The following is a 243,793-nucleotide window of genomic DNA, read 5'->3' on the forward strand; positions in this document are numbered from 1 at the left end:
GGGTCGGACAGGAGAGCGATATCGAGACCGACTGCCACAGCAGCTGCTGGACAGATGCACAGTGGTTAAGATTCGACTGTGTTGCTTGCGTGGCTTTCCCTTGTTTTCGTCTCCGATGGTACACGGAGTTCCACACATAACGTGATTACATGCTTGCTTTTTGCTGGCGTAGATGGACACTTTGGTAACTAATCGCATTCCTGCGCCTGTGCCCTTCCCAACCACAATGACGACGCATGTTGCTACGGTCTGAGCCTTTAAAGTCGTAGGACTTATGTCCCGACTCTAAGCACCAATAGTACCAGTCCAGTTTGCTTATTGGACTTACTGACCAGACGATTTCAACATCCCTCGCTCCATTAACTAGGGTAGGCTAGCTGCGTGCCAAATAGACGACCTTTGTACCGCACTGCTCTCTGACGGCAGAGACGACGACGTTCGCGTTCGTGACCTCGTCCTGTTGCTTGTACTGGAAGGTCACTTCCGTCCCCAACGACCTTACCTCGGCGCCGTCACCCAATATCTCTTCCCGAGCAGCACAAGTCAGACAAAAATGGTTGCAGCAACTTGATTGTGACTAAATCTGGTCACATATGAGTTGCAGCAACCTTGTTTCTCACTTCTTACATCTTATATATTACTTCTCACTTCTCCTTTCTCACTTCTGATTTCCCACATCTCACCCGAGCAGCACTAGTCACGCAAATCTGATTGCAGCAACTTTATTGCGACTAAATCTGGTCACATATGAGTTACAGTAACCTATGTGGAATATGTGTGCTGCTAGGGCACTTCTCACTATATACTTCTCACTTTTCACTTTTCAAAAATCACTTTCCACTGCTCACCATTTACTTCTCACTACTCGCATATCATTCCTTACTTCACACTTACCAAATCTCACATTTTATTTCTCGCTACCGATTTCTTACCTTAAATTTCTCCCATCCTATTTCTCACTTCTCACTTCCCACATCTCACTTCTCATCCACTTTTTACTTCTTCCTTCTCGCTTCTCATTTTTTGCTTCTCGGGTCACACCACTTACTTCTCAGTTCTTACTTACAATATTCACTTCTTACTCCTCACTTCTCACTTTACACTACTAACTCTCATTTTTCACTACGTACTTCTTACTTCTCTCTTCTTGCTTCTCAATTTTTCTGTCTTAAATGTCACTTATCGTATCTAATCTCTCATTTGTCACGCCTCACTTATCACTTTCCTCTTTTTACTTACCGCTTCTCGCTTCTCAGTTTTCCCTTCTCACATCTCACATGTTGCATGTTATATTATTACATATGTTACATGTTACATTACTCCCTTCTCACTTTTCACTATTCACTTCTCGGCTCTCACTTGTCACTTCTCATTTCTTCCTTCTTATTTCTCACTTCTCGCTCCCTCATTTTACGCTCTTCACTTCTCCCTTCTTGCTTCTCACTTCTCACCAATTATTTCTCATTTCTCACTTATCACCTCTCACTTCTCACCAATTATTTCTCATTTCTCATTTCTGACATATCACTTCTCAATTCTCACTTGTCACCTCTCACATCTCACTTCTCAATTTTCATTTCTCGCTTCTCACTTATTACTTCTCACTTTTCACTTTTTCACTTCTCGCTTCTCACTTCACACTTCTCGTTTCTTACTTCTTACTTCTCCCTTCTTGCTACTCACTTCTCATATCTCACATATTATACCTTTTTTTCATTTCTCACTTCTCACTTCTCACTTCTCATTTGGCCTAACGGCTGTGGCCAAATGACCTTCGGGACTGATGGCCTTCGTTCTAATGACCCAACATCGTACCTCCATGGGACACAGATGACGTATCTACTTTTTGATGGATACGGAGAATTGACTGATATCCCATCGTTATTATCTATTTATGGAACAACTTCTAGCAAGGGCAGCTGTTGTATAATTGTTAGTACGTCCTTGTACTTAATGGAATAGTGTGGGTTCAAGTCCCACCGGCAGCCGTTTTTTTCGCAATATTTCATAAAAAACACCATAAATGGCAAACTTAACTATGTGTATCAAAATTGAACATCTTTTCCGAAAAAGTAAAAACCTGACTTCCCTCACAAGTCATTAATCAAGAAAAACAAATAATAACGATATTCAAACACCCTTCCCTTTCATTAAACTTTTTGTAATAACTCTCATTTTTGTTATATTTGTTCCCCATAGATACTGTTTTATCATATAATAATGGGTACAATTAAACGTAATCATCGTTCCACAATCTGCACCTATTAAAAGCTTTCACCAATGACGCTTGCAGCTCACAAAGTTGATAATATCTAACCCATTTCCGGAAGGCGGACCAAAATGCAAACAAACCACACCACGGGTTAAGCTCAATGCATCCTACTAACTGAACACTAACATCGCACAAATGGAAATGCTTTTTGCTCTAAATAGGATTCACATTCTGAGGCAGCGCTTCCCTGTACGCCACTACTGTCCGGAAGACATTATTGCGCTGCACCCTCTAGCTTAGGTGTTTGGAAATAGAAGCAGTAGGAAAGACAAACGGTCCGGCGCACACAGGAAGATTAGTCCATTTTTGGCACCTTGGGGCTAAATCGGTGTGTATGGAGAGACAGACCTCCCAAAATAAGTAGTATCTGGCAGTATTTGTGACATGGTGTGAGGTTGATGATTGCGTAATACGGACGAAAGTTGTCGGTAACATGTCCGTCCTATATAGAAGCAGGTATTTTAATCGGCGTTTCCGGTGCTTTGCTTAGGCGAAGAAATACTCATCAATTACGTATCGTTTAGTTCAGAATGGTCAAATACTTTTCGAATGTTACGAAAAATGAACTTTATTTTTATTGATCCAAATTCATAGTTTTCCGGCAATTCGCTCCACAGACTTGTAGACTTTCAGACTAGATGATTGAAATCTTAACTTGATATTTTAAAATTGACCAGTGTCTGATCAATTTTAAATACGAATATTAAAGAGACAAAATTATCCCAGGGAAATTGTTTACAAAATGAACTGCTATGAAATCTTACTCGGGAGTCTCAAGTCATACACATTCAAAAAGAAGAACTGAGCCAAAAATCAAGCTAATAAAGAAAATAATTCAGAAAATAAATTCGAGCCAAACCATCACAAGGGGCCCTCCTTAGCCGTGCGGTAAGACGCGCGGCTACAAAGCAAGACCATGCTGAGGGTGGCTGGGTTCGATTTCCGGTGCCGCCGGTCTAGGCAATTTTCGGATTGGAAATTGTCTCGACTTCCATGGGCATAAAAGTATCATCGTGCTAGCCTCATGATATACGAATGCAAAAATGGTAACCTGGCTTAGAAACTTCGCAGTTAATAACTGTGGAAGTGCTTAATGAACACTAAACTGCGAGGCGGCTCTGTCGCAGTGTGGGGATGTAATGCCAATAAGAAGAAGAAGAAGAAGAATCACCTAAATTCGTCGAGCAAAGTCGACTGGTGTATGAAAATATACCGGTTTCTGAGCCTTCTTTCAAAAGCTCAGTTTTGGAGTGATCCTATAGCACTTAGTGTGCGAGGAAGACAAAAAATATCTATTTACATTGGAGTATGAGAGAAGCCGGCTGCCATGAACTCTATCATAATGGAAAAGTAGATTGATTGTCACTATCCCGGCAAATCATCATCCCATGAACCGTAGAACCACTATGAGCTTCACTTCGTTGAGTACCTGCCATTCATTTCGGTCACCACCCGTTTTTTGCTCATCCGATAATAGCCGTAGTTAAACAACTAACTTAGCGCCAGCAGCAGCGGTAGCGGTTAAAAGTTGACTGCAGCCCGTAGACTTGACTTTTTCCATCGTAGAGCTGCTGCGGTCGCCGGTGCACGGCATCAACCAGGTGCTGCTAGACAAAAGGAAGTTAATTTTATGCTAAATGAATCTAATAAAAGATAATAATTATCTAAGTAGAACTGTTTTTATTTGAGTCCCGTTTTATGAATAAAAGCTTGCTTCATTACCCCGATTGTGCCGCGTTGTCGGTCCAGCGACGGTTCAAATGTTAGTAAACCGGGTCCCTCGACGGCATTCACGCCGTTCAGAAGCAGTGATCCGCTGCAAGCGGTTGAAGATGATTATGCTGTTGCCTGTGTAGGACGAGGGTGTAGGACCTGTTCAAGGGAAAAGTTGGAACTTTTTACGTCATCTACCGGATGTGAAAGGCGCTTCTTCGCCTCTCTTGAGTGAATTATTCGCCTATTCCTAGCCTGATTATAGCATCCTCTTCTTTGAAGGTATAATTAAAATTGAAAGAGACCAATGTAAGGCAACATCGTTTAGCAGTTCAGTTCATGGTCGCGTCATCTACTGTCCTTCCAGCAAGATTGTACTGCTTCCTTGAAAATGGAACTGGATCAGCAGTACCAAATACTTGGTAATGAAAGCAATGACCTGGAAAGAGAACAAATCGAGTTGAAATATATGAAGCTAGTTACAGAAAAATGATCAATCGTATCGGAGAAAAGATGAGAGAAAATTATGTGCTTTCCAGCAACATGTTATGTCCCATAGAATAAACATACAGAATTTAAACTATTTAAAATTGAGATAACAAAAGAACTACTGTTTGCGGCTTTCTTCAGCATGCCTTTCTTTTTTGCTTAACCAATTCCCTTGCAACAGGTTGCATTCGACGGGGAACCTTGTCTAATTGTTTCCAAAGGTAAATAGGCCAGATCGGAATATGGGCCCAACAGTTATGGACAAAAGCTATGTTCATAATGCGGAAAGTTAACGCTCTCATCAATCGATCTATCTTTGATAACAAATGCACAATACCCCGCTTCTGCTAACTTCCAACTAAATAAAACCCATCGAACAAATTTGGAGCCTAAATTTTCTTACTCAAGAAAACCTACATGGGTTAGACAAAAAAGTTGAGACAGGCAAAATTTTGTCAAAGTTCAGATCAGCATAACTTTGCGTAGAAAAATCCAATTTCGATAAAATTGGGACCATCGGACGCGGAAACTCTTCAATGCAAAATCTTTAATCTTTATGCAAAATCTGAGATAGGGCCCTGGCCACCGGAGATGTTCCGGGTTTTCCGAAGATATGTTAAAATGCATTTTTTCTTCTGCTTGTCATTTTATTGGACGTTTGCTGTCATCATGTTTTATACTTTCTCCAGAAACTAGAACTAATATGCTGACCAATGCTGGCTGCAGATTCAAAATCCATTAGGTATACGCAGAGATATGACCATTTTCGTGAAAACGGTACGGGATTGGCCATACACCCTGCATAAATGTCACTTTCGCAGAACATCCGGAACCTGCTACAAATTGGCCAGAGAGTGTAACAGTCCTCAAAATATATCTTTAGTAAAGATGCTATATTCATAGTCTTGGGAAAACATAAATTTTGACACCCATATATGCATGGTTCCAGATGATGCCAAAACCGGCTCCTCTTGGGAGGCCCTTGGAACCTGCTATAAGGGTGGCAGTGGACACTATCATTTTGGAAATGTTTCTGTAATCATCGTCTCGCAAAGCCATGAAGTTAGATACTCATATTTGCATTATTCCGATCTGTTATCATTTCTTCATGTTCCCGGGACCTTTTTTACGGAAATGGCCATATCTCTGCGTAGTTTTTATGGATTCTCAATCTACAGCCAATATTGGTCGGCATATTAGTTCTAGTTTTTGGACAAAGCATAAAACATGATGAAAATAAACGTCAGATAAAATGACAAGCAGTGGAAAAAATGCATCTCAAACGTACCCTCGGAAAACCCGGAACATCTCCGGTGGCCGAGGACCAATCTCAGGTTTTTAGTATACTAGAAGAGTTTCCGCGTCCGATGGTCCCTATTTTATCAAAATCGGATCATTCTACGCAAAGTTATGCTGACTTGAACTTCGTGAAAATTTTGCCTATCTCAACCTTTTTGTCTAACCCCTGTATGATCGTTGGAATGGAGAACAATTGAAATAGGTGGAAAAGTGCAATTTCATAACGTCTGAGTCTATTTTAACGACATTTGAAATATTTATGCTCTAGCGCAGCTAACAGCTCCCAACCTTTTGCTTAAGGGAAACCTCTTAATAGTTTGGCTTATTTTTTTGGTAGCCTTCGAGCTTCTGTAGCATTTCGAAGGCCCCGTACGTTCATTCCCCGAATCATTACCACTTAGCCGGCGGCGCCGAAACTATTTAGCCACCGGCGGCGGCGGCATGAATCAACTTGGAGATTTTCTTACGTTCGTTTCTTAAAAAAAAATTTTGCATTTTTTTTTCAGGATGTTTACGAAATTTCAACAGGAGAATATTTTGAATTTCGTTAGAAACAGTTGATAAACTTCTTCTGAAAATTATCTGCGCTCCAAAATATTCGTTTGAAAATTATTTTTGGATTTGCCATGGCAACTACTTTGAAGTTTTGAGAATTCAGCACTTTGGAAATTCCAAGAAAAACTGTTTGGTATTTCCGTGGGAAATTCTTCAGAATGTACATGAAATTCTTTTAATAATTTTCAAGAAAAAATGTAACAAGTTTCTAAAGGAAAATGGATGATAATTCGGAATTTCCACGGTGATATTACGAGTCTTAACTAAAATTGCTCAGAACTTCCACGTGATTTTTTTTATTTTACGTTAAACTGTTCGGTATTTCAACAAAAATAGAGATTTTGAAGATATTGTCTATAAGAAATTCTTCGGAAGTTCAATGGAAAATAAATAAAAAAAAAAGGTCGTTTTGCTGAAAATCATTTTGTAAAAAGCCATTTGGCAGAATAATACGTGAAGTCGAAAACCATCAATTCGAATCGACCTTTCCCGTAAAAAAATATACGTATGATTGATTCTTTATTTTATTCAAGGTCAACCTCCAAGTATTTTGATGGAACATCGGGGTGAATTTTTTATGCCGGTTCACACCTGCAGCACTTTTTTGGTTTTTGTTTTCGATTTTTAAAATAGATTTAAAAAAATCTGGGGTCTTACAATTTTTAACGGGAAAGGTCAATTGTATTTGGCCGAAATGAACGTTTGGACGAAACATTTATTCAACGAAGAACAGTTTGGCAAAAAACTTTATTTAGCTAAAGCGACTTAAAGCAACTTAAGCAACGAAAACGCATTCTTCCCTAACCCGTAGTTTGGCTGAAAAGATCGTTTGGCCGAACAGGATATTAGGTCGGAAATGTTGTTTGGTCAAAATGGTTGTTTGACAGAAACGGCTATTTGATCGAAAATATCATTTGGTCCAACGGAAAATGTTGATTACTGAACGGTCAACCCTCTAGTTTGGTCATATAACATTTTCGGCCTAATGGTCTTTCTGCCATACAACTAAATGGCCAGTTGGTTAAACGACATTTTCGACCAAACACCTTTCGGTCTAGTGGCTCTACCTGTCATTTAGCCGAAAGTCATTCGGAGAAAAGTCATTTATTCGAAAGGCACTTGGTTAAATAACACGTTAGGCCCAATGTCATCTAACCAAATTCCATTAGGCCGAATTAAACGTTTGTCCAAAACGGTATTAAGTCGAAAATGGCATTTGGCCGATAACGTCAACCAAACCGAAAGGCACATTCAGCTGCACTGGTAATTTGACCGAAAAAGTTTTTTTTTCCCTTAACACTTCATTTGGCTGAAAATGTCATTTGGACGAAATGGTCGTTTAGCCGAAAAAGTTATTTGACCTAATAGATCTTTTGGCCGAAAATACCGTTTGGTGGAAATGGTCGTTTGGCAGAAAGAGCCATTTGGCCCGAAAATGTCCTTTCTGCATAACAACCACGACAAACGACATTTTCTGCCGGATGACCTATTCGGCTAAACGGATTTTTTGGCAAAATGATCAATTTAGTCAAATGACATTTTCGGCAAAATATGTTTAGACTAGAAAGGTTTCAGCCTTTTTTTTCCAAGTTCGTTTATTTGGTAGGCTCAGGCGTGTATAACACTTTACGGAGCCATGGTTCTTTGCGATATATACAATCAATATCATTTATTTTTTCATTTAGTAAGATAGGGGTAGAAGCCAGCGTACTCGTGGTGACTCGAGGTTAGTTTACAATGTTTAAGGATGGACGGGGCTAAGGATTTTGGATCAGGGAATTTTAGCTTCTCATCCGGGTATTTGGCGTCAGGGACGATGTGGCGTGTCGTCGTGCTCGAGGAATGGTTCGACTGGGAGCATTTTCCGGATGGCAAGAGCTATGGTGCTCTATGGAACAGAAAGCAGAGACTAAACACAAAAAAAAACTTTGAAGAAAGAAAAAAAACAAACTATTAGATTTTGATATCAGAAGCACAAAGAAAACTATAAATGGCTCGCATATAGACCACATCACGATCTCCCAAAACACCTCGAACTTCCCTGAAGGGTTGTTTACCTCGGGCCACTAGGGTATCCAATAATTGCTCTCTGGAGACGTCATTTTCCGAGCAGGACCAAACTACGTGATCGATGTCATCATAACCGGCTCCGCACCTACATAAGTTGCTATCGACAAGGTTTATTCTGTACAGATGTGCGTTTAGTGAATAGTGCTTAGACATACGTCTCGACATCACGCGAATGAAGCCTCGACTTAAGTCCTCACCTCTGAACCACGCTCGCACAGAAGCTTTGGGAATTATGGAAAATAGCCACCGTCCAAGTTCGTTGTGTGTCCAATTTCTTTGCCAGCTTTGAAGAGTACTCTGACGGACTAATGGGAAAAACTCGTTGCTCGAGAATTGTCTATCATAAACCTCACCTTCCTGTGCGCCCACCTTTGCCAGCGAGTCTGCCTTCTCATTGCCGTAGATTGAGCAGTGAGAAGGGACCCAAGCAAAGGTAATCTTGAATGATCTTTCGACCAAAACACGCATCTGCTCTCTTATGTTTGTAAGAAAGTAAGATGCGTGCTTAAAAGGTTTCATCGACCGTAGTGCCTCGATAGAACTAAGACTATCCGAGAAGATGAAATAATGGTCTACGGGCTGATTGGAAATTATCCCCAAAGCGAAGTTAATTGCTGCCAGCTCAGCAACATAAACCGAACACGGTTCCTGAAGTTTTCGGAAGGTGATTGAAGTTACAGGGGTTAGACAAAAAGGTTGAGATAGGCAAAAAATTGTCGAAGTTCAAATCAGCATAACTTTGCGTAGAATGATCTGATTTTGATCAAACTGGGACCATCGGACGCGGAAACTCTTCTAGTATACTGGCCCTATGCGAAACCTCTGATTGGCCCTTAGCCACCGGTGGTGTTCCGGGTTTTCCAAGGGTATGTTAAAAATGCATTTTTTCTGCTGCTTGTCATTTTATATGACGTTTACTGCCATCATGTTTTATGCTTTCCTCAGAAACTAGAACTAATATGCTGACCAATACTGGCTGCAGATCGAAAATCCGTTAGGTATACGCAGAGATATGACCATTTTCGTGAAAACGATACGGGATTGGCCATACACCCTGAACAAATGTCACTTTCGCAGAACTTCCGGAACCTGTTACAAATTGGCCAAAAAGTCTTACAGTCCTCAAAATATATCTCTAATAAAGATCCTATATTCATCGTCTTGGGAAAACATGAATTTTGACACCCATATATGCATGGTTCCAGATGGTGCCAAAACCGGCCCCTCCTGGAAGGCCCATGGAACCTGCTATAAGGGTGACAGTGGACACTATCATTCTGGAAATGTTTCTGTAATCATCGTCTCGCAAAGCCATGAAGTCAGATACTCATATTTGCATTATTCCGATCTGTTATCATTTCATCATGTTCCCGGTACCGTTTTTACGGAAATGGCCGTATCTCTGTGTAGTTTAGATGGATTCTCGATCTACAGCCACCATTGGCCGGCATATAAGTTCTAGTTTTCGGAGAAAGTATAAAACATGATGAAAGTTAACGTCACATAAAATTACAAGCAGTGGAAAAAATGCATCTTGAACATACCCTCGGAAAACCCGGAACATTTCCGGTGGCCAAGGACCAATCTCAGGTTTTGAAAAAGGACAGTATACTAGAAGAGTGTCCGCTTCTGATGGTCCTGGTTTTATCAAAATCGGATTATTATACGCAAAGTTATGCTGATTTGAATTTCGACTTATTTTTACCTATCTCAACCTTTTTGTCTAACCCCTGTACATGGAAAACACCGAAGCCAGTGGATCCGTTAATGCGAGAACCATTAGTGAAATATCTGTTGTTGCAATTGACATGTTCATATTTTTCAGAAAAAAAAAAATGAGGGAATGGATATTTGTCGAAGATGATCTGGTATTCCTTAGTTTTTTGCGGTGAAAACTCGATCCCCAAATGTCTGGCCCAAACAGTCAGATTATCCAGGGTACTTTGCAATGGTCCTTGCAAGACAGCTGCACTTGTACCTCTTAGAGAGACCACGACATCATCTGCAAGTTGTCTGAGCGTGCATTGTCCTTCCAAACAATTGTCAATATCTTTAACATAGAAATTATAAAGCAAGGGGCTTAAGCATGATCCTTGGGGAAGGCCCATGTAGTTATTTCTGGAAGTTGTCAGAGTGCCGAGTGTGAAGTTCATTTGTTTTTCTGACAACAAATTGTACAAGAAATTATTTAAAAATACAGGTAGTCCATTACTGTGCAGTAGACTGGCCCAGGAAACAAAAAAATGTCGAATTCCACGGGGCACCCCCTAGGATTGTGTCTTTTGGTGAGAAAATCAATCTCTGAAAATTTCAGCTCAATCGCTTGTTGCATAAGCTGGCGCATTTGATTTGAAGTTTGTATGGGGATTTCAGTCAAAATATATAGAAAAATACACTTCCGATACTCATTCGATCTGGAAATTGGTTCTGATTGCTCGATTGAGCTCAGAATTTCAAAAACGGCTGTTGGTATGTTACAGAACAATTCCACAGAACATTGTACGATGATTAAATGAACTTTTATTTAGCTTTCGGCTGATTTATTAGGGTCTGATTTGTGTACTTTTGGATTTATTGATCAAATCGAGTCAGCTGAAAAGTATATAAAAGTTCATTTATTGATGGTGCAATGTTCTGTGGAATTGTTCTGTAACATACCATCAACTCTTTTTGAAATTCTGAGCTCAATAGAGCAATCAGAACCAATTTCTAGATCGAATGAGTGTCGGAGGTGTATTTTTCTATAAATTGTGACTGAAATCCCCAAACAAACCTCAAATCAAATGCGCCTGCTTATGCAACAAGCGATTGAGCTGAAATTTTCAGAGATTGATTTTCTCACCAAAAGACACAATTAGAGATGTCGTAAAATCCCGATTAATCGATTAGTTACTAATCGATTACTCTTGATTCTTGTCGATTATTGAATCGATTAATCATTGTATAGTAATCGATTCAAAATTAATCGATTATCACAACGATGAATCGATTAATCGAAATAATCAATTAATTTTCGACATCCTTATGATGTCGTAAAATTCTGATTAATCGATTAGTAACTAATCGATTACTCACGATTCCTCTCGATTATGGAATCGATTAATCGTTGGGTAATAATCGATTCAAAATTAATCGATTATCACAACGATGAATCGATTAATCGAAGTAATCGATTAATTTGCGACATCTCTAGACACAATTCTGGGGGGTGCCCCGTGGAATTCGACAATATTTTTTTCTCCCCATACTAAGCTGGGCCAGTCTACTGTGCAGATTGTCTGATAGTACTTCAATGGAAACTAAATCAAAAGCGCCCTTAATGTCCAAGAATACTGAAGCCAATTGCTCCTTGTGCGCAAAGGCCAGTTGTATATCTGAAGAAAGCAACGCTAGACAATCGTTTCGCTGGTTTCCCAGGCTTTTGAATAGCTATTACTTTGACCTGTCGCCATTCAGGTGGCACAATGTTGTACTCCATGAAACAGTTGTACAGGTCAAGTAATCGTCTTTTTGCGATATCTGGGAGGTTTTTCAGAAGATTGAATTTGATGTTATCGCATCCCGGAGCAGAGTTATTCGATGAAAGAAGAGACATAGATAGTTCCAGCATTGTGAATGGTCCACCCAAAGAACCGGGATCAGTGACTGATTCTCGAAATAGCGGTTCTGCTGGTACGGAATCTGGACAGACCTTTTTTGCGAAGTTGAATATCCATCGATTGGAGTATTCTTCACTCTCGTTGGTGGAAGTGCGGTTCCGCATGTTGCGGGCCGTTTTCCAAAGTGTTGTCATTGAGGTTTCTCGCGATAGTCCCTCGACAAAACGTCGCCAGTAGCTACGTTTTTTAGCCTTGAGAAGATTTTGAGCTTTCTTTCAAGCCTCAAATACTGTTCAAAAAGCTTCTAGTGCGCTTTTTTTAATTAATTCGGTAAGGAATCGATATTCATCCAGTGGTGGAAGAACATTAGTTGATTCAATAGCAATATTTACCGCCGATGCAAATTTTTGTCAGTCAATGTTCTTCGTGAGGTCGAAAGGAACATTGACTGGCTCAGATTGTTGATAGCTACCGTCAACTGGGGGGAAGATGATCATTTTTAAGACAAAACATGCAATAACAATGTGTGTTTACATTTTAAATCGAAACAAATATTTTCAAAACATGTACTGCTATACATTGCAATTATCAACAACTTAAGTTTTCTGAAATGCATTCGCATTTATTAAAATAAATTAAATTATCACACATTTTTTGAGTCTGCGAAGTTAATATTTGAAACGAATATAGCGTCATTTATGACTATATCTCTCTTTCTTCCACAAATTACATTTTCATGATTACAATCGAAAAACTCGGATTTCTACCTAGCGGTAACATTACTTGAACGGAGAATATTGTTGACTACCATTTCATAAAAAAAATTGGCACTTTTGACTGGCACATCAAATGATCATCTTCACCTCAATGATCATCTTCCCCCCAGTTGACGGTAACTATGGGCATATGGTCACTACCGTGGGGATCTTGGATAACCTTCCACGTGCAATCTAACGATAGTGAATTTGAACATAAAGACAGATCAATAAGGCTGTGTTGACCATTTGGTCCTATTCGAGTTACTTCACCTGTGTTCACACAAATCATAGAAAATAGGCTATAATCGTCATACGTTTCGCCCCATCCAATACCATGTGCGTTCATATCTCCCAATATCAACACTGGGGATGATAAAAGGGAGACTGCGCTCCAAAGATGTCGACGATTAAGAGAGGCATTTGGAGGAATGTACACTGAAGCTATGCAAAGATCTTTATTCTTCACATTTACTTGGCATGCGACGATGTCTAAGCCGGGAACAGTCGGAATGGGAATTCTGTAGAAGGAGTAGCATTTTTTGATCCCCAAAAGAACGCCACCATAATGATCATTCCGATCTTGGCGAATAATATTAAAATCGTGGAAGTTGATTTCGTCTTCGGAAGAAAGCCATGTTTCACAGAGTGCAAATATGTCGCAATCGGAATTGCGAATCAAAAACTTGAACACGTCTAATTTATGTTTAAGACTATGACAGTTCCACTGCAGCACAGTGATTGTATCTTGTATGGCCGTATTATCCATCGAAAGATACAATTCCTGCAAGAAGGGGCCATGAAACTGTCAATTGCTTCAGATAACTTTCCACTGTTGGTATAAATAGGTCAATGATTGGCCTCAATGAATTAGGAATATTGAATAAATTCAAAAAACGGTCCACAAGGTCCTTAAAGGAGATCAATCCTCGCTTGGACGGAGTACTTTTTTGGGAAGAACAAATTGTAGTTTTTCTTTCATTGATTCTCCTAGCCGGATGTTTCTTGGAAACATCGGTTTTGGGCAATGGCGGGAATGTCTTGCTGCAAGATGGATCCAAAGGAGCAGTGAAGACAGGTTGTTTCGGGATTTTCGAACTTTTGATTGCTTACGGCGCAATCCCGGGGAAGACGGTTGCTTCCTCTTTTCGGGCACGTGTACCTCTGTAGAATCATCCATATCAGCTGCGTCAGAGTCCAATTCGTCAATGGATATGGAATCATAATAATCACTTACTTGAACGGTAGCTGAAATAGCAGCCTTTGCAGTAGTATCGGTGGATGTGTCTTGCGCTTTAACCATTTCCGCATAAGTCTGCTTGGAGCGCTGTACCAACAACGAGCGCTTCACTTTTTGGATGCGCTTTCTGTACACCGGGCAATCTTGCAAACCATGGGCAGGAGCCATACCGCAATAAGCACATTTTGTGGCTTGTTGCTGGCAGGATTCCTCCCGATGTCTTTCGAAACATTTACCACAACGTGGTTTGTTGTCACAAAACTCGGCAGTGTGACCAAGTTGTTTGCAATTGGTACAATTAAATACCCTTGGTACAAAAAGACGCACCGGAAACAACATATTCTCTAAATCGACATATTTTGGGAGAATCGAACCGGCAAACGTCACCCGAAGCGAGCTTGACTTAGAATATACTTTTTTGCCATCTACCATGGTTGCTGAATGCAATTCCTTGCAATTCAGAATATCCACGGTAGACTCCATTGCGTTCTTTAAGCGGCCTTTTCCCGCAAGTACATCCTTGCAAGTCAGGCTCGCTGCGTTGATCACACCTTCGATTTCGACCTCCCGCGAGGGGACATAAACTAAATATTCTACATTGTAAGCCTTGTCTTCAGCAATTTCGTTCGCCACCTGATATGTAGGTGCGGTGATTCGTAGCTTGTTCCTGTTGATCTGATTAAAATCAAGCTTCGTAAAACGACGCGTCAAATCTCGCTTAATGCCGAGAAAGTCTAGAATTTTCACTTTCTGCCGAAAGTAAACAAACCAAGGCCCAGGCGAAGCCGCATGGTACAATCGTGTGCAGACATCTTTTGGAGGACTATCGCCCCCCATAGTCTCTGCCTCCATTCTCACCTCGCAAGGTGGAAGGACAATTAATTCTTATGTTAACTTAGAACTAATAGCAAATTAGAAAAAAAAATATAAAAAAAACTAATTTAATTTATTATAATTAATCCCACTCTGTATCAGAGAGATGGGAGAATAATAAAACAATGCCTTCCACTTATCTGCGCTGCTGCTGTAGGTAGCAGCAGAAACAATAGCCTGCTTCACTGGCGTCGCCAGAAGCAGCTACTTCGCTCGCCGACAGTGATCGCCTTGGATCCGTAGGTAGGCACCACACAATAGACTCGCACTACCGAACAAAACCCGTGATGAGACACAGCACACACGTCTGGCTCGTTCGAACTATCGGCACGGAATGAGGTTTCAGCCTTACCAACAAATATTTTTTTGCTATTTTGTCTACATAAGCTTTAGTTGTCTACAATGTTTGCTGGGTTTCTTCCAAACGACTCTTCTCCGTTCAAAAATTCTATGTCAACAACACGGGATTTCAACAGGAAATCATTTGGAATTTACACTCGAAGTTTTCTTAGTTTTCAAGGAGAAACAAAAAAAAATGATCGCCATAAACGGCTGTGCTCATAATCATCCATAAGTTTGCGACCGCATGTGGATCGGGCAACTGACTGCTGACTAACGCACAGCACATGGCTATCAAGAACACTTTCAGCGGAGTAATTTTCGTGTAGATCAGCGGTTCAACCTAGGGTACATGTACCCCTGGGGGTACATTCACTAGCCTCAGGGGGTATCTCGGACAAAAATGCGTAATGGCGGATGTATTACAATTTTAATAAAAGCTTTGCTAACTGTGTGATTTTTTATTCCAAAAATTTGTATTGTACATACTATCTATGGCGATCAGTAAATCAAAACCTATTCAATCCTGTCACTATAAACTGCACAGTGTATGAAGTGCTGTGGGACAAAAGATCAAAAGAACAAAAGGTTCGGAACAGTGTTGTGTTGAATCATTCTCAGACGATATTGATTGCAATTTTTCACTTGATAAATTTTCAAATGAGAAGAGTAGGCGAGTTGTAGCCGATGATAACTTCTTCAATTTTGGACTCAAGCAGTAAGAAAAGCAGAATTATTATTCAAATATAAACCTTACTAATACCAGCTAAATGTCAACAGTCGCGTTAAATCTTCTATTGAGGGTTTTGCTTTCGTAGAGGTAGATACAATTGTCAAACGATTCTTACTCGCTGGAGAGTTTATATCAATGGATAATGTAAAAATAAGATCGCATGTCATGTCACCGCTCAAGAAAAAAATTGAGAACCTCTGGTGTTCCTTTTTTGTCTGTCTATACATAGATTGTAATATAAATAAAAACTAATTTGACTTCATCACGATTTAACTCATGATTAAATCGATTAATTTTGTTCTAAATGATGGTGACATGTGAAGAAAGCCAAAATTGACCGCGAGTGCAGTGTTGAATTACGATTTAATTTTTACATTTGAAAAGCAACTGGATATCTACTTACCCTTATCACCATCCCATGTTCAACATCAAACATATCACAACAAGCCACTTTCATTTTTTCATGCTTTATCTGGAGAATAAGAAATAGGACCTAGAAATATAATTGAACATCAGACCATCATAACAGTAGAGCAAAATTATGTTTTCTACTATTTGCCGTAATCGATCATCTTTGAATCCACACAATGATAACTTCTGTAGTTTATACACTAACATTGTTTGCTATAAATTATAACGAAAGGACTATTGAATCGTTGAACACATTAGGGACAGCTCATCTTACGCTTTCTACGACTGCTGCGCACCGGTTTATCATAACCATAAGATTAATCCACATGAAAGTCATCAATGTTGCTCCTTTCAAATATGCATTTAAGAAAGGAGCATGGTCATAAACATAGAAATATATTATTCCAAATATCATAAACATCTGAAATACAAAGCCTAATAAGATTAAAAAGTCCTACCGTTGATTTTCATCAGTTTACCAGTAGCAGAAGCGTAAAACTCATAAACAGAAATGTTATCATCATTTGTACTGAGTTAAACTCAACCGCCTTTGCAAAGTGTTGATAAACCCTACTGTGTGCTAAAGCAATTCGTCGGATATCTTCACAATAATCCAGCTCTTCATAGCTTGAATTCACATACCGCAACCTCCAGTGAACCGAGTCTAAATGTTTGCGTAAAATGTCAATACGACGCGCTACGTTGTCCATCCAAATAAAAAATTGATCATTATAAACGGCTGTGCTCATAATCAGCCATAAGTTTGCCACAGCATGTGCATCGTTCAACTGACTGCTGACTAACGTACAGCACATGGCTATGAAGAACACTTTCAGCGGAGTAATTTTAGTGTAGATCATGAACGGCTCCGTCGTTAGACCTGGAAACTGCGCCTTAAATTCTTCTTCCAATGCAAAATTTTCATTTAACAACCAGAGGTATCGCTTGGAGTTGAGCAGCTGTGTGCTTATGAGAAATACTTCATGCGCCAGAACGAGCTTATCGATAGCAAAATAAAGAATAATCGGTAGAAGTGACCCGGGAATCGCGGATACTTGGCTTACGAAGGTGGCAGATGAGTAAATTTTGGAAGGAATGATCAACATCTTGATAATCAAATTGATTATCAACATAAGAATGTTCCTATCGAAACGGTTGCGAATTGGGTCAAACTGGTAGGCGTACAGCCCTAGCAGGATAGAAAAGTAATGGTGCAAATAGAAGCAGCAATGTGGGATGTCCAATCGGCACAACATCACGTAATTGACTGAGCAAACATCAGTTTAACTGTAACGTCAATTAGATAATCTAGATATATGATCAATTCATTAGTGTAACTAGTCTCGATGGTAAGGAGGGCTACATCACAGCTATACCTCGGAAGGCTATATATTTCTTGGATTTTTTTGCCATAAAAATTGAAATTTCCTAAGCGTAAGGTCATCGAGCCTTCTATTTAAAGTATGATTTTGGAGTGATCATATAGCCTTCACATATAGGGTTACTGCTCCTGGAATTCATCACATAGCTCCGATATTCATTCCACGAAAAACAAAACAATGAAAAGGAATTTGTTTTGTTTCTTATTTTTGTGATTTTTTCAGCGGTGAGCCCGCATGTTAGCAAAAAGAAGCGATGAAATCGGTGCCTTATTTCTTTGTTTCGCGATAAGATGAATATATGTTCAGTGAGATGGAAAACGGAACAGTTCCCCCAATTAGTATGTATACGCGAAAGGTAAACATAGTTTTCATTAGTTTTTCAAGCGAAATTTTAGGGTAAGTCGCATTCAACATGCATCAACCAAAACCATTGTAAAGTGTATAATTATGAAAAATTTCATGAAAAACCCACTATTGAGGCTACCTGCACAAAGGGTACGGTTACCTTAGTCTTTCAATTTAATTGTGAGCGAAAGAAAAAAATTGCTGGCAATCAATTTTGGGCGAGACCAAGTTCGACGACAAGTTTGCTTGAAAAAAATTTTAATCACGGTGTGTTTGTCCGAAGGGGCATGTTTTCAAAAAGTCAGTAACCCTAAAACACCCACTACACAAAAGTAGAGGTTCTCCTCTTTTACGTAGGTGCACTTTTAAAATGTTCTATCGGGGGTCATTTTTTCATACATTTTTGGGTATAGATTTTTGGTCATAGATTCCTATGGAGTTTGCACCAAAAATAGTGTAAAAAATGAAAATTGTTTTAGATCCCCCGATAGAACATTTTAGTTTACCCACGATATAGAAAAGTAGAGCATATACTTTCACGTAGTGGGTGTCTCAGAGATACTGATTTTCGAAAAATAATATTTCCCCATAGAGACACCGTGTTATAATGCTTATTTTGTTATTTATCGGTGTCTGATGTCTACAAATACATATTGATTTATTGAACTCCATTCTTCGAATTCAATGTCATTGATGTTATTTAACTGAGAAAGAATGTGATGAACGTATACACGCTAAAAATGAACTACTCAAAATTGAGTCGAATCCGACTCATTTTCATTAAAAACGGGACAACTCAAAATTTGAGTAAAAGATACTACTTCAATAAAATGATGATTTCGCGAAAGTTAAGCTTGGCCTTCCATCAATTTTTAATACAACAGATGCGAATCAAGTTTATCTATCTGTCTAAGTGCATTTTACGACAAACAGACTCCTAGTTTAAGTGCAATCATCATTTTATTGAAGTAGTATCTTTTACTCAAATTTTGAGTTGTCCCGTTTTTAATGAAAATGAGTCGGATTCGACTCAATTTTGAGTAGTTCATTTTTAGCGTGTACCGATATAAAAAATCGCAATAAAAAAGAAATTTAAAAAAATGAGAAAGTAGAATACTATACCTAGTATAGTACTACTATTTGGACGAGACAAACTCTTCAAGTACATCTACCGACAAAACATCGAACTTCTTATAAAGAAAAAGCGCCAAATGCGCATGTCTCTCTTGGAGCTTTCAACTTGCATACAACTTAGATCACTTTCAATTTGATTTTTATGGTATTTCGCAGAGAATAATTTTTCATCACAGCTCACTCCTCATGATATGTAGTATGGATGATTTTGGTGTTTATTGAATCATGGGCATTTTTCAATAGGAATGCACGGCCCGTTATCAAAAGCGCGGATGTATCCTTTCTTGCAAACGCATCCCTTGGCACAAACTAAGCATTGTATGTTTTGGGTTCTGACATCACATGTAGGCTGATAGCATCCATAGCAGTTACTGTACTCCTCGTGGGCACCACAGCAATCTTCTATAATTAAAAGAAAATTAATGGTATCACAAGATTGTTTGAGGCAACTTAACACTTACTTGTATTGCATGGTAACTATAGATAGTGGAATATATAGATGAGCGAAGATAAATCCTCTGTCTCCAAACGAACTGTCAAACGTGTCTCCAAACGAGCATGACGTCACGATTTCAATGGAAACGTTAAGGGCTGTGACGTCATATGCGCGTGTGCACGGGCAAAAAAATCGACTCAGCCATGCATTCGCTCATCTATAGATTCTACTATCTATAATGGTAACTTCGCACTGCACGGATCGTCATCAACTGGTATCGATAGGACCATAACTGATGTACCGAAGCACACCAAAATAGATATGGCTGAGAAGATAAACTTATTCATGTTGGCACTATAGATAGTGGAATATATAGATGAGCGAAGATAAATCCTCTGTCTCCAAACGAACTGTCAAACGTGTCTCCAAACGAGCATGACGTCACGATTTCAATGGAAACGTTAAGGGCTGTGACGTCATATGCGCGTGTGCACGGGCAAAAAAATCGACTCAGCCATGCATTCGCTCATCTATAGATTCTACTATCTATAATGGTAACTTCGCACTGCACGGATCGTCATCAACTGGTATCGATAGGACCATAACTGATGTACCGAAGCACACCAAAATAGATATGGCTGAGAAGATAAACTTATTCATGTTGGCACTATAGATAGTGGAATATATAGATGAGCGAAGATAAATCCTCTGTCTCCAAACGAACTGTCAAACGTGTCTCCAAACGAGCATGACGTCACGATTTCAATGGAAACGTTAAGGGCTGTGACGTCATATGCGCGTGTGCACGGGCAAAAAAATCGACTCAGCCATGCATTCGCTCATCTATAGATTCTACTATCTATAGTTGGCACCGGTTGACGATTGATTCGCAACTAGATAAACTGCACTTGGTTTGGATTGAGTATTTATACCACTATCTGTTAATCTCCAGCAACTTGATTAAATAGATAGTTCAGATGAAAGGACGTGACACGTGAAGATACACCGCAACGCAAATCAAGAATGCAAACCTCTTAGTCGGATTATCTTCTCAGCAATCTAGGCACGTGCAGATATGCATGTTGCGATCATGCTTCTCAGGAACAAAAACGCAATGATAGGTGCAATAATCTCAAACAAAAGACAAAAGTGTCAATGAAAATAAACTGAGCAATTTGATGTATTTCCTTATAGACTGTAAAGCTGTGTACTGGTTCAAAAGTCTTCGGCGGTGGTGTATCCTGTCGTTTCGCTTGACGACAACGGAAACTCTTCAGAATTTAAATCATGGGCGTAGCTATAGGGGGAGCAGGCGTCCCCCCTAAATTGTGGAAAGATTGAACGGGTAGGCACCATTTCATATACAGAAATAGGTGGTAGAAATTCAAAAAAATCCCAAAACTTATTAGGGTATCCAGGATCTATAATATATGAAAGTTCAAAACAACTCGAAACATTTCGGGCTCAAAAATTCTCCTTGAAATCCTTCTAGAAGCTCCCCTGGGAACTTCTAAATTCCTCCGGAAAGTTATTCCCAAATTCCTCTGAAAATCGTTCGAAAATCCTTCTCACGTAGGGTCATTCGCCAAATGTTGAACGGCCAATTTCTTCGCCTATTGTTGAACGCACGTGCATTTCTTATGGGAGTTCAACAATAGGCGACAAAATTAGCCGTTCGACATTTGGCGGTTTCCCCTAATTGTAATTCCTCCTTATCTAGAAACCCCCAACTAATTTTTTTTAGGAAATTCACAAGGAAATTCCTTGAAGATATCTTTTCTTCTCTCCAAGATTTACTTCTAGATATTTCTTCGGCTATTCTCTCTTCAGGAAGAATCCGGCATTTCTTTCAGGCATGCATTCGAGAGTTCCGTCAAGAATACATGTTACATTTCGCACCTCATTGCATAATACTCACCCCTAGCTATAAATCAACCAATTCAGATGTGTAAGGAATAACAACAAAACCTCTTGTTTAGCGAGTGTGGAGGTTCTGTTGGAAAGAGGCAATCGGTTTCAGACAAATCACCGAAATTGTGAGTAATACATTATTTCTAATTATGTAAATAACTATCAATAAATATATTATTTCAGCTTTTTAGCTAATGAATTACAAATATGTATTTTATTTGCTGTAAGCATCGGTTCGAAGCCACCAGCCAATAGCTCCCGCAACAATACATACGGAATTTCTTCCCAAAATTCTACCAGAAGTTTCTTCAAAAATTTCTGACGGAAATCCTCCGATTTAGCTCCATAATTTCACTTCGGAAATTCTTCTAGGAACTTCTCCGGGCATTCCTCTCGGAACTCTTCCTTTAATTCCTACGGGATTACTTCCAGGAAATTCTCCGGGAATACCTCCAAACATTCAATAGCAAAATCATCTAGCATTCCAATCTGGAATTCTTTTGGCAATTACTTCAGAATATCCTTCAAGAAATCCTCTAGAAATATCTTCATGAATTTCTCCTGGAATTCGTCCAAGTATTTCCCCAGAAATTCTTACAAGTATTTTTTTTCGGGAGTTTCTTCAGGTACTTCTCCAGGAATTCCTTCAGGAATTTCTCCGGGAGATTTTCCGCGGAAGTGTACTAGAATTCCTTCTGGACTTCACTCGGAATTTACTCGGATATCTGCCAAGAATTCTTCCAGAAATTTCTTCGGAACAATCCGCAGAGATTTTCTTCAGCAATTAATCTGGGAATACTTTCAGGATTTCATCTGGGAATTTCTGCATTAATTCCTCCTGGTATTTTTCTGGGAATTCCTTCAGATATTTTTTTCGGAAATTCCTTTAGGAACTTCTCTAAAAATTATTTCAGGACTTCCATGTGGGAATTCCTCCGGAAGTGCTTATGGGAGTTGCTTCGGGAGTTCTTCCAGGAGTTTTTCCAAGAAATTCTCCGGTAATACCTCCAGGAACTTTACAGGGAATTCCTGGACGATATTTGACAGGAATTGCACGTGAAATGGGATTTTTGAAGTTCCTTCAGACATATTTTTTCTCTTCCTCTAGGGTATTCCACCGGATGTTCCTCTGAAGTTCCACCAGTAGTTCCTTCGGGAATTCAATCAGGCTTTCTTCCAGGAATTCATTTAGCATTTCTTTAGGCATTTATCTACAAATTCCTCCAGAAGTTCCTCGGAGAATTTCTCTGGGAGTTCTTACGGGAATTCCTTCGGGAGGTTCTTTTAAGAATTCTTCCAGGAGTTCCTCCTGGAATTCTTACGGAAGTTCCTTTGGGAGTTCATCCTAGAATTCTTACGAGAGTTCCTCCAGGATTTCCTACGGAAATTCTTTCTGTAGTTCTTCAATAAATTCCTCCAAAAGTTCCACCGGCAGTTCCTCCGAGAATTCCTCTGATAATTTCTCCGGAGATTCCTATAGAAAATCCCCCGGGAGTTCCTCCGGAAATTACTCTGGGAGTTCCTCCGGGAGTTCCTTTTCAGAGAAACACCCGGAGAAACTGCAGGTGAAACTTCCGGAGGGATTCTCGTAGAAACTGCTGGTGGATCTCCCGGAAGAATTCCCGAAGGAACTGCCGGAGGAGCTCCCGTAAGATCTCCTGTAAGAACTCCCGGAGGAATTTCAGGAGGAACTCCTAGAAGAATTCCTAGAGGACCTCCCGGATGAGCTCCCAGAGAAACTATCGGAAGAACTTCGGGAGGAATTTCCAGCATGGAACTCTCGAAGGAATTTTCTGGAAGAATTTCTGAAGAAACTCCCGGGAGAATTTTCAAAGGAACCCCGAGGAAACTACCAGAAGCATTCTCGGAATCAAGAGAATTCATCTTATAGACAAATCTCGTCTAGCTGAAACCTTTTTTGAGGTTTGTAGCTGGACCATCATCATCATCAGAGGACCTCCCGGAGAATTCCCTGAGGAGCTCGCAGAGAAATTCTCGGAGGAGCTTCTGGTGGAAAATCTATATAAATTCCTGAAGAAGCCTAAATAAATTCAAATTCTGCCGAAATTCCCGGAAGAATTTTCAGAGGAACTGCCGATAGAACTACCGGAATAATTCTCGAAGGAAATCCTAGAGAAATTCTTGGTGGAAATGCCGGTGGAACTCCTGGAAGAATTCCAGGAGAAATTTTCGGAGAAACTCCTGGAGGATCTCCCAGTGAAAATCTTGAAGTTTCCATCGGAATTCTTTCAGGATTTCATTGCGAATTAATCTAGGAATTCCTCCGAAAATTCCATTGTTGATTTCATTTTCGGTATAATTTCTGTATAAATTTCTGGTGGAATTTCTGGAGAAATTCTTTGAAATTTTCACAAGAAATTATTCGAAACAATTCACGGAAAATTTTATGGAATTTACACAAGAAATTCGAAGATTTTTCGTGAAATTCTCAGGAATGTTTACTGGCAATTCTGCGGAATTTCCACGGAATATTCTTATTCTCAAAAATTATGGGAAACAGCACGAAATTATTTGAATTATTGCAGGGAATTCTGCAGAACTTATAAAGAAGTTCGTGAAGATTTTCTTGGAGTAAATAATGGTGGAATTTTCGGATCAATTCCCGGCAAAATTTATGGTGGAATTCCTGAAGACACTGCCGAAGAAGTTGCTGGAGGCATTCCTAAAGAATCCCTGATAGAATTTCGGAAAGAATGCCAGGAGCAATTGTCGAAGGAATTCCTGGAGAAAGCTTGCATATTGATTTTTCTGCCTATTTTATAATAAATATTATTTCAGAGAGGATTTGTTTAGAAATTCAGATGTATGGTTCTAGTTTTCTTAAACTTATGGAAGAATGCAGGATTTTTATAATAATTGTTATAGCCGATTTAATATTCTTTCTGAATACTAAGTTCGTTAATATTTTTCTCACTTTATTAAAAAATATCTGATGAGCAATAAATCACGCATTTTTAAATCCATTATTGTTTTAATCATTATTGTTTCGATTTGGTTTGGATTTGGTTTCATGTGTTAATATTCATGTGCTTTTATAAAACTACGATTTGGAAGACCAAAAAAGTTGGCCCTCCCCCCTTCTCGAAATCCTGGCTACGCCCATGATTTCAATGGAAAATCCATGGGATTTTCTTCGTATCTCTCTAGTGAAAATCTTCGAAATATCCACAACAAAATTTCTCGGACTATCTACAGCAAACGTTGCGAGACCAGCCAAGAAAATTATTTTTATTTTATATCTCGTTGCATAAATAACTATTTAACTTACGTGATACGTGATACTTGATGGGCCACAGCTCTTCCTCGATGCATCGATCCTGGGCCAATCGCTTCCAGTAGTCTTGAAAGTACGCGGCCTTCCACCAAGCTACGGCCTCTTCTGGATTCTCTGATGAATATTATTTTCACTTGACGTAGTCTCTGGAGTGTAGTATGAGTAAATTTTGTTTATTATTTTTGTTTTTACTACTGACCGACCTTTCGGCAATTATATGTTGCCTTCTTCTATGGGCTTTATAAAAATTAGGTGTATTATAAATGTTCATAATCTGTGTGTTTGTTATCTTACTAGTCCGTCTCTAGGTCTACGGTTTCGTATCTATGTTTGTATAATTTTGATTAATGTAATATATTAACTAAATAAATAAAAAAATAGGGGCCCTCCTTAGCCGTGCGGTAAGACGCGCGGCTGCAAAACAAGACCATGCTGAGGGTGGCAGTGTTCGATTTCCGGTGCCGGTGTAGGCAATTTTCGGATTGGAAATTGTCTCGTCTTCCCTGGGCATAAAAGTATCATCATGTTAGCCTCATGATATACGAATGCACAAATGGTAACCTGGCTTAGAAACCTCGCAGTTAATAACTGTGGAAGTGCTTCATGAACACTAAGCTGCGAGGCGGCTCTGTCCCAGTGTGGGGATGTAACGCCAATAAGAAGAAGAAGATTAATTAAACGGTTGTTACTGGGGTCTCCAGTAACCTTGCAAGCATAGTGTATCCATCGTACCACGCCAGATACAACTGTAGAAGTAGACTCATTCTGGAAAGAAATATATAGTTATGACCATGATAAAAAAAAAACTAGTTATATGAAACTATACTTATCAAGACCAGGATTTAAAATTATTTGAAACCCAATATTATTATATATTAAACATTCAATTACATATTTTCATTGGTTGAGTATTCTAGGCTCAGATCATCAGTTAAGCTTGAATATCCAAACATTTTCAGAAATTATTACTATGCATTACATCTTCTATCTCTTAAAAAAACAACAACTGATCTTCTTCATTCAGTCATGGGTAGAGCTTACCAGGCTCTATAAAATCATTCTTGCATCAAAGCCAGAAACATTCCAACAATATTCTCAGTTCATCTCAGTTTACACTTTTTAACCCTATCCAGCATTTCCCATACGGTAATGGTTACCTTTTCTCTTCCATTTATAATTTCATATCTAATTTGTTTGGTGCTTAGAGCTCAGAGAATAAATTTGCTGCTATATAGGATCCACCTGATCAAACGTCCTCTCAGAGATGCACCAACCCACTCGGAGATTGGATTTTTTTCATATCATTAATTCTTATGAACGTTTCAAAATACAACCATTTTTCTCATTATTCAATAATAATTGGTTTTTTGTCAATCAGGAAAACGTTTTAATCCTCAATATTCTCAGTTTATTTCAGTTTACACTTTCTAACTCTATATACATTATACATGGCAACAGCTGATCTTGTTCAAGCAGTCATGGGTAGAGCTTACCAGGCTCTAGAAAACTATTCTTGCATCAAAACCAGAACCTTTACGACCTTTTGAACAACGTTGTTATAGATGTCAACTCACTCTCGTCGAACAGTCGAACGCAGGCAATGCATTTGATAGCCGCATTCGGGCGGTGTTTTCCATAACAATGATCCCTGCGACATCTCCTAACGATTGCCAAACGCGTTGCCAATTTAAAACACATTTGAATTAACGGTTGCGGATGTTTTCACACGTATCGGCCAGCCACAATATCTGTTATCTGCAGGGTGGTAATATGCGGTGCATCGCGCCTCCTCGACTTCTACATGTGCAAATGTAAACAAATAATCCCACAGACTTTTCGGTAATAAGCAGTAGTGTAGAAGTATCCACTAGCAACCCTATAACCAGAGACCAGCAGAGTGAAAAACAGTCGAAATGGTAACGTATGAAAATGCATGAAATCGTGACAATGATACTGGCAGCACTTGAACTTTTTGCTTGCTTCTTATGGAACGTACACACGGTCGAGCAGTTTGACCAACATTGACTCCACCTCTCGTTTATTCAAACATCCATCAAGTTTCACCAACAGCGGCACGAACAATCAATATATTCGACCAACAATATCACACACGAACGACCGAAGCGCCAACTTGAACACCAACCATCAAAAAATATATGGGGGTTTGTGCAACTTCACTACAAATGCTCAAACATGTTCGGCGAACTTTGACTCCACCCCCGGCAATTCAAACCAAAATCAAACCGTTTTATTTTTTTCCAACCGAGCCACCAACTGTCAAATGGTTGTTCGACCAACTTCACACACGTTCAAACAAAGCAGCAACCGAAGCGTTTTCTTGGGGGCGGAGTCAATGTTCGTCAAACTGCTTGACTGGTGTGTACGTTGCATTATGGATGCAAAAAGTAAACAAGTCGAAATGGAACCGCTTTTGACGGTTCGATTGGAAACAAGATGGCGTCTTTGCCGATCTATTATTCTAGTATTTCTAGAATCCACCAATAAGCCATTTTACGAGACAGATTCGATCAGCTGATCGAAATTTTGAGTGAACGGCTCGGTCTTTGTTTTGGTAAATTTGCATGCAAACCATCATCAATTCGTCATCATCATCATCATTTCATTCCATTTTCGCAAATGTTCCTTGTAAAATGTAAATATTAGTATTTGGTCTCCTGTCATTGGAGCTTTCTATAAAATGGCTTATATCTTATAAGATTCCAATTCGAACAATGTTACACTTTCCAAGCGGGGTGGCTAATACATCTTGGATAGGCTTGATTTGTTCGTGGATGACAGGCTTCCTCCCCCCCTGGTTATCTGTGTTATTAGTGTTCAAAATCACATGAATGAAGCTTTAAAAAGTCATTGCAGTAGGCGAACTGCACAGTACATAAAACCAAAGTCATTGCAGTAGGCGAACTGCACAGTACATAAAACCAAAACCATTTTTTCACTGTCCAGGGCTAGTCCAGTCCAGTCTATTTGTATGGTACAAATCTTATAAAACACTGCTATTTCCAAAGTCCTTGATCGTCCACACTAAATGTTTAATTTAATTAAAGCAGGCCCTCCTTACATGGAAAACGGCAAACTTAAGAACGAAAAACAGTAGACAGTTTGTCCCTTGAAAAAGGGTGAAACGTCGGGATAAACAAAACTCATCATTTTGAATACACAAGACTGAGAAAGCCAAAAAAAATCCAGGAGAAATCTTCCAGTCGACCTGCTCCTTTGATAATTACTACTAACTCACTCTGCAAAAAGATCATGATTTTTTTTAGATGAATCATGATAATAAGCTGCCCCTCTAAGCGTTACATTGTTTATGAACGAAACAAAAATTCCTTTCATATGTTAACAATCGATAGTAGAATATATTTCCTTAACAGTAAGGCAGACAAATATCGGAAAAAAGCTAGCAGTTAATAGGGGAACGGTTCGGCACTTCATCTCATAGCTCCCATTTCCATCCCAGCAAACACAAGATCGTATATCATAGCGAATAAGTGTACAAAGTGGAGGCCATATAGGCACATTTTGCATGCAGTCAAATGGAGGCATGCGCCTATATCGCCTCCACCATGTATACTTATTCGCTAGCATATGCGACTTTGTGTTGGCTGGGATCCCATCAAAAACAAAGCAATGAAAAGGTATTTTATTTGTTATATATTTTTTGTGATTTTTTTCAGCAGTGAGCACGCATGTTTGTAAAAAGAAGCGACAAGATTGGTACTGTATTTCTTTGTATTGCGATGAGATGAATATATGTTCAGTGAGATGGAAAACGTAACCGTTCCCCTATATGTGAATGTGTTCACAGAACATTAATTTGAAAGCCGATAAAGACCCACTTTGTGATGTAGATATCCCAATATGTGGCCTTGTGAACCATTTTATAAATTTCTAACTTTTTTGACCGTCGTTTTTTAATTGATCCCGCTGTGGGTCGTACCGACAAAATTTTTGACCACTTCTGAAAAAGTCTGCAGATTATTTCACAATACCGGTAATCGGCAAACAAACGATTACCGATGTATCGGTAAAGTTTAGGGACTGTACATAAACCATAAGACTTTTGAGAGGGGGGGAGGGGTTTCGAAAAAGTCTACGATAGTCTACGAAGGGGGACGGGGGAATATACCAAAAGTCTACGTAGACTTTTTTATTTCACGCCTGGTAGCGGGTCGCTTTTTAGTGACTTGGTCACTTTTTTCGGGCTAATCACTAAAAAGTCTCTTTTTTCGACCTCAAGTCACTAAAGTCACTTTGTAACGAGCCAATAGTAGCTCGAATAAATCCATCCAATCAAGATTCAAAATTATATCGTCATCAACAGCGAATCAGTAACATCACCGGCAAAATTAAATTGTAGCCAATCAGATTTGTTTGCTAGGTACAAATCATTCTGGTCCCCGCGCAAAAGTATAAAAGTAGGGACCCAACACGTGCAAAAGCATCAGTATCGCTATATTCGTTGGACAGTAAAATCAAAAAGCAGAGAGAGATTCCCAATCCTATCCCAACCACTACCAGCGAACCGAGGAGCAAAGCCCCAACGAGGAAGCCCTGTCGTGCCAGACAATCGTACCCACGACTGCGTGACGCACGAGGTACCCGGTTGCCGGTACTCACGCTCAAGAGTACGCGGCCGCATTACGTTATTCCAATCGATTCTCGACTGCCGGTCCGGCTGGACCGTATCTGTCCCGGCCTTTGTTCAAAGGTGCGCGGGTTGTTATCATCACAGTGGCTTTGGCAGCTCCAGTGGTTCTGCGGTAAACCAATCGCAATTATCATTGCGCGGAATAATCAAAAGGCATTTCTGAATGCAATTAGAATAATATTCAAAAAGAATTAATAATTATTTTCCCCTCCAGTCTTTTGATAGGTCTCCTCTGCATGTGAATAAGTCCAACAAATTTCATTGTTACAACACAGCAATTAGTTGAAATTAGTGTTTGTGATTATCAGTACAACCGACGTAAGCAGTAAATTGATAATAGTTGTTATCAATGAGTGATCGCACCTTTTTGCAACAGCACCAACAACGGTGGTCGGTTTGTCGGAGCTTCGTGCTGCCTCCAACCAACAGGCGTTCCCAACCAGTGACCCAGCAGCTACGTGGGAATTGGTGTGGCTTTGGCCGAAGAGTAATGAGTGTGCACACTTCAGTAATGATGCTATTTTTTTTGTAATTGCGCGTGAGTAAGCTAAGAAGAACTTTAGGGTAAGTCAAAATTCCCGATACGGCCGTTTTTTTGAAGACTTAATAAAACTGTATCAAAATGGATTTGATTGGTATTTTTTTTTAGTAAATAGTTTTAAAATGAGTGAAATTGTGTTATTTGTTTTTGAATTTTGATTGATTTCCTATTAATTGCTGTGCGATTCCACGACTAGCCGCAGAGCTAAAACCGGGCAACCATTAGAGAAAGTGAGGTTTTGCATCAGGTTTCGGCCTGATTGGCGCTAAAGCAAAACTTTTGGCAACGGAATCAATCTAGATTCGTGTCGTTGGATATTTTGTTGTCCCTAATTTGTGGTCCACCAAGTGAAAACGTTACAAAATGGCGCCCAACGTGGGGCCAAATGCTTGGTGGTTTTGTTAGACTTTTTGAATTAAAATAGTTTTCTTTTGTTTAGAAATTTAGTCATAGTAATTAGTTTGGTGCAATGGAGGAAAATAATAGGTCAATTGACGGCATGATTAATGACATGAATTTTCTGATTTTGAAGCTGGTGCTCGGCAGAATCGGCAGGCGCATTACGTACCCATGACGAAGTGGGGAATAAGATACGATAATGAAAACGGTAATTTGAGTGTTTCGGATTTTATCGAATCGGTTGCACGGAAAGCAATACTCTATCGCGTTTCAGATTACGAATTGTACGAGAATTTCGGAGAATTACTTGGCGGAAATCCATTAATTTGGTATCGCGCTTTCAAAGATCGGTATGTGACGTGGCATGCGTTGAAGCATTATTTTGTCAAGCAATTCACTAAACCTGATAATGATCACTTGATCGAAAGACAATTGCAGTCCCGGTTGCAACTTCCAGGGGAGAGTTTCGGTATTTACTACGCTTGTATGGAACTGCTGTTCAAAAAGCTCAGTAAAAGGACACCAGAAGCAATTAAACTAGAATATTTAATTAGAAATCTCAACGATTTTTATCTGAATCGTATTCAAGAAGAGCAAATTAAAACAGTTGAGGATTTAACAAGATTTTGCGAGGGTCTCGAGCGAAGCCAAGAGATTTTGAGACGTAGGAAGTTGAGTCAGTACCCGCTGGCGGAACCGTCGTTGCAGGGACGCGTTCACGGAATAAGAAGGGAAGTAAACGAAGTTAGATCTGATTCGAATTCCAATCCATTTTTCGATATTACCCATGAAACCATTGTGCCATCGGAGACCGGTAATAATCAGCAATATTTTCAAAAATTCCCCTCCGTGTCTTCCCATCACCCGTTTTATCCAATGCAGAAATCATACCCAATGTCAGCTAATACGCATCGTTGCGAGGCTGTGTTGCATTGTTCAGGTTCAGCCGATCAAGGCATCAATTGCGGTGCTATTCCATCTCATCCAGAGGTTGGCTATTGTTCACAATTTTCGCATCCTACAAACAATTGTGTCTACCAAGGCCATGGTCGAAACGAAAGTCACGGTCAAAATAGTCATTATCTGCAATCGTTCCATCCACTACCACGCGGTACTGGTTGTAGTGACGATCCGAGATCGTTCCATCCTCTATACGATACTAGTTGTGGCTTCGGTTCGACGCTACCACATCCAGAACCTAACTCAATCCCGGTGAGCGTAGGTAAAAGCGATGGGTCTCAATTCTCACCAATGATTAACGAGTGTGCGGCAATCAGAGAATTTTCAGGCAGGTGCTTTAATTGCAAGAATATCGGTCATCATTGGCGAAATTGCCAGCAGCCGAAAAAGTTGTTCTGCCATCGGTGTGGATTAGAAGGGAAGACTATGCATTCGTGTTCGAACTGTTCGAAACCGCGAGCCCGGATCAAGATCGTAGAGGTAGTACTTGATTCCGGATCGTGCTTCAATCTCTCTGATCTTCTCATGAAATCGTGAAATTGTTTATAAACCAAACGATAATCGTCCGTTTGCAAAAGTGAAAGTTTTCGGAAAATTATTGGTAGGATTATAAGATTCCGGTGCTTCAATATCCATTCTCGGTAAAGGCTGTTACGATACTGCAAAACAACTTGAATTAAAGCTTTTCGAAATCAACTCTTCAATTTCAACTGCCGACGGCTCTGCTAATGAAATTAAGCACTGTGCTTACGTTCCATACACCTTCGAAGGTAAAACTAAGGTAGTGTTGACGGTGTTGTCTGAGGCTGTATCGAATCAGTTGGTTCTCGGGATAGATTTCTGGTCTTCTTTTGATATTAGTCCTAAAATTATTAGCGAGTTACAACTTTCGGAATCGTCCGGTGCGAATGAAATCGGAACAAAAATTTATTCTTGTAATCCCGATCAGCAGAAAATACTCGAGGAAGTTATTAATGAATTTCAGCCTTACGTGGAAGGTAAACTTACGAGGACGACAGTCGCTGAACATTATATCGACACGGGAAATAATGAGCCAATTAAGCAGAAATTTCACCCTGTTTCCCCTTACGTACTGAAAGACATCGATAAGGAGCTTAATCGAATGTTAGAACTGAAAGTAATTCAGCCGTCTTCTAGTCCGTGGTCCAATCCGGTAGTAACTGTTAAGAAACCCGACGGTAGTGTTAGACTATGTCTGGACTCGCGAAAACTTAATTCCGTTACCAAGAAGGACGCGTATCCTCTCCCCATATCGCGGGAATTCTCAGTAGATTCGAAGGTACCCGGTACATTTCTAAAATTGATTTGAAGGATGCTTTTGGCAAATACCCTTGAGAAAAGCTCGCGCGAGAAAACGGCATTTACTGTCCCCGGTCGAGGTTTGTTCGAATTTGTAGTTATGCCATTTGGCCTTCATAACGCTCCCCAGACTCAGTGTCGGTTAATGGACATTATTCTCGGCGTAGATTTACAACCGTACGCGTTTGTGTACCTTGATGACGTTATCATCATTACAAAAACCTTCGAACACCACATCAAGATTCTTCGCGAGATAGCCAAACGGTTAAAAGATGCTAATTTATCCATTAATTTAAAGAAATCGCAGTTCTGTGCGCCGTCGGTTAAATATTTAGGATACGTAATTGATTGCGACGGGATTAGAACGGACCCCGACAAGGTCAAAGCGATTGTCGAATATCCACCTCCGACAACGGTAAAAGAGGTTCGACGTCTAGTCGGATTGGTAAATTGGTATCGCCGGTTTATAAAAGATTTCTCGTCGATAATTGCGCCGATCACGGAGTTGCTCAAACAACCCAAAAAGAAATTTGCTTGGACGAGGCAAGCAAATGACGCGTTCCTGACGTTGAAAAGTGCGCTCTGTTCGGCTCCACTCTTATCATGTCCAGATTACGATCTCCCCTTTTTCGTTCAATGTGATGCATCAGATGTAGGCATAGGTGCTGTTCTTTGGCAGAAACACGACGATGGTGAAAAGTGGTGGCTTACATGAGCCAAAAGCTTTCCAATGCGGAGCGTAAATATAGCAGCTCAGAGCGTGAGTGCTTTGCTGTTTTAGTCGCGATAGAGAAGTTTCGGATTTACATTGACGGAGTCCACTTTACAGTCATAACAGATCATGAGTCCCTTAAGTGGTTGATGAATTTAAAAGATCCCTGTGGCCGTTTAGGTCGATGGGCGCTCAAGCTTCAGGGATACGATCATACGATTGTCCACCGCAAAGGAGTACACAACGTTGTGCCAGATGCGTTGTCGCGCGCTATCAACAGTGTGATGCTGGTTACGGTCGAGGATAAAGATAGGGTTTGGTATAACGAATTGTTTAAATTAGTTCAGGAAGATCCTTCGGAGACGAGAGATTATCAGATTCGTGACGGTGAATTGTTCCGCTATCAAAAATCCAATCGTGGTTTGCTGTATAATTGGAAGCTAGTAGTGAGACCTGATGATAGAGTAGAGATTTTGCGTCAGAATCACGATAATGTTGCTCATTTAGGAATTACTAAAACGATCAACCGAATTTGTGAAAACTATTTCTGGAAAGACATGCGTAAGGATATCACAAAGTATGTCCGCTCTTGTGAGGTGTGTAAGGCTAGTAAACCAGTAAATGTGAATTTGCGTGCGCCAATGGGGAATAGAAAAGTCGCCGAATATCCATTCCAGGTGATCTCAATGGATTTCATAGGAGTCTTGCCTAGATCCAAAACCGGTAATACTGTGCTTTTTGTGGTGTCGGACTGGTATTCCAAGTTCGTATTTCTGCATCCAATGTCTAAAGCAGACACGACTCGAATGTGCTCGTTTTTGGAAAAAGAAGTGTTCTTAAAATTCGGAGTGCCTCAAACAGTGATATCTGACAACGGCAGTCAGTTTATAAGCCGCGATTTTCAAAAATTTCTTGAAAATTATGGAACTAGTCATTTTAGAAATGCGGTCTACCACCCTCAAAACAATCCAGCTGAACGTGTCAACAAGGTAATTATGTCCTCTATTAGAGCCTACTTAGGAGAAAATGCGTCTCATAAGGATTGGGATAAGGAAATAGCAAAGATCGAACATGCAATCAATACAAGCGTACATGAATCCACCAAGTTATCTCCCCATTTCATAGTGTTCGGTAGAAACCACATACGTTTCGGTAAACAATACAACCTACCTTCTGATATTGCGGAGAACGAGAATTCTGATGAGCTACGTGAACGGTTAAAAACGCTAGATAAAATAAAAGAAATTGTTTCTCGGGAACTCGTCGCCGCATATGACCGTCAAACACACTTCTACAATACCCGAAGCAAAAATTTAACAACATTCAAAACCGGTGATATTGTATGGAAGAAAAATTATGTTTTGTCGAAAGCGTCGGAATATTTTTCGGCAAAATTGGCTCCATTGTATATTCAATGTCGTGTTGTTCGGAAGACAGGCAATAATACTTACGATTTAGAAGATATGAACGGTAAATTTCTAGGAAATTATTCCATTCAAGATCTTAGGCCGTTGTAGTTAATTATTGTACATATTCTAATATTTAAATCAAGTCTTTGCTAGTTTTGCGGAGCACTATTCTTCATATTTTTTGATTTTCATAAAGTCTTCGTTTAAAGGCGTGGAGCATTTTCAACTCATAAAAGTCTCTAGCAGTGGCTCGGAGCATTCAATTAATAAATTAAAATCAAGTCTCCGTTTGATGAATTGGAGCATTTTTTGTCAAAACAAGTCTCTAGCAATGGTTCTGAGCAATAATTTAGTATATTTAATCAAAGTCTTATCTGAAGAGAATAAGCACCACATATTTAATAGAATGATTTAAGTTTCTAAATTGAAGAGGTATTTTGAGATAATAAAAGTCACTTGACCCAAAGGCAAGGCTTTGCCAATTGTTTCATATCTCTCAGTGGAGCACACGTGTCGGTAGCATTTAAAAAATAATAATAAGAAATGGAAAAAAAAAGAAAAAGAAAATTAAAAAAAAAAACATACAATTGAAAAAAAAATATAAATTTTTGCCGTTGTTATCAGTTTACTTTAAGCAAAATTTCATTTTTTTTTTTCGCGGAGAAGAGAGGTAGTGTAACGAGCCAATAGTAGCTCGAATAAATCCATCCAATCAAGATTCAAAATTATATCGTCATCAACAGCGAATCAGTAACATCACCGGCAAAATTAAATTGTAGCCAATCAGATTTGTTTGCTAGGTACAAATCATTCTGGTCCCCGCGCAAAAGTATAAAAGTAGGGACCCAACACGTGCAAAAGCATCAGTATCGCTATATTCGTTGGACAGTAAAATCAAAAACCAAAAGCAGAGAGAGATTCCCAATCCTATCCCAACCACTACCAGCGAACCGAGGAGCAAAGCCCCAACGAGGAAGCCCTGTCGTGCCAGACAATCGTACCCACGACTGCGTGACGCACGAGGTACCCGGTTGCCGGTACTCACGCTCAAGAGTACGCGGCCGCATTACGTTATTCCAATCGATTCTCGACTGCCGGTCCGGCTGGACTGTATCTGTCCCGGCCTTTGATCAAAGGTGCGCGGGTTGTCATCACAGTGGCTTTGGTTCTAAAGTAAACCAATCGCAATTATCATTGCGCGGAACAATCAAAAGGCGTTTCTGAATGCAATTAGAATAATTTTCAGAAAGAGTTAATTTTCCCCTCCTGTCTTTTGATAGGTCTCCTCTGCATGTCAATAAGTCCAACAAATTTCATTGTTACAACACAGTAATTAGTTGTAATTAGTGTTTGTGATTATCAGTACAACCGACGTAAGCAGTGAATTGATAATAGTTGTTATCATTGAGTGATCGCTCCTTTTTGCAACAGCACCAACAACGGTGGTCGGTTTGTCGGAGCTTCGTGCTGCCTCCAACCAACAGGCGTTCCCAACCAGTGACCCAGCAGCTACGTGGGAATTGGTGTGGCTTTGGCCGAAGAGTAATAAGTGTGCACACTTCAGTAATGATGCTATTTTTTTTTGTAATTGCGCGTGAGTAAGCTAAGAAGAACTTTAGGGTAAGTCAAAATTCCCGATACGGCCGTTTTTTGAAGACTTAGTAAAACTGTATCAAAATGGATTTGATTGGTATTTTTTTTTTAGTAAATAGTTTTAAAATGAGTGAAATTGTGTTATTTGTTTTTGAATTTTGATTGATTTCCTATTAATTGCTGTGCGATTCCACGACTAGCCGCAGAGCTAAAACCGGGCAACCATTAGAGAAAGTGAGGTTTTGCATCAGGTTTCGGCCTGATTGGCGCTAAAGCAAAACTTTTGGCAACGGAATCAATCTAGATTCGTGTCGTTGGATATTTTGTTGTCCCTAATTTGTGGTCCACCAAGTGAAAACGTTACAACTTTTTCTCGCAAAAAGTCACTATTTTCAACTATTTTGAAACTATTGACTAAGATTTTTTCATAAAGCTTTATGTATCCATCGGAAGATGTTTTGTTTATGGCGGAAATGAAATTACGGATCTTGGAAAAATGATCACTCTTAAACATCGCCAGCCATTTACTTTAATTCGCTGCTCCTATTGGCATTTCACTAGTAATTGAAGGTGTTTTATGTCACAGTTTATAAATTGGTATATACAGTCATGCAAGCAGGAGACCTGTCGATTTAGAGTTTTTTTTAAACTCAAACTTTATGCAGTAGGGGAAGGTGGGAAGACTTGATTTCTTGGGGACTTGATTGTCCCCTGTTTTACCAAGAACTAAACTGCCCATGATCGCATATTTGTAACACTCGCATTTTTGTTCATTTTGTAAAAAGCCTGTGAATCCTTCATAGAATGCTCAATTTAATAGATCTAACCCCACAACAGTAAAATAGGATTTACTATCTTGCTTATCTGTGGTAAGCTGGAAATTATTGATTTTGTGGGGAGGATTAACAAAATAAACCGAAATGCTTATGTTACAAATATGCGATCATGGGCAGTAACGTTGTATTGTTATAGCGTATTTTTATAACAGATCCTCTATGATCCTTATGTGGCGAGTTATTATTGACAACCTTATTTACTCTATTATTTACTGTGTTTTGTTCCTCCAGAAAATAATTTTAGTGGCCACGCAAAATTAGAACAACTTCTTCCAATAATGACCAAATGCTATCATTTTTTCACAGCACAAATCCATAAATATGCTAAATGATCTTCACTGATAAAAATGCCATCATTCCACCACAATTTCAGGATATTTGAATTTTGAGTTGTTGCCTCAATTTGAGGAGACTTTATCCCTCATTAGGCATCCATATAAAAATTTGTCTAAAAAATTCAAGAAAATATAATTTGTTCTCAAGCGGCTTTTTTGTAGATTTTGACAGATGTAATGAAGGGTTTGCTCTAAACAAATATTTATTAACGCATTTGCCCAAAAGTACACGCGGCGTTCCCCAAAGGAAACGACGCACCGCGTTTTTTGCTGCCCGTATACTCGATTCTTATGGGGAGATAACATTGCGGCGTTTCCTAGGGTGCGGTTGTTCCTTTCGAATGTGGAACGCCGCGTGGAATCTTGTGCAAATGCGCTTTTGGAAACATTACAACAGCCGCGCGGTGTTTCGTATTGACAGCACTCTACAATATTGAGTAGATTTTGAAGATTGCATGCGCTGTCGAATTCCATAGCAAAAATCGTTTATGAATACGCACATCAAGTCGGAAAATCTGCGTATTTTGAAGTAAAAATATTTAAAAATTCAGAGAGCATGGTCCTCATTACAAGCAGGAGGTCGAGCGTTCAATCCCAGGCTCGTTGTACATGAATCTTCATAATTTTTGTATCGTTTTCTACCAAAACGATCCTACTGTTCCTGTCGCACTAAAAATTCCAAAAACATCCGCGGCACCTATGACAAATCGTTAGAGTTCTCTGGTTTATTTCCATATTTTTCCAATCACATATGATGTTTTGTAAAATTTGGAAAAGTCTACGTAGACTTCATGGGGAGGGGGGAGAGGTTTCGGAAAACTCTACGAAAGTCTACTAGGGGGACGGGGAGGTTTGAAAAAGTGAAGTTTCGGACTACGTGGTTTTTGGACAGCCCCTTACCGAAATTTTCACAACATGTTTACCGAGATTTATCAAAACTATTGCCAAGATCTCAGCTGCTAAAAATTCGCGGTAGCCGCCAACAATAAAATTTTAAGTGTGTAAAAAGAACCGAAAGCTCATGCTTCTCTTAGAGCTTTCAACTTGTATACTCAGGTTGTATTCAAGAAGAGATTTATGGAATGATTCTGCACTCGCAATGAATAAATTTCTACCGCAGCTCACATCTCATAATTTTTATAACATTATTTTCATCATTTTACAAATCAGAGTGAGTAGAATGTTTATTGAATCAAAGGGCATTTTTCAATAGGAATGCACGGTCCATCATCATAAGCACGGATGTATCCTTTCGTGCAAACGCATCCTTTTGCGCACATCGTGCATTGTAAGCTGGGAGCTGCGGATAGAGTCAAAACGAGTGCCAAAAAATCTCCAAGGTAAACTGTCAAAAAGTATCCATCGCATCGAGAGAGGTTTTGTGCATTTTGAGCGCAGCCGAGAGAGTACACGTATAAATCAACTCATACCAAATAAAGCTCATTTTGAACAAATTTTAATTTTCTGGCGTCATTTTAAATATATCGACGTATTAAAAATAAGTGGAGGGTAGAATTAATTTTATATTCGACACGTTAATTTATGCGATGCAGTAAATTGACGAAATCTTTGTAATTAATTATATAAGGATAAACACAATGAAAATTCAATGTGAGAAAATCGTAACGTGTACATTGAACACCGAGAGGAAATCTGCGAGTTTCAAGCAAAATATCTTGAAAATTGGATTCGATCGAGTCCGCAGCTTCCAGATTGTAAGTCTTGTTTCCTTACAGCACACGTAGGCTGAAAGCATCCAACACAGTTACTAAACTCCTCATTTGCAGCATAGCAAGCAACTGTAATTGAAAAGAAATTTATAGATTTTTTTAGTACAACATAAGCACAGAGAAACAGACGTCTCATTGAACACATGATAGATTAATTTTTTTGTAGGTGGTCAATCGCCCACCGATGGCACTTCCATCGAATTTGCCTGTGCTTGACGTTTACACACTACACTGGATTTTGTTTTTACGCGATTTACATTTTCTCAATTTTCCACTCATCCTAAATGTTTAACGTATATTAATTATCATGTGATTTTTCTTCGATTTATTCTGGCTTTTTTGAAACAAGTTGCGAAGAGTTTGGTGGCAAATTGAAGTCACACGATCAAAAATACGAGCGAAAAAAAATCGTGTAAAAACAAAATCCTGTGTACCATCTAGTTGCTACTCGGCCACACACAGTGGATTGGACACTGGAATCTTCTTATGGAGCTTTGCACGTGTGGATATGCATATTGCAATCATGCTTCTAAAGGAATAGGAACAGATGGGTGGAATAATCGCAAACAAAATGCTAAAGGGTCAATGCAACCAATCTCACATAATAGTTCACTAACAAAACAAAAAAAAACAAAATCAGCAAAGACAAAATAAAGGGCTTACACAAATTTTTCCGCAGAAAACGAGATGATTTTGCGAGGTTTTTATGAGAAATTCGTCGGATTTGCCAAAAATTTCACTAATTTTCAAAGAGTTTCCCATGGATGGGGAAACTCTTTGAAATTTTCATGAGAAATTCTTTAGATCTTCCGAAAGTTCCATGCAAATTGGAAAGAATTTCCCATGTTATTGGTGTAGAATTTCACACTCAAGATACAAATTATTTTCTATGAATTTGCCAAATATACCCCAAGGAAATTCTTTGGATTTTCATAAGATTTTCATTCACATTTCCATGAGAAATTCGTATGAATAAAAATCGTATTTTGACACAACACATAGGGGAGGTGGGTGTAAAATGGACAGGGTGGGTAAAACGGACAGGGGTCCCGTTTGAGCTTAATCGTTGCAAATTTGGCACTCTAACAAGTGGATCTTATTGGTTGTTTCAAAGTATGATTTTAAAATGTTTTACTACATTTAAATAATGAAAACTATTCTGTTTATTAAAAATTGAATGTAAACTATGGCTGAAATGCCATGGTGATGTAATTTTTTATGTGCGGTATTTATGCTTTTAAAACAGAAACCGACAAAACTAATCCGCATGATACTTGAGGATCTCAAATTTAGTCTATCCATAAATTGTGTATGAGTTGAATTGATGATTTATCTCAAAATTCATTTTTTTTAGATTTTTTCAAGAAATTGGATCATAGTGGGGTAAAACGGACACGTTCTGGTGTGGGTAATATGGACCATATGAAGTTCATACTTTTTTCAACGAAATTTTATTTTGAAAAGTTTGTATTGTTTACCTCCGAAAACACCAAACATTCATTAGGAAATTCGAACTTCCGAGTTTTGTTCAACCAAATGGTATTTTAAGTGATTTTTATTGATGTAATGTTATTTAAGTAAAATCAATGTAAGCTACCCATTTATTAATTATTATCCAACATTTTCATTTCCAGAAGCTCATTTAAGAGATGCTTAGCCTATGCATACAATTCATCAACTAAATTCACTGTTTTAAGCTTAATTTCTTAATAAGTCCGTTTTAAACACTTAAACCGCATACTTTTAAATCGAGATTTTTTAATCCTTATTTTTATTGTCAAAAAAATCACAAAATCCGATTGTTTTCCACTAAATTGACTTCGAGCCATTGTAGTACTTCTATTTAAGATTCACGTAAATGGTTTAGGTCCCTAATAGGCCTTACGCACATGTCGCATATTTTTCGTGATGATTGACTAATGGAAACAGTTTAACTAAATGATGTGTTCAATTTTATCACTTGACCGATTTTATACAACCATTTTTCTGTAATGGTCGTTTCCGACCCCTTGGGCCTAACAGGGTTAAACGAATATAAAAAGTGTACATCTTCCTGTATATTTTTCCAAGGTATAGTACCATGAGTAGCCTTAGTTCTTGACTCATCAGTTAGAAAAAAAACTCACTTCTCATCGTGTCGTACTACTGCATTGAGTTTCATTACATTTCGCTCACTTTGCCATTCACCTGAAAAAACGTAAACAAAACTAAGCAGCAGCAACGTGGTCGCTCTATACTCTCGGCCCATCCAAGTTGCATCCTGAGAGCCATAGATCAATCAAACTGCCCTCGAGCTATACTAACTCTCACTCTCCCATTCGGCTTCCCAGAATACAATCCCATAAAACTTTACCTCTCGATGGAGCTAGGATTTGTCTTTTCACGTTTTGCATCCAACCAGTAACCAGTACTGCAACATGTAGGTATCTAACGGTTTCAACAGTGACGTGATGACGATGACAATAACACGCGCGTAATGGAATGCCTGCTTTGTAATGTAACCTCGCATAGCACCATCAGTGTTTACTTTCCAGGAACGTTTACGCGAATCGCAGTTGGCCAACAAGTGCATCGATTTGCGTTTTTGCGTGAAACGTGAAACGTCGGCTGCCAGCCGTGGTGTTTGCGAATGTGATTATATTAATGTGGGTAATGTGCAACTTTGTTTTTGGTGGATAGAAACGATATTATCTGGGTTTTATTAAGTTGTGTGCATTTGTGTAACTGATACCTAGACTGGAAATTGGTAAGTTACCTATATGAATAATTATTTCAAACACCAGATCAGACAACATACACGCTGATATAATCTGACAAAAGTGAGATAAATGCATTTTTTTATATTAGTGTCAAAGTGTAGTATTTATCATAAGCATACCTTGGTTAGTTTAGTTATTCTTCTGATAGCACCAAAATGCAGTCAGGCTTATATACCTACTTACATCTGTTATCAAATCATTAGAAAGTTCTTCTACATTTACAAAAGAAAATATTAATGGCATTTCAATCCTCGTGATAAATGAAGCGAGAAAACAGCACACTCACATTCCATTACGATTATTAGTTTCCTATGAGTTAAGTCTCCGATCAAGCAGCACATACCATACCGGAATCTAATTTTAGGCTTTGACTTTCTAATTATTGATAAATATTTTTGGCGAGGTAAGTACGCCAAATGTCACATTTGCTTCGAATATAAATAAATACCAGTGCAGTGAGTGTCGGTTGAGCCTCATCTGATCTGTCTACAGTGTAGATGAGACGATGCGCCCGCTGCTTAATTTTCCACAAAGACCTATGGTGCTGAAACGCGTGCCAAGCTAACTTCCATGTGCGCTGTGCGTGGAAACAGCTTCCCTGGTTTGGGAGACACGGTCGGTGTTGATGATAGGAAGGAGATTTGTTTACGCTTAGCACATTTTCTAGATGGCATCGATCAATTATTTAAAGGTATCAGAGTAAACAATAGGAGATCATTGCATTTAGTTTATAGGCAACCATATGGTGCGATTTTATGATAGTTATGGGGATACGGTTGATGATGCTCCAATTAGATTTATCGAGCTTTTTTTTCAACGTTACTATAGCTATAGCTATTGCATAAAAAACGAAGAAAAATCAGATAGAAATTAAGATAGATTAAGAACATGACAGAAACTTTCCGCGTAAAAAGCGACCCCAGTGTACAGTTGCATTTTTACTAGAAACAGTCCTTAAAAACAAACTTTGCCGCATAGCAGATTAGTTTTTATGCGAGGATTCGTTGGTATTTATTTATATTTACAGGGGACAGATAGAAAGGTCAAGATAGGCAAAACATTGTCGAAATTCAAATCAGCATAACTTTGCTAAAAAATAATCCAATTTTGATAAAACCGGAACCATATTCTGTAATTGTTCTTATTCTTAAATTGATTTACGGATACCAAAGATGATCCTGGTTTTCCGGGGCTATGTTAAATATGCATGTTTACTTCGGTTTGTCATTTTTACTTTCATCACATTTTATGCTTTCCCCAGAAACTAGAAATCATTTGCTGACCAATGCTGGCTTCAGGTCAAAAATCCGTCAAAAATACGCAGAGATATGGCAATTTCCATGAAAACGGGCAGGGATACGTCCTGAACCGATGTAACTTTCGCATAGCACTCGGAACCTGTTGTAAACTGATTAGTGAGTCTAACAGTCTTCAAAATGGATCTTTAAAATAAATTAAAATAGACCCGCTCCCGGGAAAATCTTTTACATTTGCCCTATATGTACCATTGTACCCCTAGGGGTGATCAGAGCCCATGAATGAGTGGTACTGCATCTCCGACATCTACCGACCACTTTTTTTATTTTCACCGACAGTCTAAGTTCGGTCAATGATACGGCTAAGCAGAGCTTAAAATATTCATCTTCATGAAGCAATTTCAGTCCGAATTTTGACAAACATCGCATGATTATTCATAACATAGAATGACATAGTCAGACGACTACTCCACCAACTCATTCATTCGGCTGTCACTGAATATGCTTACTATGTACAGAAAAAACATTATTAGCATTGTTTATATTGATATTTACCGTTGAAAGTGCCTCGTGGATGAAAATCGGATACAGTTCTATGTGATAAACTACTTTACTCATTTAAAACTTGTTCAGATTTCAGATAATTTATCGATTTGTAGAACGTACATAAATATTCAATGACTAATATTCAATCGAATATTGACAGTCCAGACCTATGGGAGAATAGTTGGCGGGTCTTGATCTCGATTAGGTATATGTCATGTGTGCACCAAACGCCTCTTTGACTGACTTGTGATATTTTGTTCGTAATATGAAAACGGAAATCAATCCATATCGATTCATTCGTACATTTGTTTCCGATATCCGATACGATTGGAATGGCGCTTAAACCTATACAAGCCTAATACCTTGTCCTATCCCAGGAATTCAAAACCCAGCAGAATGGAGTGACATAAATTTCTTAACATGGTCACTGCCATCGTATTGTCAAACATATAATATCATTTGCTTATAATGATATTCCCAAACTACCAAGGGCCTCATACGCCTGTCACTGGCGAACAAAGCTCGTGTACTCTGCATCGAAGCTTAGAACCGGTGTTAGGGCGCAATCGTTAATGTGAACATTTTTATATTCGGTTAGTTACTGCAAATAAATTCTTTTTCGAGTCCCTATCATCAAGCAGGTATCTCAAGCATCCCACATCGTTATATTGCTGCATGATTGAGTGTTTAATTTTGATAAAATATCGAAAACAAAAGTGTGCATAAAAATTGCCTCGCCATAACAAAAAGGTGGTAGAGAATTAACACTGTTGTTTACAGTTTAGAACCAAATCCAGATGTCGCACATGTTGGGGTAGGGATTCAGTGCTCCGCCTTCTTCCCCTGCAAACTACATTCCCTTTCAACATCCAACTCCTTGACATCTATGAGGGCGTCGGTGAGTCGTTGGCCTCTCGTTAAGTAGATGTCATATCATCATTTCCTTTCCTAGTAACGGAGAAGTTGGGCTGGGCCGGCAATGGTAGTTTTTATGCTTTATCATTTCGGACCTCTAAGTGGGTTGCCATTAATTCCCAAACAGTAATCTATAACTGAGAGAGAGAAGACAGCTCGCTTTATTTACGTTCATCCTAATGTCACCGCGATCCAGTCACTGCGAACCGAAAAGGTAAACACTGCGATGCAACTTCAAATAGTCGTAACCAAAATTATTTATTTGGCGATTTATGATCGCAACTTTTGATATATCTGCTATAGCCACCCTATAACCAGAGACCGGCGGAGTGAAAAACTGTCGAAATGGCAACGTATGAAAATGCATGAAATAGTGAAAATAATACTGGCATCACTTGAACTTTTTGCTTGCTTCTTATGGATGCAAAAAGTAAACAAGTCAAATTGGAACCGCTTTTGACGGTTCGATTGGAAACAAGATGGCGTCTTCGCCGATCTCTTATTGTAGTATTTCTAATCTGCTACAGTGAATTGAACCCGTAATTATCCATGGGAATGATCCCGTATTATGAGAAATCGATTTTGTTATACGTCAGGAAGTTCATAACCAATAAAATTAGCTGATTCGAACAAGATTTTATTGGAGTGGAAAATGTTGCTTCCGACGTTATGAAATGTTACTTTAATTTGTTGAGTTTCCACGGCTTCCACACAAATAAAGAAGAAGAAGACACAGTAAATAAACGATCTGTCAGTGAGCTGGCTTCTCTCTCTCTCAGATCAGGGATGCCAGATATACACGGAAGAAAAAAAGTACCCAAAATTGAGTATTTTTAAACTTACTTTTGAGTTATTTTTTCTCTTCTCTTTCATCCACTCATTCTTTTGTTGTCAAAAACAAAAGAGCCAAACAATTCAACGACGCCAGTTCAATACGGGATGCCAATTTTGAGTTTTATTACCTGAGGTCGAAATTGATTGAATTAAACTTACATTTGGTTAAATAAATTTTCCGTTGGGTACTTTTTTAACATGGGAGTAAAGGCAAACTACTTCGACCCTACATACTCAATTTTGGCTTCCCGTACGGATGTTCGAGGTTGGGTGAATTAAACTCACTATTGGGTAGTTTATTTCTTCCGTGTACAGACATGTCTGTATTTATACAGACTTTTGGTCTTGCATACAGACATCATGCAGATTACAGACATTATACAGACTTTTGATTGATGTTACAGACATTTACAGACATTTGTTATCTTTGGAGGAAAACCGAAGCAGAAAAAATCATGAAAACCTAATAATCTTAACCTAATGTTGCTTCTGAAAACATTACGTAGGGAATCCTGAGAGAACAACACCAAAGAAAATCGAATCATTTTTTCTGAGGACCCCGGAATTTTTCGTTCGTTATTCTTGAAGTAAGCCTGGAATATGCTTGAATGTAATTGGAAGAATTGTACAAGCTTTATAAAGATTTAGATTTAGATTATTTAATTTATAAGTAATTCGAAGGTGAACTTGGACACTTGAATGGAAGAACTTGATTTTACAAGCATTCGCTGACAAAATTCTTCACAGAGTTGCTAACGCCACATACATTGCAGATAGTACATAAAGGGCTCCTGCCGAAATTATGCAAGGGCCGCCTGTTTCCGATTTGGAGCCGGGAGATGATCTGCTGTTCTTTAAAATAGGGAACCTATGTCCACGCCGATGTGGTCCCTTTAATTTTCCGGAGGTAAACGGATGTAGTTGTCCAGTTTTTACCACTTTTCTCAAATGCTTTTTCTTCATGCAGGTTTTGACATCACCAAACGGGCCGGATGTCGGGAAATGTTAGCCCTGATGTCCTACTTCGGCAGACACTCCGTAGTACCCCAGGATCCAAGGGAAGGTCGTGTTCAAGAGCATGTTCGCTAATATGACAGAGTCTAAAAGTACGAGGATGGGTTCCCTGGACGGATAGATGACGGCGCCGGGGCTGCTTCAGCCGAAAAAATGCAGCACATATCTGGGAGGCGGTCCGAGATTGTGAAACCGGTCCCAGTGACCCCAATGCCTACTCCACCCATCCATAAACCTGGGTTCATAGTTCACCACCAACCTTCTAAGAGCCACGGAATTGTCACCCCTGCGGAAATTCCAAACTATTTATATTCGCCGCAGGCCGTGGTGTGTCGATTCCGGTCCCCTTCAGCTAGGAGAGGGATCTTGTATTCTCCAGCAGTGGCTGCGGCGAACGAGCCGGCTAGTGGCAGATGGCCGCCAGCACACGGTGGCAAAAAGGCAGAATGCCAGCCTCAGCACAGACAGACTCGGCTGGTGTTGCGAGTGACAATTCTGAGGCGGCTCGAACGTTGGAATTGAAGGACCTCCTGTTGTTGGTTCGATGAGGATGAGACAAGGTCCGAACCACATTGTCTCTGGTCCGACAATTTACTTTGAGTTCGTGGAAGTGCGAAAGGAACGAGAGTCTCCGATCAATGGAGACTCCGAGAACTTCCACAATCTTTTTGTTGGAGATGGGTTAGTCACCCAACCAGCGGAATGAGAACGTGTCCTCGAACGCATTTGCTGGTTGTCAGAGTCTACCAAGTTCCGGACAAAAGCAAGGAGGTTGCCGGAAAATCCCCATTCTTGCCACTGTTAGAAGTCCTGATGAAGGCCTTGGAAATGTTCTAGATCCGCGTGCTTGTAGGCGTAGGCGTTGTGCAGCACATCTTCCAGATATGCGAAGTATGTGCCTGTGCCGTATTCCGGACGGAACGCTTGTTAGCGAAAGACGACTTCTAATTTATAGCCGCTGATTTACAAACCTTTCCACGGCTTTGAAGACACCTCTTGTCAGAGCAATAGGCCGGTACATTGTGACATTTCGAGAGGAAATGTTGTTTTTATGCATGGGTACAACGAGGCTTTTCCGCCATTCATCCGGAAAGATTCGATCAGACCATGCTTGGTTGATCAACCCCAGAACCCGATTTTGGCGGAGTTGGGAAAGTTTTTGATGATGAAATAACCAACCATATCGAGACCTGATGATTTTCCATTGCTCATTGAGAGAGCGAAGGCAGCTCTGAAGCGGAAAACGCAGAATTGAAATTGGCGTTTTGTGAATCCGAGGGGACTCGAAAGATGGAGAGTGGCCGCTGAATCTCAGCTGGATAGTCGCTAACGGAAGCTAAGGCTGTGAACCATCCCGGCGATTCGTTTGATCTTTAGTTAAAATTTGACAGTTCGATGGTAATTTTCCCACAGGCCCCATACAGACAAGACAAATACAGGGTTAAAATTTTACCCCGAAACCAACCTATTTGAGTTTTGACAAATTGATAGTTATTTGGAACGAAAAAGATTTGGTGTCAATTTTTTCGCGAATAAAGTTTAACTATCGAACTGTCAAATCTAACCATGCTCCGGAGCAGGGTTATTTTTAACCACAGAGAAATAACCATCGAACTGTCAAATTTAAACTAAAAGTTAAACGAATCGCTGGTTCACAGCCTGAATGAATTACAATTATTTTTATTATATATTATTAATTATTGCATGGAACGAAAACTTATTCCGAATTTAAGATTATTGAGGCCTTGATATTCGATGATATCAAAAATGTATGATTTTGAGTAATTGTCTATTTCCAGTATACCTCTGAAGCCCCATACAGACAAATACAGACATTTTACTGAGATTAACACAGACATTTAAAAATTGTATCTGGCATCCCTGTCTCAGATCTATAAGTAGTTGGGCAGGAAACTTGAAGAATATATATGACAGCTATCAGTATGCAATCTAAGAAATACTCCATTACAACGCAACAAAATGATATCCGATACGATTGGTGATCAATTGGATCTGCTACAAAAAATGCTTGTGCAAAAAAGTGGGCGCTTGATGCGATTTGACTGGATTTGACAGAACCCGACCAATTGTTTCAAGAAAAAGTTTTCTACACGGGTGAGTTTAAGTTGATTACGTCAGTGTCAATTCTCAAAACTTTCTGGTGTCGTTTTTCATTAAACTCTTTGAAGTTTGTTGAAAATTTTCCCTTCGCTGTTCTTGCGATCGCCACCTCGTGAAATGTAGTAATTTTCCTAAGAAGATTCTATGTTAACTCTGCAATTTTTTCATTCATATTGGTGCTACTTACTTCTCGCTCGAATTCAAACAACATTATGATGCAGGAAGAATAATTTTCAAGGTCCTCGGTATTCACCTTTTGATGAGTGTTCAAATGGTAGTACGCTATGATATGAACGAGGCGTAACTGTTTCGCGTCTGATAGCTCACTCAGTGCCGCTCGCCGTATGATGTCTTTTCTTTCCTCCGTAGATAGTAATAGATTTTTCAAAAACTTCGGTGAAAAATTTTCCCTTTCAAACCAGCTGCTCAGCATCACGGTTGTTGCACTCAGAAACGTGTAGAACTTCTTCTGATCTGATGCATTATTCGAATCCTTCAAAACAGATTTGTAACCCGGTTCTAGCACAGACAAATCTTCGATTAGCTCAGAGCTGTTCTTTGCTAGTTTGCTGTTCTTTCTTTGTTCACAGTCAGCACATCGGTCGGTACTGTTTTTGAACAAAAGGAAAATAAGTGCTTTGTTTATTTACCAAAAACGGTTACACGTACCTCCGCTGAAGTTAAATTCACTTTGAATTTCTATTTGCTGTACTCGAAGCAACCCAAGTGCTGCTAGTTTCTGTAAATGACAATATTATCAATAGAAGAATTGAACTACTTTCATCAAAGCTATCCCACAACGACTGCTTACATTCTGATCTCTTCAAGATGAAATTTGTTGATAAATGTCAGAAACATTCTAGTTCCCGCTGATCTTCTTCAATTCCTTGGCCAGCCGTTCGGTAGTGATGATGAGGAAATCAAACTCATCGATTCCGCGTTCTGCTACTAAAACATTACTATAACAATTATAATAAATATTATTCATTACAACACACTTACTTATCAAAACAATCAGCAACTCGAATGGGACTCGCAAATCCAAAAGAAGCTCGTCTACAACGCACCGTTGGGATGCCATGTTGGTTTTAATCGCATCGACACTCACAAATTTTTCTTACTATCGATTCATATGAAATTTCAGTGAATTCTCGTTTAGAGGTGTGCGCCGGTGCGAAAATCATCGGCGGCGGCGTTTGTCACAATTTTGGCCGGCGATGGCGTAAATTTTTTACATTCATATTTTTTCAAGTTTTTTTGTATTTTTTTATATTTTCAAGATATTAACGAAAGAATCTTTAGAATTTTACCGGAAAAGTCTAAGGAACTTCCCCACACAATTCACTAAGTTTTTCCAAAATATTCGTTGGGATATTATTTTCGATTTTTTCACGCGAACTATGTACTTTGAAGTTTCAAGAATTCTTTGGAATTTTCAAGAGAACAAGCAAGAGAAGCTCTTTATAAATCGCAAGAAAAATTATTAGCGAAAAAAAAACCTCAGAATTTCTACGAGAAATCAATCCAAAATTTCTACAGGAAAATGTTCAAGATTTTTTTTTTCGTGATTCCTGTTAATTTTCGAAATTTACACAGAAAATTCTGCAAAATATGCGCGAGAAACTAAAGAGTGTCAATGGGAAAATATCTAGAATTTTCACGTGGTGGTCCAGAGTTTTCACGGAAAATTCTTCAGAGTTTCCGCGGAAAACTGTTCAGGAGAACCATAGGAAATTTAATGGAATTCGCATTTTTTTCTTTTTTCAATAATCACACGGAGAAAAATGAGTCAATTAGAGGCCAAGAAAGAAGAAACGCGGATAAGTATGTGCCGGCAATCGAACCGTAAAAAACAGCAGCCAATCGAGCAAGAGACCTGTCAAGCAGCCAAAATTTCGGCTCACATACTAAAACGGCTAAATTCGATTTAATACCACTTATGGATGAACAAATTTTGAATGCATTTTACCTTTGTTTTCAATAATATATGCCATTCAATGATAGATTATGAAATGCAATTGCTTTGTATATTGGAATCTATTGTCATGTGATGTAAAGATATTAATAGCGGTATCTGAAATTTTACCTGGATATACCATTTCTTTAGTTTCCTGTGTTATTCTTTAATGAAGAAGATTCACTGCAGTATTGGCAGAGTTACATTTTCTATCCGCGTTTCTCTTATCAAAGCCTCTAGAATCAACCGGATTCTGCAACAATAACAATATTTATTGTTGATACAACCAAAAAAAAAGTTGAATCAACCGTACGGTCCATGCCCAATAGTTCACTGGTTTGTTTCTTGAATTACTCCAACAGACTAGACACAGTCTAGTCGATTCAACTCTCGTATATACTTGCTTTAACCATGCTGTCCAGTAGGGTGCCAATGGAATGTATGGGAAAAAAACTGAATTTCAAAAAACGACATTGCTCACAAGTTTCATTACCCCAAAATATGACCCCATGCAAAATTTGAGCTCAATCGGACATGATTTAGGGGTGCCTAAAATTCAACAAAGCTTTTGAAATTTTTACCCATGACAGTTTTACCAAGGGGGGGGGGGGCAAAGGAAAAGTCGAAAATCGAATTTTTGTTTTTGATGCCAAATGACTCAAAAATGCATGTCATATAAAAAAAAAATTTTGGGGACTATGAAAACAAATTTTAGGCGAAAACAATTTTTCATCGAATATAAAAACCGAACGTTACGCAAACATTTCCAGCCCGAAAACAGCCCTAAAATATGTCTCTACGCAAAATTTGAGCTCCATCGGACATGATTGAAGGGTGCTTAAAAACTTGCTATCAAAGTTTTGACTTTTTTGTAACTTTGAAAACTTTTGAGAACAGATTTACGGAGAAAATTATCAGATTGCTAGGCAATGTTTATTACACTGAGTTTTTTTTAAATCTTTTAATATTACGTGGTACGACATGATTTCAAAACACAACGTGTAATGATCAAGTTACAAATAATTCAAAATTTTAATAGCAAGATTTTGAGCACCCCTAAATTATGTCCTATGGACTCAAATTTTGCATAGGGGCATATTTTAGGGCTTAGGAAATATTTGCGTAGCGTCCGGTTCTAAATTCGATGAAAAATTGTTTTCCCCAAAAGTCCTAAGTCCTAAGTCCTAAAACAGTCGATTTTCTTCAAAAAATTAATTCTCAAAGTTTCATGCATTTTGAGTCCTTTGGCGTCAAAAAACAAAAAAAAGTCCCATTGTGAGAAAAAAAGAAGTTTTGATTAATTTTGACGCCCCTAAATCATGTCCGATTTAGCTCAAAATTTGCATAGGGGGATCGTCCGGTGTCCCAAAAATGTTCTAAAAGAAAAAATCGATTTTTTTTTCCTTTTTTTTAAGTAACGTCAGATCTCGACGTTTCATGCATTTTTAAGTCATTTGGCATCAAAAACAAAAATTCTATTTTCGGCTTTTCCTTTTCCCTTGGTAAAATTTTCATTGGTAAGAATTTCTAAACTTTGATGAATTTTAGGCACCCCTAAATAATGGCAGATTGAGTTCAAATTTTGCAGGGGGTCATATTTTGGGGTAATGAAACTTGTGAACAATGTCATTTTATGAAACTCGAAAATGTCATTTTCATTGGCACCCTACTGTCCAGCTTTCACTGTCTAATAACCAAGAATCTTAATGCTCACTAATTTACACGATGCAGATTTTCACCGAGAAATCATTTCGCGGGAAAGAAAAAAAGCCCTGATGAAAGATAGCTATTTGTCCCTTACTCGAAAAGTTGATTTGCTGGTTTTCTCACTTCTTTTGCCTTTTTCGTGTCTTCACCAATGCAAACAAGAGTAGCCTTTATGGAACAAATAACCTAACCCAAGAAGCAGTCGACGTGCTATTTTTGTTGGTGTTCTGAGTTCGAATCCCATCGCGGCCTTTTTTTATATAAACGTGCGCTGAAAATTGTCGCGAAAAATTAGTGAGGCGTAAAAATGATGAAACGAAAAAAGAAATTCATCAGGTAGGCACGATTTTCGTTTAATTTTCAGGCCTGCTCTAGAGAAAAAAACAAGTGAATGATGTTTCTCGCTACAGACTGCCAAAAAAGATTCTCTTTCTGCCCGGAAATCGCTTGTTTCCGTCTCACCGAAACGAAAGTACCGAACCCTGCGAATAATACATCAGAACAACAATAGTCATGGTGGTTTAGTTTAACTTACGAAATTTCTGCGAAACTGCTTTATCGACAATATGATGACATCAACAAAAGTGGAAATAGTGACTACAACAGAATCGAATTAGCTTCATGGCGAGTGAGAGTCATCCACCGTATCTCATAAGTCATAAGAACGAAATTATTATTGTTTAAGTCATACGATGTAGGATTAAAAAAAACAATGAAGTTCGTTTGAAACAACAAATTTGAATATTGAAACAACAATGTCCTTGTTGTTTGATGCAACAAACGAAACAGTTGTACGAGCCGTATCGGGTTCGTACTATCATACAAGATTCTTCTGCATGTATAGAAAACTCAGCATTTAAACATTCAATTTTAATTTTTTTTACGGAAAGCTGTTTTGTTTTTCGGTAGTTTGAACGATTTTTTTTGGATTATGGGACATGCTTTGTTTTGCTCATGGGAAATTCTTCGAAAATTCCTCAAAAATGGGAAAGGGTCGTTTGGCCAAAAATCATTCGACGGAAAGATATTTCGTGCGAAGCGGTTATAAATGAAGAACTGTTTGACCAAAAATTTCATTTGGCCAAAGCGACAATCGGCTGAAAAAAGTTGTATCTAACAGGTTTTTGGTCGAAAAGGTCGTTTTCCGAATGAGTCAACAGGCTGAAAATGCCGTTTGGCCGTAATGGTCGTTTTGCAGAAAGAGTTTTTTTTTGCCAAATAGATCATACGACTAAATGGCCTTTAAGCCAGATGGCCATTTCAGACAAATGAACTTTTTGGCCAAAAGACCTTTTCGGCAAGCTATATTTTCGGTCGAATGACCGAAACAACTTTTTCTGCCAAATGACCACGATATTTTCGGTCGTATATCCATATCGGCCAGATGGGTTTAATGATTTATTTGGCCAAACACCTTTCGGCCAATGGCCCTTCCTGTCGTTTGATCGAAAGTCATTCGGCGAAAAGCCATTTCTTCGAATGCTGCTTAGCCTAATAACACGGTAAGCCAAATTCCATTTAGCTGAATTAATCGTTTGTCCGAAACGCTTGTTGGATAGAAAATGGTTTGACCGAAAATGTAATTTGGCCGAAAACGGCATACAGCCGAAAGACTCGTAATTTGGCCCAGGGCTGGCATACTCCTCAGAGTAGTCGAAATGTGCGTGTCTTTTGCACTCCTCAAAAAAAACCGCAGAGAGTGTGTTTCGCTTATCGCTCATTCTTTCTCTTCCACAACGCAGTGAGTCCTCTTTGTGTTTCTACTCTGCATCGAATGCATTTGTCAGACACGAAGAGTTGAGGATAAATGATGAAATAAACACACCGTGTTCCTCAATGAGTTTTGACAAAACGGTGAATCAAACAGAATGAAAATAAACATTGCCAAAAAAAGTTAAATGTCGCTGTTGATACATACTATTTATGCGTAATAAGATATTTTTGTTTTTGCTGGCTTTTGGGATGTCTGTGGGCAAAACTATTAAGATGCAATTGTACTACCAGCATTATTCCGCCCCACCTGCTTTAAAATAAGTTACTGACGAGACGATTTCTAAATACAATTTCCGTCAGGTAATCTTGGTAAATATATAAATTCGGAACAAAAACAGAAAACATTGAACTTATTTAACCCTCAAACTGCCGGGACGAATCTTGACAACTTAAAACAGCTCGTTCTCGGTCAATTTTCTACTAAAATGCAAGCGGTTTCAACTGTGATCAAGGGGAATAGCAGTTCCAGCATGTAGATGGGTAAAATGGCCAGGATGACCCTCCCTCTTTAAGAGGGGGAGTTTTGAAGTGTGGCATAGGTCATTTTTTGAGCAAATGTTTAGTATTTTGAAACTTTTAACGTCATAACAGGTTTTTTAGTATAATTAAATAATGGTCAATATGAATGGTTGACAACAATGGCCAAATAGACATAAATTGACCTCCGGATGACCTCCTAATAGGCTCCGGAAACCCGAAATATCAGGTACAAAAAGCCAACATAGAATCACCGAACATATCGGTCTACGGACAACCGACACCTCAAACTTCTCATAATCTCATGAGTAACTTAGAAAACGTCATACTTTTTCAGTAGGGTAAAACTGGCCACGGAACAGGTTCCGGAAACCCGAAATTTCCGGTACAAAAGGCCAAGATAAAACTACATATCAAATTAGGCTTCCAATACCTCAAACTTCTCAGAATCTCATGAGTAATTTAGAAAATGCCTTAGTTTCTTGGTAGGGTAAAACTGGCCATGCGATGGCCACGGAACAGGTTTCGGATACCCGAAATTTCTGGCACAAAAGGCAAACATAAAACTACATAACAAACTTGTCTTACGACACCTCAATCCTCTTAGAATCTCATGACTTACCCAGAAAACGCCTTAGTTTCTTTGTAGGGTAAAACTGGCGGTGCGATGACCATGGAACAGGTTCCGAAAACCCGGAATTTCCGGTAAAAAATGGCCCACATGAAACTACAAAACAAATTAGGCTTCCGACACCTCAAACTTCTTAGAATCTCATATGTTACTAATAAAACGCCATAGTTTTTCAGTAGGGTAGAACTGGCCATGCGATGGCCACGGAACAGGTTCCGGAAACCCGGAATTTCCGTACACAAGGCCGACATAAAACTACATAACAAATAATGCTTCAGACACTTCAAACTAATCCGGAAAACGCCTTAGTTTCTTGGTAGGGTAAAACTGGCCGTGCGATGGCCATGGAAAAGGTTCCGGAAACCCGGAATTTCCGGTAAAAAATGGCCCACATAAAACTACAAAACAAATTAGGCTTCAGACACTTCAAACTTCTCAGAATCTCATGAGTAATTTAGAAAACGCCTTAGTTTTTTGTTAGGGTAAAACTGGCCGTGTGATGGCCAGGTTCCGGAAACCCGGAATTTCCGGTAAAAAATGGCCAACCTAAAAGTACAAAACCTATTAGATTTCCGACGCCTCAAACTTCTCAGAACCTCATGAGTAATTTAGAAAATGCCTTAGTTTCTTGATAGGGTAAAACTGGTCATGCGATGGCCACGGAACAAGTTCTGGAAACCCGGAAATTCCAATTCAAAAGGCAGCATAGAATCACGAAATTTATCGGTATTTCGACACCTCAATCCTCTCAGAATCTTATTAGTAATCCAGATAACGCCATAGTTTTTTGGTAGCGTAAAACTGGGCATGTGATGATCACGAAACAGGTTCTGGGAGCCCGGAATTCACGGTACAAAAGGCCAACATAGAACAATAAAACTTGGACCTGGACCTTGGACCAATAAGACTTGGACCCTTATCTTACCTTACACCTTACTTCTCCGGTACTGAAGACCAACGTAGAACTACAAAATAAATCACTTTTCAAACATTTTTATGTTCGGATGTACCACTTTGACCAGCTATTAGATCTATCGCAGCATTCCCCGTATTCTTAATGTATAGGTGCATCTCCAATTACTCCAATACTATTGATAAGCAATGCAGTATCGGTTTCGATAAAGTTCTTGTTTTTTTCTCTCAAGAGGATCATGATAGCCTATTTGGACCCTTTACAGAGAGCAATCTCATTGAATGTGCGCCCCTTCTCAATAAGAATTCAATCCTTTCTTGAGAATACAGAACAGTAATACTGTTATTCGACCAAGTATCGGAGCCCTAGCCACCTCTTCATCACCAGTAGAACACCACACCTGGGATTTAGCTATATGTACAAAACCATTTCCATCTAAAACATTTGTCCTGCAATGAGAATCTCCTTCATCTGCAGTGAAAAGTTAAGCTAGTTATACTTCAGATACTGCTATTGATAGCGTAATTCTTAACTAAAACAACTTATAGCCCTTGCTCGAAAAATGGATTAAGCTAGGGCTCGGTTTGGTAGATCTTACTTCGTAAGACACTAAGTAACAGTGATCTATTCAACGTTACAGGAAAAAAGCCTACATAGAACTACAAAATAAGTCTATCGACCTCAAATGGCCACGGAGCAGGTTCCAAAAATCCAAGATTTCCAGTAAAAAAGACCTACATAGAACATCTGTATAAATCAGTCTTCCGACACCTTGAACTTCTGAGAATTTAACGAGTTATCCAGAAAACGCCAAATTGCTCTTTTACTGGCAATTTTATAGCCACAACACAAGATTCGGAGTCCCTGGAAAGCCCATTTCGATAGCCCGTGGCCTTTTATACCGGATATTTTGGGTTCCCAAAACCTTCATGAAACTATAGCGTTTTCAAAATTACTCATGACATTCTGAGAAGTTTAAAGTGCCGGAAGACCGCTTAATTTCATGGTTCTATGATGGCTTTTTGTACTGCTTGTTACGGGCTTCTGGAATCTATTCCGTTGTCATCACTTGGCCAGTTTTACTCTACCAAGGAACTAAGACGTTTTCTGGATTACTTAAGATGTTCTGAGAAGTTTGAGGAGTCAGAAGACTTATTTGTATTGTAGTTTTATGTTGGCCTTTTTTACAGATGATTCCGGGTTTCCGAAACATTTTCCATGGTCATCCCATGGCCATTTCTACCCTAACAAAAAACTATGCTAAAAACTATGGCATTTTCTTAGTTACTCATGAGATTTTGAGAAGCTTAAGGTATCGGAAGACTGATTTGTTTTGTAATTCAACGTTTGCCTTTTGTACCGGGAATATCGGGTCTCCGGAACCTATACCGTGGCCCTACTAAGAAACTTAGACGTTTTCTAGATTACTCATGAGAATCTGAGAAATTTGAGGTGTCGGAAGCCTGATTTGTTTTGTATTGTTTTTTTTTTTACCGGAAATCCCGGGTCTCTGGAACCTGTTCCACGGCCATCAAATGGCCAGTTTTACCCTACCAAGCATGGATGTTATCGATCATTTAGTAATCTGCGTTCGATCATTTAGTAGTTTATCAATAACTCATTCCAGAAGTTGAATTTCAAAATGTGTTGTATGGTGGACTTCTAGTGCGAAGGTTTTTCTACAACTCTGCCCAATGGTTCGTTGTTAGAAATCAACTAGTAACGGAGTTATATCTATAGTTTCAGTAACTTAGACTAAATGATAACAAAATTCCAATAATTTAGTTTAAGTTACTACAACTAGCGCTATAACCCCGTTACTAGTGGATTTCCAACAACGAACCATTAGGCAGAGTTCTAGAAAAACCTTCGCACTAGAAGTCCACCATACAACACATTTTGAAATTCAGCTTCTGGAATAAGTTATTGATAAACTACTAAATGATCGAACACAAATTACTAAATGATCGATAACATCTTTGCTACCAAGGAACTATGGCGTTTTCTAAGTTACTTGTGCGATTCAGAGAAGTTTGAGGTGTTGGAAGACCGATATATTCCGTGATTCTATGTTGGCCTTTTATACCGGATATTTCGGGTTTCCGGAACCTGTTCGGTGATCATCCAGAGGTCAATTTATATCTATTTGGCTATTGATGTCGACCATTCACATTGACCATCAATTATTTATACTAAAACATCCGTTATGATGATGATTTCAAAATACTAAACATTTGCTCTAAAAATGACAATTCAAAACTCCCCCTCTAAAAGAAGGAGAGTCATCCTGAGCATTTTACCCATCTACTTCCTGGAACTACTATTCCCCTTGACCACAATTGCAAATTTTATTGACAAATTTTATATTATTTATAGAAAATTGACCGAGAACGAGCTGTTTCAAATTGTCAAGATACATCCCGGCAATTTGAGGGTAAAAAGAAACCTTGAAAAAAAAAATATGTTACCTAATTGTCAATTCATTCATCTAATCCGAACACCAGCATTTTTAGCGTTTTTGGTTCATTGGGGCCCTCCTTAGCGGTGCGGCAAGATGCACGGCTACAAAGCAAGACCATGCTGAGGGTGGCTGGGCTCGATTCCCGGTGCCGGTCTAGACAATTTTCGGATTGGAAATTGTCTCGACTTCTTTGAGCATAAAATTATCATCGTGTTAGCCTCATGATAAACGAAGAAGAAAGAAGGTTCATTTATAATTTAGCGTCAGTAGTAAGAACTTCAATTTGAGGGAATAATCAGTCAAGCGATAAGTCAATTGAAAAAAAAAGTCAGCCAGTTTCAAATATTTTAAAATTTTAATTCAGGTGTCGGAAGCCTAATCTATTTTGTAGTTTTATGTTTGCCATTTTTTACCGGAAATTCTGGATTTCCGAAACCTGTTCCATGGCCATCGCACGGCCAGTCTTACCCTACCAAAAAACTAAGGCGTTTTCTAGATTACTCATGAGATTTTGAGAGGGTAGTTTTATGTCGGCCTTTTGTTCCGGAAATTCCGGGTTTCCGGAACCTGTTACATGGCCATCGCACGGCCAGTTTTACCCTACTGAAAAACTATGGGGTTTTCTAAGTTACTTATGAGATTCTGAGAAGTTTGAGGTGTCGGAATCCTAATTTGTTTTGTAGTTTTATGTTGGTCATTTTTTACCGGAAATTCCGGATTTCCGGAACCTGTTCCGTGGCCATTGCATGGCCAGTTTTTCCCTACCAAGAAACTAAGGCATTTTTGAAATACTCATGAGATTCTGATAAGTTTGAGGTATTGGAAGCCTAATTTGTTATGTAGTTTTATCTTGGCCTTTTGTACCGGAAATTCCGGTTTTCCGGAACCTGTTCCGTGGTCATTGCATGGCCAGTTCTACCCTACTGAAACACTATGACGTTTTCTAAGTTACTTATGAGATTCTGAAAAGTTTGAGGTGTCGGAAGCCTAATTTGTTTTGTAGTTTTATGTTGGCCATTTTTTACCGGAAATTCCGGGTTTCCGGAACCTGTTACAGGCCATTGCATGGCCAGTTTTTCCCTACCAAGAAACTAAGGCATTTTTGAAATACTCATGAGATTCTGATAAGTTTGAGGTATTGGAAGCCTAATTTGTTATGTAGTTTTATCTTGGCCTTTTGTACCGGAAATTCCGGTTTTCCGGAACCTGTTCCATGGCCATTGCATGGCCAGTTCTACCCTACTGAAAAACTATGACGTTTTCTAAGTTACTTATGAGATTCTGAGAAGTTTGAGGTGTCGGAAGCCTAATTTGTTTTGTTGTTTTATGTTGGCCATTTTTTACCGGAAATTCCGGGTTTCCGGAACCTGTTCCGTGGCCATCAAATGGCCAGTTTTACCCTACCAAGAAACTATGACGTTTTCTAAGTTACCTATGAGATTCTGAGAAGTTTGAGGTGTCGGAAGACCGATATGTTCGGTGATTCTATGCTGGCCTTTTATACCGGATATTCCGGGTTTCCGGAACCCATTCGAAAGTCATCCGGAGGTCAATTTATGTCTATTTGACCATTGTTGTCAACCATTCACATTTATCATTAATTACGTATACTAAAACACCTGTCACGACGTTAAAAATTTCAAAATACTAAACATTTGCTCAAAAAATGACTTATGCCACACTTAAAAACTCCCCCCTCTAAAAGAGGGAGGGTCATCCTGAGCATTTTACCCCTCTACGTGCTGGAACTGCTATTCCCCTTGAGCACAGTTGAAACCGCTTGCAATTTAGTTAAAAATTGACCGAGAACGAGCTGTTTTAAGTTGTCAAGATTCGTCCCGGCAGTTTGAGGGTTAAAGTTCCATTATTTCATTTCAGTGCTAAATTTACAACAATTATAAACAGTTTTAATTCCCCTTCCGTCTCCAGGCGAATAAAGGTTGCATGAAGAAGAAGAAGCCGAAAGATATTAGAAAAAATGGCACGGGAAAGTACTCGGTGAAATTTATAAAACTCTTCTCACAAATTCTAGACATCAGTGCAATACATATCACATAATAAAATACAAAATCAAAATTATGTGTTTTTATACAATACTAGTCGACCCGGCAGACGTTGTCCTGCATATTCCTAGTAGGCGAAAATGCGCGTTGTGAAGTGCCTATGCGAAATTTCCATACAAATCTTCATTTTAGTATTTCATGATTTACTCAACTTAACTAATGATTTTCCACAGAGGAAATATCATATAAACCCGTCGGAAACTATAACGAATGTAACTGCTGAAGGAATGAATAAAATCCATCCAGCCGTTTTCGAGTTATGCGGATACGAACACAGACCATTTCATTTTTATATATAAGATAAGGAAAGTTCATCCCCGTACCACAGAGAACAGACATGGAGGCTCGAACAAAATTTCTTGCAAAACATGTGTAAACAAACACACCGAACCTCAACGCCATCGACGTCGACATTGCAACTCACAATCTCATTTTGACAACACGATGGCGCTGGTATGCTCTTGCATGCATAACGACACTAGCGCACAGTGACATTTTTTGATGACGCTAGCGCTGGTTATGCACGGGATACCGGCGACATTCCAAAGTAATTTCAAAATGAACAGTAAAAAGTTATCACAACATGGCAAGTGGAGCTTCAACGTCTGTTCTCTGTGCCCGTACTGCTAACCGCATTTATCTAAATTGCTTCTAAAATTTTCGAGAAGCGTTTTCAAAATTTACCCGTTTGCTTTCCCGTGCCATTCCTTTCAAATATCATCTTTTAGCTTCTTCTTCTTCTTCTTAATCTTTTTTATTCAATCTTTATTCGCCAATTTAGCATGGAGCGCCAAACTTTATTAAAACCTCGTCCTTTCTAACTGAGATGTTAGTTAACTTATTTCCAAAAGCGAAGTATGTTTGTGTTCCAAAAAATTTTAGCGAGCTTCATAGAAAACGAAATCGTTTCCAAGAATATTGCACTAAGTGGCACAACTTTGTGCTGGTCCAGCTCGCACCGGCATGATTCTCTCACTCTTCGTCTTCATCCTCACTCACCGTGTTGGCTTTGTTACACGATGAGTATCAGCGTCACTCTCTGTGGTGTGTATTAAAATCTCCTCATTGTGCACAGTGTGTGAGGAAATGCCAGCTCTGATTTGGCCAACAAAATTGTTTGCCCTATCAACATTTCAGGCATAATCGTTTGGCCGAAAATGTCGTTTTGCCGAATAGATCATTTAACGACCTTTCTGCAAAACACTCCGACACTATAGGCAAGATGTCCATTTCTGTCAAACAACCATTTCGTCCAATTGAGCAATTCGGCCAACAGATTTTTTCAGCAAAAGGAACTGTTTGATCGAACGACATTTTCGCCAGTATGTACCTTTCGACCAAACAACATTTTCGGCGATATATTAGGGTAGATGGGCTTCGGCTAAATGTTTTGTTCAGTCAAATGCCATATTTGGCCAAACAACATTTGGTTTTCGGCCAAATGGCTTCAAGTCAAAAAACACTTCTTCGTTCAAAAATTCTATTTCAACGAGATTTTTTTTGGATTTCAACGGAAATTTCTAATACACGGTAATGAAGTTTAAGAAAACGGGTAATCCTTCAGAATTAGAAATACTTTTGAACTTATTGGAGCGTTGTGGGCTTCTGGACGGAATCTTTTTCTACTTCTGGACAAGGAATTGATTAGAATACTTATGGGATTTCCTACCGAAGCCCTAAAAGGATTTTGTTTTGAAGCGCAAATGGAATCGACTTGAAAACCCAGAAGAGTTCCTTCCGAAAGCCAAAAAGAGCTACGTTCAGAAAACCAAAAAATCTCGATTCGTTAACCGAAAACAAGTCCTTTCTCTGGGTTTCTGAACGAAATTATTTTGTATTCTGGAAGGCATTCTAATTATTATATTTTTGAACGAAATTCTTTTGGGCTTCCAAAACAGAATTCTTTTGGGTTTCCGAACGGAACCTTGTTGGGCTTCTGAGCGAAATTATTTTGGACTTTCAAACGGATTCCTTTTAGACTTTCGAAAGGAATACTTTTGGAATTCCGAGTGGAGCCATCTGAGCTTCTTAACAGATTTTCCTTCTGTTTCTGTACAAGGGATATCCTTTTGGGATTCAGAAGCCTAAAAAGATTCCGTTCGGAAGCCCAAAAAAGTTCGAAAGACCAAAGGTTCTCCGTTTGTAAACCCAAAAGATGTCCGTTCCGTTCTTCCCAACAAGCATTGGAGGCTGAGAAAGAGCTTATTTCACCACAATTTGGCTTGTTCAGCTAAAAAACTAGCTTATTCAACTTAAATTGTTTGTTGGGTTTGGGTTTCCAAACGTACTTATCTAGACTAACATTTGAAAAGGGCGTAACTGCCAAAATTTATTCCTTCTGATTCTTCGTCTACATATATAGCTATATATGTGGACTAAGAATCAGCAGGAACAAATTTTGGCTGTTACGCCTTTTCAAATGTTGGTCTAGTTATGTCTTCTGTGCCTCTCCTCCGAACCGAACTCATTTGGACTTCCCAACGGATTTTCAGTTAAAAAATTGCGTAAATATTATCAATTTATACTAAAGCTTTTTAGTGGAATATCTTCACTTGTCATAAGACGAGATAGTATTATCCCATTTAATTCCACCACTTGATTGCAACTTTACAGTAACTTCAAGAATACGTATTTTGAACTGACCAGCAACCTTACTTGTCTTAAGTATCTCGTACTTGATTCGAAGTCTTACATCGACTTTTTGATAATTGAAACCTCAATATTTTACGTTGTCAAAAGTGCTTGGTTTTTGAACAATTTTCTTATTCCTGTACCTTCTAAGCCATACAGACAAATACAGACATTTTTTTTTTATTTTGCTGAGATTAATACAGACTTATAAAAATTGTAACTGGCATCCCTGATTAGCTATCTACCAAAAGTAACCTAGAAGAGAATTGAAAAATGAACTCATTTCAGAAGCACCATTATAGCAACAAATACCTATCAGTGCAAAATACAAACATAAATCCAAACCCGGATCAACCGCGTGTGCCTAAAATTCATATTCAACGTGAGTCAGCGACTGTCGCGGATGGCCGGCGAGCCCACAATTGACTGACTGTGTTCGGTCAAGTACGTTCAGTAAAGCAGGTGACAACGACGACGGTGACTTCAATGAACGATCCACAACGGTCACTTTGCTGAGGTCACCTCAAGGAATTTTCTCAAGTTCAATGAGTTCGTGACAAAAGTGCGCGCCTTTAATTGAATAAATCCCTTTCATCCCTGGGGCCATGTGTGCCATGTGAGAAATGAAGTAAATAGGTAAATAATTATTGCTGTTGGCCACGAGCAAACATCTCAACTAAAGCGGTTAGCCGACTGCAAAGATTTGAATCAGATACAGACAAGGGGCTTTATTTACTTTTTTTGCAGCTTCATAACGCGTATAATCAATTTATTCCCACAAAGCAACGCAGTGGCCGAAAAAACATCTGAGAGTTATCATTAGAATAGCCATGTAGGCCAGCATTAACTAGCATAAACGTTTTCTACATTAAAAAGTTTTAAGAGATACTAATCATTCTCTTTTCATAATTAACCTTTTTGGATTCATCCAATTTTTGATTGGCGACTAGCAACTGTTGGTGTCGCGACCGAAATCGACACAGACTGAGCTTATGTCCACGAAATAGAGCGAGGGAAATCTAAATGCGCAACGCAGCTTACATAGTTGAGGGAGAATGGTACAAAATTCCTCCAATAGTTTGGCCTTTCTCTTACACTAAGCAGATCACTCCAAATTCGAGCTGGTTGCCATAGGTTGCATTCGACCGAATCGGAGTTGCAAAAATACTTTCGAAATTAAATGCGTTTAATAAGATCTATCCCTCTTAAAATGCTATTTTTCACCTTTCGCATCATCACCGCTAGATGGTAAAAGTTGCTTTTGATGTTCTCCTAAAGCTGTATACTACACGCTTCATTCAAACTATTTTGGTCAACTAGTTTTCCCAGCAGAAGGAATGGATTCCGATCTATCTGGTAGTATCGTCATTCGAATAAAATTAGTTGTGTTTTAAATTCAAGTACAGTTACATCTATTCGAATAAAGTTCCTAGAAAATATATAATTTTAACTTTGATTGTTTCACAACAGTATAAGTAATTCAAGTGGTTTTAAAATACGAACATAACGAACTCGCAGCTTGTAAATTAAGAATGGAAAATAATAAATATAGAAGTGTAATATGTTGGCGTCACCCTCGGGAGCATTTTAGACCATACTCCCTTTTAGTACTTTGCTATTGGGCGGTTTGTGATCGTGTCTCACTTGCCTGTTCAATTTTAACGTCCTGAAGTTCAGGGCCACAAATGAACGTTGTACAAGCTTTAATGACTTAGTTTTGCTGCGTATTAAGGTACCTACCGCGGAACTAGTTTTTGAAGTTTACATTTCTTGTATTTATCTCTCTCCCTCTATCCCTCTTACGTAGGTTGTCGTTTATAACGATCATAATGGACGAAGTGGAATCGAATGCCGCTAGTCAAGCGAATAAAATTCTTTCGCTGTGCTGGAGTTGCGGAAATGTGGCAGCTTCCTACTACGACGTTGACCAAATGGAAATCTACGCTATTCAAAAAGTTTCAGATCAAGCTCCGCAATACCCAATCATCCGGAATCTCATCCGACGGTACAAGCCCATGTTTTATTTGGTGTCAGGATCGAAGAATTTCCTAGAAGATGCCCCTGAGTTGTTAGATTTACCGGTAGGTACAATTCTGCAGCATATTGATTCAGGGAAAATTATTTGCGAAGAGAAGGCTCGTTATTGTGACTTTGGACCTAAACCGATGAAGGCAAGTGTGGTTAAAATTATGGCCATGAACTTGCCTGGGTTACCTCAACAAGCAACCGAATCCGAACGTCGACTGTTTATGGAAAGTGTATTACCGTTCAATCAAGATTTGTTAATTCACTCCGTTGGATGTCTGTTGAAGTTGTTGGATGGGCTAGCGTCTGAGAACGAAAGCCTAATGGTATCAAAAATAAACGTTTTGGCCCCAGAATCCCTACTAGTCATTGATGAGTTGACTTGTCAAGCCTTACAGATTTTTGATTCAAGACTTCATCCCTCAGGGTTCAAACGAAACATGGAATCCAGCACGTGCTCCTTGTTCAATCTGTTCAACAGATGTTCGTCCAAAATTGGAAAGATAGAACTTAATAACATAATGCAGCAACCTATCAGAGATTTGCCGGAATTGGAAAAACGACTCGATATAGTGCAGTGGCTGGCCAATCCTCAAAATACCAGGTTTGTCGATGAAATGAAAAACTACATTTCAAACTTAAACAGAATACAGCCACTGTATAAGAAAATTTCCTCGAAAAGAGCAAAAAATAACGATTGGAAATCTATGAAGAAAAATATTTACTACGTGTATCTGCTTTGCAAGCTGTGTATCACAGTTAGGGAACCATCCATTGACGGAACTGCCATTGCAGTACTGGCTGAATTTGTTTCTCAGCCGGGTAATACCCTGAAGCAACTGCTTTTCACTTTGGATGAAGTTCTTGATTTAGAGCGCGGAGATCAAGGCAATAAATTTACCGTCAAACCAGGAATTGACCACGAATTGGATGGTCTTAGAGCCCAGGTGGACGAAACGCAAACGGCTTTGTTGGAAACCTCCCGGTTGGAGATAGAGAATCTGCCAATCGATGCGGATGATGTTTTTGTAACTTTTCTGCCAGGATACGGATTTGTTTTCAGCACTACACGAGGCAATGAAATGCCATCTATATCAACCGATGACAGCACGTCAATGAACGTTGTGCATCAATCTGATACGACCGTTTACTTTCAGAATGATTTGTGCAGACAACTTAATGCGAAATTTGGAGGTTTATTAGCATCCATAAGTGACCATGAGCAGGTTATCCTTGAAAAACTAATCACATATATTGATCGAATAATTGCTGAACTAATAGACATCTTCAACGTAACTGCCAGACTTGATACGTTTTTAGCATTTGCCTCTGTTGCAGTGACACAGGAATTCTCCCGTCCTGTGCTTTGCGATCAAAAAATTCTTCAAATAAAGCAAGGTAGACATCCTCTCCTAGAGCAGCATAAGCCTTACCATCCGAACGATACCGATCTCAGCACCACCAATAATTGTTTTGTCAAGATTCTTGCATCTGCTGAACCCTCCGGAAAGACCATCTACCTCAAGGAGTTAGCTTTGATCTGCTATTTGGCACACATTGGATCATTCGTGCCCGCACAAGCCGCTGTTATAGGATTGTTGGACTCAATTTACTCACGTCTCGATTTTCCGGAATCAGTTTTCAGTGGGAAGTCTTCATTCATGGGTGAACTATACCAAATGTCTAACATTCTGTCCAATACAACTGCTCGCTCTATGGTTCTAATAGACGAATTCGGAAAAGGAACAACCTATTCAGAGGGTAAATCTCTCATGATATCCAGCATAGAACACTTGCTTCAAAAAGATGTAGACGTTCCCATCACAATCGTAGCGACTCAGTTCACGGCCTTATCCAACTACCTTCATGAGCACCGTTACCTTCGAATCTATACTTCTCATCGCAAAGTCATGTCCTCACGTCATGATGAATCCTTAACAGGCCCTGACAACCAGTAAGTTCTCATAGGAATTATTCTTCCAATGTCACATTTTAAACTACTCTCGTTCAAATCTATTTGCAGCCACCAAGAAATCGTCACTTCGGTTATCCAATCACTAACCCTGACCCTGACGAAGAAATATCTAGCAAACGAACGGGTCGATCCTAGCTTAGTCAATCACCTGTACCGATCCGTTCCCATCACTCAAGCCCACCTCCGGCGGTGAAGGTCAGCAAACACCGGCTTGTTTGTCTAGTAGAACGTTGGATGAATCTCAATTCAGTGCGGTAGTGTCCCGGAAGGCGCGGGAAGCCGAATTGTAATGACGACTTTACCGAAAAAATGTACCTACTCACTCACTCGCTCATTGACTTATTTATCTTTCATTACACTCCGTTAGACCGACAGTTTGATTTCCAGCTTTATTATTAATGCTTCCAATCACATACCTGCACACCAGCCAAAGCTCTTGGGACGATGAGTGCGAGACTATTTATCTATAGCTACCACAAACTATTCTGGGAATGCAGTAGTGACAATAAACATAGTCTTTGCGGTAAATGATGATGGTGATTTCCCACACTTCCCACAAAAAAAAATACTTGTCATTATAGCCATCCTTTGCGTTGCATTAAATATCGAGTTTAGAATGTTTGATATTTCTGTCAAAACGCTTATAAAAAATATCCGGAGAACTTATGCCAATGGACGCTCTTGTCATGTTGACGGGATTTGGCGCCACCTTAGTTAGACGGGTTGATAGTACTTATTGAAGAGGTTAGCTTAAAATTGAGATACCTAATAGGGAACTACACGCAAAAAAAAGCGTTCCCAAAGTCTTGAAAGTTGCAAAAGTATAAAATTGTTAATGTCGTTCCTGTTCGGGTGACTACCATCCAGGTTACTTCGACCTGGCAGCCAAAGTACCGGTACTAAAGGTGTCAAACCGATGTTGGTGATACCAAATATGCACTACAACATGATGTATAAATTACAGCCAATTGAAATTTGTTGAAGCATAATTTGGAAAAAGAATTTAAATGACTACAGCGCCACTAGCGTTCTACTACTTAAGCTTCTACTGTCGTGAACTAACAAATACACAGTTATTTAGGTCACGGATTTGAGAACCCCAGTCACGTGCTCCAGAACGTTCCCGAACCCGTGACTCAAAATACACCGCGATCTTATTACCTCATTAAATCATGAATGCTCTTGTTTACGTGTACAATAAGTCTAATATGCAGTAAGTCATTCTTACATATGGTCGACAAATTTTTTTCTTCAAATTATGACTCACGATTTGTTTGGGTCAATTTGAGGAGGCTTACAGATTAAATTGCCAAGGCTTACTTTGATAAAATAGATTAATATTTTGTTTTGTTTAAATTCCGAAAAAATATTTCAAGCTCTTTTTAGTGGAATGTATTCAACCGTCTAAGACGAGTTTAGCACTTTCCATTTAATTCCACTACGTTTTGTTATCTTTGCAGACCTCAACTGTGAGGCCGTCTTCAGTGTCTCGTACTTGACTCGACTTACGGCTAAGTCTAAGTCTAGTCAAGTACGAGACACTGAAGACGGCCTCAAGGTCGAAATACATATCTGCAAATAAGAAAATTATTTTGAGCTTTTTAGTGGAATGTCTTCACTTGTCATAAGACGAGTTAATACAATCCCATTGAATTCCACCACTTAATTGTATCTTGACAGATACGTATTTCGACCTCAAATGTAAGGCCGTCTTCAGTGTCTCAGTCGAGTCAAGTACGAGACACTGAAGACGGCCTTACATTTGAGGTCGAAATACGTATCTGTCAAGATACAATTAAGTGGTGAAATTCAATGGGATTGTATTAACTCGTCTTATGACAATATCTGCAAAGATAACAAAACGTAGTGGAATTAAAAGTAAAGTATTAAACTCGTCTTAGACGGTTGTTTTATTTGTTTCAACTTTTTTCACTTTAGGACACCTTTTTACAATAGGACATTATTAAAAAGAAAACCCCTGATTGATCCACCAAGCGGTGTTTGTGCCTTTCTCGTGCATTAAATATACTAAACAAAATTTGAGTGAGATTTTCCTAACGAGTTTTTGGTATAAAAATAGTATTTTGGCCATAACTTCTGAACCTATACTCCGATCTAGTCCATTTTCAATTAGCAACAATAGTCCTGCAAGCAAATCGGACCAAGATAAGTGCCAAAAAGGTGAATGAGTTTTATTTTGCGCACATACATACACACACGCACACACACAGACAGACAAAATCTCAATTCGTCGAGCTAAGTCGATTGATATATAACACTATGGGTCTCCGGGCTTTAGTTTTGAAAGTGATTTACAATCAACTCACTACATTTAGATGTTCCATACCCTAGTAACATTTTGGTTTTATACTGGTTTTGTAGCACTCTTGTAGAGTCAATTATGGTCTTCAAGAGCGTTATAAAACTTAAAATGTTACTTGGGTATGGTGATATCTCCCCCTATGTCGATGGTTTTCTCGGTTCCTTCAATCCACATACGTTTATGCCTTCTACGTTTTGATCACCTCTCTATCTCGATATCTCACTATAATCGATGTGTTTTGGTCATATTTTATAAAGAATTTACTGTTCGATTATATGTACATTTGTTTTTTTGTTTTTCCATCGGAATCATTTCAAAGTCGAATCAAATTTTCTCGACACATTTTGGAACCTCTACGTACTTAGCGTACGAGAAAAAAAAAAAAAAAGCTTTATCGCAAAGTTTTAAGCATGTTAAGTATTCTGACATAATTATGATACCATCAAGAAAACTAATATTCGATAGCACGATTCCAAATCTGGACATCAACTTACATTGACCCTGCCTCCCTGTTGTAAGCCATCCACGTTCAACCTTCCAACATCTACACACGTAAATGGTGATTCCAATCAATACCAACGCATGACGGCACTGATTCACCTGTGCATAATTAATGGAATATTGATTGTTTCGTCCTTTTCACTTTATGATTTGCCACACCCGGTACGGAATTGATGCCGGAAGCCTTCACCCAGCACGATGGTGACATAAAAGAAGGGAAACGGTGCAGGTGTTGAAGTAGTGGTTGACAATGAAAATGATGTGTACTGCCATATTACATACTTTCATTTTTACTTCCAGCTCATAATGCTGTCTGATATCGAACTCCGACCGCATGCCGCTAGGTAATATGTTTAATGATGCTATTGAGAATAGCATTTTGTGAAAAGAAAAGTATGTATTACGAATTATTGATTGTTCTTATTCGTTGGTTACTTTATCGTATTTATTATCGTGCCATTTTTTGTTTTGTATCTTTATTAACGAGACTTTCAGCCCAAGGCTGGCTCTACATCAATTTTCTCGAAAATTAGCTGTTGTAAACAGTTAAAATTCAAGTTTTTCCATACAATTATCAAACAACAAGTTGACTTAGCAGACGTTGTCCTGCATATTAGGCGAAAATGCACGTTGTTAACTGCCATGCGAAATCGCCATACGGTTCTAAATTTGAAATATCATTTAAAATAATATTCGACTTTTCAAATATTCGGTATTATGCCCATCGACCTATTTAGCTAGTGAATGTGTATACCAAATATATCATCACATATAAACATGACAATTCTTTTGAAATTATTGTAATTGTGCAATTTATGTGACACATAAGATGGCAGCACAACGATGGTTAATTCAACTTTGTTGGTGGGATAAAGTCTCAGCCTTGCGAGTAAAGGCGTAGGATTGCCAATCCGGAGATGGCAAGTTTGATTCTCGGTCCAGGGTCGTTCAAAAATGAAGTCACAGGTTTTAGGTGGGAGGGGTCTAAGATTTTATGACAGTGTGTATACTAGGTATACAAAAAAGCGTGACATAGGGGGGAGGGGGTCTAGAAATCTCAAAAAGTAGTGGACGTCATATTTGAATCAGTCAAGGATGTCTTTGGGTGGGAAACATTCTCGATTCCATGGTCGGGCATAGTGTATCCATTGTACTTGCCACATCAGATACATACTCATGTTATGTCTGAAGTGACGGAGTGATTTCTTAAACAGCTTCATACGAAAATAATACTAAATGAATGTATATCAGCATTAAGTTCAATGACGACCCAATTAAAAAATACAATAAATCAAACGGCTATTACTTCTGTGTGGAACAAAACACTGAATTTCATTTCGACAAACAAATTTTGCTTGGACTCTATCATCATCCTGTCGCCACCTTCCCCACGCTGCTATCCACCGGAGGGCTCGCCTAACAGTTCTACGCTCAACGAACGTTAATTGATTGAAGCTAAGCGAACTGAGAATTTAATACAGATAGCACGCGACCTCCCGCACTTTGAGTGATTTACATACAACGAAGTGGCCAAAACTAATCCGATATGGTTATATCACTGATATGGTTATATCTCAATCGACTTTAATTCAATGTTGGTAGCACAACCCTGAAAATGAAGCCTACCAAAATGTCTAGAATTACCATGGAAGGCAAAAGTAGAGCATACGTATGGATTAAATGATAACATACCCGGCAACGATTACAGGACAACGATTGGAAGTCGGATCTTGGAACGTGAAAATCAGTGGCCTAAAACCGGAAAATGTGAATTCAGATCGGTGGATCCCATCGCAACTACTTCATTCAAGTACCACATCCACTAGAGCGACGGCGACAGAGCAGAACGTGGAGTTAGCATCATGGTGATCGAGAAGCAAATGAAGCTAGTTATCCGGTGGAAGCCGATAACCGACTGCACCTGCGTGATGAGAATATATAGCAAATTTTTCAACTACAGGGCAAATTTTTCAGCATCTATGCCCCAACGAACGATAATCCCGATGACGTGTTAAAGCCTATGAAGAATACCCAACACACGATGTAAAGATTGTCTTCGGAGACACAAACGCAGATCGGAAGAGAAAGCATTATAACAAACATTATAACATAAGCATTATTCTGCCGCTAACCGCAAGTCGAGCACATCTGTATATGGAGGCCCATATACAGATGTGCTCGACTTGCGGTTAGCGGCAGTATAACATAATAACAAACCAGTAACGATCTACGACTTCGACTTGTTACTTTTGTTGCTGTTAGAGGGTTGATAATTAGCAGCACCTTTTTCAAAAGTAAGAATATCCGAAAACACACCTGACAACCTACGAGTGGCGACACGTGCTCAATATCCATAAAGTTGCGACTAACGAAATGAAACTGGTTTGCTGGGGTGGGCCAGCGAGTAACGGACGAGAAAAATGTTGCCAGGAGTCCGTTGGCTGGTACCCAATACAAAACAGAACTTTACAGTTAGCAAGGGCAAAGGATTCGTTAAGGGTGTCCTAAGAGGCAAAATGGACGACGGAAGAGTCGAATACCTACACCAGAGTGTCTGTAATTAAAGGTGGCGACATGTGCCGCATTTGACAGGTCTCCTGCTTGTTTAAGTACGATTTTGTATAGGAATGACAGATGATTATGGAATTGTTATAATTCTGACAGTGTTGCCACTCTTATTTGAATACACTCTGGAATACACGACTAGGGAACTAGTAGTCCAGTGCACGCCGTGGAACCACCAACGCTGAATAGGGTTAAGGACAAGCATCTCGGAATCCAAAACAAAATTCACTCGCGTTTTCAAGGGTACACCACACGATATCAAAGCATCGCACAACTGTCATTTTCAGTATTCCACGCATGCTGCGACGCAGCAAAGCTGAAATATATTTAAATAAAAATTAATTTCTGTCTGTCTGGCCCTTATAGAATTTAGTTTTGAATTCTGTAATGCTTGTCCTTAAGAAGGCTCTAAAGGGACTGAAAAGCAATAAAGGACGAGATCCCGGTCGAACATCTCAAACAGGGAAGTGGGCAGCTACATCAATCGATCCATCACATTAAATATTATTCAGAAGAAATGGGAGAATTAAGAACTGTATCTACCGGCTGGTTGGATGAGCTGTAGCAAATATTGTTCCGTATATTGTATACGGACGAACGATACTTTCAAACGATTCCGATTCGTTTTAACCATTTTGCCATTTTATTTTGCTGTCGTAAGCAAGAATATCCATCAAATGTCGTCCAAAAAAGAATCCGAACGTAAACAAGAAAATGGATGAATGTCTGAACGTGATTTTATGGATAAACTGATAAGGCTGCCTTACTTGATGGCTCAAAATCAAGTATTCGGATTGCAAACGAAGTGTTAACTTCGTTTGTGATAAACGATTTTCGCAGGAATTTCCGAATGAATTTGAACATGAGTTCCCAGACGAATTTCTGCGAAATTTCCATATTTTTGCAGGAATAATAAGCGCAAGAAATCCTGAAAATATTTGGAGAACTTTACAGACGCATTCGCGTAGAAATTCCTTGAGGAATTTACTTACTTTACTTATGGATCCTGTACACCTCCGGTGGTGCAAAGGGCCGACTTGAAAGATCTCCATCCTGAGCGTTGCCCGGCTATCGCTTTAACCTGTTGCCAGGTTAGATTTCGGTCGACTTCTTCTATTTCTTTATTGAGGCTTCGCCGCCATGAGCCTCTGGGTCTGCCTCTGCTGCGATGTCCCGCTGGGTTCCAGTCTAATGCTTGTTTACAGATTTCGTTTCCGCCCCTACGTAGAGTGTGGCCGACCCAGCCCCACTTCCGATCCCGATTTTCTGTTGCTATCGGCCTCTGGTGACAACGACGATGGAGCTCGTTGTTTGAGATCCAGTTGTGAGGCCACTAGGCCCGAATTAAATGCCGCAGGCATCTGTTAATGAACACCTGCAGCCGTTGCGTGTTCTCCACTGATACACACCATGTTTCGCTAGCGTATAACAGCACAGATTTCACGTTAGAGTTGAAAATTCGTATTTTGGTGCGTTCACTTATCTGCCTGTTTTTCCAGATATTTCTTAAACTCGCAAAGGCAGCCCTTGTTTTCTTGATCCGTGCGCCTATGTCGATCTTGGTACCGCCGTCTGACGCCATTTGGCTACCAAGATATTGGAAGCTTTCAACATTCTCCACTGGTTGCCCGGCTACTGTGAAACTGGAAGGAGTCACCGTGTTTACATCCAACGATTTGGTTTTGTTGACGTTGATGACTAAACCTGCCGAAGACGAGCGCTCGGCAAGGTCGTTGAGCTTACTCTGCATATCAGAGAGCCGTGGCGCGAGGAGTGCAACGTCATCCGCCAATTCGAAGTCTTTTAAGTGCTCCATGGTTATAGGCTGCCATAACAGCACGCGGTTTGGTTCACGGTCAATCGCATCTACTAGAATCTCATCGATTACGATGAGGAACAGTAACGGTGATAGAATACATCCTTGCTTCACACCAGCTACGACCCGAATAGGGTCGGACAGGACCCCATTGTGCAGCACTCTACACGAAAAGGCCTCGTACTGTGCTTCGATGAGGCCGATGATTTTCTCAGGAACCCCCTTGCGTCTCAGGGCGCCCCACATATTCTCGTGATTGAGACGGTCGAAAGCTTTTTCGTAGTCAATGAATACCAAGTAAAGGGACTCTTGGAATTCGTTGACCTGCTCCAGAATGATGCGGAGCGTGACAATATGGTCCACACAGGATCTTCCGGCACGAAATTCGGCTTGCTGCCGCCGGAGAGTCGCATCGATCTTCTCCTGAATCCAGGCTAGGATAATTTTGCACAGAACTTTGAGAACGGTACACAGCAACATAATGCCTCGCCAGTTATCGCATACAGTTAGGTCACCCTTTTTGGGCACCTTCACTAAGATACCTTGCATACAGTCGACCGGGAAAGTTGCGGTGTCCCAGATATTACGAAAAAACGATGCAGTAGTTGAGCGGATGTCATGGGGTCAGCTCTGAGCATCTCGGCTAATATGCGGTCGACCCCTGGGGCTTTATTTGATTTCATGCTTTGGATGGCTGTTTGAATCTCTAGCAATGATGGAGCTTCGGTATTGACGCGTGTTATACGTCGGATCCTAGGCAGATCATGCCGAGGTGGTGATGGCCTGGCTGGCACTTGAAAAAGTTGTTCGAAGTGCTCGAACCAGCGTTTCAGCTGGTCAGTTGGGTCGGTCAATAACTGATCATTCGCGTCTTTCACAGGTATCGTTGCATTCATCTTCGCCCCGCTTAAGCGTCGTGAGATATCGTAGACGAGACGAATGTCCCCGGTTGCGGCGGCTCTCTCTCCTTCGTCGGCCAGAGAGTCTGCCCACGCTCGCTTGTCCCGTCGACATGAGCGTTTTACTTCCTTCTCAAGAGCCGCGTATCGTTGACGGGCTAAGACTTTGGCTCTTCTGGTTTTCGATCGCTCTATCGCGGCTTTGGCTTCTCTTCGCTCCTCTATCTTTCTCCAGGTCTCATCGGTGATCCATTGTTTTCTCTGGATGCGTAGTTCGCCCAGATTATTCTCGCTGGTGGTGATGAAGGCATTCTTGATGGCGGTCCATTGGTCTTCCCCACTGCCCCCTTTCCGCATATCTGCAGCACGCATCTCCAGTTCTTCAACGAAAGACCGTTTCATCGTGGCAACCTTTAGTCGGCGTGTGTTGAACCGTCGTCCAACTCTCTCCTCCTGCCGACGAACGGCGTATTTCGCCGATGAGGAGGTGATGATCAGACGCGATATCGGCCCTACGTTTATTCCGTACATCAAGAAGACTCCGTTTCCATTTTCAGCTGATGCAGATGTGGTCGATTTGATTTTCTGTAAAGCCGTCACAGGAGACCCACGTGACTTTGTGAACCGGTCGATAAGGGAAGAGCGATCCCCCGATCACCATGTCGTTATTACCACAAAATTCTGCGAACAGCTCTCCGTTTTCGCTCATTTCTCCGAGACCATGGCGTCCCATAATGTGCTCATGGTTCGAGTTGTCGGATCCGATCTTCGCATTGAAGTCGCCCAAACAGATCTAGATATCACCCTTCGGAATTCTATCTACGACGGCATTGAGTTGACTGTAGAAGTTCTCTTTGTCTTGCAGATCGTCAGCATCGGTTGGCGCATAACATTGGATTATAGTAAGGTTTCGGACCCGTGTTCTAAATCTGGCAACGATTATCCTTTCACTTATAGGTTCCCACGTCATAAGCGCAGAGTGTGCCTGAGCGCTTAGTAGGAAGCCAACTCCGCGATGCCGGGGAGCGTGTTCACCTCGTAAACCAGAGTATAGCAGAACTTGTCCCGACGGTGTTCTGTGTTCTCCAAAGTTTGGCCAACGGACTTCACTCAGTCCCAGGATCTCAAGCTTCATGCGGCGTGCCTCATTGGCAAGTTGTGCCAATTTACCATGCTGGGCTAGGGTTAAAACGTTCCATGTTCCTATTCGTGTCCGTTGTTTCGCGCTAAGAGTCGTCGCCGTAAAATCAGTCCGTATTCTTTCATTATCGGATTCTCGAACAAATTGATGTTTCGGGAACAGTAGGTTGTAGGCCCAGGGTTCCCTATCCACCGGGATGGGGCTGCCATCTTAGGTATAGCTTCCGGGGAATAGCATTTCATACTCAGCCGCTGGATGCCAGAACAGACGCTGTTGGAGCCGCACCTCCTTGGTGGGCAGACGCTCGATCAGTCGGGTCAAATTTGTTTAAAGTCCCACCCAACACCTTGGGGGCTTGGGGACACATGCAGCTTTTTATAGAAGTTCAACAGAGCCCACTGTCGAACCCCACCACATCCTAGGCAGACCCCACAGGACGCACCCTCTCACTCTAGCTGATGTCAGAAGGACAACAGTGCCCAGGCTGCACTACCAGCTAAGTACGCAACCCTTAGCTGGCGGTCAATTGTCATCGAAAGACCCGTGGAAGCGTGAGTATTGAAACTTGTGAGAAATTCCAAAATAATTTTAGAAGAAAATGCCTCCTCTTACAAAAAAATAAATCCAGCAAAAAAATTAAGAGAAAGCAATTCTCTCTCTCGTCTCGTTTCTTATTTCCCTATATAAGGTACACCGGGGCAAGTTGAAACGGTTTTTTCAAAGTTGAACTTTGAGGTGCTATAAAAAAATAACTCTTTGATAAATTTTGAATCCGTTTGCGGTGTTTGCTAGTTCGGGCTAAAGATTATACATAGAAAATAAGCAACCCTCCCGAACATTTTTATAAATATTTTGTATACTGACAATATTTTTTATATGCATTGTTTCAACTTGCCCCACGTATCGGGGCAAGTTGAAACACTGCGCTTTATACAGACATAAGCTAATTTTGCCGCATTGAAAACAAAATATATAAAGTAAGACTCAAGATGCACGAGGTTGTTAAGGTGCAAGGATTCGCATAACAATCCCATGTGAATTTTTAACAATTTTGGTTTTCTTTCAGAAATTAGGCTTTGTTCTAGAAATTTGAAAATCAAATCCCACTTGTTTCGTCTCAATTGGTATTTACTCGCATAAAAATCACATTCCAGAAGTTTTTCAGGAGAACTTTTGCTTCAACTTTCATGAAGAATCAAACCTTATAAGTTGTGGAGTGGAAAAAATAAATGTTTCATCTCACTTTTAGGGGGGTTGATCAGTAAGCTGAATACCTCCAAAGAAGCGCATTAACTTACTGATAAAATGCCTCGAAGACACCATTACGCTAAATTGAATAATAAAGGTACTATTAAATAAACACGCTCAAAACACGATTTCAGCCAGTGCAATGGGTTGAAAATGTGGAGCAATTTCAAACGAGAAAAATACAGAAATAAAAATGGGTCTTTCATCGACTTTTCATAATCATTAAGCTTATTCAACATTGAAAATCACCCATCATGAAAAAAATGATGAAACATTTCTTCCAAACATCATTGGTGCGTCACAAAGTTGGCTAAAATTTTGCAAAGGGCGAAAAATAAAAAATGGCAGGGATTGCTTTCAGAAGCTGCAATCTTCCGGGAATAGCAGTCAGAAGGTGCGTTTAGGGGAGTAGTTTGTTGAAAAAAAAATCAGGACATACGGTCATTTCTGATCTAAATTACAGCTTCCGTTTCAACTTACCCCGCATTTCAACTTGCCCCGGTGTACCTTAATATACTTTCGAGAAATTCAAATATTTTACATAAATATGTTTAAAACAGTGACATTTTTTCGTTTGAAACCTCATTAAATTGATTTCGACTGAATCTGGATGTTCCATGGAAACTCTTTGAAAAAACATGAAGCGTAGTTTGTGTCATTTTCCATAATGTATGCATTTAATATTGTTTGATATGTCCTATCCACGATATCCCGAATAGCGAATTCCGGATTTCCCCGGTTCTTGAAATTTCAAAATTTCAACTGTACACCTTTTATACGATAGTCTCCTTCAGATCAGGATAAACCATTTCTAGCCATAGTCATTAAGTATTTACATAAACATGAATCTCTGTCTGTCTGACGCTTAAAGAATCGAAAACTTTTTTTTTGTTTCCTTACTTCCTCCGGAGTAATCGAAAACTACTGAACCGTGAAAATTTGTATACAGGGGTTTTTCGAGCCGGGGAAGGTTCTTGAGATGGTTAGAGACCCTTCCTTGCTCTAGAAGCCACCCTTCCCATACAAATTAAACACACATTTCTGCATAACCCGCTAATTAATCGAGCAAAAGATACCAAATTTGGCATGTAGAGGTTTATGAAGGAAAAAAATGTAAAAAAAAAGTTTGGCGTTTGCTCTGCTCGATGAAATCAAATCGCAGAGCAAACGCTAAAACATAAATTGTTAATGTAAAATAAATGTTTGTACTAACTAATTAATTTAGGGCGAGACGAAGTCAGCTAGTAATAAATAAAAAGAAAAAGAAAAGCTCGGTTCTCGGAAGTCCTACTTCCGAATTCCAATTTGGTGCTACGCCGACAATATATCTATTTGTTGTGGTTTTGATTTCTGACCGTTGAGAGTGCTACAGTGGCATCCTCCAGACCTATACCACCACATACAGTGAACTTGTCCGCCCGTGTGATACCCAACAGAACTTGGCGGTCGATGCCAGTCTGACTCAGATTGCGTGACCCCCGTTGCCCGCGTGAAAGGTATCATTGTTCAACACGCGTGCAGCATGTGTTGACTTAATGTTTCGATTTCGACCAGTTCTGCAGCATACAATGCGAGCATTGAGTATATCAATATAGCAGCCCGGTTCAAGAACAGTCAGTTTAACTGAACCGTACAGAACGAATTGATTTATCGCCTCTGGACTCCAAGGCGTTCGATTTTAATTTGGAAATGCTTGCTTCGGCTTGAAACGGGACGACCTCATTAAAGATTCTATCGAGTGTTTGAAATGATTGTATAAGCATTAACATTCTTTTATCGAATCTTATTCATTTATCATAAATGTGGGAAAATGAATATGTTTGTTACACCACAATGATTCTCATCGATTATGAATGAACAATTTAAATTTTCAATGAGAACGCTCGTTGGTATGCCTATACATTGAATATTGCAGATGAACCAAAATAAGATGAGGAATATAAGAAATAAATGTTGTCACATTGTCAGCTACAGGCAAATTCTGATCCAACGAACATTATTCAACTCCGTGGTACTGAGGTACTGGTACTCGCTAAGTCAGGGGACTTTCATTTACTATCTCTTCAATAGTTCCTTCCTCTCCCTAGTTACGGCGAAGATGGGCGCGGCCAGAAGTAGTAATTCTCATGCTTTTGTTATGTTTGCCTAAAATTTGAATCAGGGATCCCTCCCAGTCTTTATTTCTGATAGCATTATGGAATGCATGAATTCACAGTCCTTTTTGATCGAAACTAATTTAAAGGACACTAAAAATAGCATCACACTTCGGGAATCTTGTCCATTGATTTTGTTCGCATGTGCTCCCAAAAAAACGGGACTCATGCAATTTCGTCGCGAAAAGTAAAAAAAAATCCTGATCAATTTCTAGTCTGGTTCGGACTCTCGGAGATTTCCACCGGATTGTATTTTAAATCGGGCCAAATTGCTAATTTTTCATAACGGAACCCCATAAGTTCCGTCCACACACACGGAAGCGAAATTTGCAGACAAGCTGCTAATGTGTACACTGGCACGGCAAATTCTGGGTAAAGCGTACCATTGGTACTTCGCGTACCTGAAGGAATAAAATAGACCCCATCTCGCGGTCCTTAGCCTCTTACCCAGCAACTCCTATCCCTACCTCCCCGCGGTGCTGGCCGGGATACGAGCAACCTTAGGGAAGATCGGGTAACCAACCCCGGTGGGAACTATGGTCGTATGCTGACAGGGAAGAGGGGATTTGCTCCTCTCCGGAGATGCAAATCATACTGAGCGTCTGTTCTCCATGTCAGGATCGGCTCACAACAGCGTCTGTTCTCCATGGTAGGGGCGGCTGATCATCGTTCGAGAGCCAGCGAGGGACTCTAAGTAAAACTGTGCATCATGGTCCACCGGAAATAAGGAGGAATGGTCCTCCGGAAATTTAGGGGGTTTGGCGTCAGACCCTGCAAGCCAGCCTTTAAAAAAAAACGCAACGAACAATCAACAAGAGAGTACGGACCGGAACCATCGGCGAAGACCACTGCGACGAAATGGGACTAGCGATTGGAAACTCGGTTCGTGGAACTGCAAATCTCTCAACTTCATCATTCACACGCATACTCGCCGATGTGCTCAAGGACCGTGGATTCGGCATCGTAGCGCTGCAGGAGGTTTGTTGGAAGGGATCAATGCTGCGAACGTTTAGAGGTAATCATACCATCTACCAGAGCTGCGGCAACACACACGAGCTAGTGATGGGCGATATACAAAGGCGCGTGATCGGGTGGTGGCCGATCAATGAAAGAATGTGCAGGTTGAGGATCAAAGGCCGGTTCTTCAACTTCAGCATAATCAACGTCCATAGCCCACACTCCGGAAGCACTGATGATGATAAGGACGCATTCTACGCGCAGCTGGAACGTGAGTACGACAGCTGCCCAAGCCACGACGTCAAAATCATCATAGGAGATTTTAACGCTCAGGTTGGCCAAGAGGAGGAGTTTAGACCGACTATTGGAAAGTTCAGCGCTCACCGGCTGACGAACGAAAACGGCCTACGACTAATTGATTTCGCCGCCTCCAAGAATATGGCCATTCGTAGCACCTACTTCCAACACAGCCTCTCGTATCGGTATACCTGGAGATCACCACTGCAGACAGAATCACAAATCGACCACGTTCTGATTGATGGACGGCACTTCTCCGACATTATCGACGTCAGGACATATCTAACATCGACTCTGACCACTATCTGGTGATGGTTAAACTGCGCCCAAAACTATCCGTCATCAACAATGTTCGGTACCGACGACCGCCGCGGTACGACCTAGAGCGACTGAAGCAACCTGATGTCGCCACTGCATACGCGCAGCATCTCGAGGCAGCGTTGCCGGAAGAGGGTGAGCTCGATGGGGCCCCTCTTGAGGACTGCTGGAGTACAGTTAAAGCAGTCATTAACGACGCAGCGGAAAACAACGTCGGGTATATGGGTCGAAGTCGACGGAACGATTGGTTCGACGAAGAGTGCAGACAGATTCTGGAGGAGAAGGACGCAGCGCGGGCGGTCACGCTGCAGCAAGGTACCCGGCAGAACGTGGAACGTTATAGACGGAAGCGGAGACAGCAGACCCGCCTTTTTCAGGAGAAGAACGCCGCCTGGAAGAAGCGGAGTGCAAGGAGATGGAACAGCTGTGCCGTTCTCAAGATACACACAAGTTCTATCAGAAGCTCAACGCATCCCGCAAAGGCTTCGTGCCGCGAGCCGAAATGTGCAGGGATAAGGATGGGAGCATCTTGACGGACGAACGTGTGGTGATCGAAAGGTGGAAGCAGCACTACGAGGAACATCTGAATGGCGCTGAGAGTTCAGGCAGTGAAAGCCAAGGCAGCGGAGGAGATGACTACGTCAGTTCAGCGGACGATGGAAGCCAACCAGCCCCCACCTTGAGGGAAGTTAAGGATGCCATTCAACAGCTAAAGACCAATAAAGCAGCTGGTAAGGATGGTATCGGAGCTGAGCTCATCAAGATGGGCCCGGAAAAGCTGGCCACTTGCCTGCACAAACTGATAGTCAGAATCTGGGAAACCGAACAGCTACCGGAGGAGTGGAAGGAAGGGGTTATATGCCCCATCTACAAGAAAGGCGACAAACTGGAGTGTGAGAACTTTCGAGCGATCACCATCCTTAATGCCGCCTACAAAGTGATATCCCAGATCATCTTCCGTCGTCTGTCACCATTAGTGAACGAGTTCGTAGGAAGTTATCAAGCCGGCTTCGTTGACGCCCGCTCGACAACGGACCAGATCTTTACTGTACGGCAAATCCTTCAAAAATGCCGTGAATACCAGGTCCCAACGCACCATCTGTTCGTTGATTTCAAGGCGGCATACGACAGTATAGACCGCGTAGAGCTATGGAAAATTATGGACGAGAACAGCTTCCCTGGGAAGCTTACCAGACTGATCAAAGCAACGGTGGATGGTGTGCAAAACTGTGTGAAGATTTCGGGCGAACACTCCAGTTCGTTCGAATCGCGCCGGGGACTAAGACAAGGTGATGGACTTTCGTGCCTGTTGTTCAACATTGTGCTAGAAGGTGTCATGCGGAGAGCCGGGTGTAACAGCCGGGGTACGATTTTCAACAGATCCAATCAATTTATTTGCTTCGCGGATGACATGGACATTGTCGGCCGAACATTTGCAAAGGTGGCAGAACTGTACACCCGCCTGAAACGTGAAGCAACAAAAGTTGGACTGGTGGTGAATGCGTCAAAGACAAAGTACATGCTTGTGGGCGGAACCGAGCGCGACAGGGCCCGCCTGGGAAGCAGTGTTACGATAGACGGGGATACCTTCGAGGTGGTCTAAGAATTCGTCTACCTCGGATCCTTGCTAACGGCTGACAACAACGTTAGTCGTGAAATACGAAGGCGCATCATCTGTGGAAGTCGGGCCTACTACGGGCTCCAGAAGAAACTGCGGTCGAAAAAGATTCGCCACCGCACCAAATGTGTCATGTACAAGACGTTAATAAGACCGGTTGTTCTCTACGGACATGAAACATGGACAATGCTCGAGGAGGACTTGCAACAACTCAGAGTATTCGAGAGACGGGCGGTTAGGACCATCTTTGGCGGTGTGCAAGAAGACGGTGTGTGGCGGCGAAGAATTAACCACGAGCTCGCCCAACTCTACGGCGAGCCCAGTATCCAGAAGGTAGCTAAAGCCGGAAGGGTACGATGGGCAGGACATGTTGCAAGAATGCCGGACAGTAACCCTGCAAAGATGGTGTTCGCTTCCGATCCGGCAGGTACGAGACGGCGTGAAGCGCAGCGAGCGAGATGGGAAGACCAGGTGCAGAACGACTTGGCGAGCGTGGGGCGTATCCGAGGATGGAGAGATGCGGCCTCGAACCGTGCATTGTGGCGTCAAATTGTTGATTCAGTGTTATCTGTTTAGATGTTAACTAAATAAATGAATGTGTACACTAGCCTTAAAGTACGTGAGGACCTTAAGGACACTTCTCACGGATTCCAAACTCAAAATCACTCGCGTTTTCACGGACACACCACTCAATACGGAAGCAACGCACAACTGTCATTTTTATCATTTCTGCTTTGCTGTGTTTGCTGCGATTTTGTTGGTTGATTTATAAACTATTGTTTTCATGCAGTCCTTTTTTACAGTGAATAATTTCGAAATACAGTCGACTCTCTACATCTCGATGTTCTATATCTCGATATCTCTCCCTATGTCGATGGTTTCCTTGGTTTCTTCGATCTGCATACATTTGGGCATTCTACACAGAGATGCCAGATTTGAAGACATGTCTTCAATTTGAAGACATATGAATCTCTGTGAAGACATTTATTTCGTGAAGACAGTTAGAGTTAGAAATTTTTTTTTTCGAAGTTTGTTAACAAAATGGCGTTTTTGGTAAAGTTGTCAGAAATAACGTACAGAAAAACTTTGTCAAAGACACTACGGATCTATCTATTGAATCGAACAAAATATGACTCAATTCTAGATAATAGGGGGCCGTTCAAAAATTACGTCCCAGGTTTAAGGGGGGCGGGGGGAGGGGGATCAGAGTTTTGTGACAGTTTGTGACAGGGGAGGGAGGGGGTTCGTCTTATGTGACGTCCATCCACAAGAAAAAATACTGAAAGCATTTTAGGAACAACTTGCATTTTAAAAACATATTCAAACTGTTAGTAAGGGACATAACTCATTATGTTATAAAAATAGTGTACGAAAAAGAAAAACCAAAATAATTGCAAAAATAAAAATGACACATGTACGTACAGGGGGAGGTGGGAGTCAATGATTTGTGACAGTTTGTGACAGGATGGGGGGAGTGGTTTGAAAATGCCGAAAAACGATGGACGTAAATTTTTAACGATCCCTAGGTCATTTAACCCTATAAAGACTGGTATACAATGAATAACTTTGCATGTTCGAATTTTTGAGGTTAACAATGTTCTAGAAACTTATTCAGCACATAAAAATACAGCATTCAGTTACTTAATCATAACAATATTTTCAATTGTTAGAAGGAAATTCGAGAATTACGAACAAAATTACCTATTTTTTCAAACTAAAATATCTCGCAAGGTTTCAAAGAGTGGCAGTCAAATCAATGCACATTCAAAAGATAAGCTTCAAAGCTTTCTATTACAAGTGGTTTTATTTGTATCTCGTTGTATCCTCATCAGATATTTGTTATTGAAAAATAACAATTTTTCTACATGTTCTTTGGTATATAACTGCAACGCATTTCAGACCTCATACGCACTTTGCTTTGGGTTGTGCGCTGGTTAAAAAAATTCACGATGGCAGAATATGTTTGAATTTTCTTTTTGGTATTTTGATCATTACATCGGAATGCAATGACCGATCAAATTTACGGCAAAAATTGATTTAATTCATCTATGACTTGATTTAATCTATTCAACCGTTGAGCTTGAACCTGAATTTTATCTTAATTCCTTCTGAATACATTTGATCTTTCCGGCATTTCCATGTGACTTCTTCTAAATATCCGTCGGGAAACTCTTTGAAATTTCAGTAAAATTTTGAAAGAATTTTCTGTGAAAATTTCAAAGAATTCTTCGTGTGAAATAAGGAGAATTTCCGATGAAAATCATAAGGAATTTCTTGTCTAAGCTCAAGAGAATTGAAATTGGAAGTTCAGTACAAAATTTATATCTAACAATTTCCGTAAAAAAATATAAAGGTAATTCTCCAAAATTTAAATTGAAAATTCTTCTTAATTTCCACAAGTTCTTCAGAACTCCCACAATAAGTTCCTTTTAATTTCCACAAGAAAATTGTCTCAATTAATTTAAATAGATTTTTTTTACGAATGTCGACAAGAAATTGAAATTGTTCTGGTGTTAAATGGATATTTCTCATTATTTCCATGGTAAATTCCTACGTGAAAATCTTTCTAAAAGAAATTCAGAGAAATTCCACAAAAAAATCGGTGGAATTTTAATTAAAGACTAAGTAGCAAAATCAAAGGAAACTTGTTACACACTTTCGTTAAATTCCTTTGGTAATTCTTCTAGAAATATCTTTGGACATTCTTCCAGTATTTTCTCTGTGAATTTCTCTAAGAATTTATTTAAACATACGTTCTGGTATTCTTTCCGAAATTCATCCAAGAAGTTGTCTGGAAGTTTCATGGATTTTTTTCGAATAATCCTCCATGAATTCATTTGGAAGATCCTCTAAAAAGTTTCTCCAGAACTTCTTCGGTAGTTCCTTCACGAATTCCTCCAATAGTTTCCTCCAAAGGTTCCCCCGGGATTTCTGCGGAAGCTCCTCCAGGGATCCCTCCGGAAGTTCCTCCTCCGGAAGATCCTTCAAGGTTACCGAATTACTCTCCAAGAATGCCACCGGAAGTATGCTTCTATTTCCTCCAGGATTTCTTTCGGAATTTTCTGCAGCAATACCTAAAGAAGCTTCTCCAACTACCTCCAAGAATTTCTTCAGAAGTTTCGTCGGGAATTCCACGGGAAATTGCTTCAATAATTCCTTAGGAATATCCTTCAGAAACTCATCAGGAAAATCCTTCAGGTATTCCTCCAGAAAATCCCTCCGGAATTCAACTTGAAGACGGGAATTCCTTCGTAAGTTTTTCCAAGTATTCCTCCGGAAGAAAGTTTCTTCAGAACTTTTTCCAGAGTAAATCCTTTGGATGTTCCAACAGCAATTCCTCGGGAAATTTCTTCAGGAGTCTTCCAGAAATAATAAGAAGCTCCATCCAGAAGAAAGTCGGGAATTTATCGGGAATTTATCCGGAAGTTGATCTAGATATTTAACCGGACGTTCCTTTAGAAAAATCTCTGGATGTTTCTTCAAGTATTTCACAGTAAATTTTGCATCCCAACAGGGTATTCTTTAAAAAGTAATTTGGAAGAGTTCCACGTGGAAGTTTGAAAGTTTGAAAATCCGACTCAGTACAAAATCCAGGGGAAACTCGTTTTAAAAAAATGAAGAATGTTAAAAAAAATAAACATTATTCAACACGAGATTCAACATCAGTAATACAAGGAGATTATTGAATTTACACACCTATTGGATTTTGAAATATCTCGCTGATAATCATAATCTTAATATTGAAGACATTTGAAGACATTTTTAAACGACTGTGAAGACATTAAGAAATATCATCTGGCATCTCTGATTCTACATCTCGATAACCTCCCTTTCTCGATGTGTTCTGATCATATTTTGTTCAGGGTTCATTCTCCTTATGTCGATATGTTCAAATTTTTGGATTACTTAGACGATCTTTGGACAATAACAAACGCATCAACAATAAGAAATAACATTTGTTTTGTTGTCGTTTTTCATAGCAACGAGCTTTTTTGGATCTAGTACCCATTTCAATTTTCCTTCCATTCCTCGATTTCTCTCGATGGTCCATTCCAAGATGAATACACCACTAGGTGTTCCAATCTGCCAAATTCTCGATTCAGCCATCTTGGATTTTAGTATGGGAGAGCCAGCCGGTTTGTTTATGTTTTGCACCGAAAATGAATTTTTCACCCCCGGCTTTTTCTCGTCCATAAATTGGGCAGATTGAAACACCTAGCTGTGTATTCATCTTGGTCCCTTCAATATCGAGATGTGGAGAGTCGACTGTATTCAGAATTATTCAGAAAGACTCTCACACTTTTTAATGGATTTCGTCCAATTTCTTTGTTGAGAGATGAGCCAGCCAAGGGTTGCAAATTTCTCTAATAAAGACACACAAAATACTTTATATGTAGGTATTTGATTTAAGATTCGTGGCTAAAATATTGAATTTGTTTGAATAATATTTTGGAGCTCTGGATTTTGGAAGAATCAATGAAAAAACGGGACAAATTGAGAATATTTTTAGATTACAACGCAATAAGGTCTAAAAAACGGGTCTGTCCCGTTAAATACGGTACGTATGGTCAGCCTACTTTAGGGAGATAGATTCAGTTATTTCCATCAATTCACATTTATTTGCATTCATTTGAATGCATTGCAGCAATTTTCGAAAAAAAAAACATTTTCGGTTTAGAAAAAAAATCCAAGGAGGAAAAACAGAGAAAAAAATGTTTTTATTAATAACTCCGGAATGCAATGACCGATTGGGCCAATTTTTAATAGCGAAAAATTAGGCAGGATTCCGCAAGCAAATAAGATAAGCCTTTGTACCAAAAAGTCTCACTTTTTTTAACACACACGTACATACACACATACAGACATCACCTCAATTCGTCGAGCTGAGTCGATTGGTATACAACACTATGGGTCTCCGATCCTTCTATCAAAAGTTCGATTTTGGAGTGATCATATAGCCTTTACGTATACTTGCTATAATACGAGAAAGGCAAAAAGCGAGTGTTTGAGACATGTGAGACATGCTCGATATAAGAATCAAAAACGATATATGTATTTTAGCTGTCGACCTTACCCACATATTTGAAACGTTTGGTAAATTGTCTATGATTTTTTCACCCAAATTACTGTTACATTACCTCATACGAGTAAGATTAAAACGTCTATCGTACTTTCCTGGAGCTTACTGAAATTATTTTCTCACTCATTCATAGACTTGAATAAAAATTACTTGAGTTTACTTGAGCAGATAAACTATCGCATATTGCTAATCAAATTACGTACTCCTATAGTAATCCTACTACAACTTTTATTTACTCTCTCTTCTTTAGATTCACTACATTAGTCATTCTTTTCTTTGCAATTTGTGCAAAAAATAATCATGACAACATCATCACCGACATAAATACGAATATGTCCACTGTTTATTACGAAAGCTCTCACAAAAAAAAAACTATTCCACGAGTTGTCAGGGTCTGTCATCGTGAACATGCAAACACTATTTCGTGAGCTGTTTCTCTCTACCATTCTTGCGATATGTCGCCCGTACGCTAGTAAACCCCAAAACACAAACCTCTTAGGTACGAATGCACTCATGACCGCTGAAGTGTAATTGGTCCATAAACTGCAATTCCAACGATTTAGTCTTTCTGTGTACTATGGTTGTTGTATTAAAAAGTCAATTCCAAACACCATTTTCAATATGTGGCATTATTATACAAATATTGTATATATTGAATACAACATTGTATTGGACATTACAATGTTACAAGCTTCTCCTACTATATCTATATGAGAAGCTTAAATTGTTTGAATCACATTCTATCAATGTTGCATATGCCCAGCAGAATTGTGAAGAAATCTATAAAATCCGCTGGATAGCTTCAGCATATCAATTTTCTCGACTTGCTACGTATCACATCTCTTCCCCAATGCATCAGCGGCTCTCATTAAACTCCACCGCAAGTTTCCGCTAGAACATGACTCAGCCAGGGGGATATCGTCGCATGCTGTTCCATTCATGGATTGTTCGGCCACGAGTAGATATCCGTAGCAGCAGCAGCAGCAGCAACACAGCGCGCTGATGGTTGGCGAAGGCACCGTCGCGTCGACGCTCTCTTTCGACTCAGCTCTTTGAAGCATCGGACACCAGTTAGCTTCTGAGCGTCGTACGACGTGGATTGTCGCGTTCGTCGTTGTCGTTCGCCGCTGTTGGTTCCGTTTTATCGTGCGAGGCAGAAAGAAGTTAAACTTTTCGCGCCGACAACACCTTCGAAGGCGTTGTATGACGGTTAATCATCATGGTTTGTTCGGAAATCGGGCTTCGTTTGCTTTTCCCGCCCCATCGTCACTTACGAAACTAATCATTATTTTGGAACATTCCACGCGTGCATTGGAAGACAATTTTTGCTTACATATTACCTATACGAACTTGCTTGAGTGCACTAATCTAGGTGTAGGATCGTACATTTTTGAGCGCGGAAAGTATATCGATGCGTACTACGAACGCACGAGACTACAAACACCTACAGAAGAAAAGCAAGAAGAAATGATTCAAAACTGTGTTAGTAGGGGTAGGGAATGCTAGATGTAGGTTCAAGATCGTACGCAACTCCCCCTCGCTAGACGAGGCTCGCCTTCTCTCCAACCCCCAATCATAAAAGTGGTTACATGCAGTTGTTGAAGTACGAAGCAATGAAATCATAGTAGAAGGAATAACATTGAAGGAAAAACAACGACTCAGCTGTAAGCGAATTTCAAATGCCTGCCCACCGCATTCATCAACAGCAATACAAGGTTAGTTTGCACTCAACAATCGTAGGTACGCAATTCTGGAACTGTTAGATATGGTGCAATTATTCGTATAATTATGATTGTTATGAGTTGTTGGTTTTGTCGGTTGTGATTAATGGGGCCACACCAGCAGGATGAACGCCGCTGAAGAATGGTTTGTGGGCTGAACCGCAAACGATCGCATGGGTTTTTACGGGTAATGATGATGACAAAATGATGCCGACGATTAAACGTAGGGAGTTTGGTGATTTTATCACGCCGCCGTCGGTGGAAATTATCTGAACTATCGTTCGAATGCCATAACAACTGGTTGGGGACTTACAAACCGTGTAGGAGTGTTGAGCAAACCTAGTCAATGGAATTCGGTAGCGGTAGTTTTATAAAACGTTGCAAACAGCAAGACAAAACAACTGAATACAGAGACGTAACTCAGGGTTGGGAAATGATTCAGGTACTGTATGTGGACCCGCATGCTTTGAAAAAGGTCCAGCTCATAGACATAAAAAAACGACTCCGTTAAAATTCCAATACTACCACCTAAGTAACAGTAAACCTGGAAAAAAAATAAAACTGTTAAATTGCTGGCAACGTCTCAAATTTCTTGATTTTACAAAACAATGTTGAAATACTGATTCCACGGACCAACATAATTTAAGACCGTCGGACAAATTTCTTCTTCTTCATTGGCATTACATCTCCCACTGGGACATTGCCGCCTAGCCTTCATTAAGCACTACCACTGTTATTAAATGCGAGGTTTCTAAGCCAAGCTACTATTTGTGCATTCATATATCATGAGGCCAATGATACTTTTATGCCCAGCGAAGTCGAGACAATTTCCAAACCGAAAATTGCTTAGACCGGCACCGGGAATCGAACCCAGGCACTCTCAGCATGGTCTTGCTTTGTAGCCGTGCATCTTACCGCACGGCTAAGTAGGGCCCAATTTAGTGGAAGCATAATGATTGAGAGGTCACAAGCCGAGATTAAGAATCGTATTAAATATGGTACAAGAGGGCCTTATGTGGACCTCAAATATGGCTCTTTTGGATTAGCATGGTCCAGGATATTGCAGAATAAAATATTTGAAATATGGAAAATTTAAAACAATTCACGACATGTTTAGGACGGAACTCTAAAATATATTGGAAACAACCTCTATACTTCAGTAAAAATCCTCACATGGTAAAAAAAACAGCATGTTTTTCAGTCAGAATCTTTCTCCCGATTGCAGATGCAATTGAGGCTTTAAAGGGGTGTACCAAAGTGCAATAGCTTGCCGATACCCTATAGATGCAATTCAGAGTGTATACTGTTATTGGTTTTGCAATAAAGTGGCGGTTTGTCCTACTTGGTGTGAGATCATTTGACCGAATACCGTTTGGTTTAATTATCCAGGTTTTTACGCTAGCCATAAATCAACTATGGCAGTTCAATTTTGACACTAGCTGTGTACAATGATTATGGCATAATTCTCGTTGCCTAGGAATCCTACAGAATTGTTTATGAAGCGAAAATTTTCACCTTGTTTATTTTGAAGCGTATCGTAGCGAGTCGTCCATAATTTATTATTCATATATTTTAATTATTTTTTATTGTTTTAGGTCTTTAAATTCAAGAGTACTATGTCACTGTCTCTGTTATCATAGAGTCATAAACTCTGCTATCGAGATCAAGAATTTGGGATCTCGTGCTCGGTTGCATCTCATTTGTCCCCACATCTCCAGCTGAGGACGCTGTTTTGATGATGATGATGATGATACTACCATCTATTGTAGCAAGGCACCTGCCGATAGCACTGGCCATATCTGACAAACGATTTGATCATGATTATACTACTGTTTGTATTTCATCAGACTCCTGTATGAAGGGCCAAAAATGGGTGGGGTGGTTCCATAAGCAGAGACACTTATGCGAATCCACGGGATGAATAGAGAATCTCCTTCCAGAAGAACGTTCGTACATACAATGTTATAATCTAGCCCTCGTTTCCCAGATTGACCCAATAGATGGGGAGAAGAGCCCGCCCTTTATCCACGAGATGTTAACAATAGGAAGTTGGCGATTCCACTCTTCCTATCCAAATCGCTTCAATCGGGTGCCCTGATGGTTTTTTTTATGGTATATAATCATATAGTTTCAATATAATTTGGTAAATATATATAATGGCATTCTCTCACCAAGTTTCAATTCCATGTCCTGGACGAGAAAGGACCTTTCTTCAGCGCCAGCCAGTTTTAGATTTATGTCTTCAGAAATAGAAAACCAATAGCTCTTCAAGATATGTGGTGGTTTGGATCGGGGAATATACTTCATTCTTGTTCAAAAAGAGAAAAATAGACTTCTTGATTACTGAAAAGATGAAATAAAAAGACGGATGGCAGTATCATACATAATAACATAACTGTTTTGATTAATAAGAAAATGTATTCTGATTTTTTTGCCTTTCTCGTAAAACGAACTTTTTTTTTCAAAGACATTATTGTTCTTTTTTTATATCGTTGTAATCAGAGGATTTATAAACGTGATAAGTACAAAACAATTAGGGAACGGTTCGTCACTTCATCTCATAGCTCCTATTTCCATCCCATCAAAAACAAAGCAATGGAAAGAAATTTGGTTTGTTTTTTTTTGTGATTTTTTTTCAGCAGTGAGCACGCATGTTGACAAAAAGAAGCGACGAATTTGGTGCCGTATTTCTTTGTTTAGTGATGAGATGGATATATATACAGTGAGATGGAGATCGGAACAGTTCCCCTATATTTTGTACTGTGGTGGGTTATGGTTATTCAACAAAAAATATTCAACAAAAACAAACTCCGCAGTGATCTAATGGGTGATATAGTGGAGTTCATTTAAAAATCTTTCCTGGAGTTTCTACGAAAATTCTTCATGAAGCACCTTCAGAAAACACTTCCTCAAGAAATTGCTCCTGGAGTTATTCCAACCAATACTCTCGGAGTTTTTTTTTTCAGGATCTCTTCCAGGAATTCCTTCTGGAGTTCTTTCAGGAATTCTTTTTAAGGTTTGTTCAAAAAATCATCTTTGTGTCTCTCCAGAAGCTTATCTTAGAGTACATCCTAGTGCTTATCCAGAATTCTTTGAATAACACACGCTTGGGGGAATTCTAAATGAATTCCTATGGGAGTTCAGAGTGAATTCCTGGGAGAATTCAGAATGAATCCTTGAGGGAATTCAGAACAAATTCCTGTGAGAATGAATTATTGACAGTGGCTAACGTGGGATTTCTGGAAATGGGGAACTTTATCGGGAAAAATATATGGTACCAGTTATGCAGGAAGGTATCCGCAACTACGCTTACCAAATACTTTTCGATTAAGGTGTTTAATTTCGATAAAATAAACTTTAGATGCCTTTCGCCATACTGGGTAAGTTTTCAAGGAAGAAGATAATTGGACGGGTTGAAAATAAACAAGATGGTTGGCAATTAACACCAGTCAGTGACCAGATTGTTGGTTGGCTTCCAAATGACCTGTGTGATGGTTCCCGGGTACCTGCTTGACTGAAGAAGCAAGAGAAAAACGAAATCTAGCACATCTCGCTGACAAGTTCTCTGATCAAAATTCAAGGTAATAGAACGCGAACCTGATCTACAAGGGGAAGGACCGGATAGTTTGCATACAACCAGCTAATGAAGAGGGTCAAGTGATATTCCCAGGATATGTAAGATTTTCAAAGTATCCAGAAGTCCAGGTATGTACAATAACTCCGCAGTGATCTATCTAATAGGTGATTTAGAGGGGAAAATTTACTATACAAATATTTTTTGCCGCAATGAAATCAAATATAATTTGGTATCTTTAAATTCTTCTCAAACTAATCAATGCAAAATAGGGTAAGACGGTATAATATGCCCCCCCTAAGGCAATACCTGTGAAAACTTTTTACTTTTCAACATAATTTATGCAAACTTTGTGTTATTTGGTAGTTGAACAAGTCGCAAATGCATTACCTGTGAGTATTCATATTAAAATATTACTGAGAACACGTAATAAAGCTTTTTTGAAAAGTCGTGAAAAACTGGATTTCAAAAAGTGCCTGGGCAATACGCCCCACCGTAATCAAACACGTTTCAAAGCCCTTCATTAGTATTTTATCAATCCCATAATAAAAATGTTACAAATCCTTGTGTGCTTGACATTAAAAAACCAACATAAGTCCATTTAAGCAGGAGTGAATTACATTTCAATATTGTCCATACAATTTTGAAGCAACTGCCGCAGGCACGCTGCGCTTGTGTACAGTTGGTAAGGGCACACCGCACTGCCTGCACTGGGGCGTTTTGGCCAGTGAAACATGTTTTCGAAAATCGTTACATTTTTGAAGATGGAAGCAATTTTATATCATATTAACCACTGAGAAAAGTTATTTTGTTGCCCAACTAAGTGTTCCAGTGCAAGTTTTCCGGACAGTATGCTAGAATTGCTCCAGAATGTTGAGCAAACAAACATGAAAAGTTACATCAAAACTGTAACTTTTTGTATTTTGCTATTATTTTCATTGTGTAATAGAAAAATACTTCCAAATTCACATAGTATGATGGTTTTACAAATATTTATAGGTTCCAACTGATTTTCACCCTTAGTTAGGTATAGTTTTCTAGAAATCAAAGGGGGGCGTTTTGGCCAGGTGGGGCGCATTATACCGTCTTACCCTAGTTATTGATTCACTCAAAAGCTTGTCTCCCTTATTCTTATGGTTGCGGTGGTCCCGTTATTACTTATTACGCTACATAAGAAATATGCCCAATACCACACAAAAAGAACTGATCCGGCTATCCGAGAACTATTATACTATTGTTCATGTTGTAGATTTTCACTGTGTAATATGTGTACACTAATATAATTATGAGTAGTTGCGACTGGGATGCTGAATAAAATAATAGAAGCTTTGAACAGATCTTGTTTTTCTAAGAACTAGAAACGAAGATCGATCCACACTGCATGGATACATGAATGCAAGTAGTAAACATGTTGAAAGGTTACCTAAACGGTGTGAACTTACTACTTGGTCCTTATCGGTATGCATTAGGAAGGTAGATGACAAAACCTTAGCGATAATGCAGTCATGCAATCTGTCCGCTAAACGTTGTTGTTAGTCCCGACGGGCGATGCCATAAACAATGGGCAACAGATTCCAATAGGGGCGTGAGCTTGTCTGGTTGAGTAGAACATCTGGAAAGGCTCTCAATTTTCCATTCCGATCATCCATAAGAGGCCTTTGGTCTTACGAGCTTGAATTTACTTTTTAGCGAGCGTGAAATTTTCGTTTTTTCAAATTTATTTTCACAGTTTAGAGAAAAAATTGACAAGGCAAAAAAATATGCATCCTTACAGATTCACAACATACTTCGATCTCCAGCTGAGGACGCTGTTTTTAGGTACAAAATGGGACGGTTCTAGAAAGACGAGGATTAATAACTACGTTTAATTTTGACAAAGCACTTTGGACCTGTTTAAGATCTTGTCCTATGACATCACCCTCCGAGGATTATACTTGAACTCTCTGTCCTGGTGGTCTGCCCCATTAAAAAAATTGTATCACCAGTAGGAAAACCTTCGGCTGCGGAATTAGGGTTTTTATATCCCATTACGAAGGCCAAAATATGGTTGGATAGACAGCAGACTTAGAAATCCTGGTTAGCGACTTAGAATTAGACTTAGAATTCGATGGCGAGAATCCACTGGACAAATATAATTATATGACAAAATACAGCAATCGCAATGGATGATGACTGCAAAGGAATACTGGGATGAACTCGAGTGCTAATCACTCCGGATCGTTCTCTGTCGCTTTGTTTGGCTGAAGAGTCTTTTACTGGGAAAAAGCTGCTCTGGAACAAAAATAAATGGGGCCTTGCTCGAACTGTTATTATGGTCACAAAGAAACAAATTTTGGTTTTTGCTTAAGTTTCTATATTGTCGTTCGAATTCAGAAATTCGTTATTTATTACTCAAATAGGATATTTGTGATGTTGTTGACTTGTTGATTCACGGCGATCACTTGACATATCCCCAGATTTAAGCTCTGTCGGTGAAATACTCTTGTCCAATTCGGCTACGGTACTTACTCCTGTTCGGTAGAGTACCTACTCCTACAGCGAGATCAACCCACTCATAGCGGAAGGTGCATCCGAAGGAAATGAGATAGGCTTTCCCAAGCAGGAAAATTTCTAAAGAGACGGCACACTCCACAAAAAAAAACTACAAAACCCGCACAAGATATGACGTATTTTTCAGTATTTTTGGCTAGGAAAAAAATGTCCATTTTCCTTGGGTGCATCTCACCTGCAACATTGAATATGGTTTGATTTAATAATGGTACCAAATATATCTATATACACCACATCAACTGAATTTAAAAGCCTACACAAAAGGTAATAGATGTTTCAATAATGTAAATATTAATTTCAGAAGTTTTGACATTTAAAGATGTTTCAATGACTACTAGAACGACGCTATAAAGGTTGTACACAGCATGTGTCAAAATTGAATCCCCATAGTTGATCCGCAGCTATAATAAAAAGCTGGATATATTGGTTGTAAAACGCAACTCTTGAACTGAATGTTATATAGTCCTTTCCTTATCTTTTCTGTCTTCTTTATTGCTATTTTCTACCTCCCTTTAAACTTCTTATTTTTCCCTTTTTCTCCTCCCATATTTTTTCTTTTTTTTTTGCTATTTCTTCCTTTTATCTTCTATCTTCCTCCTTTCTTTTTATTTTTTCTGCTGTTTCTTTTTCTGTTTTTTTTTTTGCTTTCTCGTTTCTTCTGCCTCCTTATTATATCTCCCTTATTCATTCTTCCTGATTCCTTCTTCCTTTTTTCTACCTTTTATAATTCTTCTTTTTCTTCTTTCGTCGTTCTTCTGTCAACAGGCAGTAATGAAGAGCTTCAAATCACTGCGTTTAATTAAACTAAACTACTCGTTTCCTAATAAACACCTTACGGCGCGTGTATGGGGGACCTTTATGACAAAAAAATGAGCATCGCTAATACCTTCGCTACGTGAAAATATAGCTTTTCAGCTTTCATTTCGTGACTATTTTTAAAAAAATCCACGGAGGAGTCCCGAACAACTTTTTTTTTCTTTCTTGAACGGAAATTTTTAGTTGGAAAACCATCGATTATTTATCGCGTCCTCTAATGAGTTTCATGGAATTTTTTTCCAGTCATTATATGAAAGCAAAGGGGAAATCAATTATTACCAAGTAATAGTCCCAATAACATTTTTATTGGAGCTCAAACGCCGATGTGCATAACGAAGCAGAACTCGATAAATTGATATTATCCAACCAGCTTAGAAAGGCTTGGATGGGGATTATGGTCTGCATCGTCATCTAATCCACAAGGCCACATGGAAATCACCTAATCAAGTAACGGAAAACCAAATCGACCACGTTCTAAGCGACGGTAAATTCTTCTCCGACATCATGAAAGTACGCACTTACCGCAGTGCGAATATTGAATCCGACCACTACCTCGTTGCAGTATGTCTGCGCAGTATGTACAACACGCGTCGGAGTCGTCCACTATGGCTAAACATTAGGAGGCTACAAGACGGTAGACTAGCCCAAGACTACGCGCAGCAGCTGGAAGTGGCACTTCCAACCAGTGATGGTAAAATCACTCATAAATCTCAAAAATCTCAATCAACGAACGCTCCCGTGCGAACGAAATCATCTGCGATTTTAAAGGTATGCATCACGCTTGAATTTTTCATGCTAAAACGCATCACTTCACTCATTTGTTAAAAAATCATTTTGTTTAAAAACGCATTTGAAATCAATTTGGGGGCAATTTATTGCTTATACATAAAAGAGTGTCTAATATTTTATGCGACAAACGTCAATTCACTGTTTCTAACGCAGGAGAACAAAAAAAACCTACGATGATTCCAATGGATGAATCAACCATGAGTTTTTAGGTGCCCAACCAATCCATGAGTTTTTAGGTGCTGAGTTGGGTGCGTTTCAACTTTATTTGAATCATCATGAGATTTTGAATTTTTACCAACACTGCTCCCAACGGAAGAGCAGCTAGGCGCAGTATCTCTTGAAGATGGCTGGAGAGATATTCCATCCGCCATTGGAAGCACCGCAACCGCTGCACTAGGCACGATGGCTCCAGATCAGAAAAACGACTGGTATGACGGCAAATGTGAGCAGTTAGTTGAGTAGAATAATTCAGCATGGGCGAGATTTCTGCAAAGCCGCACGAGGGCGATCGAGGTACGATACAAACGGGCGCGGAACAGACAAAACCCGATTTTTCGGAGGAAAATATGCCAGCAGGAAGATCGAGACCGTGAAGAGACGGAGCAACTGTACCACGCTAATAACGCACGAAAGTTCTATGAGAAGTTTAACCGTTCACGTAAGGGCCACGTGCCACAGCCCGATATGTGTAAGGACATAAACGGGAACCTTCTTACAAACAAGCGTGAGATGATCCAAAGGTGGCAGCAGCACTACGAAGAGCACTTGAGTGGAGATTTGGCAGACAACGGTGGCGGTATGAAAATGAACCTAGGAGCACGCGCGCAGGACATGTGACTTCCTGCTTCGAATCTCCAGGAAATCCAGGATGAGATCGGCCGGCTGAAAAAAAACAAAGCACCTGGAGTTGACCAACTACCAAGAAAGCTGTATGAATATGGTGGTGAGGCACTGGCTAGAGCGCTGTTGATGTGAATGGTCGTGTGTCCCATCTACAAAAAGGGCGATAAGCCGGATTGTAGCAACTACCGCGCAATCACATTGCTGAACACCGCCTATAAGCTACTCTCCCAAATTTTATTCCGCCGACTAACATAAATCGCAAGAGATTTGGTAGGCCAGTACCAGGCGGGGTTTATGGGTGAACGCTCTACCCCAGACCAGGTGTTCGCCGTACGTCCGTCATTGCAAAAATGCCTTGAACACAACATGCCCACACATCATCTATTTATCGACTTCAAAGCCGCATATGATACAATCGATCGGAACGAGCTATGGCAGCTAATGCACGAAAACGGATTTCCGGATAAACTGATACGGTTGATCAAGGCGACGATGGATCGGGTGATGTGCGTAGTTCGAGTTTCAGGGGCATTCTCGAGTCCCTTCGAAACGCGCAGAGGGTTACGGCAAGGTGATGGTCTTTCGTGTCTGCTATCCAACATCGCTTTGGAGGGAGTAATACGACGGGCAGGGATTGGCACGAGTGGTACGATTTTCACGAAGTCCCTCCAGTTATTTGGTTTCGCTGACGACATTGATATCATGGCACGTAACTTTGAGAGGATGGAGGAAGCCTACATCAGACTGAAAAGCGAAGCTAAACGGATTGGACTAGTCATCAACACATCGAAGACGAAGTACATGATAGGAAGAGGCTCAAGAGCCACCCAACACGAGTTTCTATCGGTGGTGACGAAATCGAGGTGGTTGAAGAATTCGTGTACTTGGGCTCACTAGTGACCGACACCAGCAGGCAAATTTGGAGACGCATCATGGCAGGAAATCGTACGTACTTTGGACTCCGCAAAACGCTCCGATCGAATAGAGTTTGCCGCCGTACCAAACTGACTATCTACAAAACGCTTATAAGACCGGTGGTTCTCTACGGACACGAGATCTGGACGATGCTCGTGGAGGACCAACGCGCACTGGGAGTTTTCGAAAGGAAAGTGCTGCGTACCATCTATGGTGTGGTGCAGATGGCGGACGATACGTGGAGGAGGCGAATGAATCACGAGTTGCATCAGCTGTTGGGAGAACAGCATCGTTCACACCGCAAAAATTGGAAGACTGCGGTGGGTCGGGCACGTAGCCAGAATGTCGGACAGTAATCCGGTGAAAATGGTTCTCGACAACGATCCGACGGGAACAAGAAGGCGAGATGCACAGCGGGCAAGGTGGATCGACCAGGTGGAGGACGATTTGCGGACCCTCCGCAGACTGCGTGGTTGGCGAAGTGCAGCCATGGACTGAGCCGAATGGAAGAGACTTTTATGTATTGCACATGCCACTCCAGCCTTAGTCTGGTAATAAATTAAAAAAATCGTCATCTAATGCACATATACACCCAATTCTTTCCCAGCACATGCTAACATAAAACTTGATATGTGGATGACAGATGACATGTTTAACTAGCGTTAGCGTCACGAAACTATTCAAAACGATTGATCATGGTAAACAATCATTTCCCAAAGTAATGTAAGGACCATCTTTAGCCGTGCGGTTAGATGTACGACTACATACCATAGGTTCGCAATTCGCAATCTGGTCTCGACAATTTTCGGGTTGGAATTTTCCTCGACTTTCTTAGCCTCCTCATGGTATAACAAACCTGGAAATATATCTAGCTTTAAGTATACAATAAAATCTCTTCTGATTTCAAACGTAAAAAGTGTGATGCGTATAAAAAATCTGAAAAAAAAACATTTGCTTTATTTTGTTCTAGATATAAATGAGAACGAGTGATTCAACCAAACAAGCAAATTCGTTTTACTACAAAAGTTGTGGCTCATTTAAACAGCAGCTCAGTCTTCAACCCATTTGTTAAAACAAACATTGGCACGACACTTTTCTATAATATTGCACGTGTGTTAAAAGAAATGCTTTTTAGAAACCATTATTTTCACATGAAATTCATTACCGACTCAAAACTAAGTCCACTTTTAATTTTATTGTTGCATATTGCTAATTTCAATAACGTTTAATTATTTGGTTAAACAAAAACATCCTCCTATGGAACCTGTGGAGTATTAGGGCTCTCTTCACAGTATTCAGCCCGAAAAAAAAACCTTTTCTTTCATCAAAGGAAATGGTTTGAATAGTGGACGTTCTTCGACAGAGATTATGCCTAACATTGAAGGCTATCCTGTTTTAATAAGTTATGAATACAGTAATAGCAACATGCGAATTATTTGTGTTGTAAACTAAATTTCCAACCAATTATTTTGACGATTAAATCGTCCTATGGAAGACATCTCCTTATTATTACAAGAGCATCTGACATAATAATTACAAGAGCATATGATGAAGCGCTTTGCGCAATCTGCTATTGCAAAATGAGTTGATAAAACTTCTCATTCTTCAGTGTCTATTCTCATTTATTATTGATATTCACTTTTTTTTATATATATTTTTATTAGAGTGATTTTTTCAGTGTTAGAAGTTCATCACTTATTATTGATATTCACTGATAAACCACATTAGTTCAACCAATGGGGAAAAGTTTCCAATCGCTTCTTCATATTACACGTTCACCATTTTCGTATCCAAAGGATTCCCAATTAAAATTTCAAGTTTTATTCCGCTCTAGGAATGGTTTTCAAGATCGAATTACAAGAACTGACAATAAAACCCATTACTACAGGATTACCTTCTGATGACCACTATAAGAGTAAGATATGTCCAAATGGCCCTCTCTAGATTACCACTATAAACCTCTTATGAGAGTATATAAAAATCCATTTCAAGCCGCCCGCAAAAAAGGGAATTTGGCTGCGGCAGCTGTCAAAAATGTTGCTTTGAAAAAAGAGAAACAAAACCTTGCAAACAAATAATAACAAACTAAAGTGTTGATGAAAATCATGATGAGGATGAATACAAAATAATACTTTTTCAAGTTTTTTTTTTTTTTTCAATATACTTTCATGGAAATGAGGTGCGCGCTCGATTTCATGGTGAAAGCTAGTGCAAAAATGAGATTAGGCACTACGCGCCCGCAAAATAATATAGTTTTGGGCAATAAATTTAAAATTATTATAACATCAATAACGTAAATCTTCACTAAATTTATTGATATTACACCCAAATATGTTTGTTTTTTATAGCTTTTCCAAAAACGTGTCATTTGCGTTGAAAACACCGTCTAATAATAAATTCCAGTGATAAATTTCACTGATTTGAAGATGGTTCTCCATTTCCAATATGGCCATCATAGATTTCGATCAGAAAAATGTTGCTCTTATTGAACACCGTTATAAACCCTTTGCAATGTAAATATTCTTATTGGGGTTATTCATTTGACCACATTGTGACCAAAAATTATGGCTTTGATCAAGCTTTGAAAATTGGACTTCTTACGCTCTTCGTTTCAACCATATAGTTGCTAACAAGACCAATCGGCATTTGACGTTTGAAGCTTTTCGAGCAGATTTATTAGAGGTTTATTGATAGCAATAAGATCGCCAATAAATCTGAGCAACTAGCCATGGTGAATGCTGTCATAAATCTGCTATAAGAATTAAATAATTCCAACAAGCATGAAAATTGTTACTTGGGTTGTGTTTGTGTATTCAGTTGGCGATGAATGTTCTCTCAACATCATTTCTACGATTGACTTCATGTCTTTTTGGTTGTATTTTTCTTCTATCTTTCTTCCAACATTTCATTGGAATCTTACTGGACACACTTTCCAGTGATCATCAGTTACGATGGATTAGAATCTGTTGCGAACTATTACCAAAACATTTATTTTTATTTATTATCAGACTAAGGCCGAAGTGGCCTGTGCTGCACATAAAAGTCTTCTCCATTCAGCTCGGTCCATGGCTGCACTTCGCCAACCACGCAGTCTGCACACCAAAACATGTTTTCATGTTAATTTATTGTTCTTTACTTCAGCGAAGCTTTTTGTCTCTTCGGAATTATCTCGATGTGTTGAACTTAATTGTTTCCTGAGTAAGATCTGATTATTTTTGGCCCTGCTGTAATTGAATTAAGATCTTTCGATTCTTCGAATACATGCGTATTAATGCACTTTGCTGTGATTGACACAGCTAACCAGAATCAATCAAAGATACCATGATAGGCAGCTTCTATTTGGTCGGAGACGAGCCAGCCTCGGGCTTAATAAACACAAAAAAAAACCTTTTATTGGTTTTTGTGATAACTTGTTAGTTTGCTTCTTCAGCACTCTAATTTTCTGTAACGTTATGCAGTGTTTGCTCGTTCAAAAAAGACATTTCTGACATATCTGCATGTTATTCAAATCATGGTCAAGTCTTTTAAAACCTGTTTGATTACTTTAGTGTTGACACTGACAGTGTCTCAATCGAACTGCAGCTTAGGCAAAAGTTCTGAATTACCTTCGGGTGTCCCAATGTTCTCATAAGAGATTTTTGCAGATTAAATCTGGCTGAGATTCCGGCATTTTGCATGAAGTCCCAGCTATTGCCATGTCCTACCCCATCCTTTCCATCGTTCCTTTCCGACAGGTGATGAGAAAGGCAATGAAAGGGCGAAGCACAAATCTTCCAATTGAAGGAGAACGCGGCGCACCCACGTTGATTGCCAGCGACCATTTACTTCGTTTTGCTGGTATTAATCGTGAGTCCAATCCTCGCTGTCTTCCCCTTAAAAGGCGCAAAAGCCTCTTCAACGGCACGGCGATCCATCCCGATAATATCCCAAGGGCATATGCGATCTTGTGATAATGGTACCGCTTCTTTTCACACCAGCTTGTTGAAAAGTTGAAAAGCAGGCCAAGTTCCAGTTGGAATTTAGAGCCATAAAAGAGGAAGAAGACACCTCCTCCGCACCCTCCCCTTTTATTATTGTCTCTTGCAAACCATCGGAAAAAGGTGGTAAAATAAATACGTTAACCGTTTCGGGACGGATGGGTCCTGTATGCCCAGCGTTTTAGATTGACTGTACGAAATCACAGAAGAGAGCCAGGCCTCCACTTTCATCAGGAAACATGTTGGTGTGATGTCGCCTACACAGGAATCTCTAAGAATCTGAAATGTTTGGATCATTTACCACATTGTTTGATAAATCTAAACACTCACTCAAGTTTAGTCATCTTAATCGTTAAGACAGTGATCATTTTCAGGAATACGAGATGCTCAAGGCTCTCCAAAACGGTATCTACCAGGTCAACAAAGGCGTATGCATTGTCCTCATCATATATCCAATCCGGTCCAACAGGCATATGTGCATAATGTAAACCCAATTTTCTTGAATACGAGGTGCTCCAAAATGTTATTGAGTTAAAAGAAGGTGTTTGTGTCGAGCAATGTTTAGTCGAATGTGGCTGCGGACTTTTTTGTTGAGGGGTAAAACCAATGCCTTCACGGATATGGATGATTACATCAAACGATACGACTTCCAGGATATATAATCCAACCGCGAAGGCCTGCAATGGTACTAGTCGATGGGCGATGATTGAAGCCATATAAGCTAAATGGACCAACTAGGATATCATATCTAACAACATTCATAAGTTGAATCAATGGATAGTTCAAACGATCTGACTTCCAGGACGTTTTGAAGAACCAAGAACGTTCTGTAATACAGTCGAACCTCGAGATGTGGAAAAAAGGAAGAGAGCACTATCAGAGTAACCGAAAAAAATATTTTAGTATGTCATCAATTGTTTCCACGAGACGATATCGAGTCCTAGAATATCGACTCATGTAGCTTGTAAGAGAATTGAGTGAAATCCTACCAGCCCGATGAAACTGCTGGAATGCTTAGTGAGGCACGGATATATTATTCGGGACTTGGTTGATCGGGCAGATTGCATGTTCGGGGCTTTAGGATGTTTTGGATAACCAAAGAGGCCTGTAATAGCTTGTAAAAGTAATGAATACCATTCTAACGGCTCGACGGACCTGCTGAGGTGTTCAGCGATGCACAGATACATCGTTTAGAACTTGGTTGAACAGCTAGATGACATGCACTGAACTCCAGAACATTTTGAAAAACCTTAAAACTAGCTTGTGAAAGTAATGCGTGAAATCGTCTTGACTCAATTGACCTGATCTGATGGGATGTCCAACGATGTCACAGATCGGCCGACAAACACCTTCCGTGTGGCCGTTTCCATGAAATTGAGTTCTGAGCATAGTGACCAAAGTTACTCTTTCCGAATATATAAATATGGATATCAAACTTCACGATTTTTAAAGGCCATTACAATGCAAATATATCAAGTGTATGGAAAATGATCTAAAATGCACCTATGGGTAAAAAGACAATAAGGAAATTGTGTAATTCTTCACAATTTCCAAGAAAAAACCTTCTAACCAAAAAGAGATTTTTTGTTAATATCTAACAAAATTCATTTGAAAATTAAGGAAACTTTACTTCTGAGTTTCGGAAGAATTTCTCATGGATTCAAAAGGATTTTCTATGGATGAATAGAAGAACAGCGATTGCAGATTTTTCGAATTTATAACTCGGTACTGAATAGGTACTGCTAAACTGTAATGGGAACATTTGCTCCGAAATGTAGCGTGAACCTGTGTGAACGATTTCGATGGGCTGTGTGAATTTAGACCATTTTCCCCTACAACAAAAATATTTACATTGTTATGGTCTTTAAAAACAATGAAGTTTGATTTCCATATTGATGTACTTGGAATATGTTCAAATATGGCCACTTTGCTCAGTGCCGGTGCCACGGAATTAACGGAAGCGATCATATTTCAGGTGTTTGTTGGCCGATCTATTACTTCAATGTATCAATCAACTCAGTAAAAGCTCTAATTATTGAAAAGGGCTAGTTTTCCACTCGTGTAAAAAATACAAGCAACCAAAAAAATAGCATTTCCGAAATGCCCTCAAATAATCCGGATTATCTTCGGTATCCGCTGGTCTGGACATGTATTACTGTCCGAGAACTAGAAGAATTTTCCCCTTCGAACCTGACATAACCAAAGAAATCGAATGATATTCCACAGAGTTATGGTCATTTGAATTTTGATAAAATTTTAACTGTTCTGATCATTCTACACAATCCCTTTAGATTGGTTTTTATATTCTTTGCATATGTTTAGCACTGACTACAACCCTTGTCAGCTATGGCAACATGCTCGATTGCCAACTCTAAGAAGATAAAAACACCGCAAAACAAGTTCGACAACTAGAACATTACAAGGGAAACAATATGCGCTACAGCCAACCTAGGTAGGTACAAGAATGACGATTTATGAATTGAACTACTAAAGCAAAAACAAAATCTTAAGTAACCTAAAACTGAACCGCGAAGCTGGCAAACAGCATTTGCTTTTCTTTTATTTTTTGACGCTTCACCACTCCCCACACCTTCTTCATCGATGCATAGTTTCTTGAAATACAACGCCGCAAATGCATCAGCAGCAGCCAGTAGCCAGTCAACCAAAACATTTTACAACCACTAATCACGTGGCTGTGGTAACCCACTGGGACACAGCCCGCAAAACTTTGTCCAGTCCAGACCAGACCAGTTTTGATTTGTTGATGGCAGTGTAGACACACCACGAACTACAACGGGTGCCCACTATTACACCAACAGAGGACGACACAACTGGTCGCGACTCGCGCGGTGTTGATAGATAGGTACCTTGGTATCCGAGCATGTTTTGTGTGTTGATCTATGGATGGGCCTCGGGCGTACAAAACGAGCGTTTGTTATTGTAGATAGTTGTTTGAGCAGCAAGCTTACCGGTAGGTCAAGCAGCTAGTGTGTAGGTATTGCAATAAAGTTGGAGGACAAAAATTGGATTGATTCACATGCGGCGATGGGAGAGTGTATGTGGCTTTGAAAAGGGTTATCTTAAATCTTCATAAACTACTAAGAATCAGGATTAGACTAGCTCATGAAATTGAAAACCATTTGTTTTTCATTTCACCAACTGCTTTATAAAAAAAACCAAAAAGGGAAAATATAAACGGATGCTTTTGATTTCAAATTTGTACGAGATTTTTTTATGGGATAAGCATAGGAGCTATGAAATAAAGTCCAGGAAATTAAACTCTAAGTAATTTATATTTGGCACTAGAAGTCTTGGAAAGCTTTCAATTCTCCTTTTGTGTGTAGCATAATATTTTATTTATTTCTGCGCCTCGAATGTTAAAAAAACAATTCCACAGGCTGATTCTTATGCTAAGTTTCTAATCCTATTGATAAACATTGACTTGGACATATTAAAATCGAAATCAGCACTGACATTATTGAACAATCTTACACAATTATCAAACGGATTATTATACCCATAGGCTGTTCTGTGGTGTCTAACGAAAAGATTAGGTCTGTTGCAAAGCTGACGTGTATAATAGGTCCATTCAAGTTTATGTTTTGGAGAAGTACTGTTGTTAATAAGATCGAAAATTAACATGCTTTGTAGTTTTATACACATGGGCGCTAATGTTTCAAGAATTATGAGCCTGCATTGACTGGCATAGTTATGAAAGTTTAAAGAGTCATTCCATGTGAGCTGTCACCTCTTTCTATTCGGAGAATTTGGACTGAATGATATTTTCAATTAATTTCTAAACCAATTATAGTTGAAGGGGTCAAACGCAAAGGGGTGTAAGTGACAGAAACTGAGTTTCGAGAAACATGGGTGCACCAAAATGTCTGCTTCTAACCCCCTCAGTTGTAATAGGTTCTTCAAAATAATTTACTACACTAAGTTTCAAGTCGTAATAGACATATGAATTAAAGAATTATATCTAGAGATACTAGGAAATAGAAAATACAAATAAAATTAAACTGAAAACAAAACATGCCAAGTGTGGCATATCAATGATGTTTAAATAAAACATTAACACACGAAGCAAAAAAACATAACTAGTATATAATTACTGCCCTTTATTAGAAGCATCAATCCTCAGCTCAACCATCCGAAAAGCGATAATTAAATTAGACCTTCATGGTTGATCTGCCCTTGGGCCGAAACGAGTGGCAGCACTATAATCACCATCATGCACCAGGAATTTCCTCATAAAGCAACTATTTTTTTCCTGTTCGTCGCCTAGCTTAGATCTCCAGCTAGATGCATATTAGAGACACTTCAACGGGTCATAAATCCGAACAAATAGCACTACTGGCAGACAGTAGTGCGCACTTATACAGTCCCTCCCTATCACTGGCACTGTGGAAGGACCTCATGCAAACGCGAACAACACTATTCCATCATTTCCTGGTGCGAGCAGTAAGCGTCCGTTAACTGGGTCAGTAGTAGTAGTAAATGTGCCCGTATGGTCGTAGAAATCTAGATGGTGATGACGACGATGATGGATTCCTATCGGAGCTTGACGGGGGATGTCCTGCAGCGGGTCCTGTCGACAGTCGCCAGCAGCCAACGTCGTTTGTTTCCAGTTCGATAATAACGGCTAGACACGAACATAAATTCTATTCGCGCGTGTTTGGGATGTGATATAACGGTTTTTAAATATGCATACCTACTGTAAACAACGGGTTACGAACTGGAGAAAACAATTCGGAACATTGACCGTCGTAAATTGTGCTCACTACATATACATACATATCGAATGTATTGATCTTATTATTGTGGTACATACTTTTAGGCTTATCACAAAAATATGGTAATTCATCAGTAAATTCACCAGAATAAAGACAAATTTGATCCATACCATAAAATCGTATATCACAAAGCGAATTTAATACTATTCCATTTTATTCCACTACTCGATTATAAAAACGTATTTCGAAAACTCGTCTAGTCTAGTCTAGTCTACACATACACAGCCATCACTTGGGAGAATCCTGGAAAGTGATAAATTCGACTACGTTTATTATTTCTCTTGTCAATAATTCAAACATAAAAGCGGCCCGGTCTACTGTGTAGGGTTTTTTGCCTTTCTCGTACAACTAAGTTGCACCGAAAGGCTATCATTTCACTCCGAAAACGAACTTTTTATAGAAGCCTCTGAGACCCATAGTACCTATTATATACCAATCGACTCAGCTCAACGAGCTGAGCACATGTCTGTCTGTCCGCGTGTATGAATGTTTGTATGTATGTGTGTATGTGTTTTTTTCTTCCTAAGCAATGGAGGGCGAATCTGCTCAACAGACATCCTGGGTTGACCAGGAAGTGCGGGGTTAGGGATCACCGAGGGAGGCAGGACTACATCCCCGACGCGCTAAACCGTTTCCATTGCCGCCAAGCCCATAGTCCCTTCGGTACAACCAGAAAGTAATGCTTCAAAGGGGGGCCAGTGCACAACGCACCCTCGAGGTTAGCTGCGTGTCCTTGCAGCACCGAACATCGTAACTCGCTTTTCTAGAAGAACACCATGGTATCGTGCCAGCGCGTTACCGGCTTTCCAGGTGGCCTTACCACGCCCTATGTCCTCGGAAGGTGGGAAGGGTCGACTTCGCGCCTGCTTCCCTCTGCACGACTGGTATCAAGAATGATGATGCCGCGTGCACCCCAAATTGACCTTTCTGCGATAGGGCCTATTCGCCAGCACACAGAGGGACTTGCCGACGCGAGGCCTACGCCTGCCCCAGCCTTGACGAGGACCCCTTTCCGTCCTCGGGCTCGGAACCCGCCCGATTGACCGACGCCGCGAAAGCGACGATACCATGTTGTTCTTCGCGCGGCCACTTGTTCGATAAAAGGATCGAGTTCGACCACAGAGCATGACCACCGGTATGACCCATGAAGCCGACTCCGATCCCTTGGACCACCTCTTATTTGCGCCTGAACTAGCCATCCTTGAGTCCACGCGCCACCTTCTGTGTAGCTCCGAGACGATTTGGGCGATAGCCTATAAAACGGCGTTCCAGCCAACTTCATCTTTACACATCCTCCGAACCAGGTTGTCCGGGGTAGTGTCCAGACCACATGTGGCAAGCATGTGGTCATGCATTGCGCGAAAACGTGAGCACACGAACAACACGTGTCCCGCCGTTTCCTCTAAACCTGCGCACACCAAACACTCTGTCGATGCCGATCAAGTCAGCTGCGGTACCTGCACTTTGATTTTGCAGCACGCTTAAACGCCGGGCACATCGAACCCCCAGGGGGTGTTTGCTGGTCACAGCTTTGCTGGAACAAATCAAAAAATTGGGAGGGTTCCTGCAGCATTGTGCCTTATGTCCCTCCAATCCGCAGCGTCGGCAGAGATTGCTTCTGTCAGGGCCTTTGCAGTCCAATGCTTGTGCCCCGGTTCCAGGCACATGAAGCAAACTTCGGGTTGCTCGTATATGCGCACAGGGCATACCGACCATCCCACCTTGACGCTCCCTAACTTGACTCCGCGTCCGCTGCAGATAGCCGAACCAATGCTACCTGCGTCCCTGCCGGACCTTTCCGTAGCCGAACGGCTGCGGTGGTCGTCTCCACTTCACACTGTCGCCGCAGTGCCGTGACGAGCTCTTCGACTTCAGTGATCTCGTCCAGGTCTTTAACCCTTAGATTCACCTCCGTCGTGAGTGCCCTCACCTTGACCGTCTCGCCTAGGACCTCCTCCGCCAACTTCTTGTAGGCGGCGCCCTTTTGCGAGACGCCCCGCTTCAGCTCGAGTATCATCTCGCCCATCCGGGTACGTCTTATTCGACGTACGTCGGCGCCGAGTTCACCGAGCTTGACGTCACTCCTCATCGCCTTCAAAACATCCGCGTACTTAGCCTCGTCCGCCGTGATGACTAGGGCATCGCCCCTGGAGCGATTGGCGCCTACCCTAGACTTCTTGCTACCCTCATTCGCCTGGGCCTTCTTTTCGGCCCTTAACGTCTTCGGTTTCCTCTTGTTCTTGACCAGGGTCCAGGAGGCGTCACCTCTATTTCCCTGGTCTGGTGCGGCTGAGAACTTTCAGCCTGCCGTAACCCCTTATCACCGTCTTTCCTGAGTGGACGGACCTTTCCAGGTCCTTCCTCCCCCGGTTTTGGAGGTACCTGACCGGGGTTCAGCTTCCCAGCCACTACCCTTGTTCGGGGTAGTAACCCTCCGCGTTTTGGAGCGGCCCCCAGGGAGCTCATCCCCTGGAGACTGTCTCCCCCGTTTTTGTGTCTGCTCCGTTGGAGCAGTGACCTCTGACGTGCCAGCGAATACTTGAGCCTCAGTCTGGGTAGACTTTGGCACCACCGTCTTCGCTGGCACGCCTTCGGTCGATTCGACCTTGCCCGAGTCCGCGAATCCTTGGGCCTCAGTCTGGGTAGACCTCGACTCCACCGATTTCACGGGTTTACACTTGGCCGTCCCGACCGCCCTCTCCAGCTTGGCGTCCAGCATCGACTTTCGAAGTTTCTGCAAGCTCCTCTTGAGGTCCTTGCTGATATTATGCTTCGATGACACAAAGTCGATGATGGCGTCCAGCTGTTCCGTCGCCACCTCGAAGGCCGAAAGCCCATCGCGTTTGCGGTTCATCGCCTCCACAAGCCATGGGCCGTCAATAACCCCTACCTGCGTTTTTATAGCCGAGAGGAAGGTTGAGTGACCCACGCTGGCGCTGCGCACTGAGCTGCCGACTATTGCCTCTGGCCTCCTAGGCGGAGACCTGAACAACCCACCTCTTGCGAAGGGGTTGTCGCCTACACTACTACCACTAATTGAAGAATTGACTTGGTTTTCCATTTTGGTCCCACGAGTTGCTCGGGAAAGAGGTCCACCACGCCAGAGCCCAGCATGACGCGGTAAGGGACAATTACTGTGGAGGGTGCCCAGGTACCCCACAGGCTCCGTTAAAGGCCTAGCTTATTATTTCACCCCCTGGCCATGCATCCCCTCGGCACGGGTCGCTTGACGCCTTGGGATTAGGGGTTAGGGACGATGGTCCCGATCTAACTCGCAGTGGCCATGGGGAGGGGTCGTCAAGCCCTTGGACAAAGTCCCTGCTGCCCTCCCCCGTGTGTATGTGTGTGTGTATGTGTGTGTGTATGTGTGTGTGTGTATGTGTGTTCACACAAGCTTTAAAAAACGTTAGACAACTTTTCGTATAGAAATCCTTAACCGATTTTCTCGCAACAAGTTTCATTCGACAGGGGACAAAGCCTTGTTGATCACTATTGAATTTTATAACGATCGGTCATTGCGTTTTAAAGTTATGAAGAAAATGGTACATCGAACCATGTAAACCCTATATAAGATTGGTGTCTGAACTAAATGCGAGAAAGGCATCACCAACGCTAGGTGGATTAATCTGGGATAATAGGTGGATTAATCTGATTCTCGCAGGGAATATAGCACCAGAGAAAGAACGATATGATAAGGATAGTAATGAGGTCTCAGGTAATGAGCATTCTCGAAGGTATCCACAGTTGAATTTGAATCGAGGTGCAGTCCTTTTTCTTTCATCAGTACTTTAGTCCCTACCGGAATTACATTCAACACCGTTATTCATTTGTAGTACTACTTTATCAGGTGGATTCCACAACTCGATTCGTTATTGTTTTGCTGTATAAGTCTTTTTCTCTCCCGTCAAGTTGTTTACTTCCCTGATCTCTCTAACCACTATGCTTTTCACTCAATGCTAACTGATTCAATGTAGTATCTGTTCCATTATTAATAAAATTCGCAAAACTGGTGATTTAGGCTTAATTTGTGTCGTGTTTTGTTGTTACCCTGCGTGCTCACTGCTGAAAAAAATAAAACAATTTGCGCACCAATTCGTTGTTTTCCAATGGTATTGATTTGGTACATGGTATGAATTCAAGGAGCAGTTCCCTATGTTGCACATTTTGTCTGGTTTGTCGTTACAGCACAAATCCCGTATGTAACCGGAATCTTTCCGCCATAGTATAGTGTCTACCAGTGTTGTCCTACACTCTGTGCATTCTGCTCTTAGATTTAACACCATCTAAACGATTTTATAATCTTAATTTAGTAAGTGCAACTAATAGAAGAATTTTCCAAATGTCATGTCAAATTATTAAAAAAAAATGCACACCAGAGACACAGGAGCGCGCGCTCTGTTAAAATACACTCCAGTGAAAAGTGTATTTAAGTGCGCGCGCTCCTCTGGCTCTACCGAACTTTTTTTTTATAAGTTGACATGACATTTAGAAAATTCAAATTAGCATTAGCAGTGAGCAATTCGCACAAATTCGTAGGTGGTTCAAGCCAAGACTATTGTACGAGAGTAGCATAACTTCCATCCGTTACCATAGGTAATGATTTGGGACTAATCACTACCTCTTAGATGGAAGCAATGCACTTTACAATAGTCGAGATCTGTCCTGGCCACGTCCTTGCGAATGCTGAGGAAGCGGAAGGATGGTTAGTTGGACACCTACTTTAGAAAGATGGAGAGAACTCCATGACCTCTCATAGGTGCCACGGGAGGTTTTGTGATTGTGTGGAAGATTATAACAGTAGGAATCGTTTTGGTAGAACGTGAAACACCGAAAAAACTAAGATAGAAACACAAAGTAGGAAAGGGACGAGCCTGAAGTTGAGCCCACGACCTCCTGCTTATAAGGCAGAAGCCACCGAGCTCGTCATGTTATTTAGAAAATACAAATATCTCTTTATTAGTTGCACTTACTACATTAAGATTAAAAAAAATCGTTTCGATGGTGTAAATCAATCAATCTGATTTTTGGCACATAGTGTAGGACAACACTGGTGTCTACTCTGGAAACATCGCTAGATTTATTGTAGATTCCTAGCATGCTTGAAGAGTTATTCGCTGCCTCCAAAAGCGTTATAAAACCATAGTTGTTACTTACAAACTTACTTATAAGCCATTATAATTACTTAATCAAATCTGACGGAGAAATATTCCACGTCTGTTGCCATGGGGATTTGTTTGATTCACAACCGTACGGTTATGGAACGCATTTTTTTTCTGGATAACTGGCTTTACCAGCAATACATGTTGGAGATACGTCTTTGTACCCACTGATCCCGTTACGATCTTTGCAAGGACCCGTGCCTTCGTTTCACGTTGGACCCGTTTGCGGAAGTAAAATTCCGACAAGCGGTGGTAATCCTGGAAGGACACCGTTCTGGGAAAAAACCTCTTAGAATGTCACGTCTCCACGCTCAGCAATGAGCATTAATAAAAACAAGAGAAAAGGGGAGTCTCTGAATTTTCCACTTCCTTCCAAGAAACAAGGTTTCAAGATCGTTCTGCCAAAGTGCGGAAAAAATAGAAGGAAATTGAAGATTTCAGATATTCCTTCTCACTAACATTGAAAATAATTCTTCTCCAATCGAACTGAGCAATCAGTTCGATTTGATTAATGATGAAATTGAGCAAATCGAATATACCTCTAGCCCAGGTGATTCGATTCATGCGAAAAAGCAAAGGATTCCGCCAATTGTGGTATCTGTTGCCGAGTTTTCTGGCTTCCGGAATGAGATTTTGAGTAACCTTCAGGGGATCAAGGTTTCATTTCAGATTGCTAGGAAGGGTGACTGCCGCGTTTTGCCGGGATCCTTTGACGATCGCAAACGTCTTCTTCAGTATTTAACTGAGAAGCGCCATAAATTCTTCACATACGACGACAAAACTGAGCGATTGTTCAAAGTCGTCTTGAAAGGTCTCCCAGTGATGATAAATCACTGGATGAGATTAAAATTGAAATTTCTGAATTACTTGGATTTTCACCAGTCCAAGTAATTAAGATGAAAAAAAATCCCACTCTGGTACTTCCCAGAGGGGCATTTCTCAAGAATTTTATTTAGTTCATTTTAACAAAAGTGAACTAAATAATATGAAAAGTTTGGAAAAGGCCTGTATTATGTCCCATGTCCGTGTTACATGGGAACATTTCCGCAGGCCTGGGGGAAATTTCCAAAACCCCACCCAGTGCCGTAAGTGCCAAAAGTGGGGTCATGGAACCAAACATTGTCACATGGATGCTAAATGCATGATTTGTGGTGGAACCTCTCACGCCAAGGACGCATGTCCCGTGAGAGAAGATTCCAATAAATTTAAATGTGCAAATTGTGGGGGCAATCATAAATCCAATTTCTGGGAATGCCCTTCACGCAAAAAAGTTTTGAATTCCCGTGCAAAATTGATGACGGGAAATTCCAATCGGATCCCAGATTCGACGGGTAGAAATTTTTCAAACGCTCAAATTTCGAAACCAGTTACCGGTCGAGCCATTCATACCCACCACAATTCACAAACAAATTTTGCCGCTCGTCAACGGGTAGCAAGCACTTCAGTAAATTCCAATTTTTCGAATGTACCTACGTATGCAAACATCGCTGCTGGTAGACAAAATTTCTCTTCTCAAAATGAGGTTTATACCCATGTCCCAACGGAAAATAACGGTCATGTTTCAGGTAGCATGACTGCTTCCGATTTTGATTTTTTAACTGAACAATTGCATCACATGATTGATGCAATGTTCAAAGCAAATACCATTCCTGAAGCTGTTCAGTTTGGTATAAAGTACACACAAAAAATTGTTATCGGACTCCGTTTCAATGGATCCAAATAATTGTGTGAAAGTTCTAAATTGGAATGCCCGCTCTCTAAAGGTAAGGAAGATGAATTATTCAACTTCCTAACAGTTCATAATGTGCATATTGCCATTATAACAGAAACTTATTTTAAACCAGGACTCTCCATTAAAAGAGATCCAAATTATTTTATCTACAGAAATGATCGTCTTGACAGCGCCTGTGGTGGGGTCGCCATTGTCATTAATAGACGTATCAAACATAAATTATTTTCTTCTTTTGAAACCAAAGTTTTTGAAACCTTGGGAGTTTCTGTTGAAACAAATTTTGGTCAATTTTCCTTCATTGCAGCCTATTTGCCTTTTCAATGCAATGGGCAGCAAAAGAATTTGTTGAAAGCTGATCTTCAAATTCTGACTTCAATGCCAAACACCGTTCATGGAATAATGCTCAAAGCAATTCCAATGGTAAAATTTTATTTGAAGATTGTTCTGCGGGATATTATACTATTCAATATCCCAATGGACCAACTTGTTTTTCTTCCAGTCGAAATCCTTCTACAATTGATTTAGTTTTAACGGATTCAAGTCAGCTGTGTGGCCAATTGGTAACTCATGCTGACTTTGACTCTGATCACCTTCCTGTGACGTTTGAAATCTCACAAGAAGCCATTTATAATCCAATCAGCTCTACTTTTAATTATCATAGAGCTGATTGGGATTTATATAAAACATATATCGATAGGAATTTTGATGTTAATATTCCTTTGGATACCAAAAGTGATATTGACAATGCGCTCGTATCTTTGACAAATTTAATTGTCGAAGCCAGAGGCATTGCAATTCCTAAATGTGAAATTAAATTCAACTCCATCATTATTGACGACGATCTTCAGCTACTGATCCGTCTTAAAAATGTGAGGCGAAGGCAATACCAAAGAACTCGCGATCCCGCGTTGAAAGTTATTTGGCGAGATTTGCAAAATGAAATTAAAAAACGTTTCGCTACTCTGAGAAATACCAACTTTGAGAATAATGTCTCGAAGTTGGATCCCAGTTCGAAACCCTTTTGGAAATTAACGAAAATTCTTAAAAAACCTCAAAAGCCAATTACAGCGCTTAAAGAGGGAAATAAAATTTTATTAACAAATGGCGAAAAGGCTCGAAAACTTGCTCAGCAGTTCGAGAGTGCCCATAATTTTAGTCTAGGTCTCACTAGTCCAATTGAGGATCAGGTTACACGAAGCTTCGAAGACATTCTCAACCAAGATAATGTTTTTGACCCTTCGTTAGGAACTAATTTGGATGAAGTGAGATCTATTACTAGAAAATTTAAAAATATGAAAGCCCCGGGTGATGATGGTATTTTTTACATACTTATCAAAAAACTTCCTGAGAGCTCTTTATCCTTTTTGGTTAATTTATTTAACAAATGTTTTCAATTGGCATACTTCCCAAATAAATGGAAAAACGCCAAAGTTGTTCCAATTTTGAAGCCGGACAAAAATCCAGCTAAGGCTTCTAGTTATCGCCCAATCAGTTTGCTTTCTTCAATAAGCAAACTGTTTGAAAAGATTATTTTAAATAGAATGATGGTTCATATTAATGACAATTCTATTTTTGCTGATGAGCAATTTGGTTTTCGCCATGGGCATTCAACCACTCATCAGTTATTAAGAGTTACGAACTTAATTCGGCTCAACAAATCTGAAGGATATTCGACTGGAGTTGCTCTTCTTGATATAGAGAAAGCATTTGACAGTGTTTGGCATGAAGGTTTGATTGTAAAATTGATGAATTTTAATTTTCCTCTGTACATCATTAAACTGATCCAAAATTATTTATCAGATCGCTCACTTCAGGTAAACTATCAGAATTCCAAATCTGATAGATTACCTGTAAGGGCTGGTGTCCCCCAAGGCAGCATACTGGGGCCCATATTGTATAACATTTTTACTTCTGACTTACCTGATTTACCACCAGGGTGTCAAAAATCTTTGTTTGCAGATGACACGGGCCTTTCAGCCAAAGGGCGAAGCCTTCGTGTCATTTGTAGTAGATTGCAAAAAAGTTTGGATATTTTCTCCACTTACTTGCACAAATGGAAAATTTCCCGAATGCTTCCAAAACTCAGCTTATTATTTTCCCACATAAGCCGAGAGCTTTTATTTGAAACCTTCTAGCAGACATATTGTCACTATGAATGGGGTTCCAATTAATTGGTCTAGCGAAGCTAAATATTTAGGACTTCTGCTAGATCAAAATTAACTTTTAAACTCACATTGAAGGCCTTCAAGCCAAATGTAACAAATATATTAAGTGTCTATATCCACTTATAACACAAAATCAAAACTTTGTCTTAAGAACAAACTTTTGATTTACAAACAAATTTTTAGACCTGCCATGTTGTATGCTGTGCCAATATGGACTAGTTGCTGCAATACCAGAAAGAAGGCACTTCAGAGGATTCAAAATAAAATTCTGAAAATGATTCTGAAGTTGCCTCTGTGGTATAGTACCAATGAACTTCATAGAATTTCTAATATTGAGACATTGCAACAAATGTCCAACAAAATAATTTCCAATTTTAGACAAAAATCGTTGCAATCTTCTATTGCAACGATTAACTCCTTGTACCCTTAGTATAAAATAGGTTAAGATTAGTTTAAGTTGAAAACATTGTAATTCCTACATGGTTCAATTCAACCAGAGGAAAAATTCTAACTGCCAGAGGCAATTGAAATGTATTAACACTAGGATTGATTCGCTAAAAAAACTTACGCGGATACATTCGTTCAGAAAATCGTTGTAACTAAATTTTCAAATGACTATATCTCAGTGGTTTTTCAACCGATTTTCTCAGTTTTTTCACCAATCTCTTAGCCATCTCTTCTAGTTTCTGGACATTGCAAAATATTGTATCTAGGGGTGTTCAATTTTTCACTAGAGCTGTGGGAGTAAAGCAACGGATTTAGAAAAATGCGATTTTGGAGATATACTTATATTTCATTACCAAAAATGATATCTATTCATATAGTGATGATGGAAATGATAAAATAACACATAAAAGACATCACCTGGAACATGAGGACACATTTTGAGCATCCCTACTATGCATACGATGATAATTCGGTGCCTTTAGGAACCACTTTATGCTACAGGATGTATGAAGCTTCAGAAAATGTTTTCAAGCATGTTGCCTACTGTGAACTTGTTAAAATAAATGTAAACTATATACGAAACATGTGTGATAATAAATTATGATGTTCTAGGATCTCCAAATTGTCCTGGAGTTTGAATCAAATGGTCAACCGAATCAACCAAGGCTTCCATGATGTCCCATACCGCGGTATCAACCCAATTATGTCCTCCGAGTATTTATCTTCCACTTGCGTCTCAAATCCAGGCATTTGAGATGTTGTAAGATCTCCAAATTGTCCTGAAGTTTGAGTAAAATGGTCTATCGAATCAACCAAAGCATCCATGATGGCCCCAGCCGCAGTATCAACCCAATTATGTCCTCCGAGTATTTGTCTTTCACTTGCGTCTCAAATCCAAACATATGAGATGTTGTAAGATCTCCAAATTGTCCTGGAATTTGAATCAAATGGTCTACCGAATCAACCAAGGCTTCCATGAGGTCCCATACCGCGGTATCAACCCAATTATGTCCTCCGAGTATTTATCGTCCACTTGCGTCTCAAACCCAGGCATTTGAGATGTTGTAAGATCTCCAAATTGTCCTGAAGTTTGAATCAAATGGTCTACCGAATCAACCAAGGCTTCCATGATGTCCCATACCGCGGTATCAACCCAATTATGTCCTCCGAGTATTTATCTTCCACTTGCGTCTCAAATCCAGGCGTTTGAGATGCTGTAAGATCTCCAAATTGTCCTGAAGTTTGAGTAAAATGGTCTATCGAATCAACCAAAGCGTCCATGATGGCCTCAGCCGCAGTATCAACCCAATTATGTCCTCCGAGTATTTGTCTTTCACTTGCGTATCAAATCCAAACATATGAGATGTTGTAAGATCTCCAAATTGTCCTGGAATTTGAATCAAATGGTCACCGAATCAACCAAGGCTTCCATGAAGACCCCAGCCGCGGCATAAACCCAATTATGTCCTCTGAATATTTTTCTTTCACTTGCGTCGCAGTTTCCTTGAGTTTGAATCAAATGTTCTATCGAATCAACCAAAGCTTTCATGATGTCCCCAGCCGCGCTATCAACCCAATTATGACCTCCGAGTATTTGTCTTTTACTTGCATTACAAATCCAGGCACATGAGATGTTGTGCTTTTTTTATGATGTTTATTGTTTATTATTATTATTATAATCATCCGACAGTGTATGTTTGTCTTAATGAAGCGCATCCCTAAAAACCTCAGTTTTAAGAACATTTAAGAACATTACATCACAACATTACAAGTCTCGTTAAATCCGATCCGAAGTAACTAGCAGATCCGACGAACTTTGTTTCGCCTACAATTGATTTATTCTCTGATTGGTCTCGAGTTAAGCAGAAATGTGTGTTCCATTTGTATGGGAGCCCCCCTTTCCAAAAGGGGGAGGGGTTTCAAACCATCTTAAGAACCTTCCCCGACCCCAAAAACCTCTGCATGTAAATTTTCACGCCGATCGGTTCAGTAGTTTCCGAGTCTATAAGGGTCAGACAGACAGAAATTCATTTTTATGTATATAGATAAAGATAATTAAAAATATAACATAGCAAATAAGGATGATAGTGTTAAGAAAACACGGAACACCTAGTCTAAGAGATGAATGCATGTATTAGATAATTAGCAAATAAAACTAGTAAAAAAAAAAAAAAAATGATGGATCCATCTGCTCCACGCCTTGCATACTCTCCCAGCATACCATTTGAAAACTCGTCTAGTCTAGTCTTGTCTACACATACACAGCCATCACTTGGGAGAATCCTGAAAAATGATAGATTTGACTACATTTATTACTTCTCTTGTCAATATTTATATTTGAAACATTAGAAATGTAGTTCAAACATAAAAGCGGCCCGGCCTACTGTTTAGGGTTTTTTAAATCAGTTTTTAACTAGATTCCACATTTAAATCATGACATCTCGTATCAACCGCTTCGTACATATTAGCTGAAAGTTTTTGAAGGCAAGAAATGTATCTATGATGGTTTGAGACTAGACTCCCTGCTCTAGAGGAAGGGTTTTCCGTACAAATGAAAAGCAAATTTTTACAATATTTAATATTTGGCGAAAGAAAGATTGACGGAGCAGCCAGTATTGCATACAATAGATTCTGGATTTCACTAATCTCATTTGGAAAATAGGGAGTCGTTACTAGAAATACTACAATAAGAGATCGGCGAAGACGTCATCCTGTTTCCAAGCGAGTCGAAAGCGGTTCCAATGCAACGTACACACCAGTCAAGCAGTTTGACGAACATTGACTCCGCCCCCAAGAAAACGCTTCGGTTGCTGCTTTGTTTGAACGTGTGTGAAGTTGTTCGAACAACCATTTGACAGTTGGCGGCTCGGTTGGAAAAAATTAGAACGTTTTGATTTTGGTTTGAGTTGTCGGGGGTGGAGTCAAGGTTCGCCGAACATGTTTGAGCATTTGTAGTGAAGTTGCACAAACCCCCATATATATTTTGATGGTTGGTGCTCAAATTGGAGCTTCGGTCGTTCTTGTGTGATATTGTTGGTCGAATAAATTGATTGTTCGTGCCGCTGTTGGTAAAACATGATGGATGTTTGAATAAACGAGAGATGGAGTCAATGTTGGTCAAACTGCTTGACCGTGTGTACGTTCCACAACACACGTTCCGACATGTTGTACAACTTTGACTCCACCCCCAGGAAATTTGGCTCGGTCAGAGTAGAGTCGGAGCAAGTCTGTGGGCAAGTTGTACTACTGTTGGACAGTACAACTTGCCCACGGACGGTCTGACTTTACTCCGACCGAACCAAATTTCCAAATCAAAGTTGTACAACACGTTGGAGCGTGTATGGGGTTTAGTTTTTTACACCGCCGGCCTCTGGTTATAGGGTTACTAGTCGTCACTACTTTTTACGTTGCAAAAAGAGCAAAAATAAAATCGGAAAGAGCTCAACGAAGTCCCGTTAGATTAATCACTGAATGGCTTCCGTTTAGCGAATGGCTATCAATCGGCTTAGGATGTTTGTAGAGCACTGTAGATGCATCGCTTAGCGCGGGGGGCCGTTTCAATCGACTTCGAACTCATTTTCGATGCACTCATACAACTCAAACGCCATCAGAACACGTCATTTTGTTTCTCCTCCTTATTATCCTTTTTCTATTGGGCACCCTCCGATTCTAAGCTTTGCAGTGGTGGGATACTAACACCCAAGTTGATTCCATTTTCCTTGTTCAACACTTTGAGCATTCTAGCAAATAATAATATTTGGCAAGCGATTTGAACGTTTTTTGGACTCCGGTACTGAATTAAACCAGGGCTGCCCAACGTACGGCCCGCGGGTCGGATGCAGCCCTTGGCTTCATTTTTTATGGCCCGCAGTGTGTAAGAAAAAACTCTTCATAACCGGCCCGAAAGATTTTCTATTGGGCTCTTATTTATCATTTAATAATCAATACTATAGGTTATTATTACTGATTAAAAAATAAATCTGTGTTAGCACGGTGTCGAATAATCTAGCACGGGCCAGTTCTGTTGTTAATGAAATTTTGGCAATACGGATGCAACCTTTCCAGAACGGAGATCTTATTAGGGAATGAATATTGGCTGTTGGCAATATCGTGTGCTCTAAAGAAAAAGACTCCTTCAGAAGAATTAGTTTCTCGTAAAGCACGGTGAAGAGTTAGATTTCTCTCAGAAGATTTGAAAATTACATTACGTTCTGCCTGCTCACAATCGATGAAAATTCTTAATGTAAAAAACAAGACCCATGTCTTCATAAGGGGCATTTATAATCATCTGAAGATCGGTATAGACCTGAGGAAAGCTTTTTAGTCCTGCATGAAGGAGCAACACTTCTTTGAAAGCTTAAGGCCTAACAACTGATGGAGCTCCGGCAATGAAGGGGAAGAACACGGGTGTCGTGACATTTGAAGATTAAAGCAATTTGTTAATTTGTTTATGTGTTAATCAATTATTAATCAGCCACAAAAGTTGATTTGTGATATTTCTCTGCACATTGATTTTTTCACAAGGAAAGATTTATGTGCAAAAACGATCAATATTCGTGATGCAGCGCGATTCGCTAATAAGAAAATCAACTTTAACTTAAACCAGGAAACTCAACCACTTTCTTCTTATTATTATTGGCATTACATTCCCACACTGGGTCAGAGCCGCCTCGCAGTTACAGAGCACATTACGATCTCTCGCATGTCATTCGAAAATTCTGTTGTAGCCTGGAGAATTCCATTTCACGAGAAAACCCGAGTACTCATGATTCAATCGTCCTGGAAGGGCAGTTCCATAATTCCCTATGGAGCGCCTAATATTATTGGACTCGTTAATTTCGTTTTCTAGTTTGAATTACCCAATTATACATAATATGGGATCTTCAGTTAGACTTGTGAGCAAAGGCGTAAGATTGGAAATCCGGAGATGGCGAGTTAGATTCTGGTCTAGGATGATTTCGGGAGTGAAACATTCGCGACACGTTGGACATAGCGTTTCCATTGTGCTGGCAACACAAGATATATGCAATGGGAGGGTTAGGGCAGATAGTTTCGTCTGCTTATTTATTCTTGTCATAGTCTCGAAAATCAATGAAGAATATATTTTTTGCCATAACTCATCCGTACTAAAGCGTAAGCTTAGGAGAAACGTTTTGCTATAGTGGAACTCTGGTGAATGGGCGTTGTTTTCGTTGGCTTTAGCCCCTATGACGAGACATAGAAAAGCTGGTAATACCAATACTAATAAAACACTAAGTTGGAAAGCAAGCCTAATTTCAGTTGTTATTCATCATATCTTAGTTTAACTTAGACTGATTGTACAAATCAATGGTCGCTACTTTGTGATTGACCAAACTAGTGCAAACTGCACTTCTTCCAAGTGAAAAGGGAAAACTGGGCACACATGATCCCCACTTTTTATTTCCGAAGAATCTCGATGTAGAATGCTCAAATTTATACGATTTAAGATGGACTTGATCAACAATTTAATCAATCAAATCATTGGAAGAAATTGTTTTTTCGTGAAAGTTACCGAAAAATAGATTTTTCCAAAAAATATTTAATTTGGAATTTTTTAAAACATGCGAGGGGAATTGATCCCTTTATGAGCTGAATATATTTAGGTTCTTCCAAGTCTTATAAATGGCTTCTTCTTCTCCATGGCTCTACATTCTAACTGGAACTTGGCCTAGCTTCTCAACTTAGTATTCTATTAGCATTTCCTCAGTTATTAATTGAAAGCTTTTCTATGCGCGCCATTGCATAAGTATACATACATAGGGCAAGTACAATGGATATGCCCAGGGTGTCGAGAATGTTTCCAACCCGAAAACATGCTAGACCGAACCGAGAATCGAACTCACCATCTCCGGATTTGCAATCCTACGCCTTTGCTCGCAAGGCTACTGGAGACCCCATGTAATAAATGGCAAAATTGGTATAACAATTCTTCATAGTTTAACATAAAAACCGTTTTGTTCAAATGAAATATTGTTGGTATTTAAGTAAGGCAAATATTTTGGTTCTCGTATAGAGTAACAGTGGCACATAGGGTTGTGCAAGTATCAATAAAATCGATAATATCGATATTACCGGATGAAATTTATCGATACAATATCCGTTATCATTGAACTCAAATATCGCCGATATCGATAAATTTTCGTAATCGATTTCGGCGATATTGATGATGATTTCGATTTCGGCGATAAAATGATGATGCCAATTAAATCAACTAAAAACTACATACACTGTCTCACTGACTACATCTATTAAAGCAAATGTAGCAAGTCTATCACATTTTTCAAAATGTCCATTGTGTCTGGTGTTGAGAATTTGAGCTCATCAGTACTCGCTAAGTTGAAAGGCGAAACGCGTGAACGATAAAGCTTACAAAACCCCTCGACGGGAAATCTAAAATCATTCACAATAAACCACAGGCGGTGAAAGTTATTTCATGAAAATCATTGTCGTTTGCGGTGTTTTACCAAGATGGATAAGAGCGACTAAAATTTTCTTAAGAAAATAATGTTGAGCTTTTTAGTGGAATATCTTCACTTGTCGTAAGTTTGTACAATCCCATTTAATTCCACCACTTAATTGTACCTTGACAGATATGTATTTCGACCTCAACAGTAAGGTCGTTTTCAGTGTCTCGTACTTGACTCGACTTGGTGACTTCATACATCAATGTGGTACTATTACGCATGCATGAAACATCATCACAAATGCGATTTCTTTCAATATACTGACTAAAACGGTTGGATTAGCCTATTTTTAAAAGTTATTGAGGAAGACAGACATATAGACTTGAAATAGTGATTGTAAATACCCTTGTAAATAAACTTAAGTTCAATTGAATAGCAAATCGAACAGTACTGATTGATTTCTTAAGTATTTTCAAATCTTCATTTATTCTTTAAATAAACATTATGTTAATATCAATTTATTCGTGTTTAATAAAACTAATCAAAGTATGTTTAAACAATTTCTTTATTTCTTTATTTCCATGCTTCGCACAAAAATCATAACAAATCATAACAAAATCATAATTGCAAAATATCTTCATCGAGAACATAACATAGTAAAAACTTCACACAAAAATGCAGCAGGATAGAGAAGTAAATAGTAAATGTAAATGTAACCTCAAATAGTGGAAATTTTGAAATGATTTAGATAAAAATGGAAAACCGAATACATATTTTTTTACCGCAGCAATAATAATAACAAACAGCTACTCTGCTCTGACTAAGTGCTGAACTATCCAACTTTATAGCGCCTCATATAACGAACTCTTATCGCATCATTTGCCAAATAAAACTGCGCTGTCATGCATAATTTAGTCACTCCAATATCGTTGCTTGAATTCTTATCTCACTGCAGAGTCAATTATCCGAGTTAAGTTAATTAGTCTCACTGTTCAAAGCAGAATGCACCACTTCACATATCAAACTAGGCACAGCACATGTAATAAAAGTAGCTTCAATCACAACCATTCTCATCCATTTGAAATTAAAATAATTCCATTCCCCAACATTTAGCGCTTTAATAGAAACTGTGTGGCGTGACAGTCCTTCAATCCACGAAAAAAACGTCTTAACGTCTAGTTTCGAGAGCATTTTGAACTGACTTGCCAACCAACTAGCCGACCATAGAATCATGATTAACAAAAAGTATTCGGTCGAGTTCCGAACGACTGTCCTAGTTTGGTCATTTATGTTTGTGCAAGCGTACCTTAGAGGTAATTTTCTTGATTGTGTCATTGGGAGCGCAAACCTCACAAGGCTCGAACGTGAAAAAAAAACGAGTTTATCCACCTAGCTGCAATGATAGCTTTCTTGTATATTTTCTTGTGAACTACACAATCAAAAGCATATTAAAATATCATTATTTATATTCGTTACCGATTTAGCGTAAACGCAAAAAAAAAATAAAGATTGGTGACAAACTACTGAACAATGTATACTCACTATTATTCAGGAACCCAATCATCAGTACTCAGTAACGAAGAATGAGACTGGGTTCCACATCAAATGCAACTTGTTCCATCCACATAAAATAGATATCTTTAACATTTTTTTTGTAAAAACATCATTTCAATTCGCTGTGCGGATTGCCTCCCTCGAACGTTTACAAATTGATTTTATAGCCCTTCGGTACACCTTAGCTGCACGAGACAGACCAAAACAAAATTTACGACCTCAAATATGGGAAAGGCTCGCGGTGGTAAACTTTATTGAGGCCACTCATGTTATGGCTGGAATAAGGCGAGGGCAAACATTTCCGGAATCGGAAAGGGTTGGCTGGAATAAGGCTTTGTGGTATTTACAAAGACAGTACACAAAGCCCAAGTTATTCATCGACCGGTTTTATGATAACTCGAGCCAATTTTCAAAATTTGTCTTTACTCGCTGCGGAACAAATTATTGCATGTGTTATTACACACCTTTTAGGCGCAGTTTGTCCTTGTTTATGTATGATATATTCCTATTAGAACTATATATTTTTTCAACTTGTGTAAAAAGTCTATAGTCAGTCTTCATCCCAAAGAAAAGCAGTATGGAGAATTTCCTAACACATCTGTTTCCCATACTCAATTTATCATTCTTCAAGTGCCAATTTCCTTAGAGCAATGGCACCGGGCGAGAGGGTCGAGCCCACAATTTCCTCTCCAAATCATACTCATCAATATTCCACCTTGCGTTTACTTTGTAGCTTTAACCCGTATCCACTGGTCAACTGCCACTCTTTTTCGGCGATCCTCAATTCAGCTGACGGTGGGAACTAAAACAGCCGCATCATAAAATATTCAATGCTTCGAATGAATATTCAAAAGGTGGGATAGTAAATAGTAGAAGGTATCCACTTACAGTACTTTCTTAATAAGTCATTGTCCCGCCCTTTCCTTTGCTGCCCAGACAAGGAAAAAACCACCGCAAAAGCGACCCCCACCTTCAATTACAAGCCACGCCACTAGTCGAACAACATAGTAATCGACACCGGTGGAATAGTATTGACTTAAATTTGCATCGATTGAATAATTGCGCGGTGTTTTTTTGATGGTGGTAAAACCACGTGCATTGGATTGGTTGGCTACATAATTCATTATTCCTTGCTAGACCCATGCCGCTACATCGGTGTCGCTCTTCAGACCGAGAACGACGATATCCTTAATCGTGGGAACCAAACGTCGCCAATAGGGGTCATTATGAGCTCAAGTTGAAGGTTAAAACGATGAAGTCCTCCATTATTCAGCAGTTGCAGATTCACCTAGGCCGAGAATTGATTCAGGTTTCGCACGATGGATAATATGAGAACAGCCCCTAGTGTACTTGGTACTTTATTATTCTTTAGACAAGAATTATTAGTCTGTGTTTTTGAGTATGTTTTTTTTTTAAATAAAATATATAAAGTTTGTATATGAAATTGATCAGTCGCATATGTATAAGTTTAATTACCTATTTAACAGATCAATTTCACTCCAGCGCATGGCGCCTTAGAACCTCAATATGTTTCGAAGAAATAATCGCATTTCATAAATCTTTCCAACCAAAAAAAGATATTGGCAGATGACACGGGCCTCTCTGCCAATGGACGAAGTTTTCATGTAGTGCAATAATTCAACAATTATACAATCAAAACTTCATACCAAACATAGTCAAATGCTTTCTCTCAAACAAGAGTGCAACCCCAGTCAGTATTTTTTTATTTCCCCAATCAAAACCCCATATAGGTTAAACGGCTTCGTCAGTAGATAGGAGTAATCAGCGAATATGAATAACAAGAATCACAACAAGGAAAGACCATTAATAAAATGTTATTTTAATTACTTCCATTAATATGAATGGTGCATAAGAATAAACGTCAAATTTAAACAATTCACAGTCCTTTTTTCGAAATTGATCTAAAGAACGCTAAAAGTAGTATCACACCTCGGGAATCATGGTAATTGATTTTGTTCCCATGTGCTCCAAAAAAAAACGGGACTCATGCAATTTCGTCGCTAAAAGTAAAAAAAAGTCCTAGTTTATAGCTCGGACTCTTGGAGATCTCCACCGGATTGTATTTTAATTCGGGCCGAATTGCTAATTTTTCATAACGGAATCACATAAGTTCCGTCCACACACATGGGTTTGAAATTTGCAGACAAGCTCCTAATGTGTAAACTAGCCTTAAAGTACGTGAGGACCTTGAGGACACTTCCCACGAAATCCAAACTCAAAAGCACTCGCGTTTTCAAGATCACATCACTCAATACGGAAGCAACGCACAACTGTCATTTTTATTATTCCTGTTTTGCTGTGCCGCAGCATGTGATTTTGTTCAGTTGATTTATAGGGATTGAGTGCTAGTAATGGACCCCTTAACGACGGAAACTTACTTCAATCGCTTCGCTAGAGTAAGACTCATGACAAATTGCCATTCTGCAGCACTAGATGACAAGCAACAGGTATCAGCATCGCGTTTCGTACATAACACATGGTAAAACATTCATTTTTACTACTAAAAAATGTATTTTAAAATTATGCAGCCCCCGGGTCCATAATACGCATCATCGAGTTTGTTTACATACGTATTATGGTCCCCCCATTTGATTGACATGTTCCATTTCCAAATGTTCCTGTTGCCTATTATGGACCCCCCCCCCTTCTGTGCTAGTAATGGACCCTCTAGGGCGTTTACATTCATAAATTAGTTAATATAACTAAATTCCAGTCTCCTAGTGCAAAGCAATTGTATGGAACTACTACCCTGATAAGTGAAGCAACTTTATCCTATGGAAGTTTGCAGGAAATTGTAGATTCAAGCGTAAACTCTCGGTTTTTGTTCAGGGGGTCCATTATACGCACGGGGCCCATTACTAGCACTCACTCCCTAATTTATTTTTTCATGCCATCGTTTTTTTTTTTACAGTGGATGATTTCGTCCACTTCCTTTGTTGAGAGATGAGCCAGCCGAGGGTTGCAAATTTCACTAATAAAGACACAAAACACTTGCTATGTAGGTATTTGATTTTAGATTCCTGGCTAAAATATTGAATTTGTTTGAATAATATTTTGGAGCTCTGGATTTTGAAAGAATCAATGAAAAAATGGAACAAATTGAGAATTTTTAGATTACGACGCACAATAAGGTCTAAAAAACGGGATTGTCCCGTTAAATACGGTTCGTATGGTCAGCCTACGATTAGGAAATAACATCACATATGTACACCAAACCAGTCTATGACGGATTTCAACCTTACCGTCTTACCGTCAACTTACCGTCTTTTAAATAAAAACGACAAGCAGAGGACTTCTTTGTGGTTTATCACCTCAAAATGCAAGTTTTCATTGTTTTATATCGTTTTGAGGTGATAATCAGCACAGAAATCCACAGGATGTCACTTTTATTTTAAAGAGGGAAAGTCGACGAAGAGAATCCTCTCTTGCGACATTCGTCCTAATTCCAGATAGAGCTTGATTTGTGGAAATCGTATTGGTAGGCATCACCTTAACGCCTTCACTGCAGAGCCGGAATGTGTAGTTTTGGCCTTTGCCAATCAACTGCCTCAGCTTTGGACGCAGTTCCGGCGGGTCTTCCCTGATGAAAACCGGCGGGCTCTGATTGCACTTGTGGCAACTGCGTTCTTCAGTTCTTTTCGCCGTGTCTCTAATGGGGGAGGTTCCTTCATCAGTGCTGCCACCTGGAAAAGTTTAGAGAAAAAGTAGAACCATGGAAATTTGACATGGCATGATATAGAAAATGAGAATTGAAATGTCTCTAGAACGTTATAGAATTTTTTTTGTCAAACAATTTTTAGTTTGTGGGGTTAGAAATTCATCAATCTTAAGGTTCAAATGGCATACAGCAAATCGACTTCTTTTTCTTGCTGTTCGCTTCTTTTTTTTGCGGAGAGCTCAGATCTGATTTTAAACAAAGTACACAAACATTTCATAAGGTATCAAACTCTATATATTTCCACAAAATATTAACGTCCTTTTCAATACCTGTACAGCGCATAGATTATGGCGTTATGCATAAACAACCTCAAAAATGCATCTGAGATAGATTTGATGTGCATCCTTCTCCTAATTACACAATTTTCTACATGCATTTTACATGAATGTAAAATTATGATGCAGTTGACTACCTTCTCAAATGTTCGTCAAGATTCAATGGATTGTTTACATGACATTATGATCGGTCTTCTCTCTGTGTACATGAAAAGTGATGCCGTTTTAGCAGCACTACATTATCAACACTTGAATTATGAAAAAATAAATAACCTGCGTTGCTTATGAATGCTTGCGTTTTCACAGTTCTAGCTCACATCCAATATTTAGTGTCAATATATAGCATGAAAAGCAACATTTTCATAGATTATTGCTTGATGTTTACGTAAATCATCGAGAAAACAAGCATAATATATAGAACAAATCAACACGCAACACTGAACGATGATTTTCGAGTATCTGCAAAGTATAAGAGAGCGTGAGAGTAAATCGACGGTTTCCCCTCCTGGAAAAATATTTTTTCAACTTTGCAATATTTTCTGCAAAATGCAGTTTTTTCAAATAATATGTATTACGAAATTCATCCAAATGAAGCATCCCATGGATGTATTGAAGTCACCACTATGTGTTGATGTAGTTTTAACACGAGAACGCTTTCCCGATTCAACTGGGGAATGCATTTTCTCCTCGGTGGGCGGATTTTTTCCTGGGGGTGGTACAAGCACGTGGTTGGTTTTCTTGTCAATGACTGGATTACGGTAATTTGGGCCTTAAGCATTAACTGCTGATTCGAAAAAAATATAAAAATCGAGATATCATGTCTATTTTGTGTAGTTTTAAAATTCTAACCCCGCAAACCAAGATTTTTTTGAGAAACGTCCTTAATTTTTGTTTTACAACAAAAATATACTTCATTTCCTATACCACACCGTATGAAATTTCAATGATTCTACTTTTTCTCTCGATGACAGCTGGTGGTCTTCTCCTCCCCTATGATACATCTTTAAATCAAAATTGATTACTTCATTTCCAGATATTGGCCACCATTTCAATCTAATGAGTTTTACTAGAAAGCCGTTCAAACATATTGCAGTCATTGTTGGTCGTCTGGAAATCAATCAACACATGGTACGTTAGATGTATACTTCTAGAATTAATTATTTTCTGTTATCATGATTCGGTTTCCTAGTCGTTAACAGCGATTGCTTTCCGCGCGAACTCTTTAAGATCCTATCTTTGAATAAACAGTGCACACATAATTTTACAATACATAGACACAGCTTTCCTGCAAACTGATGATGACTGATGACTAATTTATTCTTAGCGTCAATTTCTGTGATCCGTTTCTCAGGAAACCGAGTACCATTATCATCCGGCTGGACCCGATAAATAAAGATGACGCAACAGGTTGCGAATCTCGTGGACAAATTTCTTCACAATGACGCCATTTTCGAACAACTTAGTCATTTAACTAGAGTCCATGTACTATGGAACTGGCTCACAGCACTTACTGTCAGCCCTCCCACAATGAGAAGATCTCACACAAGCAGGTGGTTAAATTTGTTTTTCGTTAAAACTGTTTATTTATAGCGTAAGCAATATTCCATCATATACAATATTGACACCACTGATTGATAATATGGGTTGGTAATAAGAAGAACGGTACGAAGTCTCACTTGCCAAAAATATTTCTTTTACATGCACAACATTTTATTTGAATCGCAACTATCCAGTTTATAATTGTTTTGTACAACAAAGTATTGATGCAAATATGTTCATTGATGATTCATACGAACTATATTTGATCATTTGAACTCGTCGACGATGTATTTTGATGATGATTTTTGATGAAAAATTTCATGGTTCCGAAAAGTGTCCCTTAGTACCGGACAGCATTGCATCATGTTCAAATATGACTAAGTTACTGTTACATGAGTAAAGACATCGTTTAGACAAAGTTGATTTGCTCTTTTTCTCACTGCTTTCATCCTTTTCGTGCCTTCACCAATGCTAACAGAGTAGCTTTACAGTAGAACAAACAACCGATAACCAATAAGCAGTCAATTTGGTTGTGTGGCTGAAGTGAGCGCAGCCCAATGACATTTTTGTTGGTGTTCTGGGTTCAAATCCCACAAAGTTTTTATAAATGCACACTGAAAATTTTGAGGCGTTAGGCGTGAGTGAGGCGTAAGAATGATGAAACGACAAAAAAATTTCATCAAGTGAGCGCGATAGCACGTAGCGAGTGAAAGATGCTTTTCCCCACAGACATAGAAAATGGATTCTCCTTCCAAAAGAGAAGCTCTCTTTTACTACACTCTCTTGCGCTAATGTATATGCTAGTTTTGCATTTTATTACTACATTTTTACTTCAGCACGCTGGACCAAACTATTATTTTTAGAGATCTTTGAAGCAATCCATAGCAAACTTTATCATTTAATGAAGCTTTCAAATTACTCAAGAATTCACTGGGCGGAGAATCAGTACTGTTCGATCTGGTATTTGATTGTTCTTTTACTATTTACCATGCTCTCACCCTCCACGACCAGCGTCTGCAGCCCCTCGTCGTCGAGCTTCCCTTCGGTGTAAGCTTCGTCCATAGCCGCCTTTACTGATCACACCAAGCGGGGCGCTCCCGGTGGCAGGAAATTCCATTTCGTGTTAACACTGGTGAACGATTCGGCTTATTTGATGCTGGAGTACACGATCTGCTCCTTGGAAATTTGTTCCATTATCGCTAAAATCGGGTGGTCCTCGGCGCCCACAAATCTACGAACGCAGAATATGAAAGACTCTGTCGATAGTGTGTAGGCAATCTCCAGGTGTACCGCACGTACCGTCAAGCAGGTAAATAATGCGACCTAACGTTTGACATTGGTCGGCCCAAGTTTCACCAACAGTGGCCCAAAATAGTCCACACCTGTATAGGTGAAAGGTCTTTCGTGATGAGCCAGACGTGCAGCTGGGGGGGCAGCAGGGACAGCAGGAACAGCATGATGTCCAAGGGCTTGACGACCCCTCCCCAGCTGTCTGCGAGTCAGGGAGAACTGCCTAGGGCGTGGTGGGATTTAGCAGTGGGCTCTGCTAAAATCCCTCCCAAAAAACCACAAGTGCCCGTAAGCGGACTCTATCAAAGCGACTGTGTGCCGCTTCAAAAGCACAAGCCCAGGGAGGGAGTGCCAACTGGCATGTGGAGTGTCCCTACTTCGGTAGGGTAGTGCGTGAGCTGCTTCGGCAGGGAGTGAGTGATCTGTTTGTGCTGAGGCAGGAGTGTCATAGCGAGTCGCCGCCGCTATGGCCACCTCGAAGCGCAGCAGAAGTCTGAGTATGGACTGCACATGCTAAGGTAAGAGTGTCGTAGCGTAGTATCGTTGATTAGTCCCCACATACCGCTATCGACACCTCGAGGCATGGCAGTGGAGTGTTAGAATAAGTTGTGGAGTGTACCTACTTCGGTAGGGTAGCGCGTGAGCTGCTTCGGCAGGGAGTGAGTGATCTGGTTGTGCTGAGGCAGGAGTGTCATAGCGTGTCTCCGCCGCTATTGTCACCTCAAAGCGCAGCAGAAGTCTGAGTATGGACTGCACATGCTGAGGCAGGAGTCGAGGTATCCCATCGACACCTCGAGGCATTGCAGTGGAGTGTTAGAGTGAGCACCCGAAAAGGGTCACATGGAGCGAATGGTCTTTGGAGAAGCTGCTTCGGCGGCAGGGTAGCAGTGGGTTGTACCCACACCTACAGTTGTGCACATGTGGTGCATGGGGAGTGTCCCTGCTTCGGCAGGGTAGCGTATGGTCTGCTTCGGCAGTGGTGTGATTGATCTGCTCGTGCTGAGGCAGAGTGTCGTAGCGCAATATCTGTAGGCCCAGGCAGTTATCGCTATTGATACCTCGAGGCATGGCAGCGGAGCGTCCGGGAGAGCATCCAAGTAAGACTCAAATGGAGTGAATGGTGTGCGAGCACCCAAGTCAGTCTCGCGTGGGACGAGTGCCTGTGTGAGCGATAATGAGTGAGTACGCTTAGTACTGCCGTCCCCCAGAAGTAGTACTGCGAGGTAGTTCCTGGGGGAAACGATGGTGGAGCCCAAGGGAGTTTAGTCGGTATTACCGGTATGGTCGAGTCCGACACTCCAGTACACTTCCGTGTGGTAGTTTGGCAACTACAATGCACGTGTACTGGGTTAGTGTGTAAATGCATTCTCCCTTGTAAAAAAAAAAAAAAAAAAAAAAAAAAAGACGTGCAGCTGGAAGAGGTGACATCAGTGGAACTGTAGGTTAAACTTGACGCATCTTACAGACAACACAATCACGTTTTACCTTTTTCACTATCAACCGAAGCCTTGGGATTGTATACAGCTGACGTACCTCGTTGACCACTGTTTCCGAATTTCCATGGCGGTAGAGACGATGGTATCGGTTGACTAAGAGTTCTGTAACATGGTGCTTCCTTGGCAGGATCAAAGGATGCCGGACCCCGTATGAGACATACTAAACAGCCCCAATACGTCCACGCTCTCGCAGTAATCCATTTTCGTCCAGCACAGGTACCAGCTGATAGATACGACTGTTTTTCCCGATGACCTGGTGTGCTGTTTCATTTGACGACCTTTTAAGTAAAGCGGACACTTCATCAGCTCTACATGTTGTAGAAGTCCGTTGTGCTTTGACTGCTTTCTGGACGTATTGTGCAGGAATCGGAGTAAGTATCCCGTAACACGCTCCAATTATTCCAAAGTGGAGAATCGTTCAAGGCATATAGCAGGCTCGATTTTACTTTGATGCAGAATCGATGTACGCATTTCTTCGGTAGTTGCTATAACTGGTGTCTCAGCAAGCGGCCACTCTTCGGCATATACAGAAAGTTGGGCCCTCGAAACCATTTGCTGTCGTCGTTGAAGTATGGGCCACTTCCCCATTTCGTCGCTTCATCCGCTGGATTGCATTTGGACGGTACCCACCGCCACTGCGCCGCCGTCGTATACTCCAGTATTTCACCTACCCGAAAACACACGAGTTGTCGGTAGTTCCTTGGGTCTGCCTTTATCCAAGCCAGTGCCGTTCTGGAATCTGTCCAGTAAATAGTTTTCGATATTGGTACGATACCGACGAATTTAGACCACCTTGAGCGTTGCAAGCAGGCTCTAACTTTGGTATGGACCAGGGTTTCAAAGGGGCGACTTTGGATTTGACCCCTATCAGACAGCACTGTGTGCGTCCATATTCGTCGCGGTTTCGACAATGATCAGCTGTTTATCTGTCCCATGCGGTACTTCTCCTATCTTGTCGAGTACCACCTCGCAATTTGATCTCCAGTTGTGAAGCTTAAAGCCTCCGTTGCTATGAACGTATCGCACATCACTTGCCACTCTCGCTGCTTCCTCCGGAGAACTAAAGCTCGCAAGGTAATCATCGATATAATGATCGTAAACAATGGCTTTCGCCGCCTCCGGGAAAGTTCAGAATGTTGTTCGGCATTTCGGTTTTTCGCAAATTGCGCCGACGCTGGGGAACAGGTGCTCCCACTGTGAGGTTATCAGATGGATTGGTGCGCCATAAAAACAGTTGAGACACCTCGCGAATTCGAAGCTGAGGGAACATCTCGTGTATGTCTGAAGTCACTGCTATCCAGTATAACCTGAACCGGAATAGAACACCTGGGAGTGATGCAAGTAGATCCGGGCCTTTAGGAAGTTTGCTGTTCAGCCTATTGTTGCGGCTGCATCCCAGATAATACGCACCTTCTCCGGCTTCTTGGGATTTACTACCGCTCCTATCGGCAGGTACCACATCTTCATCGGATCAGCCCCTTCGAGCTCTGCTTGTGTTACTTTATGTGCGTAAGCCTTCTCTTCGTACTCGCGTATTTGTCGGTGCAGATTCTCTTTGAGTTTCGTTTCGCGTCCCATCCGACGCTCCAGGCATTCTAAACGACGTAGTGACATCGAGTAGCTGTTGGGAAATTCAACCATATCTTCTTTCCACAGTAAACCATGGGTGGCATTGCGCACCTCGACTCGAAACCAGCAAACCATGCAAGCTGTCATACGAAAGAGCTGTCGAAAGGAGATGCGCAATGAGGCACCAGTTTCGAAGTGCTGACCAACTCTTTTCGTTGTGGTCTCTAGGATAGTCAGTGCTCGCTCTTCCTCCTTTGTCAGTGGAACACTGGTCGGAACAACTCCAGTGCATTCAATGTCGAAAAACTCCTTTACCATCCCTTGAAGGTTTTCGTTGCAATCGCATTTGTGAACGTGGAAGTTGTTCGATTCTCGTTTATTGTTTCCACGTTATTTCCATACACGCACCAACCTAGCCTTGTCTTAACCACCACCGGGGCTAACCCTATGCCTTTTCGTGTTTTCAGTGGAAGTGCCATGCGCAAGTTATCGATGCTGATTAGTACCCCGGGTTTGGCATTCAAATAACTACAGATCAGAATTCCTTCCAAAAGTGGATGTCGTTTGGTGGCTTCCTCCATTTGGAAGCTTTGAGAAGGCAGACTTAGGTCCTCCACGGTTCTTGCATTCATCAGCTTGTATCGCTTACGCTGACCGATTCCGGTGATATCGATGGTTATCTGCTGTGATCCTTTCTCCATTCGTGAAGTATCGCCAGTTCATCGAAGGCATAGAGGGTATGGAGTGCCTTTCATGCCTAGCTTAGTAGCCAGATCATTCTCCACCATCGTCAAGTCTGAACCCTCGTCTAGAAAAGCAAACGATTCAATTGACACGTTGTTCCCGTGTAGCATGACAGGAATAATACGAAATAGTCTAGATGAGGTTGAGTGGTGGTAAGCATGGTGCTCTGGCATTTGAACCTTGGGAACCGACGACTAGAGTGCAAAAGTTGATGATGCCGAAACTGACACCCTTCAATGCCTGTCGTCCATGGTTAAAGAAACAGTTTTGGCATAACTGTAGTGAACGAACACGTCTCCAGCGCTCGACGACGCTCATCCTTTTGAACGCTTCACAGTCATGAACTCGGTGTCCAGTCTTATTACAGTGCAGGCAGTCGAGCTGCTCTGCATGGATGATTCTTTCAGCTCGCTCGAGGAATCTTTTGATTTTCCTGGATTGTCGATCGCATGGGTGTTCACGAATCCTCTAGCTTTTGGATGGTCACGAGTGGCAATTCTTTTCACTTCCGGTTCAAAGGTCATCACAGTAGTGGTTGCATCTTGTACAACTGACGCCATATAATCACCGAACCAGGCCTGGGAATTGTCGCGTTTGTCAGTGACACCTGACAAGATACATAAAAACATGGTCAGTCAAAAAAAACTTCTCAACTTCCAGTTTTCCGTCGCACGACTGGACCCCCACGACCAGATGACAACTTTTTCCAACCGCGACAAGTTGCTTTTGTTGTATGTCTTGTTAGAGCACACATCTGCGACAAAAGTATGACAACGCATACACTTTCGACTCTGTGCACGACACAACATTGGTCCCGAAAGTAAGTTATGTCGCATCTTCTGATTGTCCATCTGCGTGGAGGAGCAATAGCAGCGGACAAATTTGAAACATATCATACCGAAAAGGGCACTTTATAATTAATTATTTCTTTTTTCTTTGACAGATTTTCTGTTTAGAAGTAAGAAATTTTATTCAATTTTTGCGTTGTTACGTACATAATAATACATAAACAAAAAAAAAACAAGTGTCTCTTTCATATAGAGAAAGATCCCCCAGTGTCGAATAACTGAGCCATTTAATGCAACGCAAGTTTGCTCGCTTTCCACGCGGTTTATTGAGTTTTCGTGCTTTTCAAGCGGGTTTTGGATTAATGCGATTTTTTTAACCGATTTTGTTCACGTGGTTTTGAAAAAAAAATCGGAGCATACGAAACAGCGATTTTTGATAAAGTCGTTTTTACGCGGTTTTGACTTACGCAGTACAATCGTCCGCGTAAATATCTACTTCAGTGGATTCTGACCGGTACACCGTTTGTAGCAATTGCCTGATAGACGTTTATTTGACTGCAATATTTTATGTATAAGAGAAATACGGAATTTTATTTAAGCGAATATCCTACATTAGGGGCAATTAAGGAACATTCGATACATTTACTGTTGTGGGGCCGTACACTTATTACGCTGCATTTTTCTGTGTTTTTTTCGAAACCCCCTACCCATGTAAAATTTTTTTCTTACACATTATTTTATATTCATATGGAGAGTAAGAAAATGATAGTACTCCCCCATAAGTGCTTACGTAATAAGTGTACTGTCATGAAACGCTCATGCGGGCTTGTTCATGCTATGTACAGCGTGGTATGTTTTTTGATTTATGTTGTTCAAAATACAATAGCTTGTGTGTTCGAGTGTTAATGGCCCGCTTAAAAGATTTCCGGATATAGATATAGATATGAACAAACGGATATAGATATAGACAAACAATTCGTGATTTTTAAACATGGACTAAAATCACCAAAACTCGACACATTATTATTATGCCGTACATATCAGCCGGCTTCAACTGCTGTAGAACCCAGAAACCACACCATTTCAGTGGTTTCCCCACATTTTGTCATCAATTCATAATGACAACATTTTGCTGACAACGACAACATTTTTTGTCGCGACAAAATTCGAAGGTGACATGACGAACTTTTTTGTCAATAACCATGACAACTATTCTAATCCGTCTGATTGTGCAAAATCTTAGTCGTGATGGAGAGCGTCACACGACAAATATATCGTAACAAAATAAGTATGTGACAAGATTCAAAATGTCTTGTCGTCGCCGCGACACCAGTAGTACGCTGTATCGAGCTACGTTGGTTAGGTTTTATTGTCCAGTTTGAGGTGACTGTTTTCTCTTTGGTTTTGTCGCATGGTTTTTCTGTATGAAGGTGACAAATCCCAGGCCTGCACCGAACGTTTTCAGGTCGACGAACTGGAATCCTCTTTTGTAACCCGCCCACATCATTCGTTGATCTGCGGGGAGCTTTGTGACGAGTTCTTGAAGAGCTTCGATGTGGTCGCAAAGAGCTTGTCGATCAGTCCTTCCAATCTATCTGTCCGCGCACAAGGCGAACATGAATGAGCATCTCGGATTGTAAGTTTATGTATTTCACCATTTAACAATAAACACGCACTACTACCCACTCGGATGAGAATTGAACTTGCTTCTTGGCTTGCTGGTGTGTGCCGAGCGAAAAGAACCGTTATGAATTGGACGCCAGCAGCGAGGAAGAAAAAGAAGAAGAAGCCTACGACGAGAGTACCGACAGCAATGACGACTTGGCAACATGCCACACGCTGATTGGCCGACCAATCAGGAGGCGAATAGGATTCAACATAATGTATATAAGAAATGTGCATTCGCTCAAGAGCATTCAGTTTGTTGTGAACTATCACGTACAATACATCTTTATTTTAATAGAAACCGCTTTCTTATTTCTGGACAAGCCGAACCAAACAGCCTTTCTCAAGGCTTCAAGAGTTAATAAATACTTTTCATAAGTCGCTATCGTACGGACTTGGAGGCCCTTCAGCCGAAGGGCGTTGATACAGTCCACATCCCCTACCGAGCCAACTGCCCAGACAACCATACATCGCATAAGAATGCACGATCAAAATCGTTTACCGATCCAAGTTTCATCAGATTCGCATTGTTGTGCAAAGCTCATCAGTTTATTTATAAATTTTCCCGCACAGTAGGCTATTTTACGAGTTTATTCCAGCTTCATTTGTTGACATCGCATATTCCTGCAATCAAACTCACATGAAATCGGATTATCTGTCAAACAGAGTTTGTTATCACAAACTACATCGCAATGCATAACGAACAAACTCGCTTCCGTGCAACGTCGGATAAGAAATACACTTATATCGCCTCCACTTTTGTACGTAAAAAGTGTTTTCGCGACTGGTAAGCGATGAAATTTGTGCGCATAGGCATCGCATAACAGAAAAACAATTCTATTATGCATGCATTCTGGTTGTCTGGGTGGTGGCTCCTCCAGGCAACACTTCAGTGGGAAGGTTGCCGCTGTCGAGGTTAATATTCCGACAGTTCCACCGCTACCCGTCCGTGATCGGACACTATCTGATTTCGGAGCCGGAATTCCCCGCACTTTCTGTAGTAGGGCGTTGATGGGAAGCTCCGGGCGTCCAAATCGCATCCGTAAAGTCTCGATCACTTGGGGAATCGAAGCTGGTAACACCGTTTCCAACGCTGGTCCGGTCAAACATCTGTTCTCCCCATTGGAATATCCACTGGCCTAAGTTGTGTACCGGTAACTAGAAATGAAGACTGGCCAGTCTGCAGGGTCGCCGGAAAAACGTTTGGCCAAGGACTGCCTTGCTGCTAGCTGTTGTTGTGTGGGAGCGCCGGGTGTTATTGAGGGAGGAACCACTTGGTTTGTGTGCACTTGTTTTGACAGACGAGGGGGCTGAGACGAATCAACCATACGCGACAAGTTTTCGAATCTTTGATTACCGATTGACTGAAATTCAGGTTGATATTTTGTCGAAAAAATCATGTCATCCGGGCGCGCGTTTGTTACTCGCTGCTGCTCACGGAAATCGATAGGAGGCATATTTTGTACAGCCGGGCGCGCGCCAAATCGCGTCTGCTCGCGGGAAAATGGTTCTTCATTGGTCGTGGGGTTATATGAGAGATATTCGTTTGTTAGATTAAAAGCTTGACGCTTTCCTGTGACATTGTCGATATTCGGACGCATTTCAGACGTTGACATTTCTTGACTTACCGAAACTAGATCTGCTTGTCTTACCGGTTTCCTTAATGGCCATAGGTTATTACTCTGGATGGTTTCTTCCAATTCCAATGCACCAACCCTAGACTGCCGATAGGAATAAGGCCAACCATCCTCCTCTCGTGCTGGCGGCAAGGCTTGACTCTGCTTCGGGACTGCTCCAGTTCGCTTCTCCAAGCGTGATTCGTTCGTCGCTGTTTTTGATTGCTGTACTCCCATCGGATCACTTACGCCCGGCTGATGAATTAGGCCACCAACTACTGCACCGCTGCACTGCAATGCATCTAGCATGCTTCGGCACGTCTCTAATTGGTCGTTTAAAGCGGACAAATCTTCTGGGGTTGGCTCAGCGCGCGATTCGCATTTTTCGATTCGCTGCTTGGGGGATCGTACGCTAATTGCGTAAGCACTTATGGGGGAGGGGGTTCTGCCATTTTCTTAAGTTTCATATAAATAAAAAAATATGTGTATGGGGAAAATCTTACATGGAAGGAGGGGAAAAATCCAGAAAAAATGCTTACGTAATTAGTGTACGGCCCCTTGAGCTCCAGTAGCGCAACTTGGGTGCCGTTCGTCCTTTGAAGATCTGGGCCCAAAGGAAGCCCAGAAGTTCTGGGTGTCCCTAGCGCTGGAGTTGAACGTTGGCCAGTCGAGACTATAGGCGCTCCCAGAATAGAAGGTGTTGGAATTCTTTTCTTATTAGCGGGGGGCATAGGCGTAACTAGAGTCTCGGTCTAGGGGGGGGCCATGGCACCAGCTGGTGGGATGTAATTTTCAAAGGCGATTTAAAGCACTGTGCGCATGGATTGCAATAGAAATTGTTTGACTAAGTTTATCGCTCATTCGTCCTAGAACTAACATAAAAAAAATCGCGAATAATACAATTGATCTCCAATGATGCTGTGATTGCTTCAAAGCGCTGTGTCTGTGTCAACTTGTCTTCTCCATGTTACTAAATGTGGATAAGTGTGTAATCTAAGATTCAAGAATCTTCTTCGAATTATCTATAAATGAAATTCGATATGAGTATGTTTCTGAAAGTTTTCAAGCATTTCCATGATTACTTAATGCATAAAGATCTCGATTTTTTTGAAACTTGAAATTTTTGAAACTCTTTAGATGTGGAATAAATTCCACGAAATTTTGTCATAATCAATATAAGTATTCATGCAATTCCAAAATGTATGCTATGTGCTGAAATAGTTAAGTACCGTCAACTGGGGGGAAGATGATCATTGAGGTGAAGATGATCATTTGATGCGTCAGTCAAAAGTGCCAAATTTTTTTATGAAACCGTAGTCAACAATATTCTCCGTTCAAGTAATGTTACCGCTAGGTAGAAATCCGAGTTTTTCGATTATAATCATGAAAATGTATTTTGTGTAAGAAAGAGAGAGATAGTCATAAATGACGCTATTTTCGTTTCAAATATTGACTTCGTAGACTTCTTTACGTAGTAAATTCAACATTCATGCAAATAACCTAGTGTATTTTGACTACTAGGTCATAATGATTTTAGTAGAGCTGTCTTGATCAACTTCACCCCAAACCAGATTACTAAAAAAATGTGTGATAATTTAATTTATTTTAATAAATGCGAACGCATTTCAGAAAACTAAAGTTGTTGATTATTGCAACGTATAGCAGTACATGTTTTGAAAATATTTGTTTCGATTTAAAATGTAAACACACATTGTTATTGCATGTGTTGTCTTAAAAATGATCATCTTCCCCCCAGTTGACGGTACCGATGAACACAAATTTGGAATCATAAAGTGTTTTTTATGAGTCATAAATTCCATGAGTCATAAAATTATGAGTCATAAATCAAATTCCAGAATAACATAGGGTTTTTGTAGTTACTAACGTTAGGAAGAAGCTTTATTATGGTTTTCTGAATAGTTGAGAGATTTCTCTGCAAAAATCAAAGAGACTTGAGAAGCAACCAAATCGATCTGAATTGTGCTGCAAAAGAAATGTTTTCTGATACGAACTGGTTTCTAAATTTATTTTTTTTTATCCTAAAAAACAAATTCTAACTAAAGCAGGCACAAAAGAGTTTTCCGATGATCATTATGAAATCGCCAAAAAATTAAATGGAACAAGATCTTTTGAGGATTATAAAAATATTTCTTTAATGCAATTTCTGTTGTGAGTGCGAAGGTTGCCTAAGTTTTGTCCTAATACTTTTAATGGAATGCGTTGTTGATTTTTCTGTCATTGTAACAAAGATTCTCAAGTTTTATAATTTTATATCTTTCTGTGCCAGAATTATAAAGCGAGTGCAAGAAGCTCCATAGGAATTTGATCAACTGTTTTGCGGCATACCTTGCGATTAACTCGAAGATTTTCGAAAGAATGGTCGTTCGAAATTTCATTGACCGGATTTGTGTACATGTGCTCATTTTGATGTAGTTGCTTCAGTCTTTTTTGAAGAGGATGGTAGTTTAATAGAACAGAAATATTTATATCTTGTATAATTGTATGTTTTTATGTTTCTGCGACCAGGATACTAGTCAAACAAATGCAGAATTTTAGCATTGATTTTAGCTTAAAAATCGAGAAAATGTTCCCGGGGGTCCAACTTAAATATTTCGATGCTTTGCTGAACAAATGGTCATAGATGTGATAACGCAACAAAAAATATGTTTATAGAATTCATAATCAAAATTAAGAAATATGTAGGAAATATGTAAATGAAATAAAAACTGACTAAGTTGGAATTACTTTTCAAAATTTTCTAGGGGGGGGCACAAGTAGGTCTGGAGGGGGCCAGGCCCCCCCCCCCTTATTTACGCCATTGGGGGGAGTCTTGTTCTTAGAACGACTGGACGATTTCATGCTACTGTGACCATCTGGGTAATCGCCAAGCACTCGATCAATAAGCCGTTGCTGCTCGTCGAGATGGCGACGTTGAAGTGCTAGCTCTGCGCGAGCACGTTCAGCTTGCTGCCTCTCCATCAGTTGGCTGAGACAAACTGAAAAAGTCGACGTTGAACTAGAACGGCTACTTCTGCTTTAGAGCGGAGATCACATCTTCTTTTCGCCGATGACTGCCACTTATCGCACCGGTCGCATTGGACCATATTTTCTGCCTAGTCCGGTCGTTGGCAGCTTGTGCAACCTGCCTCTTCTCCATTCCCAGGTCCCATGGAACCTTCAGTCACCCTTTTGTCCATTCCGTAGGTTCTTCGAGGAACTATTCCAACGAATTTTGAAGCTTGTTCGAAGAGTAGTAGGGTGGAAATTAGAACACAGCCGTTTTGATAGCACAATATATTGTGTTTGGCTTCAACTGCAAATAATTCATGGGTAAGTAAATAGTGTTCAACTTAAATACGCATTTAACTCACAATTCGGTGGCCCTTCAGTTTTGGCGCACCCTACTGACTTGTAGTTTTGGCGCACCCTCTTGTACTGTCAGCGCCTATTTTTTTTTTATTCCTTGTTGGGTATCTTCATCACTGCGACCAGTTCATTGATCTATTGTGATACATTCCCCTTTTATTTTAGCTGAGTCATAATGACGTATCACTATTATTATTAGAGATCGTCATCGAATGACTTAGAGCATTATCCCAGTTCGGTACTACACTTCTCATGAAATGCAATACCGTATAGGGATTTGATCTCCAGATTTCAAAGGGTTTTTTTTTTGTGTCTTTATTAAGGAGACTTTCAGCCCGAGGCTGGCTCGTCTCCAGCGAGAAAAAATTCAAAGGGTTCTATTAGCCCCTTGCTGAAGAACTTACGTCTTTGATTAAAAAGTGCCGGACATTGGCATAATAAATGTTCAGAGTCTTCTTTCTGCATGCCACCATGCCACAAAAGCGACAAGCATCATCTTGAAGTTTTCCTAACAGCTTCAAGTGATAATGGCTCGGACAGTGGCCTGTTATAAGACCGGTAAACATGGAAAGATCTTTTTTAGAAAGTTTTATGATTTTGCGAGTCACTGAGACGTTCCGAATGATAAACCGCTTCGATTGCCTAGCAATAAACGTGCTACTCCAATTGGTTACAACTTTCGAAGATTCTCAAGTCTTCAACTCTGCTATAAGAGAAGAAGCGGATGTAGCACAAAAAGGTTCTGGTCCCACAAAATCCTGAGATGACCCGAGCCTTGCCAATTTATCGGCTCTTTCGTTTCCATCAATTCCGCAGTGACCAGGAACCCAGCGCCTAAATACAAATTTAACTTAATTTTCATAGTATAGTTGCAATTATCGATTCCTTACTTCGCTCTTATTCCAGGTATATGCGACAGATAGGACTCTTGTGATAACCACTTCTCGGAAAAACGTTATACTGTTACCTACAAACAACTTTAATACAATTGCATGTTTTTAGCTGTGGAACAAATTGACCTGAACTAACCTCAATCAATAGAAACCAATATCATGGGTTCTTTCTAATTTTTATTCCATACAGCATTCACTAAGCAAAGAACAATTTAGCGTTTGTACTCCATGCAATATCTGACCATCTGCGAATAAACATTATTCATAAATATATTCGAATGCCGTGCGGTAAGACGCGCGGCTACAAAGCAAGACCTCATGTTATACGAATGCAAAAATGGTAACTTGGCTTAGAAACCTCGCAGTTAATAACTGTTAAAGTACTTAATGAACACTAAGCTGCGAGGCGGCTCTGTCCCAGTGTGGGGATGTAATGCCAACAAGAAGAAGAAGAATATTCGAATGCAATAACTTTGAAAACAAACTTTCTACGCCACATTGCCGATCTATCCAATTCCTCTCTCGTTAACATCTGTCACTCCAACACCGTTTTCTGGCTTTGGCAGCTTCCGTAGACCCTTTGGAAATACAGTTCAGGGCACGGTTGCCAACTCGTCGTAATCTGCGTTGGCAAATATTGTTGATTCAAACCTTTTTAAGGAAGGCGAATCATCAAAGTTTACAACATGAAGATCTGATATTCCATGCAGATAAAGGACTTTTCAATAACTTTCTTTTGTACTACATAAGGTGGTGATTAGATTTACTGCAAGTGTCGTTTTGAAAATTGTCCGGTATTGGGAGGTGTCCGGCGTTATGGGATCTCCCCCTATATGGTTTTCCCACAAAACTATTAATATTTGCGCACTGTATCTAATTCAAGGTTTTCGTTCAACACAAAAACGGAGAAGCAGCCCTAACAAACAAAATGTGATAAAATGGCTCTTTCTCGCTTTTTGCTTAGTGTTTAAAGCAAGTTGGAAAATATAATTATTTGAAAATTTAAGTAATCTAATGGCTAGGAATGTAGATTTTGATTCTCACATATGATCGTTTTTTAATGCGTTATATTTATTACTGGGGTTAGTGTTTTACAAAATATATAGGGTTACTGCTCCTGGACTTCATCTCATAGCTCCGATATTGGTCCTACGAAAAACAAAGCAACGAAAAGGTATTTGATTTGTTTATTATTTTTGTGATTTTTTTCAGCAGTGAGCATGCATGTTAGCAAAAAGAAGGAACGAAATTGGTGCCGTATTTCTTTGTTTCGCGATGAGATGAATATATGTACAGTGAGATTGAAAACCGTACCGTTCCCCTACAACAATGTGACTGCTGGAGGGCAAAGACGTGCTCTTTTTCCTGAATTCAAAATGGTTTACACTACAGAAAAATAATGTTCTTTAATCGAGAGTATATTCCATTATATTACATTTGAAAATGTTTATTATGACAGCAATCCACATAGTGGTGCTTGAAAATTTATCGATAAATGGCCACTCTCCTCCCCACAGTGCGTTCCAATTTGACGGCTTGCAGTTACTGCTTTATCGTTGTTTCATTGCTCCGCGGCGGGTACACACACGGGTGCGTTAATTACCACTTTATTGCGCAGCTAAGGTCTAAATAGTTAGTATCCCCTCGCTCAACGCATTATTATCCCATATTTATGTTTATTTTGGCCAGCATGGAATAAACGAATCAAGCGTATAACGCCTTTTGATAAATGGTTATGTTAGGAATCAGTGGTAAGAAAAAGTCTCACTCACTCGATCTGAATTTAGGGAAAAGATAGCTGAGTGATAAACTTAAAAGGCTATTGGGACAAATATGCGTAGAACGTAAGTGGAAAAGGAACATAAAAGTGAACCGCGATTGCCACCTCGGTCGTAGGTTTGTACCCGCACATAGCTAAGGCATTTGGGGATTCATGGTCAAATTTGCGGTTGGTGACCTACTTGGTGGTAGGAATCAACTCATTCTCCACCAGCATATCTGCAGTCACTTGCTTGTTAAAGTTCGAGTTTGAAGCGTATATACGCGAACCATTACCTCGATATTTCGGTTTTATAGACATGAGTTGATATCTTTAACCGACAACACGGTCGTAGGAGGTCACATTGCAGCCGTGAGGTTCAGCTCGGTTGAATTAGGAAAATAAAACGGGAAATTTCTTACAGCAGTCGAATATAAAAATATTTGAGCAGATGAAAATGGGGTCGAAAAGTAATAGACTATGAAAATTAAAACTATTTAGATTTAAACTAAACTTGCCAACTAAACATTGAAACACATTATGTCAAAAGCAAATGAAATTGAAATGAAAAATGCCATTGAATGTAATAAATTTGCCAGCCATTCCGAATACTCATAAATATCAGATCAATGTGAGACGTAGCAACAAACAAAATATTATCTACTCAATATTTGACAAATAAACAGCGAAGTCACATAACGACTACATTTATGCTCTGAAATATTTACACACAGGTGGTAAGCTTTCTTACCTGTCGATGCCTTCAAGATGTTGTTTATTTGTTTCCTCCAATTGACACCGATCGTCCAATCGTTTTCCCGGCTCATTTCCTTGAGAGGGTCACCGATATCGAACGGGCAGCATGTGTTTTTGCGGGATCCGTTTCACGCGGTTCAAGGTTGCAATGTCGGTTTGAACCACGTGGAACGATCCGATAGCCGAGGACAAAAGTAGTTACTGGAAAACCGGACAGTAGCATCGAAACGTTTAATTATTAAGCGTTTGCGTTATGTATGAACCCGGTGCTCTGAAGTGCTAGATATTTTCTTCGAGCTTCCCATCGGTAGACCAGCCTAAGATAAATGCTGCGCGGTAACTCAACATTGTAATGGGTGGTACGGTCCGAAAGAACACGTGAATCGTACAACAGCTGATTTTCCCACTCCAAATCGAGACAAATTATACCCATCAGCAGTATCTATTCGGTGGTTCTGTTCCACGATGGCACGATGTACCTCGGTCGTGACAGAATAATATACATCCCTATAACACACACTGGCGCTGATGGAGCTGGTTTATCAGGATCGGGTGCGGTTCGTTAATGAATGGGTATTTTACATGTAAGGTTGATAAAATTTGGATTTGGTGCGTTTTAATGTTAGAGAGTAGTAGGGCAATTAAATATTTGTAGTTGAAATTAAAACCCAAAATACAGATTTCTTTTTTGTTATTTCGCTTTTTGACACATTCGTAGTAGAATATGCGCAGTAAATTGTCTATTGAATATGGGAAAGTTATTTTCAACAGACTGAAACAGTTCCGAAAAAATCAAGAATAATCATGTGATACACCCCCGCAAATAAATATGTATATAGCCATATGGAGGTGGTAGCTTTATGATTATTTCCCACTGAATCGTGCCTTTTCAATAAACAATATATGTATACAAATCAATTATTGAAAATTTAGGCCATTTTAGGCTGGGAGGCTGAATATATGTATCTCTAATCTAATTGCTAAAAATCCTCAAACATGACTTTTTTTTTCTTTTTCAAAAAAAACAAGCTTCGATAGCTGCAGCCGATTTTTATAATATTGTAATATTCATGTAAATACAAAATAGTTATATATGGTATCGCCGTACCATTTGGTCGAAAAATATTTAGTCGAGTGACGTTTCGGTGAATGACTTTTGGTTGAGAGGAATTTACGTCGATAGGACATTAGGTTGAATGACTATTTGGTCGAAATAAAGTTTTCGGATAACCATTACCGTATTATTATAAGAAGTGAATTTTATACTGAACTAATTACTAAATGCGTAAATATTAAGTGAAAGAAAAACAATAAGGAAAACTATGCGAAATGTCCATTCGACCAAATATCATTTGACAAAATGTCTCAAAGCCGAATACTTAGTATGGCTTCGAATCCGAAATCTTATGGCCTTATTTTTTTTAATAAAAGCATTCAAAATTTTTGATAATTCCACTTATATGGAACAATCACAACATAAACAATTATTCATAAAATACAAAACTTCCAGCCAGAGATGTCCTACACAGTTGGCAAAAAATCTGCTCGTTTATTTTTCACAATTTCTAACAATAAAAAAAATCATTCAGTGAGTGCAACTAATAGATGGATATTTGAGCTTTCGAAATGTCACTTCGATCTGTCAAAATAATACACACCGATGCCACGCGGGTGCGTGCACAGCAAATACACCGCCCGGTGTATTTGCTGTGCGCGCGCCCGCTTGTGTTTGGTGTGCACCATTTCGTCAGATTGAAGTGACATTTCGAAAACTCAAATATCCATCTATTTGTTGCACTCACTGAATGAATTTTATTTAATTGTTAAAAACAGTGAATAATAAAAGAGCAAATTTTTTGCCAACTGCGTATGACATCTCTGACTTCCACAATTAAGAGAAATTTAGCAATCAGTGATTGCCCTCCTTATCCGTGCGGTAAGATGCGCGGCTACAAAGCAAGACCATGCTGGGGTGGCTGGGTTTGATTCTCGGTGCCGGTCTAGGCAATTTTTGGTTTAGAAATTGTATTGTAGAGCTCCATAATCGTCGGTCTTGGGCGATGTTCTTCCAGTTTCCCCAAGCGTTCAGGGACCCCAGGTCCGATTCCACCGCGTGCAGCCAGCGTGTTCGCGGCCTTCCACGAAGTCGCCGGCCCCTATCTGGTTCTCTGTTGTATATTGTTTTCGCTATTCTTTCTTCCGTCATTCGCACTGAGTGACCAGCCCACTGAAGTCTGCCATATTTTAAATGATTCGCAATATTTTTTTCTTTGTAAACTTGATACAGCTCATGATTCATGCGTTTGCGCCACACATCATTTTCTAGTTTCCCTCCGAGTATTGTACGCAGCACTTTTCGCTCGAAAACCCCGAAAGCTCTCCGGTCAGCCTCTTTTACTGTCCATGCTTCATGTCCATAAAGGGCCACTGGTAGAATCAGAGTTTTGCATAGAGCAAATTTCATTTCCGTCTGCATGTTGCGGTACCTAAGTTGGTTACGTAATCCGTAAAAGGCTCTATTCGCAGCAGCAATACGTCTTTTCACTTCACGGGAAACGTTATTGTCACATGTCACAAGCGTTCCAAGGTAAACAAAATCTTCAACAACTTCAAACACATCCCCATCAAGCACTACCTCAGCACCAACACCACTAGGTCTTCCTCTATCTCTACCTGCCACCATGTACTTTGTCTTGGTAGAGTTAATGGTTAAGCCTATCCTCGCCGTCTCTCTCTTCAGTGGGACAAAAGCCTCCACTACTGCTCTGCGATCGATTCCAATAAGGTCGATGTCGTCCGCAAAGCCCAGGAGCATATTCAACCGTGTGATGATAGTGCCGTTCCTCTGCAGGCCAGATCTCCTAATAGCGCCTTCGAGAGCAATGTTGAACAATAAATTCAAAAGTGCATCACTCTGCTTCAACCCGTCTAAGGTCACAAACGAGGTTGACACTTCGTCATCCAGCCATCCAGCGTTGCACGTATCAGTCTAATCAGTTTCGCCGGAAAACCATGTTCAGACATTATCTGTCACAGCTCATTTCTCTCCACTGAATCGTACGCTGCTTTGAAATCAATGAACAGATGGTGAGTCTGCAAGTTGTACTCCCGGAATTTATCAAGGATCATTCGCAGGCTAATGATCTGATCCGTCGTTGATCGGCCCTCACGAAAATCTGCCTGATATTCGCCGACGAAGGACTCCTCAAGCGGTCTCAGTCTGTTCAACAGGATACGCGACAGAATTTTGTACGCCAAGTTCAGAAGGGTAATCCCTCTGTAATTGGCACACTCTAGTCTGTGCCCTTTCTTATAGATTGGGCATATGAGACCATCGAACCAGCCGGCAGGCAGTTCTTCATCCTCCCATATTTTCTGGATAATGTGGTGGATTGATTGATGAAGCTGCTCACTTCCGTGTTTGAGAAGCTCGACCGGGATCTCGTCCTTCCCAGCAGCTTTACTGTTTTTCAACTCGTTCAGAGCCTTCTTAACCTCGTCCAGCGTTGGTGGTTCCACAGCTTAACCATCGCCGACTATGTCCATCCTGCTTGTTCGGATAGATTTCGGAAAGTGGATCACACGTTTTGACAGCAGCATACGCAGCTTCAAAGCTGCAATTATATTATGATTATCTCGCGAAACGATAACAGATTATTTAAATTAATTTACATTGTCGTGGTTTCACAAGTTATAAATCCGAAACTTCATTCCTGAACAGTTTGCGTAAGCAAAACCTAAAATTGAATTGCATGTTTAGAATAAAAAATTCGCGTGTTCACAAGGTTCTTTTATCCATTTATTTACTTTTAATTACTATTTTTAGGAAATAAGAAAAATCCAATCGTACTACCACGGACCGTACTATTAGCGAATATATATCTATAAATAATTTAGGGTTAAGTATTTACCGTCGAAATTCATTCTTAGTTTACAATTCAATTTACCTAACTTTAAATCTGCTACCAATTTACTTCTGTGGCACGTTTGCTCTTAGAATCAAATTCCTACTTTGGAAACTATTTCTGACTGCGATAAATAACTATTATTTGTTTATTAATAAGAGTATTTTACGGCTGTACTGATATGATTCATAGTTTTCGCTAATCATCTTCCTGTGACACATGTCACTGTAACGTCATGCTGATTGTCATATGATCTGTCCCGACATCTACGGGCGGTACCGAACACACTCCGTTGTGCTCAGTGGTTCCGCAACATCCCCCCCTCCCGTGTAGTTCCGGACCGTCCGGATGTCTGAAGGTCTAGGAGAGCCAGTTTCACCGCAGGTCGCACTACCAATCTATTCTTCGTCCGTACGACTGCACGCCGGACTTGTCCATCGGCTGCTTTAGTAACTTCAGCTACACGTCCTCGTATCCAGCCAATTCGCTTCCCCTCGTCAACGATCAGCACAATGTCTCCTGGCTCCAATGGCTTGACTGGCTCAAACCACTTGGTACGCCTGGTTATGGTTGTCAAGTATTCACGAACCCAGCGGGACCAGAAGAGGTTGACTAAGCATTGTGCGCGCTGCCAGCTGTCCCGGTAAATATTTCCTGCCACAGTAGTTGGTGTCGCTGGTTGTGTTACACGTTTTGTACCAAAGAGTAAAAAGTGGATTGGCGTGAGGGACTCCTCTTCCGATGAACCCAATGGTATATACGTAAGCGGCCTAGAGTTGACTATTGATTCTGCTTCCAAGGCCACCGTTTCCAGAATTTCGTCGCTCGAATGATGGGGATGGTCTGAAATAGCCTGCATAGCCGTTTTAATGGAACGCATTCGTTCCCACGAACCGCCCATATGGGACGCCGCTGGTGGATTGAAATTCCAACTTGTATATGAGTTGGTAAATGTTACCGCGCAGTCTTCCTGAAAGTCCTGGATTTGCTTTGCCAGAAGATTACTCGAAAAAGACCAGAACCTGTTAAAATCCAATAACGGTTGAGGCACTGTTCCATGGTATAGGAATACAGAGCGTAGTTCTGTTTCAGTTTCTGATCCATTTTGCGCAGGTTCCATTGGCCATTCATCCCGGGACTTGCGCAGAAATTCCGGTGCGGTGAACCATGAATCGTTCGGATCGAAATTAGGGCATTCTTTCCATTTCGTGGCTGCGTCGGCGATATTTATTTTCGATGGCACATAGTGCCACTCATCCGCACTGGTTAACGTGAGGATCTCCCCCACTCGGACAGCCACAAACTGATGATACCGGCGGCTATCGGATCGCGACCAACAAAGGTGGAGGAGTCAGACCAGAGATATCGCCTGCAAACATGGATATCCAAAGACCGCAACACAGAATCCATCATCCTCGTTCCTATCATAGTCGCCTGCAGCTCCAAGCGGGGTACAGAGATCGGTTTTAGCGGAGCGACTTTTGTTTTGCCCGCTATTAGAGCACATTTGGGAACACCGTTCTGAACGCATCGTAAATACAAAACCACAGTACAAGCCGCCTCACTGGCATCCACAAATAAATGGGCCTCGACGTCTTCGAGGGCATAGCTGTTGATCCCTTTGAAGAAACAGCGAGGCACAGTCACTTCTCCAAGCCGCAGACACCAATAACGCCATTTTGGCAACAACTCTCCTACAATGGGTTCATCCCAGTCTGTTCCGCATCTCCAGATCTGCTGCATAAGAATCTTCCCATGCACTACGAAGTAGGATATTAATCCCAGTGGGTCGAATAACGACATCGCGGTACGCAGAACCTGACGTTTGATGGGTGCCGCTGAATCTGCAATCAGCTTCTTAATTTCTACCTTCACATAGCTCAGGTCGAAGGTGAATACGTCCTCAGTCGGTCTCCAAACCAATCCAAGAACACACTCTGTCCCAAGATTATTTTCAAGATTTAAGGATACCTCCGCTGGGGCACCCGGTTCCCCGATACTACCGAGAACTGCTGCCGAATTGGAACAGAAATTACGGATTTCGAAACCAGCATACGAGTGGATTTGTTTCACTTCGTTGATCAACTTCACTGCTTCCTCTACCGCAGCGGTTCTCAACCTGGGGTACATGTACCCCTGGGGGTACCTTTGCTGGCCCCAGGGGGTACCTCGAACAAAAATGCGTAATGGCGGATTTGTAATACATTCCAATGAAAACTTATTCAAAAAAAATCTTATTCCAAAACTTTGTATTATGCATAATATGCATGGCGGTCAGTAGTTCAAAGACTTTTGAATCCTGTCTATCCCAAGCAGAGCAGTGTATGAAGGGCTGTGGGACAAAAGATCATAAGGACAAAACGTCGAATTAACAAATTTTAAAAATTTTCAATGCAATCTATCTGATCGAGATAAATTATTGAATAATTGAATATTGAACTAAAATAAAAAATCTAAAGGTTCTGAAGCGTCCAGTTGAGAGACATGAATCCTTTTTTTCCGAAAAACTCAGTAGCTTCGTGGCAAGAAGCTTGGAAGCCTCCTTCCAAAAGGCTCCTTCCGAAGCAAGTCGTAGCCTCCTTTCAAGAAGCTCGGAAGGCTCCTGCCGATAAGCTCAGAAACCTCCTGCTCCAAGTGGCTTGGAAGCCTCCTTCCAAGAGGCTCGGAAGCCTCCTTCCAAGAGGCTCGGAAGCCTCCTTCCAAGAGGCTCGGAAGCCTCCTTCCAAGAGGCTCGGAAGCCTCCTTCCAAGAGGCTCGGAAGCCTCCTTCCAAGAGGCTCGGAAGCCTCCTTCCAAGAGGCTCGGAAGCCTCCTTCCAAGAGGCTCGGAAGCCTCCTTCCAAGAGGCCCGGAACCCCCCTTCCAAGAGGCCCGGCAGCCCCCTTTCAAGACGCCTCCGAAGCCTCCTTCCAAGAGGCTCGGAAGCCTCCTTCCAAGAGGCCTCAGAGGCCTCCTTCCAAGAGGCTCAGGAAGCCTCCTTCCAAGAGGCCTCGGAAGCCTCCTTCCAAGAGGCTCGGAAGCCTCCTTCCAAGAGGCTCGGAAGCCTCCTTCCAAGAGGCTCGGAAGCCTCCTTCCAAGAGGCTCGGAAGCCTCCTTCCACGAGGTTCGGAAGCCTCCTTCCAAGAGGCTTGGAAGCCTCCTTCCAAGAGGCTGGGAAGCCTCCTTCCAAGAGGCTGGGAAGCCTCCTTCCAAGAGGCTCGGAAGCCTCCTTCCAAGAGGCTGGGAAGCCTCCTTCCAAGAGGCTTGGAAGGCTCCTTCCAAGAGGCTTGGAAGGCTCCTTCCAAGAGGCTCGGAAGCCTCTTTCCAAGAGGCTCGGAAGCCTCCTTCCAAGAGGCTCGGAAGCCTCCTTCCAAGAGGCTCGGAAGCCTCCTTCCAAGAGGCTCGGAAGCCTCCTTTCAAGAGGCGCGGAAGCGTCCTTCCAAGGGGCTCGAAAGCCTCCCTTTAAGAGGCTCGGAAGTCTCCTTTCAAATGGCTCGGAAGCCTCCTTCCAAGAGTCTTGGAAGCCTCCTTTCAAGAGGCTCGGTGGCCTCCTTCCAAGGGGCTCGGAAATTTCCTTTCAAATTGCTCGGAAGCCTTCTTTTGAGATGCTCGGAAGCCACAATGATCTATCGGAGATAAGGAAACTCCCTATCAAGGGGCTCGTAAGTCATAATCCTAGTTTCAGGAGGCTTGGAAGCTTCTTTCCTAGAGGCTCGGAAGCCTACAAAAGTCTCGTGGGAAGCTTGATGTATAAAACCAATTTGAATCAGAAAATTTCATGGAATACTGAAAACTTCAGGCAATTTTTAGTTTTGTGTTTTGTTTTTAATATATCTTATTTTCATTTACAGCGAAAATAAAATAGGGGGTACCTCAATGAAATCATAAGTTTGAAGGGGTACCTCTCAAGAAAAAGGTTGAGAACCGCTGCTCTACCGTATCTACGCTGTCCAAAAGATCGTCCACGTAGTGGTTTTTCGTGATAGGTTTCACCGCCCGAAGGAATGATTACGTGAAATGGTTGGCATTCTTGTTTTTGATGAACTGCGCCAGATATGGTGAGCATGTTGCACCAAATGTAGCAATGTCCATTACGTATATCTGGGGTACCGACTCTGGGTCCTGTCGAAATAGGAAGCGCAGTGCTTGTTTATCCTCGTGTCGTATTCTGATTTGGTGGAACATCTCCTTTATGTCACCTACTATGGCGATGTTTCTCTGTCTGAATCTGAGCAATATTGACATCAGTCCCAACAGAAGATCCAGACCTTTCAACAACATGTCGTTGAATGATGTTCCTCCAACTCTCGCCTTAGCATCCCAAATCAACCGTAGCTTATCTGGCTTTTTTGGATTCCGTACCACGCCTAGAGGTAGGTACCAAACCTTACTCCGTTCTGTTGCTTGTAGCTCTACCGGCGTAATACGATGTGCGTACCCTTTCGCTTCGTACTCTTCGATCTGCTTTTTTACTCTTGCTCCGAGAACCGGATCCTTGCTAAATCGCTTCTCCAGTGCGTTCAATCTCCGTAATGCTATTGGGTAACTGTCGGGAAAATGGGTGTGGTTGTACTTCCACAACAAACCAGTTTCGAAAGCCCCATTCACACGAGTGGTCGTTTCCATTATTTGCCGCGCTCGTTTTTCATCTTCAGATTCTGGTACAACTACCACGCTTGACTCCTCCAGTGCGAAGAACTGTTTCATCCATTGGTGAAGCTCTCGGTTCCCTGCCTGCGTGTCATGATGAAGATTCAGCTGCTCTATTGTGGCAGTGTTGTCTTCTTTCTTCTTCGTCTACTTCTCTTCTTCTTACTCTTCTACTCTTCTTTTTAATCTTCCTCTCTTCTTCTGACTCTTCTCAATCTTCTTACTCTTCTTCTTACTCTTCTTCTCTTCTTCTTATTTTTCTTCTCTTCTTCTTACACTTCTTCTCTTCTTCTTACACTTCGTCTCTTCTTCTTACACTTCTTCTCTTCTTCTTACTCTTCTTTTCTTCTTATTCTTCTTCTCTCTTTTTTACTCTTCTTCTCTTCTCCTTGCTCTTCTTCTCTTCTCCTTGCTGTTCCTCTCTTTTTCTTACTCTTCTTCTCTTTTTCTTACTCCTCTTCTTTTATTCCTATACACAGGATTCTGTTTTTACACGATTTTTCCCCTCGTATTTTTAATCGTGCGACTTCAATTTACCACCAAAATCTTTGCAACATGTTTAAAAAAATCAGAAAAATCACATGATTATTAATATTCTTTAAACATTTAGGATGAGTGCAAAATTGAGAAAATATATTACACGAACAAAGAATCCAGTGTATCCAAAAATGAATTGGGCTGTGTCAGCATCCGCCTCACTTGAAAATAATTGGATGAATAATCTCCATTCCTTCAACAAACTTGTTCGTTATAATTTCCTACGGGTTTATAGGATATTTTATCATGTATAAATCACAAGTAAAATTGAGTAAATCGCGAAAAACTAAAACTATAGGGAATTTTTTTATGGAAATAAATAAATGGAACCTAAAGCTATACGAGAAAAATGTTTGCTTTTCATTTTTGGAACATAACAATTTGTGTATTACTACCGAGGTCACTTCTTACGCTATTACATTTTATCAATTTCATGATTTACCTTAATTTCCACAACCTTTTGAATACCTCTTGATTTTTCATTGATTATTCTTGTGGATTTTTCCATGGGGTCAACTAAATGTTTAAATAAATAAAATAATACTAAATATTAATACTAAATATTTAAATAATATATAATGTTTAAATAAATATTAAATAAATATATTTTTTTAAATTTAAAACCTGAAATCACCAAAAAACAAACCGCATAAGAAGCGACCCCAGGGTAGGGGAAGAGGCCCCAAAACGCCCCCCCGATGCAAAACGCCTTTTGTGGTTTCCCTCATATTTACCGTCTTTAATATGTCCGTAACAAAACTAGATCTAAAATTATGTAAGATAGGCGAAGAAAGTTTCAAAATAGTGCCTGGGAAGGTCGGAAAAACCGAAAATTTCCACATTTTGAAGAAACATCTAACATTTTGGCGAGGCAAAACGCCCTAGTGGCAATAACCTACAAAGTACTTGCGTCTCCACGGACTATCCATACTAGAATGCTGATTCGCCGACGCGTGGTACTTTGTTCCCTAGGAGCTGCCAGCTAAAAAGCGTTTTGCCTCATAAGTTTTCCGGCAACAAAATATCACCACTTATTTTAAATGTGAATATTATCAATATGATTGAGATTTTTGACAATTTTTGAATGGCATCAACTAGCTAACTTGTTTAACTGATGCATAATGTAAAAATACCCATAAATAGCGTTACAAATAAGACAATAGAGCAGTGTTTGCTTAGCTAGGGCATATTGCCCCCCCTTCCCCTAGTTGTATTAACTCTTCCAAACATCCGTGTAAACAAACCAACAATAATTGATCTCCTCCAAACACTCCACTCCACCCGATTGCCACATCCTTTCCAATCAGTGCCTACTTCTCACCCGCCAAGCTAACAGACGGACGGTGAAGTATCATTATGTCCACTGCTTTACGCCCCCTTACTCACGATTCCACCTTAGAACGTAGTCGCACACACCTACAAAGAGAACATCCCCGCGCAGCCAGCCAAATGGGTTGACACTATACGGATGGGTGGGAAACCGAACCATACTCACTCATATCTGATTCACCTTTTTTCTCTCTCTCCACACGTTCATACAATTGCAGGATCCACATTCGGTCGCCGACGCTTCTAATGGAAGGGTGCTGCTTAGTACCGCGGTCCGTACCACCATTCGAGCACTGGTTGTGGGTCCCACCGATCAAATCGAGGCCAACATAGTCACGCGCCGGTATAGCGCCGCATTGGTAAACAACCGCCGATAATCCTTACACCCACACGGAGCCGGTGGAACCGGAAACTGAAAGTGCATTTGCGGTCGTTAGGTTCCAGTGCTTTTTGGGAGTTTTGTTCAGATCAAGTGGATTATAGTGAAACTCGACGAAAAATTCAGCTGTTCTGAGATCGAAAAATTACTTGTAATCAGGAAACATGAAGAAGAAAAAATATATGTGTCCAGAGTGAGTTGCTGGGCAAGTGCGATGCAGTCGACCCTACTCTAGAGTGATGATTGGTAACAGTGTTAAGAAAGTGTTGATCACTACGGTTTGGGAAATATGTTGTCAATCGAATAAGCTTTTCAAAATGTGGATAATAGTAATTTGTATGAAATCGCATGATAACTGCAAATAACGGCCATTTCAGTTTCAACTGTTGTATGCTTCATTTGCGAGTGCAGTGCTATTATAGCTGAGCGTGATAAGTTTCATTACCAAGTAGAAGGTTCACAAAAAGTGTCTTAGCAAGTGCCCTTAGTTTTACCGGCAGTTGGCCAGTATTTGAAGAGTCGTTATATGTGTGTTATTGATCGGCGGTATTCTTAAGGAAACGAGATAAGTCTTCGTTCACGTAGTTCATAGGAAGATTGCATATAGTTAAAGTGTTGGCATTTATCTGTTACCGTAAAAAAAAATAAATAAAAAAATTGGGGCCAAATATTTTACCTCCGTGAAAAAAAGTCATCGAAGCTATAGAATTAAGAAGTACCAGCAAATCTCATCATTTAAAAAAGGATTAAACTGCTGTGCAATATTGGAATAAATGGATTAACCAGTGCCAACCGGAGACCCCGGATATAGTGTGATAGAAGCTATTTATTAGTGGTGACCACAAGGTGAACAATATCAGAGCAGCGCAGGCACGCTTCTGATGGATTTACGGGCCAATATGGGCAAACCCAACCAGACAGTAGCGGATAAACAACGTAAGTATGAGGAACAAATAAGCCCAGCTTGATGAAAACGGAAATCAACTGTTCAGTTAGTGGTGTTTCTTCTTTTCTGCCTTCAATAATTCCACGGCTTCTTGTGGTTTTTTTTTTCATTCTTATGCTCATGTCAACTTACGTTTTAAATTAGATTGCAACTTGCGAAGCACATTGTCCATGTTCAAGGTTGCTTCTGCGGCTACACCGTATGTGCACATGCAGTAGGATTTACCAGTATCAGTAACGCACGTTCTATTGATGGACAGTAGAAGGTCGATTGCAGCATGGTTTAATAAAGAATTCATTGGACAATGACATTTAGTGATTCAGAATTAATTTAAAATACTGAGCTGAAAAGCCTGTCCTTTGCCCTTAGATTCCTATAAAATTCTTATTATTCCTAATGAAAACAAAAATGGTATAGTCAGGGACCTTGGTCATCGTTTCCAAAATGGACATGGTTCCGGAGATAGAAGTGGATTTTCCGTCCCGGAAAATGGCCTTTTCGTGATCGAGTCGAACACATGACTTTCTATGTGCCAAACTTCATGATTTTGCTAAACAAGTTCATAGGAATATGTTCTGAGAGTATTTGGTCTATCTGTTGACATTCCGGAACACCCTGCAATCTTGGTTCCATGGGAGAAGTGGCCACCTTTTGATCAATAAGGAAACCATTTTTGCGATGTGTCAAACTTTATGATTATACGGAACAAGCTTGGCGGAATGTGTTCTGAGGGCACTTGTCCCATCTTGTCACACTCTGGGACACCCTGGAATCCTGAGGGGGGGCATTGCGCATCTCGATTCGAACGAAATTCTATCCAGTCAAACATGTTTGGCATTACTTCGAAAGCCGAAAAGGCTTATCGTTCGAACATGCTCGAGGAGGTACAAGAATATCGAGATGTTTTGGTATTATGGATACTCGATAGCACACTGGAAAATGACTCACGTCAAATAAAAAACGATCGTCACCTTTATAGCTTTCGAATAATTGTTCGAGAGTTATTTCTTGCTGGAAGTTTATATTATATTTGTTATTATGTCTCTACGAGAACAGAATAAATGTTTTATTATTGTATCTCGAAGAACAGAATGTCATTAGAATACCTACTTTTATAGTTTCCAAACAATATGCTACCTCTACGCTAATTATTCAAATTCTTTGAAACTTCCACGGAAAATTATTCAAATTTCCTCAGAAAATTCTTCAAATGCTCGGAAAGTTTTTTAAATGGAAATGCTTCGGAATTCCTTGGGAAATTCTTCGGAATTTCCTTGTGATATTTTTCGGAATTTCCTTGAGAAATTCTCCGGAATTTCCTTGGGAAATTCTCCGGAATTTCCTTGGGAAATTCTCCGGAATTTCCTTGGAAAATTCTCCGGAATTTCCTTGGGAAATTCTTCGGAATTTCCTTGGGAAATTCTCCCGAATTTCCTTGGGAAATTCTCCGGAATTTCCTTGGGAAATTCTCCTAAAATTCCTTAGGAAATTCTCCTGAATTTCCTTGGGAAATTCTCCTGAATTTCCTTGGGAAATTCTCCAGAATTTCCTTGGGAAATTTATTCTCCGGAATTTCCTTGGGAAATTCTCCGGAATTTCCTTGGGAAATTCTCCGCAATTTTCTTGGGAAATTCTCCGAAATTTCCTTGGGAAATTCTCCTGAATTTCCTTGGGAAATTCTCCTGAATTTCCTTAGGAAATTCTCCTGAATTTCCTTGGGAAATTCTCCTGAATTTCCTAGGGAAATTCTCCTGAATTTCCTTGGGAAATTCTCCTGAATTTCCTTGGGAAATTCTCCTGAATTTCCTTGGGAAATTCTCCTGAATTTCCTTGGGAAATTCTCCTGAATTTCCTTGGGAAATTCTCCTGAATTTCCTTGGGAAATTCTCCGGAATTTCCTTGGGAAATTCTTCGGAATTTCCTTGGGAAATTCTTCGGAATTTCCTTGAGAAATTCTTCGGAATTTCCTTGGAAATTCTCCGAAACTTCCTTGGGAAATTTTCCGGAATTTCCTCGGGAAATTCTCCGGAATTTCCTCAGGAAATTCTCCTTGGGAAATTCTCCGGAATTCCCTTGGGAAATTCTCCGGAGTTTCCTTGGAAAATCCTCCGGAATTTCCATCGGGAAATTCTCCGGAATTTCCATTGGGAAATTCTCCGAAATTTCCATCGGGAAAATCTCCGGAATTTCTTTTGGGAAAATCTCCGGAATTTCCTTCGGGAAATTCTCCGGAATTTCCTTTGGGAAATTCTCCGGAATTTCCTTCGGGAAATTCTCCGGAATTTCCTTCGGGAAATTCTCCGGAATTTCTTACGGGAAATTCTCCGGAATTTCCTTCGGGAAATTCTCCGGATTTTCCTTCGGGAAATTCTTCGGAATTTCCTTGTGAAATGCTTCGGAATTTCCTTGGGAAATTCGCCGGAATTTCCTTGGGAAATTCTGCGGGATTTCCTGGGGAAAGTCTCCGAATTTCTGGGAAATTCTCCGAATTTCCTTGGGAAATTCTCCGGAATTTCCTTGGGAAATTCTCGGAATTTCCTTGGGAAATTCTCCGAATTTCCTTTGGGAAATTCTCCGAATTTCCTTGGGAAATTCTCCGAATTTCCTTGGGAAATTCTCCGGAATTTCCTGGGAAATTCTCCGGAATTTCCTTGGGAAATTCTCCGAATTTCCTTTGGGAAATTCTCCAGAATTTCCTTGGGAAATTCTCCAGAATTTCCTTGGGAAATTCTCCGGAATTTCCTTGAAATTCTCCGGAATTTCCTTGGGAAATTCTCCGAATTTTCTGGGAAATTCTCCGGAATTTCCTTGGGAAATTCTCCGGAATTTCCTTAGAAAACACTCAGAATTTCCTTGGGAAATTCTCCGGAATTTCCTTGGGATATTCTCCGTAATTTCCTTGGGAAATTCTCCGGAATTTCCTTGGGAAATTCTCCGAATTTCCTTGAAATTCTCCGGAATTTCCTTGGGAAATTCTCCCGAATTTTCTTGGGAAATTCTCCCGAATTTCCTTGGGAAATTCTCCCGAATTTTCTTGGGAAATTTTCCCGAATTTCCTTGGGAAATTCTTTCGAATTTCCTTGAGAAATTCTTCCGAATTCCCTTGGGAAATTCTCCAGAATTTCCTTGGGAAATTTTCTCGAATTTCCTTGAGAAATTCTTCCGAAATTCCTTGGGAAATTCTTCTGAATTTCCATGGGAAATTCTCCCGAATTTTGGGAAATTCTCCGAATTTCCTTGGGAAATTCTCCGAATTTCCTTGGGAAATTCTCCGGAATTTCCTTGGGAAATTCTCCGGAATTTCCCCTGGGAAATTCTCCGGAATTTCCCCTGGGAAATTCTCCGGAATTTCCCCTGGGAAATTCTCCGGAATTTCCCCTGGGAAATTCTCCGGAATTTCCCCTGGGAAATTCTCCGGAATTTCCCCTGGGAAATTCTCCGGAATTTCCCCTGGGAAATTCTTCGGAATTTCCTTGGGAAATTCTCCGGAATTTGCTCGGGAAATTCTCCGGAATTTGCTTGGGAAATTCTCCGGAATTTCCTTGGGAAATTCTCCGTAATTTCCTTGGGAAATTCACCGAAATTTCCTTGGGAAATTCTCCAGAATTTCCTTGAGAAATTCTCCGGAATTTCCTTGGGAAATTCTCCGGAATTTCCTTGGGAAATTCTCCGGAATTTCCTTGGGAAATTCTCCGGAATTTCCTTGGGAAATTCTCCGGAATTTTCTTGGGAAATTCTCCGGAATTTCCTTGGGAAATTCTCCGGAATTTCCTTAGAAAACACTCAGGAATTTCCTTGGGAAATTCTCCGGAATTTCCTTGGGAAATTCTCCGGAATTTCCTTGGGAAATTCTCCGGAATTTCCTTGGGAAATTCTCCGGAATTTCCTTGGGAAATTCTCCGGAATTTCCTTGGGAAATTCTCCGGAATTTTCTTGTGAAATTCTCCGGAATTTCCTTGGGAAATTCTCCGGAATTTCCTTGGGAAATTCTCCGGAATTTCCTTGGGAAATTCTCCGGAATTTCCTTGGGAAATTCTCCGGAATTTCCTTGGGAAATTCTCCGGAATTTATTGGGAAATTCTCCGGAATTTACTTGGGAAATTCTCCGGAATTTCCTTGAGAAATTCTCCGGAATTTCCTTGGGAAATTCTCCGGAATTTCCTTGGGAAATTCTCCGGAATTTCCTTGAGAAATTCTCCGGAATTTCCTTGGGAAATTCTCCGGAATTTCCTTGGGAAATTCTCCGGAATTTCCTTGGGAAATTCTCCGGAATTTCCTTGGGATATTCTCCGGAATTTCCTTGGGATATTCTCCGTAATTTCCTTGGGATATTCTCCGGAATTTCCTTGGGAAATTCTCCGGAATTTCCTTGGGAAATTCTCCGGAATTTCCTTGGGAAATTCTCCGTAATTTCCTTGGGATATTCTCCGGAATTTCCTTGGGATATTCTCCGGAATTTCCTTGGGATATTCTCCGGAATTTCATTGGGAAATTCTCCGGAATTCGCTCGGGAAATTCTCCGGAATTTGCTCGAGAAATTCCCTGGATTTCACTCGGGAAATTCTCCGGAATTTGCTCGGGAAATTCTCCGGAATTTCCTTGGGAAATTCTCCGGAATTTCCTTGGGAAATTCTCCGGAATTTCCTTGGGAAATTCTCCGGAATTTCCTTGGGAAATTCTCCGGAATTTCCTTGGGAAATTCTCCGGAATTTCCTTGGGAAATTCTCCAGAATTTCCTTGGGAAATTCTCCGGAATTTCCTTGGGAAATTCTCCGGAATTTCCTTGGGAAATTCTCCGGAATTTCCTTGGGAAATTCTCCGGAATTTCCTTGGGAAATTCTCCGGAATTTCCTTGGGAAATTCTCCGGAATTTCCTTGGGAAATTCTCCGGAATTTCCTTGGGAAATTCTCCGGAATTTTCTTGGGAAATTCTCCGGAATTTCCTTGGGAAATTCTCCGGAATTTCCTTAGAAAACACTCAGGAATTTCCTTGGGAAATTCTCAGGAATTCCCTTGGGATATTCTCAGGAATTTTCTTGAGAAATTCTCAGGAATTTCCTTGGGAAATTCTCCGAATTTCCTTGGGAAATTCTCCGGAATTTCCTTGGGAAATTCTCCGGAACTTCCTTTAAATTCTCCGAATTTCCTTGGGAAATTCTCCGGAATTTTCTTGTGAAATTCTCCGAATTTCCTTGGGAAATTCTTAGGAATTTTCTTGAGAAATTCTCCGGAATTTCCTTGGGAAATTCTCCGAAATTTCCTTGGGAAATTCTCCGAAATTTCCTTGGGAAATTCTCCGGAATTTCCTTGGGAAATTCTCCGGAATTTCCTTGGGAAATTCTCCGGAATTTCCTTGGGAAATTCTCCGGAATTTCCTTGGGAAATTCTCCGGAATTTCCTTGGGAAATTCTCCGAAATTTCCTTGGGAAATTCTCCGAAATTTCCTTGGGAAATTCTCCGAAATTTCCTTGGGAAATTCTCCGGAATTTCCTTGGGAAATTCTCCGGAATTTCCTTGGGAAATTCTCCGGAATTTCCTTGGGAAATTCTCCGGAATTTCCTTTTGAAATTCTCCGAAATTTCCTTGGGAAATTCTCCGGAATTTCCTTGGGAAATTCTCCGGAATTTCCTTGGGAAATTCTCCGGAATTTCCTTGGGAAATTCTCCGGAATTTCCTTGGGAAATTCTCCGGAATTTCCTTGGGAAATTCTCCGGAATTTCCTTGGGAAATTCTCCGGAATTTCCTTAGAAAACACTCAGGAATTTCCTTGGGATATTCTCCGTAATTTCCTTGGGAAATTCTCCGGAATTTCCTTTGGAAATTCACCGAAATTTCCTTGGGAACTTCTCCAGAATTTCCTTGAGAACTTCTCCGGACTTTCCTTGGGAAATTCTCCGGAATTTCCTTGGGAAATTCTCCGGAATTTCCTTGTGAAATTCTCCGGAATTTTCTTGAGAAATTCTCCGGAATTTCCTTGGGAAATTCTCCGAAATTTCCTTGGGAAATTCTCCGGAATTTCCTTGGGAAATTCTCCGGAATTTCCTTGGGAAATTCTCCGGAATTTCCTTGGGAAATTCTCCGGAATTTCCTTGGGAAATTCTCCGGAATTTCCTTGGGAAATTCTCCGAAATTTCCTTGGGAAATTCTTCGAAATTTCCTTGGGAAATTCTCTGAAATTTTCCTTGGGAAATTCTCCGAAATTTCTTTGGGAAATTCTCCGAAATTTCCTTGGGAAATTCTCCGAAATATCCTTGTGAAATTCTCCGGAATTTCCTTGTGAAATTCTCCGAGATTTCCTTGGGAAATTCTCTGAAATTTCCTTGGGAAATTCTCCGGAATTTCCTTGGGATATTCTTCAGAATTTTCTTAGGAAATTCTTCGGAATTGACTTGAGAAATTCTTCGGAATTTACTTGGGAAATTCTTGGGAATTTCCTTGGGAAATTCTCCGGAATTTCCTTGGTAAATTCTCCAGAATTTCCTTGGGAAATTCTCCGGAATTTCCTTGGGAAATTCTCCGGAATTTCCTTGGGATATTCTCCGTAATTTCCTTGGGATATTCTCCGGAATTTCCTTGGGAAATTCTCCGTAATTTCCTTGGGAAATTCTCCGGAATTTCCTTGGGAAATTCTCCGGAATTTCCTTGGGAAATTCTCCGGAATTTCCTTGGGAAATTCTCCGGAATTTCCTTGGGAAATTCTCCGGAATTTCCTTGGGAAATTCTCCGGAATTTTCTTGGGAAATTCTCCGGAATTTTCTTGGGAAATTCTCCGGAATTTCCTTGGGAAATTCTCCGGAATTTCCTTGGGAAATTCTCCGGAATTCCCTTGGAAAATTCTCCGGAATTTCCTTAGAAAACACTCAGGAATTTCCTTGGGAAATTCTCCGGAATTTCCTTGGGATATTCTCCGGAATTTCCTTGGGATATTCTCCGGAATTTCCTTGGGATATTCTCCGGAATTTCCTTGGGATATTCTCCGGAATTTCCTTGGGATATTCTCCGGAGATCCCTTGGGATATTCTGCGGAGTTTCCTTGGGAAATTGTCCGGAATTCCCTTGGGGAATTCTCTGGAATTTCCATGGGAAATTCTCCAAAATTCTTAGGATTTTTTTCTGGAAATTTTTCGGAATTTCTTATGGAAATTCTTTGGGATTTAATTTTTAATGCTTCTAAATTTCCTCAGGAAATTCTTCGGAAAATTCTTAGGAATTCCCTTTACAAAATAATTGAAGTTTCCTCTGGAACTTCTGGAAGCGGGTCATTCGGTATAACGCCATTTGGCATAAAAACCTTTCGACATAACGGTAATTTGACATAATGGACATTTGGCATAATTGAGAACAGGGACAGTTGGGGTCATTTGGCATAACGAACATACGGCAGAACTTTTTTTTGTGTTCATAAAATTAGTTACTAAACTAAATGGTGGTAAAGCTGATAGATCACTTTTACGTTGTGTTTTACGGTGTAAGATCTACCAAGCCGAGCCCTAGCCTAATCAATTTTTTGAGCCAGGCAATAAGTTGTGGTAATTCAGGGATTCATCGTATTCAATCCTCTATACCAATATCAGTTTGTGGTATATAACAAAAATAACTTTACCCTGCAGATGGTTAAAAGACTCAAATTTCTCTTGTTTGAAGCTAAACTGTATTCAGCGGAAACCACCTTTCTAGCAATTAGTTAAAAAAAACCTCGGAGTCGTTGTTCTAGGCTAAACCGACCGCCGTTCAGAGGTGAACCAGCCAAGAGCTGAAAACCTCTTTAATAAAGAAGAAAAAGAAGAAAAAAAATAGACCGACCGCCGAAAAGTTAGGGGTTAGGGGTTTAAATACGTACTAACTTTTTATGAATTTGTAAGCATTGGTAGCTCGAGTAACACACGGTTATCCTTGTTTACTCAACAAATTATCTAGATTAAATTGGTTTTGTAGATAGAGCTAAATCCCGAGTTTGGTGTTTTACTGGTGATTTTCTAGAATCCATACACGGATATGGTTAGGGCTCAGATGCACGGCCAAATAACAGTATTACTGTTTTGTTTTTTTCATAACACGATTAAGTATTGATTGATAAGGGGTGCGCCTTTCCTTAACTCTCAGCGAAGGATCTTAATAGCGGGACCTTGTCACAATACTGTATAGAAATCGATACTGCATTGCTTCTCAATAGCACTGGAGTAATTCGACTCGACATGCACTTATACACTAAGTATACGGGTAATGCCACAATACATCTAATAACTGGTCGCAGTAGCACATTCGAACAGGGAAAAAAGTGGTGCTGAAAAAAAACCGGAATGGGGAATATAACACAGCTCGATAATAATATTTAAAAGACAAAATCGTCTCGAAGAAAGCGTGCATTAGCTGAGTATGAAGCAATGGTAAATGCTATCTCTCCATTGCACATAAAGCATCCATCGGGATGCGTTTGCCCGGGTTAAGGCAATGGTGGATGTAAACCCTTCTCTACATGTAGGTGCTCGGATTTGGGCAATGGTGGATGTGATTCCTTCTTTATAGGTATTCACTTGCTCGAATTACGACAATTGTGTATACGATCTCTTTTTCAAATGAAAGGGTTGTGCTTGGCATAAGGCGATGGAAGTTGTGACCCTTTCTTCAAAAGTAGGTGCTCACCCGGATTAAGGCAATGGTGGATGCGATCTCTTCTTTAAAAGTAAGAGATTGCCCGGATTGGGGCAATGGTGGATGTGATACCTTCTTTAAAAGTAGTCGTTACACCAAACGACTTTATGCCAAATGACCCAAACCCGAAAATTCTTTGGAATTTACACGTGAAATTCTACGGAATTTCTTTGGGACATTTTTTCAAAATGTCTTTGGGAAATTCTTCGGATTTCCTTGAAAAATTCTTTGAAATTTCCTTGGAAATTGTTTTGGAATTTCCTTGGGAAATTTTTCGGAATTTCCCCGACAAATTGTTCGGAATTTCCTTGGGAAGTTTTTAGGAACTTCGGTAAAGTCTTCTGATATTCCTGGGGAAGTTCTGCTGAATTTCCTACACATTTTAAATAGCACGAATTGAAAAAGGAAATGACAGGTTGAAAAATGTTGTAGCATTGTTTGATATCAAAACTTACAACATTCGAATATGCACAGATTTATCAGAAAGCCTCTGGAATAGCACAATCATATTTATTTGCGCCGGTATGTATTTAGTAGCATCTTGTAGCTACCGGGAAAAGGATACACCAAAAATTAGAATGTAGCAACACATCATCAATAACACTAAGCGCCGGCTTCGTTGGTTATTGTGCTAATTAGTACCTGCATCCAAACGGCTGTACATCAAGCGGACCGTTAATTGCTAGGAGAATTGTTGTCTTCAGGCAAGAAGCAAAATGAAAAGCAATTTTGTAACAAGATACCGCCTGGAGAAGGAGGACGCCAGCAATAAAATTTAATTTCTCGCACCAGACTGCCTTCGTGCAGACAGGACTGTCTCGATATCAAATTGTTTTCTCTTCATATGCGAAGAATAATTTTAGTGAAATGTTGTTTCGCATATTTACAGTACACATTTTTCCAACGATAAAATAATATGAAATTTTACAAAATATCAATGAACGCTTCTTAGAAACGTACTTTGTATGAATAGTGGAAAGCAAAGCTAGTAAATAAATTCAAGAAATCAAATATTCATTTCCTTATTCTTCGAAATCAGAAATGTAATAACCTAAAGCCATTAATGACTGCTCCTGGACCTCATCTCATATGTGTCTCATATGCTCATTCAATCAAAAATAATGCAACGAAAAAGTATTAGATTTGTTTCTTGTTTTGTGATTTTTTCAGCAGTGAGCACAAATGTCTAGAACTAGATTGGTGCCGTATTTCTTGCTATTGCGATGAGATGCATATATCTAGACTAACATTTGAAAAGGGCGTAACAGCCAAAATTTATTCTTTCTGATTCTTTGTCCACATATATAGCTATATACGTAGACGAAGAATCAGAAGGAATATTTTTTGGCTGTTACGCCCTTTTCAAATGTTGGTCTAGATATGTCAGAGAGATAGAAATGGGAACGCCCCCTCTACGGTACGTGCATGCTTTCCATGCTTCTTAAGATTTTTATGTGCACACATTGCTCTCGATATTGCAGAAATTTTGTTGAATATTTCTCGAAATTCAAAGGACACATTAGACCGATTCAATCCGGATTTTTTCTACACATTATTTCAGTTTAATTTTTGGTTATACCAGTTCTAAAACTACAAACTATAAAAAAGTGGATGTACAAAACCTTTCAAACATTTCTTAAATCATGATTTTGATGTTTCACATATCCAACAAAGCGTTTCATAGGGTATCGATGGAATTTAACATTTTCGTATATGCCCGGTTCTTATACGGGTTTTGGTAGGTTCTAGACAATCTAACAATCACGGGTGGATTGTATGTAGTCTATAGTGGTGCCCAAACTCATACGAATGGTCGAGACATCGCACAACATCTTGACGATTGTTTAGAACATCCAGGATCTGAACTAGAGGACAATTTGGATTGTCGTAAATATTCGTGGGCACTTGCCACAAATCAATTAACATGTAGCACGGTTCGGGGGTAGACATAACGCCACCGAACAACGAATTTTAACAAGGCTGTGTATATAACACACTCGTTGAACGCACTAACATGTTAGAAAACAATTGCCAGGCAGTTTGCACATTCTGTGGAACAAACCTAATCGTGAACCATTTCCATAAGAACTGCCTTGGATGCAACGAAGCTAGAAGAATTTAAGGAATCAGCGGAACAGTGACGGAAATCCTTCAGAACGACAAGGAGAAAGAAAAAAAGTGATAAAATTTCTAAAAAAAAATTATTTGTTCAAAACTATCTAATTTCTTGGATACGACACGAGTGCCAGTGTTTTGGTAAAGTGTCGCCAATAAATAAATAGAAATAATAATGGTATTGTGTTGTCCCAGGATCTAATATAACTCAAACGAATGGTAAGCACATCGCATATCTTCTTGTTGATTGTTTTGAACATCAAGATCAAAACTCAAGAATAGTTTGGTTGCTGTAGACAATCGTTTTACCCATAACCAAACACGCTCAATTTTTTCCCAGGTCACTCTCGCAGTGATGCCGCTCTTGTGAAGGATAAGCATGCTTTTTCGAAGGTGTTATACTTTTTACAACGTTGCGAGTCCCGGAAGATTGAGGCGATTCTAAAATCGACAACATAGCGAAGGTATAGCATCTTTGCCTCTCCTATCAGCGATCTACCACATAAGCTTTCATATGATAATAATATCGTCCTCATTGTGTTTGGGTTAGGTCGATACTAATGTCGAATATTATTGTGCAAATGTTTTAGTGTAATGAACAGTTTTCCATCTTCACGGCATTTCTAAAAATACCTTAACAATATAAATCAACCGCATGCGGAAACCATTTCGTTTTTCTATAAACTATAGGGCAACAAAATAGCAATAACGGGGAACAATATTGGCAATTTCCAACAGTGATTGTAAAGATGGCGATGACGACACCGCCAGTGCTGATGAACTGCGGCATGCACAGCGTAAAGATGGATGTTAGTTTTCACGCTTCATCGGTCGATGCAACTTTGAGGGATAATGGTCCAATATGTATTCTCGTTCTCGATATTATCCTCAACTACACAATTTAAAGTTATTACTAAACACAACTTCTTTGTCTAATGTTAACTTCCACTGTATGAGGTAAAATCGGGCCGTTATTATGCTAGGTGGATGGCTTGTACATGTATCAAGTTTACCACTCAATATCAATATACCAGACGTGAGTAATGCACTAACCCTTGCGTTATATGTAAAATGGGATCTAGAAACGCTAAAGAAAATGCTCAGTTCAGCTAATCACACTCGTATTATAGAGTAACATCTTTGAATACTTCCCCCAAATTAATATGATGCTAATTTGAACCGAAATCGGGAGTAGTGCCACAATAGTTACATTCCTACCATGATTTGATACAAATCTGAATATTAAGTTATATTTCCTAGCAAAAAATCAAAAATCAAAACGCGGGTTGCCATATTGACAACACCATGTGCCTAATATATAATTCTTTATGATAGTTATGCGTTCAAGATCATTTTCTCTCACCTACATACCGAATGTGAACTCTTGGGCAGCGTCCATATATGACACAAGGCAATCCAGACGAGTGTGACGGTGCGTTAGAATTACTGTTCCCTAGTTGTTAAAGCTTATGAAGCAATTGTAACAATACTAAAACATTTATATGCTTTTTTCTTACATTATCGTGTCATTATATTGTAATGGAACAACTCATTCTCGATGGAAACTATGAGCGTCATTTATTGCCGGCACTAAAAGACCACTATTCTGATTGGCAGTTGGTTGCGAACAAAGGAAAATCACTACCTTTATAATTAAGAACTTTTATTACCCATGTTGTGCCACGATGCTGCTAAACGCCGTTGATTGCAGTATTGTGCAGCGCATGGAATATCGTCCATTTGTCAAATAGTTGACCCGAGTTATTGAATAGGCAATGATGATTGGAACGAAAGCGCTGAAAATACAACACGCGCTGACAAATAAGAGAATTTGACCTTGCGATCTATTTCAATCAATTTCCAGCGGACTCGTGCCATTTAGAAGCTAGCTACTATTAAGGTGATTATACAATCAAGCCAAGTGGTGAATTTAAAATTCACCACACGGTTTCTACTCCTGTTATGAAAAGTTCAAATCTAGCGTAATAATTTTCGTACAATGTTGAAATTAAAGTCGATTGTTTAGCATAAGTAAGCAAACGATCTACGGATGTTTCATCTCCATGGGCGTTGTGGTCAGTGTTGTAAAATGTCATTTGCATTCGTTTGTATAATTTTCCCAGAACTTTTTCCAGAAGGTAGCTATCAATGCATGATGTATGACGAACTTATAGCGCTTAAATGTGGCTACAACTTTGTCTAACAAGACATTGCTGTAAATATGTAATCTGGGGCGTGGGAGGCAAAATGTCATTCAAAAGACATTATGTCAAATGACACGTGACATTTTGGACAGTTTTCACTCTCCAGCCTCAGATGTTATATTTAGAGCAATGTACCCTTGGACAAAAATATAACCCTACTCAAGCGTTATGAGTACATCTAAAATTATGGAATAAATTTGACTTCTAAAGAAAGTTATGAACAAATTAGTCAAATGACATGCAGATGACATTTTACAAGCCTGGTTGTGGTTCTTTCAATTCGTGTTCTTGAAAAATCACTAGAAAAACCACGTGGTTTCCAAAATGGCCGATTTGTGGCTTTGTTGTATAATCATCTTAAGCTAATATTTTAACGGGAACAAATTCTTCGCTGTGACATTGTATTGAAGCCAGTGGATTTTGCATTCAAGGATGGTTTCGATCATTACGAACTGTTAGGCTGAGTTGAAGAAAAATCACCACCAGACAAAAAAAAAATGAAACTCAGCCTCTGACAAATTTCTAATTCATCACACCCAAATTACTAAATGATCGAAACCATCCTTGAGTATTGGTACTAAAATAGTGCGTTCCATGATTAGAACTTTGACTAAGCATGCTTGCTTTTAGAAGACTTAAACAACAATATAATTAGTTGTACATAACAAACTTAATTTTTCTAGTTTAATTGAAGTCCTTCTTACAAGCACCATTGATAATTAAGATTCAAATTTATCGCCTACCTTATGGCAAATCGGGCTGATTGTAACAGGTAATCCTCGGTAAGTTACGAAAAATTCCATGATTTTGATCTTTAGTTCACCAAACCGAGTGGCAAATTTTTAGATGATTCAGAGTTCGCCAGAGCTGACCAATGAAAAAACTGCTTCAAACTACCGAGTAAAATCATTGAAATTACATGTCATGTTATTTCACATGCCAACACTTTCAATCCGTGTAAATTCAATATCTGACTCATTTTTACGTTTATTTTCATGCTCCAAATATGTGCATGGAAATAATCGTAAATTTACACAAAAATTAATACTGTGTAGACTTCAAATTGAAGTGTCGCCAACGAAGATGCCTTTTATACGACTCGAAAAATTTGCACCGTGTTCGATTCAATTCCCACACAATAATTGCACATCTAAAACACTTGGAACACTTGGAAATTGTTGACTTGCGTATATATTTTCCTCATCTTCCGAACTAGCTGTGTAAAAGTTTCAGTTGATTCTGTCTGAACAAATTAAACGTACCATTCCTCACTGAGTGATAAAAAAAATGAAGTGCACTTGTAGCATCCGCTATTTATTTTTTCTCATGTTACTGTACTTTTACATGACGATTGAAAATTAAATCAATATTGATTGAAAATTCGACGTAGGGGAACTGTTCCGTTTTCCATCTCACTGAACAAATATTCATCTCATCGCGAAACAAAGAAATACGGCACCAATTTTGTCGCTTCTTTTTGCTAACATGCGTGCTCACTGCTGGAAAAAATCACAAAAATAATAAACAAATCAAATACCTTTTTGCCTTTCTTGTATACAAAGTATACGTAAAGGCTATATGTTCGCTCCAAAAACGAACTTTTTATAGGAGTCCCGGAGACCCATAGTGTTATATACCGATCGACTCAGCTCGACGAATTGAAGTGATGTCTGTGTGTATGTGTGTGTATGTGTGTGTGTGTATGTGTGTGTATGTGAGTGCGCAAAATAATCTCACTCATTTTTCAGGCACTTATCCTTAACGGATTTGCTCGCAACAGGTTGCATTCGACGCGGAATCTTGTCCCATTGTTTCGTATTGAAAATTGGCCCAATCGGACTATGGGCTTCGGAATTATGGCCAAAATATATTTTTGTATAAGAAAAATTCTCACTCACTTTTTAGGCACTCACTCTTAGCTGATTTACTCGCAACAAGTTTCATTTGACGAAGAATCTTGCCCAATTATTTCGTATTGAAAATTGGCTCAATCGGACTATGGATTTCGAAGTTATGGCCAAAATTCATTTGTTTACATAAGAAACACGTACAAAATTCTCACTCTTTTTTCAGGCACTTATCTTTAACGAGTTGCATTCGACGCGGAATCTTGTCCCATTGTTTCGTATTGAAAATTGACGGAATCGGACTATGGGATTCGGAGTTATGGCCAAAATACATTTTTCAAAATCTCACTCATTTTAGTCACATATGTACCCTCAGCCGATTTGCTCGCAAGAAGTTGCATTCGATGCAGAATCCGTTCCCATTGTTTCCTGTTGAAAATTGGCCAGATCGGACTATAGGCTCAATGGTCAAAATACTTTTTTTTCACCAAAAGTGCGTAGAAATTACTCACTCGAAAGAAACGAGAAAGGCACTATCACCGCTAGGTGGATTAATCTGGGTTTTATTGCTTTGTTTTTCGTGGGACCAATATCGGAGCTATGAGATGAAGTCCAGCAGTAACCCTATATCCATTTATTTTTAAAGTAGCAGTTGAAGAATACTCTGTACTGTAAAAACATGTGGAATAAAATGTAAAATTAGGTGTTTTTCGGTGCTCAAATTATGTGCATTAAAATACACTCAATTTTCAATCGAGTTCAGGTTTAAATTAATTTATTATTACAGCAATTACAAAATTAACTTAATATTCAATCAAATTCCTAATTCAATCAATTTATTTTTACATCATTTCTTATTTACATGTCGTGTAAATTTAATTATTTTTTGCTGTGTAGTTCCCTGGCTTATACACTGATGGGCAAAAGTATTCGCATAAATTCAGATAGATTACTATGGAAATATAACGAATACTTATGTACATCAGTGCACATATAGGCCTAAGTTTAAGCGCCACTACTCGCTCTTTGGAACGAGAAAAAGAAAAAAGAAACAAAAGCGATGAAAAACAAGCGAAAACGATAAAATTATACCATATTTTTACTTACAGCATCTTAATATTTTCCGTGCTTAGAATCGTTTTTTTAATTACTCCCGTCAAAACACAATTTTATGAAATTGCTTACCACAAATTTTCGCGAAAAATGAGTGAGGAGTAAAAATGAAGAAACAAAAAAAGTCATCCAGAAAGCCGCCGGGTTCACAAAGAGAAGAGGAATGAGTCAAAGATGTTTTTCACCACAAACTACGAAACATTCTCCATTGACAAGAATATTGCATGATTTCGTTTCATCAATTTTAGCATGGTGATAAAAACGCGATACTGTTGAGATCGTTATAAAATCGGATGCTCGTGGATTAGCAACGCATACTTGGAGTTTTCAAAAGGATCTACGGTGGGTTGCAGATGGCGGACTATACGTGAAAAAGGCGAACCACGAGTTATAATATTGGATGAACTATGAAGAGAACCATAAATCGTTCACAACGCGAAAATCGGAAGACTGCGGTGGTCACGTAGCCTGAATGTCGAATAGTAATCTGCCATATCCGGAAAATCTCACTAGGCTATCCTAATTTCAAATAAGATATATGAAATAATTTCACCATTCATTTCATTTATTTAGTTAACATCTAAACAGATAACACTGAATCAACAATTTGACGCCACAATACACGGTTCGAGGCCGCATCTCTCCATCCTCGGATACGCCCCACGCTCGCCAAGTCGTTCTGCACCTGGTCTGCCCATCTCGCTCGCTGCGCTCCACGCCGTCTCGTACCTGCCGGATCGGAAGCGAACACCATCTTTGCAGGGTTGCTGTCCGGCATTCTTGCAACATGTCCTGCCCATCGTACCCTTCCGGCTTTAGCTACCTTCTGGATACTGGGTTCGCCGTAGAGTTGGGCGAGCTCATGGTTCATTCTTCGCCGCCACACACCGTCTTCTTGCACACCGCCAAAGATGATCCTAAGCACCCGTCTCTCGAATACTCCGAGTGCTTGCAAGTCCTCCTCGAGCATTGTCCTGCCCATCGTACCCTTCCGGCTTTAGCTACCTTCTGGATACTGGGTTCGCCGTAGAGTTGGGCGAGCTCATGGTTCATTCTTCGCCGCCACACACCGTCTTCTTGCACACCGCCAAAGATGATCCTAAGCACCCGTCTCTCGAATACTCCGAGTGCTTGCAAGTCCTCCTCGAGCATTGTCCATGTTTCATGTCCGTAGAGGACAACCGGTCTTATAAGCGTCTTGTACATGACACATTTGGTGCGGTGGCGAATCTTTTTCGACCGCAGTTTCTTCTGGAGCCCGTAGTAAGCCCGACTTTCACAGATGATGCGCCTTCGTATTTCACGACTAACGTTGTTGTCAGCCGTTAGCAAGGATCCGAGGTAGACGAATTCCTCAACCACCTCGAAGGTATCCCCGTCTATCGTAACACTGCTTCCCAGGCGGGCCCTGTCGCGCTCGGTTCCGCCCACAAGCATGTACTTTGTCTTTGACGCATTCACCACCAGTCCAACTTTTGTTGCTTCACGTTTCAGGCGGGTGTACAGTTCTGCCACCTTTGCAAATGTTCGGCCGACAATGTCCATGTCATCCGCGAAGCAAATAAATTGACTGGATCTGTTGAAAATCGTACCCCGGCTGTTACACCCGGCTCTCCGCATGACACCTTCTAGCGCAATGTTGAACAACAGGCACGAAAGTCCATCACCTTGTCTTAGTCCCCGGCGCGATTCGAACGAACTGGAGTGTTCGCCCGAAATCTTCACACAGTTTTCCACACCATCCACCGTTGCTTTGATCAGTCTGGTAAGCTTCGCAGGGAAGCTGTTCTCGTCCATAATTTTCCATAGCTCTACGCGGTCTATACTGTCGTATGCCACCTTGAAATCAACGAACAGATGGTGCGTTGGGACCTGGTATTCACGGCATTTTTGAAGGATTTGCCGTACAGTAAAGATCTGGTCCGTTGTCGAGCGGCCGTCAACGAAGCCGGCTTGATAACTTCCCACGAACTCGTTCACTAATGGTGACAGACGACGGAAGATGATCTGGGATATCACTTTGTAGGCGGCATTAAGGATGGTGATCGCTCGAAAGTTCTCACACTCCAGTTTGTCGCCTTTCTTGTAGATGGGGCATATAACCCCTTCCTTCCACTCCTCCGGTAGCTGTTCGGTTTCCCAGATTCTGACTATCAGTTTGTGCAGGCAAGTGGCCAGCTTTTCCGGGCCTATCTTGATGAGCTCAGCTCCGATACCATCCTTACCAGCTGCTTTATTGGTCTTTAGCTGTTGAATGGCATCCTTAACTTCCCTCAAGGTGGGGGCTGGTTGGCTTCCATCGTCCGCTGAACTGACGTTGTCATCTCCTCCGCTGCCTTGACTTTCACTGCCTGTACTCTCAGCGCCATTCAGATGTTCTTCGTAGTGCTGCTTCCACCTTTCGATCACCACACGTTCGTCCGTCAAGATGCTCCCATCCTTATCCCGGCACATTTCGGCTCGCGGCACGAAGCCTTTGCGGGATGCGTTGAGCTTCTGATAGAACTTGCGTGTATCTTGAGAACGGCACAGCTGTTCCATCTCCTCGCACTCCGCTTCTTCCAGGCGGCGTTTCTTCTCCTGAAAAAGGCGGGTCTGCTGTCTCCGCTTCCGTCTATAACGTTCCACGTTCTGCCGGGTACCTTGCTGTAGCGCGACCGCCCGCGCTGCGTCCTTCTCCTCCAGAATCTGTCTGCACTCTTCGTCGAACCAATCGTTCCGTCGACTTCGACCCATATACCCGACGTTGTTCTCCGCTGCGTCGTTAATGGCTGCTTTGACTGTATTCCAGCAGTCCTCGAGAGGGGCCCCATCGAGCTCACCCTCTTCCGGCAACGCTGCCTCGAGATGCTGCGCGTATGCAGTGGCGACATCAGGTTGCTTCAGTCGCTCTAGGTCGTACCGCGGCGGTCGTCGGAACCGAACATTGCTGACGACGGATAGTTTTGGACGCAGTTTAACCATCACCAGATAGTGGTCAGAGTCGATGTTAGCGCCATGATATGTCCTGACGTCGATAATGTCGGAGAAGTGCCGTCCATCAATCAGAACGTGGTCGATTTGTGATTCTGTCTGCAGTGGTGATCTCCAGGTGTACCGATACGGGAGGCTGTGTTGGAAGTAGGTGCTGCGAATGGCCATATTCTTGGAGGCGGCGAAATCAATTAGTCGTAGGCCGTTTTCGTTCGTCAGCCGTTGAGCGCTGAACTTTCCAATAGTCGGTCTAAATTCCTCCTCTTGGCCAACCTGAGCGTTCAAATCTCCTATGATGATTTTGACGTCGTGGCTTGGGCAGCTGTCGTACTCACGTTCCAGCTGCGCGTAGAATGCGTCCTTATCATCATCAGTGCTTCCGGAGTGTGGGCTATGGACGTTGATTATGCTGAAGTTGAAGAACCGGCCTTTGATCCTCAACTTGCACATTCTTTCATTGATCGGCCACCACCCGATCACGCGCCTTTGCATATCGCCCATCACTATGAAAGCTGTTCCCAGCTCGTGTGTGTTGCCGCAGCTCTGGTAGATGGTATGATTACCTCTAAACGTTCACACCATTGATCCCTTCCAACAAACCTCCTGCAGCGCTACGATGCCGAATCCAGCAGAAAAAAAGAGAAACATAAATCCTACATCAAAATATATTCATACAGGCTGCGCGAAAATTTACACCAGCTAATCGTATATCAGGATGCTGCCAGATATGATCTGAATCTTGTTCTGTAATCATGAGACATTTCTATTTGAAATTTTCTGCAAACATTCGCCACGAAATGCGTCTCAAAATAAAAAGCAGCTGAAGCCAATAACCATTTGTAAGCCTCCGCAAAAAAAATTGGTAGAGAAGATCGATTAATTGCGTAACGCAAAAAATGACAATGGCAAAAATGTTTCTGATATAACTTGATAGTATAATAAATTAACAGACCCTCTTTCTCTCTCCCTCTCAACACCATTTGTATGATTGATCTTTTCTATCAATCGTAATACTTGAACTAACACCTTTCTTCCTATACATCGTTAATAAATTTGTGAACGGTCAGCTATTGCTAAGCTATTACGACAACTATTTTCAAAAGAAATATGTACATTACTATACCACTACCACTGAAGAAATTGGATTTAAATGGCAAGAGATGGTAAAGAGAAGAAAAAAAATATATCTAAAAATACAAAAATCTTATGTGTTATAGAGATGGAATTATGTGGCTGTGGCTAATGTCATATTTTCCTAAATACCATAGCCATCTTTCAACTTTAAGAATAGTGTAAACTTAATAAAAATGGTTGGATCTCACCGGTTAACGGTTTATGAATTGTTCCCGGAAGTCCAGTTTGTATCCACCATACGATCAGATCCACAATACAAGTTCTTCATTTCCTTCAGACATTTTCACGGGTATTTTTGACATGCGAACTTTTATCACAACTGCTCCCAGCAGAGGTTCCTCCACCATCTTATGTAGTACAAAATGAAGCTATTGAAAAGTCCTTTATTTACAAGAAATATCACCTGTCATTAGACGAGTTTAAACAATCCCATTGAATTCCACCACTTAATTGAGTTCAGTGTCTGTACTTGACTCGACTAAGTCGAGTCAAGTACGAGACACTGAAGACGGCCTTACTGTTGAAGTCGAAATACGTATCTGTCAAGATACAATTAAGTGGTGGAATTCAATGGGATTGTATAAACTCGTCTTATGACAGGTAAAAACATTCCACTAAAAAGCTCAAAATAATTTTCTTATCAAGAAATATCAGATCCTCATGCCGTAAGCTTTGTAAAAAAATGAAATTGAACAAAAATGTCAAAAATCTTCATGTTTCGGCTTACTTTAGAAGTACAATCAAAATTAAGTGCCTATATTCCGGGTATAAGCCACCCGGACTGGAAATTAACTACTAAGTCTGAAACTCGATTTGTGCAATTGCACAACATGTGAAAGAATTAGTTCGAAAAATGTATTGTAGGGTATCCACTTCCTTCGGTGGGGTGGTTTGATCCCACGAAACTAAAACAAAAAAAAATCTTTATCCGGTAACTTTCCCTCGGGTGCGGACAGTAAGATTTTTTATGTGACCAAATAATCATTCTATGAACCTTACTTACTTCAATTCAATTATATCTTTTTGTTAAGGTATCAGAAAGCTTATACTATTCTAAATGATGTCTTTATTCATGTAACAAGAGCTTGGTCATATTTGAACATGATGCAATAGTGGCCAGTAGTTTGGAACACTTTTTCGAACACTAATTGTTCACCAAAATTCGTCATCAAAATGCATCGTCGAAAAACGTGTTCAAATATAGTTTGTATGAATCATTAATGATCATATTCTGTGGATATGGTATGCAAGTAAACATAATCCAGAAAATTAGAGATTTTTTCATTAAATAGTTGTGTCCGGCACTGGGGAACTCCCCCTATTAATAGTTTATATTAAAACCGTATGACTATATATAAAAGAGTATTGGGAGGGACCGGAATGGAATTGCCAACTTCCTTTAGTTAACATGTTGTGGATACAGGACGGGTTCTTCTCCCAACCTATTAGGTCAAAGGCTTTCCACCGCATGACCTTCGGTCAAACGACGGGAAGGGCTCTAAGTTCAAAAAAACATCTGATCGAAAATGATATTTGGCAGTAACACAACTGGTCATTTGGTCAAACAGGTCGACATTTTCGGCCAAGTGACATTTTCGGCAAAATAGCCCTTCCTGCCAAACTACCATTTCGGCCAAATGGAATTTTTGAATACAAATCACCTTTGATATAATGGAGCTCGGTCTACTTAAAATCCTTCAACAGTTTCGAAACATTTTCATGTTCAAAATTGTTCACCGTGTACTTTTCCCACGACCTTTGTTCACTTGAAAAAAATTGCACAATGTGGCGCGCATGTTTATAACAACTGAACATGTTGGAGTAAAAGTTTGGGTGCGACAATTTTCTGAATATTCTAAGGATTCATTTACATAAGGAAAGATTTATCTGAAAGCATTAATGTTTTCATAGAAAAGTATTGAAGTATTGAAATTCCAGCTTTTAGTGACCGACCAAATGGAGGTCGGCTAGATGGCTTTCGACTTAACAAGTTATTCGGCCATATGGCGTTCCACCGAATGACTGACTCATCGTCTTTTAAAAAAAATATTGTGGAAAATCCGAAGAATGACTAATAAACAAAAAAAAAAGAATTTCCCGTAGAAATGAAAAAAAAACTTCATAATACAGAAATAAAAATCCAGCTGAAATTCTGTTGTAAAAAGATTTCATAAAACTTGAAAACGTAGAAATTCTGAAAAAAAAAATGCTGAAATTCTGGAAAATTCTTATGGAAATTATAAAGAGTTTCCTCTCGAAGATTTTTTGAAGAAAATACTGAAAACATTTCCTTTTTCAATGCTCCGGATAATCGAGTCCGCCCTGTACATAAAAGTCATCTCCAATCAGTTCGGTCCATGACTGCACGTCGCCAGACGCCTGCCAAGCACGCAGTCTGCGAAGGGTCCGTACATCGTCTTCCATCTGATCGATCCACCTTGCTCGCGGCGCGCCTCGTCTTCTTGTGCTTGTCGGATCTTTGTCGAGAGCCAATTTTACCAGATTCCTGTCCCACATTCTGGCTACGTCCACCGTAGTCATCCGATGTTCGGGTGTGAACGCAGGATGGTTCTCCCCGGTTCTCCCAACAGCTGATTCAACGTGTTGATGTCTAGTTTGAGCCACATAGCTTTTCTCTTCATTCTGCCATTATTATAATTCTAAACTGCAAAACAAAAACCCAAAAACGCATCTTTCTGCTTCAATAATCTTCAATAACGCTAAACCAATTCAGATTGCGTCAGTGTAATAACATGATTCTCAATAAGAGTAGGTACTGTAGGTACGCCCCAATGAAAATCTTTGCGAGATGTAGAAGACTGACAATCTAGTCGTAAACAATGTTCTGTTCAATCAAAGCAAACATTTTAAAAGTCATATCTCTCAAACGTCGTCTCGAGAAACAAAATTCAAAAACAAATTTTCATTGCAAAGTATTTATAAGATCATTTCTTCCAACTAAAACACCGGTAAGATGCTCTTACTGAATAATGCATATCCATTTCCTTCAATAATTACCCTATTATTACATAACAGATTTCTCCTAAGCCGCCAAGTCATTCCCACAAGAAGGAATCGCACAATACTCGGCGCTCAATGATGACAACTACTGTGGCACGTTGTTGATGGCGAAAAAAGGTAAACATTGCCAAATATTTCACATGCAATCAGAGCAAAAACCAAGTCACGAAACACATAAACCATGAATGAATTCCGGTTCGTGCATTATTGCAAGCAGCAATAATAGAAACAAGAAGGACGAAACCCGGGGGCAGTATTGATGTGTGCAGCGAGAGCTCCAAGGCAACTGAACTTGCCTGAACGCGTTCTATTGCCCACTCTGGCTATAACATTGATGGGGAGGAATAAATCGAGCGCGCGTTTTCGTTCGGTGAGACCTCAGCTCGCGTGCAGAGTAGTGAAGAGAGTGCAAAGTATAACTGCCAACTGCATGTCATGCGCACAGCGCCAGTAACTGCTGATTTCACTTTTTATACACTAGAAATCTGTGAAAACATACAGAATCACGGCTAGTGCGACTGGTACAACTTGGTAGAAGTGCGATAAATACGACTGTGTTGGTCATGTTTTCGCAGTGCATCTACGGGTTCCACGTGATCACGAAAACACATGCGCGCGTCCGCTTGTTTGAAATGTGGGAAGTCCACCTACTGACAGCGGCGAAGATAGGTTGGGGGAGGTCTTGCTACTCCTCAAACAATCATCTCAGTTACAATAGCCGACAACTTAAAATATTATATTTTATCTCCACTTAACTATGAAATCGGTCTTTCGACAGAGACAGAGTCAAGAACTTTAATATTCTTCATATGAAGAATAAAGTGTGGTAGACATCACCAGGGTGTCTAGCCATGAAAACAAAATTTTGTCGGAATTGATATCGTCTGAGAGCACTAAATCCCAGTAGTAGACACAATCCTATTATCACTGTTGGTTAGCACTAAAAGCTAATAATGCGTTTGTATCAACAAATTTACTTATGACAATAAAACTCAAACTCATACCACTCAGAACATGTTCGTGAACAAACACCCCCTTCCTAAAACTTCATCTGCTCATGTACCCAAACTAACTCCACCCGCCGTTCGCAAGGCGAAGGCTACCCGGCAACATTGAAACCCACAACAATAATGCGACGACAACCGACGATATCCACATGTTGAACGTTCATTCTTTAATGTTTTTGTTTTGAAAATCGCAGAAGACATCAACTCACAAGTGGTGGTTGTTGGCTCGTCACGGTTGGCAGCCCTGCACACGCTACCAACCGCAGAGAGACGGGGTGAGATTTTCCACCACCACCCTGAAGGGTGCACTCCACCACACAGTTCACGGTGCTATGTCAGTCAGTTTTCTTTCTCGTTTGCTGTTAGAACGTTCCGACCGAAGTTGAAACCGTCGTTGCGCCGTGGCCGTGGTCATGAGAAGAGGGTTAATGGAAAGTGGCATCAGTGAAGTACAACATAAGTAGTGCTGTAAAATTTTAGTAATTAGGATTGTGGTGAATAGTTGTACTAATTTGCCTTAGGTAGCAGTCGGTAATTAGCGGGTGGCAGTTTTGGGAGTGAAAATGTGTCCAAGTGCTACGCCTTGGCCGTGTTAAACCTTTCCAAAGAAAAGTGCAGAAAACCAGCTTAGCAAAACAAGGCACCATCCTCCACCCGCACGATTATTCTGTGTTGTGGGGTTGGACAATAACGGTTTACCATGAGTCATCAGTTTTGACACAAGCGATAAATTATATTGGTTTTGAACGAAAAAAAATCAATTTAAACATCCCCTGCCGTTAACCCTGAAAGTGTACGACGACTAATTGCTCTTGCAAGTGCTACGAAGAAGGATACGATATCGATTACACGCTAGTGTCCGCAGGTTCGAGTGTTTAGCCTAAATGTATTAGCGTGAGTGTTAACCAAGCATACGCCACAAGCGGGTGGTACAAACCAGTGATGAAAAAATTGATTTTATGTTGCTATTGCTACTTCCTAATCATCGGTTGACCATAAAAAGGATATCCTGCCACACACCGTGCTAACGCGGGTATAACTACAGTGAATGTATGTGAAACCCGATGTGCATTAGTGCAGGAATCATCAACCACCCAACACTGAACGCAAACCACCTCCTGCCTAATTAAAAAAATAATAAAAACGAAACAGCAGTAACTGCATTATTAGAATTTTCGCTGTGTACCAAACAGTCGCCACCCCAAGCTTCCCACTTGTCCAGGGGAACAAAAAAAAATTAACCACCCACAAGCCGTCGCTGCCAGTTCACCAAGTCGCCACTGACGTTGATTGTTTCTAATACATAATTGTTAAGTCGAACAACTTCAGCTCTCGATAAATGGTGTGGCCACGATGGATAGAATATTGTTTTCATTTTAGTTTTCGGCATCGTACACAAACAACGCTTCACGGAGACGGGAATCTGTAGGCAAGTGTTCCGAACCGTACGAAAGTTGTTTCAAAACTTTTTAAGTAGGGGGAAGGGGTCGACAATAGTAATTTTTTGCATTACGTAGCTTCTGTGTGACGCCTTCACCGTGTCGCAACAATCACAACGGAATCGCCTTGAGCCGCATGGATTAAACGGTAGCTAGGTATGCACATTAGACTGGTGCACTAGCGTCGAGGTTGAAATAAAAAATATTCAATGTTTATGGACCGAGAGTTGTGGATGTAAGTAGCTGCCAAACAAACGAAGCTGTTCTTCAAATTTGGTGCGAACTACGTTTAAATTGAGTAAACTGAGGTTTCATAATACAGGTCGGACTCGATATCCGGAGTATCGATTTTTTCTTCACTCCGGATAATCGAATCCTCCGGATAATCGAATCACTAGAAAAAAAATCAAATCTGCAATTAAATGACGAAAAACTTATGTTTTATTGTATTTGCAGTGGAGTAGTCAGAAATTATTTTGAAAAAATCCGTATTAATCCGCCTAACGGCATCGGTGACTTTCTGGTATATAATAGAAAATAGTATTTTTTTCATAACTTTGGAATCCATAGTCCAATCCAGTCAATTTTAATATGAAATAATGAGACAGGATTCCCATTCGAATCGAACTTGTTGGTTGAGAATAGGTGCCAAAATAATAACTAGACTATTTGCGCATTTTTTGTACAAAAAAATAGTGTGTTGGCCATTATTTCTGAACCTAAAGTTTGTTCTAGTCAATTTTCAACAGAAATCTATGAAAGTTTTGAGTCAATTGACCCATCTATCCATTTTTCAATAGGAAACATTGTAAAGGCTCCCCCAGACCTGAGTGATTTCATCGCCGCCACGGCGAAAACTAGTCGCCGCGATTTTATCGTTGGGTGCTCTAGGCAATGTTCCAGTTACTCTTTCACTCCAACGGCAACAGAATCGCATTAGCCAAGCGTTAGAATCGCGTCGCGATTTTTCCGTCACGTGTGTTAGGGGGGACCTTGAAAGGATTTTCCATTAAATGCAACCAGTCGCAAGCAAATTGGATGAGGATAATTACCAAAAAATGGGCTATGTTGTGTGCACTCAAACCCACATACAGCGCCCCAAATTCGCCGACCATCGGTATATAATACTATGGATCTCCGAGCCATCTTAACCCTTATCCTCCCTTGATACTTTTTAGGCACTAAAAACGACTTAAAAAAATCATAACTCCGTTGATTCTCAACCGATTTTGACGATTCACCTACCAAACGAACCGGTTAGGTCTCTAGTTTTCAAACCTGAGAAGAGAATCGGCATTGGCCTCATGGTTCCGGAATAATTCCGGGGTCGAGTGGGGTACCTTTTTTTTTCTCAAATCAAATGACCATGCTAAAACTCTGAAAACTAATTTTTTGATGTGTCCCACTTCATGAAATCACGAGACATGTTTAATAGTGCCTGTTCCAAGGTTCCCTGGTGGGTTTGGACAGGCTCTGCGGCATTCCGGGGACCTGGTTCCCCCGGGACATGGCCACTTTTCGATTTGATCCGAAACCCATCTTGCGACGTCTCAAACTTCATGATTTTGCGCAACAAGCTCAATAGAGTCTAATTTGAGGTACCTAAGTGGTTCTGGTCAGGTTCCGTGGCATTCCGGGGACCTGGTTCCCCCGGGGAAGTGGCCACTTTTTGATTTGATCCAAAACCCTGCTTGCGACGTCTCAAACTTCGTGATTTCGCGAAACGAGCTCAATAGAGTCTAATTTAAGGTAGCTGAGTGGTTCTGGTCAGGTTCAGTGGCATTCTGGGGACCTGCTTCCCCCGTGGAAGTGGCCACTTTTTTAATTTGATCTGAAACCCATCTTGCGACGTCTCAAACTTCATGATTTCGCGAAACAAGCTCTAAAGAGTCTAATTTGAGGTAACTGAGTGGTTCTGGTCAGGTTCCGTGGCATTCCGGGGACCTGGTTCCCCCGGGGAAGTGGCCACTTTTCGATTTGATCCGAAACCCATCTTGCGACGTCTCAAACTTCATGATTTCGCGAAACGAGCTCAATAGAGTCTAATTTGAGGTACCTGAGTGGTTCTGGTCAGGTTCCGTGGCATTCCGGGGACCTGGTTCCCTCGGGGAAGTGGCTGATTTTTTTATTTGATCTGAAACCCATCTTCTTCATGATTTTGCTTCATGATTTCATCAATCTTCATGATTTTGCGAAACGAGCTCAACAGAGTCTAATTTGAGGTACCTAAGTGGCTCTGGTCAGGTTCCGTGGCATTCCAGTGACCTGATTTCCCCGGAGAAGTGGCCACTTTTTGATATGACCTGAAACCTATCTTGCGACGTCTCAAATTTTTAAATTTCGCGAAACGAGCTCAATAGTGTCTAATTTGAGGTACCTGAGTGGTTCTGGTCAGGTTCCGTGGTATTCCGGGGACCTGGTTCCCTCGGGGAAGTCGCTGATTTTTGGATTTGATCCGAAACCCTTCTTGCGACGTTTCAAACTTCATGATTTTGCGAAACGAGCTCAACAGTCTAATTGGAGGTACCTGAGTGGTGCTGGTTAGGTAACGTGGCATCCCTGGAACCTGGGTCCATCAAGGAAGTGGTCTCTCTTGATGTGATCTAAAATACATTTTGCGACGACTCAAACTTCATGATTCCACGGAACGAGCTCAATTTAAAGCTACTTGAGTGGTGCTAGTCAGGTTCCGTTGCATCCCGGGATCCTAGTTCCCCCGAGAAATGGCAACTTTTTGCGGTTACGACTTCTTGCGACGTCTCAAACTTCATGACTTCGCGAGACCTGGTTCTCCCGGGGATGTGGTCATTTTTTAATGTGAACTGAACTGAACAATATTTTGACGTCTCAAACTTCATGATCTCGCGAAACAAGAAGACGTTTCTCATTATGTCAGTAACCTGGTGTCCTCGGGGATGATTAAACTGCTCTGTGTATTCTGAATCCTGAATCATGTAATCTGTAACATGAACAACGAAACATAAAATTCTAAAATGTTGTACATGCTCTCGAGTATTCTGAGAAATTTTGTACTTCTGGATAGTTTCCACCTAGATATGACACAAGTGATACGATTCAGGAAGAGTTTAAAAATGCATCAAAAACCTGCCTGGTAAACCAGATTCCCTGAACACCACGGAACATAACATGCACCACTCCAGTAACTTTTAAAAATCTCTATTGAAAATGGCTTGTGAAACCATGAAGTTTGTCGAGAGATGGGCTTCCGATCACTACAAAAAAAGCCCACATCTCCAAGAGAACCAGGTTCTCGAAATTTCACGAAACCTGACGAACACCATTCAGATACACGGGCAGCAGGGACTATGTCCAAGGGCTTGACGATCCCTCCCCAGGCCATCTGCGAGTTGTGGGGCTTGCCTAGGATGTGGTGGGGTTTGACAGTGGGCCCTGTTAAACCTCTATAAAAAGCTGCATGTATCCGCAAGTAGGCCCCACCAAAGCGACCGTGTGCCGCTCAAAGCGCACAAGCCCAAGTCCTGGTGTTAGGTGGGACGCTAAACAGCCCTGACACGACGGCCCTCCGACGAGACAGGAGGTTTGCGCTGGCCCAATAAGCCGCCTAGAAAACCAATCATTACGAACAATATAAGAGATAATGCGACTCGATATAATCGGCAAAGACCTAGGCGACGAATACAGGATCACGATTGGAAGCTTGGAACATGGAATTGCAAGTCGCTAGGTTTCGCAGGTTGCGACAGGATGATCTACGATGAATTACATCCCCGCAACTTCGACGTCGTGGCGCTGCAGGAGATTTGCTGGACAGGACAGAAAGTGTGGAAAAGCGGGCATCGAGCGGCTACCTTCTACCAAAGCTGTGGCACCACCAACGAGCTGGGAACCGGCTTCATAGTGCTGGGTAAGATGCGCCAACGCGTGATTGGGTGGCAGCCAATCAACGCAAGGATGTGCAAGCTGAGGATTAAAGGCCGTTTCTTCAACTATAGCATCATCAACGTGCACTGCCCACACGAAGGGAGACCCGACGACGAGAAAGAAGCGTTCTACGCACAGCTGGAGCAGACATACGATGGATGCCCACTGCGGGACGTTAAAATCGTCATCGGTGACATGAACGCACAGGTAGGAAGGGAGGAAATGTATAGACCGGTCATCGGACCGGATAGTCTGCACACCGTATCGAATGACAACGGCCAACGATGCATAAACTTCGCAGCCTCCCGCGGAATGGTAGTCCGAAGCACCTTCTTTCCCCGCAATATCCACAAGGCCACATGGAGATCACCTAACCAAGAAACGGAAAACCAAATCGACCACGTTCTAATCGACGGTAAATTCTTCTCCGACATCACGAACGTCCGCACTTACCGCAGTGCGAATATTGAATCCGACCACTACCTCGTTGCAGTATGCCTGCGCTCAAAACTCTCGACGGTGTACAACACGCGTCGAAGTCGGACGCCGCGGCTTAACATTGGGCGGCTACAAGATGGTAGACTAGCCCAAGAATACGCGCAGCAGCTGGAAGTGGCACTTCCAACGGAAGAGCAGCTAGGCGCAGCGTCTCTTGAAGATGGCTGGAGAGATATTCGATCCGCCATTGGTAGCACCGCAACCGCTGCACTTGGCACGGTGCCCCGGATCAGAGAAACGACTGGTATGACGGCGAATGTGAGCAGTTAGTGGAAGAGAAGAATGCAGCATGGGCGAGATTGCTGCAACACCGCACGAGGGCGAACGAGGCACGATATAAACGGGCGCGGAACAGACAAAACTCGATTTTCCGGAGGAAAAGCGCCAGCAGGAAGATCGAGACCGTGAAGAGATGGAGCAACTGTACCGCGCTAATAACACACGAAAGTTCTATGAGAAGTTAAACCGTTCACGTAAGGGCCACGTGCCACAGCCTGATATGTGTAAGGACATAAACGGGAACCTTCTAACGAACGAGCGTGAGGTGATCCAAAGGTGGCGGCAGCACTACGAAGAACACCTGAATGGCGATGTGGCAGACGAAGATGGCGGTATGGTGATGGACCTGGGAGAACGCGCGCAGGACATAATTCTACCGGCTCCGGATCTCCAGGAAATCCAGGAGGAGATTGGCCGGCTGAAGAACAACAAAGCCCCTGGGGTTGACCAACTACCAGGAGAGCTATTTAAACACGGTGGTGAGGCACTGGCTAGAGCGCTGCACTGGGTCATTACCAAGATTTGGGAGGAGGAAGTTTTGCCGCAGGAGTGGATGGAAGGTGTCGTGTGTCCCATCTACAAAAGGGCGATAAGCTGGATTGTAGCAACTACCGCGCAATCACATTGCTGAACGCCGCCTACAAGGTACTCTCCCAAATTTTATGCCGTCGACTAGCACCAACTGCAAGGGAGTTCGTGGGGCAGTACCAGGCGGGTTTTATGGGCGAACGCTCCACCACGGACCAGGTGTTCGCCATTCGCCAAGTACTGCAGAAATGCCGCGAATACAACGTGCCCACACATCATCTATTCATCGACTTCAAAGCCGCATATGATACAATCGATCGGGACCAGCTATGGCAGCTAATGCACGAACACGGTTTTCCGGATAAACTAACACGGTTGATCAAAGCGACGATGGATCGGGTGATGTGCGTAGTTCGAGTTTCAGGGGCATTCTCGAGTCCCTTCGAAACCCGCAGAGGGTTACGGCAAGGTGATGGTCTTTCGTGTTTGCTATTCAACATCGCTTTGGAAGGGGTAATACGAAGAGCAGGGATTAACACGAGTGGTACAATTTTCAATAAGTCCGTCCAGCTATTTGGTTTCGCCGACGACATAGATATTATGGCACGTAACTTTGAGAAATGGAAGAAGCCTACATCAGACTGAAGAGGGAAGCTAAGCGGATCGGACTAGTCATCAACACGTCGAAGACGAAGTACATGATAGGCAGAGGTTCAAGAGAAGACAATGTGAGCCACCCACCGAGAGTTTGCATCGGTGGTGACGAAATCGAGGTGGTAGAAGAATTTGTGTACTTGGGCTCACTGGTGACTGCCGAAAATGACACCAGCAGAGAAATTCGGAGACGCATAGTGGCTGGAAATCGTACGTACTTTGGACTCCGCAAGACGCTCCGATCGAATAGAGTTCGCCGCCGTACCAAACTGACAATCTACAAAACGCTAATTAGACCGGTAGTCCTCTACGGACACGAGACCTGGACGATGCTCGTGGAGGACCAACGCGCACTTGGAGTTTTCGAAAGGAAAGTGCTGCGTACCATCTATGGTGGGGTGCAGATGGCGGACGGTACGTGGAGGAGGCGAATGAACCACGAATTGCATCAGCTGTTGGGAGAACCATCCATCGTTCACACCGCGAAAATCGGACGACTGCGATGGGCCGGGCACGTAGCCAGAATGTCGGACAGTAACCCGGTGAAAATGGTTCTCGACAACGATCCGACGGGCACAAGAAGGCGAGGTGCGCAGCGGGCAAGGTGGATCGATCAGGTGGAAGATGACTTGCGGACCCTCCGTAGACTGCGTGGTTGGCGACGTGTAGCCATGGACCGAGCCGAATGGAGAAGACTCTTATATACCGCACAGGCCACTTCGGCCTTAGTCTGATTAAATAATAATACCATTCAGATACCTCGAAATAGAATCTATTGAGTTCGTTTCGTGAAATCTTGAAATTTGAGACGACGGAAAATGGGTTTCAGATCACATCAAAAAGGGACCACTTCCCTGGTAGAACCAGGTTCCAAGGATGTCACATAACCTGACCAGCACTACTCAGATACCTCAAATTAGACTCTATTGACTTCGTTTCGCGAAATCATGAAGTTTGAGACATCGCAAGATGGGTTTTGGATCAAATCGAAAAGTAGCCGCTTCCAAGGGAACCAAGTTTCCAGAATGCCACTGAATCTTATCAGCACCACTCCAGTACCTCAAATTAGACTTTATTGAGCTCGTTACACAAACTCATGAAGTTTGAGAGGTCGCCAGATGGGTTTCTGATCAAATCAAAAAGTGGCCACTTCCCCGGGGGAACAAGGTCCCCGAAATGCCACGGAACCTGACCAGAATCACTCAGGTACCTCAAATCAGACTTTATTGAGCTCGTTTCGCAAAATCATGAAATTTGAGTCGTCGCAAGATGGGTTTCGAATCAAATCGAAAAGTGGCCACTTCCCCGGGGGAACCAGGTCCCCGGAATGCCACGGAACCTGGCCAGAACCACTTAGGTACCTCAAATTAGACTCTATTGAGCTCGTTTCGCGAAATCATGAAGTTTGATACGTCGCAAGATGGGTTTCGGATCAAATCGAAAAGTGGCCACTTCCCCGAGCACACTTAAACAGAGCTTCTGACTTCGGTAACTTATTTTACAGATCCGCTCTGTAATTTTAGGATTTACCGTTGTTCCGGTAATTTTTCGTTTGTTGACATCGATTTCTACTGAACTTCGGTGATTGGCATTCTCCCCACTACGAGCTGTCATAAATTTTACCGAAAAATAATGTAAATTCGCAATTTACAGAAGTTTCGGTAATTAACTAATTAAATTACTGATCGTTCGGTAACGTTTGACGTAACATCCAACATGGCATCTTCCTTTTTTGCGCAGTTTTGCAGCTCGAAGACGGGAAGTGGAGAGTTTTTATGTTTTCTTTTCTCGATTTTCACATTGCGTACGAAGGTAAGTGTAATATAGTTAATAAAAATAGTGTAGTGCCATTACGCTCTTATTGCACATCATTCCCCTACAGTTCAATTCAACAAGTTTACTCATCCGTTGCTGATCTTCGACGCTTTTTCGGCGACCTGACGACCACCGGCATGGCGCTTCCTATATTGTGTATTCCAATGGACGGACGGAATTATACGGTTTCCTTCAGCATTCGTACTATAGTTACTTGCAAGAACCAAATGCTCTAAATGTCGGCGCCCTCAAATTGCAACGGAAGATGTGTTTACGGTTTAGATTGACCCCTTTTTAAATTGAATGCAAATGCATTCCATATCGTGCAAATAAAATTATTCATTCGATGTCCAACAGTGTTTTTTTCGCCTCTCTGCCATAAAACAAAAAACTTAAAATTAATTTCCTGCCACGTGTTTAGTAATTTACAGTTTTTCGGTAACGTACTACCGAAAAGTCAGCAAAGACAATTTACCGAAATGTCGGTAAATTTGACATATGTGCTGTTCGCAACATTTTACCGTCCGATCTGTAATTTTTTTGTTTACCGAACTCATTACCGAACGTTCAGCTGTTGAGAATTCGGTAAATGAATTACCGACTTCGGTAATTTATTCTAAGTGTGAGGGAACCAGGTCCCCGCAATGTCACGGAACCTGACCAGAACCACTCAGGTACTTCAAATTAGACTCTATTGAGCTCGTTTCGCGAAATCATGAAGTTTGAGACGTCGCAAGACGGGTTTCGGATCAAATCGAAAAGTGGCCACTTCCCCGAAGGAACCAGGTCCCCGGAATGCCACGGAACCTGACCAGAACCACTCAGGTACCTCAAATTAGACTCTATTGAGCTTGTTTCACGAAATCATGAAGTTTGAGACGTCGCAAGATGGGTTTCGGATCAAATCGAAAAGTGGCCACTTCCCCGAAGGAACCAGGTCCCCGGAATGCCACGGAACCTGACCAGAACCACTCAGGTACCTCAAATTAGACTCTATTGAGCTCGTTTCGCTTAATCTTGAAGTTTGATACATCGCAAGATGGGTTTCGGATCAAATCAAAAGTGGTCACTTCCCCGGGGAAACCAGGTCCCCGGAATGCCACGGAACCTGACCAGAACCACTCAGGTATCTCAAATTAGACTCTTTTGAGCTCGTTCCGCAAAATCATGAAGTTTGAGACGTCGCAAGAAGGGTTTCGGATCAAATAGAAAAGTGGCCACTTCCCCGGAGGAACCAGGTCCCCGGAATGCCACGGAACCTGACCAGAACCACTCAGCTACCTCAAATTAGACTCTATTGAGCTCGTTTCGCGAAATCATGAAGTTTGAGACGTCGCAAGCAGGGTTTTGGATCAAATCAAAAAGTGGCCACTTCCCCGGGGGAACCAGGTCCCCGGAATGCCACGGAACCTGACCAGAACCACTTAGGTACCTCAAATTAGACTCTATTGAGCTTGTTTCGCAAAATCATGAAGTTTGAGACATCGCAAGATGGGTTTCGGATCAAATCGAAAAGTGGCCACGTCCCGGGGGAACCAGGTCCCCGGAATGCCGCAGAACCTGTCCAAACCCACCAGGGAACCTTGGAACAGGCACTATTGAACATGTCTCGTGATTTCATGAAGTGGGACACATCAAAAAATTAGTTTTAAGACTTTTAGCATGGTCATTTGATTTGGAAAAAAAAAGGTACCCCACTCGACCCCGGAATTATTCCGGAACCAGGTGGCCAATGCTAATTATCTTCTCAGGTTTGAAAACTAGAGACCTAACCGGTTCGTTTGGTAGGTGAATCGTCAAAATCGGTTGAGAATCAACGGAGTTATGATTTTTTGAAGTCATTTTTTAGTGCCTAAAAAGTATCAAGGGAGGATAAGGGTTAAATATGTTTGTTTTTGGAGCGAACATATAGCCTTTCGTATCCGAGGGAGACAAAAAGGGGGTCTTCAGAATAAAAAAAATAGGCAACGTTCCGCACATAAATAACCATTTACAGGAGCTTGCAAGATTTTCCTGTGGAAATTTGCGATTTTTGCGTTACGAAATTAATGGATTATTCCTCAAAGGGTGATATTCTGCAAGATAAATTCCCTTAGAAAAACTCCAATTGTAAGGACATTAGTGCTGATGGAGCACATTTACACATGTACCTCAGTGACAATTGTACTAGCGTTTTATCACAACGTCGGTGGGGGAAATAGTTCTCTGCCCCTTTTTTCGCATTTGAATCAGGTGACGAGCAATTTGTTTTCATGTCTTGTTATGGTAAAAAAAGCCTCATGCTTTATGTCCATCGTTGTTAATTTTAAATTGAGAGCGAATTCTGCAACCCATGTTATGGATCCAAACACATCGTTTTATGGTGGCGAGGTTGCGTTTTCGTCTGTCGAATGAGCGACTGTTTTGTCTCAAATGCAATAGCTTAATTGGCAATCGATTATGTAATTGCCTAAAAAAAGAGGAAACGGACTTCCACGGAAAAGTTCTTGAAGCGAGAAGTTTGTGGACATATTCTAAAGAAAATAATTGACTCATGAAAATAAAATTAAATATGTAGAACACCCCTATTTCAGAACCTCCCATGCAAGCTACGTTCATACTTCCTCAAATAATCCTATTTAGTAGGAATATAACAATAATATAATCATTTGAATTCATGAAGTTGATATACAAGCCTATAGTCAGATTTTAATATTCAAAACAACCCCTTTTTCAACCCCCTCCTACAACCTAGATACGTCTCATTGTTAAAATAATCATATTGCATATCATATTATTGAAAATAAGAATTTAGAATAAAAAACATTCGAAGAAAAAAAAATACTCCGGATAATCGAGTCTAAAATTCCGGATAATCGAACCCCGGATAATCGAGTCCCCGGATAATCGAGTCTCCGGATAATCGAGTCCGACCTGTAATTAAATAAGTTGCTAACTTCTATTTACTTCATAATACACCCAGTTATTTTTCTACACGGTTGGGTTTTAGTTGATTAGGACCTTTACCGTCAACGAAACTATGAGTTAATCCCACGAAAAAATTCACAAAAAATCAAAGGAAATTTAAATTGTATTTAAGGGTCCACGACGTTAGGCATAAGTACGTTAGGCATAAGGACGTTAGGCATAAGTACGTTAGGCATAATGGACGTTAGGCATAACGGACGAAAGGCATAATGTACGCTAGGCATAATGGACGTTTGGCATAATTCTGCCTTCTTTATGTCATAGGCTGTTCTTTGGGTCATTTTATGCCTAACGTCCATTATGCCAAATGTACATTATGCCTATCGTCCGTTATGCCTAACGTCCATTATGCCTAACGTTTTTATGCCTAACGGGATATACCCGTATTTAAAAAGCTCTGGACGTTCAGGTTAACCGAGAAATTGAAGAATACCATCCGACAGTAAAACAAATATTGGGTGTAATCAGATTGATAAGACATGGCATCTGCTCATAGAAGTGCAAGGATTAGTTACAATGAATCTTTTCAATCACACAAACACTTTGTTTCCTTAACCCGTATCGGTCCGAGTGAACAAAAAAATCGGATTGCTGCAATTTCGTCATTTTTTATCGTATTGGCCTGGTTTTATCTCAGAATTCAGAATACGTGTTGGGATGTAGTCCTCCTATCCGGAGTTATTCTGCTGGGTCAACTACCACAACTTCCTTTTCCGGCGGTATAAGTCCAACAACATGTCGTTTTTTCGTCGCTATTCATACCATTTTGAAAGATTTTTATATAAAGATTACAACTGATCCACAAAATCATGGCGACACCTTTTCAAGAAATGGCCAACAACAAGTGACTCTTTTGAAACAGGCCCCAAAATAGACAGTTCAATATTTTCTTCATACTAGCAATATGGGTATCATACTGTAAGTGCAAAAAAGTGGGATTATGACATTCGGATACGATTCTGGGGATATTGGCCACCCTGGGATCAGTTCCGAGGCTCTTGTGGAAGCCTCCGGTGGCATCAAAATCTGCAATTTTCAAAATATCACAAACCATGGCAATATGGGTATCAGCATTTTGCAAGACAAGTGTGATTATTTCATCTGGATATCATTCTGGGTATATTGAACACCCTGGGGTCAGTTCAGAGGCCTTTGGGAGTACCTCCGGAGGCTTCAAAATATGACGAAATGGCAGCAATTTCATTTTTTTTTCATTTCACTCAGGCCGAGACGAGTTAAGTATGGGGGACATGAGACGTGGAATCTATTCTCTTTTTGGAAAGTGGACGTGGCCCTGAAGAAAGCCCATTAATATTTTAAATTCACTATTACACATCAGTAACGCAAACGACGGAGAATCTGAAGCGAAAAAAAAATTAAGTAGGTTTCCGCAACCATCATCGCTGTGAATCTGTGTCAAAAGGTCGAAGGACAAAGGGTTGAAAGGACAAAAGGTCGAAAATATAAAAGATTGAAAGGACAAAAGGTCGAAAAAATGACAAAAGTTTAACGGAAAAGAAGGTTGAAAAAACTGGATCAAAAGGTCGAAACGACGAAAGATCTAAGAGACAAAAGGCCGACAGAAAAAAAAAGTTGAATAGACAGATTAATCATAGGCTATTCTTACGAGTTATGCTTTATATTTTAAACAGACTCTATTCTTCAGGGTTTACTTGTTCCTCTAACACCCGCATTTTTATTTTTGCTCAAAATCACTATTTTGCTTTCGAAAACCGATCTAAATACTAAAAAACAGTTAACACGCGATTTCATCAAATTAACCTTTTTAAAATTTTGTTTTTCCAGTTTAGAATTAATTTTTTACCAAATTTTTCTTTTCCAATTTGACTGAGGATCGTGGGTTCGAGTCCCATCGAAGGGAAAATGGTTACCTCCAATACATTTTTCAAATCAATATCTTCCACATAATGTACATATTCACATATGAGTTTTCAGATCAGTTTTGTTTCGACCTTTGACCTTTTGTCCTTCGACATTTTGACCTTCGATCTTTTGTCCTAAAACCATCGCTGGTGCTGTAACCGATCTCTATAAAATCTCGGACAAACTGGCCGTCGAATGACATGGGATATTTTATGTACATACAAAGTAAGTGAAGTGTAATTCGTAAGTAACACTTATTTGATATTCGTGTTTGCGATGAGTTAACGAGATTGATTTATGCAAAGATTTTTACTGCGCTTGACACAAACATATCAATTTTAACATATTTTTGTTATTTATCGATGGTTGTTATGACAAAATTTTATGAAAATTTAAAAAATGATTCTTATGAAAAAGGGAATGGCGCTATGAGAGCGCCAAAAACTTTTTTTTTTTTAAACAGTCCATTAGGGCCAATTTCGTTAACTTCGCATAACTCAACCGCTCAAACATGGTTTGTAAAGTGTAAGTGTAAAGTGTAAAGTGATCAGACGTCCTCGATTATGCGGGACAGTCCCGGATTCAGCCTACTTGTCCCGCATTGCCAGGCGTCCCGGAAAACGTCCCGAAAAGGCTAAAGGATCTATAAAATCCTTACGAGAATGTCATGCTCGGCTTATCAGAAGAAAACGTGAAGCCTAGGTAATCTAGCGAGTCTACTTAATTTGGAAAATGAAGGTTTGGATAATTTTGTGAATTCAGTCGATTTCCGTGTTTCGGATTTTAGATATTCTGAATGATGAACAAAAGTTGAGTTGGTAGCAGATTTTGGGTTAAGCATAAATCCTAGGAATCCGAAGGATTTAAATAACTTGAAGGGTATAGAGTGGGAATATTAAGAATCAATAATATTTGAAGACATTCTGAAAAGTTTAGGACGTGGCAATGATCACGAAAATGGGCCCTCACAAAATGTGTAAAATCTGGAGCATCTTCAAGCTTGAACTTGAGCTTGATGGTCGTACATTTCGTAGTTGCTACTTTGCGATCTACCAAAACAATCGTAATTGGATGCGGCAAGGAAGCTGCTTTCTAACTTCTATGTGCACAGTCCGAGTGCTGTAGACTTTTGAATGGTCTAAAACTACGCCGGCCACGTCCTTACGGCCTATCTGGAATGGGGAGGAAATTATGATGCAGATACTCGCCCACTACAAGTCGAGAGCACCACTGAACTTGCCACGAGTTCATGCGGAATTTTATTGAAATTTGCGGCTTAGCTTCTATGACAGTGGTTCGTCTTGGTAAAGGGATTGCCAATGTGATAGGAACAAAATGATTATATTATTCTTATTGAGTGCAGAAAACGCGCTTTTCCGTTCATTTCTAATTCTAACATAAGTAATGCTAGAACAGTTAGTTGAAGGTATAGTAGAAGATGGAAACTGCATGGGACTCCATTTCCTATTTTAGCGATTTCTATAACATGGGAAGCTTACGGAAAGATACCAAGTTAGAGAAAGAGGCGGGCCTGGGATTGAACCCACGACCTTTTGCGTATGAGGCAGAAACAGTTGCCATATGACCACCACGCCCGCTTGTGAAAAATATGTAGCGCCTTTAAATCTTCAAAGTCTAAATTTCAACGTCTTCAACCAATGGTTGTTCAGACTTAACACTCATATAAGGCAAAGGACAACGCCTAGTCACTCCGGTCTTTAAAAATCTCAGCCAGGAACCCGTCGCGTCGTTCCCAGCGCCCTTACCGTTCTTCATCTCTCGAAGAGTTTTTCTCACCTCGTCTAGCGTTGGTGGTTCCCATTGCACTATGGTCCAGGATACAGATTTACGCGGAAAGATGAATTTTACGCCAAAACTATATTTTTTAGAAAAAAATGTTGTTCTACAAAATTGTTCGAAATAGTAAAGCCATCATTATGGTTTTACCAAAAAATAGGTTGGCCCATCATATAAAAAAAATTAGGAAATATTTTTTTTATTTCTTGGAATATTGACATGTTATGTTCTACAAAGTTGTAGCGTAGCTTATTCCAATCAATTTTGCTAAAAAAACTTTTTCTGTAGCTCTTAAGTTGGCTGATTTAGAGCAATTTTACCTAATTGGATTAGGGTGTACCTCAAAAAAACAGTATTTTTGATCTAATTTTTTTGTTTTAGATTTTTCGAAAAAGTCGTCTTCAGGTGACTTTTAGAACTAAAAAAAATGCAACTTTTGATGGGTAAATATGCACAATATCTTTTTCCGATCAAAAGTAATAATCGTTTTTCTGTCAAAATCACATTTTTTTCATAAGTTGATATCTCCGGTTAGGGCAGACCAAAAAAATATGTTTACACGGCATTTGAAAGATAAATTAATATTCTTTATTATGTCAAAAAATTGGGGATATGTTATTTTTTTATCTCAAGTTTTACCAATTTTACTAAAACCATGTTTTTCAAATAAATTAATATAACTCGACAACGGAAAAAGATACAGACGATATTCTTATAGCAAAACACGCGTTATGAAAAGCCCCAAAAGTCTTCAGAAGATGACATTCGTGAGAAATGAAAATAAAAATCTACAGCTCTAACACTTTTTATAAGTTTTATCATTATCATGGTATTGCAAGATTTACGAGAAAAGATGCATTTTCGGTCTGAAGCATACTTTTAAGAAACAAAATTTGTTCTACAAAGTTGTTCTGGATACTTGGGCCCTTATTATAGAGTTACCGAAAAATAGGGTGGGCCATTTTATAAAAATGTAAAATTTTCATTTTTTTATTTTGCGGAATATTGACGTAAAATGTTCTACAAAGTTGTAGCGCAGCTTTTTCCAATCAACTTTACTATATAAACTTTTTATGTAGCTCTTAAGCTCACTTGTTTAGAGTAATTTTACTTACCAGGATTAGGGTGTCCCTCAAAAAACAAGATTTATGATCTGCTCATTTCATTTTTTATTTTTCACGGATGTCATCTTCTGAAGACTTTTGGAGCTTTTCAAAACGCGTGTTTTGCTGTATCTTCTTCCGTTGTCGAGTTATATCAATTTATTTGAAAAAACATAATTTTAGTAAAATTGGTGAAACTTGAGATAAAAAAATAACATATCCCCATTTTTTTGACATAATGAAGAATATTAATTTCTCTTTTAGATACCGTGTAAACATATTTTTTTGGTCTGCCCTAACCGGAGATATCAACTTATGAAAAAAATGTAATTTTGACAGAAAAACGATTATAACTTTTGATCGGAAAAAGATATTGTGCATATTTACCGATCAAAAGTTGCATTTTTTTTAGCTCTAAAAGTCACCTGAAGACGACTTTTTCGAGAAATCTAAAACAAAAAAATACTGTTTTTTTGAGGTACACCCTAATCCAATTAGGTAAAATTGCTCTAAATCAGCCAACTTAAGAGCAACAGAAAAAGTTTTTTTAGCAAAATTGATTGGAATGAGCTGCGCTACAACTTTGTAGAACATAACATGTCAATATTCTGAGAAATAGAAAAAATATTTTCTAATTTTTTTATATGATGGGCCACCCTATTTTTTGGTAGAACCATACTGATGGCCTTACTATTTCGAACAATTTTGTAGAACAACAGTTTTTTCTAAAAAATATAGTTTTGGCGTAAAATTCATCTTTCCGCGTAAATCTGTATCCTGGACCATAGTGCATTGCTTGTCCATTATTCTCAACCATGATTCTTCTGGTGCCCTTTTTGTCCGATTGTCCTTAGGGAAGATCCATTAATTACGTAACGCAAAAATTGGGCATTTTCAAACCCCCTCTCCCCCCTCTGTCATACTTTTTGTATGGAATATTTTAAAATTTTGTATGGATCGTCACACTTCGCTCAACCCCTCCCTCCCCCTCCAAGTGTTACGTAATTTTTGTATGATACCATACCTTAAAGTGCTCTTTCCACGTAGCAGACACCCCTGCTTGGTCGCTCAACAGATTTCCGGAGCTATCATTGATCATGGCTACGAAAGCATTTGGCGTAAATACTAAAAATTTGCGCTAATTGTGATATCTCTAAAATCATAACACCTTTTCTAAACTATATCGAAGTGTTTTTTTTTATTCTTAAGCTCATCACTTAATAATTATAATAACACCTATTCAAAAAAAAAGAATTATCTTTATTGAACCAGTCTAATACCCATACCGCAATCATATAGAAAACTGCTTTTGAAGCAAAATGGCAAATGGTATAATAACGTATAACTACATATCAGCATGGAACGCCTTCAACAAGGTGCATGATGATGTGGATAGCAGGATCTCAACTACTGCATGCCAGTGGTTCTGCGACTGTCACTATGTTAAATCGATTTGACAATCCCGACACTGCGTTTAGGTGATTTCGATTTGAAAAAAAAGCATCCATCGAGCCAATAACCATCTAACTTTATATATCATTCTTTAACTGCTTCACTGTATGGAAAGTTCACTGCCATGGCCTTCGCCGCCAGCTCGACAGAAGGGTTTGATTTGGTGCGATTTTACTTGAATTGAGGGCAGCAGCAGTTGTTTGTTTGCACGCGTTGCTGATGGCAGTTTGCGAGCCAATTAGTATATAGTTTGACTGCTTTACTGGCATCGACGAAAGCAAGCAATACAAACAAAACGGCAAGTTAACAGCTCCGGAGTTCATCATGGTTTTATAATGCTTGGTTGAACGGCTTTATTCCCGGAACACTAAATTGCGCTTCGGCACATCCTTCGAAGGCGGCAATTTCACCGTTCAGTTCAGTTTATACATTGCCGATTAAGCACGAATGATTACGGTAAGGTGTTGGCAAATGTATATTGATATATTATTGGCTTCAACCTTATTGTGGAACATTGAACGACGTTCTTAAAGTTATAGGCGCTTCAAACGAAAAAAAATGGCAATTGTAGATCATGGATGAACTCTAAGAATAACCATTCATAATCTAACTCGATGCACATCATATTTATCGTTAAGGAAAGTTTATACTCATTTGACTAGAAACCAGAAAAAAATCAAAATATAAATTGGAAAACTTGACATTGAGTGGCCATTCTGTCGATCGTCTCACTCATCAAATGTAACCATCCTGAATAATCTTCGTGCATTTCATTCTGTCAAAAGTTACCCTGATCGACTACCATGAATCCTTCCGTTTCTGGGAATAGGTCATCAGACGCCATCCACTTGTTCGACGCCACTATGTCGATGGATACAGTCGCCTGAAGTCTCTCCATATCATTACCGCCACGCATGATAATATCGCGCCGTCAATTGAATGGTAGGCGGTAGGCGCGCTTTCTCAATGCTCAACCTTCCACATTTTGCCGGTGTATATTTACCCGAATAGTGAATCATGCAAGCATATCAAATTTTCAGTATGATTCAATATTAAATTGAACTGAGTGTCTGCTGCGATTCTACATTTTGCGATTCTACAAATGATGAGCAGGATTTTATTTTTGAAACCGTTTCTCTCTGGTCAAGCTTACGTTGCACACAAAATCTAACGCATCGAAGAAACAAAGTGCTTATAAGTTGCCCCTGATGGATTAATGTATAATAACCCAATAAAGGAATGCCCCTAATTGTGTTTAATTAAAAAGAGCTTTTCAAATATATATTTAATTCGTTTTTTGCCCACAACTTCAAATGTGCCCTGATTTTGCTACTACGTTTGTGTTAAACCAACCTTTTGCACCCGTCAGCACATCGGCCCTCACTTTACCACAATGTTCGAAAGTACCACTTCCTGTCCATCGAGGAAAATCTCATAACTTCTTTGATGTGTCATATTGTAGTATTGTATTGTATTGCACAACACAAATCAGCGGGTGTGTTTCTGCAATACGGTAGCAAAGAAATGTAATCTACACTTTGCATGAGTTAACCATTTCTCGCCTGATTTTTGGAAATGTACAAAAGAGAAGTGCTCTTTGTTTACTTTCTCTCTTGATTATTACAAACACTTTCTAACATTTACGTAGTTTTTTAGCAGATATTAGCATTAGCATTAGCATTGAGCAATTCGCACAAATTCGTAGGTGGTACAAGCCAAGACTATTGTATGAGAGTAGCATCACTTTCATCCGTTACCACAGATATTGATTTGGGACTAATCACTATCTCTTAGATGGAAGCAATGCACTCTCCAATAGTCCAGATCTGTCCTGGCCACGTCCTTGCGAATGCTGGGGAAGGGGAAGGATGGTTAGTCGGACACCTACTTAAGAAAGATGCAGAGAACTCTACGACCTCTCATAGGTGCCACGGGAGGTTTTTTGGAATTGTTAGTGTGGAAGGTTATAACAGTAGGAATCGTTTTGGTAGAACGTGAAATACAAAGAACTATGATAGAACTACAAAGTAGGAAGGAGACGAGCCTGGAATTGAACCCACGACCTCCTGCTTATAAGGTAGAAGCGGTAGCCACTATACCACCGAGTTCGTCTCGTAGTTTTTTAGCAGATATCTGAAGAAAATAGCTTTGTTTAGCGATGTAAAAAAATTGCAGCAAATGCAAAAATAGTCAATTTATTAGCGAAAGAGAGTCCCTTATTTGGACATTCCACGTTTTCAAAAATCATGCTACATTTGTTGTTTATTTTTTAATTTACTAGCAGACCCGATGAACTTCGTTTCGAGTCATGCAGAAATTTCTGTTTGATTTGTATGGGAGCCCCCCTTTCCAGAAGGGGGAAGGGTTTCAAACCACCACATAAACATATCTTCCCTTCCAAAACGTCCGCATGCCAGATTTGGTCCCATTTGCTAGAATAAGTTATGAAGAAATTTTTGTTTCATTTGTATGGGAGCCCCCCTTTCAAATGTGGGATGAGGTCTCGAACCATCTTAAGACCCTTCCCCGGTCCCAAACAAACTGCGTACAAATTTTCACGCCGATCGGTTCAGTAATTTCCAAGTCTACAAGGGTCAGACAGACAGAAATTCATTTTTATGTATATACATAGAAGGAGATATCTAGTTATAATACCTTATTTTATTAAGTTGATATCGATTTGACTAATTCAATGAAGTTTTAATTAGTCATATCAATATCAATTTAATTTCAATTTAACATTATAATACAAGCATATTTTTTTATTTATTTGTTTTGCTTTGCGCTTTATTGTTTTATTCCATATTTCCATTATCAAAACAAAACGTCAAAGAAGACACCTAGTGTCTCTTTGTATCTCCTAACATTGAAACAGATTGTAACTAATTATAGTTGCACGAAGTGGCCACTGCCAGCAATGTGGCATAACTAGATTCACATTATATTAGTTATACTCGGCAGTGGTTTCGCTACACAACACTACAGCACAATGCACAATCAGTGAGTGGTTAGTGACGGTTATTGTCGTTAGTGAATGGCACACTGTCATCACCGGGCCCTGGTATGTTTATATGTACCCAGTGCCGAAGCGTGTGGTTGGCCCTCGCCAAGGGCGTCAGGCCTTAGGGGGGCGCCGAAATCCAAAATTTTACTATGGGAAATGATGAAAAAATATTCTCAAATTCACTGGATCAAAGTGATTTGGGTCAACTCTGTTATCAGAAGATTCCCATCGAAGACTACATCTGTAATCAACCGTTTGAAATTCCGGAAGGCCATTTTTTTGTCAATTTGGGAGATATGTAGGTCATCGCCTTCACTGCCTTTTTCTTCATTTACCTAACAGAAAAGGAAGTGAAAAAATAGAAAGGAACGGGAAAGCCATATGGAAATAAGTTTGAAATATGCTTCTGAGGAAGAAGCCCTAGATAAGGACTTAAAATAAATACGTCAAAGGAGAAACACAGAGTAGACTGTAAAAAACGCGTAAATCAAATCAAGATAGCCTATATAGTTTTTGTCCGCGATTAAGAAATTCGAATTGTTTTCCAATAATGGAAGTAATGATAAGGAGTTTGTATGAATTTGGGATAAAGTCTCCCATTTTATGCAGACAAACTATGCCCAGCGTTTTAGATTGGCTGTGAAAAATCACAGAAGACAGCTAGGTTCCCACTTTCTTCAGCAAAAATATTAATCAGGATGTCCATATACAGGAAAAATAATGGAGGTCGAGTATGACTGTACCCTGAAGACCCACACACTTAATATTTTTTACCGGGATCTCAGCAAAATGGTCAACTTTTACCGAGATTCGCACAGCCGTGCCCCAGCAAACATGTTTTTGCCGAGATATCTGTCAAAATAGCTGAAAATCAGCAAATAATTTGCCGAAAATCAGTTAACAAACATCATTTTTGTCGGAATATCAGTTTTTTATTTTGCTGGCGCATGGTTGTGCGGATTTTTGCCGAGCTGCAGAAATAAAAACTGAGTGTGCAGATATCCGATACCTTGAGGAAATTTCGCTTCTGAGAGCATGCAGATGAATCTGAAATGTTTGGATCCTATACCACACTGTTTGATAAATCTAAACACTCATTTTTAGTTATCTTGATCGATGGGACCAATTTCTAGAAATACGACATGCTCAAGTTTCTCCAAAACGTTCTCGAGATCAGCCCACGGTATCACCCAGATCAACCAAGGCTTATGTAATGTCGTCATCAGTCGAATATACCCAATCCGGTCCAATAGGCATATATGCATAAAGTAAACCATATTTTCTTGAATACGAGATGTTAAAGGTACGCCAAAACGTTCTCAAGTTCGACCTAAATCAACGGCTTTTAACCTTTTTCTTGAGAGGTACCCCTTCGCACTTTTGCATTAATTGAGGTACCCCCTATTTTTTTTTTTTTGCTGTAAATGAAAATAAGTGTAACGGGATATATGACTCTCCACAAAGTTGGCTGCAATTTTCATTATTCTGAGCTCTTGTAGAGAAGCTTCCGAGCCTCTTGAAAGGCGCCTCTCGAGACAATTCATAGGAGGCTTCTAAGCATCTTGAAAGGACACATCTGATCCTCTTGAACGTTGGGTTCCAAGCCTCTAGAAAGATGGTTTCTGAGCTTTTTGAAAGAAGGCTTCCAAGCCTATTAAAAGTAGATTTTCTTGGCTCTTGAATGGAGGCCTCTGGGCCTTTCGAAAGTAGGCTTCTGGGCCTATTCAAAAGAGGCTTCTGGGCATATTAGAAGGAGGCTTCCGGGCCTCTTGAAATGAGGCTTTCCAGCCTCTTGAAAGAAGGTTTCCGAACCTTTTGAAAGGAAGCTTCCGAGCCTCTTGAAAGGAGGCTTCCGAACCACTTGAGAAAAGGTTTTTGAGTTTATGGAAAGCAGGCTTTCCAGCCTTTTTGAAGGAAGGTTTCCGAACCACTTAAAAGGAGGCTTCCGAGCTTTTTGAAAGAAGGCTTCCGGGCCCCTAGTAATAAGGTTTCCGGACATCTTAAAAGGGGGTTTTCGGGCCTCTTGAAAGGGGGCTTCCGGGCCTCTGAACCCTTTGAAAGGAGGCTTCCAAGTCTCTTGAAAGCAGTCCTCCGACCCTCTTGAAAGAAGTTCTCAGAGCTGCTTCGAAGGATGCTTTTGAGAAACGTAGAAGGATGCTTCCAAACCTCTTGCAACGAAGCAACTGAGCTTCAACATTTTGTTTCGATCAGGTAGATTGCAGAGAAGATTTTTAATTTTTTTTTTTTCTTCGTCTTTATGTCCTTTTTATCTTTTGTCCACAGCCCTTCATCCTCTGTTTGGTTGTGGAGGGAAGGATTCAATAGTCTTTGAGTTGCTGTCCGCCATGCATATTATGTTCAAGACAAAATTTTGAAATAAATAAAAATATACATAAATCAAAACTTTATCAATAAGTTTCAATTAAAATTTATTAAAATACGCAATTATGCATTTTTGTCCGAGGTACCCCCTGGGCCCACCGAAGGTACCCCAGGGGTACATGTACTCCAAGTTGAGAACCGCTGACCTAAAGTATCTACCGGATTACCAAAGGCTTTTTGCATTGTCCTCAACATCGATATGTATCTAACCTGACTCAATAGTCATATGCGCACCATGCAAACCCTATTTTCTTGAATACGAGATGTTCAAGGTACTCCAAAACATTCTCGATTTCAGCTCAAGGTATCTACCAATCAAGGCTTTTGCAATGTTCTCATATTCGCATAATGTAAACCAAATCTTCGTGAATACAAGTTGTCCAAAACGTTCGCGAGTTCAGTTCAAACAATATACTAGATAAATCGTGACTTTTGCAATGTCCTCATCGTCAGTATGTACCAAATCCAGTGTAAAAATCATAGGATCCTAATTTCCATGAACATAAGATGTCCAAGATCCTTAAAAAAACCTTTATTTAAGATCAAGATATCTACTATATGCACAATAGTTACGGAGGTGTTTGTGTCGAGCAATGTTCATTTGAATGTGGCTATGGACTTTTTTGTTGGGGCGTAGAACCATTGCGTTCATTGACTTGGATGATTACAGCAAACAATACGACTTTCAGGATATTTTAGCCAATCGTAAAAGCCTGCAATAGCTGGTACAAGTGATAATTGAACTCATATAAGCTACATAATTTAGATCATTGGATTGGTCAAATGCTCTGAGCTCCAGGAGAAGAACCGAAAAAACAGCCGATCCTCGACCTCTAATACAGTTGATATCGAGAGGTGGAATAGAAATTCTTGGAAAATTATTCGAGAAAACAATCAGAGTAACCGAGGAGTCGACACGAGTCTTAGAACATCGACTCATGGAGGGTCCACTGTAGTTTGTAAAAGAATTGAGTGAAATCCTGTCAGCTCGCTGAAACTGCTGGGATGTTTCGTGATGCACGAATACATCGTTCAGGACTTAGTTGACCGGCTAGATAGCATGTTATGAACTCCAGGACGTTTAGGAGAACTGAAAAGGCTTGTAGTAGCTTGTAAAAGTAATGGGTGAAATCCTATCGGCTCAATGATCCTACTGGGATGTTCAACGATACACATATACATCGTTTAGGACTTGGATCATCGGCTAGATCACATGTTTTGAGCTCCAGGACGTTTCGGAGGACCGAAAAGGACTGTAGTAGCTTGAAGAAGAAATGAGTGAAATCTTATCGGCTCAATGGACCTGCTGGAATGTTCATCGATGCACAGATCCATCGTTCAGGGCTTGGTTGATTGAGTAGATCACATGTTTTGAACTCCAGGACGTTTTGGAGACCCTGAAAAAGATTACGTTTATTCAAAACTCGATCACATAGATATTTATGGACATATATCTCAGCTGTACATATATGTCATTTCTGATACATATTTCCTGATACATTCGAGGATATGTTTTCCGGAACAGTTTGGGCGGCCTAGAACATCCTAAAAATATGTTTCAACGATTTTTCAGTTCTATCTATAATAGTTTTGACAGGATCAGTTAAAAAAATAAAAATTTGTACGTTAATCCTCGGTAAAAAAAAGGTGTTAGGAATGAAAGGGTTAAGGAATTAAAAACGCAAAAATTCACTAAGTCCACAACGCAAAAAATGTGTATTTTTTAAATCTCTCTGCTCTTATCACGCTCTTTGTTTTGAACATACAAGAAAGTAAGGGGCGCCCAATAAAAGTTTAACTAAGGGCGCTGGAAGTCCACGCTACGGCTCTGTATGTACCATATTGTCTCTACTGGATAGTCGTTCCAAGCGAGCATTGATGAATAATACTTAGTGAGCAATTTGTTGTTTTGTCTTGGCTAAACAATGACTTAATTCAAAAGAGTGCATCAACTGCATCATACATGGTGATGTTCAATTGAATTACTTTGAACAGTTATTGACAAATATTTGGTTTATCAAGACGGGATTTGTTTGTAATTTAGTGTCGGAAACGACCTTATGAAAATATATGTAGAACAATATTCTTGGACTAAAGATGTAAGACAACATCAGAAAAAAAGATTTCATAATTTGATATTCAAGCTATACCTACTCATGATACTTGTTACATTCCCTTCGGGCACCGCTCTTATGGATTTGTTAACACAGATATTATTGCTATTCCAGACGATCGGCTGGATTCATCGTGAGAGGAGCAACGGCAGAGCAAAGCGTCCAATATGGATATTGCTGTGCTCAATTAGATTAATGTAATTATTCCTAATCCAATTGTGACTGTCAACGGTCACGCGATCGGAACGTTTGCAATATTTTTTCCCGGAGAATGTGCGTAGGAGGTTAAGTTTTTGATCGGCTGGCGGAGTGGGGATATTATATTGTGTGTACTATTGATAGCCATCTATATACGTTAGCCATACGTCAATATACACAATGTAAGCACTTCATTGAGAGCCATTGCATTGTGGTGATTATTGTTCAACGAGAGTACAATCAATTAACACTGTGAGCATTGAAATGTCGTTCTAATTCGATTTTTTCAATAATTGCCATGTAGGTACAAAGTGTACACAAAAACGGTTTCAATGGGATTCAATAAAAATATAGTACTAAGCTATGTCAAGACAGTTTAAACTAATTTAAACTGTACATTATTGGCTCATTAATGTGCGTGTCTTAAAATTATCATAAAAATTTCCATCAACATGAGATTCATTTTAGCGGAACCACCGCATCTTCAAAACGTTGCATGGGTTGGTAGCGATGGTTGATGGATTTCTATCTGCCATAGGAGATGAGAGGAAAAGTAATGAGCAAAATTAACAATCTATTCTCGACTAGCTCCCGAAACTTCAACCACGATGATGCTTAAGACCAGGAGGTGGTTTGCGGTCATAGTGATCAATCAGTGCTAAGTGATAAACCGTCGACGGTTATTGGTCGTTAAGTGAATTATGTATTCATAAGCCCCATGTGTTCCTAGGAAAAAGTTGTACGGCACAGAGCGAACAGCGAACCGGTCCAAATGAAGAAATCTGAAGAAAAAGTGTGATAGTGCGTGAGTGTTTGGCGTGTGGGAAAATGCCCATCTCGAATGCGACAACAGATTCGGTTGAGCTTGAAATTCTGGAAATTCGACAGGACAGCAGTGATGAAGATGATTTGGAAATGGACGGTGCTGCGCGCGGATCGGTCGGGGGTGTACCGAAACCGTGTTCGCCACCGAGGCGGAAGCGTTTCCGACGGAACCGCACCAGCCGACGGAAATCGAACTCCCAGAGCTGTGGCAGTTTGTACAATTTGGCATCGATACGGCCGCTGTATCCGCAGCGGTCCGAGCCGAACGTTAACTTCTACGCTAGTGGTGAGAACGAGGGAATTATAGACATCAACTTCCATGTGGAGGATAGCTCCAACACACTCGACGATGCTCCGGTGCTGGAAAGCTTCGAGAGCATGGGTCCCAGGGGCAGTTCCGGCAGGACGAGAACTGGCTCCTACTGTGATAGAAGAGGTGGCAGTAGTGGTGGTGGTGGTGGTGGTGGAAGTGGTCGATACTATGGTAGAACGGGTAGTGGGGACAGCGGGAACGGTAGTGCCGGCGGATCGATCGGGGCCGTTAGCGGTAGTGGGCATGTGCAGTACGGGATCAAGGCCTCGATCGTGACCGTGCTGGAGAAGCTTGGTATGTGGAGCAGCGCCAAAGTGACCAAAAGTCAGATCCACAAAAGCGATACAAAATCGTCGTTTGAACGTAGACAATCGTACATATCGAATGGAGCGGGCCGGTTGCGGCCGAAGTTTGGGGGTAAAGCTTGTAACTTGTCTGTGTTGTCGGCGTATTGTCTCTTTCATGGTATTTGTAGTTAGATTAATTGCATGCTCACTTTTAGCATTAATGCACTTTTTTATAATAGACTTTTCCTTATATAATAATTATTTTCAATTGATGCACTTTATAAACGAATATTACATGCCAGATTTCTTCACAGCATGATGCGCATTAATTCCAAATCAATCATCCAAAATTCCCCACATTTAAAGAAACACGCTTTATGACAACCACTACATAAAGTAACTTGTAATAAAACTACGTTTTAATCTATATAACGTAATATATAAATCAAATTTATTTACCATTTTCTTAGTATGTTGATTTGCTGAATTTCAATTATTGACAATTAAAATAACATTCATTTCAAAGCTTTTTATCTGATAATGGTTACGTTCTTCCTAATTTTTTACAACCTTTAACTAAACAATGTTCACAAAATATTGTAAAACACTTAATTAAATAATTAATATTTAAACTTACCATTACTTACTTATATTATCGGATTGAGATAAATTGGAACACCATTTGTAATCTCTATCGGTTCCAGTACTCTATAACGTACATAATGGTACGACTATATTTCTCCACCAATTCGTGTCCCGACTGGTTGATTTTGGTAGACAAAAAACATACTGTTAATCGCAACTGTTAAAAAAAATCATAGAAATTTTATGTTAGTTAGCCAAGAAATTGCAGTGGATGGTCGTCATCCTCAATGGATCGATGGATGTCACTGAGAAAACATAACTGAGATCAAAATCCAGCTTCAAAAATGTGTCAATCAAGCAAAGGAATTAATTGGAATAATACCAACTTGATTTATGACACGTAAAGATATTCCATTAAACATCTCCAAAATAATTTTCAAATCAATAATATTTTCAAAAGCACGTCATATGAACATCGTATCTCGAAGAATCAACCTCAGTACTTCGAATTTTGCATATGATTTAAAAAAAATGTTTTTTTTTTCAGTACATTTTTTTCAGATAATAAATGTTTGCAATACACGAACTGCAAGGCGAGAATTTCTTAAGCGCGAATGAAAAAGATACTATGTTTACATGAATGCTTATTCATCCTGACCACCCACGTTGTTCTCTTTGACACAATTAGATAAGAATCATCCCACACACGACCCACTTCTGTTTCATTGCTACATGATGCAATACTCGCACGTACCACGCAAGTATATATCATGTCGTAATTGATGTCCTTTTATGAATGAAACAACCTCTGCAACTTACCTTGCCTACGTTTTACTTCTGGTCGGTTACACTTGGAACACAATCCTCCATCCTGATAATCGCTTTTATCGATTGCAACGCCACACCAATCATTGCTCACTACTTTTCGAATCAAAGTAATTTTATGAGTTACTGAATGAAATCGCTTCTTCTTCTTCTTCCTATTGGCATTACATCCCCAAACTGGGACAGACGGGAGACATAAACCTCTCTCAATCATAACAAGCCATTAGAACAAATTTATCAAGTGCGGAGAAAACAAATCTGAGAAGCAGCCCCCAGCAACAAGTTATGGTAAAACGCTTCTTTCTCGCTCAATTTTCATAAAAGACCATGATTTTTTCGCGCAGCTGTGTAAATCAAGTTCAAATGCATTATCAGCATCGGTTGAGCTTTTTGAAACGGAATTTATCATGAAGTAAAGACCTCCGAATCAGTTCATTATCATGACAGCTTGCGAAAAATATTTCTCGCGATATGCTATAGCATATTTTTTTATGCATTTCTTGCATTATTCATATGCAGAAACTGTATAAAAACGAATTATGCAGAGCATGACAGAAATTTTTGGTTTGGGTGTACATATCGTGAGTGTGTACCGTTTTGATTCAAATCCCGTGTCATGAGTCATCATATTCCGATCACAGGCGTTTTAGTGCCCTAAAACCAAGATTTCCATCGCTTATGATTTCCATCAAACCGAATTCAAACGACAAACATTACAAACAAATTCAATATCCTATAGAATGAATAACGCGAACCAAGTTAAAATTGCTATTTAAAAGCGAGTATTCGGTATATGAGTCATGTTCGGAATTTGAGTTAAAACGGATTGTCTAGTTCTAGATTTCACAATCTGATTTCCATAAGATGTTCTTCAAGAATTTTTGGACAATCTTCTGAATTTCAAAAGGAATTCAGAAGAAATATCGAAGAGCTCTCGTGATAGTTTATGTCGAGTCTGCGAAGTTATTTATAAAGTGTTCTTGGGGGAGTTTTATGAAGATTTTCAGGAGAAATACTATGAGTTATTATTTAAGAAGTTACAGAACTTCTTGGGGATTTCTTGGAACTCCCGGAGGAATTCCTGGAGGAACTTCCGGAGGAATTCCTGGAGGAACTTCCGGAGGAATTCCTGGAGGAACTTCCGGAGGAATTCCTGGAGGAACTTCCGGAGGAATTCCTGGAGGAACTTCCGGAGGATTTTCTGGAGGAACTTCCGGAGGAATTTCTGGACGAACTTTCGGAGGAATTCCTGGAGGAACTTCCGGAGGAATTCCTGGAGAAACTTCCGGAGGAATTCCTGGAGGAACTTCCGGAGGAATTCCTGGAGGAACTTCCGGAGGAATTCCTGGAGGAACTTCTGGAGGAATTCCTGGAGGAACTTCCGGAGGAATTCCTGGAGGAACTTCCGGAGGAATTCCTGGAGGAACTTCCGGAGGAATTCCTGGAGAAACTTCCGGAGGAATTCCTGGAGGAACTTCCGGAGGAACTTCCGGAGGAATTCTGGAGGAACTTCCGGAAGAATTCCTGGAGGAACTTCTGGAGGAATTCCTGGAGGAACTTCCGGAGGAATTCCTGGAGGAACTTCCGGAGGAATTCCTGGAGGAACTTCCGAAGGAATTCCTGGAGGAACTTCCGGAGGAATTCCTGGAGGAACTTCCGGAGGAATTCCTGGAGGAACTTCCGGAGGAATTCCTGGAGGAACTTCCGGAGGAATTCCTGGAGGAACTTCCGGAGGAATTCCTGGAGGAACTTCCGGAGGAATTCCTGGAGGAACTTCCGGAGGAATTCCTGGAGGAACTTCCTGGAGGAACTTCCGGAGGAATTCCTGGAGGAACTTCCAGAGGAATTCCTGGAGGAACTTCCGGAGGAACTTCCGGAGGAATTCCTGGAGGAACTTCCGGAGGAATTCCTGGAGGAACTTCCGGAGGAATTCCTGGAGGAACTTCCGGAGGAATTCCTGGAGGAACTTCCGGAGGAATTCCTGGAGGAACTTCCGGAGGAATTCCTGGAGGAACTTCCGGAGGAATTCCTGGAGGAACTTCCGGAGGAATTCCTGGAGGAACTTCCGGAGGAATTCCTGGAGGAACTTCCGGAGGAATTCCTGGAGGAACTTCCGGAGGAATTCCTGGAGGAACTTCCGGAGGAATTCCTGGAGGAACTTCCGGAGGAATTCCTGGAGGAACTTCCGGAGGAATTCCTGGAGGAACTTCCGGAGGAATTCCTGGAGGAACTTCCGGAGGAACTTCCGGAGGAATTCCAGGAGGAACTTCCGGAGGAATTCCTGGAGGAACTTCCGGAGGAATTCCTGGAGGAACTTCCGGAGGAATTCCTGGAGGAACTTCCGGAGGAATTCCTGGAGGAACTTCCGGAGGAATTCCTGGAGGAACTTCCGGAGGAATTCCTGGAGGAACTTCCGGAGGAATTCCTGGAGGAACTTCCGGAGGAATTCCTGGAGGAACTTCCGGAGGAATTCCTGGAGGAACTTCCGGAGGAATTCCTGGAGGAACTTCGGAGGAATTCCTGGAGGAACTTCCGGAGGAATTCCTGGAGGAACTTCCGGAGGAATTCCTGGAGGAACTTCCGGAGGAATTCCTGGAGGAACTTCCGGAGGAATTCCTGGAGGAACTTCCGGAGGAATTCCTGGAGGAACTTCCGGAGGAATTCCTGGAGGAACTTCCGGAGGAATTCCTGGAGGAACTTCCGGAGGAATTCCTGGAGGAACTTCCGGAGGAATTCCTGGAGGAACTTCCGGAGGAATTCCTGGAGGAACTTCCGGAGGAATTCCTGGAGGAACTTCCGGAGGAATTCCTGGAGGAACTTCCGGAGGAATTCCTGGAGGAACTTCCGGAGGAATTCCTGGAGGAACTTCCGGAGGAATTCCTGGAGGGACTTCCTGAGGAATTCCTGGAGGAACTTCCGTAGGAATTTCTGGAGGAACTTCCGTAGGAATTCCTGGAGGAACTTCCGAAGAATTCTTGAAGGAACTTTACTAAAGAATTCTTGAAGGAACTTTACGATTCGTACGTTTACGATTCGTAAATTACGAAGGAATTTGTGGAAGAATTTTGGAAAATTTCTGTTGCTTGAAATAAGCTCACGCCGCCGTGGACAGATTTTCAATCAGTGCACAGGGCTATTAAAAACACTGTTTAATAAAATTGAACTAAATATTATGGAGCTTGGACCGACAAATTTTCAAAACAATTACGAAACTGAGATAGAACCATTTACCCTTTTACCTTATCACTATTTACCTTATCACTATTAGGCCGAACTGGATTTTATCTGCATTTCCACAGTTGTTAACTGAAAGCCTTTCCTGTTTTATACTGCTCATTCTCACTTCTGTGAGAAATGAAAAGTGGCTAGTAAGAGTTAAGATGTCTCGATTCTCACGTCTCACGTCCCTCTTCTTTTTATTTTTTTTTCTTTCACACTTTTCATTTCTTATTTCTCAATTCGTTCTTGTTTCTTCTCATTCCATCTACTCAATGTAAAAATATGAAGTAATTAATGAGCAATGAAAAATAAGGAGTGAGATGTGAGAGTTTAGAAGTGAAACGTCTCAATTCTCATTTTTCACTTGTCAATTCTCAATTAGCCTTAATCACTTCACAGTTTTCAAATTCACTATTGTTCAGCCAAATGACCCTTTTGGCAAACGGCATTTATGCTCGTATCAAAAAATAACATTTTCGAACGAATGGCCCTTTCTGCGAAACGATTATTTCGTCCAAACAATGACCGGTTCGGTAAAACTACTGGTCCGTAAGTCCCTGTCGTCCGTGTGTTCCTTTCGAACACATGACATTTTAGGCCATATGACTTGCTTGGCCATGAAGTCTGTTAGTACGAAACAGATAGATGTGATTCTTCCTTGTTTCCTTGAGAGCATGCTCTTTTGTCTGTTTCTTTCGCCTTGAATATACGGAAAGGCCATTCGGTGATTGTTGATAAACAAAGAAAAAATTTGTAGTTTGTTTTATATTATCTATATGTTTTGTCTGGCTAGTCTAAATGATTTTATGGCTAAATGGCGTTTTTGGCCTACACACTCAGTTTTTATTTCTGCAGCTCGGCAAAAATCCGCACAGCCGTGCGCCAGCAAAATAAACAACTGATATTCCGGCAAAAATAGCGTTTGTTAGCGGATTTTCGGCAAATTATTTGCTGATTGTCAGCTATTTTGATAGAAATCTCGGCAAAAAACATGTTTGCTGGGGCACGGCTGCGCGATTCTCGGTAAAAGTTCAACATTTTGCTGAGATCCCGGTAAAAAAAATAAGTGTGTACTAGTAGACGAGCTCGGTGGTCTAGTGGCTACCGCTTCTGCCTTATAAGCAGGAGGTCGTGCGTTAAATTCCAGGCTCGTCCCTTTCCTACTTTGTATTTCTATCTTAGTTCTTTCTGTGTTTCACTTTCTACCAGTACGATTCCTATTGTTAAACCTTCAACACTAACAATCCAAAAACCTCCCGTGGACTCTATGAGAGGTCGTAGAGTTCTCTGCATCTTTCTTAAGTAGGTGTCCAACTAACCATCCTTCCCCTTCCTGAGCATTCGCAATCAACATGTAGTTAATCTATGAATTTTCGCCCACCAATTTCCTTAATTTTAATCTAGTGCATAGGTAGGTGGGGCCCTCCTTAGCCGTGCGGTAAGACACGCGGCTACAAAGCAAGACCATGCTGAGGGTGACTGGGTTCGATTCCCGGTGCCCGGTCTAGGCAATTTTTGGATTGGAAATTACATCCTAGTAATATTGCAAGAGCACGAGATGAGTGCAAAAAACAATAACAACCACAGGGACGAAACCCGAAATGGTACCCGAGTAACAAAATGCAGGACGAATTGGTTACGACAGCTTAAATACGACTTAGTTTGGTCGTGACCGCCGTATTGACTCCCATTTCCGATACTCCAAACCAGACTTAATTTTTTTGCACAAGGCTGCTGCCTGCAAAACGATACTGAGGTGAGGACTGAAAACTGAGGCTATGATAAACTTAATGCTACCCTAATTTAAGTTACTCTAGCGGTTATGTGATAGATACGGTTTCAACCCCCTACGGCAATTAGAAGATCAATCATCCATACTCTCTTATCTCAAACACGTGCTTTCTGTTTTGGTCCACAGTATAGGAGTGTGTTTGTTTACCAGTTGACGATTGCTACAACGGCTTATATTGTTAGCTTATTCGGTCTGAGTGTAGTAGCGCTCGACCATTTGCTCCTTCAAAAATTCTACAACTTGCTCCTTCATCAATACTAAAACTTCGGAACCGTTCCGCAGCGTTTAATTGTAATATGAAATTTTGTTGTCTACTACGGATTTTCAAAACAAAAGCAAAGCTCGGAGTTCTCTTGCTCCGGCTACTTGAAAAGCATAGTTGCACTATTGAAAACGTAAGTAGAACCAAGCCCAACGGTATTTTTAATTAAGCCGAATTTGTTCAATCCTCGAGCTTTGGTTGATATGAGTAGTTTCTTCTTCTTATTGGCATTACATCCCCTACTGAAACTTCCAGTACCAGTGGTACCAGTGGTTACTGAGTTTGGAAAGAATTGAAAATGATAAATATATCAACATTGATAATCAAAAAAAATCGATAGAATTGGAAAATTTCAGAGTCGGTATAAAAAGGCTCAAAAATTCATCAAAAGACAAAGGCACTATTGACATTCATAATCTGTTTTTGAAATTTGAATTTTTTGAAATTTCGTGGCTGTTCCACATTTTGGAATTTTCGTATCTGAGCTCCCACCCTGTATCTGAGCCTTCCCTTTAGACGACGGTTACGTCAAAATTCCAGACCAGATTGGAAAAGGTTATTTAATAACTTTATTTGGCACAAATCGTACCAATTAAACTAAATATGTATCATACGTATCTACATTCACTATAAATTGAGCAAAGAAAATCATTACATCCTCAAACTATATAAGAATCGTTATTCTATTTAAAAGGAACATCAAAATCTGCCTACAAAAATGTCCCAAGTACACTTGCTGGACATTAGTTTTAACCACTTCTTCATAATTGCATGTAAAAATGCGCGTGTAGTTTCTAGAAATGTTAAACACATTTTTGTAGCTTTTCGACAAAATACGTATTTTTTAAGCACAATTCGTAGAAACCTCATTTTCGTTATAAATATCATATTTGCAGCTCTTCAAACAAACGTTTCATTTGAATTTTGCTTCTTCCACCAACAGTCATTACTCATCAGATTCCTAACAATAATTCATGTTTGTTTATTTCGCATTCGCAGAAAACGAACGTAGAATACGAGCCAACGATAGAGAATACAACACACAATTCAAATATGCGGTGAGTTTCATTCATCCTCTAGAAATGGAACACGACGTGGCACGTGAATCATTTGTCGCCGTCCCCCTCCACTACTCGCGAGATGACACTAATTGCATGCTTTTCATTTCGCAGAACAACTACATCAAAACGTCCAAGTACAGCATTTTAACGTTTTTGCCTTTGAACCTGCTGGAGCAGTTCCAACGTCTTGCCAATTTTTATTTTCTGTGCCTCCTGATCCTGCAGTTGATACCGGCAATCTCCTCGCTAACACCGGTCACCACAGCCATCCCGTTGATCGGGGTGTTGATGCTGACAGCCATCAAAGATGCGTATGATGATTTTGTAGGTTTTTCGCTCGTTTAGGAGATGACTCAAATGTGATATTTAAAACATTTTATCTCTTCCATAGCAACGTCACATGTCTGACTCACAGGTCAACAACCGCCGGTCCAAAGCCCTCCGCCACGGGAAACTCGTGGACGAAAGGTGGTCCGGCGTACAGGTGGGGGACATCATTCGCATGGACAACGATCAGTTCGTGGCGGCGGATATCCTGCTGCTGTCCTCCAGTGAACCTAACGGGCTGTGCTTCATTGAAACGGCTGAACTGGACGGGGAAACGAATCTCAAGTGCAAGCAGTGTCTGGTCGAGACGGCCGTCATGGGAAACCAAGAGGACCTGCTGTGGAAGTTCAACGGGGAGATTGTGTGCGAACCACCGAACAATCTGCTGAACAAGTTCGATGGCACCCTAACGTGGAAGAACCAACGCTATGCGCTGGACAACGACAAAATTCTGCTGCGGGGCTGCATCATCCGGAATACCCAGTGGTGCTACGGCGTGGTGATCTTCGCTGGCAAAGACACCAAGCTGATGCAAAACTCGGGGAAAACCAAGTTCAAGCGGACTACCATCGATAGGCTGTTAAATTTTATAATTATAGGGGTAAGTGGAGATGGGTTTTCCCTGTGCGGGACTAGAATCTTGCCTTCTACTACGCATTTGCAAGCTTTATGAATTGATTATTTTAAATTACTTGAAGTTGACTCTAAACTTGATGTTCTGCATGTACTTGCAAATTTACTAATGAAGAATTTTCATTGACATCACAAATAAATGAGAATATTGCCAACACTTAATTGCGGTCCAGCAAACTGGGATCGAACCCGCCTCTTTCAGCTTGACAAAACTATGTCTCTACCGATTAGACTATTCGAAGTGTCAAGGGACTTGCCAGTTATTATTGTACCCAACATCAATCACTACATTGACAGGAAAACCAAAGGTCATCGGTCGGTGCCATCTTGATCCACGAGACCATCAATGACCTCATCCACAATGTGGGATCGGATACCATTGTCGTGTGGCATCAGCTCACTGTATCCGGTAGGAACATGGGGATGGGGAGACAAATTTGCATTTTCTTTTTTGACGACAAACACTGCTGCATAAACCGCCTAGGTTAGTCGATACCGAAAGAACATCAGATTCGAGAAACCCTTCGCAGAGAAACATAAAAATAGAATGATGAGCTTTCGGTGCATGTCAACCGGCAATGCTGCGAGATGATTGTTCCCTGTGGTGATTAGTGGATATCATCGTAATGCGTCAGTTACAAGCGTAATCGCTGATAAACGTGCACTTGAAGATGCACATTGCAATTTACCTGATGTATCTTATTAGGACGCATTATCATATTGTCGATAAGTGATAGCTATAATAATTTTCCACTCCACTAAACTGTGTGTTTGTTTGCAACTGACAACTATTTACTGCTCAAATATTACAAAGGTTTTTTTTGTATCTATATTAGGGAGACTATCAGCCCGATGCTGGCTCGTCTCCGAAAATTACAAAGGTTATTTAAAAATTCATGATTATGTTTTGATTTATTTATTTTCCCTTCAAATTGCCATTTCTGACCCAAGCAATCTGAAGGGGAAACATAATTTTCGGAAGCATCCAAGGTACCTTACAGTATTACATGGATGTCGCATGACTTCAATTTAACGTTGATAATTTATTGAATTGCCCTTCGACATGTTCCTAGAGGTATGTTCTAGTATTTAGGGGCCCTCCTCAGCCGAGCGGTAAGACGCGGGGCTACAAAGCAAGACCATGCTGAGGGTGGCTGGGTTCGATTCCCAGTGCCGGTCTAGGCAATTTTCGGATTGGAAATTGTCTCGACTTCCCTGAGCATAAAAGTATCATCATGTTAGCCTCATGATATACGAATGCAAAAATGGTAACCTGGCTTAGAAACCTCGCAGTTAATAACTGTGGAAGTGTTTAATGAACACTAAGCTGCGAGGCAGCTCTGTCCCAGTGTGGGGATGTAATGCCAATAAGAAGAAGAAGAAGATGTTCTAGTATGTGGCCCGGTCCAAAAATTCTGATCAATGGCGGCAACGTTTTCTGAAATTGGAATGTGCTACTATACAAGGAAATTATTCTATATTTCTGATTTTTTTTAAAAGTTTCCCATTATTCTGCTTCTTTGGCATTTTCATGGAAAATTCTTAAGAAAATTTACAGACTTTTTGAAATTCTTTGAAACTTCCATAAAGAATTATTTGAAAATTTCACGGGAAATTTTATGGAAATTGCACGGGAAATTGTTTGTTATTTCCACGGGGAATTGTTTAGAATTTCCACGAGAATTTTTTAGGAACTTTCACGGGAAATTATTTAGAATTTCAAAGGGATTTTTTTTTTCATTTCCAGGGAAATTTTTTGGAAGTTCAATGGAAAACTCTTTGGAATTTTCATGGAAATATATTCGACAAATTCTACGGCGTTTTCATGAGAAACACTTCGGAATTTCCATGGGAAGTTTTTCAGAATCTCTTTGGAATTCGGAAATTCCAAGGGAAATTCTTCGGAACCTCCAAGGGGAATTCTCCGGAATTTTCAAGGGAAATTCTTCGGAATTACCGAAAAGAATTCTTCGAAATTTTCAAGAAAAATTCGTCGCACTTTTTACGTGAAAATTAATCGGAACTTCCACGGGAAATTTCTCGGAATTTCCACGAAAATTTCTTTGGAATTTCCACGGAAAATTCTTTGAAATTTCCACAATATATTCTTCGAAGGACATTCTTCGGAATCTCCAAGGGAAATTCTTCGGAATTTCCAAGGGAAACTCTTCAGAATATCCAAGGAATATTCTTCGGAATTTCCAAGGCAAATTCTTCGGAATTTCCAAGGGAAATTCTTCGGAATTTCAAAGGAAAATTCTTCGGAATTCCCAAGGGAAATTCTTTGGAAGTTCTTAGAACTTTCCAAGGAAAATTCTCAGAAATTTCCAAGGAAAATTCTTAGAAATTTCCAAGGAAATTCTTTCCAAGTGAAATTTTCAGGTGAAAATTTTTCAGAATTTCCACGGGAAATTCTTTGGAATTTCTACGGAAATTCTTTGGAATTTCCACGGAAATTCTTTGGAATTTCCACGGGAAATTCTTTGGAATTTCCACGGGAAACTCTTTGGAATTTCCACGGGAAATTCTTTGGAATTTCCACGGGAAATTCTTTGGAATTTCCACGGGAAATTCTTTGGAATTTCCACGGGAAATTCTTTGGGATTTCCACGGGAAATTCTTTGGGATTTCCACGGGAAATTCTTTGGAATTTCCACGGGAAATTCTTTGGAATTTCCACGGGAAATTCTTTGGAATTTCCACGGGAAATTCTTTGGAATTTCCACGGAAATTCTTTTGAATTTCCACGGAAATTCTTTGGAATTTCCACGGAAACTCTTTGGAATTTCCACGGAAATTCTTTGGAATTTCCACGGAAATTCTTTGGAATCTCCACGGAAATTCTTTGGAATTTCCACGGAAATTTTGGAATTTCCACGGAAATTCTTTGAATTTCCACGGAAATTCTTTGGAATTTCCACGGAAATTCTTTGAATTTCACGGAAATTCTTTGAATTTCCACGGAAATTCTTTGAATTTCCACGGAAATTCTTTGGAATTTCCACGGAAATTCTTTGGAATTTCCACGGAAATTCTTTGGAATTTCCACGGAAATTCTTTGGAATTTCCACGGAAATTCTTTGGAATTTCCACGGAAATTCTTTGGAATTTCACAGGAAATTCTTTGAATTTCCACGGAAATTCTTTGGAATTTCCACGGAAATTCTTTGGGATTTCCACGGAAATTCTTTGGGATTTCCACGGAAATTCTTTGGGATTTTCACGGAAATTTTTGGAATTTCCACGGAAATTCTTTGGAATTTCACGGAAATTCTTTGGAATTTCCACGGAAATTCTTTGGAATTTCCACGGAAATTCTTTGGAATTTCCACGGAAATTCTTTGAATTTCCAGGGGAAATTCTTCGGAATATCCAGGGGAAATTCTTTGGAATTTCCACGGGAAATTCTTTGGAATTTCCACGGGAAATTCTTTGGAATTTCCACGGGAAATTCTTTGGAATTTCCACGAGAAATTCTTTGGAATTTCCACGGAAAATTCCTTGGAATTTCCACGGGAAATTCTTTGGAATTTCCACGGGAAATTCTTTGGAATTTCCAAGGCAAATTCTTCGGAATTTCCAAGGGAAATTCTTTGGAATTTCCAAGGAAAATTCTTCGGAATTCCCAAGGGAAATTCTTCGGAAGTTCTAAGAAATTTCCAAGGAAAATTCTTAGAAATTTCCAAGGAAATTCTTTCCAAGTTAAATTTTCAGGTGAAAATTCTTCGGAATTTCCACGGGAAATTCTTTGGAATTTCCACGGGAAATTCTTTGGAATTTCCACGGGAAATTCTTTGGAATTTCCACGGGAAATTCTTTGGAATTTCCACGGGAAATTCTTTGGAATTTCCACGGGAAATTCTTTGGAATTTCCACGGGAAATTCTTTGAAATTTCCACGGAAATTCTTCGAAATTTCCACGGGAAATTCTTTGGAATTTCTACGGGAAATTCTTTGGAATTTCACGGAAATTCTTTGGGATTTCCACGGAAATTCTTTGGGATTTCACGGAAATTTTTGGAATTTCCACGGAAATTCTTTGGAATTTCCACGGAAATTCTTTGGAATTTCCACAGGAAATTCTTTGGAATTTCCACGGAAATTCTTTGGAATTTCCACGGAAATTCTTTGGAATTTCCACGGAAATTCTTTGGAATTTCCACGGAAATTCTTTGGAATTTCACGGAAATTCTTTGAATTTCCACGGAAATTCTTTGGAATTTCCACGGAAATTCTTTTGGAATTTCCACGAGAAGTTCTTCGGAATTTGTACGGAAAATCCTTCGGAATTTCCACGGAAATTCTTTGAATTTCCACGGAAATTCTTTGAATTTCAAGGCAAATTCTTCGAATTTCCAAGGAAATTCTTTGAATTTCAAGGAAAATTCTTCGAATTCCCAAGGAAATTCTTCGAAGTTCTAAGAAATTTCCAAGGAAAATTCTTAGAAATTTCCAAGGAAATTCTTTCAAGTTAAATTTTCAGGTGAAAATTTTCGAATTTCCACGGAAATTCTTTGGAATTTCCACGGAAATTCTTTGGAATTTCCACGGAAATTCTTTGGAATTTCACGGAAATTCTTTGGAATTTCCACGGAAATTCTTTGGAATTCCACGGAAATTCTTTGGAATTTCCACGGAAATTCTTTGGAATTTCCACGGAAATTTTTGGAATTTCACAGGAAATTCTTTGGAATTTCCACGGAAATTCTTTGGAATTTCACAGGAAATTCTTTGGAATTCCACGGAAATTCTTTGGAATTTCCACGGAAATTCTTTGGAATTTCCACAGGAAATTCTTTGGAATTTCACGGAAATTCTTTGGAATTTTCACGGAAATTCTTTGGAATTTCCACGGAAATTCTTTGAATTTCACGGAAATTCTTTGGAATTTCCACGGAAATTCTTTGGAATTTCCACAGGAAATTCTTTGGAATTTCAACAGGAAATTCTTTGGAATTTCCACGGAAATTCTTTGAATTTCCACGGAAATTCTTTGGGATTTCACGGAAATTCTTGGAATTTCCACGGAAATTCTTGGAATTTCCACGGAAATTCCTTGGAATTTCCACGGAAATTCTTGGAATTTCCACGGAAATTCTTGGAATTTCACAGGAAATTCTTTGGAATTTCCACGGAAATTCTTTGGAATTTCCACGGAAATTCTTTGGGATTTCACAGGAAATTCTTTGGAATTTCCACAGGAAATTCTTTGGAATTTCCACGGAAATTCTTTGGAATTTCCACGGAAATTCTTTGGAATTTCCACGGAAATTCTTTGGAATTTCACGGAAATTCTTTGGAATTTCCACGGAAATTCTTTGGAATTTCCACGGAAATTCTTTGGAATTTCCACGGAAATTCTTTGGAATTTCCACGGAAATTCTTTGGAATTTCACGGAAATTCTTTTGAATTTCCACGGAAATTCTTTGAATTTCCACAGGAAATTCTTTGGAATTTCCACGGAAATTCTTTGGAATTTCCACGGAAATTCTTTGGAATTTCCACGGGAAATTCTTTGGAATTTCCACGGGAAATTCTTTGGAATTTCCACGGGAAATTCTTTGGAATTTCCACGGGAAATTCTTTGGAATTTCCACGGGAAATTCTTTGGAATTTCAACGGGAAATTCTTTGGAATTTCCGCGGGAAATTCTTTGGAATTTCCACGGGAAATGCTTTGTAATTTCCACGGGAAATTCTTTGGAATTTTCGCGGGAAATTCTTTGAAATTTCCACGGGAAATTATATGGAATTTCCACGGGAAAATTTTTGGAATTTCCACGGGAAATCCTTTGGAATTTCCACGGGAATTTCTTTGGAATTTCCACGGGAAAATATATGGAATTTCCACGGTAAATTCTTTGGAATTTTCACGGGAAGTTCTTTGGAATTTGCAAGGGAAATTCTTTGGAATTTCCAAGGGAAATTCTTTGGAATTTCCACGCGATATTCTTTGGAATTTCCACTGTAAATCAATTGGAATTTCCACGGAAAATTCTTCGGAACATCCACGGGAAATTCTTTAGAATTTGTTTGGGAAATTTCCACGGGGAATTAATTGGAATTTCCGCAGGAAATTATTTAAAATTTGCAAGAAAAATATTTTAGAAATTTTCGCGGGAAATTCTTGAAAGTTTCCGCGGGAAATTTCTAGAAATTTCCACGGGGAACACGGGGAAGCAATTCTTAAAATTTGGTAGATGCCTTAACCCTTACTCATTCAGATCGTTTTGGAGGACCTTGGATTTTGTTCGATGATGAGACACTACAAAAGACCTGATTGATCCGGTAAATACCTTGAGCCGAACTCGAGAACGTTCGGGACTACCTTGAACATCTCGTATTTAAAGAAATTGGGTTTACATGATGCGCATGGACATATGCTTAGTGAACTAGTTTGGGTATACGCTCATGAAGAGGACATTGTACAATCCTTGGTTGATCCGATATATATTTTGGGCTGAACTCGAGAACGTTTTGGAGTTACTTGAACAGCTCGTCTTCAATCAATTTGGTTTACATGATGCGAAAATGCTTGCCGATGAGGAGGACATTAAACAAGCCTTGGTTGATTGAGTAGATATCTTGGGTTGAACGAGAGAAAGTTTTAGAATACTTTGAACATCTCGTATTCCTGAAAATAGGAAACTGGCTTGACGTTCAGTATGACTAAACTTGATTGAGTGCTCAGAATTAATAAACAATGTGATATAGGATTTGAACATTTCATATTCATGTGTATGCTCTCAAAAGCGAAAGCTTCCTAAGGTTTCGGATATCTCGGTCATGGTATAGTCAAACTTGACTTCAGATATGTTTCGCCTTCCAACATCCTGATTAACCATTTTGCTGAAGAAAGTGGGACCTAGTTCTCCTCTGTGATTTCACACAGTCAATCAAAAACGCTGGACATAAATAACCCATCAATCCCGAAAGGGTTAAGCGAATGTCACAGATGCAATATCCGAAAACGAATGTCACTGATGGAACGTACACACGGTCAAGCAGTTCGACCAACATTGACTCCACCTCCCGTTTATTCAAACATCCATCAAGTTTTATCAACAGCGACACGAACAATCAATTTATTCGACCAACAATATCACACACGAACGACCGAAGCACCAATTCGAGCACCAACCATCAAAAAATATATGGGGGTTTGTGCAACTTCACTACAAATGCTCAAACATGTTCGGCGAACCTTGACTCCACCCCCGACAACTCAAACCAAAATCAAACCGTTTTAATTTTTTCCAACCGAGCCGCCAACTGTCAAATGGTTGTTCGAACAACTTCACACACGTTCAAACAAAGCAGGAACCGAAGCGATTTCTTGGGGGCGGAGTCAATGTTCGTCAAACTGCTTGACTGGTGTGTACGTAGCATGATGCATAAAATTGTAGAGTTGGTAGATATCCGGAAAAATGCGGACTTCGTCGATAATCGGAATCGGCGAAATAAAGTATTAATTCGCAGTGTAAGAGATTTTGAACAGCCGCGTGGCGACGCAATGCTAGGCAAATATCAAGCCTTCGTAATAACAAGCAATTTTACCAATGCATTTATTTAAAATTGTGTCCCACTTTACTGTTGGGCGCTGTGAGTCTTGCCACCAGTAAATTGTTTCATTATCGACTAGCGAGTTCCATTAGTGTCCAAATTAGTCGATGCACTTATCGGTTTTGCTTACGAAATTGGTACTTCACTAGTTAACACCTACGCTCCAAAAGCCAGACTGTTTTATCAACAATTCAAACCCGATTTAATTGTTTACCTCAAACAAATATCACACTCTTTATAATGTAAACAGCAACGGGTAGGTGCGTGCCGTCATTGTTGACCATAAACTCATCATCTTTCTGTATGTTAAGGAAATATAAGTATATTACTTCCAAACGAAATTTAATAAATCAGTTATATCGCAGATGAACGCATCAACAAATCTACATATAAGGACATTGTTCTGTTGATGAGTCAGAAGGTGGAAGTGTCACATTATTGAGGAATTCCAACCCGTTGACGATATGAATCATACCAATCTGGGACACATGTACGGGAACTAAGATTTGTTTCTTTTCGTTTCTTACAGATAGTATTTTTTCTTTTATCCATCTGTGGGTTCTGCACGATAGCGTCCGCAATATGGGAAGCGATAGTAGGCTATAAATTTACCGTAAGTGCTTCAAACTTTATCACCTGCGCTGTTCCGACTCTGACATTATATTTTCACAGATTTATCTGCCATGGGAAAACATAATTCCAAAGGATTATCTACAGGGTGCTACCATCATTGGATGTCTAGTCTTTTTTTCCTATGCAATTGTACTGAATACAGTGGTGCCAATTTCATTATATGTTTCAGTAGAGGTAAGTGTTGCCATAAATCTGAACGTTGCTATCATTGACAAATACCAAACTATTCTTGACAGGTAATACGGTTCGCGCAATCTTTTCTAATCAACTGGGACGAGAAGATGTACTACGACAAGACGAAAACTCATGCCAAAGCCCGGACGACAACCCTAAACGAGGAGTTGGGTCAAATCCAGTACATCTTCTCGGACAAAACGGGCACGCTAACGCAAAACATCATGACATTCAACAAGTGCAGCATAGCGGGTCGAGCATATGGCGATGTGATTGATCTACGGACCGGAGAAGCTGTCGAGGTGTCCGAGGTAAGTGTTTCAGCTGAGGGAAAAGTTTGAACATTTTTCAACATGGCACCATGATGAACTGGTTTTTATTACTAATTGATGCTCATGTATGTGTTTGTCCTTTTGAATGTGAGTGTCGTCTCTGATTGCCTTGTAATACACTAATCTATTGAACGATGTTTATTCCAAATTGTTTTCCGTCTTCATTTACATTATCTATGTTTATCGTAATTATAAATAATTGGAATAATTTGATTTTGATTAGTATTAGTAGCATTGCACATTTTGTTTTAATTACTATTCAGTTTTAAACGCTTGATCATTGCTGAAGTCTCTGGACTCAGCAGACATCAAGTAGTTCTTTTAAATTTGAGCGTGCGCGTGCGATTGAGTGATAGTTTCGAAAACGCATTTTTTTTTGCCATATCACTCATTCTAACAGGAAATACTTCCATACCAATAATCCCTCTGCATTAAATTCTCTGTTTTGTCTTTACAAAAATGCTCTTTTTCGTTTCATCTTCTACTACTGTATATTATTCGCCTACTCTCCCACCACCAATACATTCACAATCACAAACACAATCACCTTCACCGCCGTATAGCCCACATTCAACAGCAACACGTCGCTTTTACTAAACGCGGAAGAACCGGCAGGTCACAGCCCCCCACAGCCAAGTTCTGTTTCAACTATCGACAACCCCATCAACATGACCACCTCCAGCAATACCGTCCCCACGACCGGTTCTACGACAGCCAAAGCCGGAAATTACGACTACCAAATACTGCTCCAGCAAGAGCAACCCTTCCCGCCTCAATCAGTCAGTTCCGCTACTCGAAACACTAGCAATCTCGTAGCCAGTAGCAAAGACACCACCGGCAACAGACAAGCAAGCTCACTGCACGTTAGATTCAGTTCGCACAGTAGTAGTCACGAGACTAGAACGAAAGCCACGCCCATTCACGAGAAGCCACCCGATTACTACACGGCAATCGGTGGGACGGTGACGACCTACGGTCCCAAAAAATCAGATCTCTCCGCGATGCAAGATAATACTACAACGACTTCCACGACGACAACAGTCTCGACGACCACTGAGCCACCCTGCGGGAGTAATACGCAAGGAGTGCATGTATGCATGATTTTTTTCTAGAATATTATCATTTCTCTGTTGTATCCAATTTCCGTACTTCTCTTTGCTAAATCTATGCTAATAGTTTTGAGTTTCGAAAATTCATAGCTTGATTGTTATTTTACTAGTCTGATGTGTCAAAGATTGGAATGCTTTTCTTTTAGTTCAATATCACCTTATTCAACGTGATTGTTGATTTAAATTTCGATTTTTAAATTGTGATAAATAGCTAGCCTGGAATACTTAGCACAGTTGGCAATCATAAATATCAGAGCTCATAAAATCTATTCTATCTTCTTCAAGACAAGAAATTTAATACTTTCAGCGGTTAGACAAAAAGCTTGAGATAGGCAAAATTCGAATTTCATATTAGCATAATCTGATTTTGGTAAAACCATAACCATTGGACGCAAAAACTCTTACAGTGTTAAGTCCTAGTTCTTTATCTTAGATCGGTTAAAGGACACCAGAGATGTTCCGGGTTTCCGAGGGTAATTTAAATATGCTTTTTTTTTTCTTATGCTACACATTGTATTGTATTGACGTTTACTTTAATCATGTTTCATGCTTTCCCCAGAAACTAGCTGCAGGTCCAAAATTCGTCAAGACGGTTACGGAAATATGATGAATAACAAATAGGAATAATGCGATTAAGGGTATCTAACTTCATAACTTTACGAGACGATGATTGTAGAAACATTTTTAGAATGACAGTGGGTGTTAAATTTCATGTTTTTCCAAGACCATAAAATAGAATCTATGTATTTTAAATATACATTTATAGGACTGTAGTGAGACTCTCTTCACTAACCAGTTTATAACCGGTTGAAAGTGCTCTGCGAAATTCTGATGGATTCTTGATCTGCAACTAGCTTTGGCCGGCATATGAGTTCTAGTTAAAAGAAAAATGCATATTTGTCCGTGATCGTTAGTGTTCGAGAACCGATCTAAGGTCAAGAACAGAAAACTAAAAGCGATCCCGGTTTTATCCAAATCGCTAATTTGACTTAACCTTTCAACATTTTTGTCAAACCCCTGCATCATTTTATATTATAATGAAATTACGACTCTTTTCGAGAGTTGCAATGAAGTATTTTGGAATTTATCGTGGCTTCTTAATCTTCTTAAGATTTCATGAGAATGGAATTAATATAAAAATACGAGAAAGGCAAAAATCTAGAACAAAAGTTAGTTGACATACTTATCTGGAATTTGTTGAAAACGAAAATATTACTTGCAGCTAGTTTAAAAAAAGATGATTTCTTCAAAGAGAGTTGTATGTTTATCAAATCAGGCTTGCCGAGTTAGCTAAGCTTAGCTTAGCTTGATTAGCTCTACTCATCATGGTTGCTAATCGTGACTGGCCGAAAAACAACAAATATGCACAGCTCACTAATTAAACAGTTTTCTCGGGACTAGAAAACTATTCTCACTGTACATGCTTTGGAATTTCTTTAATTCAAGACCAATAACGATACCGACCACGTCGTCACAGTCAATTAGGATAAGGGGAGGGAAATTAGTTTGACACTCATTGCTGCAAGAGACCGAGGAATCCTCCGCATCTCCGTGAGCGCACTGGAAAGGATTAGTATGTTGGGAAGGAAATCTATCGGAAATCGCCTTGGCAAGCGACGCCATATTCATTATGATACAAAAACGGAAAAGCAACGCGTGTCTAACTTCCTGAAGACTGATACGACTACTTCGCAACGACTAAAACACGCACTGTACTTGTTACTTGCTCGATAGCCTCTGCAAACTATCGAGATCGCGCTTGTTTCAACTGGAGCAAAAAGCCTATCAAATCAGGCATTCCGAGTTGGATAAATACTACGGGTGCTAAAAAATCGAGTTTTGCAACATGTTGGATCAGTATAGAAATGGTCTAGTCTGATTAACTTCACATGATCATTCTTGCCAACAAAAAAAACAAATTGGCGAAGAAAACAATCTTTTTTCATGCTATCGACCCACATTGCACAGCTCAACAAACCGTGATGCGATGCTGAACCTGGCTATGAAGAATTGTTATGTCAAGTTAATTCCTTGGGATGGAAAAGTATTCCGTCTTATCACTCAAACACGATCTGTAGAACCAAGTATTATGCTCCGCAGTTGTAGAACCAAGTTTTAAATTGTATATCAATAATTGCATGATTGTTTGCAATAGATTTACTACTTTGACACAAAATTGATTATACCAACCTGGATACCTGGATGGCGACAGCGTCGATACACCTATGCCTGTTGTATTGTAGAGCAATTTTCCCAAAAGCTTCTAATAATAAATTCAAATTTGCTATTTTCTGCAACTCAACTGTACTAACATGTTATAATCGATGTGACTAAAGATAGTAGTGAGAAATATCCGAAGTTTCTTGACAAAACTCAAATTTATTGCACATGTACCACTATTAACGGGATTTGCGATTTTTTTTTAGAAATCGTCGGAAATATTTTTTACGTTAATAACCATTTAAATTATTAACATTCAACGTATTTTCGGTTTGTTGTTTTAAAACAACATTGCGCATTTAAGGGTTAATGTAACGAAACGAAACGAAACTACTGTTGATGTGTTTCGACCTTCTCGAAACTTCTTCTAGTAAATTTTCTGATTGTAACGAATTTCATAAAGAGGACACTTTGTATTGTTGATATTCTTTTTACTGATGATCAAATTGAAAAAGATCCTTTTCTGAAAAGTGAGCCAGGAATATTTTCTCAGTCAATTCAGTAGCATGAGTGTTTTATGAAAGGTTTTAAAAATTTAGTGGCATCGTGAAATGACCAGAACTTCTGAAATCAGTTTCTTCGTAGCACTTCTTGGTGCTGCAAAGTTCCATCACAAATAACTCTTAGTGCTGCTTGATGAGTTTCTTCCTAAATTTCGTAGGAATTCTAGAATAGAGAAATTTTCTCCCTATTTTGTTCAAAAGATCCTTAATGGTTCCTTTAAATACATCCTCTTTCCCAAGATTTTCTAGACTTTTCTATGAAATTCACAAACGAGATTAACCAACGGGCTCTTCCCTCTGTTTTAATTAGTTCCTCAAGAAATTTGTATTGAAGTGAAAATACTGAAGCTGCAGAAATATGTTTGGCTGGGTATTTTTTTTTTTTTTTGTGATCTTTATTAGAGTGATTTTTTATATGAAATATAAGTTCATGACTAATGCGGCTGGGTATGCACCGATTTCACTTGGGATGACTCTCATGGTGTTGGTGGGCTTCCTGTAGATCTTGGAGTCTAATGTTGCATTTTTGTTCCCTTAATGACCAGTAGATCCTAGAAAAGTAATTTACCTTCCTTTTTCCTACGAGGAGGTGAATTTGATGTCCTTATGCGCATTGTTTATCGCTTCCAAAATCCTGGGTAGATCCTTCCGGTTGATGATGTTGAAAATGTCGTCGACGTATCTCCACCATATCTCGGGTAGTACTCCTTGTTCCTGGTAGGTTGTCCTCCAAATTCGCCATAAATAGTTCGCACAAAAACGGTGATAACGGATTTCCCATCATTGCACCCTTTATCTGTTTGTAGAAGCTTCCGCGGAATGTGAAGTAGTTCTCCGTCATGCATAGCCTTGCTAGCTTTAGGTACATCTTCACCTTTCCGCGCCATATTGTGTTAGCAGCCAATCATCTAGAAGATTCAGAGCATCTTTCCCCGAAACGCTAGGGAACAATGCCACTAGATCGAATGATACCATTATGCTCTCTTCTTCGATGTGTCCTGATTCCAACAGCTTCTGGGCGAAATCCTGGGTGTTGATGATTGACCTGCTGGGGAATGGTTTCGGCATACTTTTTAACTGCTTCACTAATCATTTGGCCAGGTTTTGGGTAGGGGAGCTCCATTGGCGTAAATAAGGGGGGCTAGGGGGGGGCTTAGCCCTCCCTAGAAAAAAATTAGCCCCCCCTAGGATTTGATAAGTTAGTTAGCAGTGATATCAGTTTTCAACATATAGCATAATGAATTACTGAAAAAGTTTGAAGACTAAAGAGTTATCTCTCATATTCACTCTATCATACTTAATGAAATGAGTGGAAGAAAAATTAGCTTGTTTCTGAATTCTGAGAAAGATTCCCATCAGCATCCGAGAAGGATTCTCATCAGAATCCGAGAAGATCCTTAACGATTTTTTTTGGAACCATTCGACGATTTGCTTCGAAATCCTTTGATGATTTGCATCGGAATCCCTCAACGATTTGCTTCAACATGCTTGGAGGATTGCCTTCGGGATCGCTGGAGGATTCTTTTCGAAATAACTGAAGGATTAATTCGGAGTCGCTCGACGGTTTGCTTCGAAGTCCTTCGACGGATTGCTTCGGAATCCTTCGACGATATGCGTCTTCATCCCTGGAACATTGCTCATGAAATACCTGGAACCATCATATTGGAATTCCTGGAGGGTTTTCGATGAAATCCCTGGAATATTCCCGTCGAAGGGTGAAGGATCCCTGGTACATTCTCGTCGGAATCCTTGAAATTTTTCCGTTGGAATTCCTTAAACATTCCATCCGAAATCTCTGGTGGATTCCCTTCATAATCCCTGGAGGCTCCCATCGGTATTCTTGAAGGATTCATGTTGAAATATCTAGAGATTCCCGTCGGAGTCCCTGGGACATTCCAGTCAGGATCACTAAAGGATTCTCATCAGAATTCTTGGAAGATTCTCGGCGGAATCCATGGAAAGTGGCACACGTGCACGTGCTTGAGAAAAGAGAATAATATGAATGAGTGTGGTGGATCCGCAATTGCCTTAGGTGGTTGGACTGCATTTGTCACATTACCGCTGATAACTGATAACAGATGATGAGATGTTAAAATGTTCGAGAATTTTCAAAAAAAAGGGGCAATATCGATAAAAAAATATAAAGGGGCTATAGCCCCCCCTAGACATCGGAGGTAGTTACGCCAATGGGGAGCTCAATGATAAAACTATCTCTTGCATCTCAGGTTTATGAATATTTTGTAATACCTTAATCCTTGGTAGCACCGGATTTGCTATCTTCTTCAAAGTTTCTCCGATGTTCGCCTTACACTCCTTTATCGCTTTCTCCGATAGTCTTGTTAATCCTGGTAGCGGATCCACTCTTAAATGCCTGTATGGTCCATTGATGTTCGTTGATTTTCGATGTCATCTATTCAACGTTATTCCTTCGGGAAATTGCTGTCTACATATCCACGAGGATTTGTTCCACGTCCGCTTTTTATGTAGTCGCATATCCTAATCCCTTGTTTAGGTGTGCTCATTATTCCTTTGTAAACTGCTGTGTTCACCGTCTGGGTTTACCACAAATCCTTCGATTATCTGTGGGGTTGGTAGTTCTACCTTCAAGTGAGGATTTCCCTCGTAGATTGGTCTAATTCTTCTCGTAAAATCTCGTCTTCTTGTCCGCTTTGTACTCTTCTTCCCGCTTTATTTTCTTCAGGAATAGGTCAAACGTTTCCGGATTTTCCTTTGCCAGCTTAAGATGTAGGTTGTAGCACTCCAAGTTCAACCTTTCTAGTTTGACGTAGTGTCTCTTGATTGACATTAGCATGACCATTGAGCAATTCGCAAAATTCTTAGGTGGTACAAGCCTGGACTATTGTATGATAGTAGCATCACTTTCATCAGTTACCACAGATAATGATTTGGGACTAATCGCTATCTCTTAGATGGAAGCAATGCACTCTCCAATAGTCGAGATCTGTCCTGGCCACGTCCTTGCGAATACTAAGGAAGAAGAAGGATGGTTAACTGAACACTTGCTTAAGAAATATAGGTGCCAATGGAGGTTTTGGAATTGTTAGTATTGAAGGTTATAACAGTAGGAATCGTTTTGGTAGAACGTGAAACACAGAAAGAACTAGGATATTAATACAAAGTAGGAAAGGGACAAGCCTGGAATTGAACCCACGACCTCCTGCTTATAAGGCAGAAGCGGTAGCCACTAGACCACCGAGCTCATTTAAATCTATGATGGAACTGGTATACTGTGAAAATCAAAACTCAATATTTTCAATAGAATTGTATCAAAATATCGATCAATTTTTGGCGAGACAAAGCTCGCCGAGTCAGCTAGTTTTATACAAAAGAAGGTTGATCCGAGATTAATTTTCATCAATTTGCAAAACTTAATCGTTTGGCGACGACAGAAAATTGCCCTTCGGGTAGCATAATCACAAGCGCGCGTCGGAGGGAGATGAGGCAATAAATTTGTTCGAATGGATGAAATCACTAACAGCAACCAAGCTACCACGGCGATGCCACCGAAACAGGCCATTTTTGCAATCAACACGTTCTATCCAAAAAATGCTGGTCCTGAGAAAATCCAATTGTCTTTCCCTAGAGCGCTTTTCCAATAACTAACTGCAACCAAACTTGATAACTTTTCCTTAAGACGCCAGCATTCGGAATAAATTATCACCATCGCCACTGCATCACACGGGATCGCAACAGACGACATTTTTGTTATCAACCCTTTCTTCACCTAAAATGCTGGTTCGTTGAGGTTGAATGATGACCGCCGACGCCTACGACCACCATCAATGCGTTTTCCGGTTTTCCGTTAAAACTGCTACCAGTGCCATCCTGCTGCTGTTTCCGATGCGTCCGATCTGCGTGAAATCTTGTTCGCGCTGAGGATTACACTCAAACCCGCAAGTTGCTTGATTGTGATGTCTGTGCTTGGGATGCATGCACGAGATTGGTTGTTTTACTATTTCTAAATAGTTGAATATCTGTATTTTTAGACAGACGTGGTCTTACGTCAAAAAAACGAAGGAATTCCTAGAAGAATCTTCCGAAAGAATTCCTAAATTAATTTCCTATGAAATTTCTAAGCTGATTTCCAAAGCCTAAAGAAATTTCCGAAGGAATCCGTTAATGAATTACAAAAGGAATTTTTAAACAAAGGAGGAATGGAGGAATTCTAAAACAATTTTCGAAGGAACTTCTAAAACATTTTCTGTAGATATTTTAAAAGTAATTTGCGAAAGATTTTTAGAAGGGAATTCCGAAAGAATTTCTGTAGGATTTTACAAAGTAATTCCTGATGGAATTTACTAAAGAATTCCTGAAACAATTCCAAAGGAATTTCACAAAGAATTCCTGGAGGAAGTTCTTAAAGAATTTCTGAAGGAAGTTCTGAAATAGTTCTTAAAAACCCTTCTTTGAATTTAATTTTTGGAGGAATATTTTGAGAAATTTCATCATTTATTTAATTTCTAGATTTATCTGCTAAAAAAAATTTCGGCCGATTTTCCGAAGAAATTCCTAGAGGAATTTCTGAACGAAGTCTTGACGGAATGTCCAAAGTAGTTCTTGGAGAAATCTAAGATTGGCGAAAGTTTCTTCAGGAGCTGTTTCGAAAATTCGGATATTCTTTCAAAACCTTGTTCAGGAATTCTTAAGCTTAAGGAAGTTCCTAGTATTTCGTCCTAGAACTTTGCAAGGAATTACAAAAGAGTTCTTAGAAGAATTTCTGAAGGTATTTTTTGAAGTTTACTTTAACGAATTCCTAAGGTTTTCCTGTACAAATTTCTGAAGGAATACGTGGAGGAAATTCCGAACTAATTCCAAGAAATATCCAAAAGAATTTCCTAACGACTGTCTGGAATTCGGTTTCCGCAGGAGTTTTCTAGGGAAGGACTAAGGAACCGGACGTATCTCCAAAGCAGTTTCTGGAGGAAATTTCGAATAGATTACTGGGAAAAATTCCGAAAGAATTCCTGGAGAAATCTACGAATTACTTCAGAAATACCAGTAGGCGTTTCCTCTGTAATTGTATTAGGAATTTCTTCGTAAATGCCTTTGATTCATTAAAAAAATTCTATAAAAACTCCTCCAAAAAATCATTTGGGAACTTTTCTAGAATTTTTTCCCTTAAATAACCTAAAAAATACTTCCGTTGTCAATTAAATTTTTGAAAGAATTTCTATAATAGATACTAAAAGACCTAGATTTCTAAAATAGAAAAAAAAACGTTGAAAAAAAATCTGAATGTATTACTGAAAGATATTCGAAAAGAACTCATAAAGGCATTTTCGAAGGAATTCCTCCAGGAAGTTCTGAAAGGGTTCCCGGAGAACGTTTTAAAGAAATTGCTGGAAGAAGTTCTGAAGAAATTCTATAGGGAAATTTTGGAGGAATTCCTTATGCAATAACTTGAGGAATTTATTTACGGAATTCATGCAATGATTGATGATTAATTATTTTAGAGCGTCTTAGGGGAAATGCTACAAGGTTAAAAGACTATTATTCTTCCATTTACTTCCACTATTTACTGCAATGATTGCCAATAAAAATCAAAAGGAGGAATTTCCGAAGGTATTGCTTTCAAAAATTAAGGATTTGTGGAGAAATTCCTAACGGAATCTCTTAATATATTCCTTACGGAGTTTGCGAAGTAATTCCCAACGGAATTTTCGTAGGAATTCCTGCAACAATTTTCGTATGCATTTGTTGAAGAATTCCGCATGAAATTCGTAAAGGATTTAATAAAGAAATCGGTAATGGAAATTCTGAAGGAAGCTTCGGAGAAATTTTGTAAGGAATTTCCGAAGAAATTCATAAAGAAATTTCTGAAAGACGATTCTAAAGTTTTTTAAAGGAAACTTTTCTGAGGAATATCTGAAGGAATTTCCAAAGAAAATTCTTGAATTACATCCGCAGTAATTTCTGCAATATTTTCCGAAGGAATTCCTGGACTGCCGTAATCTGAAAAAGTGACGTATACGCCATTTTCCAAAAATGGTGTTAACGAGTACTACTCATCGAGCTCTTTAACAGAAAAATGGAAAACATGCTTGTTGTAAAATGGCTGTTACGTCACTTTTCCAGATTACGGCAGTGGAGGGAATTCTGAAGAAAATTTTAAATGAATGTCGAAACGATACTTCTTCGAATATTCTCAGGAATTCCAGGAATTGGATATTTTTGAAGAAACATTTCTTAGAGCTTTTACAATAAAGTATCAAACAATTTCAAGACAATAAAATGAAATTAAAATGTTGTAATGTTTGTAACTGCCTGACGTTCGATTAAATAATTTTACTAAATACTAAGCAGCGAGGCGACAACATCCCAGTTCTGGGTTACAGTGGCAGTTATTAAGAAAAGAAGAAGGGTTTTCAACTGGTGCTTGCAATGTACCAAGTGGTTTTGTCAATCATATTAAAACATTTTTTTGATAAATTTTGCCAAATAAGTTAACTGTCCTAATATATAAATAATAAATAAAAAAGTAAATGTTGTCAAGATAATGACTGTGCTACTTAACTTGATATTCTTGAACTGCAATGATTTACCTACAACCTGTTGTAACCCCGTTAGAATCCAGCTGAGCTGCATAATTTTGAATTTTTAATTTTTGTCATAAAATAGGGGTTGGGGACTTGCGTGTTAAAACTACTAGGTACAGAAAAAAAACTCATGCAGATGTCCATAAGTAGTTTTTAATCTTAACTCGATATACCCAGCATCGACTATTTTCATATTAAAGCGCCAATGGAGCATACCATTAGTGAGTGACCTCAGACGTTTTAAAAAATCTTGTGCCTGTTCCTAGCATTTGCTTTGCTTTCTTTGCATCTATGACATAAACTTAGAGCTTGATCATCGAGCGCATCATCAATCATCATTTATTAATACTTAAGCGTTTAACGCAGTTTTGTCCCCAATATTTGTCTAATCAATCGAATGCCTATATGCTAGATGTCTGACTGATTATGACAAATATTTTACACTCAGACGAACAGTGTACTATAAATTTAATCTAGAATAGCGCAGGCTAGAAGCATTACTATGCTTGTCCACATCCCTCGCCTTTTGTTAATTAGATTCCAATAGTTAAACTAGTACCAACATTGAACCCAAATGTTCCATGTTTCTTGAAGAGCTTTTGTGTCTAGAAACTCAGATCGAATTCAAACGCACTCTGTTTATTTCGTTTTCTCCATTTCTCCGATTTCTTTCTCTGTATTCCAATCTAAACTTTGCTGATTGTCACCTCCATCTCGATGTCACTAAATGACCGTTTCCATACTCATCTCCATCACATTTCGAAATCGTCTACGCAAACCCAAATCCAAACCCGCATACAAAACCCCTTACCCACACATGAACCACAAAATCTAGGTCACCGAGCCGGTAGACTTTTCCTTCAATCCGGAGTACGAACCGGACTTCCGGTGGTACGACCAGGGCCTGCTGGATGCCGTCCGAGCGGATGAGGAGCACGCTCACAACTTTTTTCGTCTGCTAGCACTATGCCATACGGTGATGCCGGAGGAAAAGAACGGAAGGTCAGTGCCAGCAGGGTCGAGGGTCACTCTACAACACGAACTAAATTCCGGTTTACTTTCAGATTAGAATATCAAGCACAAAGTCCTGACGAGGCTGCGCTCGTTTCGGCGGCCAGAAATTTTGGATTCGTTTTCCGATCCAGAGCACCTAATAGTATAACAATCGAAGTGATGGGAAGGATGGAGGTGGGGAAAATATTTTATTGTCAAATGTTTGATATTATAATTAAGTTTATTTTTATTTGCAGGAATATCAACTGTTGAGTATTTTAGATTTTAATAACGTTAGAAAGCGAATGTCGGTGATACTGCAGCGTAACGATACGATAATATTGTACTGCAAAGGTGCCGATAGTGTGATATATGATAGGTTAGGAAGTAATCAGCAGGACCTGAAGGCTAGGACCCAGGAGCATTTAAATGTAGGACTTCATGTTCCACCAACTAACGTGCCTCGTTCCGAACCATAATCTAATGAAATGATTGCCTTCCAGAAATTTGCCGGCGAAGGCCTGCGGACGCTAGTGTTAGCTGAGCGACGACTTACGAAGGAGTTCTTCGACTCCTGGTTGTTGCGGCAACGAGAAGCGGCCTTATCGCTGGACGGCAGAGAAGATAAGTTAGGTGTAATCTATGACGAAATCGAATGTGATATGCAACTGGTCGGTGTGACCGCCATAGAGGATAAGCTTCAGGACGGAGTACCGCAGACGATCGCCAACCTGCAGATGGCTGGTATCAAGATCTGGGTACTAACAGGAGATAAGCAAGGTCGGTTTGGTGATTGTTGTATTGCAAGTGCAAATTTTAATTCATTGTTGTTTTCATTGAACTAAATAGAAACGGCAATCAATATCGGATATTCATGTCAGCTTTTAACGGATGACATGTTGGACGTATTTATCATTGATGGACTAACAAAGGCAGAAGTGGAACAGCAGCTTCGCAAGTACATGGAATCATTGCGCATTGTAAATACCTATCATCCCACAAGTGAGTTTCTTTCGTATCCTAGTTTTATAGCAGTCACATGATTTAATCAATTTTTAGCTTTACCAAAAAATACGCTTAATCAGAACAGTGGTCTGACGTCGGGACCCACAGCCAACGGAGGTAACAGCGGGAGTTCGGGGCCGATGATAGAGATCCAGAACTCGTCACCGCCATCGGTATCGGTGGTGACTTTTAGGTGGGATAATAGACATAAATATACAAGTATAGGAGGAAGCGAAGAAGCGCCGGAAAGGTACAACACAACTACTACTACTTCTACATTACTACTGTCTACCGTCAATGCATAATCATGTGGATAGAAAATTAGTCATTTTATAATCTCTTCCATCCAACATCCCATTCCTTTCGTTGTTTTATGGTTGGTTTATCTTTTTTGTAACTTCCTTGTTTTTCTTTGTTCCAAATTTATTGTCTTTGTAAAAGATGTCCGTTGTATGTAATCACTATGTGCAGGTCCCCTTTTTTAATTCGATACCTATAGTTTCCATATTTTCATCTCAACCGCTCTTTAACCTCCTTCTACGCTTCGAATGTCGAATGAATGACTTGTCAACTACAACTTTTCTTTGGCAATTATTCCATCGTCATCGTTTGAAGCGTTGAATCGTTCCGAAACGTTGATTGTATCCACCCCAATATGTTCTTCACTGTTCGCAACGAGTTTTTAGTTGTTTTTCAACCAATCGGATCACTAGAGCCATTATTAGAGGGTTATTGTCCAACAATCTGACTACGTACCCGGCCAACAGCAGTCGTCCGATTTTCGCGGTATAAAATAAACGGCTCTTCCAACAGCTGATGCAATTCATGGTTCATGCGCCTGCCTCCTCGAGTCAAGCACCATCTTAAATGACATCGTTTTTGTTTTGTTTTATGTGTAGTTATTGATGTTTATCCATCCATTTTATCATACGTTCGTTCATTACCTCCAAAGTAGTAGTAGTTTTGAAGAATGTAAAGAAAACGATTGTATGTATCAAAATTATATTTGAACTAAATCCAAATTAGCCCGAAAGCGTTTCGTTAAGTATAGGCCAGTTAAAACAGTTGGTATCGCCAATCCCTTCCTCATATACCCGTAAGTCGTAGCAATCGAAATTCAATCAATCGATTTTGGAACCTAATCCAATTGATGCTCAAATTTGTTTTCCAAATCTATTGGCCCAAAAATTAACCACCCTCAAATTTGAAATCGCTATTTAATCCAACCCCTCCAATTTTAGTGTTAACTGTAGCAACTACTCCGACGGACTTGGCAAAACGGATACCTCGATGTCCGACCTGGACGAAGGCGCAGGCGTTGCCCTGGTCATCAACGGCCATTCGCTGGCGCACTGTTTGCAGCCCGATATGGAGACCAAGTTCCTAGAGATTGCTTCGCACTGTCGGGCGGTAATCTGCTGTCGAGTGACGCCACTGCAGAAGGCCATGGTCGTAGAGCTGATCAAACGATCCAAGAACGCCGTAACGCTGGCCATCGGTGACGGTGCCAACGATGTTTCCATGATCAAAGGTGAGAACGGGATGGCAATGGGACGATGAGAGGTTTTAACAAAACGAAAAATTTCGATTTTCAGCGGCCCACATTGGAGTGGGCATTTCGGGGCAGGAAGGTATGCAGGCAGTGCTGGCCAGCGATTACTCGATAGCTCAGTTCAAATTCCTCGAAAGACTGCTTCTAGTGCATGGACGGTGGTCCTACTATCGAATGTGTAAATTTCTGCGCTATTTTTTCTACAAAAACTTTGCATTCACGTTGTGCCATTTTTGGTATGCATTTTTCTGTGGCTTCAGTGCTCAAGTAAGTTTAGTTTTATTTCATACTCTGCGGACAATTGGTAGTAGTTAACGCATTTTATCCGATTGCAGACGGTGTTCGATCCGATGTATATATCAGTGTACAATCTGTTTTATACGTCGCTACCGGTGTTAGCGTTAGGTATTTTTGAGCAGGACGTTTCAGATAAAAACAGCGTCGAGTATCCGAAGCTCTATACTCCCGGAATCACCAATGCCTTATTCAACACGACCGAGTTTATTCGGAGTGTGCTGCACGGTATTTTCAGCTCGTTGATTCTGTTTCTAATACCTTACGGTAAGATCTGATTGAAACCTAGCCGAGGAGCAAATTATTTGAATAACAATCTCAATTCGCAGGCACTTATAAGGATGGAATCTCCCCAGATGGTTATGTACTTAACGATCATATGCTGCTGGGATCAGTGGTAGCCACAATTCTGATTTTGGATAACACTGCCCAAGTATGTTTCTATTGAAGCAATAACAGTCGATCCCTTTAATAAACAATTTTATTTATTTTTTCAGATTGCCTTGGATACATCCTATTGGACCGTGTTCAACCACATCATGATTTGGGGTAGTCTACTGTGGTATCTTTTCCTAGACTATTTCTACAACTACGTCATAGGCGGACCGTACGTGGGATCGCTGACGCAAGCTATGAAAGAGGCTACCTTCTGGTTCACAACGGTATTGACGGTGATCGTTCTAATGGTGCCGGTTCTGGCGTCTAGGTTCTACTTTGTTGATGTGTTCCCTGGTCTATCGGATAAGGTTTGATATGAGATGAGTTCTTAGATAGCTCTTGTGTACAAATTTGAGTTCTCTTTCAATAGATCCGTGCCAAGCAGCGATTAGCTCAACTGCGATCGAGACAGAGCAATGATGTCCTTCGGACACCTTCAGCCAGGCGAGCCAGACGATCGCTTCGATCCGGGTACGCTTTTGCACATCAGGTAAATTTTGCAAAGTATTTACAAGCCACTCGGATAAATTGAATGTCATATTTCCCTAAACAGGAAGGATTTGGCCGGCTCATTACGTCCGGTAAGATCATGCGCAAACTGCCTCAAGATTTTGCATTCCCGCTGGGATTAGGTAGCAAGAAGCAACAGCAAGCAAATATGATTGCCGCCGATGGAGGCACACCAGGAAAGAACAGTAGCACCCTCCTCAACAACGGTGCCAGCGGCAACAACGGTAATAACAACAACAATAACAACAACAAGAGTACCAACAATGCCAACAATATCAAAGCGAGCGACAACCTGACGCTCAATGGAAGTCAGATCACCAATCTGCCAGGTAGTTCGAACAGTGGACACAGCCCGCGGGCGCCCTGCCAGGACTTGGACACGATCAATCTGTGAGACGGTTAGTTTTAGGCAAATGACAAGAAGTAAAGTTACCTGCTTAATTTAAAGGAAATAAGGTTTTAAAAGATCACGTATAGAAAAAAAAATCTGGAAAGAGGCATGGCAAAAGTTAGAAGAATTATTTATTTTCAGATATAACAAATTGAATTTAACTCAGACTTCCAGTTACCGTGAGTGAAGTTCTGTCGAGATCGTATTTATGTGGTGGATGTTTGGAGGGAAACGGTCGGTTTTGAGTTTTTATTTTTCTATATTCCTGTGTCATGTTAACGATAATCCAGATTTCCAAGT

At 40.3% G+C, this 243,793-nt stretch overlaps 3 protein-coding genes across 13 annotated transcripts; 2 read left to right on the forward strand and 1 right to left on the reverse strand.

The window, feature by feature from the left end:
• Positions 1-3,986: 3,986 nt before the first annotated feature.
• LOC134226603 (uncharacterized) lies at positions 3,987-17,604 on the reverse strand. Its single transcript, XM_062707479.1, has 5 exons — positions 16,828-17,604; positions 16,623-16,769; positions 16,490-16,561; positions 16,341-16,430; positions 3,987-4,424 (listed from the first exon to the last, which is right to left on the reverse strand). The coding sequence occupies exons 1-5, from the start codon at positions 17,602-17,604 to the stop codon at positions 4,338-4,340; spliced, it is 1,173 nt and encodes a 390-aa protein (XP_062563463.1). The 3' UTR covers positions 3,987-4,337.
• Positions 17,605-41,788: 24,184 nt separating this feature from the next.
• Positions 41,789-67,940, forward strand: LOC134223540 (mutS protein homolog 5-like). Of its 4 annotated transcripts, none has more exons than XM_062702713.1 (3): positions 41,789-42,101; positions 65,221-67,392; positions 67,462-67,940. In XM_062702713.1, the coding sequence occupies exons 2-3, from the start codon at positions 65,243-65,245 to the stop codon at positions 67,604-67,606; spliced, it is 2,295 nt and encodes a 764-aa protein (XP_062558697.1). In that variant the 5' UTR covers positions 41,789-42,101; positions 65,221-65,242; the 3' UTR covers positions 67,607-67,940. The 4 variants fall into 4 exon arrangements, with proteins under 4 accessions (XP_062558697.1, XP_062558698.1, XP_062558699.1 ...); XM_062702714.1 differs by lacking the exon at positions 41,789-42,101 and adding an exon at positions 63,718-64,049; XM_062702715.1 differs by lacking the exon at positions 41,789-42,101 and adding an exon at positions 63,718-63,857.
• A 21,464-nt stretch (positions 67,941-89,404) lies between these two features.
• LOC134223539 (phospholipid-transporting ATPase ID) lies at positions 89,405-243,567 on the forward strand. 8 transcript variants are annotated; one of them, XM_062702708.1, is made up of 23 exons: positions 89,405-90,044; positions 157,901-158,041; positions 158,753-158,997; positions 218,198-218,256; positions 218,371-218,583; positions 218,651-219,187; positions 227,312-227,395; positions 227,455-227,589; positions 227,652-227,900; positions 228,485-229,012; positions 239,146-239,312; positions 239,375-239,498; positions 239,561-239,734; positions 239,807-240,083; positions 240,153-240,305; positions 240,363-240,558; positions 241,550-241,839; positions 241,904-242,127; positions 242,196-242,421; positions 242,484-242,587; positions 242,652-242,900; positions 242,963-243,082; positions 243,146-243,567. In XM_062702708.1, the coding sequence occupies exons 3-23, from the start codon at positions 158,943-158,945 to the stop codon at positions 243,494-243,496; spliced, it is 4,515 nt and encodes a 1,504-aa protein (XP_062558692.1). In that variant the 5' UTR covers positions 89,405-90,044; positions 157,901-158,041; positions 158,753-158,942; the 3' UTR covers positions 243,497-243,567. The 8 variants fall into 8 exon arrangements, with proteins under 8 accessions (XP_062558692.1, XP_062558694.1, XP_062558695.1 ...); XM_062702710.1 differs by having other exon boundaries at positions 158,806-158,997; XM_062702711.1 differs by lacking the exon at positions 157,901-158,041 and having other exon boundaries at positions 89,534-89,551.
• The last annotated feature ends 226 nt before the right edge of the window (positions 243,568-243,793 follow it).

The sequence above is a fragment of the Armigeres subalbatus genome, chromosome 3, assembly GCF_024139115.2.
Source record: "Armigeres subalbatus isolate Guangzhou_Male chromosome 3, GZ_Asu_2, whole genome shotgun sequence".
Classification (NCBI taxonomy): domain Eukaryota; kingdom Metazoa; phylum Arthropoda; class Insecta; order Diptera; family Culicidae; genus Armigeres; species Armigeres subalbatus.

What these genes read in the sequence shown, in the direction of transcription:
- LOC134226603 (XM_062707479.1), bottom strand. Translation starts at nt 17,604, where the DNA reads ATGTTGTGCCGATTGGACATCCCACATTGCTGCTTCTATTTGCACCAT. An exon ending in GCGCAGCAGTCGTAGAAAGC is followed by an intron (nt 16,562 to 16,622) that starts GTAAGATGAGCT and finishes TATAATTTATAG; the next exon opens with CAAACAATGTTAGTGTATAA. An exon ending in AACATGGGATGGTGATAAGG is followed by an intron (nt 4,425 to 16,340) that starts GTAAGTAGATAT and finishes TTCTCTTTCCAG; the next exon opens with GTCATTGCTTTCATTACCAA.
- LOC134223540 (XM_062702713.1), top strand. Translation starts at nt 65,243, where the DNA reads ATGGACGAAGTGGAATCGAATGCCGCTAGTCAAGCGAATAAAATTCTT. An exon ending in TTAACAGGCCCTGACAACCA is followed by an intron (nt 67,393 to 67,461) that starts GTAAGTTCTCAT and finishes ATCTATTTGCAG; the next exon opens with CCACCAAGAAATCGTCACTT.
- LOC134223539 (XM_062702704.1), top strand. Translation starts at nt 209,919, where the DNA reads ATGCCCATCTCGAATGCGACAACAGATTCGGTTGAGCTTGAAATTCTG. An exon ending in CATTATATGTTTCAGTAGAG is followed by an intron (nt 227,590 to 227,651) that starts GTAAGTGTTGCC and finishes TATTCTTGACAG; the next exon opens with GTAATACGGTTCGCGCAATC. An exon ending in ACTAACAGGAGATAAGCAAG is followed by an intron (nt 240,084 to 240,152) that starts GTCGGTTTGGTG and finishes TGAACTAAATAG; the next exon opens with AAACGGCAATCAATATCGGA.